Below are 212,539 nucleotides of genomic sequence, written 5' to 3' on the forward strand. Positions count from 1 at the left end.
CTCCCAGACCCTGACCCCAAACCCTGCCTAACCCGGGGATGTGACTTGGAGTGACACCGGGACCTGTCTCTCCCAGAGACCTGACCCAGACCCCGCCTCTCCCAGGGTGCGAGCCGGAGTGTGACCCCTAACCCTCCTCTCCCTCAGACCTGACCCCAAACCCTGCCTATCCTGGGGGTGTGACCCCGACCCCGCCTCCCAGGGGGACGGGATCCTGGATCCCCGCCTCTCCCGTAGACTTGACCCGGATCCCGCCTCCCCGGGGATGTGACCCCGAGTGACACCCGGGACCTCCCTCTCCCGCAGACTTGACCCAGACCCCGCCTCCCACGTGGGTGCGACCCCGAGCGTGACGCGAGACCCCGCCTCCCAGGGCACGTCACCCGGGATCCCCGCCTCCCCCGGGGCGGGCCGGACGGCGGAACCAATGAGCGCGCGGCGGCGTTTCCGGCGGGACGCTTAGGAGGAGACTCGAGTCCGCGGCCGACGGACGCCTTGAGCGGGCCCGCGTCCCGCCATGAAGTTTCGGGCCAAGATCGTGGACACGGCCTGTCTGAACCACTTCACACGTGAGCGGGGGCCGGGCCTGCCGCGGGGCGTAGAGAAGAGCGCGGGCGGGAAGGAGGCAGTGCGCGCGCCGGGGGGCGAATGGGGAGGGGGCGCGGGCCGCGGGACGACCGGGTGGGGGTGGTGCGGGGCTGTAATGGAGGCCGTGGGCCCGTGGGAGGGGCGGCGGCGCGGGGGTGGGGGGACAGGGGTGCGCGAGCGGGGATGGTGGGCGGGAGGCCGCGGGAGGGGGTAGGGGAGAGGGGGAGCGGGGATGGGGGCGGGGACCACGGAAGGGGTGGTGGCGCGGGGGTGGGGGGACAGAGGTAGGGTGACGCGGGTGGAGGGCGTGGGCCCGCGCGGGAGGGGTGGAGGTACGGAGACAGGGATGTGGGCCACGGGAGGATGGGGGGACAGAGGTGGAGGGAAAGGGATGGGGGTCGAGGGGCGTGGGGATGGGAACCCGCGGGAAGGGGGGGGACGAGGATGTGAGCTCGCGGGAGGATTAAGGGATGGGGATTAGGGGGCTTGGAGCCAAAGGGGCGGGACACCCCTCTCCCCCTCCCCCCCCCCCCCCCCCCCCCCCGCAGGATGGGGCCATGGGAGTGGATGGGGCTTCTCTCGGGGAAGGATTGGGTGAACGGACCTGGGTGGGGACAGGCAGGCATGAGAGCAGGTGCCAAGGATTGTTTACAGAACTTGATTTCCATCCCGGAGTTTTTATCTTAAACCTGCTGCTGTCCCGGATGGACAGTGTGTCCAGCACAGACATCCCTTCTGATCGGGCTGCACTGGCCCTTGGCCCTGCGCTGCAGGCCTGGGGGGCCCATTGCAGGCTGAGCGAGTGAATGCCTCACTGGGCTCCAGTTAACCTCCCCGCAGCCTTCCTTCTTCATTCCATCACTCCTGGTATGAGGGTTATTGGGGGCCAGTGTGACCGACCGTGTTAAAGCCCCTTTCAGTGGGTTATTTTTCCACCAGCAGTTTCACCATGTTCAGGGGGTTGTCCAAGCTCAGTTGTCCTGGTAATTCCTTGCTTTAACCCCCTGCTGCAGGCGTCAGCAACATGATCGCCAAGCTCGCCAAAACCTGTACCCTCCGCATCAGCCCGGATAAGCTGAACTTCATCCTCTCCGACAAAGTGGCCAACGGAGGCGTGAGCATGTGGTGTGAGCTGGAACAGGTGAGCAGAAGGTTCTGGAAGCCTGTGGACCGCACCCAAAGGCCACTGCAAAGGGACAGAGGCCCCCTCTTTTCCTGCCCTTAGGAGAACTTCTTCAGTGAATTTCAGATGGAAGGTGTCTCCGCTGAAAACAACGAGATTTATTTAGAGCTGACATCGGAAAATTTATCTCGAGCTTTGAAAACTGCCCAGAATGCCAGAGCCTTGAAGATCAAGCTGACTAATAAACACTTCCCTTGCCTCACAGTCTCCATAGAGCTGGTGAGTAGGAGGGAGTGTTCCAGGACTTCCCAGCAGGGCTAGAAGTGGCTACAAGTCCAGGCTTTCTAATAGCACGTGGAAAACTAGTTGGTTTTATTTTTATTTTTTTTAAAGTTTATTATTTTTATTTCATGTTTATTTATTTTTGAGAAAGACAGAGCGTGAGTGGGGGAGGGGCAGAGAGAGAGGGAGACACAGAATCCGAAGCAGGCTCCAGGCTTTGAGCTGTCAGCACAGAGCCCCTATACAGGGCTCGAACTCATGAACTGTGAGATCATGACCTGAGCCGAAGTCAGACATCCAACCGACTGAGCCACCCAGGCGCCCCTATTTATTTATTTTGAGAGAGACTGAGCGAGGGTCAGAGAGTGGTGGGGCGGGGGGGAGAGTGAAAGAACCCCAAGAATTTCGTGACCTGAGCTGAAACCAGGAGTCAGATGCTTAACCGGCTGAGCCACCCAGGTGCCCCTAGTTGGTTTTATTAAAAGCAAAGATGTGCCCACAAATACTTGTTTTCTATTGGAGTCAGATTCCCTTGTGTATAAATAGTGCTGCAATCACACAGTACTCAGCTGGGACGTTGCCTCTGCCCTTGTGGGAACACTTCTGCCTCTGCTCCAGTCTGCGTGTCCCTGCATCTCTGTTCCTCTTAGAGGTGTGGTCCCTTCATCTAGAAATCATGGTTTTTATACATTTTCCCCTTCGAAGGGTTTTCCCTACCTCATCTGTAACCCCTTTAGGTGATCTCTTGGTCTCCCAGAATTGCTGTGTGTTCAGTGTTGCTCCCAGAAGAATCTGACACCTGCTGCCTCAGGACGTGCCCCCCTTCCCCCAGACTCACAGCTCACAGGACGACGTTCTCACGTCTTAATGTGTTGTTCGAAGCCATGTGTGCATGGCCCCACCTATGCCATCTTGGATCCACATCGCCTACTCCCACTGTCTAAGTGGTTCCCCGGAGTGTCCCATTCTAGTCCAGCTCCCAGGCTTTGGGGACCCTGGGGCTCCTGCTTGGAATGTCCCCTTCTCGCTCTCTGAAACCCCCTCTCCCGTTAGTGCCAGTCCAGTGCCGCTCCTCCCATCGGCAGCCTCCCCCCTGTGCTGTGTGTGCTGTGCCCCACTCTGGTGCGAGCGCTGTGCGCAGTTTGAAGTTCTTCCTGATAATGGATTCCTTACCTGTTCACTATGTTAGAGCCAATCAGAGTATTCCCCGCCTCAGGACAAGCTTGTGTGTTTCCTCACTTGTTTAAGGAGAAACAGGATAGCGACGTGTGATGCTTTCTGTCTTAAAGCGCAGGCTAGGGGTGCCGGGGTGGCTCAGTAGGTTAAGCGTCCGAGTCTTGATTTTGGCTCAGGTCCTGATCTCACGGTTCATGAGTTGAAGCCCCACCTCAGGCTCTGCACTGACAGTGTGGGGCCTGCTTGGGATTCTCTCTCCCTCTGTCTCTGCCCCTTGCCCGCTCACACTCTCTCTCCTTCTCTCGCAAAATAAATGAATAAATATTGTAAATAATTAAAAATAAATAAATAAAAGGGCAGGATACGTCAATCTGTTGTTTCACAGAAGCCCCTGGACACGGATAAACATGGTTCTGTCCAGCAGTGTAGATGCTGCTGCATGCTGAGCTCACAAAGAACAGTCACGGTTCCTTCAGCAGACGGGTTGGCTTCTGCCTCACGGCTTCACACGTAGTGAGGGACAGGGTTCCCCTCGTCCCCATCTTCCCACCATGTTGTGGCACGATCTGAAATGTTGCCTCTCGGAGAGGCCTTTCTTGCCCTCCATCTGGGAACCTCCCCAAACATTCATCTGGTCACTGCTTCATTTTCCTCCAGGCTGTGACCAGTGTGTCACATGCAGCTCAGACAAGGTTGTGTTTGTTTTCTTGCTTCCTGACCCATCTGTGTCCCTGGAACATGGGGACTGTGCCTTACTCCTCACACTCCCGACTTCAACAGGGCTCAGCAGGACAGGCACCACACCGGAAGTACTTGTTTTATGGACTCGGATGAAAGAGTCGAGAACATTCCACGTAGATGTGGAGTCGGCTTCTACTTATTCTTCAGTTACTCTGGTTTTTCTACGTTGACGTTATGAAAACATGTTCTCTCTCGGCAGTTATCAGTGTCGAACAGTAGCCGCATTGTGACACATGACATCCCCGTTAGGGTCATTCCTAGAAAATTGTGGAAGGATCTGCGAGAGCCTACAGTCCCAGACGCCGACGTGAGTGATGCCCGTCCTCTGCTTGTAAACTAAATGGTGTGGTTTGAAGTCCCTGATTTTAGTTACGGTCTCGCCATATGTTTCATTTGAAGATTGTATGTACCTGGGAGGAAACGAGAGTCATTTTTAAAGGATTCTCCAGGGAAAAAATTGGAATGTTTGCCTTCTGTTGTTTATATAAAATACCTTTAGACCGTGCTGCTCATGGTAGAAACTCCACACGCTTCACACACAGGACAGAGAATGTCCTGCTCAGTCGTAGCGCTTCCATAAGACTAACCTAGAGTAGTCCTTGGGGGCAAGGTCACTTCTGTCCGTGTCCCAGAACTCGAGTTTTCCTCGTCCCATAAGGACTGGTGTCCAGGGTTCGTGTAAAAGCGAGGAGGAGGGGCTGTTCCGGGCATGCTGCCAGGAGTCCCAGAGCCCCTGACAGTGAGCGTGGTGCCAGAGGGTCCCTTACATTTTGCTCACAATCAGAGCAAGAAGGAATTGTGAAAATATACCGCGTAGGCTACTTACTGGACTCTGGGAGGCCATCCACACCGACCGGGAGGAAGACCGCGCTGTCTCAAGCAACATCGGGGGCCGGGTCTGAGGGTCTGAGCGCTGGGGCCCGACCCACTCGCAGCGTCTGTGAGGTGGCAGGTGGTCCTGCGGGCTGTGCTGAGTCCCGTCCCCTGGGCGTGCGCAGGTGCACTTCAGCGGGAGGGCCGCCCCCCTGGAACCGGGAGGACACCATGGGGACGTGGGCGCCTGGGCGCGTACCGGTGCACGTCAGTGGGAGGGCCACCCCGTTGGAACCAGGTGGATGCCACGGGGACAAGGGCGCCAAGGTGTCCCGGAGGCAGGCGGGGGTCAGTAAGGTTGTAGGGTTGTTTTCCTAGTTTTGTTTTTTTTTTAATTTTAATTTTTAATGTTTATTTTTGAGACAGAGAGAGACCGAGCACAAATGGGGGAGGGTCAGAGAGAGAGGGAGACACAGAATCCGAAGCAGGCTCCAGGCTCCGAGCTGTCGGCACAGAGCCCGACACGGGGCTCGAACCCATGAATCCCAAGATCATGACCTGAGCTGAAGTCAGACACTCAACCGACTGAGCCCACCAGGCGCCCCTCTTTTCCTAGTTTTAAAGGAGCTCTGTTCCCACAACTTGGAAACAGGATTTCAGAGCTTCTAAGCAACTGCACGTTTCCGACATAGGTGGTGAGCACCGTCCATCCTTGGTTGCGTTAATGGTTTTTCTCCTCCATTCTGCAGGTTAGCATCTATTTGCCAGTCTTGAAGACCATGAAGAGCATCGTGGAAAAAATGAAAAACATCAGCAATCACCTTGTAAGTGGTCACTTGTTTAGCGAAGAGCTTTCCCAGCATCTTGGAGATGTCAGGCTCGGGCTGAGTGTCCTGGGAGGAAGCCTCGCCCGGCAGAGGTGTGGGTGCATCCTCGCTCACCAGGCGTCCAGGTGGCGTCCCAGGGCGCAGGTCCCCCTGCCGAGGTGGGCTCGAGGAGGGCTCGAGGACCCGACCTGTGGTGGAGAGCCTGCAGTCTCAGATGCCCTGAGAAGCTGTTCTAGTGCTTTTCAGCCCCCTTCGTAGTGGGAGCCTTTGTGTTTGCCCTGACTCCTCGTAGTCGTGTTTATAGTGCGTCAGGGATGCTTTCAGCAGATTCTTGTGCCCCGGACAGAGCGTCACGTTTCGTTTGATGTGTGTTTCTTTAACAAATCATTGGTATCAGCACAGCCGAGCGTCCCGTCCACGTACCACGTGTCTCGGCGAGCACAGGTCCGAGCTGTCCCAGAACGCTGGTGTCCTGTGACGGCTTTCACGTCGAGCCAGTCGTCAGGCTGGGGGCCTCCTCTGCGGCGAGTCCGGGCACCTGCAGAGAGGCTCAGGGAGGCCCACAGGGAAAAGCAGGGCAATTAATCCAAGGATCTGGTTGTTTGTTCTTTCGGTCCCGTGGAAATGAGTCAGCAAAGTCGCTGAGACAGACCAAGTCATCGGAGGTGTTTTTCTCTTCTCTGGAATGTTTAAAAACAAAAAGTTTGTGGCGCGGCCACTGCAGTCTGGAATACTCGGTGGAAAGTCAGAGTGGCCAAGTGCATAGTGAGCATGACTAGATGACCAGAATTCTGCATCTGAAGGTCGTGGCAAGAGAATGAGGGAAGAGAGGGCGCTAGCACTCTCGCATCCCCGTCCCGGAGGCGCTAGGAGGCCCTTGCTGAGACTCACAGCCTTGTCCCCACCTCCTTCAGTGGGGGATGCGGCCGTGGGGCGGTGCCCGTGGGACCCATGTAGGAGCAGGGAAGACGTGCGGGGGCCAGGAGTCCCCGCCGTCTGCAGGTGCCACCTCACACTCCAGCCCCTGAGGGCTTGTCAGCCCACCTGAGCTTCCGGTTCAGGATGGGAGGTGTGTGTGTGCTGGGGTCTGACACGGTCCTGCCTGCGCCCATGGTGGGAGCTGTGTCCTGCTGTGTGTCACCTGTTAGCTTACGAGCCACTTAGAGCTATGTACATCAGCTTAATGGTGACAGCAGGTGGAACAGTGTCGTGACCTGGTGGCAAAGGGGAGTCCTCGGGGCCACACAGATCTGGGCCCCCTCCTGGCCACACTACCCAGCCTATGGGCCCTGTCCTGGGTGTCACCCAAAGTGGGCAGGATCGCGCACCTTCACGGGGGCTTTGCGACTTTCCACAGATGGAGAGGTAGGTACCTTACGTTCAGTGCTCAGTACATTGGGTCAGCGCTGCAGAGTGGTAGGTAATTACCATTGAGAAGATCACTGGAAGAAGCAAGATCCCATCCAGACCCTTAAGAGACAGAGGATGTTGGTGAGGGCAGCGTTCTGGTGAGTTCCAGAGTAGACATAAGCGGCCAGGTGTCAGAGACCCGTCGTTTGTCAGTTCCCTCCCTGGGTAGTGGCAGAACGGTGGCCGTGCACCAGACACTGGCTGTGCTCAGGGGACATAGAGCTAATCGTGTGATGTCTCAGATTTCTGGATTCAGAAGAAAGTGGAAGAGAGCGTTAAAGGCTGAAGTGAATCCGGAACCACCACGAGCTGCTTTCCTGAATTAAGTGTATATAAAACCACTGTTTTTCAAAAGCAGCGAGAGTTTACAGATTATTGTGTGTTGTTTTAATCCCATAGTATTTCCAGATTCTATGGGAGTGCGCTTAGAAATACAACAGTGTATTTCTGGGTTCACCAATAAAGTTGACAAGAAACACTTACCGTTTGAAGGCATGATTCCGATATTATGCAACAGTGAAGTTGGAGGACTGTTTTCTACTTAATGTTAAAAGCCTCAGGGGTGCCTGGCTGGCTCTGTCATGGAGCATGTGACTCTCGATCTCATGGTCATGAGTTCCAGCCCCACGTTGGGTGTAGAGATTACTTAAAACTATAACCTTAAAAAAAAAAAAAAATGCCAGGGTGCCTGGGTGGCTCAGTCGGTTAAGCATCTGACTTCAGCTCAGGTCATGATCTCGTGGCTCGTGAGTTCAAGCCCCCCATCGGGCTCTGTGCTGACAGCTCAGAGCCTGGAGCCTACCTCGGATTCTGGGTCTTCCCCTCTCTGCCCCTCCCCACTCGTACTCTGTCTCTCTCTCAAAAATAAATAAACATTAAAAAACATATTTTAAGTAATAATAAACCCTCAGAAATACTAGCTCAGTCAAGTTCAGAAAGGTTTTGGTTTTGTTTCTAGAATGAGAAATGCTTGGAGTTCACTGGTGTCGAGGAATATGAATGAGGGGTACTGAGCTGCTCACTCAGTGTAGGTAGACGTAGCTGCCTCCAGCGTGCAGGCAGGGCACCTCCACCATCCTAGGTCCCCCGCTGCCCCTTTGTCTTTCCACTGCCTCACGCCGTCCTGTACTGGTGGGTGAACAAGATGTTGACCTGCAAACTGCCACATGGGCTCCCCAAGACCTGCTGGGCGTTAGAAGTGGGCAGATGCGGACTTGGAAGAGAAATCAGATCAGATCAGTGGAACTGGAAGCTGTTAGGTGTCACAGATCTTACTATGAACGTCATTGGTAGATCCTGTCCCGTTAAAAAAACCCCAGGGTTGGTGTGGAGGGTGGAGCTTGGAAGGAATGTTGTCTGACCCTCAGAAGCCTCACAGGCCGGAGAGAGGCCCCTGGATGGGAGGGTGGGAGGTGGGTCCTGGGGTGGTGTGCTGCCCCTCACAGGCAGGGGAGAGGCCAGGATGGGGGGGGGGGGTAGGAGGCAGGGGGGTGGGGGTGGGGTGGCCGGCACCCTGTGTGCTGGGGGTGCGGAGGGGCACCAGCGACTGGACGCTTCAACGTCTCCAGACCTTTCTGAACTTGGAAATCTCCCCTGCCAACCTCCGCGCCTGGTTTTTAAATAGAGGGTCACATTCCCACGAATTCTCAAGGTTTTGTGGTTATGCTGCATTTGTAGCTATGACCCAGGGTGCGGCCAGCTGAAAACAGGGCAGTTGGCCAGCTTCTAATTTCCTCGGTCCCTTCCCGTGTGTAGTAGTTGTCAGAGCAGAGCATGGTTCTACGGTCTCTGCCCGTAGGTGGTGGGGATGCAGGTTGCACTGCACAGGGACGGTGAAGGGCTCACAGTCCTGTAGAGCGGCCGTCTATCTGGTCACTTGGGAAGGACTAGTGGGGGCAGCACCGGCTAGTTTCCAGGTACACGGGGTCCGGTGCGGCCCCTCCAGTGTCTCCCTGTGAGCGGGGGGCTCTAATGACAGGGGAGAGGCCTGGGGAGGGACTGGGGGCTTTTCCATCCCCTCAGAAGCCACCATGGGCTGTTTGGGGCCAGTTTCCCTCAAGGCGCGGGCAGCGTCCCCGGAGGTGGCCCCTCTTCTGGCACTCCTTTTGGACGACGTGGACTTCCTCGTGTTTTACCTGTGGCTCTCTTCAGGGCGTGTGGTCTCTCTGTTGCTCCATAATTCCTGTTTTTCGTCTGTCCGTCCATCTCATTTCCTCTTACTGCACTCTCTGGGCCCACCTGCTGTGCCTTCCTGGTCTCCTTCCCTCTGCGATCCTCGATCCTCTCATCTCATCTGCTCCCACTCTGTGCCTGCATGAGGTCTGGTCACCTCCCAGCTCCCCCGACTCTTGACTCAGGCTCTTTTTTCTCATCTGTCCCCTTGATGAGCCAGGCCTAATCCCTTACGCTTCGCGTCCACTCTATAGCACCTGCTGGGCTCCAGATGCCCTCTGGCCAGGGGTTTCTCTCTCTCTCTCCCCCTCATCCCCCTGCCACAAGATCTCCATTTGGACCCTGACCACAGACCTTTCAGGAGTTCTCTTAGAGCGTGGGTTTTGATTGTAGCCGTGGGAGCGGACCAGATGCTTTCTCGCTCCAGAACTCCAGGTTCTCAGTCCTGTTGTGGCCACAGCTTGTCACAGCACGCTGCCGCTCCCCTGTGTGCCGTAGCAGCCCTCCCCGCATCACCTCTCCCTCTTTCTCCTTCTCTCCCGTAAGCCCCACACCCCTGTTTCGCTCACCTTGAACATTTGCTCCCGGGGTTTCTTCTCAGCACAGGCTCTTCCTGTGGCCTCCCCCGCCCCTTGCCCCATGTGCCCTGGCAGGCCCCCCCCACCATGGCTTCCGGGCCTCCACTGAGGGGCCCCCTCTGGGTATTTCTGAGCTCCCTGTGTCGCTGGTGCTGGGTGGGTCTTGGTGCCATCGTGGGGTGGCCTTGTCACCTGGTTTCGTGGAAGCTGATGTCTTCTTTCCCCCTTTACCCCTTTTGTTTTGCTTTGCTTTTTTAAGACTGTAAAATACTCAAATTGCAGATCATTGAAGCAAACCTAAATGGAGAATTGAACTTGAAAATAGAAACGGAGCTAGTGTGCGTTACAACCCACTTTAAGGATCTCGGGAACCCTCCGTCAGGTGAGTTTTCTGGCGGGTTGTGTTTTGCCTTTAATATGTTGTTTCAGGTGCACAGTTGCTGAGATCTCTGCCTGGAAAACGGGTGGAATTTGGCTGCCCGAATTTCACGCTCGGGGAGAGAATAGATAGCCGAGGCCAGAGCAGGGAAGGTCGGCCCCCCGGGCCTGAGGGCGGTGCCTGCCCCGTGGTCCCCAGGAGCCCTGGCGGCTCTTCAGTGCCCGTCTGCCTGCTTCTCACTTGTGGCGGCATCACAAGGTGGAGAAGGTATCCTCCCTCCTGCGTACGTCCCAAGTGTTTATGAAATCAGATTAACAGATAGATGCCTTCCTCACCTGACAGATTTTTTCTCCCTCCACGGCGACAGAGACTGTGGGACCAGTTCAATAGCAGGGGACAATGGGGTCCCTGACCAGGTGGTCTGTGCCTGCAGGGCTCGAGGCCTGGATGACACACTCGGCGGGTGGTGCCGCGGTCGCGAGGCAGGGTCCCGGGGACGTGCGCCAGTCGCGTGAAACCGGCTCAGCTCTGCGCAGCCTCCCTCCCGAACATAGGATGGGTCACCACTTTTACAGTCCAGATCTATCACCACAAGTTGGCTTGTTGATGACCCGTCGTGGCATAGCGTAGCGAGGAGTTTTCACTTGGTGGCGAAGGGCGTACGTTCCTGCCAAGGGAATCCGCGTGATGCAGGCTTTGCTAATCGTTGTGCGGGGGGACTGAGCTTGGTGACACTGGCTTTCTTTAGTTTGATAAATTGCACAGAGGGTCTGGTCTTTGGTGTTTGCCGGAGTTGCAAGGACCTTTTCTCTCGTTTCATTCCACTTTAGAACAGGCAGTCTCGTATTAGCGCCTGACAGTCCCGCTCCTCTGTGTATGTCAGGGGACTGACACATGTGTTTTCTTCCACTGCAGTGGGGACAGCAGGTCAGATTTCATGTCACTGTAAGTGAAGATTCTCTGGAAATCTGCCACGTAGTTTAAAGAGAAGGACTTGATAAATGCTCACTTAGCGTCTAGCAGCGTCTCCAGGCTCCAAGAGCCGGCGGTCACGTGGATCATCGATCTAAACAGGCAGCTTGCCGCCTCTGGGCTCCCCCGACCCCCAAGCTGTGCGTGTCGTTTCAGCCTCTGAAGATGCCTCTCGGGATAGAAACCCGGAGCAGATGGCCGAGGTGCGTATCGATATCCGGAGGCTTCTGCAGTTCCTCGCCGGACAGCAAGTGAACCCGACAAAGGCCGTGTGCAGTGAGTGCACGTTCAGGTCGCTGCAGGGGGCGGGGCGGGTCTCGCATCTGTGCACTCTCCTAAGTGCAGAACAGCTTGGTCACGTGGGCCCATTTCCCAGGGCAGTTTTCCCGGATTCAGCAGCACCTGGAGATTCTGATCCGGGGCCCTGCAGCCACGCTGGCTCGGCTGCCTCGCCTGGCCACCACGCATGGGTCTGCGCCTAAGGAGAAGCTTCCGGAGGATGGCTGCTGGTCATCCAGGCTGCTGTGTTAATCTGGCCCGACAGCCATAGCCCCTGACCCCACTGGACTTAGACTTAAGGTCCCCTCGTATGCCTTTATTTCCCCTCTGTGTCTAAACCTGAGCGGTTCCTCCTCGACTCCCGTTTCTCCCGTTTCTCCTCGACTGCTGACTTTTCCTGCTGGCCCCGTGACTGTGGTGGGTCCTGTCTGTCTTCCTCGGCCGTACACCTGCCTCTCGGCTCTCGCCATTCATTGGCCACACGTGAGGGAGGGCTTACTTGCCCTGAACTTTTCGAGGCTCTTTCTGTCTCCTTGTCACTCTGACCACAGCAAGTGGAAGGGAGCTACACCTTTTGTGGAAGAACCGTTAGGCTGCATGCGCAGCACCAGTGGGCAGAGCTGGGGACAGCCGCCAGATCGCCCGCACCCAGGACAAGGAATAGAAGATGCTAGGTGGCTGTGCCAAGGAATGCCAGCCCTCCAAGAGAGACAGGAAGCGAAGCAGATCACGGGTGGGCAGTTAGCACGTCAGGAAGGCACTGGAAGGGGTGATGGGGTGTGAGGGGGTGTGTGGAGGACAGAGGGCCGGGGCGAGGGAGGGAGCTGGCGCAGCTGGGCCTTAGGGCGGGTGCTGGTGTCCGCCTGCACTGAATGCTGAGAACCCTTGGCCTGGCCTGGCGCACGTTCATGACGCTGAGGGCGGTGGCTGTGTCTCAGCGCAGGGTCCTCACAGACTCCAGACGGCTCTCCCACCTGCTGCCAGGCTCCTGACCGCTGCCGGGTGGCGCGACCGCGGTCCTGGCTAGCGGTCCAGGTGGTACCTGGGTCACGCAGCCCGACCCCATGCAGCGCGGCGGCATTGGCCCTGCGCACGCCCTCGCCCTCGCCCTCATGGTCCGCCCAGGACAGAGAGCTTGTCTGTTCTAGGTGAGGCAGCCGTCTGAACTGCCTGTGCCTTGGGGAAGGTGACTTGGAGTCCCCAGAAGTGGCAGATTGTGACAAAGCAAAATTGGATTGCTCCTACCCTTTCCTTAGTCCCTCAGCCCTGCGTCTGTGCCTGTAGTTTCCGCCTCCGTGGTGGCGTCCCCCAGGTCCGCTTCTCCACCGTCCTGCCTCCAGGACATGCTGGCTGCCGTTTGCCCTCAGTCTCCAGCCGCCGCGGCTCCTGGAGGGTGTTCCTGCTGGTGCCGTGCCCCTTCCCGGCCTCCATCCCCTGGGACTGCTCCCTCCTTGGCTTGGCACTTGTGGCCGGCCCACCCTGACAGACTTCGTCCAGCCCCAGCCCTGCTTGCCTCTGAGGCTTGCAGTGCGGCCTGCCCTCGGCTCCCCGGCACAGTCTTGCCCCCGCCCCCTCAGTGGCTGTGGGCCTGGCCGCTGCCCTCACTCCTGTGCTCACTGCTGTGGAATCGAGCAGAGTGATGAGCTCCACCCTCTGGGCTTGTGCACCTGCCATCGCGCAGCGTGGCGGCTGACCCAGGCCCCTCCTGCGCTCCGGCCTGCGCTGCAGCCTGTCCCCCGTGGTCTGCGGGCCGCCATGCTCAGCCTTCTCACCTCAGCTTGCTCGTGGGTGGCAGACGCGTTTTCCTAGAAGGACACTGATTTGGCAAATGAGGGCCTCTCACCAGAGTCCTTGGCCTTGTCTCCCTGGCTGTGGGTGGTCACGTCGCGGGGAGTGGAGCCGCAGGGAGGCCGGGCTCCAGGAGAGGGGCCCCCGCGTGCGAGTGCTGGCTGTGGCCCTTGTGGTGACAGGTCTTCTTCTCTCCCAGACATCGTGAGCAACAAGATCGTCCATTTTGATTTGCTCCACGAGGACGTCTCCCTGCAGTACTTCATCCCGGCCTTCTCGTAGGCTGCGTCCGGCCCCCTCTTCCCTCGGTTCCGTGCTGGTGGGAACTGGAGCTTGCAGAGCACAGTTGGATAAACACACTACTTCGTGTTGCTTCTTGTTCTCATGTCTGTTTTGTTAAGACGTGGCAAAGAAAAGGAAGAGTTTCTTTATGCAGGCTTCAGGTAGCCGAGGCTTCTAGGAGCTGCCCAACGACCCTGGCTCTGCTCCCCGGAGCTGGATGACGGGCGAGGGCGGCCCTCCCGCGGCCTTGGTTGCGCAGAGCGTCACGGGGTCTGTGGGGGGCTGTCTGGCTGCAGTGTGTGGAGCCTTAGCTGCCGGTCCTCCCAGGTTCCCGGGGCCATTGTCCGTCCTGGGTCACGATCCTCCCCGTTTTGCCTCCCCCTGACGTTCGGATCTCTTGTCCCCCGTGGTCCGCGGGCTGCCATGCTCGGCCTTCTGATGTTCTGGAAAGCACAGCCACGTGTGTAGGGGAGGGACAGAGACCTCCAGTAGCCTGTGTTCAGGGCTGAGACCACGTCTCATCCCCCGGGGCCCGCCCCGTCACGTCCCTCCGTGGCGGCCTCTCCTCTGCCCCGTGGATGGGGACATTGTGAACAGTGTCTTAACTCATGCGACAAAGCCGAGAAGTAAGGCGGTTGCTCCGAGGAAGAGGAACAAGTGGGAAATCCGCAACGTGGAAAGTTTCCTTCATGGCCTCTTCTGAGTACTCGGTGCCAGCTGGGTATTTGAGCGCCTCTTCCGCTGCTCGTCAGGTGAGTTCAGATGGGGCGGAACGTTTGTTCATGTCGCCCTAAGTAAGCACATCTCTCTTCGGCTTGTAGCAAAGTTAATTCTAGCTGCAGCGTCAAACTTAGAAATCATGATGTTCAATGGGGCAGTGCCTGAAAATAGTTTACAAAAGCGGTTTGGCTCTGTTTTGTTTTTTTCTGTTTGTTTTGTTTTGGTTATAGAAAATGTATTAGTCACCAACCTGGAAAATTGTTTGCTTTTGATTATTTAAACGATTTTTAACATGTAACGAAGATAGAATGCTGTTTGTGAGTGTAAGTTAGCAGTAAAGTAGCACATCCTTCATGTGTCCGACACAGCAGGGCCCGTTCTCTGCCCCAGCGCGTAGCCCGTGTTTGGCATTCTGTTGTCCGGCGTCAGGTGACGTGGGCACAGCTGCTCAGACACCTGAGATTTTGCCGAGTGGGTTTCGTGACCTGCCCGGGGCCACACGGCTGGTGGCGGGGATGGGAGTGGCACCCAGGCTCCGGCGTCTGATAGGAAGCTCTCTCCTCCAGGCTCTGCCGTGCGGCTGGAATGATGAGTCCCACCTTTCAGAATCCGTGTTCACCAGTCATTTCCTGAGTCTGGGAGAGTGTCATCGTCTTAAATCTGCTGTAGGATAGCACGTTTACGTGCAGTTTTTAAATGTCCTAAACCACATGTAATTTCTCTCTGGTTTGTACAGTGTTAGTTTAAGTAATGCCGGATTTTGATGGTTTTATGGGTGGCCCGAGTCTGTGCGGACTGGCCACACAGCCTTCCCTGGGGGTCAGGACGGTGGGGTCTTTTTCTGATTCTCTGGAGGACTTGCGGCTTGGTGTTCCCCAGGGCCCGGCCTCAGGATCGGCCCCTCAGAGCCTTGAATGAGGATGGCTGTCCCTCCACCGCCGGGGAAGCTGGTGGAAACCGCAGACTTAGGGGAGCCCAGGGTGCCGCTTTATTGGGCAGTATACCAGGGTGAAAATCTGGTAGGTCGGGAATAGCGGTTTAGCCCGCTTAGAAACACGCACGTAATTTGAAAGGTTAACTTCTTTTGGGACTGGCACCTGGGAGTGCTGAGGTGTCTCAGTCGTGTCCCGCACCCTGGAGATACCCCCTGCATGGCTGTTCTGTGCTCAGGCCCCCTCCTTCATGCCCCCGTCCCCTATGCTGGCTCAGAGGTGTGCAGGAATACCCGACCTGGCAGCTCATGACTAACGTCCTTGCGGGTCCCTCCGGGCCTGGCACAGGACCCAGTCCAGCGACCCTGGAACATGACCTCCACATTTTCCTGGGCTGGAACCATGGCCATGCCCAGATGGGGAAGGTGTTGAATGGCATTCAGGTTGTCATGGGGGTGGCCAGATGGGCGGGGCTTCACTTTGAAGAGATATGGTTGTGTCCTTTTGTGTGGATTCCAGTGGGGGGTCTGCGAGGAATCCTGAGCCCCTGGGGTGTCCTTGAGCCAGCAGGTAGGAGCTCTCTGTGGGGGACAAGGAGATACCTTAGCCGGCAGACAGTGCCTGCTGGGGTCGGGTTGGATATTTATTACGTGTGGAGCCTTCAAGGAGCCTTCAAAACAGCCATGTGCCCTTTCATCCACTACTTGTGCTTATAGGAATTGACACACGGATTATAATCAGAGGTGTTCTAACATTCTTGTACTGAAACAACATGAAATATCCTAAATATGAGTTTATGGGGGATTTGTTGAATCATCTGTGGTTCGACAGTATTTCCTACTCTAACAGCAACGTTGCAGAAGGAGCACCCTGGCTGGCATGGTGTTTACGGTGCACAGTTCGTCACGGAAAGAAGCCCAGACACTCGTGTGTACCGTGTGACTCTGGTTCTGAGGACACGAGTGTCTATAGGGGAGAGAAGGGCTGGAAAACCTACACCAGCACCTACACCTGATCATTGCTTCGATCTTTGTAAACCAGGGTATTTTCTAGAACTCTTATGATGAGTTTTGTAACAAAAAAAAATTATGTTTTAAAGGACTGAGCAATAATATTTGTTACTTGAATGCAGTCCATAATCACGTGGCAACTAGAGTTTCCGGAACATCGGACTTTAGTTTCTGCATTTCCACACACATCCTTTCCTAAGCAGAAAGCTGAAGTCTCACTAGTCGTGTTGCAGGAAGGTCACAGCACTGCGTCCGCGTCCACAAGGTGCTGTGCGTGGCAGCGTGATTGCCGCGTCTATGGTGAGGGGTGCGGACAGTTGCCGGGGTCCAGGCTGGTGGGGCTTCCCAGGTCTGTGATGAGCGGAGACCACTGGTAGCATGGGGCAGGGGGCCACCTCCCTGAGCCCCACTGACCGTGCCCTGCATGGGGAGAGCCCCCGTTCCCCTGGAGACCCGGGGAGATTTGGGGAGATGCTGACCCCAGTCCCGGGCAAGGCCTCTAGAGCTGAAGTGCAGCCATTGGGTGAAAACCTCACACGAGACTGGTCCTGGGGGGTCTGCTGCTGGTCAGCAGTTACCGCACACTGTGACCACAGCTCCTGGCTGAGGGTGACCAGCCCAGCGGAACACCATGGGGGGGGAAACCCCAAGTCTGGTTTCCTGGGCGGGGTCCTCCCCTGCTGGCCGCGGCCACTGGGGCTGAGCCTCCCCTCCTGCTCTGTCCTCCCCTCTGCTCCTCCTCTTACTGGGGGCACGCTGCTCACCTTCCGCGCAGGGGCTCCACCAGAGTCCAGGGCCTGCAGTCTTGTCACATCGGAGGGTAACGCTCAGTGTGATTTCGGGGTGCTGGCTGGCTCATCTGTTCCTAGTGACACAGGGGACCTCCCTTCCTGTTGGACACGTCTGGGATGACCTGGAGTGGGTTCGTGGTGGCACCGCTCGGCTGTGCAGGGGCCCCACCCGCCTGAGGATTCCTGCCCCGGACTTGCATGGCCACAAACGAGTTTCCCATGCTGATTTGCTCTCTGCTTTTTGATGTCTCTGTTATCTGTACACAGTAGCTGTGTTTGGTGAGGATGGAGGGGGCCACTACTCCAGATAAAGGGACAGAGGAGTGGGCGGGGCTGACACCAGTGACCGTACCCTGCTCACACATAACATGTATTTTGGACCCTAATAAATTCCCCCACCCTACGTGTTGCGCTTTTTAAATTGCTGCCTTGGAACAAGATACGTGCTAAAGTGGTTGTGTTAATTTACCGTTCATAACGTATTTTTTAAGAGAAAAATCAAAGTGATCCCTAAATCTTTAGTGCCGAATAATGACTTCTGTGACTTCTGTGTCCTGTCCGTGGAATTGTTCTGTGCGACTTTGCAGACGGAGAGGGAAAGAGGGGTGGAGGGGAGAGGGAGGGAGGGGGAAGGAGAGGGGAGGGATGGAGAGAAGGAAGGAGTGGGAGAGCAGCAGAGAAGGGAAGAGGGAGGAGGAGAAGGGGGTGGGCGGCAGGAGGGGACGGGGAGGAGAGAACAATTAGAAAACAGTCAGGCTGTCAGGATGTCCGCCCTGCCAAGTGGCCAGGGTACCGAGGCATTCGCGATCAACTTGTTGAGGTGTGTGAAGAGTGATCTGTGGATGTTTAGTTTACTTTTTTTTTTTTTTATTTTTTTATTTTAAATTTTTTTTTTCAACGTTTTTTATTTATTTTTGGGACAGAGAGAGACAGAGCATGAACGGGGAAGGAGCAGAGAGAGAGGGAGACACAGAATCGGAAACAGGCTCCAGGCTCCGAGCCATCAACCCAGAGCCTGACGCGGGGCTCGAACTCACGGACCGCGAGATCGTGACCTGGCTGAAGTCGGACGCTTAACTGACTGCGCCACCCAGGCGCCCCTGTTTAGTTTACTTTTGAAGGCTGTGGGGGAATTGGGAAGATTTTAGAGGGACAGGTGCCGCGTGCTCATTCAACAAGTATCTGAGTGTGTAAGACAGTTGCTGTTTTAGTCGCAGGGGTAGGGAATGTGGTTTTCCTACCTGGAAACCTGCTCGGAAAGTGTCCCCTGAGCGCCCTCTGCTGGCAACGCGAGGTGCCGGCTCTGTGTCCCCGTCGCACACTCTATTCAGGGCACCGCCTTGCTGGAGCTACGGTGGAGCCTCACGGTGGAGCCTCACGCAGGACTCACCCTCTGCCCTGCGCAAGGTAGCACCGGGTGGGCCGCCCATCTGGGGGGGCTGGGAGTGAGTGGGTGAGACCCCCCCAGCTCCACCCACCCCCCAGCTCGTTTGTGATTGGTCAGCTGTCAGGGTGTTAAGGGTCAGGCTCACTGCCCCTCTCAGGACAGGGGACGGCTGTCCTGCGTGCAGAGGTTAGGGCTGCGAGCGGGAGGCCCCCTGGAAGCGGTCTGCATGGGACCTGGCTGGAGGGCGCTCGTCCAAGCCCTGCCCCTGCTCCTGCCCCTGCTGTCCTTGCCGCAGCCCATTCCTGGGAGCAGCCCAGAGGAAGGTAGGGTCCCCTTTACCAGGATCTTTGCCCTCCCCTCACGGCTGGAACTTAATTACCAAATTCCCCCCACATACACTTTGGTGCTGAGTCGAGAACGTGGTTGGGGTGGGGCGGGTGCCGCGGAGGCCTGAGGTCGGAGCATCTCGAGATGGGCAGTGCGTGCCCATCCGTGCGGGCCTCCAGGAGTGGAGCCCACGAAGGCGCGGTTTGCTCCATAAGAGGTGGGGTGCCAGGCGTTGCCGTTGGTGCTGGCCTGCCAGGTGGGTGCCCGGCTAAGCTCCATTCAGAGCGGGGAAACTGAGTCCTATGGTAACAGCAGGGCCCGGATCCGAACTGAGAGCAGGGAAAGGCCACCAGCCGTGAGGAACAGCATTCCTGAGGTGTTGGGCGCTCGGTGTGGTATGCAGGGTACGCGGGCCTGCCCGAGTGCTGGCGGTGGGGACCTCACGCAGTGCCACCGTCAAGCCACCGTGTGTGTCTTAGCTGCCCTGAGCCTTCCCTGGAACCGGCAGGCCTCAGTTAAGTCGACTGTTAGCTCAGAGGTAGCACCAAAACTGAGCACTAAATCCCAAATAGAATTTGTGGCTCCGAACAGTTCTGAGTAGGTGGCTTTTGTTCATCAGAACTTAGCGAACACAAAGGAGGGGTGGAGGCTGCATAGGGTGCTTTGCCTTCCGGAAGGTTCTCCCAGGGGTTTGGTCCTGGTGCAGGGAAGTTGTGAGGAGAAGCCTCCAGGACTGGTGGGGGACGTCCTGGCAGAGCCTCGGTGGCTCCTGCCGAGGGGCTTCCGGGGCCGTTTCTTAGAGAAAGCTGCTAACTGATTCCCTCTGGAGTGTCTGTACCGAGCACAGCTGAGAAGGCCCTGCAGAGAGCGCCACCCTCACCTCCAGGCGTCCTTCCGCCCTCACAAGTGACACGGTGGTGGCCCCTGTTCACCGGCCGCAGGGCTCCGAGCACCCACAAATCCCATGTCTGACACTGTACCTTGAAACGTGGCTGATATGATGGAGACGCTAAATTTTACGTATTTAATTAAACTCAAGTAGCCCAGGCGGCTGCGGCTGGCCCAGGGGACAGCGCAGGGACCTTAGTCCTCTCGGTTCCTTATCACGTCCAGCATCTTGGGTGGGCTCTGACGCCTGGAGCTCCATCCCCGACCCCTGGGAAGAAAACGCCCGGCCCGGTCCCCTGCCCGCAGGAGCGGATGTTGGCTCACAGGGGTCCTCATATTTGACAGGAAGGTGCTAGCCCCAGGGCTCTGGAGAGGGACTGTTTGCCAACTCGGTGGGTATTTGCACACAGTTCACTTTAAAGCCTGTCACCAGTAAAGCCGGAAGGTACACATTTCCCCGTGGGGAAAGGACGAAGGGGGCCAGAGGCACTGGGGAGGGCCATGTGCAGGGCCTGTGTGCTGAGCCCACCAGGGGCTCCAGGCCCTGTTTACTCACCTGCTCTGCTGGGCTGCAGGGCCCCAGCAATGTTCTAGAAATCACAGGATTCAGAGGAATTTGCCTAAGTCAAACACGCAGCCTCCTCAGTCTTTCTCCAGGGACCCTCTCTCCCTCCCTCCCCCCTCCCCTCCCCCCCCCCCCCCCCCCCCCCAAGGAGCTTCCCATGCCCCTGCAGCCTCCTCAGTCTTTCTCCCAGGACCTCCCTCCCCCAGCCTGGGAAGGAGCTTCTGGTGCCCCCAGCTGACACCACTGTCTTCTCCAGTGACGTGCACACCCATAAACAACCCCAGGCCACACAGAAGGGCGGTCTAGTTTTCTAGGTAAAACACAAAGTAAGACAACCTTTTGTAAAATCCTTTATATTAAACTAAAATGTCAGTGTAAAGAATTAAGGGAACTGACCGATAGTGAGAAAAGAGAGACGCTTATTGTGGGAGGACTCAGGCAGCTCTGGCGGCCGCAGAGGAGTCGGGGGAACAGCTGGGGTGGCCCTAAGGGTCCTGTGTGGACTCCCAGTCAGTCCTTCTCTCCTCCCAAATGTGGTATCCGTGGTTGCAGTGTTTTCCCAGACTTATCTGCTGTCAGATGCCCTCTCCCCCTCGGGTGCTGGCCAGGGGCAGGCGGACACACAAGGACCCCCACCTACTCCAGGTGACTGGATGAGAGCAGGTTTGTGAGTTAGGGAAGCAAGCCTTTCTGATGGGGAGCATATTGCCAGCAGGTTTTCTGCTCTCCTGTGTTGGCCGTGTGTCCAGGAACGAGCATAATCTCCCCTACTTCCCTGTCTTCCAGGGGGCTCAGGAGGAAGCCGGCCGGCTGGCTGCTGTGGCCGGGGCCATGATCCGGGGACACCAGGAAGGACCTGGGTCCCGAGGGCCCAGGAGGCCTCTAAAGGCGTTTCTGATAACTCAGAGAGGTGAGCAGCCCTGGTCTTAGGGAATTTGATAAGCTGTATTTTATGTTACTATTTTTAAAGATTTTATTTCTAAGTAATACCTACACCCAGCGTGGGGCTCAAACTCGACCCTGAGATCAAGAGTTGCATACTCCACCGACAGCCAGCCCGGTGCCCCCACAGTCTGTATTTAAAGCATGCATTCGGGAATTTTCTTAGGAATATTCTACTCCTACTTGAGCATTGGGAAAGTGGGAACTTTTAAGGGTGTTGCTCAGAGAACTGTGCACAGAAATGAGCATTAGCCCGACTTGAACCCAGCCCATGGCGGGGAGGACTCCCGTGACTTCAGCCTGCGTGCCTGGCCTGTGGCACTGCCAGTGCCGAACCTGCCACTTCTCCGTCTTTGTGCCACAAAAGCGTGTGAGCTCTGAAGGTCACTGCTGGACCAGTCATCGCCTGAAGAACGTGTATCTGCACTGGGGGCCCAGGCTAGCTCAGGTGGGGTGGGGCAGCGCCGGGGTCTCGGGGTGTCTCTGTGGTAAAGCCCAAGGGAGCAGGAGGATTCGGGCTGCGGGAGCTGTCTTCACCCCCGCAAAGTGCCCTTTGCTTTTCCTGCAAACCTGGAATGCCCGCGGGAGTCCCAGAACCACCTGCTGCCCATGTGGATGGAGTGGAGCTCTTTTCTCACGTCCCTTGTGCAGAGTGCGGGGCAGAGCTCGGGGCAAGCCGGGCGTCACCAGGGCCACAGACTGTACTCCATCTTCCCTCCGCACGCTCCATATGCACCAGCACAGCTGGGTCATCAACTCTGCCGTCGACCGCCCGCTGGCCATGTGTCGTCCACGCCCCTGCCCCCGACACAGGGTCAGTGAGGTGGTCCCCTCGGGTGCCCGGCCGCTGAGAGCGGAGTCAGGCAGCCCGCACCTGCATGTGCCCTCGTGTCCCTCACGCCCAGCCCTTCTCCCAAAAATGCTTCCACTTTCATCACTGTCCACCCCCCAGGGCCCTTTGAAGGTGAAAGGAATCTGTCCTTTGGTGGAGTTTGCACGAGCCCCGTGCCCGCTTAGCGCTGAGTCTGTCTGGGCAGGCACCACCCTTGTATCGAAGAAACCCGTGTGAACAGAGGCCCTGCCACCAACCAGGTGGCTGTGGTCCTGGCTGAAAACTTCTGTCTTGTGTCACATCAGTGCTGCCCCCAAACTGGCTGATTTTGGCTGTGACTTTGTTCCCCCTGATGTTTTTATCGCCTTGTTTTTCTTCGATTCTAAATCGCTCCAGCCAGCTCCCAAGGCCTTGCTGCAGGCACTCTTGTCATGTGTGCCCCTGTGTCCCTCTGTGGGGTGATCTCTTTGTCCTTAGAAGGACGGGAAACATATTGAGGAGGGGGTGGTTGACCTCGCCCCTTGGGGTCTCCGGAGTCACTGAAAGCAGACAGCGGCTGGTCTGTTTGCAGAGAGGGAAGGGATTGTATTGTGCCCTGTGCCCACCACACCACCACGGAGTTCGATTTAACATGTCTGTGTGCCTGCACGTGTGTGTGTCCGTGTGAGTGCGTGTGCAAGCGTGGGGGGGTGTGCTGGCGTGTTTGTGTGAGTGTGCGTGTGAGTGCGTGCTTGTGTGTGCTTGCTGTGTGCCTGTGTGTATATGTTCGTGTGTCTGTTGTGTGCATGTGGGGGGTGTATGTGTGTGCGTGTGTGTGTGTGTGTGTGTGTGTGTGAGTGAGTGAGTGAGTGAGAGTGGCGTGTGTGCATGACTTCTGATGCCTCCTAGCCCTGAGATCTTACGCTTAGGACCCACGGTCCACTTCCAGGCAGAACTGTTACGGGCACGGCCCTGGCTCTGCACCTAACCAGACACACTGGAACCTTCTGGGGATTTTGTGATGTGTCAGTTTTACTGAGGAGCTGGGGGTGGGGTGGAAATCCTCTTGAAGGACCTTGGCAAGGAGCATTCCCAGAGCTTAGACGGGTAGTTGGGGCAACCGAAAGAACAAATATGAGAAAAGAACAAGGCAAGGCGTGTAAATAGCTGTTCTGGCAATTTCCCCACAAGGGCCCAGCCAGATGCAGATTCTTTTGCTCTCCTGCCCGGTGCCTCTGTTCGCATGAGGGTCTCCGCGGCTTTGGGTGTCCACGTTTCACTGGCTAGCACCAATCAGCAGAGGTGTCTCCCATACCAACTTCTGTGAGGCTGTGGCTGCGGAGGAGGATGTCCTGGGGGCTGAGTCACCCCAGTGCCCTGTGCCCCCTTTACCCTCAGGAAAAGGAGAGAGGCCAGGCAGATGGGGGTAGTGGTCCAGTCACAGCCAGAGCCAGCGCCGGGCCCCCAGCTCCGCCCCGGCCCGGCCGGCCCCGCCCCACTCTGGAGAGGGAAGAGCTTCATTCGGGGAACTGTTTGGCTCGCGCCGTCTTGTCTGCACAGCTTGGACGTGTGAGCCATGCCGTCTCGCCCAGGGGCACTCTCATGAACACACGTCCTCTGGGAAAGGGCCAGAGCAGGGCCCACCCTGGCCAGGGAGAGTCTCGTATTTAAACTTTCCTCTCAACCCCCCTCCCCGTTTTGTAGCGGAGAAGATTTTGACCTCTCCGGGCGCAATTGCTGTGCCGCCTGCACACCCCTGCACACCCCCCCCCCCCCCCCGTGAGGCTCCCCTGCAGAGGGCGGACCGCATCAGGTGTGGTCTGCGGGCTCTTGGCAGCTGCCCCCCGCGTGGTGGGCAGGCCTCGCCCCAGGCCCCTGGTGTGGGAGGAGGCCCCCTGGGGCTTCCTGTTTGATCTGCTCCTGCCCTTGGCAGAGACCCCTCCAGTCTTGCGATACCATGAGATACGGTGCGCACGATGCCAAATGGTCCGTTTCCTGTTTTCATTCTCTTGCTCGCCTGGCCCTCGGAAGACAGGTGTGGTTAGGGGCGGAAAGGTGTCCTTGGGATTACGCAAAAGCTGAGCAGGGGCCCTCAGCCGAGGACCAGAGGACCACCGTCGTCAGAACCCAGCCTCACCTGGGTCCCCGAGGTCCTTGTCTGCTCCATAAAGTGTCCCTGTCTGCCCTCTAGCGTCAGCTTCTCGGGCACTGCATCAAGAGGCAGGTTTCGAGGTTTTGTAAAAGTGGGGTTTTGTCTTTGTAGAAGCCTGGTTTAAATGAAAGGATATACCGTCCCAACTCCACAGACGCGCAGAGAAGTGAGGGATGAACACGAAGTCTGCATGTGTTTTCACGGGGAGGCGAGACCCAGCCCCAGGGAGTGGGGTTCACGCCTGCAGAGCAGACACAGGGCCCGGGCAGCCCTTGGGTGACATCCCCAAATGGCACCCCCTGTCTGGTCAGGACCCTGGTCCCCACACCTCGGTTCAGGGCTATTTGACTCACCGCATGTGGATCTTCCTGGATGCCCGGCGGCCCCGTGGACCCAGGCACGGGTGTCCCTGGCCCCGAGGAGCCACAGCATGTAGCAGAGCGACCAGTGCCCCATACTGGTCCTGGACACCACTGTACCCAGGGGCCTGAGCCTCTGAGCTGCGTCCCGGGCTCTGCGGGCATCCCCTCTGGGAACGTGGGAGGGCAACGTGAATTGTTGGCTCTGTTTGCACCACGTTAAGCCAAGTTGCCTGTCTTCCAGGGTCTCCCTGGTCTCACTGCAAAAAGCACCTGCACTGGGGTGCCAGGGGGCTCAGTCAGTTAAGCCTGTGACACCTCGTTTCAGCTCAGATCATGGTCTCACGGTTCGTGAGTTTGAGCCCCACATTGGGCCCTGCACTGACAGTGCGGAGCCTGCTTGGGATGCTCTCTCTCCCCTTCTTTCTCTGCCCCTCCTCTTCTTGTACTCTCCCTCTCACAAAATAACTAAATAAACTAAAAAACAAAAAAAAAGTGCCTGCGCTCTCCCTCCCTGGTCCTCTGTGGGGATTACAGGGGAGGGACGTGCTGGTACCGTGCTTTGTGACTGTCACACGGTGCACAGTCTTATAACCGCCAGTCTTCTGGGCCCTTCCTTTCCACAGTGGTCAGGTCCACAGAGAGGAGTGTGGGCTGGAGAGGGGAGGTACGGCAGGAGGGGGGCAGGGGCCTGGCCTGCTCTGCTCTCTGCTCCCCCCTGCTGACCACCTGGAGGTGGTGGGGAGAGAGGGAGGGACCCTGTTTTAATAGTAAAATGAGGTGAAAAATCTGTTTCGACTCCCAGTGTGAAAACAGGCCCCAAACTTGGAAAATGGTCAGAAAACCACAGAAGCAACTTTCCCTCCACGTGAAGCCAACTGTGTGCTTCATCAATTTATGCAAGAAACCCAGGTGCAGATGGCAGAGCGGGCGCTGGATGGCCATACTTGGTGCCCACCCCCGTTTGTCCCACCCCGTCAGGTGCGTCCGGACTGCCTGCTGCTGGTCCTCCCGTGGCACCCAGCCCCCGAGAGCGAGAGCCGAGGAGCACGGGGGTCTTCATCCCCCCTGCCTCCATGGAGCGCCAGTCGGTAAGGGCCCAGGAAGGGGAGCCAAGTTCACCGCCCTGAGTTCATCCCTGCCTGTGCCTTGTGGAGGGACCGTCCTAGCTGGGTTTTCCGGGTGAGGAAGTAGAGAATAAGAGGCCGCTGGCTTGCCCCCAGCTTGCCGGCAGGTGACAGGTCTGGGCTTCGGGACACTGGACCCACAGCCTTCCTTACCCACCTCTCCTGGGATCCCCAAACTCAAGAGGGCATCACCGGGCATTCACCGGGGCGTGGGGCTCGCTGAAACCAGATTATGGGGTTTCTGCTTCAGGCAGGTCTGGGTGGGGGGGTGCCGTGGCTGGTCCAGGGGCTGCATGCTTGAGAACCACTGAGTCTGTGAGGCTCCCCCGACCTGGAGCCATGTGATGGGGCGTCCAGGTTACTGGGGGATGTTTCACGGCCACAGCGCAGGACGGTATGTCCATTATCTTTTAAAATAAAAATTTTAGGGACCCCTGGGTGGCTCAGTAAGCGTCTGACTCTTGATTTCGGCTCAGATCGTGATCTTCCAGTTCGTGAGTTCGAGCCCCAAATCAGGCTGTGCGTGGAGCCTGCTTGGGATTCTCTCTCTCCCTCTGCCTGCCATTCCCCTGCTCTCTCTCTCTCTGTCTCTCTCTCAAAATAGGTAAATAAACATTTAAAATAAAAATCTTAAATGGTTGTCTGAAACTTAATTTCCGGTGTTACTGTAGGTGGAAGGGAATGTTTGAGTTCTCGGCTCTGGGCCGTGCACTCGGTTACACGTGAGGAACTTCAGTCTAGCACACAAGCCAGATATAATGGTGTGTGTTGGTGGCCGCGGCTCGGGCGTCGGTGTTGAAAACAACGCGAAACCCACTCTCCTGATTCTTACGTGACGATGGTGGGGAATGGATTTTGGTCATCTAACTCCTTCCTCCTTTGGTGATTTCTGTTTATGTAATTTTATGACCGTGTATCTTCAGTATGTTTCCGTGTGATTTTTCCAGTTCGGGGACGTTTTCAGTCGTTTAGGAGGTCAGATTTTTCTTCTGCTAACCTGTCCACAGTACTTCCAGGAATCGATGGGTTTCAGAGAAATGGAAGTCACTTTATTCTCCGTGGTCGTTCACAGACGTGCTCGTGGACGTTCAGGCAGGGGACTGTGTCATCCCTGGGTTGGCATATTGGTCTGTGCGTAGTTTTGAAGAAGCCTCAGCAACGTGGCTGCGGGTTAATCTTGTTCAGCTTTTATGAGCCTGAGATATGAATCCACTGGACTCTTGACAGTAAATAGGGGCGTTGACTCAGAAATTTAAATTGGATTCGATATCGAATCCCAAAGTTGGGGAAGGTTGAAGCCGGTGTTACTGCTTGGCGGTGCTGGGGACGGGCCAGCCCTGGTGGCCAGGCTCCAGAACTCACGGTTTGGCGTCCTGCCCCCAGCTGTGAGTGTGGCTGATAGGGACCGGAGGCTGGTGGTGAAGGAGCCAGGACGGAAACCAGCCCAGAGCACCGCCTCCTTTCCACCCACATTCCTGGCCCTGCTCTGGGGGCTGCTGAGCATAGTGCCCTCCAGGTTCTGTGCAAGGCCAGGGCTCAGTGGGAATGTTTTCAAAGCATCTACACGGCTAGAGAAGATGGCGTCATGCATGCCCTTGAACCCGGCGTCAGCTTCAGTGGTTTTCAACCGTGTGCAGTGCTTGGGTGAAACAATCAAATTCCGGGGTGCCAGCTGGCTCAGTCAGTGGAGCCTGCACCCTTGATAATGGGGTCATGAGTTCGAGCGCCACAATGGGTATGATGAAGTTTTGGGGTGATGATGGTGGGGGGTAGTCTGGAACTGACCGCCAAGAAAGAATTCTTGAAGATGTCTTTGGTGCATAAAGGTGATTTATTAAAGCACGGGGACAGGACCCGTGGGCAGGAGGAGCTACACTGGGGTCGTGACGGGTAACTCATCACATACCCTCAGCTTGGGAGGGGGCAGGGATAGAGTAAGTCTCTTAGGAATTTTGGAAGCAAGGTTTCCAGGACCTTCAGGGGGTCGCTGTGGCCAGGGAAACGCCATTTATTACCGTTTAGTAAAACCTCAGTCCTGAGACCCCTCGGGTGTATATCGGGGGCCCTAAGCCTGGAGCATGATGCCAGCGTGTGTCCTGGGGCAGTTGAGATAAAGGAAGGAGACTTACAGGGTCCTCAAGGTGGGGTGATGTGAAGCTGAGATTCCCTTTTGTCCCCCACAAAGTGTCATCATGGAGGCAGCTGAGCCCCTTGAGGGAGGTCACTGTGCCGGTTTCAAGGACTAGTCAGTGAGCCATAGGCAGTAAGGGGATTTGATGTTTCGTTTGCCTCAGTTTCCCACGTCACCACAGCAAGCACTTGAACCCCCTTCCTGTGTTCTTGGGCGGCCAGGAGTGTCCGAGGAACATCACACAGATCCACGGTGGGGGTGGGGGGCTGTCAGCCTGTGCTCTGCCCTCAGCCCGCCCCACGCTCCCTCATCATATCCCCCCTGAACAATTTTGACCCTGAGATCCTCAGGGCTGCTGCAGGTGGAAGGTCTCGTCTTCTGTGGCTTCTTCCCGCTGAGCGGGGGTGTAGAGACGTCCCCAGCCATACGGGTGAATATGGGTCAGCTGGGAAACATATAGGGGAGTTACAAAAGGCAGAGGCAGCTGAATCCAATGTGGGCAACGTGTGTGAACCTTCTTGAGTAGAGAGGATCATTTGCTGGCCCGAAGTCATTGTAGTGATGAGTCTTGGCACCAGGCAGGGAGACACAGGAGAAAACGGCAAAACGTAATTAGAACAACTAGAAAGATCAGCCCAAATAAGCCCTTTGGTAGCTGACGAACATCTTCCAGTCCAGGAGTCTGACCAATCACTGAAGGAAAGAGGGATTGTTTCAGAGCAAGTGGAGCGTCTGAGTCAGGTAGAAATCCAGAAACGTTTCTCTGGTCATCTGGAGCGTACACACAGCATTTTGTTTGCACAAGAGTGTAAGCTCCACGTCGTGCAGCAGTCAGCACATCTTGTGCCATTCTGGTTTGTAGAACGGTTTTATGCATTGGAGTTATTTTTGTATTTAATACCATAATGTTGTCTTGAGAGCCATTTAAAGCCTCCACAGTGTAACAGGCAGTGCGTGGCCGTCCTATAGACTCTGCTTTGTTTAGTAAACACTCAGCTAATTAGTAAGAGGTATCTTTACAGAAGCAAGAAAAACAGAGGTGAATGGTTAGAGCGCATTTCAAACCCAGTGTCTCCCAGTGCTGCCAGTGAGATTTTGAGATGTCAGGCTTGAAGCCTCCTCAGATGGGAGTGGGAGCACACAGCAGCAGTTGGATTGGTCTTTCTGGCTTGTAACTCACAGGTCTGTGGTGGTCCTTTTGAGTGGCCCATTGCAAGAAGGAATTGTTAGTAGATTGGGGAATGGAGAACGAAGAAGAAAGGTACAACCATCCTAAGAGAAGTTTGAGGTCTTCCACAGGCTCACAGAAATAAGAAGGCACATTAGGGGCGACCGGGAGGCTCAGTCGGTTAAGCGGCCGACTTCGGCTCAGGTCATGATCTCGCGGTCCGTGAGTTCAAGACCCGCGTTGGGCTCTGTGCTGACAGCTCGGAGCCTGGAGCCTGCTTCGGATTCTGTGTCTCCCCCTCTTTCTGGCCCTCCCCTGTCTGTGCTCTGTCTCTCTCTGCCTTTCAAAAATAAATAAATGTCAAAAAAAAATTTTTTTTGAAAAGAAGGCATATTAGTTTGCTCATTGATTTCCTGTGAAGGGGGTACAGGTTTTATTTTAGGTACAGGAGCCCATGAAGAGTGCCCCTCTAACTCCACTGCATAATATGACCCAGTAGGGGCCCTTTTATTTTGGAGTTAAATCCCCCATTGTATTAGACTTTGCATCCTTTGAGAAAACAAGGTATTTGGGGTTGTATGGGGCAGGTTTCTAGGAACTGTCAGATCAGGTTTAGGGAGAATATGGTTGGCATGTTTAGAGATTTATGAATTAACCCAGCCTGAAGTGAATAATTTATTAAAGCACTGTAGTCTTTATCGGCTGATAGGTCTACAGTGAGAAAAGTCTTTTTACGTACAACTGTTAGGCGAATCCATCCCATTTCCCAGTTATTTAATTTTTTTTTTAACGTTTATTTATTTATTTTTTTGAGACAAAGAGAGACAGAGCATGAATGGGGGAGGGGCAGAGAGAGAGGGAGACACAGAATCGGAAGCAGGCTCCAGGCTCCGAGCCATCAGCCCAGAGCCTGACGCGGGGCTCGAACTCACGGACCGTGAGATTGTGACCTGAGCTGAAGTCGGACGCTTAACCGACTGAGCCACCCAGGCGCCTCTAGAATTTGACAGCCATAAGGGTATGTTACGGAAACATGGTTTTTCTCTCTAAAAACTGTCATTTCCAGAGACGGCCAAATCAAGACTGATTTGTCTGTAGAACAAGTCCAGTTTTAACAAACTTGACCTAATTATTTACCTAAGTTCAGCAAGAACAGTGGTTGATCATATGGATGTCTTAAAGTTTGTTTTGCCGGAATCTTTTATATAGAATTCTCCAGATTGCACTCTTAGTAGATTCTCCAGGCCAGAAGCCAAGCCAAGTACTTCCGTCAGACAGGCCTGCAATTCCTGTGGAATTGGGCAAATTCCTCTCCACGAGGTCCCCAAGATAGCCTGCGTTTCCTGCACCTGCCAGGAAGTGACTTTCTTTGCTCACCTGGTGAGGCTGCTGGGAACTCCTTAAGCAAGGTATCAGGCCCACATTTCCCAGGGGCTTTATGGCTCCGTGTTTCATAAAGTCAACCTTAGCTCCTTAAAGCCGGATGGTCATATCTGAGTCTATGCAGGTCAGTCTCAAATAGGACATTCCAGTCAAAGTCTTGGTAAAATAGCCAGTATTTCCAGTGGCGTCCTGTTACGAGGAAAACAGATTTTTACTGACTTATGCAAACAATTGTAATTGCCGTGAAAGAAAGAACACTCCCTGAGACAGTTTGAATTTTAGAGGGTTTAGGTAGAGAGAAAAGTTAAACCGCTTCAGTTTATGGTCCAATACACCCAAATAACCGTAGTTTCTCTGTAATAAGAGGTTAAAAGCGCAAACGTATGTTCGGTTATCAGAGCTTCAGCAGCTCCATCCCATGTGGAAAAGACCCAGGTGTCCAATGAGTTCAGTCCCATTTATCATGCAAAACCTTAAAGTTTCAGGTTACCAAAGACTCTGAAAGCCATCTTAACAGTTACCCATGAAAACTTTGAGACAGACAAAATTAACCATCACCTTAAGTCATCTTTTTGCTAAGAAATTGCAACAGAGATAACACGAGCTTATTTGACTTTAGTAAACCTGGGTAGAATCGAGGTTTCATATTTAATGCCGATAACTCTAAACACAGGTCTATCTTAATTAAACCGGCAAACTTAAATTAGTTCACACAAATGTGTTTCACCTGTGTCCACTTAAAAGTCAGGCAGGTTTTCCCCAACTGTCAGTTTTTACTGGGACGCCAGTGGGGGAATCTGAAGTGGGTGGTCCAAGAGGGTGCTCTTTGCTCCTTTACCTTGAGGGTGGGAGGAGCCGGCAGTGGCTGAGGCACTGAGGATGGTGCTGGAACCATCCGCACCCCAGGTCGTGCCGGAGCAGGAGCAGGAGGGAAAGGCAGAAGAGGCGAGATGCCACCAAGCAGGTAGAGAAAGAGCGTTCCAGGTTCTTGAACCTTGTCGGCCGGGACAGAGGAGCAGACGCCATGTCCCTCTCACTCTCTTTTCCATCAAGCAGGCAGATGTTTATTCGGCTCCCTGCCTCTCCTCCCGGTCACCAGTTGCTACTGGAATTTTTGGTAGCCCTGTGAGAGCCGGGCTTCAGCCTTGCAGGAGGATTTAAATGCACCATTTAGAAAGCCGTGGCCACCCTCCTCTCCTACCTGCTTCACATCATAGACAGACTGGAGCCTGGGTCAGAACGTCCAGGGGCAGGGACCTGCCCTACATCCGGGTTTTGCGTACTACAGGTTCATGGGCAGGGAATACAGTAGAAGGGAATCAGCAAGAGGAAAAAAGTGTGCGCACATGGCAGAGATTAAGCACTTAAAAAGAAATGCCACCAGGGACGCCTGAGTGGCTCAGTCAGTTAAGCGTCTCGCTCTTTTTTTTTTTTTTAATGTCTGCGTTTTTATTTTTGAGAGAGCATGTGAGCAGGGGAGGGGCACAGAGAGAGGGAGAGAGAGAGAATCCCAAGTAGGCTCCGTGCTGTCAGTGCAGAGCTTGACGTGGGGCTCGAACTCATGACCGTGAGATCATGACCTGAGCTGAAATCAAGAGTGGGACGCTTAACTGACTGAGGCCCCCTGCCAAGAGCCCCAAGACTATTTCTGGAGGAAGCTGGAACAGCAGTTAGGTTAGGGGTGAAGCCCTGGTTCGGTGACTTGGCCTAAGGGGGTCCGTTTGGAACCCTGGCTCTCTTTCTAACATGTGTTCTGTCTGCTCTTGGCATATGGAGGCAGGTGGATGGCGGACACAGGCCTGGCTGGGAGCTGGCAGCTGGGCGGGACTGGGAGTGGGGAACTGACAGCTGGGATCAGGGAGCAGGGAGCTGGGAGCCGGGCAGGGCTGGGAGCAGGGAGCTGGGAGCAGAGAGCTGGGCAGGGCTGGGCACACCCAGAGCCCTCAGGTGGGAGCATGCTGGCTTGTAAATTTGGGGGCATCTTCTTGGTCTTCATGTTTACCCAGCAAATCCCTGCCCAGTCCCATGACTGTGGTTCCTCCCATTTTGTGCCCGTCTCCCTGATTCGGGAGCCCTTGACCTCATCCTCTCTGCCCTGAGCCCTGGAGGAGAGAGGGAGGGCCCTCAGGGTTGGGTCGTGAGCAGGAGCTCTCTGGCCTTGGACTTGCCTGACGTAGCCTGTGTTTACCTGAGACGCTGTGCCAGGTGAGGATGAAAAGGAAGAAACACCGAATACACACAGCCGCCCTCACAGACAGAGCCCACGGGCACAGGACTCCTGACCCACCTGGAGAGCAGGGGGCATTAACCGGTGTGTGAGGTCGGGTCTCTTCATTGAACACTGCAGTCCCCACACCTCGTTTGTTCTTTTCCCCAGAGGTCCGCGCTAATCCTGCGCCTTTTATGAACACCGACGAGTCCAGCCGTCCTCTGGGTGCGCGGACACGGGCGGAAGGAGACCCGGGACTGGAGAAACCACCCTCGCTCGTGTCGCTGGTGTCGTGGGACAAGGTATTGGCGTCTGGGGAGCTCGGGTTTGCTCCCTGAGCAGCACGCGTGTCCGGTGCAGCCCTGGAAAGCCTCCCAGGTGCGGTAGGAGCCGGCCAGATGTGGTTTCAGCCCCATGTGCCACGTCCAGGGAGCGGGGTTCACTTGCAGATCTGGAATCCTGTCATGAGAAGCCGGGATGCGTTCTGGGGACAGAAGTGGGGACAGGCTGCACCCCAGGGGGCTCCCAGGGAGCCGAAACCCTATTTGGGGGCTCCGGGGGAGCTCTTTGAAGGCCTCTACTGGTAAGGCTAGACTACCTGGACATCTGAGCAGGTGCGTCTGTGTCTGGCTATCAGAACGGCCCACAGCAGTCGGGTGGAGAGGACAGGACAGACGGTCTCAGTGGCGTGAGGAGGTGGGGAGTGTCCTAGGAGAAGCTGGGGCGCAGCGAGCAGTGTGGGGTGCGGCGGGCCCCGAGAACGAGGCTACCTGTGCCCGATGCAGTCCGGCTAAGAGTGAGCTCTGACTGCTGCCAGCCCAGAGCTCTGCCTTTGTCCTGATAGGAAGGAGCCCCTTCTGCAGAAGCTCCCAGAACCTCCCCGCCCCTTTGCAGAGATTATCCTGCAGCTGTTTCTGGTACTCCCCATGTGGGTCCCCAGAACTCCTCTTTGGGGTTCCCAGTAACCCCCATGGGGTCCCCAGAACTCCTCTTTGGGGTTCCCAGTAACCCCCATGGGGTCCCCAGTACTTCTCACAGAGGTTCCCCCAGTACTGCCTATCGTGGCCTCTAGTACTTATGTGGGTCCCCAGTACTTCCCATGGGGTTCCCAGTACTCATGTGGGTCCCCAGTACTCCTCACGGGGGTCTCCAGTACTCCCCATGGGAGTCCCAGTACTCCTCACAGGGGTCCCCAGTACTCTGCATGCATGCCCCCACCAGTACTCCTCACTGGATTCCCAGTACTCCCATGCGTGTCCCAGAACTCCTTATGTAGGTCCCCAGTACTCCCTGTGTGGGTCCCAGTACTCCTCATGTGGGTCTCAGTACTCCTCATGGGGGGTCCCCAGTACTTCTCATATGTGTCCCCGGTATTCCCCATGAGGGTTCCCATTACTCCCCATAGGGGTCCCCAGTTCTATTCATGTGGTTCCCCAGTGCTCCTCATGTAGTTTCCAGTACTCCCTTTGGGGGTCCCGAGTACTCTTCATGTGGCTCCCCAGTACTCCCCATGGAAGTCCCAGTACTCCTCATGAGGGTCCCAGTAGTCCTCATGGGGGTCTCCAGTACTCTTTACAGGGCTTCCCAGTACTCCTTATAGAGGTCTGCACGTAGTATTCTCTACGGGGTCCCCAGTACTCCCCACGTGCTCCCTCGTACTTGTCATGGGGTTTCCAGTATTCCCCAGGAGGTCCCCTGTCCTGTACACAGTACCTCTAAGGGCATTTGTATCTGAAAATTAACCTCTGTCAGCCCACTCTGTTCCCATTGGGAGCTCTTTCAGGCTCAGCTGCCACTTTGTGAAAGTTCACAGGGATCATTACAGGTTAATCCGGAAGGATGTCTGCAACGGGGAACTTGTAATGATCTGAGAGCAGGGTTCGGGAGAAGTTCGTTGGGGTGCGTTCCCAGACACAAGTGGACCCTGGTACCGTGGGTTTGTCGTGGACCTGGTGTGGGTGCCCCACCCACACCTGCTCTGGTGACCCACACGCTCAGCCGGCCCTGGGGGGTGTCCCCAAGGCCTTGGACCTCCTGCCCGTTTCCAGGCTCTCCTTGATCTTGAGCCCACCCACCCCTCCTCCCCCCAGCCCCCATGGCCCTGCTCCCTGGATCCCCGGGCAACCCAGCCTCGAGCAATGGCCAAGTGGGGCTGCAGACTGGGGTCCTGGACGGTTTGATGATTAGGCGGTTCTGTGGCGTGGTGTTGTGCGAAGTTGAGACTCTGGACTGAGTTTGTAAAATGTTCTGGTGCAGGGGGAGCCGGGGGAGAACGGATAGGTCTTGCTCACTTCAAGTCATTACAGAGAGTGTTTCCAGTCGGTGGAGCTGGTCACACCACATTAAAAGTTGTGTGCCATACTGTGACTTGTAGGAAATGCACATCTGGGCATCCGGATGACCTGAATAGATCTCTCATGTGTATGTGGTCTTCATCCCCAAACCTCTGGACTTTGTAGTGATAGAGGGCAGGAGAGTGTCTTTTGTTACGTTAATGGAGACTTTAGACCCCTCCCCAGGGCTGGGGGGGGTGGCGGGTTGATTGCTGGGGCAACCAACCCTGTGATTCCAGGGTTGAAACTCCAGTCCCCCCACCCCACCCCCAACCTCTGGCTCCATAAAAACCCAAGGGGACGGGGTCCAGAGAGCTTCCAGGTTGGTGAGCACGTGGAGATGGGGGGCAACGGGCCCTGGGGTGGCGGTCAAGCCCCATGCCCCCTCCTACACCTCACCTCCTGCAGCTTTTCCACTTTTCACCATGTTCTTTACTGGTGAACGGGACTATACAGGTCTCCCTGAGTTCTGTGAGCCACTCTAACCAATTAAAAGAACCAAGAACCGAAGGAGGAGGCCCGTTGGAATCTCCGGGTGATAGCCTGGGGCTGTGGCTGGCACCTGAAGTTGCAGGGGTGGGGGGCCTGGCGGACTGAGCCCATCACCCGTGTGTGGGGTCTGACGCCATCTCTGGTAGAAGGCATCAGAAGAGAGCTGAATTCTTGCTGGTATCTGAGAATTGCTTGGTGTTGGGGGTGACTTTGGAATTGGGTCTGGGACCCGTGAAAGATCATAGTTCATAGGTTAAATGTTACGTGAAACGTTAATAAGCAAATGTAGTATTCCAGAACAAACACAAATGAGTAATACTGTTTCTTACCCCAAGTGAATGTTAAGGTTGTAAAACCCACTGCTGTAGTTCAGATGGCAGATGGGGGGTGATTTCGGTGAATAGATGTTGAGTTGAGAGTGACGAGACAGGACACACTGGGTGGGTGAGCCGGGTCCTTACTGCGACCTGACTCCTGGGAGACCCGGGGGTCTTTACCAAGTGGGGGAAGGCATATTCCCTCCAGCCTTCATGTCTTCAGGACAGAACCCTGAGGGCTGGCTTAGCGCTTTCTGTTTTCAGAGCATCTTGTTGTCTGGAATAAAATGTGGGTACCTCTGATCAGAATTACGTTTTCACTATTGCAGAATAAGACATTCGGGGCCCTTAGTAATGCTTGCGCATGGTTAGTACTGTGTCCCACAGCCGCAGGCCCTGTGACTCAGGTGTGGCTGGGTTCTGGGGGTCACAGCAGGAGCGTGGCCGCCGGCCCTCCCAGTGTGGTGCTGGTAGGTGCTGGTACCGTCCTGCTGGCGAGCCCCACCAGCCTGGTTATCTGCCGTTCCTTGGCTTTCTCGAGTTTGCCGTTAGCACAACTGCTCCAACAGATTCTGCCCGACTGCCCACACTGTATTCCTAGTCAGAAAACTTTCCTGTCCGGGGGAGAGCACAGCCTGTAAGTTACTACTCAGGCCGCACGCTTTGGAGAGAGAAGGTTTCTAGACATTTCAAGCTGTTCAGAGGCAAACAATGTTTAAAGCTGCACTTGCTGAATTATTTTGTGGTCCATGGGCATAATTTGATGGGTGCTGTAAATGTAGAATGCGCACAAATGTAGGTCGAACCTTGTAAATGTTCTTTCACACCTTTGCAGCTACTACGCTCACTTTTCTGAGGCACTCCTTGGGAAGTCTTTCACAGCCTGACACCCTTCCCTGGAGAGGTGCCCTGTGGTGACTTTGCCCCAGAACAAAGTGCTGCATTTTCACCGTAAGCTTCCCCCCCAAATTCCAGCCTTTATCCAGTTACTCATTACATACCTTTAGCAAGTTTGTCTAAGTTTTTGATGAAGTTTCTAGAATACCACTTCCCAGACTTCATTAAATGGAGCTGCATTTTCCTGCGTCCACTCTATTATTCTTTCTGCAGAAGCGTCAGCTGCTTACGGAAGACCCACAGGAAAAGAAAAAGTGGGATTCTCCTGAATTCCGTCTCTGTGGGTGTGCTGGGAAGCTGGCACTCCCCAGGTCAGGAGCTAGGGAGCCCTCGGCACTCGCTTCCCTTATGGCCCTAACACTGCCACCGATGCTTGTGGTGTCTGTGGGGGTTGGCCTTTCCCCACCCGGGCCTGTGGGATGCAGGGTACCCTATGGTCCCACTCATTCTGAGCTCTGTCTCTGTAGCAAACGTGAGCATCCTTACTGTATCCCAGAAGGTAACAAACACAGGTTCTGCCTGGGTACTGACTCGGAAACAGGCACATATCCCACGTCTACTGTGTGCCCATCGGTTCCGAGAATGAAAACAACAGGGCCCTGCCCTCCAGGAACTCCCGCCTAGGAAAGCACAGAGCACGATGTAAATGCTGGGCTGCTGGGCTACGGAAGCCTTGGCTGCATCCCTGGGGCCCAGAGGCCTGGTGGGGAGGGCTGGGCGCCTTCTCAGGGGCTGCGATGCTGAATAGGGTCAGGTCACGGGAGAAGTTGGAAAAGGCTTTATGTGCAGGAAGCAGTGTGATGTTTCAGAGGCCCTGTGGGTAGCTGACCAACGATTGGAGTGTACGTGTGGTGAGCGAGGGGCAGAGGTGGAGGCAGGAAGGGAAACAGGGGAGGAAGTCGTCACAGGCTGAATTTAGGTTATGGTCCAACTTAGATTTAACAGGAACTGTATAATCCCCAGAATGGATCGTGATTTCCACTGTGTTCACGTAAGGCCTAAGCTCTTCCCCCCTTCCCCCCTTATTATTATTATTTTTTTACCATCAACACCATTTTAAGGTGTGCAGTTAAGTGGCACTTAGAACATTCACAAGGTCGTGCACTGTCGCTGCTCTCTCGTTCCGGGACATTTTCATCGTCCCCCAAAGGAAATGCCCCGTGAACATCTCTCCCCAACCCCTCCCCCAGCAACAACTAATCCTCTCTCAGCCTCCATGGACTAGTTTATTCTGGAAATTTTGCATAAATAGGGAAAGTTGGAAAAGAAACCCTTGGCAGTAAGCTTGTGTTGTTACAAACTAGCTCAGCTGAAGGCAGAATTTGTGGGACCTGCAGGCAGGAGGCTAATGGAGGCCCAGGAGCTGGTGGCTGTCCCTGCCCCTGTCCTGTTCCCTCTGGCTGCTCCCAGCTCATGGCACCTCCCAGACTCAGGGAGGGGGCTGCCTTAGCCTGAGGGGTCGCATCCCCAGGAAAGGGCAGGGCCCGCCCCCGGTCAGCAGGACTGGCAGGTGTCAGTGGGGGTGCAGAGAGGCCGGGTGCTGGGCGTCTGTCAGCCTTGGCCTTGGCCCTCGACACCTTGCTGTGATTTCCTCTGGGGAGCTGAGGTCTAGTACTCAGAGCAGGTGGAGAGTGTGCGTGGATGGTTCGGTGAGGGCCTCCCGAGAGGGGAGGAGCTGGGTTATTAATTGGCTGAAAGCACTTGTGCTAAACGTGATGTCAAGAATAACTGAAGCTTGGGCACTCAGTGTGAGGATGGTGGCTGCCTTTCATACGTACGCCGAGTGGCGCACTGTCAGGGCCGGGGCTCTGAGTGTGGGCCGGTGAGGTGGCAAGCCCTGGAAAGGTCTGAAGGCCATCCCCCCGTCCGGCTCCTCCCTGACGTTTGGCGCAGGAATCGTGGGTTTTGTCACAGGAGGCCGCGGCCCCGGCAGAGCAGAGGCCAGCGACGCATCTTGGCACAGTTGGCCCCAGGTGCCCGGTCGTGCCCACCTGGGCCCCGAGTTTGCCAAGCCCTTGGCCTTGCCTTTCCTTCTTTCTCCTGCTTGGTCCTGCTTTGGCTCCCATAGCCCCTCCTGCCCCATCCTAGCTCCTGGCTCCTACCGGTGTACCTAACCGAGCCCCCCTCCCCGCCTCCCTGACCACCACCCTAGCAAGGCCGCCACGTCGGAGCCAAGCTCCTGCATGGGCTTCCCGGGGCCACTGACACAAATCACAAACCTGGTGGCCTAATGCAACAGAAGCTTGTTCTGTCTAATCGGTTTTCCAGGGCCGAAATCCACCTGCTGGCAGGGCCACACCCCCGGGGGCTGGGGGCAGGGCTGTGCCTTTTCCTGGTGCTGGCCAGCATTCTCGCTGGTGTGGCCGCACACCCCAGGGAGGAGCCTCTGGCTTGATTTTCGGCAGTCTCAGTCCTGTGGCTGCAGGAGGGTCGGGATTCCTTCCAGGCGACAAAGATCTGTAAGCAGCTCCAGCTGGGAGTTCGAATCTCTGAGCCTCTCCTTTCCTCCCCATCGCATCATCCAGCGCAGTTAGAAGCTGTCAGCCAGTCTCATTATAGACGGTCTGCGACTTACGATGGCTCATCTTGGGATTTTCCACTTTACCGTGGTATAGAAACAATACATGTTCCATAGAAACTGTACTTGGAATTTTCCCACGCTGGTGACACTCTCTAGGACCTGAGCGTCTCCCAGGCAGCCACGTGGTCACAAGGGTCAGCAACCGAGGCCCTGACCACCCTTCTGCTCCCACACAGCCGCTCGGCTTCTCACCTTCAGGTCCGCATTCAACCAGTTACATGAGACATTCCACAGCTTATTATAAAATAGGCTTTGTGAGAAGAGCGTTTTACCTGCCTGTAGGCTCGTGTAGGTGTTCCGAGCACGTTTAAGGCAGGCCAGTCTCAGCCGTCATGTCGGGGACGGTGGGTGTGTTGAATGCATTTTCCACTTAATGGTCTTTTTAACTTACGATGGCTTCATCTGGATGCAACCCCCTCGTACGTCAAGGGAGATCTGTGCTGGTCAATTTGACAAAAATGTCCTATGGTGCCCACCTCTTGTAGGGATTCCACAGGGGCAGACAGTGGCAACACCCTACCCACTCGTGTCTCTAGAGTCCATCCAATGTCTGGATCTAGAGTCAAGTCAGAAGATGTCCCTTGGGATTCTTGCCTCCCATGGCCTTTTTCAATATGGTAGCCGGGCTAACACTTCCACACCATTGGTCAGATTGTGCTACACTGGTGCCCAAACCTGCATCTCATTCAGAATGACATGCAAATTCCCATCCAACCTCCCTGCCTCCCACGTCACCCCCTGCTCTCCTGGCATCCGCCACACAGCCGTGGCCAGCTGGCCCCCCAGGTCCCCAGGAACGTGGGCTCCGCAGGAACAGGGGACTAGCCTGCTTTGTTCTCCGCCGGTTCTCTACAGCCCAGCATGGCAGGGGCCAACCGCTAGTCTGTGAATGGAATAGTGTTACTTTCCCTAATTTACCGAGTTTTTGTAAGCAGCTCTCAAATAATTGTTATCTTCCCCCTCGCAGAACATTCTGGAAACAACTGGTGAAGTGCCATTAAGTGTGTTCAGTGGGAGAACAGGGGCTGCTTCGGATCCAGGCGACAGTGCCAACAGGTATGTCAGGGAGCCCCGGCTAAGCTCTGTTCTTCTGTACACGCACGGGGCCTTCTGAGAACCCGCCCGGGCCGGGGTGACATAGGGGGTGCCGCCCGGGGTGCGGGAGACCGCGGACAGCATGCAGAACACCAACCATGATGGAGGAAAGAGGGTCTCTTGTTGCCGGTTGAGAGAAATATGATCAACCTTCCCCAGCACGTTGGGAGCCATCCACGGGGGCACCATGAAGACTGGGAACACCTTGGGCCTTGCCAGGGTCAAGGGCACTAGACCCTGTAGTGGGTGCAAAACACACACACTTTAAAGCAGTAGCATTAGATGGGCCTTGAGCACGTGATGCGAAGTGGAATGAGCCAGTAACAGAGGGACAGATGTCGTGGGCGTCCACTTGCACGAGGTCCCTAGGGCAGTCAGGTTCATAGAGAAGGAATATAGGGGAGGTGGGGGAGACCCAGGCCAGGGTTGGACCCGGCAGCCGTCAGGGTGGCAGTGAGGCCCACAGGACCTGAAACTCCCTGGGCATTCCCGCAATGAGTATTTCTCCCTTCCCATGAGGGCACGGGTGCGGTCCTTAGAGGTTTCACACACGGACAGTAAACGTGGGTTACGTGGGTTGGGCTGAAGTCCAGACAGGAGGCAGTGGAATATCACGTGGGCCAGGACCTTGGCTGGAAGGCCAGGTGAGCCGGGAGCCGCTGTTTCCTGCCCAGGGTTGAGAGCACAAGAGCCAGAAGCAACCTTCCCCTGCCTGAAGAGAAGGTGCCCAGCCCTGTACCTGATGGGGGATGGCTCTGAGTGCCCTGGGCCTGAGCAGGGAATGGCGTCTGAATTCCCTGTACCTGAGGGGGGAATAGCATCTCCGTTCCCTATACTTGAGGGGAGGTGGCTCTGAGTGCCCTGTGCCTTTGGGGGGAATGGCATCTGTGTCCTCTGTACCTGAGGGGGGCACAGTTCTGAGTGCCCTGTACCTGAGGGAGGACAGAGTCTGAGTTCTTTGTACCTGAGTGGGGGATGGCGTCTGTGTTCCCTGTACCTGAGGGGGGATCGCATCTGAATGCCCTGGGCTTGAAGGGGGGTAGAGTGCTGAGTGCCCTGGGCCTGAGGCAGGGTCAGCTCTGGGTGTCCTGTACCTGAGGTGAGGCAGCTCTGAGTGCCCTGGGCCTGAGGGAAGACAGCCCTGAGTGCCCTGTACCTGAGAGGCCTGGGCACAGTTCCCCTGTGCGGCTCACCGGGCCAGGTATATGGGGTTGTGACAGGGAACGTGATGGGGTCCCTCTAAGAGGGCCTCATCCTTGCTGGCTGTGGGTCACGGCCCTCACATCCCTTTCCCGGAACCTGTGAATGGGCCAAACGCAGTGGGCAGTCCTACACGGGAGTAGCCACTGTGACCTCACAGTGAATGCCGCGGAGGCCTTGTTCTGCCTCAAGGCAGCCCACTTCCCCTGGACGGCAGAGCACCTGTAGACAGTGACCTGCCTTCCGGGTGAGCCATCTGAAGCGGGGTCCCATCTGGGGACAGATTTTAGTCCGTGGCCTTAAATATGCTCCTCGTCAGCGAAACTCATCCCCGGAACACTGGTTGAGCCTCTACCTGCAGGGCACCCTGGTGTCACCCGGACCACCAAGCAGCAGGTGCAGGTGACAGAGGGGCCCCCCAGGAGAGCCGGGGAGAAAGTCGTGTTCAGATGGGCCCCATGAGCGAGGAAGCGTGGCCGTCCTCACTGTCCCTTTTCCCTTTGTGTCCAGAAACAACCGGGAACCTTCCGTTACAATCTCCAGCTCCTGGAGCAGCTGTGGCCCGCGCCCCTGTCGCCGACGGATGTGTGTGGTTGGGAAAGTGAGCAGTGCCTTCTGTGGTCTTCCCCAGGTGGGTGTGTGCCCGACACGGCCGACTGTCTCCAGAAACCTGTTGGTGGGGTCAGGCGGCCCTGGGGCCTGTGGGCGAGCCATGTGTCCAACTTCTGGGCCTTCAGACCCCGCTCAGGCAGTTGGAAAGCACAACCCGACTGGATCCTCAATAAGGAAAATGTACAGTGCGTTTTTGCTGTCGGCCAGAGCACCATCGCTCAGCTGTCCGCTTTGATCATCTCTGACCCCGCAAATTGGTAGTAGCTCAGCCGGGGAGCAGCGTGGACTCGGGGTGATACGGGTTCCCCAAGCTCCTGGTGGAACGTGCTGGAGGGTGTCCCGGGCGCTCTCTTGGCCGGGGTGCTGGCAAGCGTGAATCCTATCCCCCTCCACGTGTGCGGCGCACGGGGCCGGCCTGCGCCAGCCCAGCCGAGTCAGGGAGCCCTCGGCCTCACCGGGGTGCTCTATTCGCCGGCTTTCTGACACAGCGGAAACCTGGAAACCGGTCCTGACTCCAGACTAGGCCACGTCATCACCCCTCACTCCTTAACCTCTTAAATCCCAGTGCACCCGCCCCGTGGTGGGCTCCTGCAGCGTGACGGTGGGGATCCCCTCCTGCACCACGGGACGGCAGCGCTCTGCAGAGGACGTGGCCCCGGACCTGCTTCCAGGGACTGACGTCACGTCGGCCGCTGTCACTATGGGGGCCCTGGTTGGGGCGCGTGCATCCGCTCAAACCAGCGCCCCGATTTCACATTCTCCCACCTTGCCCAGAAGGTAGGGGAAGGGTGGCGCAGAGGCCACCAATTCGGGAGCCACACCCAGCGAGCCGGCGACTCACTGTCTTCCTGTCCACCTAGTGGTGATTGTAGTTGCGGCCAGCGCCTTGAGCCTCAGCGCCCTGGACCACGCAGGTGGCCACCGTTGTTCCCACCGCCCCGGCCCGCCCCCCCCCCCCCCGCCAGCACTTCTCACCAGGTCGGTGATGCGGGGTGCTGCTGGCCCTGGGACCCCACTTTAGGAACCAGTGAAAGTCAGCCCTGCCCTCAGGTCCCGTAGCGCTTGCTTCTGGGCAGGCTGCTCCCCTCCTGTCTCCGTCCCTCCCGGTCGACCATCATGTTCTCTGAAGCCATCCTTCCTGTCCCCCCACAGCTCCCTCGGCCACGATGGCTCGGTGTCCTGGCCTCGTCACAAGCAGCTCTGTCCCCTCGCTCAGTGTCTCCCTGGGGCCATCTCCGTGCAAGGTCCTGCCGACGCAGTCGATCCCACCGTTCGTTGCTTCCCAGAAGCTGACACTCAGGCCCCTCCGAGTCTGGGGTTCTGGGTCCAGGTGGCTTCTGATGCGAGTCTGTGTCTGCTCCTGGATTTCGGGGACGGCTGTGGGGTTCAAGTGAGGATCCGCGACGTGTCCGAGGGAACGGCAGTCACCGCCTTCCACCAGTTTGGGAAAGGTGGGTGGTCCGGCGTCCGTTTATTTATTTATTTATTTATTTTTTTAATTTTTTTATTTTATTTTTGGGACAGAGAGAGACAGAGCATGAACGGGGGAGGGGCAGAGAGAGAGGGAGACACAGAATCGGAAACAGGCTCCAGGCTCCGAGCCATCAGCCCAGAGCCTGACGCGGGGCTCGAACTCACAGACCGCGAGATCGTGACCTGGCTGAAGTCGGACGCTTAACCGACTGCGCCACCCAGGCGCCCCCCGGCGTCCGTTTAGAGCACGAGCAGTGGGTTCAGACTCCATGACACCCCACGGGTAGCCCCGGCCACACTGGGCCAGAGGAGACCCCGCTCCTCCTGGGGCTCCCGCACCCTCCGTGTCCTGGTAACACAGGCTCGGGGGCTGCACCGAGCCCGCCCCCGAGCACTTTCCCTCGCTGCGTCCTGCCGGCCCCGCTGCTACCCTTCCCCACGTAGGGGAGGCAGGATAGGGGTCTGTCCTGCTCGCACACCTGGGGAGCCACGTGACTCTCCCCAGGGAAAGCTCTGAGCCACCGTGTGAACTGACACTGTCCTTCAGGTGGGTGCACACACGCATGATGCTGCACGCTTCATCGTTTGTACTAAAGTGTCAAACACCTTGCATGTAGGCAAAGTGACAAAAACCTCTTTCTCCGGACACCGTGGTGCTGGGACCGTGCTGCCCAGAAAAGGACAGAGTCCCCAGCGCCGGTGTGGGGGGCAGGGTGGGTGGGAATTCTGACCTTTTCCCGCTCGCCAGCAGTGTGCAGCTTCCTGGTTTCTGTTTATCTTTTAAAATTATCTTTTGAACTTGGGACATCCTCATAGTTCAAGCCCCCACCTTACAGAGGCATGTGTGGTGATGGGTGTCCCCCCTCAGGGACCCCTGCTCTCTATCCCTTAGGCCCCTGGTACCCATACATGACCTTCTCTCCTCCTGAACACAGGTGAGCGCGGCACTCGGAGCCCTGCTCCCCGCTGGCACACACACCCGGCCACGTCTTGGAGCTCCTGCCGCATCCCCACAGGACGGGCTTCCCTGCCCTGCCACGTGCAGGGTGCACATTAATGTGCCCGAGTCTATTTAACCATGCTTTTTATCCGTACACATCGAGAGTTCTTCTAATCTTTCAGTATCACAGACAACACCGCGGTGACTAATCACATGTGTGTGCCATTTTGCCACTTCAAAGAAAAGAGGAATTATTGCCTCAAATGCTAAGTGCGTTTGTAATTTTTTTTTTTTTTTACTTATTTTTTGAGAGAGAGTAAGCAGGGGGAGGGGCAGAGAGAGGGGGAACAGAGGATCCAAAGCAGGCTGAGCTGACAGGCTGAGAGCAGCGAGCGCGATGTGAGGCTCGAACTCACCAACGGTGAGACCGTGACCTGAGCCAGAGTCAGATGCTCAACTGACTGAGCCGCCCAGGCGCCCCGGGTGCGTCTGTAACTTGACGGTTGCTACTAAACTGCTCGCAACAAGGGTTGGCTGGTTTCTAGTCCCCAGAGCAGCTCTCACTAGTTATTAGGTCCGACCGTGAGAAAGGGCCAGCGTCTGCCGTATTGTACCCGGAATAGCACTTTTGTGGCTCAGCTCCCTGTGGTGTTCGTATGAGCACTTTCAGTAATTCCGAAGATTAGCCCTTTGTAGGTGATATAAGCTGCAATAGTTCTTTTTCTCAGTGTGTCGTTTGTGTTCAGGCTTTGCTTAGCGTTGTTTTTGCTTTTCATGCAGAAATTTTAATTTCTATCAAGTATACTCTATGTTTTCTTTTATGGTCTCTGAGTTTTAGCTCATAGAGAGGACACCCATCAGGTGTTATCTTCAGGTTGGTTGTCGTCGGGTGTGGAGAAGTTGCTGGTATTCGCTATTAACGTTGCACCGTTCTGTCGCTCTGAGTGGCCACAAATCCTTAACCGTGAAGCGTATTCTTCAGTGTTTGTCAGTCACGTAAACATTATTTACAAGTAGTGATATGCCAACCCCGTACCCCCGGCCTGACACCTGTCCTTCCCTGTCCTACTTAATCACCTTGGCTGGGACTTCCTGAACAGGGGGCCTGAAGGGAGAGGATGGCGGCATCTTTGTCGCGAGATGCTTTTAGTGTCGTTTGTTAAACTGGGTGCCAGACTTGGGACCGATGTAACTTATCAAATGTTAAGGAAATTTTCATCTTTGCTCTTTTATCAAGGACTTTAAAATTTTTTTAATTTCAAATTCCAGCGAGGAGTTGAATACCCGTGTTATGTTAGTTTCAGGTGTACAATATAGTGATTCAGCACATCTATGCATCGCCCAAGTGCCCTCCTTCATCCCCAAAACCTGTTTCCCCCGCCCTCCTCCCTTCTGGTGACCATCAGTGTGTTCTCTGTGGTTAAGAGTCTGTTTCTTGATTTGCCTCTCTCTTTTTTCCTTTGTTCATTCGTTTTGTTTCCTGAATTCTACATATAAGTGAAACCATATTTGTCTTTCTCTGACTGGCTTACTTGGCTTAGCATAATACTGTCTAGTTCCAGCCACATCATTGCAAATGGCAAGATTTCATTTTGTTTTATGGCTGAATAATATCTCATTGTATATATGTACCACATCTGTTCATTCACCTGCCGATGGACGCTTGGGCTGTTTCTGTAGTTTGGCTGTTGTGAAAATGCTTCAGTAAACATAGGAGTGTGTGTATCCCTTTGGATTAGTATTCTTGTATTCTTTGGGTAAACACCTAGTAGTGCAAATCCTCCATCATAGTGTAGTTCTATTTATAATTTTTTGAGGAAGCTCCATACCATTTTCCACAGTGGCTGCACCAGTTTGCGTTCCCACCAACAGTGGAAGAGGGTTCCTATCAAGGACTTTTTTTTAATGTCAAGAGCCATGGGGCACCTGGCTGGCTCATTTGGTGGAGGATGTGACTCTTGATCATGGGGTCGTGAGTTCAAGCCTCATTTTGGGCTTAGAGCCTACTAAAAAAAAATGAAATAAAATCAAGAGTCATCCAACTTGTGAAACCCTTTTCAATATCTGTGGAGCTGATCTTATGATTTCTTTCCTGCCTCTTTAGAGCTGTAAATATTAACCAACATCTTTCTATTTCTTATTTTTTTTAACGTTTATTTATTTTTGACAGAAAGAGAGAGACAGAGCATGAGCAGGGGAGGGGCAGAGAGAGAGAGAGAGAGGGAGACACAGAACCTGAAGCAGGTTCGTGGCTCTGAGCTGTCAGCACAGAGCCTGACACACAAGCTGTGAGATCATGACCTGAGCCGAAGTCGGACGCTCAACCGACTGGGCCCCCCAGGCGCCGCTAACCAGCATCTTAATACTGAATCGCCCTGGAATTCCTAGGAGGGAAAACCCACTGGATTTGGGGGTACTGTTCTTCATGCTGCTGAATTCAGTTTCCCAACATTTTAGTTATGTTTCTTCCTCTGGTAATGACATGGGACGCGTCTGTAGTCACTAAGTTTTGTGTGGTTGTTTTGAATTTGGGGTATCGATGTTGTGTGGAGGTTTTCTTTATTTTGTTGGTCTTGAAATGGTTTAAATAGCTTTGGAAATCATTATTCTGTTTTGGAGAATTTGCTAATAACTCTCTGAGACTGATACATACACACGCATATCGATGTTAATTGCCTCCATTTCTTCTATGCCACCTTCTTCTATTTTATCTGTGGGAATTCATCTGTTGAGATGTTTCCTTCTTCTTCTATTTTTTTTTTTTAAATTTTTTTTTTCAACGTTTTTTATTTATTTTTTGGGACAGAGAGAGACAGAGCATGAACAGGGGAGGGGCAGAGAGAGAGGGAGACACAGAATCAGAAACAGGCTCCAGGCTCCGAGCCATCAGCCCAGAGCCTGACGCGGGGCTCGAACTCACGGACCGCGAGATCGTGACCTGGCTGAAGTCGGACGCTTAACCGACTGCGCCACCCAGGCGCCCCTTCTTCTATTTTTTTTAAATTTTATTTTTACGGGGGCACCTGGGTGGCTCAGTCAGTTGAGCGTCCGACTTCAGCTCAGGTCATGATCTCACAGTCCGTGGGTTCAAGCCCCGTGTCGGGCCCTGTGCTGACAGCTCAGAGCCTGGAGCCTGTTTCGGATTCTGTGTCTCCTTCTCTCTCTGCCCCTCCTCCACTTGCGCTCTGCCTCACTCTGTCTTTCAAAAATAAATAAATGTAAAATAAAAAAAATTTTTTTTAATTTAAATTTATTTTTACGTTATCTCTACACCCAACATGGTGACCAGACTCATGATCCTGCGATCAAGGGTCGCATGCTCCACTGACTGAGACAAGTAGGTGCACCCCCCGATCCCCCACAACCTTTCATTTTTTTTTTTTTAAGATTTTATTTTTGGGCTCCTGGGTGGCTCAGTCAGTTGAGCATCCAACTCTTGATTTCAGCTCAGGTTATGATCTCACCATTCAAGGGATCCAGCCCCATGTTGGGCTCTGCGCTGACAGCATGGAGCCTGCTTGGGACTCTCTCTCTGTCTCTCGGTCTCTGCCCCTCCCTCCCCCTCAGGATAAATAAATCAACCTAAAAAAAATAAATGAAAGAGTTTATTTTTACTGTTGAAGTTTTCTATTTCTGTTGCAGTTAGTTTTTTTTAAGTTACATTTTCTTGGGAAAGCATCCACTGAACCCCGGTTGTCGCGTGTATTTGCACGAAGTGAGCCAAGCAGGCGGTAACGGCTCCTTACGTTTCATCAGTGTTCATGGGTGTCTCCTTCTGCCGCGTCTTGTTTCTGGGTTATGCTTTCTCCTCGTCCTTGACTGGGTCAGGCACAGTTTCATTGGTTTATTTAAAGGCCCAGTCTTTGAATTTCATTAATTACATTCCTCCCCTAAGTTTATTAATTTCTGCTTTTTTTTAATAAATTTTTTTTATTATTTAATTTTGAAAAAGAGAGCACAGGTTGGGGAGGGACAGAGAGAGAGAGTGGGACAGAGGATCTGAAGCAGGCTCTGTGCTGACAGCAGGGAGCCCAAAGTGGGGCTCGAACCCACAAATGGGAAGATCATGATCTGATTTGAAGTCGGACGCTCTGCTGACTGAGTCACGCAAGTGCCCCCGGAAAGATTAAACAAATACATATTTATTTATTTAGAGAGACAGTGGGAGTGGGGGAGGGGCAGAGAGAGAGAGAGAGGGAGAATCCCAAGCAGGCTCCGAGCCGTCAGCACAGAGCCCTATGCGGGGCTCGAACTCATGAACGGTGAGATCATGACCTGAGCTGACAGCAAGAGTCGGATACTCAACTGACCGAGCCACCCAGGGGCTCCCCGTCTTAACTTTTGTAGAGTGTTTTATGTGCTCAGTGGTCTCCCGCCTGCCAGCCAGCTCAGCGCCACCCCCCGCCCACTTCATTAGAGGGCAGTCATGTGCTGCGTGTGCTTGTCTGTGCTTGTGATATTCACAACCACTGTATTGTTTTGCCTAGCGGTGGGGTGACCAGGGTCTGTCTCCATCCTTGTGAATGTGTACCACAGCAGAACTCCCGGGGCCCAGGGCAAAATGCAAATACAGAGCCCTTTGTTAATGAAAATTATTAAGACTTTCACCACAGCGGAGCACTAAAACCCACGCAGGGCCCTGTGGAGTGTCCCATGCCCACGACGTGGCCCGCCTGCATGATGTCCCGTGCCCACGACGTGGCCCTCCTGAAAAAGAAAGTCGCCTCTGCTGTGTCGGTTCCCAGTGTCATCACCGTCACTGCCCTTCCAGGCAGGTTTGATGTTGCACATATTTTTAATGGTTCATTTAGTGGTCATTCTTCCTCCTTTTTCCAGAAGGAGTCTATACGCTCAAGGCAGTTATTCACAGTGAGTTCCGTGGAACTGAAAAGGAGCTCGGCCCCTATTATGTGGACATCGGCCCTGCGACCGTGTCTGTGTCCATGAACTCCAGCAGCATCCACAAGGACGGGCTTCTTGTCCTCACGGACTCCCTCACGGATCAGAAAGGTAAGAGCTGCACGCGGGGTCTGAACCTCCCGCCCTCCACTCTGGACGCGGCGAGCCTCTGTGCTGGCGTTGTACGGTGCAGGGCATAGCCATTCCCATCCAGACACGCGCTCCTGCCTCACCGCGCCTCGCTCAGCAAGCACTGATTGCACAGTACTGTGCTCTGAGGGGCGCGTCCAGAGTCCTTGTCTCGGGATTCACAGTCTAGTAAATGCATGGAGGTCTGCGTCTGAAAAACAGGAGCCAGGACACGGAGCTGCGTCCCCAAGGGCACGGCCAGGGGAGGTTTCGGGAGGGATCGTGTGCACCTGCAGGGTAAGCAGTCCACGATGGGCCTTGAGGAGTGGGTCTGCCGCGAGGTAATGGGTGCGGGGAGAGCATTTGGGGCTGACAGCGTGGCAGTGAGTCCGCGCACAGAGAGGAGGCATACGGGTGCTGCAGATGGCTGAATGCTCACAGGGTGCCATGCGCTCTCCTCCTGCTTTGCTCACATCGGGCCCACGGCCGCCGGCGGGGGCTCCCTTGGCGCTCAGTGTTGTAAGGGACCTGGCTTGGAGGCCGGTGGAATGGGAGTGGAGGATCCCAGCCAAATATCAGCAACACGTGGGAAGAAAAGTCGTGGGCGAGTGTGGGCACCTGTCAGAGATACTCAGCCTCAGGGGATGGAATTATGGGTTATGTTTCCCGGAAGCAGGGAAAAGGAGAGGCCAGCGAGGACGTGTCCGGATGATACTCATGGGGTCTTACACACCGACCGCACACTCTCTATACACTTAGCCCTGTGAGTGCCTCTCTGTCCAGGATGTCACAAAACACAGGGAGGAGGGATTTTAGTCTGTGCCCTTGGGGTCTGCACTGGGAGTTGGGATCGGGAGACCCGGCACAGATGGACCACCCAAGTAGTCTCGTGCGGATTCGTATGTCGTGGTTCCTCTTCCCGGCTGGTGACTGTGTCCTGGTCAGAACTGAGTTGTAGGTGTGGTCAGTGAGATGCTGTCACTCTTAGACATGAGATATTTATTTTTCAGAAATTCTAAAATACTGGGGCACCTGGGTGGCTCAGTCAGTTGAATGTCCGACTTCGGCTCAGGTCATGACCTCACGGTTCACGAGTTTGAGCCCCGTGTTGGGCTCGCTGCTGTCCTTGCAGAGCCTGGAGCCCGTTTCAGATTCTGTGTCTCCTCTCTCTCTGCCCCCACCCTGCTCACGCTCTGCCTCTCAAAAATAAATAAATGTTAAAAAAATATTCTAGAGCATTGATGAAGAACAAAATACCCACTGCACGTTACCGTTGTTATAAAAGAGGATTTTGTCTCCATGAAGAAAAGAGCTGCACAGAACACCAGTCCCTGAGAACAAAGACCCGTCTCCTCTCCTCCTGTCCCAGCAGACCAGTGTGCCCAGACGTGACGGTCCTGCTCTGGACCCTGACACCATGTGCGGTGCCTGCCCTCCCGGTACACACACACACACGTGCGTGTGCACGTATCATGTGTGTGCAGCCCTTTGCATTGTGTGTCCGAGGGGTTAAAAGCTTGCCCCCACCTGAGCCTGTTAGGAGCCCTTGTGAAGTAAGACACTCCTTGGTGCGCACCAGGGAGGCCCTTTAAAGACGAGGCCATCCAGCAAAGGAATTAACAGTTACTGCCACGCCAGGCAGTTCCTGGGGGAGAAGAGAAAACATAGGATTCCCACGAAAAACATTCTGTGACAGGGTTCACGTTCCGCAGGCTTGTCTGATTCCAAACCTTGGGCTTCAGAATTTTGCAATCCACTGGGATTCAGAGAGAGAGAGTAAAAAATGGAAACTGGGGACCATCTGTTGCTTGAGACAGAGGAGTGGATTTTTAAGATCGTCGCCACGTTTTCTGTTTTGTGTTTTCCCGCGTAGGCACTGTCGTCACACATCGTTTTCCAACTGGGTCCTCGTGGAACGTGTCCTTCACTTCTCGGACACCAGCGGGCGGCGGCCAGGTGTGGAAACCCGTGACTGTTCAGTTCCAGATGCAGCGTATGTTCCCTTTCTGATTCTAGACTTGTCAGAGTCAGTCTGGATCACCGAGGGCCCCAGGCAATGCCAGTTTCCACGATTAGCTCTGCTGAGATTTTCTTTTGCCCTTGAACTAGCTCTGTGTTTCCTTGTAGTTTGTTGTAGGGCTTTCTAGAAACCACCTACCTCAAGGCTTCAGCCTGAAGGTACAGGGTGGGTTATGGTGCAGAATCCTCTGGGAGCCCCTGACCCTGTACCAGACGCTTTCCAGGAGATTTCACAGGGAATCGGCCCCGTCACTTTAGGACTTTGCTGGCCTTTGCCCTGGGGCCGCCTGTGTGTCAGCGGGCTCAGGATCCTGCCTTCCTGCCTGATCGTGTGGGAGGTGAGGAGGCTGGGGTCCCTGGATGGCCCGAAGCATCTGTACCTCCCTCACGTACACAGCCGTCTCTGTCTACACTAATGGAACCGTGTTTCCCACTGACACCGACATCACCTTTCTGGCTGTGACCAAGGAGACGGTCCCCCTGGAGTTCCTGTGGTATTTCGGAGAAGGCCGACCCATGAGGACAACTTCCAGGAGCGTTAGGAAAAGACTCCGCATCCCCCAGTGGTCAGTAAATGGGCATCATGAGGGGTGGCTGCTGGCAGTGTGGCTGTAGCTCAGTGTACAGATCTCCCCGCCACGACCTCGAGCTACATTCACACTTAGTGCCGCTGGTGCGTCCGCGAATGGGACTTCAAATGTACATTTGTTTATTTTTTCATTTTTAAACTTTGATTTCTTTAATTGTATTTATTTTGGGAGAGAGTGTGAGCGGGAGAGGGGCAGAGACTGAGAGAGAGAGAGAGAGAGAGAGAGAGAGAGAATTCTAAGCAGGCTCTGAGCTGTCAGCACAGAGCCCGATTCAGGGCTCAATCCCATGAGCTGTGAGATCATGACCTGAGCTGAAGTCAGAGGCTTGGATGCTGAACTGACTGGGCCCCCAGGCGCCCCTCAAATGTGAATTTAAAGAAGAGGCTCCTTCCTTCCTGCTTGCACCAGGGGCATGTGTGGGGCTTTGGAACCAAACTTTCCTGGGTTCAGATCCCATCTCCCCCACCTGGGTAAATTCCCCCTCCAAGGAGGGGTCCCAGTGCTTGACCCTACCCCCCACACTCTGGAGGTGACTGAACTAATGACCGAGGGGTGGCCCCCCAGTAAGTGGGAAAGCCCTGTGGAGGACCGTGCCCACCCCCACCTTTCTCGGGCAGTGAGGCGGGGTTCTCTGCCCCTGACCTGTTCCTGTCTCCCCCTACCCTACCTGCCCCCTCCTCGGTCCCCCCCCCCCCCGCCCAGGTACAGCGTGACGGTGCAGGCTTCCAGCAGGCTGGGCAGGGTGGCCTCAGAGCCCCACCGCATCAGGGCACAGAGGAGAATCGTCGCCAATCGGCTCGCGTCCCCATCCTCGGCTCTGCTCAACACCAGCGTGACCTTTGAGTGCAGACTCAACTTCGGCAGTGATGTCGCTTTCCTGTGGGACTTCGGGGATGGCGCCGTGGGCCCGGGGGGCAGCTCTGCCAGTCACAGCTACAGCAGGTGAGGGGCTCAGGCACAGGCAGGGCCCTGCACGCGGCGGCTGGCACGTAAGGGTCTCCTAACCGACCCCGCAGCGCATGCTGTTGGCAGGTACTGAAGAGTGACATGTAAACCCAGCTGCTCCCCAGGAGCTCCCGGTTTGGGGACGGCAGAAGGAAGACAGACGTTCTCAGCCCCAGGAGGCACGGAGAGGGCAGTGGGACGAGGGGTGGGGGCCCAACGCGGGTAGAAGGGGCTCGGAAGACTGTGAAGGGCCTCTCTGTCATCCTGAGGCGCTTGGGCTGTGTCCTTTCATTCGGTATTTATTGAGCACCCACTGTTTACCTGGCATGAGGCATTCTGGAGATCCACGCACAGCTAGGCCTGCCTGGGGAGGTGGGCATGCCCACGGGAAGCCACGTTCAAGGTTAGGAGTGGATGAGGCACGGGCCACCCGGGTCCAGGTCTGAGCCTCCCGGCTCGGAGTCCTACACTCACTCCGATGGAGGGTGTCCCGGAGGAGGAGGAACAGACGGACGGGCTCAGTCTCTTCATTCCTGTGTGTTGTGGCCCTTCCAGGGAAGGGGAGTTTACCGTCCAGGTCCTCGCCTTCAACGATGTCAGCACCGCCTCCCTGAGAAAGCAACTTTTCATCGTGCGTGAGCCCTGCCAGCCGCCCCCGGTGAAGAACATGGGGCCGGGGAAGGTGCAGGTAGGGCTGGGCTGGAACGATGGCACTTGGGGCAGTAAAGGGAGGCTCTGTGCAGCCGGCCCTCCATGCCGGACGCGAGGCAGCGCTTCTGAGGGCCTCTGAGCACCCAGAGCCAGGCCCAGGGGTCCTCCTTTCGGGCTGATTGGGCCTTCATTCTCCCCTCTTCCTCTGGTGCTCAGAGCCGCTGGCTCTGAGAAGCTTTCCAGAAATTGCTGGTGCAAATCACGGAAGTGTTGTCAGGAGAAGGGGATGTTCAGGTACACACGGTGTCAGCCAGCCCTTTCCTGAGCGCCTACTACGGGTTAGGAAAAGTAGGGCCACTTTTTATTCCTTTTGTTCCTTTGAGGCCTCTCGTGTGGAGCGAATTTCCCCTTTCAGGGCAGAAGTGTCCAGTGACACACGGAGTGAAAGCCTGGGACTCGGCTGCATTTGCCTGAATGTGTCCCGTGGTTTTCCAGCATCAGAGGCCGTTGATGGGCTGCTGACCAGGGTCTTGGGTTGGGGACCTCCTACCCCAGATGAGGCAGTGGGGATCGGGGGGCACACAGTCCCTCGGGCAAGGCCCGGGTGGTTCCTGGCCATGTGGGCCCTGTGGGACGGTGACGGTCCCTTACAAGTGAGACCCATGCCCCCATGAGGCCAGCATGTGCCTACAAGGTCATCAGTCTGCACGGGCAGTGGGCTCTCTGGGTCAGGGAGACAGACAGAAGGTCAGGGGGGACCCCTAACATGGCCATGAGGAGCATGGGTCCCCCTGGAATCAGGGAAGAAGGGTCTGCGCTTAAATCCTGACTCTGCTCTTGAGTTGAGCCACCAAATGGGGTTTTTCCCTGGTTAAACATGGTCGAGTTGACTCCACGCCATGTGGCTCAAACTGTGTATTGGCTGTGTGATCTGGGGTTCTCTTCTTTTTTTGTTTTCTAAGTAAGCTCTACACCCAGCGAGGGCTCGAACTCACAACCCTGAGATCAAGAGTGGCACATTCTACTGACTGAGCCAGCCAGGCACCTCCTGGGGTTGTTTTCCACAAAAAAGAGTACTCAGGTTTTTTTCATTTTTAAAATAAAACATTGACAAGTCCGTTTTTTCTTCATAGTTTTTTTTGTCTCATACACATTTTCTAAGAGTGTAAAGAAAAACGGGAAATCATCTGAAATGCATCAGGAGAATGCCACTGTCACTGGACACGCTTAACGTCAAAAGTCACATCGCAATTTTAATAAATACCAGTTTCTTTCTTTTTAAATTTGTTTTAGAGAGAGACAGAGTGTACACACGTGGGGGAGGGGCAGAGAGGGAGAGAGGGAGAGAGAGAATCCCAAGCAGACCCCTCACTGTCAGTGCAGAGCCTGACGCGGGGCTCGAACTCACAAGCTGTGAGATCATGACCTGGGCTAAGATGAGAAAACAGACGCTTAACCCACTGAGCCACCAGGTACCCCTAATATTTCTTGATTTTTAACAATACTGGGGCGCCTGGGGGGCTCAGTGGTTAAGTGTCCGACTTCAGCTCAGGCCTTGATCTCACAGTTCGTGGGTTCGAGCCCCGTGCCCGGCTCTGTGCTGACAGCTTGGAGCTCGGAGCCTGGAGCCTGCTTCAGATTCTGTGCCCCCCTCTCTCTCTGTCCCTCCCCCACTCACACTCTGTCACTGTATCTCTCTCAAAAATAAAGATAAAAAAGTTTTAAACAATACTAACTTTCATGTATTTTACCCATGTGTTTCTTTTCTATGTGGATATCTTTTTGAAACTATGTTTGACTGTTCACAAGTTTAAATTTCTATGGAATCAGATCTATTCACCTTTTCCCTTTCATATTTTCCCATTAATCTTATGCTTAGAAGGATTTTTCCTCTCATGGGTATATAAGTATAAATATTCACGCATTTTTTCTTGTTTTTGTATATTGACTCGTGATTTTGTCTGCAGGAAGAAAGTGTATTTGTTTCAGTGTTTTGTATTCCAGCTGTAAGGGGCCCACCCTGTGATTATGCAAGAGGGTCACTGGTGCCCGATGTTGAGAGTAAGTTTTGATGCTTCTCTGTGGCGTCAGGCATAATGGACCTTTCGAGACTCTTTTCTCTTTAACCCGCAGGTGTGGAGATCTCAGCCCGTGAACCTGGGTGTGACGTTTGAGTCTGTGATCCTCTGTGACATCTCCCAAGGCCTCTCCTACACCTGGACCTTCTGGAACTCCGAGGGGGCACGGGTACCCCTGCCCCCTGGTGTCAGCACTCACGGGCAGACCCTCACCGTCCCTGGCTACTTCCTGCAGCCCGGGAACTACACCGCGCTTGCCAAGGTGGGTGACCAGCCAGCGTGCTTTCCGAACAGCCTCCGAACAGGACCCTGGCCCCAGCCTGCTCTGTCCAAGAAAAAGAGGGCTGTCACAACAGGTGTGGCTGGGATCTCGAGAAGTGCTTGATTCCTTTAACACATTTTATGTCCAAATGCGGACAGAGTAATCATGAAAATCTCCTTATTTGTTTAGCAAAACCTTCCTGTGCACCTGCTTTGACCATGTCACCAAGGTAGTCCCGGGATGTTAAAGGTGTATTTGTGTCATCAAGGGGCCCGCTGCCTGGGAAGGGAGGGCATGTTAGTCAGAGAGCAGGGCCACCAGGGCACCCTGGTGACCAGGCTGGTGCTGACATTTGCTGCGTTTGGCTGGAAAAATGGTGACAGTAGGTCGTGGTCTCTTCTAGGAGAGTTGGCTTCATGGGGCACAGGACGTGGGAGGCAGCAGCCGGGGCCAAGACCCTGAAGGAGCCTGGGGCTCGCAATGGGGCACAGGCTGGCAGGGCAAGTGGGGAACAGACCTGGTGAGGGGTCTGGGGTCTGCCTGGCAGGTGTAAAGGCTGGACTGGAGACCACCGGTGCCGCCCCAGCTCCACAGGGAGGGGACTTTGTTCCTTCATCTGGGACATGAGGGCCTGCCCTATGCGTGGGGACCAGTGTGGGTCCCTCAGGTTCCTGGAGACACCAACACACACACTGGGAGCAGTGACATGTGCTTGCATGTCTCAGCAGCATTGCACTGCGATCAGGGTTTCCAGATGCTTCCTTGCCACATCTGTGCTAATCCCACCGTGCCCTGGACCCCTCCCCAAGGGCTGGGTGACGGCCACAGTAGCACCGTTGCAGACGAAGGCCACAGGAAAGGTCAGAGGCAGCGGAGTGGAAACCACACTTTACTTCAGAAGTATTAATTAGGGAAGAGTTGGGAGTAGACTGAAGGATGGGACTTCACTATTGAATACTCTCTGGAACGTTCCATCACTCCGGAGCGCTCTAATGGTGAACTCAGAGGCAACGGGAAGCTGAAATGATGCAGTGGCCATGGGCAGAAAGGCAGAACAGGTGACTGCAGGTGGGTTTACGGCCAGTAAAACCCACGAGGGTTCACCTACCCTCGTGATTACTCACACAAGTGAAATGGAAAACGCAAAGGTTAAGACCGAGTGCATGGAGGACAGTGAGACTGCTCCCCATTTCCCTCAGGAGAGCAGAGTGTCCATTTGGGACACTTTCTGAGCAGCGAGGACAGGAGCAGGAGGGAGGAGCCCCAGCAGGCAGCCCTTGTGTTTTGGGAATAGAACAGGTGAAGGAGCCTGAAAACGAGACAAGGTTTGGTATGTCCATAATAAGCATCATAAGGATCTGTTAATTTTTAAATAGTAGAAATGTTTTATTAGTAATACTCCCTGTTTTTAAATGTTTATTTTTGAGAGAGAGAGAGAGAGAGAGAGAGGCAGAGCACAAGTAGGGGAGGGCAGAGAGAGAGGGAGACACAAAATCCAAAGCAGGCTCCAGGCTCTGAGCTGAGCCTGATATGGGGCTTAATCCCATGAGCTGTGAGATCATGACCTGAGCCAAAGTGGGATGCTTAACTGACTGAGCCATCCAGGTGCCCCAGTTATTATTTTATTTTTTTAATGTTTTTTTTTAAAGTTTGTTTATTTTTGAGAGACAGAGCACAAGCAGGGGAGGGGGCAGAGAGAGAGAGGGAGACACAGAATCTGAAACAGGCTGCAGGCTCTGAGCTGTCAGCACAGAGCCCGACGCAGGGCTCGACTCATGAACTGAACCATGAGATCATGACCTGAGCCAAAGTCAACTCAACCGACTGAGCCACCCAAGGCACCCCCATTATATTCTTGAAATCACTTGTTCCTGAAATGGTCTATATTTTTTCTTGGTTTAACATGGCTTAAAATCTCTACTGTCTGTCATCACATTGACAAGACCAAGCAGGCGTTCCTGTTCTGTGACCAGTCTTGGGGGTCTCCTTGTCACTGAGGTTCTTGGGGAAGTGACTGCCAGAAGGGCAGATTTCAGCTGGACAGACGTGGCCCAGAGCAGACCCAGTGCGGTCATGGTGTGGACCGTGTGACCAGCCTAACCACCCCGTGTTCCAGATGGGCACAAATGGGGTGGAGGAGAGTTCCCAAGACAGGCGGTCTGGCCCCCTGCCCGAGAGGCCTGGCACGGATGCCCATCTCCCTGTGGTGTGGCTCCGAACCCTGCAGATTACAAGTACCATTGTCAGTGTGGTTAGAAACAGCCATTCATGCAGAGGCTGGTTCATACTGTGTAAGGTCACGAGTCAGTGCTCTGTGACCTGGCAAAAAGAGAAGCGGACAGGGCCGTGTGGCCATGGGTTCCCTCTCCATCCTGCAGCTCTGAGCTAGTGCGTGCCGTTGGATAAGGTGCACAAAGATGGGCAGCGAAATGCTTGATGAGGCCCAATGCTGGTAACTTCATGCATCCAACACTTGAGAGTCCCTTTTCCCCGAGATCCGGACAGTGGGGTCACAGGTGCCCTCGCCTGCCCATGTGGGAAGGGTCATGGCTGCGGTCCACGCCTCGGCGCTCAATGGCTCCGCTGGTTGACACACTCACTCATCAGCTGTGTCATTGGCATTGAATGGGCTACGGATGTATCTTTGTCCGAGTCGTGGCGACCCGACTTGAGAAGATGCTTTTGCTGAGATCCGAGCTCGTGTCATCACTTCGCCTTCGGGGGCCACTCCCTCAGATGTCCAGACCTCCTGCCGTCACTGTCCTGATGGGTTCCCCCACCCTGGGGCACAGGGTCCCCGTCTCTGGACGTTCCTGTTGGCTTCTTGGGCGGGAGGAGCTGGGCAGGCAGATTGGAGTGTAATCAGAGACGGTGGACTGCCCTCAGGCCCGCTCTCGGGAGAACCGCCAGCAGCGACCGTGGGTACGTTTTTGGAGAAAGTCCCGGAGGACCCAGCCAGGACCCGTGAAAAGAGCAGCGGGTGTTAGGCTCTATTTGTTTTTAAAGTTGCATCAAACTTCTAAAAGAACCCTTGCAAATGCCTTCTTCATAAACTGTTCCATATTCTTGAGTTGAAGAGTATTTGTCTCAAAGTTCATTTATTTGCTTCAAGAGCATCGATCACATGGGGGTAGAAATGTAGTTTGAAGGAAGTCTCCAGTGCCGTCCAAGACCACGGACAGATGGACAGACTCCCTGTCTGTGGAGTAGGTTTGGCATCTGGACTGTGAGCAGACAGGGCCATGTTACTGACGGTGTTGCTCTGTCCCCAGCTCCGTGTGCCCTCCAGATGCGGTGAGCGAATTCCCCCATCCTCACCGGCTTCAGCCACTCTGCTTCCACCGGGCACACAGTAGGCTGTTTGCCTGGCGAAGGTGACTGGCTGGGGTTGGAAATAACGGACCCTCTCGGTGCAGCGCTCGGAGCCGCTGTTGGAGCCAGCGGTGCATTTAGATGCCCCAGTTTCCTTCCAGAGTCAGAGGAGCGTCCACCATGGAGGTCGTCCTGCCCAGTCCCCCAGGTGATGCCCCCTTGTCGGCGGTGTTCCAGGTTCAGGTGGAAGGCAGCGTCGTGCACAGCAGCTACCGTGTGGGGGTGGAGGTGCGAGCCCGGGCCCCCGTGAGCGTCATCTCCGAGGGCACGCACCTGTTCATCTCCAGAGCCCCCTCGTCCATCATCGTCCTCAGGGGATCCCAGTCCTATGACCCAGACAGTCCTGGAGCCGTTCTCAGGTGAGCCCGGGGGCTGTGTGACCATCTGGGCTGGGCACAGCCTCCCTCCCCTCCCCCCACCCATCGCCTTCTCCAAACCCAGGCCCAGAAACGTTGGGAGAGGTGGCCATAAATCCTGCCTCGTCATTCAAACAACTTAAGTGCCTCCACTCTTGTTAATTGAACTGACATTTCACTCAGGATCGTAATGTAAGGGATTTGGGGAAGGTGTGGAACTAAACACATGAGCAGCTTTGTGAGTTGGTGTTTTAGAAAATGGAAGTTGAAATACTGCCTCAATCCGTTCCGGCTGCTGTAATAAACCACCCTGGCCTGCGTCGTCCATAAACCACACGTTTCCTTCTGTCCCCTCTGGGCACTGGAAGGCCAGGACCAGGGTGCCAGCTGGCTCCGTGTCCAGGGGGGACCTGCTTCCTCTTTCGGAGCTGGCGCCCTCACTGTGTCCTCACAGGGTTGAAGGGGTCCGGGGCTCCCTGGGGACCATGTTATAGGCGCGCCAGTCTTTTCGTGGCCCCCCCCTTCATGATCTAATCCTCTCCCGAGGCCCCGCTCACACCTCACACAAACAGTCCGTCCTTAACAAATAAGTTATTTCATTACTAAAGTTCTTGCTTTGGTGTTCGGGGAGCTTGATCTCAGAGTCTCGCTCATCCCTTAATGTTAGAGGCCCCGGCTCAAGCCTGGTGCCCTTGACCGTCCACACACCTTCCCTGGTGGCCTCACCCAGTTTCCTGATGTGGACACCGTCCGCACCTCACTCCCCCCGAGCTGCACCCTCCACGGACACCGTCCGTGCAGCCCCCACCCAGACCACCGTTGGACTCCCGGCTGGCTGTGTCCTCGCCCGTCGGGCCCTCTGCGGCCTTCCCGTCTGCTGATGGAAGGTCCTTCCTGTTACCGAGGCCAAAGCCTTCAGTGGCCGCGGCTGCTCTTCTCCCCCTTTGTGGCCGGTCTGTCAGGAAGACTCACTGGCCCCGTCCGCCGTGAGGGCCGCGTCCGGCTTCCTCCCACAGGGCGTCCTCACTGGTGCCCGGCTGTCCCCTGCCCACCATCAGGCTCTGCTTCTCGGAGCAGCTGGACGCAGCTCGCAAAGCCCTGCCCCAAAGTCTGCAGCGCTGCCCGAGCACTCCCCGTGCCCCAGGCCTATGGCCACCTGTCCCCCGAGTCCTCTTCCTGCTCCATGCTCCCCCCCTGCCCTCAGCACTGGGGCGGTGGGGGTGCCTCCTGCATCTTCCCTCAGCTGACTCCCGGACTGTCCCCACCCCACTTCCTTCCGTCTGCGCTCAGATACCACATTCCCGGGGGGCTTCTGAGGGCTCCATCTGAAGCAACAACGGTCCCATCCCGACTCTGTGCCTTGTCCCCGTGACATCAGATATCCGCTCACCGGCTGTCACTGTCAGCAGTCTGTTCCCTCTGGAACAGTCCCTCCAGAAGGGCAGGGCTGCGGTTTGGCATATCCCTTGTGCCTGGCGCCCAGCAGGGCCTCAGTGAGTGTTCGTGAATAACCAGCGTAGACATTTGCTGCGTCCAAGTATGGGCTTTGGCGGAGGCCAGAGGTGGCCCCTTGACTTGCCGGTGATGTGTACGCACTCTGGACAAAGCACGCAGCTGGCTGCGTACCTCCTGCACCGTGGCCTCAGGACACAGTGGGGTCTTGGTTACGCTGTGCCCTCCCGACAGCCCCACGTGGCACCCAGAAGCAAGGGCTCAGTGTGTGTTTGCTGAGACAGGCTGAGTCTCCCCCTGGGAACGGGGATTGTTCCTGCCGAGCCCCGGGGAGGGTCGCTCCCACAAGGGCCCGAGCTGGACAGGCTCTGGATACAGGGAGGGTTATTAGGATGGGTGTCCGGGTCCAGCTTACCTGCAGCCAAGAGAGGGAAGTGACCTTGAAGGTATGAGCAGGAGTGCAGATTTGGGGGTGCTGCGGGGGGGGGGGCCTGCGGCTGCAGGGCCGGCACCTCCCTGGGGGGCGCTGCTTGTCTCCATGTGTCCCTGCCCCTCCCCCCAGCCCCGGGCAGGACCTGCCCCAGGCAGGGGTTGGGGCTGTCTTCCTGACTGTCGCAAGTACAGAGGACTGAGCGTGCCTGGTGCTCATGTCCTGGCCCAGGAAGCCAGGTGGGTACCTGGCAGTACTGCTCCCGCTTTGGACACCCCCACCCTCCCTGCCTTAGAGCGTAAGCGCAACCTCACAGCTCCCTGCCCAGCTGCTCCCCTGGGGCCCCGGGAAAGCCCACTGAGTGACCCCAGGGTGGTCACCTGACAGGCCAGAGCAAGTGCATTCAGCCCCGTGGTGGCATCCCGCAGGTATCACTGGAAGTGCACCGCGGCCAGCGCCCCTGGGCACCCCTGCTTCTCCACCTCCTCTCCACGCAGCCTGGACGCCGGGGCTCCCACCCTTTCCTTTCCTGCGGACTCTCTGAGCAACAGCTATGACCAGTTTCTCGTGACACTGATGGTGTCCAGCGGTGGCCGGAACTCTTCAGAGGCACAGGTGTTCCTGTCCCCTCGCCCCGACTTGGCACTCAGGTGCGTCCTGTCCTGTGCTCCCTGCACTGCGGATCCAAGGGGTGCACCCTTCCGTGCTCTGCCCTATGGGTGTGGGAGCCACTGCATGCAGGAGCCGGGCCCACAGGAGAAAGGGGCTGACCAGGGAGGGCTGGGGGAATCCGCGGTCCTCTGGCCCCAGGGCAGAGCCTGCTGGGCTCATGCTGGCACCTGCGGGCTCCAAGTGGGAGGGCTCCTGTGTCCGGGGCCTGAGGCCAAGCCTGGAAAGGGCTAAGGCATCTCAGGGCCTCTGCCCAGGGCCTTCCAGGCGTCGCCGAGCTGGGCCAGATGGCAGCATGGAGGCGGTGCAGGTGGAAGGAGCAGAGAAATACTGTGACCACAGAGGCCAGACTAGCACCTGAGTGAGGGCCCCACTCAGCGCCAGCACCATGCAGGCTGGCGTGCCCTGCCGCTGCTTCAAACTTCCCCTGGGGAGCTAGGTCCCAAGGAGCGGGCTGGGGGCAAGGGGGACGTCCGCAAGGACTCAGGCGAGCAGGACCGCTTCCGTACATGGACCCTGCAACGGGTCTAGGCAGTTGCCGTCGTCATGTTGAAAACACGTGTAGTTAGAAGTGTGGGTAGCTGGTTCTGGAAGGCTTCCTGGAGGAGGAAGCAAATTGGCCGTGCCTGGCAGGACCAATGCAAAGGAGAGGATGTGAGCTGTGGTACCAAGGTCGGGCAGACCACCGTGATGGAGCCCCTCCCCCCAGGGGTTCAGGTTTGAAGCCATGAGAAACAAGTCTCAGCAGACAGAATGGACACTTCTCCAAGGTCCATACAGACCCAGACTGCCTGCATCGGTTTTGAGTCGTGATGTGTGTTAAAGGTGAAGGAATGGAGGTGCCCTGCTGGCTCAGTCAGTGGAGCATGTGACTCTTGATCTCCGGGTCGTGAGTTCAAGCCCCACACTGGGTGTGGAGCCTACTTAAAAAAAATTTTTTTTTAAGTGAAGGAATGCCAGTACAGGGCTACAAGCCTTGGGCCATCATTTAAATAATTATACTAATAAATTAGGCCCTTTTTAAAAAAATACAATGTACCATATAATTCTGTTACTCATAAAGAATTTATTTGAAGATACTCACCATGTTCTAAAGGTGGATGTCTATCAGTCCTGTCAGGCATTATCTGGGCCCCTGTGGACCCTGTCTCTGCGAGGTCTGGGGCCAGACGGGCCTCCCGTGTCTGGCCCGTCCCTACCCAACAGGCACGCACACGTGGTGCGTGGAGAGAGGCGTGACCGCTTACACGCAGACACACGTACATGCACACATAGGGACAGCCCGGCCTGAGGCCCCTCGAGGAGCCTGCGTGGCCCCGTGTGCTGTGCTCCCTCCACCCGGACCTCCTGTGCTGGGGGGGCCGCGGTCTGACATGGGGGGAACACCTGCACCGCACACATGCTCTGGGAGGTTGGTGGGGGGGTCTCTCTACCTTGGCCTGCCGAGGCCCCCGAGTCCCACAGGACAGAAACCCATCAAATCAGGCCCGTGGCGGCAAACCCTGACCACCCATACCGCCTAAGGAACTGCGTTCCTCAGGGCATGTGTTGGTGAGTGCTGGTCAGCAAAGGAGCCTGGGGAAGGAATTCGGGGGGCCACGGGGCTGCAGGCCTGAGAGATTGGGTGGGGTTTCACGTGTGGGGCCCAGCAGACTGCAGGGAGCAAGGCTAAGGGCATGGATGCAGTGTCCCCTGGAGCACCCGAGGCCATCTAAGAATGCAGAATGTCCTCAGCCACTGGGGGCGGAGCCCCAAGGTGAAGAGAACACTCAGGGGGCGTCCCTCCTGCGGAGAGAGTGGCCAGAGTGCCGTCCTGGCTCTGTCCTGAGCTGTGTGACCTGGAGGAATTGCACACCCTCTCTGAGCTCAGTGTGTTTGCCTCCTGGGATCTGGCCCACGTGGGTGGAGCTGGGTGAGGGCTCGGCCACCCTGGAGGTGCTCAGTCACGTTGGCCGTGACACAGACACCCTCTTAACGTGGCTGAACAAGACCACAGAAGCACCCAGTCCTTTCCCTAAAACCTCCAACCTGGTCTGCACGTCACAGATTCGTCCACATCTCCTGGGTCAACTTTAGAGACGTCTTTGTTAACTGGAATGAGGAACTTTGTCTTCAGGCTGAGTGCGAAGTCTGTGGCCAAGTATCCGGGCTGTCCTACTCCTGGGACCTCTTCCTGGTCAACGCAACAGAAGGGACTAGTGTGGAAGGTGAGGTCACTGCCCCTTCGTGTGTTAAGCGGGGCAGGACACGGGGATTCACAGATCTCTAATGGCGTGCAGACTCTGCCTCGTCTGGGCTGGCGTCCCTGGTCCTGCCTGTCGCTGACCGTGTCCCCCAGCCCCTCTCCTTTATGCCCTTGGGGATGCCTTGCCCCCGTCCCTCCCAGGTCCCGCCGTCCTTGGGGCCAGGTCTCGCCCCAGCTCTGCTCCCCGTGCCCAGAGGGGCTTCTCCAAGACCTGGCTCTCTTGGGTGGGGAAGGTGGGTCCAGGCGCTGCCAGGATGGTGGTGAGGATACGTGGGATCCCGGGAGAACACGCCTACTCTGGGGTGGGAGGTGGCCTGCGGGTGCCGTGGCCGCTGGGTTTGAACCACGAGGGACATGGGTTCCCACCAGTGGTGTCCGTGATCAGAGAGATGGTGGCGAATGGCAAACAGAAGGGCTTTTATTTCTGAGCTGCGCGCGGCTGTTCCTATGACAGAAGCTTGTGCCAAGCCCTCAGAGACCCACACTTAACTTCTTTTGGATCCGTTTGGTGGGGCCACACGCAGCTTCCCTACACGGAGCTCGGAGTCCGGCTGCCCTCACAGCTGGAGGGACACGGAGACTCGGGCAATGTGCACTTCTTCACAGCGGAGCCGTTCCCACACCCCAAGATAGTTGACCGTTTCTGAGGCAAAGCCCGTGGGGAACGCACTAGAGGAACCTGGGGCACAGACCCCGGTAGTTGATCTTGCAGCAGAGCCGGGGATTATCCCTTGTCTTTGTTGTCACAGAATCTTGCTGTGTCACGGCAGCACTTAAAAGCTGGCCACCATGACACGTCGTCTTTTACGTCTTCAGAAATGTTTCTTTGTTTGGCGTTCGTCCTTTCTCGTAAATTATCCTAGCACTTGTTAGAACTGTGACCCGAGACACTGACAGGTGAACGAGGGTCGGGAGAGAGTCCACGTGGCTGCATTGTCTCGAACATGCATGGACGACCCGTGCCAGGCGGGGCCCCGAGGGGGACACATGGACAAATTGGTGGCCTGCTTCCATGCATCTGCTTCTCAGGGGCCAACTGCCTGCCTCCGGTGAAAACCAGGCTCCGCGAATTTTCTCATACATGTCCTTTTCAGATTTGCATCGGGTCTGTTACAACAGCACGTAAACCTTGAACCGCATAGCTTTTCTGCTCCAGATTTCTGACACTGTCCCATGTTTGTTCAAGTTCCCTTTTGTAGGACGGTGGGGCTGCTGGGCTCTGCCGGGCTAGGGGCCGTTTCCAGGCCACCAGAGTCCAGTCCACCGTCCACGGAGCCGAGCTGGCTGGAGTGCCACACAACGGGAGCGCCATTCTCACAGGAGCCGTCGCCACAGACCCAGGGCCAGCCCGGCCTTTCAGCCACGGGGAAACCCTCCTCAGGGCCCACGGTCAGCCGACACTGGGTCCCCGCCACGGGTGACGCTGCGGCCCCAGGAGTGACTCCCCAGGACCAGGGCTCTCCAGGACCCAGCTCCCCTGGAGGAAGTTCGCCCTCCCAGGGCCTGTCCCCTTCCCCCTCTGGTAAGTGCCACAGTCCCCTCATATTCGGGGCCGGGCCCAGACTCCACTGTCTCCTCCACTGTGGTGGTAACGCGGTGACACCCGCAAGGACAGGATGTGGACTCTAGAAACACACTGGGGCAGCCCATGTGCTGCGTCAGGAGGGTGGGTATTAATTTCAGGAGAGTCTTATGGCTTTAAATGACACGTTACGGTTTTCTCCTCTCGTGTAGATTTTGAAGCCTATTACGGCAATATCCAAGAAGCAGAGCTGTCCAGAGGGAGACAGCCCGCTGACTGTGAGTCCGTGCTTCTTCCTCTTTCTGGGGCTCCTTGGGTCCCTGTGTCCCCGCCTCGGGTCCCTGTGTCCCCTCGGGTCTAACCTCTGAAATCGAGAATTGCCCCCCTCCCCATGGCATCACGACCACCAAGAGCTCCCAGAGACGAAGGAAAAAGCCCAGATTCCTCTGCATGGCACCGTCTCCCCCAAATCCTTATTTCCAGCTCACCTACTTCTCTTCGGGCTCCCTGCGCTTCCAAAAGCCCCAGGCCCATGGGGGGTACTGCCCCTGTCCCACACCTCAGTCCCCAGAGTGTCATCTGCCAAAAACACCTCCCTTTGCGCCTTCCCCACTTGTCATCTTGGAGCGCTTCCTCCTTTCCGGTCAGCCTCCGTTCCCTTCCTCCGGGACAGTCCCACCTTCTTACCTTGTATCACCCCCGCTCCTGTGACAGCCCAGCAGAGTCCTCAACTGCGCCTGAAGCAGGTGCGCAAGGTGCTCGCGGCTGTCTCCTTGTGTGTCCTGCTCTAGTCTAGCTCTTCAGGGAAGCTTCCCTGGCAAGTGCAAACCCGTGTGCCAGATGATCACAGTGCCTGGCACACTGGCACACAGTGAGTATGTTCTCAGATGGAGAGATGCACGGTCACTGGAGGATTGGTCATCTGTGGGCAGGACGGCCGGACAGTCATTGGAGGACGTTTCTGTGGGCAGGACGTCCGGATGGTCAGGGGACGACGTGACTGTGGGCAGGACGGCCGGACGATCAGGGGACGACGTGTCTGTGTCCCACCACCCCAGGCACCTGGACTACGCGGAAGCCCTTGCTCTTTCTTTTCCTCCATCCCTGCCGCCTGCCCTCATTCACCGTGTGACACAGCTGGAGACCTCTCAGGGCCACAGCATAGCCCCCCCTCCCCCCACCAGTCCTCAATGTCTTCCCGCCACATGCTGGGCCTCCCACCAGAGCGCCCTGGCACTTTCTGCCTCATTTCCCTGCCTTTCCCTTTGTCATCCCCTCCAGCCACATCTCCAACCTTCCAGGGGTGTTTACTTGGTCCCTATCTGTGCCTTGCCCACCCGGGCCCTCCCGGACCATGGCCCAGCAGCTCTAAGACAGCCCCTTCTCGGAGGGGCCCCTCTCATTCCTCTGACTCCTCCCTCCCATTCCTCCCTCCCAGGCCCTGCATTGTCTCGTTGCCTCGGGGCCTTACAGTACTGAGGGGGGCAGGGGAGCAGGGGGGCAGGGTCCTCCTGTGCCCTGACCTGCCCGGGCAGGTCCAGGAGGCAGGACCCCTGCCGCTCTGGTTAGCGGCTCTGCCCCAGTCCAGCACCCGGCCTGGTGCGCAGAGGGTCTGCTGAACGCGAGAGGCGGGTGGAAGGGATGGAACGTGCCATCGCAGCGCGAACCCACGTCATTCAGGAGGACGCACAGCAGAACGGGTACTGATGAAGGCCGTCAGACTGTCATTATGGCCTGTCCCTTACCGTGTCGGCTTGTCTTCCCAGGGCCCAACCCCAGCCTCCCAGGATCAGATCCGAGTTCCAGTGCCGACAGGGGCCGTGGTGACGGGGACAACCTGCTGGGCCCCTTGCCCCCCACCGCTGCTGCCGGGTCCCCTCTCATGGTTGACTGGCCCAAGTCCCCGGTGGGCCGCACACTCTTCCACGGCTACACCGCCTCCGGTACGGCGCGTGTCTACACAAATGGGAATTGGCAGCTGGTCCAGAAGGGTTTGCTCGCCAGCCCGTTTCTTCTGCCACATTTGCTTTCCACACAGAAGTACTTGGGGTCATTGAGCCTTTTCTCCTTGTATGTGTCCCTCTGGGGACGGCAGACAGGGCCCCATTTACGGGCAGACTTGGCCTCTGTAGCCCCAGGAGCCCTGTCTGCACATGGAACAACCTGTGCCAGGCCACGACCTCCACGGGGAGGACGATCACCCCACGGAGTGGGCATGGTGGCCCCGCTCCGTGACGCACTGGCTCCACTCGGTGCTGGCTTGAGGCCTCTTGTGGGGAAGCCTGGGGCCACGTCTACCCCACTGTCGTCACACGGCTGCCTCCTCCCCTCTCCCCCCGCCCCCCCACCATGGTTCCCTGTGGAGACCGCCAGCCTGTATTTTGGGTCCCTCCCACCTTCAGAGTCAGCTCCTGCCCCCCAGGGAAGGGACCCAGTCCCCAGGGGACAGCGGTCACACCCAGGTTTCAGAAATGGTTTACAGGGTTCCTGCAAGATATAAAAATCACTTTGAAATATCTTTTTTTTTAAATACTTATTTATTTATTTATTTATTTATTTATTTATTTATTTATTTAGGAGAGACAGGACAGGGGAGGGACAGAGAGAGAGTGCAGGGGAGGGGCAGAGAGAGGAGGGCAGCAGAGACATGGGACTCCATCTCACAAACTGAGAACGAATGACCTGAGTGGAAATCAGGAGTCGGACACTTAACCAACGGAGCCCCCAGGCTCCCCTGCTTTGAAATTTCTTCATCACCCCTCACGGACAGAATAATGTGCAAACTAGCCGGCTTGGAGACTGGACCTAATGCTACCGGTGCAGAGTGAGCTCTCACCAGCGTCGTCTCTCTCTCGGAGCCTAGTGTGACCCTGGGTCCACCCCCAGCACCCCCACTCAGGGTCACTGCTGTCGGGCAGGGGATGCTGGAGGAGAGATTTCAGCTCCGTAAAGAGGGCGGGTGACGAGCATCTGGGGGCATTGCAGGGAGGAGCCTGCTGTACCCCTGCCTATGGAGGTGCAGGGCATCTGCCCGCTACCCTGCCTTCAGAGCTTTCCCGTGACGGCTTCCGTGTGCCCCTTCTCTGCAGGTATCACGGGACAGACTGTGACAATCAAGCCATTCGCACTGAGCCCTGGGAAGACCTATGTCCTGCAAGCCTCTGTGGGTATGTTACGCTGTCAGCTGGACCCGGTCGGGGGGATGATGAGGGGTTTCATTACATTCATGTTTTTTCTGGAAATTTCAGCCACTTCAGAGTCTCCCGAGCTCTTGTCCCGGGTGTCCTGACCCTCCCTCCATCCCCACAGTCACTCACTGCTCATTGTTGCCTCCTTGTGTGTTTCTGATCCTTAAGGGATCAGGTGGGTGTTTAGGTCACAGTAAAGGCTGAGGTGTTTGCCTTAAAAACACACACACACACACACACATACAGAAAACTACATATGTATTTATTTTATTTTGTCCAAGATAAGTGCATTAGCTGGTTCTTTCCCTACAAATTGGTTGATAACTCCTCCACATATTTAAAACCCAACAAGGTAGCATTTCTGTTGTTCTGTGGACACCGTTTGTTGAATACATGACATGTTTACCCCGCGTCCTGTTCCGTGTCCCTTCTGGCCTTCCCGTGACTCAATCTTACATCTGACTTTGGGGTCATTTTTGGACATTCTGCCCCATTTCTAGAGAGTTGTTGTGGGTTTTTTTTGAAAATTTATTTATTTTGAGAGAGAGAGAGAGAGAGCACACGCAAATGGGGGAGGAGCAGAGGGAGAGGGGGAGAGAGGATCCCAAGCAGGCCCAGCACTGTCAGCATAGAGCCCAATGTGGGGCTCGAACTCACAAGCTGGAAGTTCACGACCTGTGAGATCCCAACCTGAGCAGAGATCAAGAGTCTGAGGCTCAACTGACTGAGCCTCCCAGGCGCCCCCTAGAGGTCTTTAGTTCCATAGAAGAAGCACAGAGGTTCTGATGGTTTACACGTACGGATGGGTTTGGGTCGGTGCCCACACTTTTGGGCTCGTGGACACCCTGGTGCGTTTCCAGTGTTGTATTCTGCATTGGCTTCCTTTCTCCCGGGCGTGCAGCACGAGGCTGACTTCCCTGTGAGACCCCTTGGTAGGGCCGGCAGGGTCCCTGGGCTTCATTCTCGTTCCCCCTGTCTCTGTTGACATCGTTGCAAAGGTCGTCCCGCCCCTTCCATGGGCGTTCAGAGACTAAACCCCAGGTGCCTGTGTTTGGTACGAGAGAGGCATTTCCCTGTGTTTTCCCAAATACCACAGAGCCAACCATTGGCTAGCCCTCCCTCCCTTTGCTGCTGACATTTGTCCAAATGATGAGCCTTAGGGCCATTTTCACAGGTGGGTCACACTCCTTCTGGGGGGAAGAGACTCTGCCTCTGTGCGAGAGGTCCGGCTCATCCCGGCAGCCACGCTGGCCCCTGGGCTCCCGCCCACACCAGGCCGGGCCGTGGCCCCCAGCTGACTTCCACGGTCCATGTGACCCTGGAGCAGGATGGTAAACGAGGTTATCTCCAGTGCGGTACCTGCTGTTAGGATGATGGTTTATACATCTCATTCTTAGATGTTGTACCTCAAGAAAAAGACATCAGAAGTGGAAAAACAAAACAAAATCGCATCATGGGAACAAACTTGGAATGATTAATGATTAATCATCAGTCATGGTAGCAAATGGGAAATAAAATGTTTGATGCTTGGGGAACCATGGTTGTGCATATCGGACTATGTGTGTTTCCCTGGGGAGTTTGAACTCTGTATTTAGATATGAATGCAGTTGACAGAAGCCATAAAAAATGGCATTGGTGCTAAATTCAAGTGAGCCACACGTAACTGTTTGTGGATGAGACTTCGAGAGTACCCAGGTGGGGGGGGGGGGCGAGGCTGCGGTGAGGGGGAGCCCCGTGTCCTTTAGTGTCTGTGCTCAAGACTTTGATTTCCATCTGCATGATCTGTGTGTGCCTCCCGACGCCCACGCCTGGGTGTGGCTGCCTGCACTTTGAGTGCCTGTGGACATGTCACATGACAGGTGCCGCGTGCAGGGTCCCCCCCTCCCACGCATGTCGCAGTCCCCCGCCACCGGGTCCCCCCACTCAGGCTCCGACTCAATCCGAATCTCTAGCAAGTTCCTGGGCGACGCCGATGCCGCTGTCTGGGGATCACACGGTGGCAGCCACACAGTGTCCCACTGGGACCGGGCATTTGTGCAACTGTAGTTCTCTGTCACGCTCTCCTCCACAGCCTCCAAGCACGGCTTCCTGGGGCGAGCTCAGCTTTATGTGACGCTCAGGCCAGCTCCGTGGGCCGTGACCTGTCAAGTGCAGCCACATCGTGGCCTCGAGGCACACACCGTCTTCAGCATCTTCTGCATGTCAGGGAGACCGGTACGCGCGGCTGCCCCGAGTGTGTCCCAGAGGCAGAGGTGGCTCTCCGGGGAGATGCTGCGGGACGTTAACCCTGGGGTCTGGGGGCGGGAGTGCCGTGGCTGTGCCCTCCACCCGCTCAGGGAGACACCACCCGTTCCTTCCCCCACCCTGCCCCTTCCCTCAGAACCCACCGCCTGTGTCCCTGGAGGGTCGGATCCTGGCCTCCCTTGGGGCCCAGGCAAATGCCCCGGGTTGTTTGTTTTAGTTAAGTTTTTATATCAGTTCCAATGTGGTCAACATGCAAAGTTAGTTTCAGGTGTACCATATATTGATTCAACATTTTTTTTTAAGTTTATTTATTTTGGGAGAGAGAGAGAATAAGCGGAGGAGGGGCAGAGAGAGAGGGAGAGAGAATCTCAAGCAGGCTCTGCAGTGTCAGCACAGAGCCCGATGCGGGGCTCCAACCCATGAACCGTGAGATCACGACCTGAGCCGAAATCAAGAGTTAGACGCTTAACCGACTGAACCACCCAGGTGCCCCTGATTCAACATCTCTCTACAATACTCAATGCTCATCACAAATGCATCCTTAACCCTCATCCTTCCCCCACTCTCCTCTGGTGACCATCAGTGTGTTCTCTGTAGTTAAGAGTCTGTTTCTTGCTTTGCCTCGCTCTCTCTCTCTCTCTCTCTCTCTGTTTGTCCAAATGCCCTGTTCTGACACCAAGAACAAATTGCCCGAGCCCCCCCATCTCCTGTCTGCTGTGTCCCCTTCAGCCCGAGGAGGCCCAGACCACATGTGCCTCTGTGACTTTTGGGAGACCCCAGGCCAGGAGAGCACACGACCCTGAGTGACAGGCGCAGCCAGTGTGTGGGGTCCTCTCAGCTCTGGGAGAGGGATCCCGCAGGTGGGAGGTCACCCCATGCACGTGTCTGCATTCGGGGGGACACGAAGTTAGTATCTGCCCCCAGCCTGTGTATAAACAGTGCCCTCTGGTGGAGTGAAGGAGGCAGGGGTATGTACTTCCTGGGGACGTGATTCAGTGTGTTCACTTATACACTGTTTTTTGTTCTCTGTGGAACGGATCCTAGGACTTCCATTACAAATTCAGTTACCAGATAGGAAACGGGTCCAGACACACTTTGTACCGCGGGACAGACACCCAGTACTACTTTGCGCTGCCTGCGGGTGAGCCCTTGGATGACTATAAAGGTAAGTCAGTCAGGCCGTGGGTGTGGGTTGCTGGCTGTGTTTGCTTATGGTCCTAAACCTTCCCCCTGGCTTCCCCAAACTACAAAATGTTAAAACTATGCGTCTAGAAAATAAGTTCTTGGGGCACCTGGGTGGCTCAGGCGGTTGAGCGCCCAACTTCAGCTCAGGTCATGATCTCAAGTTTCATGGGTTTGAACCCCGTGTCGGGCTCTGTGCTGACAGCTCGGAGCCTGGAGCCTGCTTCGGATTCTGTGTCTCCCTCTCTCTCTCTGCTCCTCCCCTGCTCGTGCTCTGTCTCTGTCTTTGTCTCAAAAATATATAAATGTTAAAAAAAATTTTTTTAATTTAGAAAATAAGTTCTTATTTATTCATCTGGAAAAGTGTCATGCTTTTTAGATGAGGTGGATTACCTACTTTCTAGTGCAGAGACATTAGCGATACTATAAATAAATCTCTTTTAAAATTACAGCTGAGATATAGTGTAAATGCTGAAGTGCCAGGGAACATCTTGTGAGTATGGATTAAACCTTTCAGACCAAGCCGCCCCTTGTTTACTGACGAAATATGCGGTCTCTGGTGAATCCTGCGTTGATTGTAGACAGAACCCAATCGGGGGGCTCCCGCCGCAAAGAAAACACGGGGGTAAGGGAATGTAGAGTTGAGTATGTGTTGTTCCCAGAGCAAAAATTGCTCCACGGTGCTGGCAGCTTCCCCGACCCCTGTGCCGGCGGGCTGCCCCATTCTCAGCTGGCCCCAGTGGCCTCCCTCCACTGCACGTATTAGATACCCCACCACTGAGGAAAGCGGCCCCATCTGCGGGACCGTGCCCGTTACGTCAATCTCGGGGGCTGACAGGGTGTTTTTTAGCCTTCTGGATGATTCTGACGTGCAGGCAAGTTTGAGAGTCAAGGAAACACGCCCATCTAGAAGTTTCTTTGACCTGGCCACCTGAGAGTATTTCAGCCTGACGTCTGCAACTGGTTCATCCACCTGGTTTGCTTAAACCTCCTCTCTCCCCGAACCCCAGCCAGAAAGCTTTCTAGTTCGGGAAAGCCTCCCTGACCCCCAGTTAGACACACGTGCACATTCTCCTGGCTGTAGGTGGGTGACACTGAGCAAAGGCCTTCTGAGCTGGACACCGATCCGCTCGGATGGGCACGTCTGCCATGTGTCCTGATGAGCACGGTGATGGCTGCAGGTGGTTTCAGGGTCTGCCTCACTTCTTCCAGAATGAAACCACATGCACCTTCTGTCTCCTGGAAAGTTTCCTCCAAACGGATGCTCACCCGGCAGGCTCCCCTGCTTCCTGGTGTTGGGCACGAAGCCCTGTGCTTTGATTCAGACCGGGCAGTGCCTCTCTCCAGACTCCTGCCCACAGGGCCATGTGGGACCCTGTCCACAGGAGTGTGCAGACCACAGGGCTGTGCACATGCCCACCTAGGATGTCAAGGCAGGGCCTCAGCTCCGTGTTGGATGGATTTTTGTTTTGCTTTTTTAATGTTTATTTATTTTTGAAAGACAGAGCATGAGCAGGGGAGGGGAGGGGCAGAGAGAAACAGACACACAGGATCCGAAGCAGGCTCCAGGCTCTGAGCCGTCAGCACAGAGTCTGACACAGGACTCAAACCCACGAACTGCGAGATCATGACCTGAGCCGAAGTCCGATGCTCAACCGACTGAGCCCCCCAGGTGCCCCCATGTGGGATGAATTTGTAGACCATATTTCAGGCCACAGTCACTGAGCAATGTCAGGGTGAGTGACGTCACCCAGGTCATTCCAAAGACCCCACAGGAGTTACAGTTGCCGACACGGGGATGATCTGTTCCTTCGAGGACCTGACTTGAAGATTCCTAAGAGGGGGAACACAGGCAGACTGAATACAGTGCAGCAGACCCTTAATCCCAGCCCATCCCATCTCTGGACTGAAGGTTCCACAGCTGCAGGGGTCGGGGTGGGGTCCACCTGAACTCTGCTGGCTCCCGCTGCCTTGCCTGCATCCCCTGCTTCAGCAGGAGGGCCATGTCACCTGCAGTGGGGTCCCTGTAGTTCTTGTTAAACTGGCTCTCTTGCAGCTGACATGGGGCCTCCCTGTATCCACGGGCTCAGAGTCCTAGGACAGGGGGGAACCCAGAATTCGCTTGTAGGGGTGATGGGGCGGCCAAGGGTCCAGGGACCACAACCCTCAAAATTAAGTCCCAAATCTTGGGCCCCGTGTTTTGGGTTGAGATGCTTTTATGAAAGCCCATGGCATGCCTCTGTTCTGCTGTTTTGCGTGACTCCTGTGGCCAGCCCCGTGGCTTTCATGTTGAGTGTCATCCACACCCCAGACCCTAGGCCTGCACCACAGGACAGAGTTTCTGACGCCCCAGAAAAGGCATTTCTGACCACGCTCCCGTGACTCCACGCACTTCCTTTGCCTTTCTCCAGACTTTCCGTGTCTCTGTACATGACTTAGGAGCGGCTTAAAATGTTACCCCAACACCTGATCCTCCATTGCGGACTGTGGCTTTCATCCTCTGGGCTTCCCACAGCTCCAGCTTCCCCCTGGCCCAGTGCTCCCAGGTGGGACCGGTCCCGTTTGCCGGTGGCCTTGAGCTGCCGGCTCCCAGGGCCTGCAGGTCAGATGAGTGAGTGCCGAGGGCGTGAGAGTGAGCAAACCGCCTCCTGGCTCCTGCAGCCCCATGGCTGTCGCTTCTGCTGCCTCTCGTGACTGCACCCGTGTCCCCAGCTCTCTGGTGCTTAGTGTCCCATACCGCTGTGGGGCATTTTACCTTGGAACGCCAGACCTCCCCCCTAGGATGGGGCAGCCACACTCAGCGTTCACGCCTCGCTCTGTTGTGATGCACGGTGTCATCACCGTTCTGGTGATGGCTGGCAGTAGACAGTATGGGTCCTGAGGTGTTGGTATCCTCTGTTACATTCCCTTCCAGTCATGCTGTCCACCGAGATCACAGATGGCTCGGGCTCCCGAGTACAGCCATGTGCCGTGGCGGTGACTGTGCTGCCGCGTCTCCACGGGGGTCTCTGCCTGGACGAGGACATGTGAGTAAGCGGCACAGAGACCCCGGCGCATGCCTGCGTTTCCTCGGGGCCGGGTCTCCCCCGGTCGGCCACGGTTGGAGTAAACGGTGGCTCCTGGGGTCCCATCTTGTCAGGATGAGCAAAAGAAATCATCGTACTGAGACATCATCTGTGTGCCACTCATCCACCCATATACAGAACACAGTCCCGGGGTGCCTGGGGGGCTCAGTGGGTTTAGCATCGGACTCTTGATTCCAGCTCAGGTCATGATCTCATGATTCGTGAGATCGATCCCAGCGTCGGGCTCTGCACTGACAGCACAGAGCCTGCTTAGGATTCTCTCTCTCTCTCTCTCTCTCTCTCTCTCTCTCTCTCTGCCCCCCCCCTTAAATTATATAAACAAACCTTTAAAAAAAAAAAAGAAACATGAAAGTGTTTAATTTTGATGAAGTTCAACATCCTAATTTTTCTCTTTTATCGCTTGTGCCTTTGGTATATCTGTAGGATTTACTCCAGTGTTTTTCTTCCAGGAGATTTCTAGTTTTCTCTCATACCCTGAGCTCTCTGATCCTCTTTGAGCTAACTTGTGTATGTGGTGTGAGGTAAGCCTCCAGGTTCACTTTTGCACACAGGGATGTCTAGTCCTTCTAGTGCTGTGTGTTGAAAAGGTCAGTCTTACTCATTAAATTGTCTTAGTCCTTTTGTCAAAAATCAATTGACTGTAAATGCTATGGATCTCATAGCTCCGTTCATCTCTATGTCTGATTTCATGGCACTGCCACAGTGTCTTAACCACTGTAGCTTTGCAGTGAATTTTGAAATCGGGAAGCATGAATCAACTAACTTTGTTCTTTTTCCACATTTTTTTGGTTATCCTGGATCTCCTGGTTATTGTTAATCTCTGCAAAAAGCCACCTGGAATTTTTATAGGGATTGCATTGAGTCATTTTGAATATCATTGTTTTGAGAATATGAAGTCTTCTGATGTATGAGCAGAGTTTTCCCTTTACTTAGATTTTCATTTCTTTCAGCAACATTGTATAGTTTCCAGTGTATAGGTATTGAATGTTTTTGTCAAATTTAGTTTCAAGAATTTCATTCTTTTTCATGCTATTGTAAATCAAGTTGTTTTCTTGTTCTCTTATTTTGGATTTTAATTGCTAGTGTATAGAGATACAATTGTATCCCACAGCCTTGCTAAACTCGTGTGTCTAACAGTTTTTGAACCCATTCTTTGGGTTTTTCCACATAAAAGAGCATGCTATCTGCAAATAGAGTTTTCCTCCTTTCCAATCTGGATAATTTCTTACTTCTGGCTTAACTGCATTGGCTAGACTCTTCCAGTTCAGTGATGAGTAGAAGTGGCAGGTGTCGAAATCCCGGTCTCGCTTCCAATCGTGGCGGGGAAACATTCCCGAACATTTAGCGTGACCTTAGCTGTAGGTTCCCTGGAGTTGTGTTTTTTTCAGGTCCAAGAATTTCCTTTGTATTCCTAGATTTGGGGTATTTTTTTTTCATGACAGGGTGTTGGATTTTGTCTGTGTTTTGCTAGATCCATCGAGAGGATTAAGTGGGTTTTGTCCATCCGTTACCATGGTATATTACCTTGACTGATTCCCGTACTCGAGTTACTCTTGCGCCCCGGGCACAGACCCCTCTTAGCCATGGTGCGAAGTCCGGCATAAGGACATACCGTCCGGTCAGAGTGTGCACAGCGCTGTGATTGTGGGTGCTGTCTTCCAGCTCCACTGTGAGGATGTGTGCAGACCTTCAGCCTGCTGTAGCCACACTGCCGTCTGCGTCCAGCCCCGCACCGTACCCCCTCGTTTGCCACGATGCATCTCTGTCATTCTGTTTGCCAGAGATCAAGGGTTTTGTGCGATTCTGATGTGCTGCCTCACTGGGTCTCTTTAGTTTCTCTTCACAGACCATCTCTCCTCTGAGCCGTTCTCTGTCTGCTCCGACCTCCTCACCCGCCCAAGAAGATTTCTATCACAAGTACCCCTGTCTCGGTAGGCAGGCCAAAGAGGTTCCCAGCATGTCGGAGCAATCCTGATAACTCCCCGATTTCCTTCAGATATAATTCCAGCCTGAAGCACCTGTCCACCCTCCAGCTGATGGGCAGTTACGCAGAAATCAGGAACTACATCACCATGATCGCCAGGATCCTGAGTCGCTGGGCTGCGGAGGACAGAAGTCCCCCGTGCGGCCAGTGGTCACGAATACAGGATGCGCTGATTTCTTCCGCATGCAGACTGCCTTCCACAGATCAGGTACCATCAGGGGCAGGGCGCGCTCGGTACCTGTGCGTGGGCATCAGGTAGCAGGGCCTGACTCACCAGCAAGCGGCCTTACTAAAGCAGTCAAGAAAGAGGACCAGGAGGGTGTGGCTTGGCCACGAGGCTGTGGCCTCTGTCACGTGTGCTCATTCTTCCACAAACAAATGCTGTCGGTTCACAAGAGAGGCCGTGCAAGGTGGTTACCACTGCAGATCACTGTGATGTGACCCATCTGACTCTGTCTTGTCAGTGACATGCCGGAGTTACGTGTATGATTATGTGCAGCTTCTAAGGAAATGGGCATGTGTTCAAATGTCACTGCCCTTGGTCACTGCCCGTCTGCACCTGCTGTCCCTGATTGCCACTAGAGAACACTGGCATCTTAGAACATGTGTCATTGTAGTGTTGATCCTTCCTGAACTGGTGCTGTTCCTTCCTCCAGGACTCTCTCCCCCTTGTCCCAAGTTTCCCTGAGCTCTGCCCTCCCTCTCCTTCCCCTCCGGTCACACTCCAGGTGGGCTGGGGGAGGCAGACACCCTGCTCCCCCTGGGAAACTCAGGTCAAGGGGACCCTGGGTCCCTCCACGGTCCCTCGCCTCAGAGCCCCGGAATCCGCTCCGGCTGCAGGAAGGAGCACACGGTGAACCGTTTGACTTTAAATTGCATAAGTAACCTTCCCTTTTGCCTCCTTCTTGTGCTTGCTTGTTTCTCCGGGTCAGGAGGAAATGCTTGATTCTGTTCTCCTGTTCAGGGACCTCCTGCGCTTCCCTCACAAGGTGAGTGCTGTTTCTTGCCAAGTATATTTTCCTGCTTTTGTGCCTAACTGGGAGGATCTCCGTCCGTTCTCGAAGAACACACAGTATAGGGTTTGACCCTTGAATTAGAAACGGGACTTCTCTCGCAAATTCACCTGAATAGCACGGCGCATCCCAGAGCACGGGGCAGGAAGGTCTCCCTAATACAGAAGTTTGAAGACCCAAAGTAGAGACGCATTACGACGGTGTCGTCCGTACTACACATACTTCTGGTTAAGGGGGTCGCTCTCTGCTAGTAATCTGGGTGCTGGGTTCTCCAGTCCACGCCTTCTTTCTCCTCACATCTCTGGCCCCACTGCCCCCATTCCCCAATGTTCTCACTGCCTGCTCGCTGGGAGGGGAGAGGAGACCCCACCGAGGTCGTCTTCACCAGCCCTCAGAGCGAGCTGCAGCCCAGCCTGTCTTCCAGGGCCCCCCCTTGCCCTGGCAGGGATGCCCCACAGCCAGGAGGGCTCACCCCCTACTTGTGCTCAGTCCCATCCGGGCCGCCTCATCGCTCCCTTGTAGCAGTGTGACTGCTGCCCCCTGGCATCGTGCGGGCCCCTGTGTGGTTACAGGTGGTGGCCCCTCTTCAGAGCAGAACCTGCAGAAGGCGGGCTCAGCCCACCATGACTCACACACAGGTAAGCTGTCGGGATCTGGCTGCCTGCCCCACCTCACCACAGAGCCTGCTCCTGACCCAGTACCTGCAGACTCCTGTGCTGCCTGGTCTGCCCCACAAGGGACCCCTCTGGGCATAGCCTCTTTGCCTGTGACCACTGTGGGCGCCTCCCTTCTCCGTTGCCTGGCAGGTGCACAAGGATCTCATCACGGCCTTTTCGATTAAAGGCAAGTGATGTTGCTGAACTGATGGTCTCCACCCCTGTCCTGCCCAGGAACTCCTCTATGTAACCCCTGACTCTGCTCCCTGCCCCTCCGTCTGTGCTCCCTGCATCTCCAACTGCTCCTTGCCCCTCTAACTGCTCCCTGCCCCTCCAGCTGTGCTCCCTGCCCCTCCAACTGTGCTCCATGCACCTCCAGCTGTGCTCCATGCACCTCCAGCTGTGCTCCCTGCCCCTCCATCTATGCTCCCTGCATCTCCAGCTGTGCTCCCACCCCTCCAGCTCTGCTCCCTGCCCCTCCAACTGCTCTCTGCCCCTCCAGCTGTGCTCCCTGTGCCTCCAGGTGTGCTCCTGCCCTTGCAACTGCTTCCTGCCCCTCCAACTGTGCTCCTGCCCCTCCAGCTGTGCTCCTGCCCCTCCAGCTGTACTCTTGCCCCTCCAGCTTTGCTTCCTGACTCTCCAGCTGTGGTCCCTGCCTCTCCCACTGTGCTCCCTCCCTCTCCCACTTTGCTCCTGCCCTCCAACTGCTCCCTGCCCCTCCAGCTATCCTCCCTGCCCCTCCAGCTGTGCTCCTGCCCCTCCAACTGCTCCCTGCCCCTCCAGTTATGCTCTCTGCCCCTCCAGCTATCTTCCCTGCCCCTCCAGCTGTGCTTCTGCCCCTCCAGCTGTGCTCCCAGCTGTGCTCCCTGCCTCTCCCGCTGTGCTCCTGCCCCTCCAATGCTCCCTGCCCCTCCAACTGCTCCCTGCCCCTCCGACTGCTCCCTGCTCCTCCAACTGTTCTCCCTGCCCCTCCAGCCGTGCTCCCTGCCCCTCCAGCTGTGCTCCCTGCACCTCCAGTTGTGCTCCTGCCCTTCCAACTGTTCTCCTTGCTTCTGTTGTGCTCCCAGCCCCTCCAGGTGTGCTCCTGCCCCTCCAGCTGTGCTCCCTGTGCCTCCAGTTGTGCTCCTGCCCCTCCAAATGTGCTCCCTGCCCCTCTAGCTGTGCTTCTCCCCCTCCATCTGTGCTCCCTACCTCTGCCAATGTGCTCCCTATCTCCCCTACTGTGCTCCCTGCTTCTCCAACTGTGCCCACTGCCTCCAGAACATTCCCTCATGAACACAAGCTCCTTTCACTCCTCTGCACCCATATAACCAGGGCTGTGACACCAGCCCAGCCCATGACACAGGTGTGGCAGGAACGAGGGACTGAGTGAGGACGTGGATGACTGTCACCTTGTTCCCTCCCTCCTGCCCAATCCACGTCTGCATCACCTTGAATTGCTCCCTGTCAGTGACCTGGGGAGGAAAGCTGGCCCCCAGCAGGGACACATCCCCACAACTGCCCAGAGCAGACCTCAGAGAAGACACTTTAGTCAGTGACGCTCTCTGCCTTTAAGGCATTGGTGGCTTCCTGGCACCTTGAGGACAGAGTCCGTTCTCCCACATCTCACACCTGGGCTTCACTTGCTCTGCGTCCTCTGCACTTCCTCTCACACCTTCCATGGCCACCCGCCATGTTCCTGTCACCAAATATTCCTTGCACCCCTGAACCTGTATGTTCTCCCTCAGCCTGGAACGTTTCTGCCCCTCTTCCCGGGGAAGATACCGTTTTCTCCCCCAAAGCTAGGTTCAGGTGGTGCGTTCTCGGTGGGCTCTCCAGGGCCCCTGCAGGCAGAGCTCACTTGTTCTGGACAAGTCTGTAAGTGACCGCGTTAGGGCACTTTAGCACCTCTGACTGGTGATCACTTTCTGCATGCCTGTCTTTGACCTCCAGGCGACTTAGCCTGCTAGGATCTCACACCGGCTTGGGACAAGTAGTGGACCATCCCCGGCATGTCAGCAGCCTGTCCCCGTCATGCGCGCATGCACAGGTGTCAGCGGGTGGGCTTCCCAGGGTGACGCGGGCACCCTGGGTCCTGTCAGCCCGTGCCCCCGAGGCTTCCCAGGCTGGAGAGAGGCAGAGAGAAGGGGCACCACTCATCAAGGATGTTGCCCATAAGTGCCATCCCGCACCCCATCACATCCCCCTGAGAGGACCCGTCACAGGGCTGCTCCTGGGCTCTGGGCACCTGGGAATGGAATTACTCCTCTGGGCCAGGGGGATGACTTGATGGAAGCCGAAGACATCTGCATAGGTCCCGCTCCCCTGTCTGCGCACCCCGGGGTCTGTCACGGTCCTGGCCTCAGTGTGGGCAGACCTTAGCAGGGTTGTCATTTGCAGAAACCATTTCCAATAGTTTTGATTAAAAAGTAGCCAGTGTTGGGGCACCTGGGGGCTCAGTCGGTTAAGCGTCTGACTCTTGGTTGCATCTCAGGTCATGATCTCGCAGTTCGTGAGTTTGAGCCCCGCATCGGGCCCTGTGGTGACAGTGCAGAGCCAGCTTGGGATTCTCTCTCTCTCTGCCCCTCCCCTGCTCATTCTCTCCCTCCCTCTCTGTCTGTCCCTCCCCAGCTCTTTCTCTCTCTCCCTCTCTCTCTCAAAATAAAATAAACTAGGGGTGCCTGGGTGGCTCAGTCGGTTGAGCGTCCGACTTCGGCTCAGGTCACGATCTCTCACTCCGTGAGTTCGAGCCCCACGTCGGGCTCTGGGCTGATGGCTCAGAGCCTGGAGCCTGCTTCCGATTCTGTGTCTCCCTCTCTCTCTGCCCCTCCCCCGTTCATGCTCTGTCTCTCTCTGTCTCATAAATAAAAAACGTTAAAAAAATAAATAAATAAAAATAAATAAATAAATAAACTAAAAAAATGGCCAGTGTGAAAAGTGGGCATAATGTGTTCTTTGAAGGCATTTGTTTTACTTGAAATAAGAACTTATTATTTCAATTCTGAGAAGTTACTTTGTGTATGGTGCCTGTAATAGCAGTTTCAGTGTGTTTCCAGGCGAGTTTCATCTCATTGCTGGTGAAAGAGTTTGATGTCAGGAAGTGTTTCCAAGCCACGTTCTGGCTAAACAAGCATGGCTGTCAGAAAGTAGAATCTTATTTTCGTTTCATCGATACCCATTTACTTGGCAATTGCCGGGAGCTGCCAGGGCACAAAGGAGGGACACATTCAGTGCTGTCTTTGGGGCACCCATGACAGGCGCTAAATGCGGAAACAGACACGCTTCGGTAAATATGCCAGGTCCTGTAAGGAGGAGGGGCACAGGGAGCTCCAGAAACACGGGCAGTGATGCAGAGTACTTTGCCTGGTGGGCACTTGACGTTGGTTTTAAAAGATACATGGGAAAGAATCATGATTAATCCTGTCCGGTGCAGTAATGGTGTCATGGGCACGTCTTCAGAAAGAGTTCTCATGTCAGCCGTACACACTGACGTGTTCGTGCATGGAAACAGTAGAAACCATGCAATTTGTTTTTAAATATCTGCTTAGAAACCAAAGGAGAGGGAGAAAATCTCTTGTCGATGAGTAATAATCACAGCTGGGTTATTCTGTTTTCGTGTATGTTTGAAAATGGTCCCTATTAGGAGTTTAGGAAAAAAGAGAGTAAAGTAGGATTTTGCCAGCAGACGCAGGGAAGGGACACTGCAGGGCAAGACGTTGATGCTTGGAGAACCATAAGAGGGTCGCTGGGTTCAGACCCAGCAGCGTCTTTGCATAACGGTTATTAGAGACCCTTATTTTCTCTGGTCGTTTCATGGGTCAGGAAACCGAAGACCAGAGAGGAAATTGGCACCTCTGAATTTGGCCAGTCTTCCACTAGGCAGAACCCAGGCTCGAACCCCACCATCTGGAGCTGTGGTGCTGCATTTGCTGTTTCCAGGAGTGATGGAGGAGACAGGTGCAGAGAGACTGGTTACACCTTTGCTTCTCCCGCAGGTAAGCTTTACGAGTGCAGCTCTCGTCCTGAAGTCCACCCAGGCGCTCCTGGCTCAGAGCCTGCTCTCGGGGAGGCCCGCGGTGGCCAAGGGCACGATGCTGGAGCTCATACTGCTGGTGTCTGCCATTTGGGAAGTGTCCGACCAGGAGACCCCGAGGAACGTGGGCTTCCTCCAAGAAGAGGGCATTAAGGTCATCTCGGCCCTCTTGTTGGTAAGTCAGACTTCATCTTCATTGGTAACAGCCATCCCCTCTCGTGGCTGCTTCTAGACACCGAGACCATAACTGGTTCCTGAAGTTCCGTGTGGCTTGTTCTGGGTGGTCGTGGGCGCCTTTGGAGATTTTTGGTTTGAATTTCGAGTGTTTCGTGTGAACGCTGTAACGTTCACGATGAAACTTTGCTTCCGTTCCATCCTTCGTGTTTTGGTAGAGTCCCTTTTGGGGTGTCTGGAGCGGTGCCTGACTTAGAGACGGCATTTCTGAGCACACTTTCTGCTTCTTGAGGAGCAAAGTGAAGTAATACAAATGATTTCTAATGTGCGTTAATGTGAAAAGCAGCCGTCTGATACATAACTACCTCCCTCCTGTCCAGACCTACTGGTTTAACCGATACTTGGGAAATCAGAAATACACAGATGCTCCCCTCATAGCAACTGATTAGCAATTACGCATTTAGAAACACGAGCTGCTCACCTCACACCCACCCTGCACTAAGCCCCAAGGCACGCACTCCCGTCTACACAGCAAGACCACACAGTATTTTTTTTAAAATTTTTTTTTTTTTTCAACGTTTTTTATTTATTTTTGGGACAGAGAGAGACAGAGCATGAACGGGGGAGGGGCAGAGAGAGAGGGAGACACAGAATCGGAAACAGGCTCCAGGCTCCGAGCCATCAGCCCAGAGCCTGACGCGGGGCTCGAACTCACGGACCGCGAGATCGTGACCTGGCTGAAGTCGGACGCTCAACCGACTGCGCCACCCAGGCGCCCCAAGACCACACAGTATTGAGGCTCTTTCTGGATGGGCTGAGAAACCGGAAGGATAGCAGTTGTCGCAAAACAAATAGAAGGATAGCGGTTGTCGCAAAGTGAATAAAATGTTCCAGGCACAGGGCCCAAAACCAAAGAAAACAGGTTGTGTGCTACTGGTATTTGGTGTTTACATCCCCGTATCACCAGCTAGTCCAAACTACCTTGAGATGAGCTACCTTTTCATGACTTTGTCTCCCCCCTGCTTCTGGATTCGAGACCGCGTACTCATTTGTGCTGTGAGCGTTTGACTCTCTGCTGTTCCAGGACAGTCTCTCTGCAGCCAAGGAGCGTCAGCTCTGCGTCAGCGCTGGGCAGATGGAGTTCTGCACACTTCTTCATCACGACCGTCAGGGCGCCATGCAGAGCCTGGGCCCCGTGCGCGTGCATTTACCCGGCGGCCTGGCCGGACAGAGGCCTGCGGCGGCGGGGATGCAAAGCCCGTGTTACATTAGCCAGCTCATGCTCTTCAAGAAGAACCCATATCCGGGGCGACGAGCTCCCGGCCAGGTACCATGCGGCGGGTGACCCATCCCTTCCAGTGAGCACCTCCACCGTGCAGTGGTTACGCTTTGATGATGAAGAGAGGGGTCAGCGTGGCACGTTTCACTCAGGTCCAAGAGCGGGGCCGCTTACAACGTGCGGTTGGCTCTAGTTTTCTCAGAAGAAGCTTTTAGCAAAACTAGGTCTCCCTGGGATCCTGGGACCTGGGCCCACTCAGTATTGCCTAAGGGGCCGTTACCTGTTTCTGCAAATCAGAGGAAGAATGTAACTCCGTGAGACTTGAGACGGGGCTGCCTTGGGCCCACTAGCCTGAACCTCTTGTCTTCCACACTTACCTCACCGGCCCCTCGAGGCTGAACCAGCAAGCGTGGCCGCTGGGTTCTTGGGGGATTCGGCAGAAGAGGGGACCAGAGTTAGAGCAGGGTGTGAGAATGGGGAGGTCGGGGAAGGTGGGGCCAGCTCTTGGCGATTCTGGGAGCCCCTGCTTCACCTCCTGCGCCCGGAAACCACCTACAGAACCCCATCGTCGCAGGAGCTGGGAGGGCAGAGTCGGCGTCCTCCGTGTGTCCCACACCCCCCACTTGGCTCAGGTACCCGGTAAATGTCTGACGACTGAATGACGTACAGCTTATCTTGGTGAAAAATGCTCATCTGAGAAAACATCGACTTGTTGTTATTTTCTTAGGGAAATAGAAATGGCTAGTCAGCATATGAAAATCATTTTTTTTTTTACATTTATTTATTTTTGAGAGAGATGGAGTGCAAGCTGGGGAGGGGCAGAGAGAAAGAGGGAGACACAGAGCCTGAAGCAGGCTCTGGGCTCCGAGCTGTCAGCACAGAGCCCGATGCGGGGCTCGAACCCATGAACTGTAAGATCATGACCTGAGCCGAAGTCGGTCACTTAACCGACTGAGCCACCCAGGCGCCCCGAAAATCATTCAAATTAACAAACAGGAAATAGAAATCAAAATGATTTTTTTAACACGCAGCAACACAGTTCTTTAGAGAGACTCGCTTCTGGGGAGGCACGGCGAACAGGTGTCCACGCTGCATGTTCTCTGAGCAGCTTCATGCGCTGGACCCGCTGCTACACTGAGCCTACAGAGGAAGGGGAAAAAGAGCTATTCAAAGCAAGATGTGATGTTTTACTTATTTATTCAAAACAACATTATGTGTGATCACTTAAATAGAAATGTATCTAAATGTTCGACAGAGGGATCCAGCTCACTGGTGATTTAAATGAATTATTATCCATGCATCACCAGTTGAAATTACATGAGTCGGGGGCTTTTAGTGACTTTGGAAGATTCTGTGCAAACAGTGAGGAGAATGCTTTGCGTGCCCAGTATGTGTCTGGGGCACAGAGACGGGTCGGGACGCAGCACCCCAGACAGGTTCTCTGAGCCACAGTGCCACAGGCCAGCTATCCGTGTCTCTTCTGTACGCCTTTCTGTACCTTCCTGATTGTCTACGATCTGCCGCTGTTCTTCTGGTGTGAGCTGTTAAAGTGAAAGACGAAACTACTGTAGAGACTTTAGAAATTATTAATATAATAAGAGAGTAATCACAGTCCTGCCTTCCTAACCAGTAAAGGGAGCCCTGTTTCTCCACCCCGCCCCCTGCTGTCGGGTTCCCAGTACTGCCGCTCGGCTCCTAGATGCTCCTGTCTCCGCAGATTGGCCCGCTTGTTGCCCTGTCCCTGTTCACCTGCTCCGGCAGAAGGCCCATCAGCAGGCAGCAGCTGAGGGAGCCTGTGGTCGTGGAGTTCGGGGAGGAAGACGCCCTGGTGAGGGGGTCTTGCCCAAGCCACCTCGACTTCACGTAGGCCGCGCGGCCTCATGTGCCTTGACTTTTCCCAAGGCAAATTTTGCTGACCTCGCTTTCCGTGTGGTGACAGGGTAAGAGGAGAAACAGGACGACCTTTGCGTTGCTTCGGGAGACAGTGAATTTTCATCGGTTCACCGGGCGTTCCCAAAGCCCCCAGGAGTCTCTGCAGATAAGGATAGAATTCTCTAGGCCCGTTTCAAGAGCGTTCCCGGTCATGGTGCTGGTAAGGTGTGTTGTGGGGAGGCCACCAGGGTTTCTTTCCAGCCAGCGACAAAGTCCTTGCAAAAAGCTACGGAGTAAATTTACTTTTAATTCTTTTTTTATGAAGTTTATTTATCTTGAGAGAGAGTGGGGAAGGGGCAGAGAGAGGGGGAGAGAGAGAATCCCAGGCAGGCTCTGCACTGTCAGCAAAGAGCCTGGCTTGGGGCTCAAACTCATGAACCTGGAGATCATGACCTGAGCCAAGATCTAGAGTCTGATGCTCAACAGATTGAGCCACCCAGGCGCCCCCAGGGAGTGAAATTCACTTTTAATGCAGTCCTGAGCTCATTGTCTAACAATTATGTGCCATATGTGACATGGTCACCTGCTCACAGAATAAGCTTCCTGCCGAGTTTTTCCTGATTTTGGATTCCTACCTGCTCAGCTTATTAGCATAAGAAACGCCCAAATACCGGTGGCCTCATTAGGAATCCACTTCTCCCTCACCGTGTAGACCTGGGTCAGAATCCTCTTACTTTGTTTATTTTTCTAAGAAGAAAAAATGCGTTCAAAGAGATGTATCTGAGGAGACTTGGTAAACGAGTCCTGTCTCTCAGTGATGTTGAGTCGGTGAGGCCTCGGGAGGCCCGCCCTATGGATACATCACAAAGGAACACAGGTGAATGACCGCCGGGAAGGTTTTTAGGAATGAATCCTGCATGAACAGAGCCAGCAGACGCCGCCGGCACTGAGAGCTCACGTCTGTCTGGGTGGGCCCGGGGATCTGCTTGATCATTTCTCCTCCCCGAGGGCCACGTCCTTCAGCTGTCGGACAAAGCTTTCCTCCGTCTGTCCTGCTGCCCTGCCTAGGTGGGCACCTCAGCTAGGTGTGTCTTCCACAGGGTAACGTCCACACCGCATACAGCATGGACTCAGTGTATGTCGGCTGACCCTCATCTGGTCACATGAGCTGACCCACTGAGTGGGAAGCATGGCTCTTTGCTTTTAAAAAAAAAAAAAAACACATTTATTTTTGAGAGAGAGACAGAGTGTGAGTCCGAGAGGGGCAGAGAGAGAGGGAGACACAGAGTCTGAAGCAGGCTCCAGGCTCCGAGCTGTCCGACGCGGGGCTTGAACTCACGAACCATGAGATCATGACCTGAGCCGAAGTCAGACGCTTAACCGACTGAGCCACCCAGGCGCCCCAGAAGTTTTTATTTTTAATGCAGTGAAGGGAGGCAGGGCGTGTAGTTCTTACTGAGAGCCGGTGCTGCCGGGGGACACGCACAGTGGCCCCTTGGAGTCCCAGCCCACGTCCTTGTCCTTGCACAACGTCGTATGACAGAGGTCCTCAACAGGAAAAAAGCAAAACAAAACTGGACACTATTGCTTTGCTTTTCCTTCCTAGGTTCTCTGAGAAACCTACTCCTTCCGATTTTCTTGTGAAAAAGGTCTACGTCTGGGATGAGCCGATGGTACACATGTATGTCCCTGCCGCTTCTCTGAGAGGTCAGTGCACAGGATCTCACGAGCCTTAGTTGTCCGTGTGATGACAGCAGCTGTTGCAAGACACGCACAGACAGCGGGGACTTTCCTACTCCTGGTGGAAGTGTCATGCCGCGTGCAGAGGCGGCCCGTGTGCGTCCAGCCTGACCCCGGTGTGCAGCGGTGCCCTGGGCTGTGGTCGCTGACCCTGCCCATCTCCCCCTCCACAGCACCTTCCCGCGGCTTCCGGTTTCTGCAGCGCCTCCCTTCCTGGCCTCCGCTACCCTCTGTGGACCCTCCAAACTCCTCTTTGGTGGACCTTCCCCGACCCCTGGGATCTCTCTGCTGGCTGCTCCTCTGACACCTTGTGTTTGCCTCTCCTGTTTGCTGCTCTGCCTCCCAGCATCAGGGCCATGACTTGATGGCCTCCCTGCAGCCCCAGGACCTCTCCCGGCCATCAGTGGGCAGGGCAGGGCAGGGTTGGTCTGGGCCGACCCTGTTTGCTTAGGCTCCTGAGTCTCTGTTGTTCCCAGAAGGCAAGAAACAGGCTGGCTGCTTCGGGGCGTCCACACTCCATAAGCACGTGGGCCCAACCAATTCCGTGGGCTGTGGACCTTGCACAAGCATTGGCTTCTGGCGGGCGCACCTGTCGCCTCTGTTTTCACGTTTCTGTCGGATCTCTTTTCCTCTGAGAACCGGGCACTGTGAGCTCCTTGTATCTTTTCAGCATGGACAACATGGTTAACCATCTTCAGATTCTCACTGGCAGTTTAAAACACTTTGCCTTTGATGTTTCTTTTTAATAGTTTTTGTTTGTTTGTTTGTTTAGTTTATTTATTTTGAGAGGGAGAGAGCCAGTAGGGGAGGGGCAGAGAGAGACAGAGAGTGAGAGAGAGAGAATCGCAAGCAGGTTGCGTGCTGTCAGCACAGAGCCTGACGCAGAGCTCAAACCCACAGATCGTGAGATTGTGACCCGAGCCGAAATCAAGAGTCAGATGCTTCACCGACTGAGCCACCCAGGCGCCCCTCCATAGTTTTTTATTGTAAGAAATTTCAAACCGACAGAAACCTAGGGAAAAAAAGAAAAAAGGTTGCAATTTATATGTCATTTCAGCATTATTTCACACGTTTAAAGATCACTACCTCCTTTTTTGGTGACCTATTCATATATGCCCATTTCTCTCTCAAGTTTATTTTTTCCACATTTTTTCTATATTTTTCTATATTTTTTTACTTTGTTTTCATTGGGTTTTTTTTTGCATTGCAAACTTTTTTTTAAGAGTAAAATTTATCAACTTGTTTTAAGTTACTCTTAGATTTTGAGTCCTAGTTAGAAATTCGTTCCTTATACCCAGGTTCTGAAAGAAATCATTCACATTTAGGTTTTCTTTTGGTGTCTATATTGCTTAATTCGTTTGTGTTTAGATCTCTGATCGATGCTTCTCACTGTAGGTGGTGTGAGATACAGGTTGATGTTCATATTTTTTTGAAAAAATTTTTAATGTTTATTTTTGAAAGAGACAGAGACAGAGCACGAGCAGGGGAGGGGCAGAGAGCAAGGGAGACACAGAATCCAAAGCAAGTTCTGGACTCCGAGCTGTCAGCACAGAGCCCGACACGGGGCTCGAACTCATGAACTGTGAGATCATGACCTGAGCCAAAGAACCGACTGAGTCACCCAGGCACCCTAATTTCACGTTTTTACAAGTAGTTGGTTGTCTCAAAATCATTTATTAGGGACAGGTCTCCAGGGTGGCTCAGTCAGTTAAGTGTCCCTCTACAGCTCAGGTCACGATCTCACGGTTCAAGAGTTCAAGCCCCACATCGGGCTCCACACTCTCTCTCCCTCTGTACCTCGCTCATATGAGCTCTCTCTCTTTCTCTAAAAAAAAAAAAAAAAAAAAAAAAAAAAAATTAGTGTTTAAAAATCTTAAGGGCAAATTTTAAATAAATGGACTGTTAAATTTTTTTAAAGATTTTATTTTTAAGTAATCTCTATACCCAATGTGGGGCTTGAACTCACAGCCCTGAGATCAAGAGTTGACACACTTTACTAACTGAGCCAGACAGGCACCCCAAATATTTTTGTTTCTAAGCATAAAAGTCATCCAAAAGTGACCGGCTGCCTCCTCATGGTTACCGCACTGTTCTTACCATGACGACAGCAGACTTGGGACGTGCTGGTATTTGGCAGGAGGCTGAGGGGCCAAAGAGAGCAGGGGTGGGTGGTGTGGAGTTGGAGAGTATGACTCCTGCCCCCTGCCCCACTGCCCACTACCCCCCTACCCACTGTCCCACTGCCCCCCTGCCCACTACCCCCTACCCCCCCACCTTCTGTCCCACTGCCCCCTGCCCCCAGCCCCTACCCCCCTGCCTGCTGTCCCACTACCCCCACTGCCCCCTGTCCCCCTGCCCCCTACCCCCCTACCCGCTGTCCCACTGCCCCCACTGCCCACTACCCCTACTGCCCCCTGCCCACTACACCCCTACCTGCTGTCCCACTGCCCCCACTGCCCCCTGCCCCCATGCCCACTACTCCCCTACCTGCTGTCCCATTGCCCCCACTGCCCCCTGCCCCCCTGCCCACTATCTCCCTACCCGCTGTCCCCCTGCCCCCCTGCCCACTGTCCCCCTACCGCTGTCCCACTGCCTCCTGCCCCCAGCCCCTACCCCCCTACCTGCTGTCCCATTGCCCCCACTGCCCCCTGCCCCCCTGCCCACTATCTCCCTACCTGTTGTCCCACTGCCCCCTGCCCACTACCCCCTACCCCCCACCTGCTGTCCCACTGCCCCCACTGCCCCCTGCCCCCTACCCCCCTACTCGCTGTCCCACTGCCCCCACTGCCCACTACCCCTACTGCCCCCTGCCCCCCTGCTCCCCTGCCCACTACACCCCTACCTGCTGTCCCACTGCCCCCACTGCCCCCTGCCCCCCTGCCCACTACCCCCCTACCTGCTGTCCCATTGCCCCCACTGCCCCCTGCCCCCCTGCCCACTATCCCCCTACCCGCTGTCCCCCTGCCCCCCTGCCCACTGTCCCCCTACCGCTGTCCCACTGCCCCCTGCCCCCCTGCCCTCTATCCCCCTACCTGCTGTCCCCCTGCCCCCCTGCCCACTACCCCCCTACCTGCTGTCCCACTGCCCCCCCCCCCGCCCACTACCCCCACTGCCCACTACCCTCCCCCACCCACTGCCCCCCTGCCCCGGCCACCTTTGGGGTTCATTATGCCTTTTTGCAAACTTCAGGTTGTATTGAGTTGGGTTTTTTTCTCTCCTTAGACACGAGCTTGGGATACTTATCCTTACTGGATGCTGACTATGACAGAAGCCCTCGGAACAAGTATTTCGCCAAGGCCGTCAACTACACTGTGCGTTTCCAGTGGCTCCAATGCATCTTCTGGGAAATGAGGGAATGGAGGTCTGCAAACTCCTCTCCGCAGCCAGGAGCTTCTCCAGGGAAAGTGAGCTGCAGGTAGGGACGTACTGGTGAGGACAAACCCGACTTTTACACCACGGCTGCATTTTCCTCTGCGTGGGGCCCAGCGTGGGGCCTCCCTGTCCGTGGCCCTGGGAAAACTGTGTGTCCCTCCCGTTGGCAGGTCTGGTCCCCTCCATGCTGCAGGATCTGGCTCTTGGGTTCTCTGTACCCTCCCCTCCCCAGGGTGATGGCACATGGTAGCTATTCCCCCACATCCTCTGAAGAAATGTGCTGGTGGGTGGGGGGTGGCGCCTGGTGTCGGCTGCCTCTGCGCATTCTTGGGGGCGCGTCTGCACTCGGGCCGTGGGGCGTCTGCTCTCGCCGCTCACCCCCACCCCCTGTGCCCTGGCGCCCCACCTGCAGGAAGCCCCCCACCGCGTGGTTGTGAAGGCAGATTTCCTGTGCAGGAAAGTCCCCACACAGACCACATCGGCCCTCTGGAAGATTTGGGTGTATCGGTCATGCTGCTCGATCAGAAATTCTTTATCATCTAGGCAGAACGGGCAGTCCTGTGAGAGGCTCTGCCGGGACCTTTCCACTAGAGGGGAGGGTACAGTGATCGGGCACGTTCAGAAGTAGAAATGGTCATTTCTTCTTAGAATCGAGTCTCGGGGCGCCCAGGTGGCGCAGTTAGTTGAGTGTCTGACTCTTGGTTTCAGCTCAGGTCATGATCTCACAGGTCGTGGGATCAAGCCCCATGTCCGGCTCTGTGCTGACAGTGTGGAGCCTGCTTGGGATTCTCTTTCTCCCTCTTCCCCTCCCCTGCCCATGTGTATGTTCTCTCTCTCTCTCTCTCAAAATAAGGAGGGAGGGAAGGAGGGAGTGAGGAAGAGAGAGAGTGGGAGGGAAGGGAGAATGGAGGGAGGAAGGGAGGGAGGAAGGAAGGGTGGAAGGAAGGAAGGGAAGGAAAGGAGGAAGGGAAAGAAAGGGAAGGGAAGGGGGGGAAGGGGAGGGAAGGGGAGAGAAAAATCAAGTCACGAGGAGCCGTGTTTTGTGGCGTCTGTTAGGAGACCGAGATGCCCAGCTCATGCCCATGTCTGCGTGTCTCCCTCCTCTTCTTCGGTTGTGCTGTTCAATTTATATGGTGCCCAGGCTAGTAAATCACCGGCCCTACTGTAATGGATCAGTATTTACCTCTGATGTCAAACTGACCACAAACACATTAACACAGCCGTTCATTCTCCATCACATCCCGCCGTCCGCGGGCACTTTTCCACGAGCCAGGGGCACGAGAATGAACGCCACACGGGGTCTGCTCACGAGACAACGAGGGAGAGGTGGGTTTTAGTCAAACAAAGTCAGTCTTTTGGTAGGAGTGACAGTGACAGGGTCCCTGTACCCCGAGTCTGCTTAGTGGCCACTCATCTGCCCACAGCAGGGCTGGGACTTGAACTTGCTGTGTCCGGGCCTGAGCTGGACTGTGCACGGTGTGGACACTGAGGTGTCTGCATAACAGGTGTCTGTTGTAAGTGCTGTAACCCATCACCCTTCCCGGCCCTCCCTTAATCCGCGTACATGACACAGTCGACACAGCCCTCGACACACACGAGCCGTCCTAAGCCGTGTCTCCCTCCTAGCTACGATCGCCTCGCACCAGTCTCTGTCGCAAGAAGAAACCTGAGCGCCGGCTTTTCAGTGGAGGGCGTTTCCAAGCTGCAGAGGTGAGCTCCGTTTTGCAAATGAGAATAAAGTTTTGTTTGCCCCGCTGACCAAGCGGGACACCCGGGTATGCCCGAAACCCACGTCCCTTATGGTCAACTTGCCTTTTGGAATACCCGTGTTACCAGACAATCGTCCGGAACGTCACGTACATTTCTCTGTACTTACATCTCCTGACAAGAGATGTATAAACAGGAAAGTCAGCACGCTTCCCGTCAGACTGAGCCTTGGCTGGTCATTCTTGCCAGGGAGGATGCGGTGGTTTGCCCGTCCTGGTTTATGTGTGTTCATGGCTCCCTCTTTCTCTTCAAAAGTGTCCCATTTTGTTTTATCAATATTATTTTTGAAGTTAGTTTGGTTTTTTGTTTGAGTGATCTGTCCACCCAACATGGGGCTCGAACTCAACGACCCTAAGACCAAGAGTCGCATGTTCTAGTGACTGAGCCAGCCAGGTACCCTCCAAAAGTGTCCCATTTTAGAGAACAGATTTGGACTCAACCCTATTCTATAGCCATTTTTTGGTATAGAAACAGTGTATTTGGGGGCGCCTGGGTGGATCAGTCAGTTAAGCATCTGACTCTGGATTTTGGCTCAGGTCATGATCTCACAGTTCATGGGTTCAAGCCCTGCATAGGGCTCTGTGCTGACAGTGCAGAGCCTGCTTGGGACTCTCTCTTTCTCACTCTCTCTCTGTCCCTCCCCCACTTGCTTTCTCTCTCTCTCTCTCTCTCTCTCTCTCTCAAAATAAATAAATAAATAAACATAAAAGAAAGAATACGTGTGTTGGATTCTGAACTACGGGTAAGGAGAGTGTGAGCCATGGAGCGGGCGCCCTCTTTTGACTCTTCAGTGTCACGCACACAGAGGAGGACCGGGCTTGGCACACAGCAGGTGCTGAGTGGGTGTTTGCTGAATGAGTATCTGAATTTTCTGGTGAGCGTTGGGTGTTGGGTTTCTGTGCCAAATCTCATTGTGATGGGGAATCTGGCTGTACTTTATTAATCCTGGGGACACTGGGGTCACCAGGAGCCCAGTAACTGAGACTCAGGACATCTGTCCAACTGTGGTTTCAGACAGAACTTCAGGGGGCTGAGCTGTCAGGGGAGGGGCAGCCCCTGGAGTCCTGCAGGATCAGGAATGTTCTGGGAGGACAGCAACCCCACGAAGCCAGGCCCCACGCCCACCCTTCGAAACCCCGTCAGAGGCCTGTAAGACTCCATTCCAGGTTAGGGTGCTGGCACAAGTGACTCGAAGGGGACCCCGCTCTGTGGGTCTGGAGCGTTCGGTGCCCCCTGCCCCCGGCCAGCGCTGGTGCCTGGAGCAGGTGGCGAGTGACAGGTGTAGGGGCGCAGGCAGCCGGAGCACGCGGGACAGGGTCTGCCGGGAGGGAGGGAGGGAACACCCACTGCATGCATGTGTGCAAGCCCACTACGGATGTCGCACGTACTGCTCAGCGAGACGGCTGTTCTCATCACATTCCTTTTTCTCTCTTTTTTTTAATTTTTAAAGTTTTATTTATTTTGAGAGAGACAGAGACAACGTGAGTGGGGAGGGGCAGACAAAGGGAGAGAGAGAATCCCAAGCAGGCTCCACACTGTCAGCGCAGAGCCTGATGTGGGGCTCGAACCCACGCACCCAGGAGATCACGACCTGAGCCAAAATCAAGAGTCAGACCCTTAACAGACTGAGCCACCCAGGTGCCCTGTTCTCATCCCATTTCATAAAGAAAGCTTCTCAGAGATGGGACATGAGCGACTGCCCCGCACGGCAGCACCCTTCCGACCCCGAAGCTGGCCGGTCCCCGGGATGCTTTGTCTGAGTCCCGGCTCCTGATCCAGCCGCCAGCGGCTTCCCCCAGAGGGGCTCTGACCCGTCCCAACACCGGACGGCAGAGGTCGCTCCCTCTGCCTTTCCCTGTTGACCGCGTCCCAGCAAGAGTCTGCCTGCTTCTCCCAGTTATGGGGCCGACAGACGTCTACACACATCAGTGAAGACCAGCAGGGGCCCCGTGTGTGAATGTGAGTGTGAATGAGTGTGAGTGAGTGTGAGCCAGCCTGGGGAGCTTTATCTTCATAATTTACTGTTCATTCCTCTCCTTCTGTTTACAGACACCCGGAAAACCTGCTTCCCAGTATTTTGATTGCGGTTTCTATGGTTCTCTATGCACTTTTGGTTACCAAAACCAGGCATGTGGATCGTCACGAGAGAGAGAAGGTGGGGTACATTTTCCTGCAAGAAGACACTCCAGCCGACCACCAGCTATACGCGGTTGTCGTAGACACAGGCTTCCGGGCTCCAGCCCACTGTAGCGCCAAGGTAAGGGCTCATCGCGGGGCTTGCGCTCTCGTGTGCAAGGCTGTGGATGGCGCGAGCGACGGCGTGGACACTGGCCATCCCAGCTGCCCCTTCGACTCCATCCGACAGTGGGGGGTGGGGGGGAGGCTCCTCTCCTGCCGTCCTGCTCTCCCTCACCTGCCTGTCTGTGCGAGCCCCCCTCCCCTGCCCTCAGGGCCGCCCCGTCGACCCCCCCCCACTTCGTCTGTGGGGAGCACTGCAGGCATCCAGCCCCATGTGAGGCTAAGGACGGAATGGGTGTGATGGGGGAGGCCCCGTGGGAGGAGCGGGGACAGTTCAGCAAGACGTTTGGGGACAGTGGCTTTTCTTGTGGAAAAAAGCAATATGAAATGCCCACTTCATGTTATACCCGAAAGCACTTCCACAAAATTTAAAGATTAAAACAAAATACGGGGGCACCTGGGTGGTTCAGTCGGTTAAGTGTCTGACTCTTGTTCCCAGCTCAGGTCTTGATCTCAGAGTTGTGAGTTCAAGCCCCACGTTGGGCTCCACGCAGGGAGCGTACTTAAAACAACAACAAAACAATATTTAGAAACTTCTCGAAGGAAATATGTACTTTGCAAAGGGGAAGGATTTTAAAAACTGGAAATACATAAGGAATTTCTTAAATGGAAGAGTGACAGGTTGCACGGCCCGAGAATCAGGCGCTTATGTAGGACAGAAGCCACCCCAGTGAGGGGCAGCAAGCCCTCCTGGCCGGAGTGTGCACCTGCGGGGCTCCTGGTCCATCTCAGTCACTGTCACTGCCATCTGGCCTCCCCTGGTCCACCTCGGTCACCGTCACTGCCCCCCAGCCTCCCCCAGTCTCCCCTCTGAGCTGAGGGAAGACAACATGCCCACTGTCCTGTCCCCTCCCTCCTGAGACAGACATGTGCCCTAGTGAACCCAAGTTGCCATCTGGTTTTCTAGATCAAACATGTAGAAATCCAGCCACCGTGGCAGGTGCTCCTTCGCCGTCTCTCCCAGGGAAGTTGGGGAGGCACCATCCAGGGACGGGGCGGGGCATCTTCTTGGCCCCTCAGGACCGCGTTGTTGTCTTTGGCCTTCTGGAAGGTTCTGGGAAGGTTGGGGGCTGGGAGAAGGTGCACACACAGGGTAGTATCCTGTGTTCATGATCTCAGACTCTCACTCTCTTGTCTTTGGAGGTTTACATTGTTTTATGTGGAGAAAATGGAGTTTCAGAACCCAGAGAACTCTACTGTCCAGAGAAGCCCCTGTTTGAAAGGAACTCCAGACACACCTTTGTCCTGAGGTGAGCGCAGCCCATCAGACCCCGTGTGGCCTTAGCACGCGTCCGCGGAAGTAGAAATACCGAGCATCACTTCCCAATAAGGAGCACATGCACACAGACGGATTTGTAACACTGCTCCCAGGGCTGTGTGAAGTAGACTAGAGTCCGGTTAAGCATAGGAGGGAGGGAGGAGGGGTATTGGGTTTATCCGCTGGTGAAGGTCAGACGCCCAGCCCTTCCTATGGTACTGACAGCACTCAGTGAATTCGGTTCACCCTGCTTGGGAGAGCAACGCTATGTAAGACCCTGTGGTTGGACAGAGAGGGGTAATTTATCAGGAGTACAGGCTCCTGATGTTTCCGGAAAGCGTGGGAGAACTGCGAGGTTCGTTCTCCTGGAGAATTTCATGTACGATCCGTATGGGCTCTGAGTGTCCTGTGTTCATCAAGAAGAGGTTAACTCCAGACTAGTCCACGCCAGACATGCATGCATTAAGGAGTTTGAGTGGATTGGGTTCAGGGGCCCGCGTGGACAAGCTGTGTGTGTGCTCAGCGCCCAGCATGGCCAGGGGCGTCGCTCTTAGTGGCTGTGGGGGCCTGAGGGCCCTGTCCACCCCCTACATCCCAGAGGGGCTTCGTAGGTCAGTCTGTGTAACCTGTGTTTGTTGACATGTCCGATGTGCCCCCAAAGTGAGAATGGGGGCCGGTGCCGCCCTCCGGGGCCCCCGCCACCCAGGCCTGACCAGGCGCTGCCGTGTGTGTGTCCCCAGCGCCCCGGCTCTGCTGGGCCCGCTCTGCAGGATCCACCTCTGGCATGACAACCGCGGGCCCTGTCCTGCCTGGTACGTGAGCCACCTCATGGTACAGGAGCTGCGCTCCGGGCCCGCGCGGCGCTGGTTCTTCCCCGCTGAGTGCTGGCTGGCGGCGGGCCGGGGGGACGGTTGCGTGCAGCGGGAACTGGGCTGCCTTCGCCGGGGACCCGGCTTCTGGAAGGTAGGTGCCAACTGACCCGCCGGCAAGACGCGGCGAGGGCCCTGCTTCTCCGAACAGCACTAAGTTAGAGTCAAGGTGGCCGCATCGTAAATGACGCGGCCACTGAGCGAGCCTGCAGGCCTGAAGGAATTGCCCTTGGGTTGTTGGTTTTCTTCCACAATAACGTTTACAGAATTACGGTGGTCTGTGGTCTGTGGTGACCAACGGGCTGCTAATTAGAGATGTGAGTGCCCTGGATTCCTGGTCACCAAAATGACCAGGAAACGGTCCAGGCATGGTCAGGGGGTCATGACAAAAGACAGAATCCCCTAAAACCTCACAAACCAGCTATGAAACTCGCTCTGCATCTGTCCTGATCTTTCCCCATTTGTGAGTGTGTTTTATGCAGTTGTAATAACACTTATGCATTTCGCACTTTCTAGTTATCTTCAGGATTTTTGTTTTAGAGAGAGAGAGAATGAGCAGGGACGGGCAGAGGGAGGGAGAGAGAGAGAATCCCAAGCAGGCTGTGTGCTATCAGCTCAGAGCCCAGCGTGGGGCTCAATCCCAGGAACCCTGAAATCATGACCTGAGCCAAAACCAAGAGTCAGGCACTCAACCGACTGAACCACCCAGGCACACCCCCTTCAGTGATGATTTTAAAGCAAATTCGTGAATTTTTCTGGAATAGCATTGAGCACCAAGCATTCCTTGAGTTGAACTGAACCTTGTGAACCCAGTGCAAATCTATACATGGCATTCTGCCCACTATGTAGCAGACGCTGCCGGGCTACTGCGGACACCCAGGGGGATGCTCGTTCCTGGTCCTCGGTGTGCTCAAAGCCCAGAAAAAATTAACTGTGCTGTGGGGAGCATGCTGGGAAAGTTGATTAGGATCACCAGGGGAGGGGTGACACTTCCACTGAGCAGGAGGGGGGAGGGTTCCACTGGGGGAGGGGTTTGTGAACAGAGGCTCTGGAGAGGAGGGTGTGAAGACACTTGAGGGCGACAAAGGAGAGGCAGAGGGACAGCCTGTCCCAAAGCCCCCGAGTCCCAGCGCAGGTGGGGTTGCAAACGTCCAGGGCGCCGAGTGGACGAGGGTCGGCGGGGGCCTGCAGCGCCCACACAGCTCGGCATCCGGCTGGTGAGCCAGGGGCATCCCCGCTCAGGAGGTTACTGCTCGCCAAGCGGGAGCTCCCGCGGTTGGTGCAGATGCCCCAGGTCCGCCGCTGTCTCCGCGCTGGTCTGTTCCAGCTCTTGTATTCGAAGTTCACGGAGTATCTGGAAGACTTCCACGTCTGGACCTCCGTGTACAGCCGGCCCTCGCCCAGCGGCTTCCTGCGCACCCCGCGCCTCACCGTCGCCTTCACCTTGCTGTGCGCATACGCGTGTCTCGCTGCCCTGGTCACCGCCTCGAGGCAAGAGCGGGTGAGAGCGCCGGCTTTTCTGTAAAGTGGCTTCCGATTCCCAGACCCACAGTGTGACACCTTCCGGACTTAGGGATTAGCAAAACTCAGAGTCCTAGGAGAGGTTTCAAGCAGGGGAGGGAGGCCATGTGCCTCGAGTGCCCCCGAGGTGACACCGGGAGCTGGGGGGGCCTGCGGGGCCGTGGCCTGCTGCATTACCTCTGCCACATGGATCTTGTGGCCTCCTGCTGCCACAGAGCAGGACTTTCCCAGCGGGGTCAGCAGCTCGGACCGTCCTAGAAAATGCTCCTGGATTCTTTTAAGGTTGGCAGTTAATTCAAATTTTAAAAATCCTCTGACCACAAACAACAGAACAGTTCTGACAGCCACGTTTGCCCTTGGAATGCTAGCGTGCCCTTAGCAGCGCTGGCCTGGCCGTCCCTCATGTGATGGAGAGGTTACTTGTACCTGAGCGCGGGCAGTTAGATCAGAGACTCTGCTCTCCTGTGGGGAGCTCACAGGGTGACTTCGGGGTACGGGAAGAGAGTCAGCTTTGCTGCTTCTGACAACCTGAGGCTGTCCGTGGTCCCTGCAGTGGCTGGGAACGTGCCGAGGGGTCCTGTCCGGCGAAGTATCCACCTGGGAGCACGGTGTTCCCAGTACATGTGATAGCAATAATGGATCGGCAGAGCTTTTTAAAAAAAGAGTAAGAGGTGTGTGGAGTTGGTAGGACGGCGGTACGTATTATCAGCGCAAAGGGAAGAGCCCTGTCCCCCTGGGACGGGAATGGGCCCAAGGTCAGCACACCTGAACTTGCCCTCCCCTCTGGGGTCACCCGGTGTGTGATCTTAGCTCATCAACGCACTGGGGACACGGGTGCCTTCCGGTCAGGTGCGGCGAGGTGCCCGGCACTTCCAGTCAGGTGCAGCGAGAGGTGCCTCGCAAGAAGGGACACCGGCAAACATCTGTTCAGTCTGCAGAGATGCGTATGGCGGAAAAGCAAGAAGATTCCTTATGCTTTTTCTGTTTTTTTATTAAAGGTCCAGGATTCAGGGAGAGGGGCTTTGGTTAAACATGGGGTACACATGCATCAAACACCTTTGTAGCTAAACCCAGAATGGGTCTGGGGGACATGCGTCCTGCTGTCTTCCCGCAGCTCCCGTGGGCTCTGGGCTCCCCCGACGCGGCCTATGGGTCCTTCCAGATGGGTCTCCTGTGCACCCTGCTGGTGTCTCCCGCGGCTCAGCTCTTGTCGCTGCTCTTGAGGCTCGGCCAGGTACCTGCAGCCCGTCCGCCTGGTCCTGCTGTCCCGGGTCCTCCCTCGCCGCAGGACCCCTGCCTGAACAGCCACCTTCTCCCGCAGGAGCCCAGCGGGCCTCGCCGAGTGAAGCCCTGCCTGCCCCCGAGGAGGGCGCCCATGGGGGCAGCACAGGGTAGGTGTGCATTTAAAAAAGCCTGAAAGGTGAAGTCACGGCAGCGGCCAAGGATGAGGTCTGAACGGGGAGGTGCCGGGAAGGCCCCCTCCGTCCTGGCTGAGCCTCTTCAAGAGGCCAGTGCGCTGCACAGACCTTGTGTCTCCTGCGTCCTTTGCACTGTGTTTGTTGTGGGGACAGCAAGCATCATCTCGTGCGCTAAGAGCCCTCACAAGGGGTTGTGCAGCCCCCGCCAAGGTGCCACGTGCAAGGGCCTCTCTGGCAGTTGGGTCCTGGGTCTCAGGGACCCATCTTGCTGGGGTCACAGGAAGGGGCATGTCCTGAAGGAGGCTCTCTCCCTGAGAATCCTGAATCCCTGGTTTAATGTCCTAAATGTGACTCTTTTTAAATCAGGCCCTAACTTCCATGGCAGGACACCAGAGGCTCGGAAGATACACAAGGTAAACGGAACAGCCAACAGGGCTGGCTCTCTGCTGTCTCCCTCTGCCGTGGCCCGGACACGGCTGGTCAGGCCCAGGGAGGGATGGGGACAGCTGGGGCCAGTGTGCAGGGCAGGTCCTGCGGGGAGAGAGGCCAGCTGTTAGGAGTCCCCGTGGAGGCCACTCGAGAAGGGCTGTGGCTGTCAGAGTTGGGAAAGCCACGTGTGTACAAGCAGTGACGTTTGGAAGCTGGGCCTGGGGTGTGTCCAGGGGACAAGTCGCTTGAAGCAGAGGCCCTTGTTGGCTCCTGGGCCCTGAGAGGGGACACGGGACAAGTCCAGACAAGCAGACACGGCCTGTGACCCAGGGCAAGCTAAAAGGCAGCTTCGAAGTAGCTCAGCCACATCATGGCTCTTCTTTGGGGACCAGTGTGACTGTGCTACAGGCATGTGACTCTTGTCTGGGCCAGTGTTTGGGGCACAGGAGGCTCCTTACGCTTTTGAATCTCCGCCTCCTTGCTGAGACTCTGTCCCCAGGCCTGAGTCCAGGACGCTCTCCCCTCTGCTCCCCTGCTTGGAGATGCCCGATCCCCACCCCCATGCAGCCTCTCTGCCCTCCCGCTGTGAGCCTCAAAGCCCCACTGCTCTGGCAGGTCCAGGTCAGCCCCCTGGAGGGCAGGTGACACCCCACAGCTCTCTGTAGAGGCAGAAGATCTGGTCCCGGGGCCACATGCCTCCTCCCCAGACCCCTGCCCAGCCTGAGGCTTGAGGAGGTCCGGGCCCACCCCCTGAGAGCACTCACAAGCCGTGGCTCAGAGGACACAGTATGGCCCCAGAGGACGGAATGCACGGAGATGTTAACCTCGTCCTGACTTTGTATTTTGCAGCATAACGCTCTCCCTGGGCACGCCGGGGCCCGCAGAAGGGCAGCAGGCGGTGACGATGCAGGCGGTCCGACCCCGGAGCTGGAGGCCTGCGGAGCTGACCCCCGCCAGCGGGCCGAGGGGGAGGAGGGGGCACAAGGTGATGTCGGGGCTGGGTGTGCAATGCCAGGCCCCCTCCTGTCCTGGGCCCCTGGGGAGTCGGGCCCGATGACCCTGGACGCTCTGGTCACACATGAACCAGGCCCATCGAAACAGCCATCAGTTTTGTTCCAAAGTCCTGGCCGTTTCCAGTGTTTACTTACATGGGTCTGGTCACGACTTTTAAAAAGTCAGGAGTAGACCTAACTTTTTTTTTTGAGTGTTCTGAGATTTGATGCTTTCAACTATTTCTGCTGCACAGCAGTGGGTAGCTGCAGCTCCAGACCAAGCAGGAGCTGAGCACTGAGCCAGCAGGGACGGGGTCCCGGTGGGGCAGCCGGGCAGCCAAGCAGCCAGTCAGGGCCACCCAAGGGGCCGCCGGGGACCTGGGCCGGCAGGTGCACGTGGCTGCAGGGGTCGGGGTGGTAGGCCGTGTGAGTGGTGTTTCCTGGCTCCAGGCCACCCAAGGCCTCAAGTCCCAGCTGCAGGTGCCGGCTGCGGACGCTGCCGAGTGGACGGTGTCGGCAGGGCTGGCGCTGGTGGTGGGCACAGCACCCCGCACGTGGGGGATGGGTGTCGAGCACCTGGGTTCTGTGACGGTTGAGGTCCTGGGCCAGCGGCGTGCAGTGCAGGCGCCCACCCCGCAGGAATTGGAGGTCACATTCACCCCAGGACGGCCACCTGCGGCCGACAACTGGTCACGCACACGGGGCCGGGAGCCTGGGGGTTCAGCCCGGCAGACCAGACTCGAGGAGGTCATCAAGGAAGGACAGCCCGTTGTACGTGCACCAAGGGTCCCCCCCTTGCCTAGCACCTCCTCCCCAGCAGGTGCTTCTCGGTTTCTGCTGCTGGCGGCGGCCCTAGAGCCGCACCACCTTCCGCCTCTGAACAGGTTGGGATCCTCCTATCGAGCAATCACCCGAGAAAGCGGGGCTCCAGCGGCCTCCTCTTGGAGACATGAGATGGGGGTGGGGACCCTTTGATGAAGTGCTCGGCTCCAGAGAGATTACACAACGGAGCCGCGAGAGGCGCTGCTCCCAGGTGGCCCCCCCCCCTCCTCCTCCTCCTCTGCCTGGCCCTGCTCTCCTCCCTCCTCCCCGCTCCTGCCCCTGCTCCTCCCTCCCCCTCCTTTCTGCTCTTCTCTTGGTCCTCCTCCTCCCCCTCCTCCCTCCTGCTCCTCCCACTCTTTCCCCATCCCTCCCCCCTGCTCCTCCCTCCTCCTCCCTCTCCCTCCTGCTCCTCCCACTCTTTCCCCCTATCCATCCCCCCGCTCCTCCCCCTTCTCCCTCTTCTTCTCCCTCCTCATCTCCGGTAGTCCTCCCCCTGCTCCTCCCTCCTCCTCCCTCCCCCACCCCGCCTTCCCACCTCCTCTCTCCTCTTCTCATAGTCCTCCCCCCTCCTCCTCCGCCTATTCCCCCTGCTCCTGCATCCTCCTCCTCCTCCTCCTCTGGCCCTGATCTCCTCCTCCTCCTCCCTGCTCCTTCCACCCCCTCCTCTCTGTTCTTGTTCTGATTCTCCCCTCCTTCCCCTCCTCTTCCTCAATACACATAGTGAAAACTATAAATTGTGAGGCAGATACAGCAGCAGACTGTAGCCCAGACTGTGGCATAATTCTGGTAGAAAATCCTGAGTATAAAGAGCACTCTGTCCTGAGAATGACCATATGAGAAATGCATCCCCATTTCACCCAGACTGAAACGGTGGTTACTGCATGCAGCCGGCCACTCTGTAGACCTCATTTCTCTACACGGAAATGCAAATCCTATAACACGGTGCATATGTGCAGAGGTGTGTGTATATATAAAAGGATTTACTGTCAGGAATTAGTTCATGTGCTCATGGAAGCTGGCAGTTCTCATGGACCCACAGTCCACAAGCTGGAGACCCAGGAGCACCAATGTTTCAGCTCAGATCCGAAGGCAGGAAAAAGCAGATGTTCTGCTCAGAGGCCGTCAGGCAGAAGGAACTCTCTCTTACCCTGGAAGGTGGGCCTCTTGTTGTATTCAGGCCTTCACCTGATTGGATGAGGTCCACCCACACTGGGTGGGCACCTGGCTTTACTCAGTGGAGCCATTTATTTTATTTATTATTGTTTTTAATTTTTTAATGTTTATTTAGTTTTGAGAGAGAGAGAGAGAGAAATAGCTCACGAGTGGGGGAGCGGCAGAGAGGAGGGAGACACAGAATCCAATGGAGGCTCCAGGCTCTGAGCTGTCAGCACAGAGACTCGATGTGGGGCTCGAACCCATGAACCGCAAAATCATGACCTGAGCCAAAGTCGGACACTTAACTGACTGAGCCACCCAGGTGCTCCTCAGTGCAGCCATTTAAACGTTCATCTCTCTGGAAATTCCCTTGTGTACACACCAAGAATAATGTTCAACCAAATGTCTGCACACCCATGACCCAGGCCCACTGACATAGAATTAGCAGGCACACTCAGATGGCAGGGGTGAGGTCTGTTAACACGTGTGCCTCTTCCCTGCTCCCCCTTAGTCCCCACCAGTGGGTCTGGACGACTTGCTGTGCTCCAGTGGCCGAGGGCACCACCGCCTTGGTCGGGCTTCGCAGCGTGGGCCACTTGCTGGATGGTGTCTGTGGCCTGTGGCTTGGGGACGGCATTTCTGGGGTACAGGTGAGCAGTAGTGGTTTTCAAATATCCTCGGGCCTTTGGGAAAGTCTCTCATTGATAAAAAGATTCCTTGCATTTCTGGGAACGCAAAGTGTGAGCCCAGATGTGGCCGTTGCTAATTTCGTCCTCCGGTCTCCCTCCCACGGCCCTGCGGGCGAAGAATCTGGACACAAATCCCCAAGAGCCCCAGGGCCTGGCCAGCCAGCTCTGGGACAGCAGCCCGACCCAGATGGAGCCCCGGGTGTCACCCGAGGCCTCGAGACCCTCCTCGGGAAGGAGAGGTCCAGCGACCAAGCTCCCAAGAAGCTGGGCTCTGAGCCAGGCTACTGGCTCAGCGAGGAACCCTCGACCCCTGTCTGTTGAAGATGCACGTATCTCAGGGATTCTGATTCTGTCAGTACGGTGGCCTCTCCATCTGGGTCCCCTGCTCCTCAGCAGGCCATTCAGCATGGCTCCTGTGGGCCTAGGAGGAACAGCCATAAAACCAAGATACTTGCCCCTCTGCCCTTGACTCTTCCCTTTCTTCATGCATATATTGACTCACCTGGTGATGATGGACAAGTTACTTAAAAAAAAAAAAAACTCTCTGTGCCTCAGTTTGCTCCTCTGTGAAATGGGAACATTCACAGTACCTAGTTTGTAAGATTTTAGAAGGAGCAAATGAAGTCCTCCAGGCTCAGTGCTTTGCAGATGCAAAGTTTATTGTCATTATTATTACCCCTCCCCGCCCATGCTCTCTGTCCCTGTGCTGGGCTTTCCTTTCTCTGTTGCGGGGTTGACATCCCCTCCAGACAGATAGAACTCCCTTCTTTGGGCAGAACAACAGGGCGCCCACTGCCACTGCCCCTTCTCCGCCACAGGCCCACCGCTGCTGCCCTCAGTCGCACCATCACAAGGACGCAGACCCTCAGGCCTGGTGTCCTGTGCACAGATAGGCAGGTACTGACGGCTGCTCTCTCCCTGGGGACAGGTTTAACCCGACACAATGTGCACAGTGGCTGCACCTGCTGACCCTGTCCGTGCTGTGCTGTGTTTTTGTCACCCAGCCACTTCTGGTGAGTGGGGCCCTCCTGCTGGGGTCCCTTCCTGTCAGCAGGGGCCTGGACGTGGAGCCAGGGCTCCATTCAGGTGATACGTGATGACATCTCTCCAACCCCATTTTTCACTCGAGGACACGGAGCCTTGGGACACAGAGGCTCTGGACCCGCCTCTCCCGGAGAGTGGGTAGGCGAGGAATCCCAGACAGGTGACACTAGGGTGCGCCTGAGCCTGTGACTGAGACAGCTCCATGGGTCATAGGGATGGGGGACGAGGACAGTGCCTTGTCTAATTTCTCCTTCCAGGTTGGCCTCGTGGCCTTGGGCTTTGCCTGGAGAAAGAGAGACGACCCACATTTCTTCACCGAGTCTCTGCGTGAGGCCACCAAGGACCTGGGCTCTGAGCTGGAAGGACGTGTAAGGTCCCCCACGGCCCACCGTGCAAGCCAGATGGAGGAGGTGAGCCCGGCCTCCGCAGGCCGGTCTGAACTTCCTCTTTGGATTCAAATTCGACTGCGTTTTTGGAGACCCGTGGGTGTGATGTAGTTTCTCTGCTGCTTCACGTGCCCGTACGCAATGCGTGAGCACTCAAGACCTGTTTCCTTACCTCTGCCCCAATCCCGGAGAAATCAGAGCATCAAGAACAGTCGCCTATTGTATTTATTTCTTTTAGTTTTTACTTTATTATTTATTTTGAGAGACAGAGAGAGAGAGAATCCCAACCAGGCTGTGCTCTGTCAGCACAGAGCCCAGCATGAGGCTCAAATGCATGAACCTCAAGATCATGGCCTGAGCCTACTTTAAACTATTTTTTTAATGTTTATTAAAACATGTCGCTCTCAAAAGAGAGAGACAGAGCGTGAGCGGGGGAGGGACAGAGAGAGCCAGAGACACAGAATCAGAAGCAGGTTCCAGACTCTGAACTGTCAGCACAAAGCCCGACATGGGGCTCAAACCCACAAACCGTGAGATCGTGACCTGGGCGGAAGTCAGATGCTCAACCAGCTGAGCCACCCAGGCGCCCCATGAGCCTACTTTAAACTATTGAAGCAGATAAGAAGTAGAATTCTTGGCCATGATTTTGGAGAACTTCTAAGTCATGTGCGTTTCACAACAAATCTAATTCTTGCTGCTTCCTCCCCCTCCTCCCATCAGTACCCCCCTTGTGTGTGCAGCCTTCTCTCGGGTGGGGTGGACAACACGAAGGCAGAAGAAGGTCTCCCGTGCGGAAGGGTACGGGCTGGTCCCCGGCAGGTGTTGTGTCCTCCTGTGGAATGACCAGGGACACGCCCCAGCTCACTGATGGGCCTCACCCCTACCTTTCTCACCCAACTGCCGTCCTTCCGCAGGTGACCAGTGAGCCCTGAGGCTAACTGGCCTATGGCATGATTGCCTGAGTAACCCATCGCCCCCCTGGTGATGGAGAGCACGTGCTGTGCGTGTGCCCCACCCCAACCACTTGTTCATACTCAGCGTGTTTCTCCCACCACCTCGTGCAGCGGGAGCGTCACTGCACCTGCTGTAAGATCAGTCACAGTGAAGCTGGGAGCAATGATGTAATTAGACCGAGGCCACCTGGGTGGTGACGAGGCTCTGGGCCGCAAGGCTCGGCCACACGCCTGCTGCACTTGGTGGCCCTCAGCACACGGCTCTGGTTTCTTTCACCTTCCTGGTCTCTTTTCTTTCTCCTTCTGTCCCACGGGCAGTCGCCGCCCCTGTGTGGCAGGTCTGCTGGCCCTTCTGTGTCTTTGGCCTCCGGTTTGAGCCCGGTCACAGGTGCGGCCCTGATGCGGGGCTGGCGGCCAAGTGCCCCCGCCCAAGGTGTCCCTCGGTGCGTCCTGTCCTCCTTGGGACTGAGGACGGTGCGATGGCTGCAGGGGGTAGGAGTATCCCTGCCCCAGGGCCCCACCCATATGACCTCCCGGGACAGGGGTCTCTGACTTCTTAGGTGTCCTGAGCACCTAACCCATGCCTGTAATCAGTCGGTGCCAGACAGCTCCCCCTGCGCAGTGACATTGTCCCCAGAGCTGGCAGAGACCTGCCCCCCCACCGGCCCACTGCCCGCCCGCCTGCTGTATGTGACCCGCACAAAGTGGCTCTGCCCCCAGCCCCAGGCCGCATGAACAGTCCGGACTGCGGGACCTCCTGCCCTTATCCATGGCCCCCGGCTCACAGCGCTGTCGTCCCCACAGATGGTGGCTGCCCGACAGCGAGCACGCCGCCTGCGCTGGGCACGTCCACCGTCCACGGCCCAGCTCAGCGTCACCAGGGAGAGGATGATGAGAGAGACCCGGACGCGGGTGGCCCTGAGGTGGGTGGTGGCCCGACGGGGTGGCTCTGCTCCCACCCCCCTGCAGAGGAGGCGCTGGTAGCCTGGGAGCAGGGGTTGTGGCATGCGGGTGGGGACTCAGCCGCAGGGGAGGGGCACCAAGGGGATGGTGGGTCCAGAGAGAGCAGGTTTGCAGGAGGCTGAGTCTTTTCCGTTTGCATGTGCCATGACTAACAGTCTAGAAAATCCTACAAAAATGAACAAGAAAACAGGCAGAAGGGAATTGAGTCAGGTAACAGGCTATAAAACGAAAATGCAAAACGCAGGGCCCTTCACATATTTGAGAGGACTGTTTAGCGGGTCAGGGAAATAAAACACAAGAGACCCACACAGGCATCAGGTAGAGGAGAAGCGAGTGCAGCCGGAGTAACGTGAGGATGACTTAGAAACACATGCCCTCTTCTCTTCTCAACTGGGAAGACGACACCTGTCTTCTAGAGTGCCGTCTAACATTAGCTTACAACTGTAACGCGCTCTCAATCAACGGCCAGCAGACCTTTCTGGTTTTCTTTTCTTTCTCCTCCTCCTCCTTCATCACTCGTCCTGGCCCATGATCGAGTCACTCTGGAAGAAGGAACATGGAGAACCGGCCAGGAAAACCCCAGAAGGCAGAGCCAGCGCGTGGGGCTCACTCTGCTGGCCGTGACGGTAAGACCGCAGCCCCCGAAGAGCGTGGCTCTGGGCACACGAATAAGAGACGGCCCCACGGAATGGATGAGGAGGTCCGGAAATTGACCCAAATGCAAATGCCACCCGATGTGAGTGTGTGACAAAGGCACCATCTCAGATCTTCAGAAAAACGAGGGAGCTTTTAACCAGGAATAATTGAACGGTCATGAGAGAAGCGTAAAAACAAATAAATAACTGGATGCTTTTGTCATAAGACGTGCAAATTCCAAGCGGATGAAGATTTAAATGTGAAAACAGAACCATGCAAGTCCCAGAAGAAAGTGCGTGTCAATTTCTCTGTGACCTGTGGGTGAGGAAAATGTCCCTGTGACCTAAAGTCCAGAAACGGAAGAGGAAACAAATTTGGGGACGTCAGACTCAAAGAAGAGACACCTGGTGCGACATAAGATGTCATACGTAAAGTAAAAAGACAGTGACAAACTAAGAGGAGTATCTTAACATACAAAGAGGTTTAAATAAATGGAAAAAAGACCAACAACTCTTTAGAACAAAACTGGGCTCAGGAAGCCAACAGGTGAGGATAGCACTTGGGCTCATAAGCGAGTGAATTGCAGACTAAAAGTGCAGAAATCTGCAGTGGTTGGTGGGTGAGCTGACGGGGAAGAGATGCTGTCACATAGCGCCCGTGTGAGTGCGGAATGGAACCGCCCTCGTGGGGACCTGGGAAGCCCCACACCGTCACAGATGCATTTGCCTCGACCCAGCGGCCCCGCTCCAGGAAGCGCGTCAGCAAAACCTCGAGACGACCCAGGCACGAGACAGGCCGTGCGGGACCTTCTGCCGTAGAAAGAGCCTAAAAATAACCCTGCTGTCTTGCGGGAGGTCAGGGCACCTGGAGCACGAGGACTGTCCGCACAGACGGGGGACACCTCTCTGTTACAGGAGAGAAGCAGGTGGGAAAGAATGTACGTATGGGCTACCCGCCACTCGGCCAACTGCTAGGAATCGAGTTTCTGTGCATCTGCTTGTCCTCAGTAGAACGAGGGATTTCCTACCACTTTAGGAAATTGCTACTTAGGGGACAGAAAAGGAATAGGACTTTGAAAAATTTGCCTCAAGATGAAAACATTTGACCTTACAAGCCTGCTCCCTAACGACAGAGAAACTAGAGAGAAAGTCATCCAGCGGGTTCCACAAGGGTATTTGTCATTAGCGCAGCGTTCTTGTCTTCATTCTGAGCGCTGGTTCATGTGGGATGTGGCAAATGAGGGATTCTGTGACTTCCTAATTCTCAGTGTGGGAGAAAGGAGGTGCAGATTTGAGTCTGAAAAAGTTAAAACATTATAGTCCTGACTTTGAATTAAAAGTGACTGTAAATATGTTGGGGTGCCTGGGTGGCTCAGTGGGTTAAGCGTCTGACTTCATGATCTCGCTGTTCTTGGGTTCAAGCCCAGCATTGGGCTCTGTGCTGACAGCTCAGAGCCTGGAACCTGCTTTGGATTCTGTGTCTCCCTCTCTCTGCGCCTTCCCCACTCATGCTTGCTCTCTCTCTCTCTCTCTCTCTCTCTCTCTCAAAAATAAATAAACATTAAAAATGCTTTACAAAGGGGCGCCTGGGTGGCTTAGTTGACTGTCCGACTTCGCCCAGGTCATGATCTCTCGGTTTGTGAGTTCGAGCCCCACGTTGGGCTCTGTGCTAACAGCTCAGAGCCTGAAGCCTGCTTTGGATTCTGTGTGTGTGTCTCTCTCTCTGCCCCTTCCCTACTCAAGCCCTGTCTCTCTCTCTGTCTGTCTCTCAAGACTAAGTAAACATTGAGAAATTTTTCAAAGAAATGCTTTAAGAAAAAGTATAAGTATGAAATAATAGTTTTTTTTTTTTAATGAGGAAAAAATTTTTTTCTACATCTGTCTACCAAGAAAAGGCCTAGAAAAAACCCAGGGGCAATGAGCAACTGTAGCCTAGATCCTGGTGTACAAATACCGTTTTCCACCCAAAAGAAACAGGTATCGTTGGATTTCATGATTTCAAGTCTGTGATAGAAAACGTGTAAGATAAGCCTGGAACATTTGGTAAGCAAGGAAACAATAACTAGACTCGGAACCCAGTTTGAAGAGGCTTGAGTGGGTCAGAGATGGGTAATTAGACATGAAATCAGAGATCATGATAGAGATCTTGGTAACAATGAATTAAAGCTCATCAAATATCCATAGATTTGCCGTGACACCAGAAATGTAATTGATTGGCGCTGGCAGCTATGTGGGAACCAACTTTCAAAAAGCCAGTAACAAAGTATCGGTCCCGTCTTCCCAAACTGCCCCTGGGAAATCACATAACAGGGAAGGAATATTTCTCTTTACAGAGGTATTCCAGCTAACAGATAGATGAAAACAAAATGATAGGATTGGACCATTTTTCAGCCTTTAATGAATGAACGAGTCTAAGCATCAATCATCCACAAAGGCCACCATGAAGAAAATAAGAAAGAACCAGACATTATGTGTCTCCTGGTGGGAAACACATCACCCAGGAGGAAACCTGCCCCAAAGGGCCTGGTCCTAGTCTGGTCACGTTTTTGTGCTAACTTGCAGCTGACAAGAGAGCACGTGCTGGGGTCCCCGGGAAGCAGGACAGAGAGGGGAGCAGCGACAGCGCCAGTTCCCTCCACCCAAGTAGGGGTGCTGCCTGAGGGGGTAAGAGAGGCCGAAGCAGGAAACCGTGAATGGAATCCACTGTATCCACAGAGCAAGGAAGAAAAACTATCTGATCATCTCGATAGATGCAGAAGAAACCATTTGACCAGATTAGACATTCATTCATGGAGAAAAAACATCTGTGCAAACTAGGAATAGAAAAGAACTTCTGTAAAACAATAAAGGGGATCCATGAAAACCCTACGCCTAACCTCACACTTAGTGGTGAGACAGTGTGTGCTTTTATTTTTAAATTTGGTTTAATCTTTATTAATTTTTTTAAGTTTATTTTTATTTGAGAGAGAGATAGAGAGCAAGCAGGGGAGGGACAGAGAGAGAGGGAGACAGAATCCCAAGCAGGCTCCACGCTGTCAGCACAGAGCCTGACATGGGGCTCGAACTCACAAACTGCAAGACCATGACCTGAGCTGAGATCAAGAGTAGGACGCTTAACTGGCTGAGCCTCCCAGGTGCCCCAGGGCGTGCTTTTAGGAATCAGAAACAAGGCAAGGATGTCCCCTTGTCTCTCCCTGATTAAACCTCCTGTTATAAGGCCTAGCCCATGCCATAGGCAGGAAGAGGAAATACACAGTTTACCAGTTTGAAAAGAAGAAATAACACAGCCTCTTGCAAGAGGACGGGACTAGTCCGTACAGAAAACTCTCAAATATTCCGTGAAAAAGGCTCCTAGAACCCCTACGTGAATTGAGAAAAGCTGCGGGAGAAACGTCACCCTGCAGTCGGTTCTGTTCCCAACCACCAGCAGGGAACAGCTGGAATTTAAAGTGCACAAAGGAATAGCGTATACAGTAGTACAACAGAAGTGAAGCTCTTGGATACAGATCCAAGAACACGTTTAGAATTTGTATGCTGAAAACCACAGAACACTAATGAAAGACATCCAAGAAGATGTAAAGACACGGAGAGACCTGTCCGTTGGCTGGGATCCTTGTGTGAAGGTGTGAGTTCTTCCCAAGTGATCCATAGGAACTCAGTGTACTCCCAACCAGCGTCCCGCAAGCTTTTTCATAGATCTTGACACGCTGATTCTGAAACTTCAATAGAAAGCACAAGAATTAGGGTACCAGAACAATTCTGGAAAAGAACAGAAGGACTGAGGACTGACTCAGAGGCCAGAGGACTGACTTTAGGACTTACCGTAAAGCCTCGGCAACCAAGACACCATGGGATTGGTGATAGAACAGACCCAAAGATCAGGGACAGATGGACAGACCAACACAAATACACTCAGTTGATTTTTTGATGGGACACGAAGGCCCGTCTCATTGGAGAAAGGGTAGCCTTTTTAAAAATGGTACCAGTAGGGGTGCCTGGGTGGCGCAGTTGGTTGAGGGACCGACTTTGGCTCAGGTCATGATCTCAAGTTTGTGGGTTCGAGCCCCGCGTCGGGCTCTGTGCTGACAGCTCGGAGCCTGGAGCCTGGAGCCTGCTTCGGATTCTGGGTCTCCCTCTCTCTGCCCCTCCCTGCTCATGTTCTGTTTCTCTCTCTCAAAATAAAATGAACATTAAAAAAAAGTTTACTTATTTATTTTGAAACAGAGAGAGAGAGACAGGGAGAGAGAATCCCAAGCAGGCTCTGTGGTGACAGCTCGGGGCCTGGAGCTTGTTTCTGATTCTGTGTCTCCCTCTCTCTCTCTCTGCCCCTTCCCAGCTCACACACTGTCTCTCTCTGTCTCTCAACAATAAATAAATGTAAAACAATTTTTAAAAAATGGTACAAGGAGGGGTGCCTGGGTGGCTCCCAGTCAGTTAAGTGTCCGACTTTTGATCTCAGCTCACATCTTGATCCCAGAGTGGTGAGTTCAAGCTCCATGCTGGGTTCCATGCTGGGCATGAAGCCTACTTTAAAAAAAAAATGGTGCTAGGAAAATTGGATTTCAATGTGTGGGGAAAAAAAAAAAAAAAGAACCTCAGTACATACTTCAACTTCTACAAAAATTCACCCAGGGGTTTCAAAGGTCCATTCCATGAAAAATATTTTGCTGGGTCTGTGCACACAGGGTCTGTGTGGACGCCAATTTTAAACTGTGTTTCTTACAGAGACGTTTGCATGTACACCCTCATGCTGCTCCTGCATTGGTTTGTACTGTGTGGGAAAGTCTCCCAGGATGAATATTTCCTCAATCAAGCTATCCGGAATGAGTTTACAAGGTAGGATGTTTGCTCAGACTTCTCTGAACCCAGGGCCACCGCGTAAGGACTGGTTTGTCATGGACAGCATCACCGAAGGGGGGCGGTCCTGGAGCCTGGGGTTCCAGGGTGAGGGTTACTTTACTCTGTTACTTTTTTTTTTCAGTAGGAATTTTTTGTAATGTTTGTTTATTCTTGAGAGAGAGAGAGAGAGAGCGTGTGTGTGCATATGAGTGGGAGCAGGGCAGAGAGAGAGGGAGACACAGAATCTGAAGCAGGCTCCAGGCTCTGAGCTGTCAGCACAGAGCCTGACATGGGGCTTGAACTCACAAACCACAAGGTCATGACCTGAACTGAAGTCGGGCGCTCAACCCCCTGAGCCACCCAGCTGCCCCTACTCTGTTATTTTGAACAAAAGTCTGTCTGTCTGCTATTACAGGCCATCTGTCAGAGAAGAAAGGGATCCATCCTCTCCCTCGGGACACTTTCCTTTTACAAAATTGAGGTCCAGAGAGGGTGTTTCACCACTTATCCCACATGTGAAATCTGGAAAAAATTGTCAGATTGGCTCGGGCACTGCTGTCCCCACTGTTGACAGGAGGCCCCTTTTTGGCAGACTTTGGGCACATTTATAGCATCTCAGTTTCATTAATAGCGAAACGATATTTTGAGGTACCTTAAGGTCTGGCGCGAAGATGCTAAATCAGGTTATTGAGGTTGTTTTTGTGGTTTTTTTTGTTTTTTTGTTTTTTTTTTGTTTGTTTTTTTGCGGAGAACATCTGAGTTTTTCAGCCAAAGGCTGCTGTGATTCATAACCAATGGCTACAGTTTCAAGCAGTGGTAAGACCCTCAAGTTGTCTACCATTTCTCACATGCTCATTTGTTTCTTCCTGCTGTTAATAGTACATATTCATTGTAGGTAAACACAGAAGAATGGAAACATAGAAAGCAGAAAATGCTCAATAATAATAATAAAAAAAAAAACACTACCATCCAGAGGCAACCACGGACAGCATTTTGTTGTGCCATAATTTTCTCTATGTTTTGGTGGTTCCAAAATTGAGACATGAACTGTGTCAATGTGGACACTTAATGTGCCCGTTCCTCTTTTTTTTTTTTTTGAAAGTTGTTATTAAGTGACTTTATTTTCTCCTGCCAAAAAATATTCAGTCTGAGAGTTCTTTTCAAAGAAGTTTGGCTTTGATTTCTGAAGTGCATGACACAAACTCATATAGATTCTTTACTGTGGTCAAGGAGGCGGAAATAAAATACCGTGTTCCAAGATCTACTTTCTCTTTCTCTGGAGAATATTAAAAAATAAATTTTTAAATATTTATTTATTTTTGAGAGAGAAAGAGACAGAGCGTGAGTGGGTGAGGGGCAGAGAAAGGGAGACACAATCCAAAGTAGGCTCCAGGCTCTGAGATACTAGCACAGAGCCCGATGCAGGACTCAAACTCACGAACCATGAGATCATGACCTGAGCAAAGTCAGGCGCTTAACCGAGTGAGCCACCCAGGTGCCACTCTCTGGAGAATATTTTGAAACACATTCCTGGATTTTTTTTCTATGAATTTGTTGCCTTTGACTAATTCAACTTGATGGACTTTATTTTTGTTGATGTCAGGGGGACATATGTGGGTGGCTGGCAAATCCATTTAATTTACCTATTACTTAAGGACATATTTGCTTTGGTCTTCTATGAGAGAGGTGGTGATTGACACCCACCCAGATGATGGCTAGCAAATGCAGGTTTAGGGCCCACTAGTATTGGGAGCAGGACGTCCACATTCATGAGTCTGGACTCTGTACTGAACACAGGAACACAGCTGCTCACCAGAGAATGTTCTAGCAGTGCAACTGCCCCCCACCTTTGCAGCAACCGCAGTTAGTTCCATTAATGACCAACTTCTCAGCTTCCCGCCCACTTGCACACAGGCACATGTTGGGCCAGCAGGAGGCGCTGCGTGCAAAGCAAAGTGACCATTTGGGTGGTTCTCTCTGGAAAAGGAGATGAAAACCAGAGATATTTCTGGCTCGGATGGTTTATTTTTGATCTCCTATTTTGTAAGTCAGCATTACTTGACATACTTCTCATACGAGAAGTTCCTCTCGGTCCCCAAATCAGAAACATCACAGCTGAGATAATATTTGTGCAAAGCCTCACATGTAGAGCAATGGATATGCTTGGATTCGTGGCTCAGATGCTGGTCCCGTTGGTTTGTGTAGACCTGTGTCTCCCACTGTGACGCAAAATCTCACTACCTCTGGATGTGCCGGCCACTGGGCAGGGGAGGGGTATTGATGTGTCCTGGCTTGTACTGGGATGCCTCAAGGGGGACCCTCTCCCCCTACCCTCCCCTGGTACCTAATCCTGAAAATTCAACAGCTTTTCAGGGTTCAGCGTTTGCCAGCAGACAGGAAGAACCAACTACGTCTATTTGAGGGACCGGGCTTTGTTTGCTTAGTAGGGGACTTGGGCAAGTCCGTTGACCCTGGGCCTGCGTATCCCCATCTGCACAGCGAGGCAGCTGGGCAGCTTGATTTCTTCTGTCATAGAAAAACAACGATCATGAGATTGGGTTCCATCATATTTAAGTTTTATCTGAAGTTTTTCTGGACTCTATCAAGTCTCCGTGAAAGTCCCAAGTTAAACAGAAGCAAACCACCCAATAAGGCTCCAGTACATGAAATAGTCACGCCATCCAAGGGCCATAAGTGGAAAATAGCCACTAACTTTATTTTTGCGACGTTTAGCCAGCTCTGTGGGCCTGATTGATTTAGTAGCTCTGATACGGAGCGAGAACACTCTTGGATTGTTTGGCTCACCCCCTGCTCTCCGCATACGTGGAGAACAAGAAATTGTGTCCTTGGATGACTGGAGTTCATGTCACTTCCTAACTTCTTGTCGCTTTCCCACAACATGACCTCCGCCGAGAAGTGTCCCGGTCCCCCTCCTCATGGAGGGAGGCCCAGATGTAGTAAGACGTGAGACCGGTTGCCATTGCTGTGGGGGTGTTAGGCGCACAGCATCCTTGCCATGGCTAAGGGTCCTTTCTGTGAAGCCACATGTATAGACGTGTTTTCGAGGCAGGGCAAAGTATTTTGTCCTCTCTCTAAAGAAGTTTAACGTTTCGTTTTCCATTCGACTGCAGCTCGGAGGCACATGTCTGCTCCTTGTGCAGCCATGTGCGGCTCGGGCCCGTGCGCGTGGCTTCACTGCGTTGTCTGAGCAAGCAGAAACCATCCGTATTGTCAGCTCGAAATTCCGGCGGTCCCTTACTTCGGTTCCTTGCTGGAAAAGTGAAACAGATATCTGACAAGAGTCATAAAAATTAATTGGAAGAAAACCAGACCCACATTTGTTGACCCCCTACTATGTGTCGTTCTGCCCCCAGTCTGTGCCTATTCACTGAACACTCAGGCCGTCTTGGGAGGCTTGGCGGCCATTCTGGGTCTTTGGGGAAGAAAGGGGGAAGCCGTCCATCAGGCAGTGGTGTGGAGAGGGGGCTATGTCTCTACCCGTGAGTCCCGGGGCCCCTGTTCCTCTGGTCCCCTCCTGGTGCTCACTCTGCACTGGCCACACTGCCCCCCACACCCTTCCTTGACCTCACAGGCCCGTGCCTGTCCAAGCCTCTGCCTCACCATCCCCGCCTGGAACACTCTCCCTCTGACATCCATGTGGCTCACTCCCTCGTTGCCTTCGGGTTCCTATGATTTAGCTTCTTCTCCTGAATGTGGACCCCTGACACAGCCTCCATTTTGCTTATTTATTTATTTGATTTATTGTTTGTTTCCCCACAAGAGGGCCAGGGCATGATTTCTCTCTCCCCACCTGTGCCCGGCACACGGTGAAGTTTGTCGAGTGAACAGGTGAGCGAAGGGACAGGTGGCTTCATCACTGTGCGGTCTTCCCGCCTATCGCCGAGGAGCAGAGCACGATCCAGAATCACACCATACCCCGTGCTGCGGACAGCCCCACTTTTATTCCTGCAGGTACTGGAAACGCACATTACAGAAAAATAGCCTTTGGTTTCTGCTCTTGTGCTCAGGAATGCCAGGAGCTCCTCCGGCGGCCTGACAAGTGTGGGGGCCTGGTGGGACTGGAGTCTGACCACGCTGCTGGATGGCCTGCACGGGCGAGGCGCCCACACAGCCGGCGTGCCACGTGCTCAGGTGGGCTTCTGTCCGCCCTTCAACATGGGGTCGTTGCGGGGAAGTATGTCACGGTGGGCGAGATCGTCAAACACCTGACCTGCAACACTGCGTGCTCGTGGATGACTTCTAGGTTGTGGGCCAGCAGCTCCTGGCTGTGGGTGCATCTTGCTGCTTCTCGGCCCAGCACGAATTTGCTCCAGATCCGTGCACCTGGCTTAGCTGCACCAGCACCTCTGGACGCCTGAAATCTCCAGGCTGGGCCGGAGGCAGGGCATGGTGGCTCCACCAGAGCTTGTGGGCCAGTGGGGACAGAAGGCTAGATCAGTGTGCAAAATGCTGTGACACAGGACACAGGGCATCCCAGGACAGAGGGGGAGCATCCAGGAAGCTTCCAGAGAGAGGCAAGGCTTTCCCCAAATTCTGAAAAAAAACTTACAGTGAATATATGCATTTCATATAATAACCCTCTCCCTTGTTTATCTTTTATGTTCTACCTTTTTTTTAACGTTTATTTTTGAGACAGACCAGAGCATGAGTGAGGGATGGGCAGAGAGAGAGGGAGACACAGAACCCAAAGCAGGCTCCAGGCTCTGAGTTGTCAGCACCGAGCCCGATGCGGGGCTCGAACCCACGAACTGCAAGGTCATGACCTGAGCCGAAGTCAGACACTTAACTGACTGAGCCACCCAGGTGACCCTACGTTCTGCCTTTCTTTAAGAAAATAAAATGATTTTGTCCTGCATTTCTCAAACACCATAGAGGTGACCCTTGAACAGCACAAGGTCAGAGGTGCTGACCCCCACGCAGTTGAAATTCCACGTGCAAGGTTTGATGCCCTCAAAACTTAACTACTGGCAGCTTACTGTTGACCTTGTGCCTTACCAATGGCAGAAACAGTTGATGAACACATATTCTGCATGTTAGATATATTATATATCGTGTCCTTATAATAATGGTAAGCTGGAGAAGAGAAAATCTCCTTAAGAAAATCCTAAGGAAGAGAAAGTACATTGACGGTTCTGTCTTGTATTCATCTAAAGAAACCCACGTGTCAGTGGATCCGTGCAGTGTAAAGTGTGGTGTTCAAGGGTCGGCTGCGTTTCTGATTCCACTTTTATCGTATTCTGTGCTGTCACGTGGATGACGCCAGAGACACTTTAGAAAAAGGCAAAAAGCAGGAGCTGCTGGGCGGGGGGAGGCGCGCAGTCGGTTGAGTGTCTGACTCTTGATCTCGGTTCAGGTCATGATCTCAGGATTTGTGACTTCAAGTCCCACATCGGGGTCTGTGCTGATGGTGCAGAGCCTGCTTGGGATTCTCTCCCTCCCTCTCTCCACCCCTTCCCTGCTGTTCTCTCTCTCTCTTCTCCCTCTCTCCCTCTCTCTCTTCCTCTCTCTCTCTCGATAAATAAATTTTTTTTTTAACTTAAAAAAAAAAAGACAAAAAGTGACCATTTAGATTTGGTGCAAAGACTGTGAGGCAGCTGTGTCTTCCAGAGAATGTTTGTTAAATCCATCCTGCCGGGTAATCCTGTCGCTGGGGCTTCCAGAGGGTGGTGCACCACGCGTTCCAGGCTTGCCGTCTGTCCAGGCGTCTCCATGTTTTTTGTGGTTGTCGTTTGTTTGTTTTTTATTTATTTTTTAAAATTTTATTTAAATTCCAATTAGCCGCCATACAGGGTGATAATGGTGTCAGGAGTAGCAGGCGTCTCCATTTTTATTCTTCCTCCAGCCTGGAGCCCTTGGCGGGAAGTGCTACCTCATGGGCGCTTTGGTCATTAAACAGCTGAGAGCTTCCTCTGACAGCGAGTGCGAGGTGGGGTGCTCTCCTTCTTGTCACCTCTTTGCGTGAGCGCGTGTGAGTGCACGTGAGAGTGTGCGTGTGTGTTTTCTCCTGAGATTTGCCATTTATATATGTATGGATGGATTGATGGATTGATGTATGTATGTGTTTGTGTGTGTGTGCATGTATGATTTATCTGTGTGCACGTGTGGATTTATGTGTGGATTCGTGGACTTAACATGGAGTTAACATGCCATGTCACACTGGTTTCGGGTGTACAATACGCACTGGATACAGCAACTCTGTGCATCACCCGGTGCTCCTCACAAGTGCACCCTTAACCCCCATCACCTGCTTCAGCCGTCCCCCTGCCCCACCTCCCCTCTGGCGCCCACCAGTCTGTTCTCTGTAAAATACTCCGAGTTCGGAAAGTCTGGGAGACGTTCGGGCAGGAAGGCCACAGGCCATGAGAAGCCTCGCTGGGAGCCTGGCTGTGATTGGAAACGGTCAGCGGCCAGGGTCTGGGACAACCGTGGGCGTCACCTGCCCTTCTTTCTCTTGCCAGACCTTTCCCGTGCCCTCTGCCCGTCCCAGCACGCTGGGCGAAAGCAGGACAGCCCCAAAATACTGAAAACGGTATTCTCGTGTCTCCTAGTGAGAGGGGGTGCTCGAAGGTGGGCACCTTGCCCAAGTTCCCCATGACAACGGAGCCCTTCTGACGTCCAAGCCCAGACAGGTGCATGGCCTTCACGTGGCGGAGTGGATCCTTCGGGCTCTGCCAGAGCCCAGGGGTGACGGGGCTTTGAGGAAGTGGGGGCCGTGTGTCAGGGTAGCATGTGCCCGCGTGTGGCCAGGTGTGTACAGCCCAGGCCGCAGGGCTGACTTTGAAACATGCATCTGATTATCCCTCCTACAGCTGATTATTTCAGATTATTTCTCCTACAGCTTCCCAGCCCACCTTCAGTGCTTACTGAAGACTCTCCTCCTATACGTAGCCCCCAAGTGGCAGCCACCGACACCAGCTCTGTGACAGATCCGGCCATCCAGGGAGTGGCTGCAAGTGGCCCCAGGGACTACGGGGCGAGGGAGCACTGGGTGCTCAGCCTGGGCAGCACAAGGTCAGTGTGATCCAGAGGTCAGCTCCGTCCACGCTTGCCCGTCCATCACTCTGTGTGGTGGCCAGATGCCAAGGGCGCGACCCGCCCTGGTCAGGGGCAGCTCTTGCAAATGTAGGGATTCAGTCTCAGCACAAGAAGGAAAAGCCAAACTTCCCCCCAGAATTTGCCAGAAGGCTCGAGTTCAGGAAACCTAATGAACATTTGTCCTCAACGGCTTTGTGCTGAGCAGGATGCTCACAGGGCCGCACTGGTCTTCACAGGGCCTCACGGGCCTCACTGGGCCTCACGGGGCCACACCGGTATTCACAGGGCTGCAGTGGGCCTCACAGGACCTCACTGGGCCTCACAGGGCCTCATTGGGCCTCACTGGGCCTCATGGGTCCACATTGGTCTTCACAGGGCTGCACAGGGCCTCACTGGGCCTCACGCAGCCACACTGGGCCTCATGGGGCTCCACAAAGGAGGACAGCCTCCCCTTGGTCCTGCGTTGTGCAGGTGGGCACCTGAGTCTTGGCCATCGTCCACAGCTGGTGGCCCAGCCCGGCCTCCCCGGCAGCTGTAACAGCCCATGGCCTGCACAGAGGTGGGCTGTCTGACAGCAACAAGGGCCCTGCCTCAGGCAGCCACGGTGACAGGTGCCTGTGAGTGATACCAGCAGCACAGGAGGGAAATTACTGCATTGTCACTAAACACAGGCCAAAGGCAGCGTCTTTCCGGCACCAGAGTGAGTCTGCAGTAGGAAAAGAGGAATGAAGGTTTTAGAGGCCTTGCCATGAGAGGTGGCCGCCTCTCCCCGAGCTGTGCCCGTGCCAGATGCAGGGCCTCCCTTCTGTGGAGCGGCCCTGCCTCAGGGTCCCAGGCAAGGAGAGGGGAGACACACAGAAGCCCGTCCGTCCAGCCCCAGGATCCCGGGTGGCCTCGGAGGCCGGGGGCGCAAGGTCTGGGGTGGCGGCCCCGGCTCACCCCGACGTGCACCACTTTGCAGGGCGGCAGCGCACGCGGCCCTGAGCAGCCTCAGGACCAGCAGGTGGATAGACCATAGCACCAGAGCCGTGTCCGTGCACTTCACTCTCTATAACCCTCCGACTCAACTCTTGTCCAGTGTGTCCCTGCGCGCTGAACTGCTCCCTGCAGGGGGCCTGGCCCTCTCCCCGCTGGTGGAGTCGGTGGCCGTCTTCCACAGCGACTCGTCCCGGTGGTACCGCCTCACGCTTCCTGAGGTGGGTCTGCCCACACCCGTGCCTGCTTGTGGGTCCCGGGCTCCACTTGGGGCGGCCTACCCGCCAGGCTTCCCACCGCGTCCCTGCTCCCCACGTCCACACAGACCCGCGGTGCTGCCCCCTGTGACGCAGGGCCCAGCAGGGGACAGTCGGCACCCTCTCTCTGCTTTGAGATGTGCGTTGGCATCAGTGCTCCGCAGAGGGGTGGAGGAGTGTCCCGAAAGAGGCTTGTTCAGCTTAAAAGTGTTACCTGGGAGGGTCCACGGGGGCTCAGCACGGCTGACCTGCCCTGGGACACGTCTCGTTCGGACCTTCACGTCCTGTTCCTGCTGCTGCTCCAAATGGATGAATGCGTGCAAGCAGGAACTTCAAGAAATTATTCATCGGGAGCTTCAAAGGCTCTGCCTGGCCCAGGAGCCGATAATAACACACATCTCACAAATTGTGGAAAGTCGTTTTCTGGAGCTGTATGAGGACAGGCCAGAGGACCCTACCGGGTGGCTGCATGCTGTTCACACCACAGGGTCTGCCTGCGCATGGGGCCCACCACAAGCTCACCTGTGTCCCTAACTGATGCCCGCAGGGGGGGGTCCTGCGGGAAGGGTACCAACAGCCCCAGGTGCCTGGCGGGGAGCCAGCTGGGAGCGCAGACCTGGAAACACAGTGTATCATATCTCTGTCTCGTGTGTCCCTCTGTTAGCTGGTCTTCCTGGCGCTCAACCTGATCGGCCTGTGTCTGCACCTCTCTGGCATGGCTGAGACGGGCGTCCGCAGCTACTGGCACAGCCCGGGGCGCTGGCTGGAGGTAGGCTCTCCTGTCGTCGTCCTCGAGAAAAATGGTACCAGAAAACCAGTGTCCTTACCTGAAAAGGAAGATAATTTTAGCAAGAAACGGGTTGTGCTCTAGCTAATTCCAAGCGTCTTGCCGTGTCCCCCTCTGTCGTGTTGATGACAAATAGCATGGGGTCAGCATCCGTTCGCTGCTCCTGCTGTTACTTTGCACCCCGTGCCATGCGGGTGCCATTGGGGGGGCCTCCCTGGGAGCCCCCTGAGGCACCTTCCTCTTCAACCCTGCAGCTCACCTTGGTTGGAGCCGGCCTCGCCTACCACGCAGCCTCCAGCCACCTGGTCACTCTCACCGGGGAGATGGCCGACCACTTCCAAAAGGGACTTTTCCACGAGTTTCTAGACCTCAGTCTTGTGACTTCATGGAATCAGGTATGGAAGGGCATCCAGGGCCTCACGTGCTCTGTGAGGCTGCCCAAAGGAGGAGGTCATCCACGTTCTAGAAGGTTCTAGACAAGGGATTTGTTCCATATTGAATGAAAATGCTCTGAGCCTAGGACAAGGGTGAATGGGACAGGGAAGGGCCTGGAGTCCTTAGGGGACATGTTGCAGGGGTGCATGTGTGTGTCTGGAACGTGACTCTAGAACACGGACTGCTCCAGTGACTCTACATGAGAGACTGAGACACATCGTGTCTGTTTCCTCTCCTCCTAACAGCGCCCTGGAGGTGGGTGGAGTCAGCCCCTCCCATGATGCAGGAGGGCCCTGGTCCTGCCACAGGGACTGACCCCCACCAGCCTGGGCTCCATCAGAGGAGCAGGGCCAAGTGCACATCCGGGTGGGTGAGCCCAGGCAGGAGTCCTCGGGGGCTGGGGGGGGGGGGGGTGCCCAGCACAGCCTGTGGTGTGGACAGCTGTCGTGGATGTGGACGTAGGCAGGTGGAGCTCTCATGTTCGGCTTCCTTGTCCTGCGGCCTCACAGCCACCCCCCTGACCCTGCAGGTCTTCTGGGAGCTCCCTTTTCCACCCAATGGGTGGCAGCCAGGGCCCCGAGTGACCTCACACCCCCAGGGTGGGCCCTCCCAGAATGACCTAGAAGAATGGGCTCTTCTGTGCCCCAGGTGCTGACCATCCTCCAGGCTGGCATGGGGCCGTGCACGGTGGGGCCCCGAGGTCAAGCTGCACACACAGATGCTGGCCCAGAGCAGGCAGTGCCCTCACCCCTCTTCCACGTGTCCATTGAATGTCGCCCTGTCCTCACGGTGCTGACCAGCTGTGTTGTGCTGACTTGGTTTATCGTGTGTCCATCCTCAATGCTGGAGGCTCTGGGGAGGAGGGTGGCCACTTCTCTGGGATGGACGGCGGGCTCCTGTCTGCCTTTCACTGCATGTCTGCACTCCCTTGCTGGTCTCCCAAGCTCCGCCTCCCGTAATGGTGGCCGCCATGCTGGCGTTTTCCTTGCTGATTTCAGGGAGGCACCGGCCCCCGCTGTCTCTGTGCCCGCCTCATCACAGCCTCACAGATGGGGGCGTCTGGGCCCCGAGACTCTCCATCGGGGCTAAAGTCAGCCGGCCCAGCTTGGCAGCCTGGCCACACTCAGCACACGGCTGCCCCCCAAACGTCGGCCTTGGGAAGGGCCTTTGCCTCCTCCGTGGCTGCTGTTGTGCAGCTCAGTGAACTGAAGCCCCGACAAGCTGTCCTGGTGTTTCTAGAACCGGCAGGGTCCCAACACAGGCCTGGTCTTTCCGAACGCGCGTTATGATTTGTCCTTGGCCCTAGTCCATTCTGCAGACTTTGCTTGCTGTCCCTCCGACACCTGGGACCAGGACGTCATCACATGCAGCGACTGCCTGCTGGGTGTTCCCCTCGCACACAGCCGGCAGGTACAGCCGGTAGTTGGGGTGACGTGCTGACCCGCTCTGTCCTTTTGTCTCAGAGGGTGTCGTGGCTGCAGGGGACCCTGTCATTCGTCCTGACGCTGAAGTGCATCTGCCTCGTTGGTGTCCAGACACCCGTGGCATCCTGCTCCTTCCTGACACGCCGTTCTTTCGCTGGTGTCTTCGCGGCAGGGGTGAGGCTTCCCCCAGAGCCAGGGTCAGGTTCCCTCCGCAATAAGTGAGCACGGCCGGCGTCCTCTTCTGTTAGCACCTTCTCTGGGTGGGGTGACGGGGAGGGACGAGCTCTCAAGCTGAGACACCCCTAGAGCCCCGGGCTTCCAACATCACCCCGTGGTTTTCCGTCATGGGTGCCAGTCGCTACATGGTGAGTTGTGGCCGTGAGCACAGGAGCCCCGACCGAGTCCACGCTTGCTCTGTTCCGCGCCTTCCCGCCGCATTGTTACCATCACTACTGCCAAAGCAGCCGTTCTCCCCCGCGGAGCGTTTGCTAAATGCCGGGACGGCAGCCGGGCTGTCTGGTGGTTCCCTCCCTGAACTGTTACAGCCAGGCCGCCTGCAGCCCAGCTCTTCTTCACGGGGAGGCCTCCACTCCCCTTGCTCCCGAGGGAGGGTCCAGGCCAGGTGATCTGATCAGGTGATCTGACTGTCAGGGTGCCAGACTCTACTTGCACATGGGGAACCAAGCAACAGATCCCCAAACCCTGCTGGCTTCGTGCTCGGCAGGACAGGCCCAGCAAACCAAGGTGGGAACAGCTGACCCCGGAGTCGAGACCCGGCTTCATGCCCAACTGCACCTCTCCAGAGCCTGCTGTCACAACCGTGGGCCCGTACCCAAGCTCCGCCTCCAGGAGCGCATGGCAGGTGTGTGCCTGGCCATTTACCCTGGGCTTGGAGACTGCGCGTATGTGGAACTCTTCTGACTACTAAACTGGTCATTGTTATACCACTACGCAACTCAAAAAAATGCTTTTTTGTTCAGAAGAACACAGAATATCATGAGTAAATTGTCCAAAATAAGTGGCAGAGCCCCAACTGTTCAGAAATTATGGGATGCGCGGGGACAGGTGTGCGGGGGAACTGCACTTGCTCGGCCCACGTGGCAGACCACTGGCGTCTGTGATTCCACTCAGAGTAAACAGCAGTGAGGGGAGCGCCAGCGTCTTCGTAGGGAGGCCTCGGGTACAGAGCCGGGGCTAGGAGCATGGGAAATGGGGCCAGCGGGTTGGGGGGGGCTGGGCTGGGGCCCACGTAGACCCGTGACGACGGGCTGGCAGTCTGTTGTGCAGGTAGGGTAGACCTGCACACATGTGCACACACATGCACACGCTCACGTGCACACACGTGCACACTGGACCAGTGGTACCACCCGAGGTTCCTAGATCAAGTCTCCCATGTGGCACAACAACCAGACCACAAAACTTGACCTGAGTTAAATGTAACTCCCTTTGCTTCTTAAGTGGTTTATTTTACTGATTCCTTGCCAGGTGCTGGAGACATGAAGCATGGCTGCCAACAGCTAGGGTGGGGTGCAGGGAGGAAGAGAGGAGAGATGGTACCTGGGCACTTGAAATAGAGGAGGGGGTGGAGCTGGTGGGCACTGGGGGAGGGGGAGGGGCAGGGAGGGAAGAGGGGAAGGGAGGGAAGAGGGGAAGGGAGGGAGGAGAGGGGAGGGAGAGGAGAGGGGAGGGGGGAGGGAGGAAGAGAGGAGAGATGTGAGGGGAGGAGGGAAGGGTAAAGGAGGGGGAATGAGGAGGAAGGGAGGGGGAGCGAAGGGGGAGGGGTTAGGGAAGGAGAAGGGAGGGGAGAAGAAGTGGGGAGGGGAAGGGAAAGGAGGGAGGGAGGGAAGGAGGAGAGGGGCAAGTGAGGGAGGGAGAGAAAGAGGAAGGGAGGGGAGACAAGGCGGGGAGAGGGGAGGGGAAGGGAAGAGGAGGGGGAGGGGAGGGGAGAGGTGCAGGAGGAGCAGGGAGAGAGGAGGGGAAGGGGGGAGGGAGGAGGAGGGGAGGTGAGAGCAAAGGAGGAGGGGTGAGGGAGGAGGAGGGGAGGGGCAGGGCCCCAGAGAAGGTGCAGCAGACAGAACCGGGCACTAGGGATGACAAGATCGACTCCCGAAAAGCTGCTTCTCCAAGCGTGCTGTTGTTTGGAAACCCTCAGAAGCCCCCAGGCGGGTCTTGGGCTCCTCCGAACCAGGGCCAAGGCAGGTGAGTGGTGGCGGGTTTTCTCCCCGCAGCTGGCGGGCGTCCTGATGCTAGCAGCCCACTCCCATCTGCGCGTGGCACCGCCTGGCACCTTCACGGACGTCTCCCGAGGCCTGCCGTTCCGTTTTCCAGGAAGACGCCAAAGAGACATGTTCCCCGGTCTTTCCAAGTCTGACCCGCGGGCCCCAGCTTGGTGCTGCGGGGCTTTCTTTATAGTAACGAGCACCGTGTGGTTGGGAACGGTACGTGCACCTGCCCCAGACTTTGAAGTCAGGGTCTGCCGTAGGCGTGAAACTCTCCTTGTCTGTGTGCACGTCTCCACGTGGCCATGGCTCCCTGAGGCCTCTCTGCCCTACGAGGGACAGGGGCTGGACACTCCTGCAGCCTGAACAGGTCCAGCAAGACCGAGCGTTCCAGCGTGCTGCCTTCTCCAGGGAGACCCCCAGCCCTCCAAGCGCTGAGCTGCACCCTCTTTCCTCCTCTCGTGGTGGCTGCTAACTCTTGCCTTGTTATTTCAAACTTCCCATCTTACAAAGGTTTCACTCCATTAGCCAGCCTTCACCGGACAGGTTCTCTAACCTCGGGCGGAGTTTGGAATGGGGATCCGTTTCCCACCTTCCTACTGATCTGCCACTTGCCAATCTAGTCATGTCACACACACACACACACACACACACACACACCAGCTTAAACCCCCACCTTGACAACACTCAGACCTGAGTCCTTTTTTTCTTTCAGTGTTTCTAGCTTCCTGGTCACGGCTCATCCATCCATCTAGTCTTCCCTCTGCCCGTCCACCCATTAACCCATCCCGCCCTCCATCCATGCACGCATCCACCCATTCATCCACAGATCCCTCCCTCCTGCATTTCCTCCCTCCCTTTTCCCTCCATTCCTCCCTCCATCTATCCACCTATCCATCCATCCATCTACCTATTCATCCGTCTATCCGTTAACCCATCTGTCTATTCATATGTCCACCTGTCCATCCACCTATCCATCCATCCACTTATTCATCCACCCACACAACCCATCTACTCATCCAGCCATCCCCCCACCTCTCCATCCATCCACCTATCCACGTAGCCAGCCAATCATCCATCCACCCACCCACCCACCCACCTATCCACCTATCTATCCACCCACCTATCCATCCGCCTATCCATGTAGCCAGCCAGCCAGCCAGCCATCAAATCATCACCCACCTCTCCATCTATCCATCCATTCATCTACTCATTTGTTCATTCGTGCACTCGTTCCACAATTACTTAAAGAATACCCATTCTGTTTAGGCAGTGGTGAAGAGGACATTGTCCACAGTCCATAGAGGATGACACGAGTATAAACAAAGAATTGTAGCAATTTTAAAATTTTAATACATTTCCTTCATTGGATGTGTGATTTGTAACTATTTTTCCCATTCTGTGGCTTGTTCTTTTAATTCCTTTAATGGTGGTGTTTTGCAGGAAAGTTGTTAATATTTGTAAAGGCCAATTTATCAGTTTCTTCTTTTATAGATTCCACTGGTTTCCTATCTAAAACCAAATGGCAACGCCACCGTCACACGTATTCTCTCCTGTGTTTCTTTTAGAAGTTTTGTAGTTAATAGGTTTTAGATTTAGGTCCGTTCTGAATTAATATTAGTACAAGTTTCGAGGGATGGATCAGAGTTACTGTTCTTTCAGTTTGGGACATCCAGTTGCCCTGGCACCATCTTTAAAAAGCTCGTTGAACTGCCTGTGTATCTTTGCCATCAATCACTTCACTCTTTCCGTGATTCTGGTTTTGGGTCGTCTTTCCTATTCCGCTGACCCCTTCTTTTGCCAATCCCACACTGTCTTGATTACTAGAACTCCATGTAAGTCTTAACGTGGCACAGATGAGTCCTCCAGATTTGTTCTTTTTCAGTTCAGGCTGTTCTCGTTCTTTTGCCTTTCCATATAAATTATAGAATCTGCTCGTTGGTATCCACAAAACGGCATGCTGGGATTTTGAGATTTCTAAGGATGTATAAATCAGATTTGGAGAGAATTGACATCTTCACGATAGGAAGTTTTTCAAGCCAAGAATCCTGTATGTCTGTATGTTTATTTACATCTTTGACATCTTGTAGTTTTCAGCACGTGGATCTTGCACAACTATGCAGTTCTAACGCCTACCTAGAAGCTTCCTCAAAGAATAAGCAAAATAGAGACCCATTTGTTTTCCCGAGGGGACCAGGAAGTCCTCACACAGCAGAAGGGATAGTGGAGTTGGGCTTTGTTGGATGAGAGGGACCAGCTCACGGAGACACCTGGGAGCAGGGTCTGAAGGCTGGAGTTCAGAGTCAAGCAGCCGTGATTTGGGGAACGATACTTGGAGCCAGGAGGGCTCTGAGTGTCATGCTAAGATGATAAGGCGCTTGGACTTTATCATGAAGAATAGGAAGACAGTGGTGCCCGGGGGGTCTCTTCAGAGACAGGCTCGTGTGGCTGGTAGAGGAGGAAGCCTCGGACCCACACCTGCTCTCTGAACGGATGGTGTCCTGTCCTCAGGCACTGGGCCTCCCTGCAGGGCTCTGACACGTTGCCAGGGGTTCGAGGGATTTAGGACCGAGCAAGGAAAAAGATATGACCACGAGAGACAGCAACACGCACAAGCGGTACCGGGCCACATCTTGACAGGTCGCACAGCACAAGACCGTCCAGAGGCTGTGTCTCGGGGCCACCTCAAGAAAGGGAGAAGGGCAGTGGATGCAGGGAGGGTGGGAGGTGGTCTTCTGTGTGTCGCTGTAACCCAGTGGCGCGAGGGAGGTCTGAGTTAGAGCTCCGGAGGGCAGGAGCACCATGGGGTCTCACCAGGGGCAGCACCCTGTCTTACCAGGGGCAACAACTGTCCGGTGACTTTCTGCAGGGTATGCAAAGCAGGCCCTACATGGCTCAAAAGTTTGCTTGTTTGGACTATTTTTAAAATAGTCAAATGTGCAAAACTTTGAGTTTGGTGCCCACGGGCTTTTTGAGCTAACCAGTCTCAGCCTGCAGTAAAGAAAGAAACAAACTGGGGCCGGTGTGCAGAGACCACAAGGGCGCCTCTTCCTGTCTCCCGGGCACAGGCACAAGCCCACGGTGGGGCACACACATGGCCGGCAGGGCTGCTGAGGACCCCAAACCGATTTTACGTGTGCAAGTGCACGTCACGTTAACAGTGTTTGTCCTCAGCTGTTAGATACGGAAATATCCTTTACGGTAAGATTTGTTCTCTAGCCTGAATCCATCGTGTTCTGAGTGAGCTGAAGGCACGAGAGGTGTTTTCCTGTTGTGCTAAGCAATTGGTGTCTTACTAAAAGCTCACAGGACAGCATCCTGAGATGCGGTCTCCACTTCGTCGTCTGTCAGGTTAACAAAGTCATGGTGGGTTTGGTAACATGCAATTTGTCTACCTTTTTTGTCCTCCTCCCCAGCTGAGAGGTTCCCTCATGACTCTTGTTCGAAAAAGAAAATCTTTCCAAAGCAAATCCCTCGTGCGTCTAGAAGACGTGACTGCGTGCGTGTGGGGACAGTGCCTGGCCTTGCTGGGACTGGAGCGGCCACAGCGGGAAGAGGCTGAGACAGTCGAAAGTCAGGTGACTGTGGGGCCTGGGTTAGGGGGCACAGTGGCACATTCAGAGGAGGCTTCCTCACAGAACTTGGCTTTTGGTTATTAACCATGGTGGCAGTTCTGTGCCAACTATCTTTGCAAAGGCAGGACATTTTTGGTTGAAATTCTAAGGCCTTGAGGGGATTACCAAGCACATTCTCTTCCACAAACTCATTATGTTTGGATGACCCTGTTGGGTTAGAAGGGTGGAGTTTGTGGGCACCTGGGTGGCTCAGTCAGTTGAACGTCCGACTTCGGCTCGGGTCATGATCTCACAGTTTGTGGGTTCCAGCCCCGCGTCGGGCTCTGTGCTGACAGCTCAGAGCCTGGAGCCTGCTTCCGATTCTGTGTCTCCCTCTTTCTCTGCCCCTCCCCTGCTCATACTCTGTCTCTCTCTCACTCTCTCAAAAATAAAGAAAGATTTAAAACATAAATAAATAAATAAATAAATAAAAGAAAGATGGGAGTTTATGATTCCCGCTTCGACCAACAAACACACACCACCCTGTCCCTGTAGAGTCGTCATTTGATTTTGGTTTCTGCCACCAGACCCAAACCTCTACCAGAACGTGGGGAACGTGTCACCCTGACACGGAGGCAGGCACATCAGAGCCAGTGTTTGCACGCCGAGTGCCCAGCTGTTTCATGACTGACAGTCATCCCTCAGCGTGGTTCGTGCAGTCGTGATAGTGTGCGTTTTTATAGGGCTTTGTTCTATATCACGTGTTGACCATTCCTTATTGCCTTTAAGTCCATGTAAGAGTCCTCACATAGACATTCTGAACCCTAACACTTGCCTGTACGTGACACAGTGAATCAGGGACCGAGGCATGCCTGTACATGACACGGTGAATCAGGGACTGAGATGTGAGGATTTGGGCCCAGCACCCAGGTCTCTGACTCCGGGGTCCAGGGAGCTTTCTATGTTTTTTTTTTTTTTTAAGTTATCTCTTCTATTTGGAGAGAGAGAGAAAGATGGGGAGAAAGAGAATCCCAAGCAGGCTCCACGCTGTCAGCACAGAGACCAATGCAGGGCTCAAACTCACAAACCGTGAGATCATGACCTGAGCCAAAACCAAGAGTGGGATGCTTAACCGACTGAGCCACCCAGGTGCCCCTCCAGTGAGCTTTCTAACAAAGCACAGTGCCATCTAAAGTCAATACCAGTAAACGCTTCAGAAAATGAGAGAAAAAGAAAAAAATCTGGTTCTCGAAGGCACTCACTAATGTGATTTTCTTTGCTTCAGCATTACTACCTGGATGAAGTCTCAGATCTGCTAGAGGAACTTCTCTTGAAGATTAATGGCTTGTCCGACAGCCTGCGACTTCCTCTTCCAGAGCAGCAATCCTGTGATGAGACAGAGGCCAGGGCAGAAGGTGGTCCCTTGGGGAGCATTTCTGCCTAACAAGCCACTGGGGTAAGCAAATGAGGAATTATTTTTATCTCTCTCCTTTATAGAAAAAATGTTTTTGTTTTTTTTTTTTAAGTTCTAAGGGAGGTACGAACTGGTTGCTGTTCCAAATCATGAATGCCATTTGCATAAATATTCCCTAAGGGTAGGTAAGCTGGCGGGAAGGTGTGCTCTGGCCAGAACTGAAGAACCACTTAATAATGAAAAGTGTAGCAAAGGACTTCCAGCGTAAAATGATAGCAGAAATACCTCTGTACTCCCTCACCCCTGATTACAGCCGGAATCAGCAAAGATAGTGAGAAACAGAAATGGAAATTCCATGCTCCCAGACCCCAGGAAATATCTGTGATCCAGAACGTGACCAAGAATCCCCCAAAATGACAGCCAATACAGTGAAAATTAGACCAAAGGGAGAGAGGACCTGGCCACTCCCAAGAGCACACATTCTCCAACCTCAACAGCACACGTGGGGGTCAGCCAAAGGCCCCTGGTCTGGAAGAAAAGAGCTACAGAAATCCCCGGGAACCTCAGCCCTCATGGGCTGAACGACAGCCTCCTGTTTCAGAAGCCGTCTGTTGATGTGGTGGCCAGTGGAGGGGCTGTTGGCGGCCCATGGGCCCAGAGCCACCCAGATTCACACACAGGGGTTGGACGCAGTGAAAAGGCAGAGGAGTGTGAGGCGTGTTCTCGGGGGGCTCCCTGAGGTCCAGAGAGAGGCTGTGCAGCCCAGACGCACGGTCATGCAGCCCAGACGCACGGTCACACAGCCCAGTGGCGTGGGCGTGCTCCCTGGCCGCAGCGAGGTGGACCCCCTCACGCAGAAGGGTGTGCTCATGATAAACGCAGATCAACCATGGGACCGTGCGACAGGCTGCTGAGAGAGCAGCCGTTAAAGATGATGGTAACAAAGGAGACAGAGACCAGGCCAGGAGAGGATCATCACGGACCCGTCAGGCCGTAGGCAAGTGTACTCCATGCACAGGCCCGAATGCACCGAAAAGTTTTACTTCTCTGAGTAAGAGTGCAAAGCCACGATGGAAGGTTGCTTGCTCTCTCTGTCTCTCAAAAATAAACATTAAAAATAAGATAGAAAAGTGAATTTCTGCATTAAAAAAAAAAGAACCACAAAGGAGAAATTGACAGAGTTGAGGAAAGAAAAGGAGCAGATGGCCGGAAACACAGGCCGAGCAAAAGAAAAATGAGTTCACAAGAGAGACTGAAGGATACAGGTGGCAAATTTGAGAACACTCAGCAAAATGAGATACTTTTATTTTTTATTCTTTTATTTTTTTAATGTTTTGTTGTTTGTTTTTGAGAGAGAGCGCGCACACAAGCAGGGGAGGGGCAGAGAGAGAGGGAGACACAGGATCTGAAGCAGGCTCCGGGCTCCGAGCTGTCAGCACAGAGCCCGACGTGGGGCTCGAACTCACAGACCTGAACCGAGGTCAGATGCTTAACCGACTGAGCCACCCCAGGCACCCCTAAAAGAAAAAACCTGTTTAAATGTGCATGTCAGTGGAAAATTGGGCAAATGGTAGGAAAAGCATAATTTTTACAGAATAGGAATTAAGTTGTGTGGGGAACTTAGAAGAAAAACAATCTATTAAGAAAGGACAGATGCCACTAACGTTATTATTTCTAGACTTTAGAGAGAATGAAGGACAACGTGTACTGCTAAATCAGTGCTCAGGGGAAAATAGGGCTGATGCTACTGAGCGGCAGCAGATAAAAGTACGTCTTCAAGTGAAATCGTCAGGGAAACGTGCACGTGCACAGGCGCACACGCATCCACGCACACACACGCACGTGCCTGCACAAACCAAGCCACACAAGAGGAAGAAATCTGTAAAAATGAAAATGCAATTTAATTAAATCAGCAGCAAAAAATGACCCAAGATGAATCTCTACTTAACAATTAAGTAGAGGGGCGCCTGGGTGGCTCAGTCAGTTAAGCGTCCAACTTCGGCTCAGGTCATGATCTCACGGTCCGTGAGTTCGAGCCCCGCGTCGGGCTCTGTGCTGACAGCTCAGAGCCTGGAGCCCGTTTCAGATTCTGTGTCTCCCTCTCTCTCTGCCCCTCCCCTGTTCATGCTCTGTCTCTCTCTGTCTCAAAAATGAATAAACGTTAAAAAAAAATTAAAAAAAAAACCAAGTAGATACCTTATTAGCTAACATACAGCAAAGTGCGATGGAAGAAAGTACATTAAATGTACAAAATAAAACTGAGAAAGTGAAAGTTACTTTATGGAAATTAAGTGAATTCTGAAACACTTGGAGCCGGAGAATGGCCCTCGGTACTCCTGCACCAAACTCGAGTCACGCAGAAACCTTAAGCAGCGAGGGAAACAGTTCTTCCAAAGGCACCTTGGCCCAGATGGTAGAAATCTCACCAGACTTAAAAAACACTTAAGTTCAGGATGTTCTCTGAACTGTTCCAGATCACAGAGACAGAGAAAGCTTCCAGATGTGCTTCTATAGAGCAAAGTAATGCACTGATACCAAAACTGGGCACAAGTGTCTAACTTAAAAAGACAAAACCACCACATGCCAGTCTTACTGATGTTGATACCAAAAAATCTAAACCAATAAAACCCTGTAACAGTGAACCCTACTGATGGAACCAAGGCTTCCGGGAGCCACAGGCACGTATTGCCCAAAATGTGGAACCCCGTCTCCTACAGAAGGAGGGCCGGAAGTTTGCGGGCTCTGTGTGCCACTGGCGGGGGGGGGGGGGGGCCTCTAGGGGCGGCAGGCGGGGGAGGTGGGCCTCCAGGGGTGGGGGCTCTTCTTTGACTCCCCTTGAGGATATGTGGGTGTCTGAGTAGCTGGGGCGAAGCCAGAGTCCACAGAGCCCCTCACGGTTTGTCATGGGGGAGAAAGGGGCTGAGAGATTGAGATGTTGTGTGTGACCGCTGCTGGGTTCAGCCAGGACTGTCCTTTGCACTTCACACCCTGGAATGCCAGAGAATTGGATAGAACAATTCTATTAAAAAGTTGCTTTGAGTTACATCTAACTTCTTTATCATTGAGGAAATCAAAAAGCAGATAAATCAAGTTTATTTCCAAAATACATGAAGCACATTAAAGTCTGATTTGAGATCAGTTTTGTAAGATGGATAAGTAAATATTCAACTCACGTCTACACTGAGTGGGCTTAGCATCCTGCGCGGTGTGAAAAAACAGTGGAGAGAGCACACTCCTGCCCCTCCCTCCTGCAGCTGGTGGTGTCCCAGTGGACAGGGCAGTGAGGCTGCGTTCCAGCATGATGCCCAGTGCATGCTGATCCTGATTCCCTGGAAGCAGGTATCTAGAAATCATAAAACAGGGCTTTGGGAATTAGCGTTCTCTCAGAAGAAGATTGTTGTGGTTGGAGGTCATGATCGTGGTTAAGAACGCAATCTTGCCAGGCACCTGGCTGGCTCTGTCAGTAGAGCATGTGACTCTTGATCTCGGGGTATAAGTTCAAATCCCATGTGAGGCGATTACTTAAAACTGGAATGCAGTCTTGCCATCTGCCACATTTGGGGCAAGACGCTGAGTGAAGTAAGTCAGACAGAGAAAGACAAATCCTGTATGATCTCACTTACATGTGGAATCTGAAAACAAAACAAGAACAAAAACCCAACCTCATGGGCACAGAGAACAGATCGGTGGTTGCCAGAGGCAGGGGGGTGGGGGCAAAATGGGTGCAGGGGTCAAAAGGTACGAAGTTCCATTTTAAGAGAAAGGAGTCCTGAGGATGCGAAGGCGACCCCGGTTACAACACCGTGTTTATGTCTGGTTGCTACAGAGAGTAAACCTGAAAGCTTCTCTCTGCAAGGAAGACACATTCTACAATAATGTGTGGTGACAGATATTAACTAGACTTCGTGGCGACCATCTTGCAACACGTGCAAATATCTGATCCCCGTGCCTCACACCTGGAGCTGACATGTATATGCCAATCAGAGCGACATAAGAGATGTTTACAAAGAACGTGGCGTCAACGACCAAACAGGAAACAGAAAACACTGGCGAACAGAATCCAGCATCGGATGAAAAGAAAATGCCGTGATCATATAGGAGTTTTAAACCAGGAGAAGAAAGGTCTAAGTATTAGAAACCAGATTAGTGACTTCACGAAGAAATGGCAGACACTACCATTTGATTTTCTCCATGACTGCAGTTGATGAAATTCAACATCCATTCCTAATTTTTATTTTTATTTTTAAGTTTACTTATTTGTTTTTGACTGAGAGATAGCATGCAAACAGGTGTGGGAGGGGCAGAGAGGGAAGAGAGAGAATCCCCAGCAGGCTCTGTGCTGCGAGCACAGAGCCCGACGTAGGGCTCGATTTCACGAACCATGAGACCATGACCTGAGCTGAAACCAAGAGTTGGAGGCTTAACCGACTGAGCCATCTAGGCTTCCCCATTCCTAATTTTTAAAACACACTCCTAACTGATATAATCAAAGAAGTAAGACTGTATGTTGAGTCAAGAGCCGGTTCTCTGTATGATGGTACAACGTCCCAAACATTCCCACCGAGGCAAGGACAAGGGGAGGTTGTCAGTTCTGAAGTCTCCTAGGATCACTTTTAAGGGATTTATCTCCTCCCATCCCTGGAGGCGCTTACCTTGTGTATATATTTAATAGCTCACAGCTGCACTTAGGACGTGGTCGCTAGTCTTCCGTGCACACAGCACAGCCTGTTGTGAGTCCTCATATGGGCACAGCTCGTGGTCACTCACACCGACTTCCTGAGGTTCAAGATAATCGCACTTGAACGCCATCAGAGGCGCAGGGTGCCTGTGGCTCTCACGTTTCTGCGCTGTGACCAGCTGGCCTGGAGTGGGACGGAACCAGGAATGTGCTCGGCACTGAAACCAGCCGAGCAGGCCGGACGGCACGGGACAGACCCTCTTTTGTATGATGTGATCTGAGGAAACAACCCGCTTGAATTTCCTAACCTCGGACCAGCTGGTTTTCATCTCAGCCATTAATAATTAAGATTCGTATCTTTATAAACTGGAAGGATTGGATGCCTGGAACTACCAAAGCCACCTGCAAATCACACTGTCCCTTGTCTTCTCGCAGTGACTCAGTGCCGTGAACTGCCGTGGGGCTGCCCGCCTCTGCCGCTGTCCTCCTCACCTGCTGGGCGACCGTACAGTGTCGCAGCGCTCCCTCTCGCCAGCCGTGTCCGTCGGGCCCTGAGGACAGCCGCACACTAGCAGGTGCTTCTTATGGAGCAGGACGCCTCTGCCCCAAATGCTTCCTGATGCACAGGCCTCATCACCCCACCCCCCTGGGACACGCTGCTTTGCAGGAGTGGCCGGGCCACCGAGACTTCGATGCAATTTAGAGATGCCAGAACGGTTTTTCCTATGTATTTTCCTCTTGATTCACTTTTATGAATATGGCTGAGCAAGGCAGGAGCATCTAGAAAGTCAGGAATGTCCTGACCGCATGTTATAGTCTGCCTGAGCAGTTTTGGTCCTTTTTAAAAGAAGGAAAGAAGTGTAATTCATTAGCACCCACCTGCCAGGAGGGGAATTGGGCAGTTGGTGTAGCTGTGGAAAATCTGAGCTCGCTTTCCACATCCGGGTACTGGTGACCGTGGATGTGGGTGTACGATGGGGGCTGGTGCCCGATCCCCCACGGCCTCTGCTTTCAGAGAGGTTTGTGTGTGCACCGCGTGAGTCAGGGATGGTCAGGACACAGGGAGCCATGGAAAGGGTGGACCTCCTTCCCACGTCTTCCCCGAACTTTGCCAGTCTGTGGGCCATCCTAAAAGGTATGTAGAAGGCTTGACTCTCTTTAACATGGGTGGCCTACAAGTGTCACAGACACCCGTCCAGGAAATGGCCTGAGCTTCCCCCTCATATCCAGGACTTTCTGTGATGACAGTTGGGTTCTATAAACACTGTCCTCCTGATTCACGATCCCAGATATCCGAACGTGTGAAACTCAAATCCTTGAGAAGAAAACACGTGATGAAGAGTTTAAGGAAATACCGCTCGGCCTGAACACACAGGATGTATGGGTAGTCACACACCTGCGGGGTAGGATTGGGTTTTAACCGTGGGCTGGGTGGGCGTTGAACGGCGACCTGTCCTCCTGACATCTTGTGTCCTGTCCTGTGAAGGAGGCTCTCCAGGGGCCTCTCAGAGAAGGACCTGCTGTGCCCACACGTGCCGTGTTGTGCCCGGGCTTGCTACACAGTCACTCAGCCGGGTTTTCATTCGCCTGGCAGGCAGTGCTGTGCGGGGCGCAGTTCAGGGCCTGGGGGCGGGGGTCCACCGAGAAGGCAGTCTTCCTGGAACCTGGAAAATACAAGTCTCAGAATTCGGGGCAAAGTTCTGAGCGACTTTTGTCCTGCCTGGATCTGGCACACGACATGTCTCTTCACCAGAAGCCACGAGCAGCCATCAATGATGCAGACACTGGATTACAGTGAGGCGTCGGGGCGCCGGGCTGGCTCGCACGGTGGAGCACACGGCTGCTGATCTTGGGGTCCTGAGTTAGGGCCCCGCCCTGGGTGCAGAGGTGACTTTAAAAAATAATAAAATCTTTAGAGTAAAGCAATAAAATGAGGTTTCCCAGGAAGAACGTACTTCCCCGTAATTCCCAAGATTCACTCGATACATGAGGACGAGATGGCTCCTGGATTTGGCTGATGGGACCCATCATCCCTGCTCGTCTGCACATGAGCGGTGTCTCACCTCAGGGCTTCCTACAGGGCCCGGTGCTCGGCAAATACGGAGTAATCAGTTATTGGCAAAAGGAAGCTACTAGAAACAGGGAAAATAAATAGGGCAGAATGTTAACACATGATTCTGAGTAAAGGTGTAGGGGTGCTCAAGTGAACTGTTCTTGTTCCTCTTTGTGACGTTCGAGATGATTCCCAAATGAACAACTTTGGGGCACCTGGCCAGCTCAGTTGGTGGAGCGTGGGACTCTGGATTTCGGGGTCCTGTGTTCAAGCCCCATGCTGGGCAGAGAGTGTACTTAAAAAAATAAAAAATAAACAAAAAGGCTCTGTTGAATCACTCAATGGCAAGATGACCAAACGCTGGAGTCCCAGTTACGGGTACGATTAGCTTTGTTTTTTCTAAACTCTTCTCCACGCCTGTCTTGGAATTTTTCCCTTCCATTGGCATCACAAGAAAAGCTAATTAAGTTTAGGAGAACTATTCAGAAGTGATTTACAAATGTGTAATATATTAGAAGCGGAAAGAACCAGACAGAAATATTCAGACAGACAGACTTCAGAGATAAATTTCCTCTGCTTTCAGGATTATATGAAGTCTGCCCACGATAACTTCACAGGATGGACCGTTGTTGTTGGGGTTGATTCATTCCTTCCTGGCAGACAGAGCTCCAGCAAAGCTGAAATATTATTGTTAATCCTTTTTTTTTTATTTAGATGTGTGCTAGAGCAGCACCGGAGACACTTGGATATAAACCAGGACTTCTGTGTTGCTATGAAAACATCATTTATTTACTTGAACCAAACGATCTCATAGTGGGAGCCAAGAAGGTTGAATTCCTCAAGACTAAACTTCACCATCAGCCGCCTTCCTTCTCGAGAAGTTTCTGTGTTAGCTTGGAGTCTTTCAAACTACAGTTATTTCCCAAAATAATAAGTAAAATACTGCACCTGTTTGCCAGGGTGGCTGCAGCAAAGTCCCAGAAACACAGATGTATCATGTAATAGCGTGGGAGTCCTGGAATCTGAGATGGGGGTGTCACTGGGTCCAAATTCCCTGTTTTATAAGGACACAGTCACCTGGGGTCAGGCCCCACCCTCGTGACCTCGTCTTTTTCTTTTTAGGTTTATTTATTTACTTTTGAGAGAGAGAGAGGGAGGGAGGGAGGGAGAATCCCAAGCAGGCCCCATGCTGTCAGCACAGAGCCCAATGCCAAGCTCGAACCCACGAACTGCGAGATCATGACCTGAGCTGAGATCAAGAGTCAGACGCTTACCCAACTGAGCCACCCAGGCTCCCCACGTCATGACGTCATCTAATGCGATCATCTTCAGAGGGAGGTCACATTTGCGGGCACTGGAATTGGCACCCCACCTTTTGGTGGGGGACCCATCGCGAAGACCTTTAAGCAACTGTAGATATTCAAAGACAAGGGTTATATCATTTTAGTTAGTTTCAACTTTTTGCAAAATTTAATCCAGCTGATGTGATGAAAGAAAAACCAAATCCTCAAAAACCTCACAAACTTCCTCTTTTTTCCTCGGCATAGATTCTCCTGTGGGGAGGCCTCACAGGACAGGTGTTTACATATTGGGACATGTTGATGATCATAAAAACCATAGAATAAATGAATCATCTGAGTTCTTTGGCTCTGAAGAAAATCAGGCAATAACCAAAAGTGAATTCTTTAAAATAGGAGCACGAGTGGGCCTCTCCTTAACACCACTTGGGTGTACTGGGGCGCCTGGGTGGCTCAGTCGGTTGAGTGTCCAACTTCAGCTCAGGTCATGATCTTGCAGTCCATGAGTTCGAGCCCCACGTCGGGCTCTGTGCTGACAGCTCAGAGCCCAGAGCTGCTTTGAATTCTGTGTCTCCCTCTCTCTCTGCCCCTCCCCTGCTCATGCTCATGCTCAGTCTCTCTCTTTCAAAAATAAATAAACATTGAAAAAAAAACACCACATGGGTGTCTGTGCTCCTCACCATGAGTAAGGACTCAGCCCGTTCCCCATCGGCTTGGAAATGAGCGTCCACCGTGGTAGATTCTAGTGTGGAAGTTCACAGGGGGTCTTCCCACTCATGACGTGTCCTGAGGAGCTCTTCCCGCATTGTGACATCCAGGGGCGAAGCAGGTAGTTTGCAGTGGGACCAAGGGAAGAGGAAGAGCAGGGTCTAGAGCCTCCCTGGCTGGCATCCCCTGGGTCTTTCTCAGATGGAAGAGGAAGCGTCTTAATTACAGCAAGCGCAGTGAGCGTGCCTGACCCAAGAACGTCACCACTTGCTGCCCCCGTGTGGGAATTTATTGGACACTCAGAATTAAGGTAAATGTAGAGGGCGCCTGGGTGGCTCGGTCCATTGAGTGTCTAACTCTTGATTTGGGCTTAGGTCATGATCCCAGGGTTGTGGGTTCGAGTCCCGTGTCAGGCTCCACGCTGAGCACGGAGCCTGCTTGGGATTCTCTCTCTCCCTCTGCCCCTCTCCCATTTGCGCTCTCTCCCTCTCTCTCAAAATAAATAAATAAACTTAAAAAAATAAAGTAAATGTGGAAGGAAGCTGTGGAAATCTCTGGGATTGGGAGCCCTGTTGTAGGGCTGACCACCGTCACCCTGATGGCTCCTGCTACTGTGGATTGTCTGTGTAACAGAACTGGCTAAAAAGCATTAAAACACAGGCTTTGGCCTCAGAAAGGTAGAGGCCTTAGGAAAGCTTTCTCTGCAGTAAGCTGAGCTGAATCATTTTCCAGAGACCTGTGCTGGCCAGGGACTCCTTCCTAACTTACTACATTTCCTTGTGACTGTCTTCCTGGCCCTGTTGTCAGGCCAGGAGCAAGGAAAAGTGATCATCAAATTTCAGGAATGTGAGCTGACCTTGGAGTGACCTCAGCATGCCCAGTGCCCTGCAGACGGTGAGCACTTTTCCTTCCCGAAAGCTGCGGATGATGAAATTCATAATCCTCGCAGGTGGCTGATTTCTTGGATGCTGGGTCAGCGGACAGGGATGGCCATGCCAGTAGGGGGTAGTCAGAATGGTGTGGGGGGCAGAGGGACAGACACACAGACCATGGAAATAAAGCAGAGAACCCAGAAATAGAGCCACGCAAACAGACCCAACCAACTTTTGACAGAAGTGCAAAATAATTCAGTGGGGGGAGAACAGCCTTTTCAGCAGTGGTGCTGGTATGATTGGACATCCAGAAGCAAGAAAAAAAGAGAGAGAAATAGTGCTTGAAGTCACTCACACCTTAGACAAAAATTAACTTGAAATGGGTCTTAAATGGAAAATACGAAACTGTAACATTTTTGAAAAGAGAAAAAGCAAAGAAGCAAATCAGCCTGATCTGTAAGAGCAAAATGAAAAGCTTTGTTCCATGAGCGACCCTGTGAAGAGGATGAATGCCTGCAAACTGCACGTTCAACAAAGAACTAGTATTTGAATATATAAAGAATTCTCAGAACACAACAGTAAATTACAAATAACCCCATTAGAAAATGGACCAAACCAGGAACGGACATCTCACGGAAGAGAATGTTCAGGAACTCAGCAGAAGATGTGAGTGTCAGTGGCCACCAGCGGGATGCAGAGCGAGACCACAGTGAGGTGTCACTCCGCACCCATAAGAAAGGCTCAGATCCAAGTAGTGACACTTAATGGGGCCGTGGATGCAGAGACCTGGCCTCTCATCCATCGCTGGTGGGCATGTAAGTGGCACGGCCCCTCTGTGAAACAAGCAATGTCTTATAAAATGATATACGAAAACTTACAATCTGGAAATGGTACCAAAATGATACAGAAAAATGGAGACTGGCATTCACCCAAAACCCTGTGCATGCACGTTCCCAGCAGCTTTGTTTTAAATACCACTACGGGAAACCTCCCGGTATCTATTCACTGACTGACCAGGTAAACTGCAGGGGCATTGCCTGCTGTGGAATACTATGCAGCAATGAAGAGGACCGTTATCCATGCGTGCAGCAACCTGAGTGAGTCTCCAGGGAATTATACCCAGTGCAAGAGCCATGCTCAAAGGTTACATATTCTGCGCTTCTGTTCAAACATGCTTTAAATGGCAACATCATAGGGATGGACCACAGCAGATCCGGACGAGCAGGGGGCACACAGTGCAGCAGGAATAGGGCAGCAGGAGGGACCCAGGGGGTGAAACGTTCAGTATCTTGACTGTACAGATGTAACATCCAGGTTGAGATCGTCCTGTGGTTGTGCAAGATGCCGTCATTGAGGAAAGCCGGGTAGAACGTACATGGGGTCTCTACACGTTTTTACAATTGCACATGTATCTACAATTCTCTCCAAAGTAAAAAAAAAAGATTAATTTAAAAATAAGGTTATCAAAACACGCAAAACTAACATAAATGCAAATGATGCTTTAAAACTAATAGAAAATGTCGTGCTTTTTCTAGCAGACAAGAGAGTGACCCCCATCAGAAATGCGCATTACGGGGCGTCTGGGTGGCGCAGTCGGTTAAGCGTCCGACTTCAGCCAGGTCACGATCTCGCGGTCCGTGAGTTCGAGCCCCGCGTCAGGCTCTGGGCTGATGGCTCAGAGCCTGGAGCCTGTTTCTGATTCTGTGTCTCCCTCTCTCTCTGCCCCTCCCCTGTTCATGCTCTGTCTCTGTCTGTCCCAAAAATAAAAATAAAAAACGTTGAAAAAAAAATTAAAAAAAAAAAAAAGAAATGCGCATTACATCCCAAGCTGCTTCCAGCACCTCCTTCCTCTGGCCTGGCCCATGGTTTATCCTGTGCCTCAATTATCTTTTCAGGGAAAAAGTTCCAGAGCACGAAGGTGTCTGACACCCTCCAGGGGGTAACCATCCTGAGTGCTCTGATTTCTGCCTGATGAGATCCAGCCCCATCTTGGGCCCCACACCATCTGTTTCCGCCGCTTTCTGTTGTACCACGACGCAGATGGTGGGGGGACGCTGCGCCATGGTGGATTCTGTAGAGTCAGTCATTCTTGGAAGCTCAAAAATTCAGGATTATTTGGGATCAGAGTAATATGTTTGTGTCAGTAACCAGATACCTCCAGGGAGAACACCGGCAGGAAATGTGGGTGGAAGAGAGATCAGAGAATCGGCTGGACCCGAGAGGGATTCAGAAGGTCTGCCTGAAGCCGGAACCCCCCTCGCTGATGTCACAGCCCAGCCAGCTGACAGCCTGCTCCCGAGAAAGCAACACGTATCCGCAGATTTTAGCCACAAAAGGCTCCCGGCATCTGAACGGCATCATACCCCAGACCAAAACAGACAAAGGAAAGCGAGTCTGCCCAGGACCACGGAATTCGCTGTCCACGGGCGCTGCTACGTAACTTCGACTCTGCCCACTTGACCAGATGTGCAGCCGGCTGCTTCACGGCAGGACATCTGTCAGCGGTGTCCAATATCTCCTACTTCTGGACCCACATTTGCTGCCCTCACCTAAGAAATAAATGGAAATCTTTGTGGTGCTGGGCAGGGTCAACGGTGAACTTGAGGCCTGCTTTAGACCAGATAAGTTATTTAACTGAGTTAAGGCTGTGAGATTCTCTGCGGGACAAGTGTCCTGATTTAATTACTGCTAGAACAGCTTGTTAGCTTATCTCGTGTTTAAAATGATGTGGTCACCATTTTGTTGTATGGGCAAAACTCCTCCCCTGGTCAGTGATGGTCTTGCCTCCCAGGTAGGGCAGGTCCAAGAGGGGAGGCCCCGCCCAGGTCAGTAGGACTCCTCCTACTTGAGGAAGACAGTCAGGGAGGAGAGGCTAGCGCATACGGACTGAGGAGCCTGTGCAGATGCGATGAGAGGGGAGCGTCAAGTCACCGATGTGTGCACCGGCCTACCGCCTACGGCAGCACCTCCGTGCCTGTGTCACTGCTCTGGATTCAGATGCACCGGAAATCTATGAATCTGAGGTCAGAGACCTCAGCACATCAAAGACGGAAGGGCTTTATTATTTGTAAGAGAAAGATTTTCTTCATTAAACCAAACTGTAAACCACAGTATTTTTTGATGACTCCTCCACACCCCCACCCCGTGAAGTCCCACCCCCACATGACATTGCCCTACCCCCATGACGTTGTCCCACCCCCTACATTGCCCCACCCCCACATGACGCTGTCCCACCCCCATGACATTGCCCCACCCCCATGATGCTATCCCACCCATGACGCTGTCCCACCCCCATGGCATCCCACCCCCACATGACATTGTCCCACCCCCATGACATTGCCCCACCCCCACATGACATTGTCCCACCCCCACACTACATTGTCCTAAGCCCCATGACACTGCCCCACCCACACATTGTCCCATCCCCATGACATTGCCCCACCCTCATATATTGTCCCACCCCCACACATTGTCCCACCCACACATTACCCCACCCACACATGACTGCCCCACCCCCATCCCCGATCTGACTTTTCTTCGAGTCACTTCACCTGCCTGGTGACTCCTGGTCATGAAGAGGCACCAGGAGACACTAGGGGGCGCTGCAGGTGTTCTTGTCCTGCACCTGCGATTTACACTCCAAAGGCGCGTGGCCTGCCGCGGGTAGAACACACTCCAGTAGAGTTATGTGGACACACCGGTCCTGAGCCAGTGCGTCGGGGGCCTCCCTGACCCTAGCCCAGAGTCACGTCTGCGTCGGGGGAGGGCTGTGAGCCAGAACCAGCAGAACGTCTGTGCGGCCTGGGCACCGCACATGCTGCGCGCGGAGGGCAGAGCAGTGACCTCTGTGCCCGGCGGGACGTTGGCAGAGCCAACGAGTGCTTATGTGTCCAATTGTATTCTTAGGGAAAAAACACCAACTAAAAATGCATTTTGTAGGTGAAGCTTTGATAACTAGCTGTGTGGTGCTCCTAGAAGATTGTTCCGGAAGATTGCCAGCCAGGACGGCGGCCTGGCTTGGGGGTTCTCTTTCTTTACCTGTCCGTCAGTCTGATGCGCTAACTAGTAGGTCATTGTCGAAGCTCACGTTTCTTTGATTATTGGTGAAATCAAACACATTTTTTATGTGTGCAGTCCATTTTGTTGTTCGTGTACTTGGTCCACCTTTCTTTTTTATAATTTTTTTAATGTTTATTTATTTTGAGAGAATGTGCATTTGCACAAAAGCAGGGGAGAGGCAGAGAAAGAGAGAGAGAGAGGATCCCAAGCAGGCTCCACACTGTCAGCGCAGAACCCGATTCAGGGCTTGATCTCACAAACCGTGAGATCATGACCTGAGCTGAAACTAAGAGTTGGACACTTAACCAACTGAGTCTCCCAGGTGCCCCACTTGGCCCATTTTTCAATTGGAAAAAATATTTAATTTTTTGTCTGATTATAAGAGATCTTTAGTAGTATGTTCATTTGCTAGGGCAGTCATAACAAAGTGCCACAGATTCCATGTGGCCTATGTGGAAACTGATTTCCTTGCGGTGCTGGAGGCTGGAAGTCCAAGGTCAGGGTGTCAGGACAGGTTGTCTTGCGGCCTCTCTCCTGGGCAAATAGACACCGTCCTCTCCCTCTGTGTCATGACCTTCTCTTATAAGGACGCCAGTCAGATGGGATTAGGGCCTTAATCACATCTTTAAAGGTTCTATCTCCAAATTTGGTTACATTCTGAGGTCCTAACGGGGAGGGGGACGTCAACATATGAAGTTTGAGGGGACACAATTCAACCCCTAACAGCAAGAATAGCAAATATTGTCTAGTTCGTTTTTTGCTTTTGAAATTCTAGTTGATAGTGAATGGTAACAAACCATATATATACATATGCATTGCTTGCCACATGCCAGCCACTGTTCTGAGTTTTTTTTAATAAATGTTAACTAGTTGGGGCGCCTAGGTGACTAAGTCAGTTAAGCATATGACTTCGGCTCAGGTCATGATCTTGCGGTTTGTGGATTCGAGCCCCGCGTCGGGCTCTGTGCTGACAGCTCAGAGCCTGGAGCCTGCTTTGGATTCTGTGTCTCCATCTCTCTCTGCCCCTTCCCCCACCACTTGTGCTCTCTCTCTTGCTCTCTCAAAAATAAACAAACATGAAAACAAATAAAAATTAACTAGTTGAATCTTCATACAACCCTGAGGAGTAGGTTTTGTTTGTACTTCCCTTTGTGTCAAGGCTTAGGTCACACAGCTGTAAGGGAGTGGAGCGGTACACGAGCCCCGGGCACTGGGCTTCTGGAGTCAGCATTTAACCATTGTGCCATCCTGCCTCTCGGGCTGAGCCTTAGAGTTCACGGAAATTCTACCCTGGATGTACCTGCCCACCTGCTTTTCCATCCTGACGGCTCATCATACTGATTTATTTCTCCCACTGCTGCGTAACTGAGGTTGATTTGGAATTTGTTTCAGTGTAAGATCTCTTCTCATTTTCTCTTTCTAGCCACCAGGCATGGAGGAGTGAAGGCGGCCATGGCTGTGCTGAGGCGCTACAGACACCGTCTCGCCAAGCCACGCGACTACGTCTGTCACAGACACCCTGCTTTTCCGTGGGAGAAAAGGCAAGGCTCTCAAGTCCTCCATTCGTCATACGTTTTAAGGCTCTATTCCATGCCATGCTCTGTTCCGTCTGTGAACAAAACCAACAAAAATGCCTGCCCTCGGGGTGCTTGCCTTGCAGTAGGTGAGGCGTGCAATAAACAAGATATACTACATCCATCGATGGGTAGTAAAAAATGTTATGAAGAAAAATCAAGTAAGGGATAGGAAGGGTTTTGTTTATTTTATTTTAATTTTATTGTATTATTTTTTATTTTATTTTATAGTTTAGTTTAGTTTGAGAGAGAGAGGGTGTGTGAAAGCGGTAAAGGGGCAGAGAGAGAGGGAGAGAATCCTAAGCAGGATCCTAGCTGTTGGCACAGAGCCTGACATGGGGCTCACACTCACAAACCCTGAGATCATGATCTGAGCTGACATCAAGAATCAGACGCTCTGGGGCGCCTGGGTGGCGCAGTCGGTTAAGCGTCCGACTTCAGCCAGGTCACGATCTCGCGGTCCGTGAGTTCGAGCCCCGCGTCAGGCTCTGGGCTGATGGCTCAGAGCCTGGAGCCTGTTTCCGATTCTGTGTCTCCCTCTCTCTCTGACCCTCCCCCGTTCATGCTCTGTCTCTCTCTGTCCCAAAATAAATTAAAAAAAAAAAAATGTTGAAAAAAAAAAGAATCAGACGCTCAACTGCCTGAGCCACTCAGGTGCCCCAGGAAGAGTTTTATTTTAGAGAGGGTGAATAGGCAAGGCCCTGTTGGACAAGGTGACATTTGATCAGAAACTGAATGAGGTTAGAGCAAGCCGTCCACCTACCTGGGGGAGAGAGATGGCAAGTGCAAAGGGCCTGAGGTGGGAGCCCAGTCGGTGCGTGAGAGATAGCGTGTGCATCTGCAACATATGACAGAGAGAGAAGGGGCAGGGAGGGGAGGAGCGAGAGAGACAGGGAAGGAAAGTAGGTGAGGAGACCGCCAACGACCAGGTCACGGGGGAGTCTTGTGGATGCGTTACAACTGTAAATTTTATTCTGAGTGTGAGCAGGGAATGGCATGATAGGCATATTTTTAAAACCCTCACTCTGCTCCTGCAGGGACAAGAAGCTGTAGGCAGCAAGAGTTGAGGGAGGAGGGCTGACTGGGAGGCCACAGACTAACCCAGGCAAAAGGTGGGGGTGGTTGGGTGTGAGTGGCAGTGTCATCGGGCTGGTGGGGGTCTGTGTCAAGGTTAAGCTGTCAGACTCTGCTAACAGATTGGACTTCAGGTACAAGAGTCAGGAGAGCCCCGAGCGAGGTTTTGAGCGCAAGCAACGGGTAAAGTGGTATCTGTGTGATGGAATGGATATTTGACATGTCCATGGGGGATTCCTAGGGAGGAGACCATTGGTGTCACATGTGTGGAAATAAACCAGATTCCTATGTCACCTACAAAAAAGAGTGTGCTCCCTGTGTGTTTGAGACCCAAATGAAAAAAGGAAAATTTTAATATTTCTAAAATTTTTTAATGTTTAGTTTTGAGGAGAGAGAGCACGAGTGCAGGAGGGGCAGAGAGAGAGGAGACACAGAATCCAAAGCAGGCTCCAGGCTCTGAGCTGTCAGCACAGAGCCCGACGCGGGGTTTGAACTCGTGAACCGCGAGATCATAACCTGGGCCGAAGTCAGACGCTTAACTGACTGAGCCACCAAGGCGCCCCAGAATATTTTTACAAGAAAAATAGGGGGGAAACTGGGTGGCTCGGTCGGTTAAGTGTCCGACTTCGGCTCAGGTCATGATCTCACGGTCCGTGAGTTCAAGCCCCGCGTGGGACTCTGTGCTGACAGCTCGGAGCCTGGAGCCTGTTTCCGATTCTGTGTCTCCCTCTCTCTCTCTGACCCTCCCCTGTTCATGCTCTGTCTCTCTCTGTCTCAAAAATAAACATTTAAAAAAAAAATTAAAAAAAAAAGAAAAATAGGAAAGATTGTTATGACCTTATTTATAGCCAGAAAGGGTTTTTTTTTTTAACAAGACATAAGAGCAAAATTCAAAAAATTAAAAATAAATTGTATTATGTACAACTTTTCCCCAGCTTCGTTTAGATAAAATTGACAAATAAAATCATAAATACTTAAGATGTACAAGCTAACGATTTGATAGACATATGCTCCCATACTTACTTTCTGCGTGTGTGTGTGTGTGTGTGTGTGTGTGTCATAATAACACTTAAGATCTACTGTTTTAGCAAATGTCAAGAATCCAGTACAGTATCACTGACTGTTGTCACCGTGCTGCACGTTAGATCCCCTAAATTATTCATCTTACAACTGAAGGCTTGTGCCCCTTGACCAACATCTCCCCAGCACCCACCCATTCAGCCCTCTGCACCTAGCCACCATTCCACTCTGTTTCTGTGAGTTCCAACTATTCAGATTCCACATGTGAGTGATGTCCTACCATACTTGTCTTTCTGTGCCTGACTTATCACACTCAGCATAATGTCTTCTAGGTCCATCTACATTGTTGCAAATGGCAGCATTTCCTTCCTTTTTGTGGCCAAGTAATATTCCACTGTGCATATACCCCTTTTTCTTTATCCAGGCATCTGCTGACAGACATCAGGTTGTTTCCATGTCTTGGTCACTGTGAATAATACTGCAGTGAACATGGAGTGCTGATATCTCCCTGAAACAGTGACTTTGTTTCCTTTGGATAAATACCCAGAAGTGGGGTTACTGGATCACAGAAGTCCTATCTTAACTTCTTGGGGGGACCTCCATGCTGTTTTCCACAATGGCCACGCCAGTCTGCATTCCCATCAGCGGTGTACGAGGGCTCCCCTCTCTCCGCATCCTCGCCAACACCTGTTGTTTCTTATGTTGTTGATTTTAGCCATTCTGACGGGTGTGATACCTCGCTGTGGTTTGGATTTGCATTCCCATGACGAGGAGTGATGTTGAGCATCGTTTCATGCATCTGTTGGCCATCTGGATATCTTCCTTGGAAAAATGTTCAGTTCCTTTGCCCGTTTATAGTCATTTTCTTGTTTGGATCTTACTACTAAGTTGTATGTGTTCCGTATATATTAACTGTTAACTCCTTATCAGATACGTGTTTTGTAAATATTTTCTCCCGTTCTGTAGATCCCCTTTTCATTTTGTTGATGTTCCTTTGCTGTGCAGAAGTGTTTTTGTTAGAAGTAGCCCCACCTGTGTATTTTTTTTCTTTTGGTGTCAAATCCAGAAAATCTTCACATGGATCAATGTTAAGGGGCCTCTTCCCTATGTTTGCTTGTAACAGTTTTATGGCTTCAGGTCTTACACCAAAGCCTTAATCCATTTCAAGTTACATTTTTGTGAGTGGTATAGGGATCCAGTTTCGTTCTTCTGCATGTGGACATCCAGTTATTTCCAACATTGTCTATTGAAGACTGTCCCTTCCCCATTATGTGTTCCTGGCACCCTCGTCAAAGATTAGGTGACTGTGTATGTGTGGATTTCTTTCTGGGCCTTCTCTTCTGTTCCATGGGTCTGCCTGTCTGTTTTCAGGTCAGTACTGTGCTGTTTTGATTACTACAACTTTTTAATATAGCTTGAAATCAGGAAGTGTGGTGCCTCCAGCTTTTTTCTTCTCCTCCTCCTCCTCCTCCTCCTCCTCCTCCTCCTCCTCCTCCTTCTTCTTCTTCTTCTTCTTCTTCTTCTTCTTCTTCTTCTTCTTCAAGGTTGCTTTGCTATTTGGGGTTTTCTATGGCTCCATGTGAATTTTGGGATTGTTTCTATTTCTGCATGAAATGCCATTGGAATTTTGATAGGGATTGCATTAAATCTATAGGTCATTTTGTGTGTGGACATATTAACAATATTAATTTTCCACTCCAAGAACATGGGGTATCTTTCCATTTATTTGTGTCTTCTTCAATTTCTTTCATCAGAGCCTTATAGTCTTCAGACTACTGATCTTTCACCTACTTGGTTAAACTTATTCCCCTAGTATTTTATTCTTTTTAATACTGTTATAAGCGGAATGTATTTTTTTGTAATGTCTTTTTTCACATTTAAAACTTTTAAAACTGTTTTTTTCTGAAACTAAAACCTATAAACAAAGCAAGAAGACAGCCATGAGGGGTGCACCTGGGTGACTCAGTTGAGTGTCCAACTCTGGATTTCGGCTCAGGTCATGATCTCACTGTTCATGAGTTTGAGCCCCATGTCAGGCTCTACGCTGATAGTGTGGAGCCTGCTTGGGATTCTCTCTCTCCCTCTCTGTCCCTCCCCTACTCATGCACATGCTCTCTCTCTGTCTGTCTCTCACTCTCGCTCTCAAAAATAAATAAACTTTAAAAAAAGGAAGACAACCATGGGATGAGAAGAGATAGTCTTATTACATAAAACTGACAATGAATTAGTATGTAACACGTCCAAAGAACATCTATAAATCCAGGTGAAAAAGGCAAATCCACAAAGACAGGCACAAATGAAAAGACTAAGAACAGAAGTGGAAACGGAACGATCAGTACAACGAAAGAACAAATGTTCACACTCATTGGAAATCAAAGAACCATTAAAATAAACTGCATTGTCACTCTGTATCACTCAGTTGGGCACAGATTGAAGCGTGAGATGACATGAGCGCTTGCCAGGGAACAAAGAAGCAAAAAGACCCCCATCTGCTCCTGGAGAGCTGCGAATTCCTACAGTCACTGCTAAAAACAATTTCTTCTGTGGTCTTTGTGAGGAGACCAACAGGGGTACTGTTTGTACACCTGCAAGAGCTAACACAGGGGAGCTTTGGGAGACGGGGTCCTCCTTGGGCTACCCAGTCCCTCTGTGCCTCACTGGCTGCGCCCAGACCGTGAAGCCTTGACTGCTCTTGACCCGCCATGTTTCAAAGCTGTGTTTGTAGGAAGGAGAGGAAGGGATCTCAAAGGACGATGTCTCATCCCAGAACTGAGAGGCAGCCCGTGTACCATCTGCTCTGCATCCACAGGGTCCCCCAGGCTCAGGGACTTTCTCTTGAACTGGACCTGCTGAGTGTGCAGCTGCCGCCCGGCCCCCCATGTCACCCTGTGGGCACCAGGGTTAGGGAGCCAGCGCACACATGTGGCACTCTGGCCGCTGCTTTGGCTGTGAATGATAGTCTTTTGTCTCTGACCCCAGAACCTCATGTCTTCTTCCAGCAGCCTGAAACTGGGACAGCCCACCTTGCTGGCCGGTAAGTGGGTGAGATCTCAGACCTTTCCTAGGTCTTGACTGAAGCAACCCAAACGTCCACCGTCACCACGATTAAAGTGTGCAATGCCTGTGAAATGAAACTCTGGGCATCAGTTAAATGAAGTGAATTATGCTTCATCTGTCAATGTCATTAACTTGCATAAACGTGATGTTGGGTGAGAAAAGCTTATTACAGGAAGATGCATTCACATAAAAACTGGGTCCTTTGCTCCATACTGTGTACAAATGTGGTCATCTTTAACGATAGTACAATGATGTTCTGGGAATGAGAAGCATCAATTCAAGAATAGGGAATGGAACACAGAGGGGCTTCTCCCATGTGTTTTAACTACTTTTTTAATTTACTTATTTGAGAGAGAGAGAGCAAGGGAAGGACAGAGAGAGGGAGAGAGAGAGTGAATTCTAAGCAGGCTCTATGCTGTCAGCGCAGAGTCAGACACGGGGCTCAAACCCATGAACTGTGAGATCACGACCTGAGCCGAAATCAAGAGTCATACATTTAACCGACTGAGCCACTCAGGCACCCCATCAGTGGGTTTTATTTCTTAGTGGAAACTGACGCAAATATGGCAAAATGGTAGAATTTTTAAGTGGGCGGGTAGGTGTTGGTTATGCTGTTCTCTCTACTTTTCTGCACGTTTGAAATGCTCCCTAAGTTACAAGGCCAGTGGTGACGGCAGGGGTCTGTCTCAGACCCACGGCCTGGCCTCACATTTTCCTCCAAATACGAACGTCCGTTCTCACAGCAACTTCATTAATGCTTCCGGATGGTACCTATTCTGCAAATGACAGGAAACACCTCCAACCCCCCAGCCCAATAGCCTGGGAAAACCATCACTGACCAGCCAGACAGGGAGGACATCAGAGACACCACTGGTAAAAAGCCAAACCCAGAACCCAGCAGCTGCATTAAAGTCCCTGTCTGCCAGCCCGGGCCCCCACCTCCCTTCTCCCGGACCCCTGCCTGGGGCCTCCTGCTCCTGACCAACTGAATCCGCAAAATGAACTCATGTGGACACAGGCCGTGTGGACACAGGCTCTGCCTTGGGAGAAAAGATGAATCGCTCTGTGCTGGTAATCCGATCTCCGCCCTTCTGCTGGTAAACGGGGGGGGGGGGGGGGGGGGGGGGGGGGGGGGGGGCGAACAGTACATTCTCCGCTCTTTAAAGCCGCAGCAGCGCATAAAAGGGCCACGGGGGCTGAGCTTGAATGGGGGAAGCCACTGATCACCGTCAGGAGAAGAGAATGGAAACAGGCTCAGATTTATTCTCTGGTCCTCTCTGGGCCTCAACCTCTCCAGAAATACTCACCTTGTTTCACTTAGCGGGCCAGGGGCCAAAGGTCAACAGAGCGGCTCCATTGGCTCCCTGTGGTCCGGCAGACGGGCCCCACGGTGAGATGCCGTTTAAGACCAGAAATACCTTCACCGAAGCACAGGGGTCAACCAGCCAGAACTGGGGGGTCCTGCCTCTTGTCCTGCAGGGGACATCCGGCGATTCAGATCCCAAGTAGAAGGGAGACACCCCGCTGTGCAGGAGCCTGGAGCAGGCGGGCGGCCGGGCCCACTGGCTGGTGGACGAGCCCACAGCCGTGGTCAGCCCGGTGGGCCTGACCACTCAGGGTCAGGAGGCACAAGGGCCTGCGACTGTGGTCCTGGAGAGGGCGTTAGACCCACACACGAGTTAGTTAGGACTGGGAGACGATGCACCCTTCGTGGCTCCGAGGCCACGGTAATGCCACCCGCACCTGCGCCTGGGGCCGGCTGTGCCGAACTCGGAGCACAGGCTGCGGCAGAGAGACCGTGGCGCCCGGCAGAACGCAGGGGGCTCCCCCAAACGAGACGGCTCGCCCCCGGCCGGGCAGTAGATTCCCTCAGGAGCCCGGAGGAGGAGGGAGACCCCACCCCCAAACTCCCAGAGGACTCACAGGAATGCGCCAGGGTCCCGAGGGCTCTCAGATTGGCCTCTTGCGGGTGGTGGTTAGAGGAAGCAGCCGCTAGCCGCACTTGTGTGTGTAAACCTGTGCTGATTCGCATTGTCTGAGGAGACGGCCACAGGCAAGACATTCCCGCACCAAATGGAATCGTGTGTTTAAGGGTGTCAGTACACATGGCTGTGCTGCCCCAGAGACCCAAAGGGGGGAAGGAGGGAGAATGTGCTCCCTGGAGTGTAGACGGCTTCCCATGCCCTGTGCGTCTCTGCCCTGTGTTCTCTCTGTGCAAAGTCCCCCTCGGTTTCAGGACCCTGTCATATTGGCCGAGGGCCGCCCAGACTTCATCAATTACATCCACAAAACCGCTTCCAAATAAGGGTTTCGATATGCGAGTTTCAGGGGGACACAATTCAACTCATAACCACTGCCGAATCACATCGTACAAAGACGGGCAGCCAACTCCCCTCATCCACAGTGTTTGCGTATCCCTTCCTTACAGTCTCTCCAGCGCTGGGTCCCATCTTTTCTTTCTTAATCTCTTATTGGTGGGTTTTTCTTAAACTGGGAATTTATTCTTACGTAAATTGACTCTTTGGGTCCCTCCCTAAAACATGAGAGTATCTCTCCCCTCACATTGGCCGGAATCGAATAGGATGCCGAGGGCAGGCACTGCTAGGTGGACCAGTCCCCACAGGGTCTTTGGCACCTCCACGTGAGCCCTCTTCTAGAAGCCGCCACCAGTGCGGTAGAACTAACATGCGACTTAGAGCCAAAGAACAGGATTCAAGTCCTGGCTCCAGCAATTTCTGTGTTGTTCTTCCAAAACTCTTGCAGCCTTTGTCACGTCGTCACAGGCAAGCTGGGGACAAATCGCCCTCCTCACCGGGTTGCTGAGGATCAAGGGGGCTCTCACGGCATCACCCTCCGGTGTGTCACGGGTTCCCAGGAATGTCTGTGGCCCAGGCCCCCTCTGCGAGGACCAGACTGTGTCCACGGGATAAACAGGTCACACTTCCCGGGGGGAGCATCTGCCCGCGAGCACGATTATTTATACAGATTGGCGGGTTTCTGCGTGGAGGAGGAGGCTTCATGTTCCGTGTGGCAGAATTGAATCACCCAGGAGAGTTCATGGACCTAAAATTCGATTACTTGTCATATCTTTTATTCACTCATTTCCTCCTTTCCCTGCTAAATTTAATTTTTCCTCATTCTATTGAAGCTCCCTGGGAAAATCAAATCATTGCTTTATTTGAATCAGAGTAATGAACCCGTGATGGAGAGGCACAGACGCATGTGGGCTCGGGGGGAAGTTCCCAATAAGCCAAGGGTGATGTCGGGGCCAGCTTCCCCAGATCCCTGGAGGACAGAGGCGAAGCCGTGCACGCGCCCCTGGTGCGTTACGGTCGATGCGGAGCCCTGGCGGGCCAAGGGCCGAGGATGCCGACATACAAACTCCCCCCGGCACTTTCCCAAAGGAAAGGACAAGCTTAGTTCAGTCACAACGCGCTCCGTGTCTACTCTCAGAGATGAAGGAATAACCGTGCACAGGGCAGCGTGCCTGGAATCTGGAATCACCTTAACCTCCTGCAGAAGACCATCGCCAACCAGCCCCACTGACAGTTTTGAAACGGGTTCTCATGCCTCTCCAGATGAGGTCTGAGTCTGTCACGCCTCCCCCCCTTTGCACGTTCGCTGTGTCACTGTGGCTGTGCGAATGGGCATGCGGGGCCCAGGCCGCCCTGCAGCTCTGGTGGAGCTCCGCACGCGCAGTGGCACCGAGGGATGTGCCTGCCTGCCTCCCCGGCCACTGACCCCTGCCACCTGTGCCCCTGGACGTGCTGCCGGGCTGGGTGTCCCCTTGGACCCCTGCCAGGCATCTGACAAAGAAGGGGTTCCTCCTCTATGGGTCAGTCGTGTGCACACCCACCTTTTTGAGGTCTTGTCACCTGCCAGAGCACAGCCCAGAGAGTGGGACTCAGGGTCTGGTCCTTGGAGAGACACCTGCCCCCCCACACCCATGTGTATGCACATGCAATGCATATGTACACACACGTGCACACACACACGTGCAAACACACGTGTACGCATATGCCCTTGTGTGCACACGCGTATGCACATGCATGCCTATGTGCACGTGCACACGCGTGTGCATGCACTTGCACGTATGAAAACGGCATGTGTGCGCACGTGTGCACACATGCACACGGGTGCACGTATACATGCACGCGTGTGCGTGCACACACCCAAACACACGCATGCACACACTTACACGCACATGCATGCACACATGCATGCACGCACACACACACAACCTTGGGAAGGATTATGAAGGACAGAGGAGTTATTGCGGGTTGTGCCTGTGGGTTGTGGAAAGAACAGACCGCCGTGCGTGTGGGTTTATGTCTCTCACATCTTAACTCCCTGAGTGGTTTGCTTCGAGAAGCAGCACTGGAGCCACGCAGTGGTGTTGTCACTACCGCTCTCGTTTACCGTCTTTGTCTTCCAAACATCACATCCTTTCTCGGCGGCAATACAGGCCCCGCTGTTGCTTGAATGAAGGAGCAGGAAAGGGGGAAGCCAGAGGGAGAAAGAGCCGGAAGGAAAAAGAAACTGGTCCATTTGCGAGAAAATTTAACAACATAATCCCTTGGTGCCATGAAAAGGCCACGTTCCAACAGCAACCTGTGCGGGGACCAGCATCACGGGGTCTTATCTCAGTAGGCAACCTGATAGCCGGCTCGGGGCTCGGCCATCCTCTGCACACGGGAGGTGCTGACGAGGGGCTGGGGGCGGCCCGCCGGAGGGGCCCTTGCATGTGTAGTGGGGAAAACACATAAGAAACACGCTCTCCATCCCGGGCACTTTTAGATGTATTATACAGCTTCCCAATTTTCGTTATCAACTGCAGACCACACAACATTTTCTCCATTTTAGGAGAGAAAAAAACCAAGGTTTTGAACGGGTAGGTAATTCTCCCCAAAGTATTCCCAAGTCCTGAATCCCCCCTTACGGCGAGGGGCACAACCATCAGCCAACAGCTCAAGCCAGAAACCCGGATTCACCCTGGACTTCCCCCTTCCTGCCGCCTACCTTCTCTGTCTAGTCTCTCGATCAGCGAGCGGGGCCCCCTGGACGGGACCCCCAGAACCTGCCCTGTTTCTCTTCACTTCCCGCCATCTTGCCTCAGCCACGGGGCTTCCCACCTGGATCGTTACAACAGCGTCTGCTGGTTTTCCACCCAGTCAGTACCTACCATAGACTTCACCTTCAGAGAGATCCCGTTCACCTCCTTTCTCCAGAGGAAACACGGTGGACTTGTCTCTAGAATATCTGGTAAAGCGTTAGGCACAAGTCTGAAATCCCCACCTGCTCCCCATCAGACCGAAGCATGGTGATTTAAGGTTTATGAAACCAGGATGGTTTGGATCCAGACATAAATTCTTAGCCACGAAGAACACTTTTGCTTCTTTTTGAGTTTATTTTATTTTGTCCGAAACTAGAAAGACACGCACGTGAGTGATTCGTTCACAAGATTTAAGTACGTTTTAGTTCTGTTTTGACTTTCCATCCGGCCATCCCCAAACTGTGCCAAATATCTTTGTGTAACATGTTTTCTGAGCAGAGACTGAAGCCCCCGGCAGAACATGGTGTGGGTGAATTATGGCGTCAGGCTCCCAGGTCACATCTGGTTTTCATTCCATTTGCTCTGATGGTGCTGTCTGCGTTCTTCAGACACCCTGCATCTAGAAGTTAGCAATCACCTTAGGAAGGAACAAAGGGCTATCATTTTCCTACCTGGCTGATGTTCTCAGGTCCTAAAAGGAGGCAGGACATTGACCTTGATTTTCTGCAAGTATGTAAGAAATGGAGTAGAAGACGTTGACCATTTCATGACTCTATTCAGATGCGCCTTTTGTTCAGTTCCAGCCTGCTCAGCCCGGTCTTGTATTTTATGGCTTCTCCATTTCCATCTGGTTTAACCTAGCATTTTGGCCACGCACCGGGCATCATCCCTGCATTCTGTATCCCCGTCTCGTTTTCTCCTTCTTCAGCCCTGCAGGCAGACATTACCTTGTGTCCCACGAGAGGCGGCTGGGAGTCTGTGAGAGGCTCAGTGCCCTTGCCCATGGCTGCGGGTGGCAGGTGAGGGAGCCAGGACCGGAGCCCGGGGTCCCAACACGTTCCTTCCACCAGAAGCCACGCTCCGGCTCCTGCTGAGCTCCTGGACGCCTGGGCTTTCAGCACGCCAAGAGCTGGGATCTAAGTCCCAGATGAGATCGTGTAATCCCTTAATCTCCGTGTGGGGAAATGGAGGTGCCGAAGGACAGGCTACCTCCAAGTTGCACAGACTGAGGCGTGGAATCAGAGGTCCTGGCTGGGTGCCCGTCCTGCCATATCTCAGACATTCAGGCGAGTCTTGTAACTGCCATGGGCGTCAGGTACTAGTGCAGCGGGACCGCCATTCTCCGAACGAGGATCTGCATCGCCTGCTCCCGGATGCCACCCCTGCCTGATGAGCCTCCTCCAGGGAGGGAGGCAAGCGGAAAGCAAACTGTAAAAGGCACCATTAAGATGCTATCAACCACAGAACTTCTGGCACATACTTGATTTTCCACAAATGAGCTGACCTCTTAAGATTTGACCATTGTCAAACAAAATCACAAAACACAATGGTGTAGGGCCAACTGTTAGATTAAAGGAGAATACGGAGACGTGGCAATTAAATGCAACGTGAGATCCTTGACTGGGTCTTGCTTAGGAAACTTTAAAAGCCACTTTGTGGACAAAGGAAAGTATTTGAATCAATATTAAATTTCATAGGCATGATAATGGCTTCGTGACTATACAGGAGAATATCTTTGGAGAAGCATTTCCTGGTGAAGGGCCATTACGTCTGTTTTAAATGGCTCGTGTGTGTGTGTGTGTGTGTGTGTGAGAGAGAGAAAGAGAGAGGAAACTACTTCCTGGGAAACTTTAAAATGACAGCCACCCACCACAAAACCTTGGGAAGATTAAAAAAAAAAAAAACTTTTTAAAGTTTACCTATTTTTGAGAGACAGCAGGCGTGAGGGGGGAGGGGCAGAGAGACAGGAAGAGAGAGAATCCCAAGCAGGCTCTGTACTGTCAGCACGGAGCCTGACACGGGGCTCGATCTCATGAACTGTGACACCATGACCTGAGCTGAAACCAAGAGTCTGCCGCTTAACCGACTGAGCCACCCAGGCACCCCCAACCTTGGGGAAATTTTTAAAGGGCAATTCTTTTAATGCAGTGATTACACTTGTTGAAACATACCCTCAAGAAGTAATTGCAGATCCCATATGATTTCTCTGCCACTGGGTAGAAACAGGCAGACCCCATGAGACAGGAGCACATACCAAATGGATACCCTATCCCCAGAGTCTGAATCTTGCACAGCAGGACAAAGAGACCAAAGAGGATGGAAATTCCACTCCAGGAAAGAGGGCTCTGCCTGGAGCCTGCACCCCCGGGGTCGTGGCCTCCTGTGAGATGGCTCTGTTCCCTCGTTTCCCTAAAGGCCGCCATTCACTACCATTCACACACAGCAAAGAAACACTACAGATACAATGAAGAAACCCATTTTTCAGTTGTATTGGGTAAAGCGTCTTACACTTTCAACAATTCATGACCCACCATTCTCAGTATAGACTCAACTGAGTTTGCCTAAGTACTTTCATCCAAAGCACTTCTGTGCATGTTGACATAAATCCACCATCGTGTCGCTGTCCCAAAGTGACCTCCCTGATGCCTCTCTGGCTGATTTCTCCTAGCCGTTATGCAGACCCCACACCAAAGAATGAAAATGCTCATCCAGACTTGCCTTGCCCAGGGCACAGAATACCTCCCGGGCCATCATCTCTGATTAATGCCTCTCAGGTGGTCTACTTTTCCTACACAGCCAGGAAACACGCCCTATGTGCCCGAAGGTCTCCCATGGTGTAACTTAGGTCAACCTGCCAGGGGTCTTTTCCCGCTCTTGCCCCTGACTCCCGGGGCCACACTGTGGTGCCCTCACCTCAACAGGTGTGCAAAAATAGTTACTATCTAGATAGACAAATGAGTTGCAGCACCTGCAAATAGAGAACAAAACCGATGGAATAATTTTTAAAAGTCACAGATCATGACCGTTGAAAAGCTAGAAGAATATTATGAACAGTTCATGCCAATAAGCCTGATAACTTGGACCAATTTTTTTTTTATTTTTTAAAATATTTATTTTGAGAGGGAGTGGGAGGGGAGGGGCAGAGAGAGAGAATCCTAAGCAGGTTCTGTGCTCTCAGGACAGAGCGTGATTCAGGGCTCGATTCCATGAACCGTGAGATCATGACCTGAACTGAAATCAAGAGGTGAACATGTAACCTACTGAGCCACCCAGGAGCCCCTAGATGGACCAATTTCTTCAAAGAGGCAATCTTATAAAACTCATAAAAGAAGAAATAGATAATCCAAGTAAGCCCATATTTGTTAAAGAATTTGATCAATAATTAATAACCTTCCCAAACAGAAAGCAGTGAGCTCAGATGGGTTGACTGGTGAATTCTACCAGACATTTAAGGGAGAAATCATACCATTTCTCTACAATCTGTTCCAGAAAGTAGAAGTGACTACACTTCCTAATACATTCTATGAGGCCAGCGTCACCCTAATAATGAAGTCAGCCAAAGACATTACAAGAAAAGGAAACTACAGATCAATACCTCTCATAAACATCGATGTGAAAATTCTCAACAAATATTAGCAAATCGAATCCAACAATGTATAAAAAGAATTACAGGGACACCTGTGTGGCTCAGTCAGGTGAGTGTCCGACTCTTGACTTCAGCTCAGGTCATGATCTCACGGTTCATGGGATTGAGCCCCGAGTCAGGCTCTGCACTGACAGCACAGAGCCTGCTTGGGATTCTGTCTCTCCCCCTCTCTCTGCCCTCCCCTGCTCGTTCTCTCTCTGTTTCTCTCAATATACATAAATAAACTTAAAACAAACAGAATTATACACACTGACCCAAGTGACCAGTTGTGCAAGACTATGTCAACATTCAAAAATCATGTAATGCAATCGACCACATCAGCAGGTTAAAAAATAAAAGTCCACTAATTAAAAATGAAAAGATTATTAGAGAAAGCCATGCCTAAGGACTTCATCGTCCCCCTAAGAAAATCTGTTCCTTTAAACACTCTTGTAAACACAAGATTGAAATTCCTAACAAACTAGTTCAAACACTCGAGCTAACGGTTGCCCACAGGAGGCTTCCTGTCCTCGGGCTGCTAGGAGGGAGCCTGGCGGGCCAGGCCCCAAGGGCCCCACTGGGCATCTTGCCCAGCATGCCTCCAGGCTGCACTGTACTAGGCAAGGCCCCCCTGTCATCCTCTTCTGCACCCCGCCGTGGTGCCCTCTCACGGACCCAGGCGTTCTCTTTGACGACAAAATGGAGGCCCTTGAGCATCCCGTGTGCACACACCTCGTCTCAAACCTCCCAGCAGCCCCTCTGACAAGACGACAGGAGGTGGACAGGCCTCTCCTCCACTGGACTTGCCCCGAGGAGGCTGTCCTGGGTCCCCGTAACCCGATCCTGTCTGTAGAAGAAGGCCGAGTCTGGGCGCTGGCGCACTTCATTTGGGTTTGATTAGCGAGGCTGCGGGGAGTCTCCGGGCCACAGCCACCCTGGTGCACACTTCTTTCCAGCACCAGATAGGACAATTGCCAGTGTTTTCCTTGGGGGAAGTCGGAGGAAGCGGACAGTTAGTGAAAACACAGACTCGTTTATTCTAATAAATCGTAGCGGCAAGTAAAATAAACTCGACCCCGCTCGTAAAGGGGAGCAAGCCCCAGGAAAGAGAAGACAGCGAAAACAAGACGTCTCCTCCTCCTCGGCTCGGCCGGTACTGCGAGCAGCATTACCCACGCTTGCCGGCCGGGGAAATGCCAGCGTCCAGATACTTTTGTTACACAAAGAACTCATACGCATTATGAGAATCAACTCCCTCCAGGCAAGTGAGCGACAGACCGGTAATTCACAACTGAAGAAAAAGAATTCGGGAGCATACATGGGGGTGGGGGGGACATCTTCACCCTTCCTGGCGATAAGGGAGTAACAATTACAACAAGGAGGTATCTTCACCGCCTATCAAATTTAACAAAAATGTTTAAAATCATGTCAAGCCTGGGGTGCCTGGGTGTCTCCATCGGGTAAGCGTCCGATTTCAGTTCAGTCATGATCTCGTGGTTTGTGAGTTCGAACCCCATGTCGGGCTCTGCGCTGACAGTGTGGAGCCTGCTTGGGATTCTCTCTCCCTCTCTCGTTCTCTCTCTCCAAATAAATAAATAAACTTTAAAATAATGTCAGGCCTGGTGCTGGTAAAATCAAGAAAGTTCCCATGCACAATGTTGGCGGATGTGTAAGTTGGCCACAACTATTTTCAAAAGCCATAAAAGTTGCACATTCCTTTCAACCTGATGCTTGTATCATTTAGCCAGTAATCTGTGTCCATAAATCTAACCAAAAGAAAAAAGAAAAAAAAAAAAAAAACAATGTAAGAAATATATATAACCAAAAGAAATGAGTCTAAACATGCCCTCAAAATTCTGTGTACAAAGCTATTTATCCTAGTCTGTTTGGGAATAACTAAATATCCATGAACTATTTGGCGTACATTTAAAAAATGGTTTTGCAAAAGTTTGACATATCTTGCTGGAGTATTCATGATTGAAGGCCTCAGTATATAGCAAGTTCTAAAGGTGTTGCCATGGCAGAGTTTTAATTATGCAAACAAGCTTTCACATCAAGAACGGAACACAACATCGATGGCATTCCTATTTTGATACTTGGACATATTTAATTTTCTACCTCTACCTTGTTGACATTTCTAATTTGTTATAGGTGAAAATGTTTTGTTTTGTTTTGTTTTTATCTTAGAGAGAGAGAGAGAGGGCGCACGCCCATGACCGGGGGCGGGGGGGGGGGGGCGGGGAGAATCCCAAACAGGCTCCACCCTCAGCACGGAGCCTGACACGACGCTCGATCCCATGAACTGTGAGATCATGACTGGAGCTGAAATCAAGAGTTGGACGTTCAACCGACGGAGCCACCCAGGTTCCCCCAAGTGAAAATGTATTTTTAATGGGGGGGGAAAAAAAACAAAGATGAGCTCAGATCTCGCACTGTTCATCCGTCGCTCACGAAAGTATCCTAATCCTTTTGAGCCTGTTTATACTGTCAACCCACATGACCTGTGGCTAATGAGTTCCTTATGTATGTGACTGCCATGCAGAGGACTACTTCCTCCTCACCGTGTCCACCTTCTACAAGTCCAAGCGTGCCCTTACATAGGGTCCGTATCACGTATCACGGTTCCCTCGAAACTCCTGGAGATCCCAGGCTCTGCTGGTAAAGGGTCAGTCAGGGTAACCACTGCTCATGGCACTTGGTCACATGCAGAGGAGACGAATATGGCCACACCTATAGCCAGTGGTTCCCCGGCAAGGAATATTCCACGGAGCCCATGCATCAGGTCTCTGGGTGCCTGGCCCGGCTTGCACAGTTGGCTCGTGCTCAGGGAAGTGAACAGAGGAACAGGGCACAAGTCACAGCGGCACCCTGGGGAGTGGCAGAGGCCCAGCCTGGGGTCAGCGGAGGGTGAGCCAGGGACAAGTACAAGAACACCTTTCTGCTTGATTCCGCGGGGGCCTCGTTGGAGGAGGAGAGATTTTCCGGGTCTGTGGGTGGGTTTGTGGTTGGGCATCGTGGTGGGGCCAGGTGACAGCTTCCTTTCTCAGTGGAGGAAGTTCACCAGCTGGGGTCAGTGTACAGGCAGACGGCAGGAAGCACAGAAGGCCTGCGGGCTTGAGAAGGAAGAGAATTTCCCTCATCTCCATTAGAGCCTTTGAAGGATACTGGAGAGGTGGCTCTGTGTGGATGAGCTTTTGGCCTCAGAGCAGCCGAGGGCCCCACTGGGGCAAGGGCACAAACTCCAGGAGTTGTCCTCAGTGGTTTGCTCTTGTGCCCTCGAGCCGTGGACAGGCTCAGCCTTCGGTCTGGTGACCTCCGCCTTGGCATCACAGCACCCCGGCCCAATGGCCTCCTCGAGTAATGAAGCTCACAGTCATTACCAACTGATTTCCATGATCAGTCTGCGCCCATCTGCAAAGCTGCCGTCCCCCCACTGCTGGGGCACTTGCGGTGCGGGAGAAATGCTAAGAACGGTCCCAAAGTATCGAGGGTACATTTCTGCCACGTATTACGTGGAGCCAACCACACCCTAAGCGTGCAGGGTTCAGGCTAACTTATCTCCCATAGGTTTGTTTGCAAATAGCAGGTATCTTTTGGGGGAGCATGTTTTAACCCACACCGGCGTCCCCCTGCAACGGGGGTACAGCGTCCCTGAGGGGTCAGGCGGGCCCGTGAACACGTGGGTGTGTTCTCACCTAGCTGGGAGGAGATCTGAAGTCACCGGAGAAGGTCAGCCTGTTACTGGTGTTTCCCCGGGAGCCAGCCTGGTGTGGAAGCCAACGGCTCCTCCCATGGGAGTCCCCGAGAGCCCCCGAGAGCCTCTGAGAGTCCACGAGAGTCCCCGAGAGTCCCTGAGAGTCCTCGGGAGCCTCCGACAGTCCCCGAGAGCCCCCGAGAGCCCCCCGAGAGCCCCCGAGAGCCTCTAAGAGCCCCCTAGAGACTTGCGGGCATCAGCTGCCACGGGAAGGCCAGTCCAGAGGCACCAGGGCCACTGGCAAAGCGGACGAAGGCCGGCCTGCCGCCGAGGCCGAGGAGATGGGCTCCCAGAGGTTGGGCAGCCACCCTGCCGGGAGCTGGGACACCCCGAAAACCGTGGGGAGCGGCGGCCCCACAACAAGCCCAAAGGAATCGCCGCACGAGGTGTTAGAACGCAAGCCTGAGCGAACGGCTGGTGCTCACGAGGAAGCGGCAGGTGACATGGGGCCAGGGTGCGTCGTTGACCGCGGGGGAGGACGCGGGGTGGCGCTTGCACACAGGGCAGAGGGGTGAGAGTGACGGCGAGGAGGACTTGAGAGTGTGTTAGGCCGACGCCTGATCATCGTTCCCCGGTGTCTGCTTCCCGTTGGGCTGACACTCTTCTTGGCACGCGCAGCCCTGGATGCCTCTTGGTTCCGAGATTGAGGCGATTTCCAGGCGGCAGAAGAGCCCTTCTCGCCGAGGCTCCATCGGGGGCAGGAATCCGCCCCGGAGCCGCGGCCGTTGTGACAGCCATGCCGCTCACATGGGGTACCAGGATTTCTGGTTTAAAAAGGGACGCGTCCAGGGCCGCCTGCGGGGCTCAGTCAGCTGAGCATCTGACTCTTGATTTCAGCTCAGGTCACGATCTCGCAGTTCATGGGTTCGAGCCCCATGTCGGGCTCTGCGCTGATGGCACAGAGCTTACTTGGGATTCTCTCTCTCTCTCTTTCTCTCTGCCTCTCCCCTGCTCATGCTCTTTCTCTCAAAATAAAAAATAAATTAAAAAAAAAAAAAGCAAAGTGGGGGGGATGCATCGCACCTCTCTCCCTGCTGGCAAATAAAAGAATGCAACTGGCCTCGACTCTGACCTTTTGACAATCCATCGGGAAAAATGAGGTTGCAGAAATAAGTGTGCACCCACCGTGATGGCCATAATGATGACAACGAAGAAGGAGCACTGTTGGTGGGAACATAGAGGGACTCGAACGCTGCTGGTGGGCATGAAAGCAATACAGTCGCTGGGGAAACTAGTCCCGTGGCTCCTCAGAAAGGGATCCACAGAGCTACCACATGACCCAGCCATTCCACTCAAGGCATCCTCAGAGCAGACCTGAGGACACGTGTCTACGGACGCTGGTGCACAACGCTCAGTGTTACCTAACAGCCAAAAGGTGGGCTCAGCCCGAATGCAGATCAACCACCAAATGGGACAGGCAACGTGGCTTCTCCGTGCACTCCAGTGTCACCCACAGGGAGGAGTGAGGTGCTCCTACCTGGAGGAGCCTCGGAAAAATTACGCTAAGTGAACGAAGGCAGGTACTTTGCAGGTCTGTCGTGTGACTCCGTGAATGTGAAAAATCAGGAACAGGCAACTCGCCGGAGACAGAAAGTAGATGCGTGGTTGCCAGGGTCTGGGGGAAGAAGAAATGTGCGACCGCTGTGAACGTGCACGGTTTCCCCTGGCGGGGGGGATGGAAGTGCTCCGGGATTAGGTGATGGTGATGGTCACACGACCACACGAAGACACTAAGAACCACTCAACAGTACACATTAAAATGGTCAAGTTTACAGTGTTTGAATTACCCTCTGTACAATAAAGAAATCAAGTCGGGGGAAACGAGCCTGCAGAAGTCATATAGTTTAACGACGTGGGATAATCCTGTTCTCGTCTGTAGAGGGGGAAACGGAGCTTCTCCGTGGACGGAGGAGACGTGCTCAGCGGGGCAGTGGGGACTGTGACAGTGCCAGACGTAGGCGTGCCAGACGTGAGATGGAGGATGTGCACGCCCACTGCTGGCAAGAATTATACACACCCGATGACATTAAACAGAAAGTTATGAGTCCGTCGTTTGGGGAGGCATTTCTGGTGTCAGCATTTTTTGAAATACGTGAGCACATCTGGATCCTCTGATCATAAGCAACTGCTCTCTGAAAACTGTCTTTAAAGAGCCTTTCTTGTTCAGGAAAGGGGTCAGATCTCTTTTTGACTGACATTTGGAGGGAAGATGTTGAACTAAAAATTCCTAATGTGTCTATCTTTGATTTTGTTTCATAGCCTTACAGTTCCCTTTGCTGACTTTGACTCCCCTTAGCGTTTAATTTTGATAGGTCCACTTGTGTTAATTGCATGTCCGCGTGTGTGCAAGTACATGTGTGTGAGTGTGTGTCACTGTAAGTCTGTGCGTGCATCTGTGTGTGTGCATGTGTGTACGTGTGCACAAGTGTGACTGTAAGTGCACGTGTGGGGGAGTGCATTGCACATCTGCATGTAACTGTAGTGTGTGTGCACATGCACGCGTGTGTACGTGCGTGTGTGTGCACGTATGCAGGAGAGCCATGTGTGCGTAGGAGTGACGTGTGTGTAAGTGCATGTGTGTGTGAATAAGTCTATGACTGTGTGTGTATGTAAGCGTGTGTGAATCCGTGTGTGTAAGTACATGTGTGTGAGTGCGTGTGTGTGAGCGGTGTGTGGGGGGAAGGTGTTTGGAACACAATAGAGAGAGTCCGAGATTAAGAGAAACAACTGGAGTGACCACAGAATATGCGTCAAGTGCTTTGAAATCATTACCCATGAAGTGCTGCGTTAATGTGAGTTACTACTTCCAGGCTGTTCCACACAATTTTTTAGCATGACTGTGTGACTTGCAAATAGAAGGGCCTGTTGGCGCTTGGGTGCCTCAGTCGGTTAAGCATGTGACCCTTGATTTTGGCTCAGGTCACGATCTCACAGTTCGCGAGGAGGAGCTCCGCAGCGGTCTCGGTGTTGACGGTGTGGAGCCTGCCTGGGATTCTGTCTCTCCTTCTCTCTCTGCCCCTCCCCCACCGGCACACAAGAGCAAAATGAATAAACTAAATTTTTTTTTTTTTTTTTTTTTACAGCTGAGGGTATGCTTAAAAGGAAAGACGAAACGGTATAAAGACAAATAGAGGGGAAGAGAGACCAGGAAAGCGGAGAGCCATCGATGCGAAGCATCTTGACCCCTGCATGTTTCTCTCAGGTCACAGACTTCACAGCAAGCGATAGAGAGTCAAGGACATGCAGAAATGGGTTTCATTCACTGCAGTAAGAACAGGGAAACAAGTTCATGGCAAAGGCAATAAAAATCTGGTTTCAATGCTGAATGTCAAAAACAAGGTGATGTTGCTTGCTTGTTCTGAGTATTGAGGAACTGTGACGTCTCCTTACACTTTTGTAATGAGATTTCCTACCGCTAATCTAGAAACCATCCAGCAGCAGCACAGCTTGAATTTCCTCCTAATAGAGACATTTTCAGAATTTACCAGGTTATGGAGAGTTCAAACGTGGTCAGGCTTTCAATCAAGAATTCCTAATTCAAATCCTGCTGTCCACTGACTGACACGTGCTAATGGGGATCATTACATCCTTGCAAAGCAGGACGAGCTCTGTGGCGTAATCGGCTTATCCTTCCGCCATCTGGCCAGAGTGCCCACCACTGGCACCGCTGGGGCCGCAGACGCGCCTGACTGGATGTTGAATTGTGCACAAGGAGGAAAACCCCGGCTGGGGGCCCCGAGCGGGCTTTACGGGGGAGCAGTGGGCTTCTGCGGCAAAACACAGGACTGAGAAGCACTTCCAGTGCCAGCCCGGCTGGCCGGAAAGTACCAGCCTCCTTCATCATCATCCACGCGCCCCCGCCATTTTCGGGTCCCTCCGGCCACACAGAGGGCCGCTAACATCTGTCGGTCACCGGCTCTATGGGGCACGGCATCTCACCTTCTCCATCTCATCAGGCCAGCGCAGCCTACAAAGTGGGAAGGGCTGCCTGGTTGCGGGTGAGGAAACTGAGGCAGAGATATGTGAAGGAATGCATCAGCGGACACCGGGCTTTGTCTGGCACAGAGCACCCCCCTCTTGACCCGTGGGTGATGCTGTCTGTGCTTTGACTTTTTTCCTTTTTTTTTTTTTCCATGTTTATTTATTTTGAGAGAGAGACCGCATGAGTGGGTGAGGGGCAGAGAGAGAGGGAGAGAGAGAATCCCAGGCAGGCTCTTCATTGACTCGGGGCTCGAACCCTCGAACCGTGAGGCCATGACCTGAGCCAAAGTCGGACGCTTAACCGACTGAGCCACTGAGGTGCCCCTGACTCTTTCTTTGTATTCGACACTTGGTTATACCACCTCTCAAAGCCGACGGTTGACCTACTGCCCGCGAGTCATTCCATCCTGGTAAATGTTCCCCAAGGGCCCAGATCAGTACAGGCTTCTCTCAGCTGGCTTAATGCAAGTGTGGAATGGAGACCGTTCGGTCACAGAATCTTCCATGAGGCCGAACGTTGGCGTGTTCATCACAGAACTCTGGATGAGCCTTGATGGCAAGAGGTTCCGGGCTCTCTTCCTGGGCACAGCGTTTTGCTGATGGAGGGCGGATTCACAAGCAGAGTCATTGTCTAGGTGGCGCTGACAGAAACGGATGCACTGAGAATGGAGAGTCCTCCCCTTTCGCCCACAGACGGAACCTTTGACACCTGGGGGCTTCTAATACTGATTTGCTGGACAAAGAAAAATGGCTCCGGGTTTTTCCAGAAAAACAGAACCAATAGGATGTCTATCTATCTGTCTGTCTATCTATGTATCATCTAATCTATCATCCACATCTTCATATATTTTTATATGTTTCTCTATGTATATATGGAGAAAGAGAGAAAGAGACCGTGGGGGTAGAGACATTCATTGGGAGGAAATGGCTCGAGTAAGGCTGGCAGGTCTAAAATCTGCAGGGCAGTCCAGCAGACCAGAGGCCCAGACCCAGGGAAGAGTCAGCAGTGCAGTTTAGGTGGGAAGGCACCTGGAAGCAGACTCCCCTTGTGCTCAGGGGACGTCCAGTCTTTTTGTCTAAGTCCTTCAACTGATTGGATGAGACCCACCCACATTATAGAATGTAATCTGCTTCACTCAAAAGTCCGCTGCAGTGAATTACTACTATTCCAAAAACACTTTCACGGCAACTTTTAGGGTAATGTTTGACAAAATACCTGGTACGATGACCCATGTAATTAGCAGTCACACTCGCCATTCAGATACGAATGTGTCCCCGCAGTGAGGCCAAGCGTCAAGCTCTAAGGGATCTGAATCCCTTCAAGGTGAGTCCTTCAAGGGCAACCTTGGTCCTGAAGTTCCTCATTTTTGGTTCCTTCTCTCAGGGAGTTTGTGGACATTCCCCAGAGGTGGGCAGAAGAGCATGCCAGCAGCATCAGCCTCCCAGGGCTTGTCCTGTTCCTGAGCGAGGGCAGGCCGGCGCCCTGGGGGGTGAGAGGGGGCAGGGGGGGCACCTCTGAAGCTGTGAGCTTCCCACCTGCCTGCAGGATCACCCGCCCTGCCCCAGGCCGGCCTTGCTCCCCTCCTTCTTCCCAGTGGGATCCTAGAGCCTGAGCATCTGGACCATGTCAGAGTCTGGAGTCACGTTCAGGGATCCCCCCAGAGCCCCCCAGGACTGGCCCCCAGACTCTGGCATTTACTCATTTCTTCCTGTCCGGGTTTCCACCCTGCAGCCAGGCACTGCCCCTTAACCCCTCTTGTGTGAATTCCGAGTAATCGTGGGGTGGACCCGGGACCTGAAGGCCTTGGCTTCTTCCCCAAGCAACCGTGTCCCTTTTGTCTGTCAGTAGATCAAAGGAAGGGTAGAAAGGGAGGGTTTGGGGAGGTTTATCCATAGGCAGGAACTTGCTCGTGTCAGAGTTTCAGGTTACATGAAATCTAAGCGGCCTTGAAAGAATCCTGATGACTTCATCTCTGGATGCCTTGAATAGCATTCTTTCACAGGACCGAGGTGGGGCCACGCTGCCGCGGGGACTTGCAGGCGTTTTAAACCGTTGGGCCTTGCTGGCATTCGACACCGGACTGCAGCAGCTGCACCCGGGTCCCAGGCCCCGCATGCGATTCGGAAGTTTGTGGCGCTTTGTGAGGAAGGCGGGTCATTTCGCACCAGACCTGATCTTGTGCAAGAAGTCCATGCTGTTCCACCTGCGCTGGTTCTCCCCGCACCCCACCCCCGCCGCCCCTTCCTGTCTCCTGACAACCCCCCCTCCCGCCCCTCCTTCCTCTCCCCTGACCCCGAGGCATTCCACGCCACACCTCAGAGACCCAAGCCCCACGCCGCACCGTCAGGAACCCAGTTTTCCCCAACGCAGCCGCTCTGGGCTGACACAGGGTGTCCTTGCGTCCTGCCAGGTCATGCCCATCTTGTCTCAGGGGGGTGGCAGTAAGCATCATCTCAGCCCCGGACTGCGGAGCCCCTGAGAGCAGGACTGAGGAGCCTCGTTTCTGAAAGGACACTGGTAAACCTGCGAGGGGCCGACCCAGGAAAGCACCAACAGAGGACAAGAGAGACTCATCCCTAGGAGGGTCTGGTGGTTTCTGCAGCTCCCCTCCCCCTCAGCCATGGATGACACAGACAAGGCCACCTTGCTTGTCCGGGATTCCCCAACCAGGGCCAAGCACGTGGGGTCCGTGCACGAGTGGAGCGGCGTAGCGTCAGGATGCTCTCCTGTCTCTGGGGCGCCAGGTGACCGCAGAGACGCCTCAGGTGGATCCAGGCAGAAGGGCAGGTCTCAGCCTTTGCTGGGTGTGACCCCACTCTTCTTGCGCAAAACTTCGTGGAACCACTCGGTCCACCCCCGCGTCCAAATTCTGGGGTAAATACCGTTGTCGCTTGGCAACGGAGGAGATGGAAGCTCCCGGGTGTCCTCATGGTCTCGGGACCGAGTGCCGGAGGCGGGCTGGCACCTCCTCCCGCCAGAGCACCAGGCCCTCCCCGTCCCCAGACGCAGGGTGCACAAGAAAGGCCCGGAGGAGCGGTGAGGGGGAGCGGGCAGGGGGACGACAGGGTGCAGGACCGAAGTGCGGACAGACACCTGCCCGCCCGCCAGGGAGCTGGAGGGGGTGCGGGTGCCTAGGGTGAGCCGGGCAGGGGTGCCCAGACCAAGGGCTCCAGGACGTGAGGTCAGGCCAGGAGGGGAGGCGCAGCCCCAAGCCCTTGAGGAAACACCCCAGGGGCCCAAGAAACGTGCCCCCCCCATCCTGACCACATCACCGTGACGCAAGAAGACAGTGGAGTGTGTGGGTGCGTGTGGATGTGTGAGCCAGTGTCGAGTTGGCAGAGCACGTGCCCTCGGTCCCCAGAGCTCCTCACGAGCAGAAGCATGGTTGTCCGCAGAGGGAGCAGGGCGCTCCCTGCAGCCACTGTAGCCCGGACCCCGGCAGGAGCCGCCCCCGCCTTGGGAGAGCAGCGGGAACAAAGCCGCTTTGGAAGCGGTAGGGGGCGGGGGGACACACCTGCCGCGGGAAGCCAAGGCCCAGAAACCCCTACCTGTGCGCAAGCAGATCACAGGGACAAGATGGGTGGCTCTCACTCAGCGCTGTGCCATGCCAGACCTTGTCACTCCTCCATCTGTCCGTCCATCCGTCTGTCCATCCGTCACCCCAGTCAGTACGCCAGCCCGGGGGTCGGATGGGCAGTGACATAGGATTCAGGGCCGCGCACGATCACACGTGATAAAGACTAATAAAGTCTAATCTCCATGGCATCTCCGTGAGGTGAGGGTAGTGACACAAATTTCAAATTAGTAAAGGAAGTTTGGGATGGAGGAGTAACTTCCCCACAGACACGCAAGTGATACAGACCAGTGGTTCTCAGACGGGGCATTTGGCAAGGCTTGGAGACCTTCTGGGCCGTCACACCTGGGCATTGCTGCTGGCGTCAGGTGGGGAGACACCGGAGACACTGCTAAACATCTCACCATGCGCAGGACGGCCCCTACAACAGAGACTTCCTGGGCCTAGACATCGGCAGACGGGGTAGTGACTTCATGGGGCTCACCCACCGCCCTCTCTCCCCCCCAGGGCTCAGGAAACTGCACCCCCAGACTCCTTGCAATTAGATGGGGCACGTGGCTGCCTCTGGGCGGGGGCACCGTGAGAGGGGTTACAGGTGTCATGTCTGGGCAGGAGCATGAATGTGGGCAGAGACCTCTGTGCCCTGCCTCCCCCTTCTGTGAAGGCAAACCTGACCGCCTGTGGAGGAGGGTCCCCCCCGCAGGATGGGTGCCTGAAGGGGACATCCCCTCTGAACTTGTAGGCCCGAGAAGTGAAGCCCCGCCTTGTGAAGCCACTGAGATTTAAGAGACGTCTCTTACCCGGCCTCGCCTGACTGATACACCTGCCGGAGGGGACAGGACAGAGGTTAAGATTCAGGTGGGGGCTCAGAGCCTCAGGGCCTTTACCTCCCAAAGGGAGGTTGCGAGGCTCCAGCAGGTGGCAGGTGGAGAGCCCAGCGTGCCACCTAACCTAGGGCCTGCTGTGATTTCTCTCAAGCCCCGGCCCCGGGCTGTGTCTTCAAGTGGCCCCTGGCCAGCGCCCTGGCCACCATGACCATCGTGGGGAGTGGGGGAGGGGGGAGACAGCAAGAGCGCGTGGTCCAGATGGGGGCAAGTTTGTGGGGGAAGCATGGGAAGGAGGCCACATGCCAAGCCCCAGGCCAGGCCGGGCATTCAGTGTGAAATAACGAGGGAGGGATGGGTGGCCGTTGTCTTGTCTTCCCATAAACACTGCCCGGAATGAAAGAGAGGAATTCCAAATAACTTGGACCAGCATTTAATTATTCTGATTTATTAACGCCGAGTACATAGAGCAGTCCCCTGGACGTGACATCCCTCATTCCCCGGCGAGTCTGGGAGTCTGGCTGGCCTCCCGCCGCTGCCTCCCCAATCCTTTTCATTACCATCGACATGATTATTTACAACGGCCGGTCTGGGGGAGGAGGGCGATCGCCGTGAAGTTCACAGTAAGTTCAAGGGCTCTTGTGGGCAGCAGCAAAAATCAGAGGATAGCCTAGCGGTGGGAAAGGGGGACCCTGATGGTCAGGGGGTCTCCAGGGGACTTGGCCCAACAGGCAGAAAGCAGAACTGAAGTCAGGGACTGAGGGAGATCTGTGGACGAAAGGGTGGGCCCGTGCAACTTCCAACCTCCTCCCCCGCCACCTCTCCTTTCTCCTGCTCCTGCTCTCCCTCCTCTTCCTCCTCCCCCTCCTTGTGCCCCCTCCTCCCCTCCCCCTTCTCCCTCTCTTCCATTTCCTCCTCCTCCCTCCACTCCTCTTCCCCCCCTCCCCTCTTCATCCTCCCCCTCCTCCTGTTCCCCCCTCCCCATCATTGTGCTCCCCCTCCTTTTCTCTCCACGTGCTCTCCCTCCTCCCCTCCTCATGCTCCCCCTCCTCCCTCTCTTCCTCTTCCTCCTCCCTCTCCCTGTGCTCCCCTTCTCCCTCCCCTTCCCCTGCCTCCTTCTCCCTCTCCCCTTCTCTGTGCTCCCCCTCCCCCTCCGCTGCCTCCTACTTCCCCGCCTCCTCCTTCTTCCCCTCTCTATGCTCCCCCTCCTCCTTGTCTCTCCCTCCCCCTCCTCCTTCTCTCTCCCTCCCCTCCTCCTCTCTCTCCCTCCCCCTCCTCCTTGTCTCTCCTTCCTCCTCCTCCTTCCTCGGAGCTGGCCCAGATCCACATGGAGAGCCAGGTGCCCAGCTACAGCCCTTGCACCAAGTGCCCAGTCCCTGCATTCCACACAGGTAAGCTCTGCCTGTCTCAGAGCTGGGAAGCCCAGAGGGTACTTTCTGGCTTCAGTGACCTGTGGCTACCAACAGTTGTCATGTGCCCACTGGGGACTTACACTGGGACAGTCCACTAAAAGGAATGGAAAAGAGGAGGCTGTTCTACAGCAAAGAGGGGCTCACTTGAACCAAAAACCAAACACCCCCGACTGTGTCTGCTCTTGCCATCCTGGACACGGGCTTGCAGGGCTGTGAGAGAGAGAGTCTGAAAGAACAAGCAGGTAGGCGCCCCCCTCCACGGCCAACCCCCACGCATCCAGAGGAGACGGGCTTAAGCACCCGTGGATGCTGCCCAGAGTGCCCCTTCGAACCCTCGCCGCAGCCCCGCAAGGCCCATTTCGCAGCTGAGAACACTGAGGCTCAGAAACCCGCCCCACATCTCCGTGCTCACGGGTGGCAGCCCGGAGCCCGCCCCCATCCGGCGCGTCCCCGGCCATCTGCGCTGCGCGTACTTCCTCCCGTTTCAGTAGAATTGGGGCTTTTGTTTGGTCGGCCTGGAGCCGTGTGTACCTCACCCCTGTCATTATGTGCCCGGAAAGAAAAAGTTGAAGTACCGCCACCCACACCCAGCGACCAGGCAGTGGACAGGAGCCAGGTTTCCGATAAGCCAGAGAAGGAATCCGCCCCAGCACCGCCCCCTCGGCTGCCCTGGCTGCACTTGTCTGGTTTGAAGACGGGCTGGTCTGGAGCATCTCCAGGAACCAGGAGTTCACGTCGTGGGGGACTTTAGGGCCGGCTGAAGGCTCCCGAATTCTGAGTGACGAGGGGAAGGCCATTTCAGAAGTGCTGGAACGATGCTCATCACCCCCGCTAATACCCAACAGTGCCCTAGAAGCTTCCGCTGATGCCGTATAAGAGGCAGACATTGAAGGGAAGGAACAGATAATGTGACCGTCCACACAAAACGTTTAAGAGAATCAGGTAGAGGTTAATTGACCAAATAAGAGTACAGAAGGAGGTTGATTATGACAGAAATATTTGAGGGGACGGGGCGCCCGGGTGGTGCCCGGGTGGCTCTGTCAGTTGAGTGTCCGACTCTTGATTTCGGCTCAGGTCATGATCCCAGGGTTGTGGGATCAAGCCCCACATTGGGCTCCTCATTGAATGTGGAGCCAGGTTAGGAGTCTGTCTCTCTCTCCTTCTGCCCTGCCCTCTCTCGCTCTAAAAAAAAAAAAAAAAAAAAAAAAAAAAAAAAAAAGTTTTTTAATAAAGAAATATTATCAGGAAGATAACATCATTTTTTAGAAGTATTCTGTTCATAGTAATAAGCAAAATATAAAATACTTAGGATTAGGGGCGCCTGGGTGGCTCAGTCGGTCAAGCATCTGACTCTTAGTTTTGGCTCAGGTCATGATCTCACGGTTTATGAGATCAAGTCCCACATCAAGCTCTGTGCCGACAGCATGGAGCCTGCCTGGGATTCTCTCTCTCTCACTCTCCCTCTGCTCCTCCCCTGCTCACTCTCTCTGTGTCTTTCTCAACAACATAAATAAATGAACTTAAAACAATTTTTTCAAGTAAAAAAAATACTTAGGATTAAACTTAAGGTTTACAGAAGGATATAAGGTGAATGATTTAGTGAAGAGAGCGATACCATGGTGTAGGATTTTATTGTATTTTGTAATTTTTTAAATTTTAAGTAAGCTCCGTGCCGTACGTGGGGCTCGAACTCCAGACCCTGAGATCAGGAGTTGCATTCTCCACTGAATGAGCCAGCTAGGCGCCCCCTGAATGCAAAATTTTAAAAAAGTCAACACTGCAAGAGAGACTGGATAGCAAATCTTTTTCAGCTTTGCGAGCGTGTCCATTCTGCCATGACACCACGCGGGACCACAGACAGCACGTGAATGAACGTGTTCCGATACAACTGTATTTATGGAGACCGTCAGAGGGACCTAGTTTGCCAACCCCTGCTACAAATGACTCCCTCAAGCACAAAGTAACCACAGCAAGCACTGTGGTACATCTAAATGGTGCCCACTCTGGAAATATTCCCTGGGGAGGAATTCTTGGAACTTGGATTACCGGACCAAAGAGTATAAAATGCGTTTTTGGGGCGCCTCAGTGGCTCAGTCGGTTGGGCGTCCGACTTCGGCTCAGGTCCCAATCTCAGGGTTGTGAGTTCAAGCCCCACGTCGGGCTCTGTGCTGACAGCTCGGAGCCTAGAACCTGCTTCAGATTCTGTATCTCCCTTTCTCTCTGCCCCTCCCCTGCTCACTTTCTGTCTCTCTCTCTCAAAAATAAACATAAAAAAATTTTTTTTAATGCATTTCTGGTTTTGGCCACATCTTGCCACCTTGCACGTAACCAGTTATCCTTAAGGGTGACCATTTCACACTAAATATCACCAGTATTAGAGAAATCTTCCCAAAATTAAGTTAATCAGTTTTTTTCTAAGTTTATTTTTTATCTTGAAAGAGAGAGAGTGGGAGACAGAGACTCTCACGCAGGCTCCGCACTGTCAGCACAGAGCCCGACACGGGACTCGATCCCACAAACCGTGAGGTCATGACTCATGAAATCAAGAGATGGAGGCTCAGCTGAGTGAGCCACCCAGGTGCCCCAAGTTAATCGGCTTTCAGTGGAACTTCTGCAGTAATTATTGAGGGGAAACATCTTTTTTCCTGTTATATTTTTCAGAGTCGCCAGGGTGTCTCCTCTGAGGCAGCGTGCGATGGAATTCCTATTACTGTATGTGATGTCTATTTTAGGGCCCCTTAGCCTCAAATATTTCAGTTCTTGTGCTATTTAAAGACAATCTTTTATATTTACTTTAAAGGATTTCCTTTGAAGACGCTAATTTAGCCAAGATGGAGTGTTGTGGGTTAGCCGCTCTGAGGTTCGTGAGCGGAACTGAAGTCAGGACTCCGCGAGCGGAGTCTCCCAGCTGCTTCCAGGCCACTTGGTGGGACTTTGGGAGCACGGACCTTCCTGGCCACTCCTGTCCCTGCGCTGCCAAGGCCTTCTCCTAAGGGGGTCAAACGAAGGAGGGAACTGAGCCTGTGGGATCGCCCGCCATCACAAGGCCATTTGGAGCTGTTTGCCTTTAACAGTGTCTCAATGTAATTGCACGCGCTGTATATGGATGTAAATCCGTGCGGGGTGAAGACCTTTCACTTTTGACTTGTCTGTGTCAAACGAATGGGCAAAGGCACCATCCCCCAAAATGAAGTCGTGAAGTGACTCAAAGTTGTTTCCCTGAAACAAAAGCCAGCAGGTGCTAGAATCTCAGGACTTCTGCAGCAAACCTTCCCCATACGGTGCCCATGGGAAGACGGACCCTCCTCAACAGGTGAGGGCTGCCGGCAGCCGACCAAGGGCACTAGCCCGAGATGCCCCCGCAGGGCCTCTGCCTCAAACCTGGACCTGCCAACCCCAACGGGGCGTGCCAGCTCGTCACAAAACCCAGGAGGGAGGCTCTGTTCCTGGCGGTTCTGGTTACAGTGCGGAAACTGAGGCACGGGGAGCAAGGGCTTCTAACCAGCCCGTGAACTGGGCCGTAGCCCTGCATCCCCCCTGCCTGCCCATGTCTTTCTCATAACTCCTGCCCTTCCCCTCACTTCCAAACGGCCTGCTCTCGGCCTCCTCAGAGCCTGAAAGGCACGTGACCCAGTCTTTTCTGAATTATGCTTAAGAAAGAAAATACAGGGGCGCCTGGGTGGCTCGGTCGGTTGAGCATCCGACTCTTGATTTCAGCTCAAGTCACAATCTCATGGTTCATGGGTTTGAGTTCTGCGTCGGGCTCTGTGCTGACGGCTTGGAGCCTGCTTGGTTTTCTCTCGCTCTCTCTCTCTCTCTCCTTCAAAATAATAATCTTAAAAAAAAAAAAAAGGAAGGCTGGGTGTCTGGGGACTCAGTCAGTTAAGCATTTGACTTCGACTCAGGTCGTGATCTCACGGTTTGTGAATTCAAGCCCCGCGTCGGGCTCTGTGCTCACAGCCTGGAGCCTGCTTCGGATTCTGTGTCTCCCTCTCTGCCCCTCCCCTGCTCACGCTCTGTCTCTCTCTCAAGAATAAATAAACATTAGGGGCGCCTGGGTGGCACAGTCGGTTAAGCGTCCGACTTCAGCCAGGTCACGATCTCGCGGTCCGTGAGTTCGAGCCCCACGTCAGGCTCTGGGCTGATGGCTCGGAGCCTGGAGCCTGTTTCCGATTCTGTGTCTCCCTCTCTCTCTGCCCCTCCCCCGTTCATGCTCTGTCTCTCTCTGTCCCAAAAATTAAAAAAAAAAAAAAAAATGTTGAAGAATAAATAAACATTAAAAAAAAAAAAAAAAAAAAGGAAGGCGAGTACATCACCTCCTCGGAGAAGCCGGCACCATCCGTGGATGCACAGGGCATTGTCTCGGCTGCTCAGGGACACTTTGGGCCCAGGCATCCACGCTCAGTTCTGGCTCCACACCCTAGCAGCTCCCGCATTCACCGTCCCACTGTCTGAGCTCCTGCCAAAGGCCCCACCGTGACTCAGAGCCCTGCATGGGCCGCCCCCGCAGCGCTCCCCGTTCCCAGGGTCTCTTTTCCAGAAGACCCTCTGCATGCCTCCCGTATCATGGGGTTGGCCCCCAGCCTCGGGCCCCAGCAGGCCCTGGGCCAAGCACAGCTGTCTTTGGAGGCCCCCTCGGCCTTCGAGTGGTCACCCGCTCTGATTTCAGGGAGCAATTTGCCTTCAGTGCACCCACGATTTGGATGGAATCCCAGCGTTTTGTCCTTGACACGGTGCACTTCCTGCCCGGGCACCGGGCCCTGGACGCGGGAGGCTGATCTAGGGCATGCAGGCTGCCCGCAGAGGCCCAGGCCCTTCCGGTCAGAAGTGAGGGCCACACAGCAGGTGTCCACCCCACTGCATGGAAAATCTCCTGGGGAGACTCTGAAACACCGCCGAGCAGGTGCACGCCTGTTTCTGGCTTAGCGGAGGCGGCAGGGGCACCCACACTCACGCCTCCCCGGCCCGTCCTGGGCAGTCGGGCTACAACCCGCCGAGTCCCAGCCACCTCCATCCGCACGGGGCCCAGACGGGCAGCAAACCCGGGCACTGGAACCGTGCTAGCTGCCGGCTCATAGCTCCAGCCACATAGGGGGACATGAACGTGCCAGACAGGAAGGATGTGCAAGGTGTGCACTGGTGTGCGGGGGAGGCACTGTGTCCATGGTGACCTGAGGCCTGGCCTCTGGTCTCTGTGGGCCCGGCACAAACTGGGACAGAACTCCCCACCCCGGGTCCCAGACCCCGTCTGCCATCCGCAGGCCCTGCGTCCACTCAGCTTCCCTGAGGCTCTCTCTGGAGACCACTGGGCTCCCCCACCAGGCCGGCTCACCCCGGGGTGCGGAGAGAGGGATCCCAGGGGCATAAAGGGCTTTTCTGTCCCGCTCAGTCAGGAGGCCAGTGAACCAGGAGCGTGGTGGGTGACCACAGTGTGGGCTGCGTCCTGCCACCAGGGCCCACTCTCTCCTTGGACCCCCAGGACATCCCCCATGGCTTTCACAGGACATTGGTAAGTGTCTTCTGCCTGGTCACCCCAGAGGCCTGCATCATGTCCCTCTCCCCGCTCCTCCTCCTCAAAAGACCCTTTGAAGCTACTTCTCCTTCCCTTCTCTGTGCTCGGGGGACCCGGGTTCCTTCCTTTCTCTGTGTTCCCCGAGGACCACTGAGGTTATTTCCTTTCTCTGTGCTCCCCAAGGACTGGGGTTCCTTTCCTTCCCTGTGCTCCCCGAGGACCACCAGGGTCCCTTCCTTTCTCTATGCTCCCCGAGGACCACTGAGGTCCTCTCCTTTCTCTGTGCTCCCCAAGGATTGGGGTTCCTTCCCTTCCCTGTGCTCCCCGAGGACCACCAGGGTCCCTTCCTTTCTCTGTGCTCCCCGAGGACCGGGGTTCTTTCCCTTCTATGTGCTCCCAGGTGTGGGGACGGCTGGGAAACCAGCTCCTGTCCTGGAGTCCTCACCTGGGGACTGTTAACTTCCAGCTTCTTAGAAGTGAGGACTTTCTGCTTTCCTGGTTCATTTGGGGGTAATTAGTACAGGAAGCTGAAGCTGATGCCCACCGTAGGGCCAGAGAATGTCCATGATGTGTAAATAAATGGAATTCTGTGCAGAAAAACGCACGATCGCCCATGCAGTGTCGGTTGGTTGGAGGGGACGCTCTGCTTTCCGTAGCCTCCTTCATTATACCTAAAATGATGTCCCCCTGACTTCTGCACATTTTCTGCCGCAGGACAGACCCTCCCTTGGCTCCCGCTGTGCCCCCCACTGGCAGAGCGCTGCTGAGCCGGAGAAAGAAGGTCTGAACCCAGCCCGGCTTCCTGCTGTCAGCCCGCGAGCTTTATAGGAAATTCTTGAGCTCAGATGCGGCGATATTTTAAAGTCTTGGAGCCAGGTTGCTGCGAACCTTGAGAGCCCCGTGCTGGCGTGGAGCCCACAGAAGAGCTGGGGGCCCCCCTTTATCCCACAGAGGAGCCTCCCGCCGGCCCGCCCTCTGTTTTTTTCTCTCTTGCAAACCTGTCTTTGCCAAGAGCCTGCCTCCTTTTTCCCTGTTCTCCTTCCTCCATCCACACCCCGCTCTTTCCTTCCACTTTTCTATCATTTTTATTTCTCCTCTGTCTGCTTCCACTCTGTACTGTTTTTATTCCCGTAAATATAACCGGACCTTGTTGTTGTTTCGCCTTTGACATCTTTTCCAATTTTTTCTATAACACTGAATTACAAAAAAACAAAAAAACAAAAAAAACTCCCCTTGGGTGCTAACCTGCGGTCACACTGATGTCCCAGGACCACAGTCCGTAAACTTCCTGGTAACGGGACAGGTGAGCCACACCACCTGTGCGGGGCTCTGGGCCCCACGCCCGGGACTGGGGCCTCCCTCTCACTCTCCGCTCTCCGTCCAGGAGGTAGAAGTCTGTGCTGAGTGACGGGTGTGGTTCCATCCCAACCTCATGTCAGAGACCCCCCCAGAGCTAAAGCAATAATGACCTCACCGCTTGACCTGTGGTGTAGATAACCTCTGTTTGCCTGGATTTTTCCACGAGAAAAAGAGAATCTCTCCGATGGTGAAAAACACCAGGTTTGTTGCTGGAGACCTTCCGGTGGGGGGCCTACTGCAGCCCAGGTACAGTTTCTACCCACCTTGTGCCCCCCACCACACAGACCCTGCTTCCGGGGTGCCCTCCAGCCTGCAGCTCAGCTGACTGGACCAAGAAGGAGGTGGGGAGGGGTGCCTGCCCGGTGGGGCCACAGTGGTCACACAATCTAAAGCCAGAAGTTCTGTGTCCTGGGGCGCCTGGGTGGTGCAGTCGGTTAATCGCCTGACTTCAGCTCAGCTCATGATCTCCTGGTTGGTGAGTTCAAGCCCGGGGGTCGGACTCTGGGCTGACAGCTCGGAGCCTGGAGCCTGCTTCGGATTCTGTGTCTCCCTCTCTCTGCCTCTCCCCCACTTGTGCTGTCTCTCTCTCCCCCTCAAAAAATAAACATTTTAAAAAATGTATAAAAAGTCCTTAGGCAAACATTGGGCAACCTGACCCTGCTGTCTCTGAGACCATCAAGTAGGACAATGACCTCACGACGTAAAGATCTTGTCCACGCGTACTTGTATGTAACGTGAGAGTCCCAACATGCACTACGCAGAATGTATGGCTCAGCGCCTAGAACAAACTCCATCGAAGGAGGTGCTAATCATCCGAGACTCCGTGAAGACAACACACATTCCTCCCAAACGAGGAACCGACGTTGCGGAACGAGCGGAGCAGCGGATCGCTCCCTGGCGGCTGCGTCTTTACAAAGCTCTGACAGAGCCAGGCCGCGGTTCCGGGGTTGCCTCCAGGCTGTCCTCCTGATTGAGGACTTGGCCGGCGCCAACCGCAGCCGCTCCTCCCCTGGCGCTCGGGCACCTGGGCCTGCATCCTCCTCCGCGTCTCCGCGAAGCCCGTCTTGTGGGCAGAAGGCGATGCCTCCCTTATAGTGATTTCCGGTTAACGTCGTCCCTTCTCGGTTTCCGTGCATGCGCGGGGGGAGGGTTTGCATGCGTGTGCGCGCGCGCGCACGGGGAGGGGGGGAGGGGGGTTCTGTGCGTGCGAGCGTGCTGCAGGGGGTGGGGGGGCGGGGTTCCGTCATTCCTACCTCGTCACTGGATAGGGTCTTCAAGCTCCGGCTGTCACTGAGGCTGAGGTGTCACCGCGCAGAGTCATGCAGCCTGCACGTGAGGGTCCCCTCCCCCTCCCCCCCCCCCCCCCCCCCACCGTGCACACCCGACGGACGCCCTGAACAGCCTGCCAACGGCCGGTCCCCAGGACGCCCTTCATCAGGACGCGCACGGCAGCCAGAGGCGCGTAGACACCCCGGTTTGGGCAAGAAGGGGACAGTGTCCTGGTGCAGCGCTGTCTGCAGCAGGTCCCACCTCACCGAGAAGACATCCTGCAGGGATCCTTGACCCTTGCAGTTGGGCTGGGTTCTCCTTTCCGTGGCCTCTGCACGCCAGGCCCTGAACGGAACGAATGACCACCGGTGATTCGTAGATAGCCGTCATAACAGAGCGACAGAGGCAACTCGCATCCACTGGCCCTTAAAACTTCTACCTGGGAACGACTCACATCATTTCTGCCCGCATACTGATGGGCGAAGCAAACCCATGGCCGCATCCGACCGCCAGTGGTTTGAGGGCGGTGCGATCTCCCTGGTGCCCAGGAGGAGGAAGAACAGTAAACGACCCCCCCTCTTGGGCCAGAACCCTGCCACAATGATTCGATCCTGATTCCCCATCTAACCCATGGCAACCCACACCTTCACCCCTCTGTCCAAGGCCCCACCAACCTCTCAGCTTTAGCTGTTTCTGGGTGAGAGTCAGGTAGGGGGCCTGGACTGCTCTCCGTGCATGGGGTCACAAGTCCCACTCCCCAGGGACTCTCGTGGACCGCCACTCAGTGGGCAGGTTGAGAGAGTGGAGAAGAGCCACCAGCACCGCCACGGAGGGAGACAAATGCTCTGCACACCAGTTCTCCCCCAGACCATGGCTCCTGCCTTCCTCGTATATCCTGGAATTCCGGAGGTGATGAATTAAGAAGCTTACAACCGGATGTGCGATATACGGTGTTTTATCCACTGTGTTCAGCCTCCGCGGTCAGGGGTGGCTGAAAAGAATCCATTTCAAGGAAGCAACGGGCTTTGGAGTCTCTGACACCAGAGCCACGCGGTTTACAGTCCCTGGAAAATGCATCTGGCTCCAAGTTTTCCGGCGCTTACAGCCAGAGGAGACCCCAGGTTACGCAGACTTAAAATGTGGGCAACAGAAAACAGATGCCTGCAACCGTGGAGGCTAAATATTTCCTGGAATGGAACTCACGCAGGGATCGAGTGCTCCTTGTAGCAGACCATTCCGACTACCACTGCAGTTTTACAAGAAATGTTAGTGAGCTTCTCAGCACAAAGCTCCATATGGGCAGAGGATGTACCCACAAACTCAAATCTGGGGTTGTCTGTAGTGGGAGACTCGGCTCCGTGAATTCCGATGCACAGGGATACATCTCAGAGCCAGGAGATGCGGACAGGTCACCTGTCCCTTAACCCGGCCCCCCCAGATTCAGCATCCGAGGCTGCCTCCCACCCAGACAGGAAAGGCCCGTGTGCGTTCAGGCACTTTTTGTGATCATCACGGTAGGTTTGGGCTTTTCTCAAACGAGATGGAGCGCCTCTGAAGCGTTTCACTTAGGGGGCGGAGCGAGACCTGGGTTTGAGGGGGCTGCCTGGCTGTCCGGCCGGTTGTTAGGCTGGGTAAGAGGGAGAGAAACCAGGTACTCGGCGATTCTCAAGGTGAGGTAAGAGATGATGACCGTGGTCCTGACCAAGACACAGATTGGCAGAGAGGAGTGGATGGTTTCCAGGGGAACCTGGGAAGTAAAATCCACAGAACAGAACTAGTGACAAAGTCTTAGTCCCCAGAGGAGTCGGGGACAGCGTCCAAGTGGACACAGGAGGCTCTTCTGGTCTCGGCCCCGGGTGGGGAGCACTGCCTGGAGCGGACCAGGGAGGAACGGACGAGGAGTGTGCATTGCAGAGCGTGGTGCAAGGTGGGTCCAGTGAGGCGGCCGGGAGGTGTCAGGATGCCTCGGGGACCGAGGCTCAGGAAAGGGACCGGCATGGCAGTAAACGGCAGGGTGTGCGTGACAGGTGCATGACAGGTGCAACCTTGAGGGCTGATGCCGCCATCCTGGGGGAGTGTGAAGAGAGAGAACAGCGGAGTGAGGGGCAGCCGAGTGGTGACGAGGAAAGCAGCCAGGTCCCGGTGGGTGTCCTGGACACCAAGCAGATTAGCATCCTGAGGAAGAAACGCATTCCAGATGGATCACGTGAGGACTGTAACTTGGCAGTGTGTCCTCGCCAAGGACAGACGCGCAGTGTCTTCCCGATCTAATGGGAGACATCCGGGTCTCTGGGATGTCATCTCCCCGGCCACATCCTCCACAACTTTATGGCCACACACCCCTTCTCACAACCTGCCAGGACTTCATCTTTCCATTTTTCCAGTGCTCGTCCTGTTGTAGGAGAAAGAACAAATAAGCTGAGAAGTGGCATTATATCACTCCGTCAGGTCTTTGAAGCATCTCCTTAAAAAGATTGCTGACTTTATTTTTACTTTTTTTAACGTTTATTCATTTTTGAGAGACAGAGAGAGGCAGAGTATGAGCGGGGAAGGGGCAGAGAGAGAGGGAGACACAGAATCTGAAGCAGGCTTCAGGCTCCAAGCTGTCAGCACAGAGCCCGACACGGGGCTCGAACTCACGAACCGTGAGATCATGACCTGAGCTGAAGTCAGACACTCGAGTGACTGAGCCACCCAGGCGCCCCTGCTGACTTTATTTTTAAATGATTAAGGAGACCAGGGGCATCTGGGTGGCTCAGTCGGTTAAGCGTCCCACTTCGGCTCAGATCATGATCTCGCGGTTTGTGAGTTCAAGCCCCACATTGGGCTCTGTGCTGACAGCTCAGAACCTGGAGCCTTTTTGGATTCTGTGTCTCCTTTTCTCTCTCTCTCTGCCCCTCCCCTGGTCACATTCTGTTTCTGTGTCCCTCTCAAAAATAAATATTTAAAAAAATTTTTTTAATTTCCAAATTTGAAAAGAAAGGCACAACTGGTTTAAGAAAGGGAAAAAAAAGGGGCGCCTGGGTGGCTCAGTCAGTTAAGCGTCCAACCTCGGCTCAGGTCATGATCTCATGGTCCGTGAGTTCGAGCCCCGCGTCGGGCTCTGTGCTGACAGCTCAGAGCCTGGAGCCTGCTTCGGATTCTGTGTCTCCCTCTCACTCTGCCCCTTCCCCACTCGTGCTCAGACTCTGTCTCAAAAATAAATAAACATTAAAAATTTTTTTAAAAAAGAAAGGGAAAAAAAAGGCAAAATCATATTCTGAGATGCAAGGATCAAGTTCTGTGTTTCTACTTCCCAGCCTTCTGTGATAAAACACACTAAAAGTATCTAAAAGAAAATAACCATCCACCAACCCTGACTCTGTTGTTTTTCAAAATAAGGACCAGCATCGTGGATTTTCTAAAAGTCATAAATTATTTTGATATTTTTAGTAATGCAATAACCACATGTTCCATATGAGTAAAATATGACTAAAAAAAATTATGTGTTGTTCTTGGAAAAAGTGGAATTCTCTACTTGTGTCTAACACAAACCAGTCTCTCTTTGTAAATAAGATTCCAGAAAGGTCATATTTAACTGTTCAAAACATGGTATATCAAAGATGCAAGTAAATTGTTGTATCATTTGTCTGAAAAGTATTTCAGCATATAATAGCTCTGTACAAAACAGGATGAGATTCGAGCACAGCCAGCTAGTCTTGGAGCATTTTAAGACAGGGGGTGTGAAAAGCAGCACCCGGCCATTGCCATCTGGCCCGCAGGCCTGCAGAACCGCTCAGGAAATCCACACGCCAGGGGTCTGCTGTCCTGGCTCTTAAGAATTCTCGGGTGTTGTGATCCTGGAATGTTCACACATTTTAAAAATCAGCCTTTCTGTGTTCGTGTAAGGAAGGACGGATGGGCTATTTGGTAACACACATAAAAAGAAAAGTGGTTTTGAAGATCGAGTAACAGAGACAGGTAGGTTAGTATTGTTTTCTTAAGTAAAAATGGGATTTTAGTTAGATTATACAGCCCCCAGATTATGGGGGTTTGCAGCGCCTGAATAAGAGGAACCCCTTACCAACGCTTAAACAGTCACAGCGCTCACACAGCAGACAGGCCAAGGGTGCTGTTCAATTATTATGGGAGGAAGGGAGGGCGGATGGGAGTGGACGTTTGCGCCGGAATCTGTCCCGCCGCTCCTTTCATTCCTACAACCGCTCGTTACTATGACGCATTTTACTACAACTCGGTTTAAGAGGGAAAAAGTGCGCAGAAGGTCAGAGTGGGCTGTCCACACAAAGATGCTTTAGTTCCCTAAAATAACCATTTAAATAGCCAATATGCCTAACTGGCAAATAAGTAACATACACGTCATTAACAAATAGAACTATATGTAATGAAATAGCGTACATTCACTTAAGTTCCTAAGTACGTAATGTGCGTATCTATGTAAGGAAGTGGTTCCATCACCAGGTGCGCTCAGTGAATGGGGCTACGGAGACGGTGAAGGTCATCTGGTCCAATTTCTTTCGCACGCAGGCACCCTACAAACGTTACTGCACGTCGCCCACGTGTTAAGCATCTGTGCGCACCACCGCGAGGCACTCTTTTTTTTTTTTTTTAATTTTTTTTTTTCAACGTTTTTTTATTTATTTTTGGGACAGAGAGAGAGACAGAGCATGAACGGGGGAGGGGCAGAGAGAGAGGGAGACACAGAGTCGGAAACAGGCTCCAGGCTCCGAGCCATCAGCCCAGAGCCTGACGCGGGGCTCGAACTCACGGACCGCGAGATCGTGACCTGGCTGAAGTCGGACGCTTAACCGACTGCGCCACCCAGGCGCCCCCGCGAGGCACTCTTTGAAGCCTGGTTGTGTCTGGGGCTCCTGGGTGGCTTGGTCGGTCGAGTATCCAGCTTCGGCTCAGTGGTCTTGTGGTCCGTGAATCCGAGCCCCGCGTCAGGCTCTGTGCTGACAGCTCGGAGCCTGGAGCCTGCTTCGGATTCTATGTCTCCCTCTCCCTCTGCCCCTCCCCCCATCACGCTCTGTCTCTCTCTCTCTCTCTCTCTGTCGAAAATAAATAAAACATTAAAAAAATTTTTTAAGCCTCTTACAACCCCCACACTGGCCGTCCACACCTGCTGGACCCCTTGACCTGTCCTGTACCCATGCTGCTCCCTTCCTGCCTCCTCCCGTATTGACTTGCACACCCCAGATTCTTCCCAATCCAATGAGTAATTCGCCCTATCCAGCCCCTCCTCCCAAACTCATTCCAGAACACCCTATAAACACCAGATGCTCTTAAACTGCCTCAGAACCTTTTCCTCTCTCAATGTTTATTAAGAACCCCAAAGAGCTACTGTTTATGTGGATTATATGTGTTAATATTTTCCATAGTAGAAATTAAAATGGCTAAGCCCCAAACATTTATTTCAAACATAACAATTATAGGGGCACCTGGGTGGCTCAGTCAGTTGAGCACCAGACCTCAGTTCAGGTCATGATCTCACAGTCTGTGAGTTCAAGCCCCGTGTCAGGCTCTGTGCTGATGGCTCAGAGCCTGGAGCCTGCTTCGGATTCTGTATCTCCCTCTCTCTCTGACCCTCCTCCACTCATGCTCTGTCTCTCTCTCTCTCTCTGTCAAAAATAAATAAAACATTAAAAAATTTTTCAAACATAATAATTACACATGAACATAAATGATGGCTTGTGCAAGAAAATCAGTGTACATTCCAAAACCAATTTAATGAGCAGACAAACACTATTTCACTCTTAGGCAGATCTGCCATGGGAGTCAGCTGGGTTCTCAGTCGCTTCCATGTTCTGTCTCTTCTGATAGGTTATTTTGATGAAATACGTAAAGAAAATCTGGCCTGGCACAGGTAAGTAGTTGGGACAGGGGGAATCCTTTAACAGCATTTTCCGATTAGTATGGCTATTGTTCTTTGATAAGATACCAGAACCAGGCAAACAGTCATTTCTTAAACTTTAATCGCAAGGTGGAATCAAAATCCTGCCAGGTGCTGGACCTGACTCCAGCCCAAGGCTGCACGAGAGACGGAGACGTGGCTCTTCTGTGCTGCTTCCGACGGGTACAGGACATAAAGACACCATGTTGACCACTGCATCAGGTTGCCTTTAAGTGAGAGAGCCAGGGTTTGACTTTCTTCATGAGGTTGGAAATCGAAATAATGTAAATAATCTAAAATAAGTGTCTGATGGCCTTCAGCACACAGCTTGGATGCTGTTTCCTCCAGGTAATGCATTCACTCCTATGCAATTGAAGTCAATTCCATAAATCAGTTTAAAGGTTCCTGGAGAAAGATCACACCCAGGTCGCAATTTTCTGTGCCATTTAAAAACGACATTGAGGGGTTGTGTATCTTCTCGTATCTGAACTATTCTCTCTACTCCTGATTGGGTGCCGATTACACTTGTGAGCAGCAGGACTAACACCGGGAAAGAGACGATCGCCGGGCAACCCGGCGCCTCCTCAGCAAACAGGCCGGCACATCGCAACGCCGGTGCAGTCTCTCCCTCATTTACATGTGCACGGTCAGCACCCGGAGCATCATCTCTGCTGTGTGTGTACATGCATTGTGTGCACGTGTGTGCACGTGTGTGTCAGTGTGTGTGTGCATGGGTTGTATGTGTGCCCATGTGTGCTTTCACATGTGTGCATGCATTCGTGTGTGTGCGTATGTGTCCGTGTGTGTGTGCCAGCGTGTGGGGTGTGCGCACACGTGTGCATGTCAGTGTGCGTGTGCATACGTGTGTGCCAGTGGGGGGCAGGTGTGCACATTCACACACATGCATGTCCATATGGGTGTGCGTGTGAGCATTCACACGTGTGTGTCAATGTGAGTGTGGGTGTGAGTGTGTGCACGTTTGCGTGTCAGTATGGGTATGCGTGTGTGAGGGTTCACACATGTGTGTCCATGTGAGTGGGTGTGCACGTGACAGGGTCCGTGTGTGCGTGCACACGTGTGTCAGTGTGTGTGCGTGCATTCATGTGCGTGTCAGTGTGGGTGTGCATGTGTGCATGTACACGTGTGTCACCGTGGGTGTGGATGTCAGTGTGGGTGTGTGAGCATGCACACGTATGCGTGTCAGTGCATGGGTGTGCATGCATGTGAGTGTATCAGTGCAGGTATTTGTGTACATGAGCATGCGTGTGTGCGTGTGCATGTGCACATCCATGTGAGTGTGTCTTCCCTGCCATTTCCCACCACTCTCCTCCCATGCTTGTCACTAGCTGCCCGATTTTGGAACCTGACCTGATCCTCACTCTCGAAAACCTCCGCTCACCTCTCATCGGGCCCTGCCGTCCTCCCCCTACACCAGCCCTTGTCCAGCCCAGGACATTGTGTGTCCTCGGTGCCCTGTCCTGGGCAGGTTGTACACGTCAGGAAGAGCCAACAGCCCCCAAGAATCTCCACAATCCCCCAGACTCCGAGTCTGCACCCTGGCACTGACGCCCAGCACTCTCTGGACTGCCCATGTCCCCCGTGCAGACCGCTGTTGCCCCCACTGCTGGAGTGGAAGCTTGTGCGCCCGCAGCCTGGCAGGTCCTGGTCCGGGCTGCCCTCCAGGCCCCGCGCAGAACAGGCCTCAAGAGGAGTGCGAGTGGGTGGATGCCTCTGCCCGCTGGGGGTCTCTCTGAGCCACTGCTCACTTCTCACTCATCCTGCCGACCCCACTCCTCAGACCAGGCCCCGGGAACATAGGAGCAAACCGTGTGTGGCCAGGCGTCACCACGGGTGTGATCCCAGGCCCCCTGGAAAGTGGCAGCGAACCCGGGGAACTGGAGCCAACACCCTGCTGTAGGGACGCGTCCAAACCCTGCTTCCAAGGCACCAGATAAGGAGGTTGAGTGAGATAAATGTGGTCTTAGCTGATCCCCTATGGACGGTGCTGTTACCTAGACCCTCGGGGGGTATGTGGCTGCGCCCCCTGTTTACGATGTGCATCCTCACCCCAGCTCCACGGAGGCCACCCCCCAGGTTCGACTCCACGGGGAAGCGCACGGCCCACCACCCCCCAGTGGCCTCTCTTCCCCAGCTGCTGTAAAAGCCCCTTTGATGCCTCTGTTTAGCTCTGTTTAAACAACACCACTGGACCCCTGCAGGCTGCTATCCACAGGCTGGGTGGCCTTGCTTTTTTATGCAGAGGGTGTTGAGAAACTCCTGTGAAACTGTGGATAATTAGCCTTTATTGCTTCTCATTAGGAGGAGATTGTCACTCAGCAGATGGGCCCTGGGAGGGGCTGGGGGACCGGCCTGCATTTCTCCACTCCCTGGAGACGGGTCCTGTCTCCATCTTCGTGGTCCCCAGGTGCTGCGGGCGGGTGTTCCCACGGGACACTGTGGTTTCTCGGGAGCCGTGGAGCCCGCACGTGCAAGATGTAGCTGTTTGAGGACGAAGGACTAATCGGAGAGGGGTGCGCCGTGACGATGCCAGGTTTACGGCTCCCCTGCAGGCGTAGAGATTGGCACGGACTTGGCTCTTTAACTCCTCGTTTGGAGACACTTAGGGAACCACAGGCACCTGCAGAGGCTGCACACCGTGCACACGGGGAGACCATGTCCTGTCTCCGGCCCCGTCCTCCTTAGCTGCAGTAAGACGGCGAGGCCAGCGAGCCGGCCTGGCTTCCATGTGGATGTCACGATCATGAATCACCTGTGAACATTTGTGTCGTTGTCCCCACAAGGCGCCCCCCTCCCAGCCCGAACCCCTGCAGGCATGGATCTCCCTCCAAATGTCACTGCAAAAGGCCAGGAAGAAGCAAGCAAGAGCCTCCCCAGGCGAACACGCAGCCGGAAGACAGGCATGTGCAGAGATGGCCTCCCAGTCGTTGGCCAACGGGGACGCGCACGGTGAGAGCCCACAAGACAGGGGGACACACCCGGGGACACCCGCCGTGGGCGCACATGAGGCCATGGGATGCACCCGCCAGCGTAGTAACAGCGGCCGGGCCCCGCGTGCTGGTGAGGATGCGGTGGGGTGGGAACATGGTGATCGTGACCCACCGTCGGGCTGACTTGGACCTACCAATATCTCTGGCTGTCATTCTGTCACAGAGATCTCTTCAAAACAGTCCTGTTGAAGGTGCCAGGTGGTCCAGTCTTGCCAATAAAGCAGGGGCCCAGTGGAGCCAAGTGCCACCCCTCGTCCCCTGCCCCCCATGCAGTGCCCTCCACGGACCCGTGTTCACCCCGAATGCCGCGGGCTCTCTCGCCCTTCCCTACACCCATGCTCGGAAGTCCAGGCCCCCCGGAGAGCCCCCTCTTCTAGCTGCCCCCAGGATGTGCCCATCACTGCTCCATCGTGTGCACCATCTTGAATTTTAGTTGCCTGTGGAAACCTGTCTTCCCCACCAGCCCCTCAAGGGCAGGGTCCACATCTGATTGCCCCCCGAGGACCCAACCTCCAGTATGCACAAGGTGCTTAATAATGTTCGTAAGCTATGCCTTTCACCGGCCTGGTGAGGAAAGTGCTAGTGGGGCCCCACTTTTCAGATGGGGAAGCCAAGGGGCGAGGCCTGCCTGCCTTCTGATCCCTGGGAAAACGATTGTCCTCCCGAGGCAATGCCGGCTTGCGGAAAACTCACCAACTGCAGCCGAGGAGGGTTTACAAAATGAAGGCCTAGCCCTATGCAATCCCACGCTCGCTGCTGGGAACACCAGGCTGTGACTTTGCAGCCATCTGTGACAGCCCAACATTTGCATGTTGAGGAGAGGAAGCCCGGGGCTCAGGCTAAGAATAGAAAGAACACCGAAAACGAAAGCTGGAAGTTAGAGGCCAGAGGCCAGCCGGCCTCCCTGCAGGTGCGCATTGGAGGAGGGCTCGGTGGGGGCGGCAGCGAATCTGGCCTCGGTTTCCCGCTTCTGGGCCTTTAACATGGTGTCCGGCAGGAGGCCAGGGCAGTGATACGTGTCCCCGAGAAACAGGGAGAACAAAGCTGGGTTCCCCGCAGCCGTTTCTGAAGAAACGACCCCCCACCCCCACCCCATGCACCAGATTCGGACCACGGCTCACAGGGGAATGGGTTTTGTGATGGAGAAAGGCGGGCTAGGGTTGGGGTCCGGCCCCCACGTACGTCCCACGTCACGTCCCTCGTGCTCACCCCCATTTCCTCATCTGTAAGATTAGGACGGTCCCTGGGATGAATGAATGAGTTAAGAATGCTGCATTCAGGGGCGCCTGGGGGGCTCAGTCCCTTAAGCATCTGACTTTTGATCTGGGCTCAGGTCATGATCTCAGGGTTGGAGAGTTCCAGCTCTGCATCAGGCTCCGTGCTAACAGCGCAGAGCCTGCCTGGGATTCTCTCTGTCCCTCCCTCTCTGCCCCTCTCCTGCTCGCTCGCTGTCTCTCAAAATAAATAAACTTAAAAAAAAAAAAAAGTGGCATTTAGGTCAGCGCCTGACATAGGGATGCACTCAATAGTAACAACTGCTCTGATTGTTTTTAATCGGAGACTTTTGCTCACGGGGCACCACCCCCCCCCACATTTACTCAGGGGGATGGACCTGCCGGCCTCCCCTCAGGCTCTGCGAGTGCCTGGAGGCGGGGACACTGACTTCACCCATGGTGACACCCCCAGGGTCTTCACAGTTGCTGGTATACAGCAGGCGCTCAACTCTGCACACGGAAGGAAAACACTGAAGGTGTTCCTGACAGTTCTTCAACAGCTGAGCTGCGGCCTCGCTGGCTGGGACGCTCACCCTCCTCCTGGGCCCCAGGGCTCCGTGGTTCCTGGAGACCCACGTGCAGCACCCCCTCCCCCATGCGAGCACCCTGAAAGGCCACTCAGGGGCTCTTGGCCCCTTGCTGTGTTGACTGGTCCATTTCACTCACTCTCGTTTGTAAGGGGCAGTGGCCTACACGAAAGCTTCCTGCACACGAACAACTTCTTCACTCAACACGCTTCTACTGGGAGCTTCTGGGAGCCCGCAAGGGCAAGGTGTGAGGCCCAACCCCCCCGCCCCCCAGCACAGCTCAAGGGATCAATTCTGCAGGGCAGGAGCAAAGTCCCGCAGGGAGGAGGCGGGACCATCTCAGACCCTGTGTTGGGAAGGCTCCTTTCTGCCCCACAGATCTCTGTCCTTGAAGGTTGTGCCAAGAGTTTGACAGATGGAACTGGAAGACAGGACTCCCCCACCCCCCACAGGGACCGCCAAGGAGAGCCAGGGAGCCTGAGAAGGCGCTGGGTGCCCTGGGGCGGAGGATCCCACCCACTGGGTTGTGGCCCCAGGTCCTTCATTTTGCATGTTGGAAAAACCCTTCCACAGACGATGTGATGCTGTTCCGGGCAGGAGGAGAGGCCAGAGGTGTGCTCAGGCACCCCCAGCCCTGCAGGGACAGGGAAAAAGAGCTGGGCGAGCTGCCACCCCGGAGGGGTCTGTGGGTCTCTCCAGTACTGTATGCACCCCCGCAGGGAGGCTGACCCCGGCTCCGACTAGAAAGTCGGCCAACTGTTGTCACAGCTCTGAATGTACCTTGGTGCACGGCTCCAAGGGGCTTGGCTGTTGGGACCCGCTTGGGAGTAGTAAAGGTTTGTGGTCTGCATTCCTAGCCTCGCCCCAGGGCAGGTGGGGGATAGTTCTCCACCTTCAACCAAAGCTGGACCAAGGCCCCAGTTCTGGGGATGGGAAGCCAGGACCTGGTCCGCTGGGCTCCTGGGAACACGAGCCAGGGGACCCCAGCCGGGACTCAGGGTGGCTTCCTAGTACCCGCCCCATTTGATCCCTGCACCAAACAGACCATTACTCTGTGGTCTCTATAACAATCAGAGCAACTACCCCTGACTGAGTCCTCACTATGTCCAGGAAGGGCTTTGTATTTCTCACACTTTTCTTCCAAGTGTGATATTTCAGGGTTTGGGTCATTTGCACCAAAGATACAAAGAAATGCGCAAAAAGAAAAACATCATCTATTTTTTTTCCAGTGGACTATACCTTCATTGGACCTTATTCACATGAGGGCTGGTTGAAATACTGAATTCCCAGGGCTCCTGGGTGGCTCAGTCAGTTGAGTATCCAACTCTTGATTTTTGGCTCAGGTCATGATCTCCCGGTTCGTGAGTTCGAGCCCCGCTTCGGGCTCTGTGCTGACAGCTTGCAGCCTGGAGCCTGCTTCGGATCCTGCGTCTCCCTCTCTCTCTGCCCCTCCCCTGCTAGTGCTCTATCTCAAAACTAAAACATTAAAAAGAAAGAAAAAGGGAGGAAGGAAGAGAGGGAGGGAGGGAGGAAGGAAGGAAGATTGAAGTCCCTAAAAGTGTGTGCCATGTTCGGGGAGTTTTGCCAGAATGCATAATTTACGGTCAGATGGAGGCAAACTTTCCTGGTTCCTCCTGGCCAGGCACTCTGCGCACAGACAGTACACGGGGCCGTGTCCCCACGGGACGGGCCGAGCCTCTCCAAGTCTTGCAACAGGTAAGGGGGCTTCCGTTCCATGTTTCTCTGCCACCAGCCCAGCATTCTACCTTCACAACAAGGATGCAAACTTCCAAGTCAGAGAATCAACTAGCTAATGGGGTCTTATGTTTCTTCATAGGCGATTTCCAGTCCTTTCTGGAACAAAGCAGGCATGTATCCATAAGTGTGCACATAGCATGCTCTGCCCAGAGAATTCTTTCAGCGGATTTGTTTCCCCACTTACTTTCCAGCAGGCAAACTGTAACCATTCTCATGACGTTGGTGACAAAAGTTAGTTTAGTGGGGAAGGTTTTTTGGCTTTTTTTTCTTCACCATTTTGTGGGCAGAGCAGGTCCTGGTAGAAGAATTGGACAGGAAGAGGAGGCCGAGGGTCTCCATGAATGCAGAACAGCGCACTCAACCCCTCCCACCATCAACCCTTCTGCTGGTGCCAGTCACGCTGACATTTCCTGGGAGAAAGGACCACAGTCACCTGTCTGCAGACACTGCCCGCGCCTGGCCCCTCACATCTGCTCATACTGCCCATGCACGAATGAATGCATTGACCGAGGAATGAACCAGAAAACTCAGAATGGAACCATAGGCGGAGACCCCGAGTGGGGAGCCCGGCCCCATACTCGACTGCACCCCCTACTCAGAGCTGGCGGAGGCCAAGAGGAGAAGGTAACTCTCTCTGTCTTCCCTAAATAAAGGGATGTGCAGAGAGAAGCCTGGGGCAGGGGAATCGGCTTGTGTACGGTAATTCTCCCCCAGTGCTCGGTCCAGGGCCACAGAGCCCCCCATTCACCCCGGCTCCCCATACAGCTTCCTTGGTGCCCCAGCACCTGCTCCAGGTGGGCTCCTGCAGGTAAGGCACACGCCCTCCCATTTTCATCCCCAGGGCCTTTGTACGTCTGGCAGAGGGTGAGGATTTCATAAGTGACGGCAGGATGCCTGGACAGAGGCTGGATTGTGCTGGGAGGGAGTCGGGATCCCCGTTCCCCGCTGACCTAAGAACCGCGTCCTAATCATGGGGACAGTCTCTGCATCTGGTAGACTGCCTGGGAGGTGCTGGGCACCAGGGAGGGGGTGAATGATGCATTTGGGCTAACGAACACCGCTCAACACCTTAAAGGTGCAAAGAATTTTATTGTTGAAGTTGTTTGATGATAACATTCCCCAGAGAGGCCACGAAAGGGGCACCGGCTTTAGGACCAACACACCTGGGGTTAAAATCTCACCTGGACATGGGGGGCTGAGTCCCTCACAAGCCTCAGACTCCCTGCTCAGCTGGACAGACTCCACTCTACTGCCTGAGCCACTCAGGCACCCCGAAATGCATGGATTTTCTTTCTTTCTTTCTTTCTTTTTTTTTTTTGATTAGTTATGTTTAAGTCATTTCTACACCCAACGTGGGGCTCGAACTCACGACCGGAGATCGAGCCTTGCATGCTCTACCGACTGAGCCACCTAGGCACCCTGAGGTTCATGGATTTTCTTTTTTCTTTCTCTTTTTCTTTTGTTAAATTAATTAGTTAGTTTTTAAGTCATCTCTATACCCAACATGGGGATTGAATTCATGACCCGGAGATCGTGTTTTACTGACTGAGCCACCCGGGCACCCTGAAGTTCATTGACTTTCTAAGGCAGGTGTGATTTGGGGCATGTGTAGCAGGGAGGGGTGAGGGGGACGGCTCTCCCCGAACGTCGGCTGGAGGATCCCGGGCCCGGCCTGGCCACCCTGCCCTCTGCCTTCCCCCTCCCCACCATCCCCAGGGGCGCCCTATTTTAATATGTGTTGTCTGATCCCAAGCGAGGTGTCTTCAGTAGGAACGTGTGCGGTCCAAGTCGTGCTTCTGGTAAACGTGTCTCCAGAAGCAGCACAGTTGCTTCCAGCAACCACGATCACACAAAAGCGAGAAAATTGTGACCCCCCAGCGGGAATCGGACAGGTTGGTGGGATATCACCACATTTACCAATGCCGGGAAGCCCTTGCCGCTAGTTCTCAGACAGTAGGAGGGATCCCTGTTACCCTGGAGACCTGGAGGGTGAGGGCAGGCTGCTCAAGATAGAAGGGGCCTGAGCAGATCTGGCTGGAAAGAGAGCATCAGTAACAGGGAGGGAGGAGGGTCCCGGAGCAGGTTGTTGAGAAGAGAAGAAGGGTGGGATCCCAACCCAGGCCCGGGCCTCCAGGCGGAGAGTTGGGGGGGTGGCTGGGGGTCCCAGCTGCGAACAAGCCAGCCCCCAGGCCAGGGAGTAGGGGAGCGTGTAGACAGGGGTGGGGGTGGGGCGGTGAGGGGGGTGGGAGGGGTGGCAGGGCTCAGGGGCCGGGCCAGTCCTGCATCTGGGGGAGGCACAGTCGTGGCATCTCCATCATGTGACCTCAAGTGATACCTGGCGCGGCCAAGGGGCTCTAGCAGATGGATTAGGATTTTTTTTAATTTTTTTTTTACATTTATTTATTTTTGAGAGACAGAACACAAGTGGGGAGGGGCAGAGAGTGAAGGAGACAGAATCCGAAGCAGGCTACAGGCAGGCTCTGAGCTGTCAGCACAGAGCCCGACACGGGGCTCGAACCCACAAACCGTGAGATCATGATCCTGAGCCGAAGTCAGACACTTAACTGACTGAGCCACCCAGGTGCCCCTGGCAGATGGATTAGGATGTTGAGATGGGGAAGTGCTGCCAGACTCCCCTGTAGTCGTGCGGGTCCTTGCATGGGCTGTGGGGGTGGGGAGGGCCGGGAGCCAGTGCGCACAGGGGCCTCTAGCACCTGGAAGAGCTTTATCTGGAGCCTGGAGCACCCAGCAGTCGTAGCAAGTGTTTGCAGATCACTGTGAAGAACAAGGCGCCCAAAATCAGCCGGGCTGTGCTGAGAATGTCCAGTCTTCAGGGCTGCAAACCAGCCGCTCGGCAGAGCCCACAGATGGGTGACCCGAGGGCCCTGCTGGGGGCGCACCCCTGACCCAGAGACCTGGCCTCGGGCTAGTCCTCGGGGAGGGGTGCTGGATGGGGCAGGATGGGATGTTGGGGACACCGAGACCCCCACCACTGAAGAGAGCCCTGCAAGGTGGTACAGAGACTTCCTGCCCATTTATAAGCGTCTTTCTTGATTTCGGCTCAGGTCATGATCTTACGGCTCGTGAGTTCGAGCCCCTCATTGGGCTCTGTGCTGATAGCACAGAGCTTTCTTGGGATCCTCTCTCCCTCTCTCTGCCTCTCCCCACCACTCTCTCTCTCTCTCTCTCTCAAAATAAATAAACTTTAAAAAACAAACCGTGTTCTAATGCAGACAGGCCTCCCTCAGTGGCTTCAGCCAGAAGCAGTAGTGTTATTGGATGATTCTGTGTGGATGTGAGCTCACCTCGCTGAGTTCCTGCTCACGCCTGATAGGGAGGGAGCCTTGTGAAAATAATTGCACGGGGTCCTAGAGGATGTTGGGGGAGGCAGGGAAGAGCGGGGTCCGGTCCTATTCGTGGACCCTCAGAAAGCTGGAACATCGAGGGGTCGCCCCTCCCTAACATGACCTCAGGATCGTTTGTCATTAGCTAGGTGCCATTTGTGGACTCAGTTTTCTCCATGAATAAAATAAATTGAACGACTAAAATGCATTTCCTAAAAAAAATCCAAAGATGGAGGGAGAAATCTTTGTCCTTCTTACTGACGGGAAGACCGAAAAACAAACCTGGACTGAAAGCCACTCTTTCCTCCGCACTGACGGGGCAGTCCCGGCACGTGGGGCCCGCCTGAGCGCTCACGGTCCCTTCTCAACAAGGCGTTGACTAATTTATCTCTGGGAGAGTCCGGAGTCTCACCTCAGACTGTGCATCTTCCCGGGCTGGTTCCTGAGGCTGGAGGCTGCCCCTTCCCTGCGCACACGGCCCCCAGTTCAGCCACAGAGGGGCCACCAGCCCAGAAAGCCACCAGCCTGGGAGGCCACCAGCCTGGGAGGCCACCAGCATGGGAAGCCACCAGCCTGGGAGGCCACCAGCCTGTGAGGCCACCATCCCAGGAAACCACCAGCCTAGGAGGTCACCAGCCACAGAGGCCACCAGCCTGGGAAGCCACCATCCCGGGAAGCCACCAGCCTAGAAGGTCACCAGCCACAGAGGCCACCAGCCCGGGAAGCCACCAGCCTGTGAGGCCACCAACCTGGGACGCCACCAGCCCAGGAGGTCACCAGCCCAGGAGGTCACCAGCCCAGGTGGCCACCAGCCTGTGAGGCCACCAGCCCAGGAAGCCACCAGCCCGGGAGGCCACCAGCCCAGGAGGACACCAGCCCCGGAGGCCACCTGCCTGGGAAGCCACCAGCCTGGGAGGCCACCAGCCTGGGAGGCCACCAGCCCCGGAAGCTCTAGCCTGGGAAGCCACCAGCCCCGGAGGCCACCAGCCTGTGAGGCCACCAGCCCAGAAAGCCACCAGCCTGGAAGCCACCATCCTAGGAAACCACCAGCCTAGGAGGTCACCAGCCACAGAGGCCACCAGTCTGGGAAGCCACCAGCCTGGGAGGCCACCAGCCACAGAGGCCACCAGTCTGGGAAGCCACCAGCCTGGGAAGTCACCAGCCTGGGAAGCCCCCAGCCTATGAAGCCACCAGCCTGGGAAGCCCCCAGCCCAGGAGGTCACCAGCCCAGGTGGCCACCAGCCCCAGAGGCCACCAGCCTGGAAAGCCACCAGCCTGTGAGGCCACCATCCCGGGAAGCCACCAGCCTGGGAGGTAACCAGCCACAGAGGCCACCAGTCTGGGAAAACACCAGCCTGGGAGGCCACCATCCCGGGAAGCCACCAGCCTGGGAGGTAACCAGCCACAGAGGCCACCAGTCTGGGAGGCCACCAGCCCCGGAAGCTCTAGCCTGGGAAGCCACCAGCCCCGGAGGCCACCAGCCTGTGAGGCCACCAGCCCAGAAAGCCACCAGCCTGGAAGCCACCATCCTAGGAAACCACCAGCCTAGGAGGTCACCAGCCACAGAGGCCACCAGTCTGGGAAGCCACCAGCCTGGGAGGCCACCAGCCTGTGAGGCCACCATCCCGGGAAGCCACCAGCCTGGGAGGTCACCAGCCACAGAGGCCACCAGTCTGGGAAGCCACCAGCCTGGGAAGTCACCAGCCTGGGAAGCCCCCAGCCTATGAAGCCACCAGCCTGGGAAGCCCCCAGCCCAGGAGGTCACCAGCCCAGGTGGCCACCAGCCCCAGAGGCCACCAGCCTGGAAAGCCACCAGCCTGTGAGGCCACCATCCCGGGAAGCCACCAGCCTGGGAGGTAACCAGCCACAGAGGCCACCAGTCTGGGAAACCACCAGCCTGGGAGGCCACCAGGCACAGAGGCCACCATCCCGGGAAGCCACCAGCCCGGGAAGCCACCAGCCTGTGAGGCCACCAGTCTGGGAAGCCACCAGCCTGGGAGGCCGGGAAGGCTGCCCCCTCTAAACAGGCAAATAGCACATGCCAGCAAGCCCAGCTGTGTGTGAGCCAGAGTCTGCTCGGCAGCATCTGGAATAAAGAAATGTCTCCTCCTGAGACCGCAACCGCCCAGGAAAGAACTTAAAGGCACGTGATGTTTGATACGAATGTCAGAAGTGATTTCGATGTCCCTCAACACCCGGGGGCCCCTCCGGGCAGCTGTGTCCTGCGGGCAGGGGTCCCCATCACCCCCGGGGCTGTGACATCATTACCAGCGAACACTCGGAAACAAGCTGAAACCAGCAGCTCGGGGAGAAGTCATCGAGTCCTGGTAACTGTACCTGAGGGAGGATTACACCTGAACCGAAAACAGGCGCTGTTAGAGCTGCTGGGGCTGCTGGCGTTGCCGCAAATGGGCGGCGGCCCCCGGCCCCCTGTGTCACTGGGGACATGGGCTCCCCGGAGCTTCTCTGGCATCTGCACTTTCAAGGGCAGACACCGAACTGCTCTTGTACTCAGTGGGGGGGGACAACACAGTATAGACTGGCTTTACACACGCACGCGGCACAGGAGGATTTTAATCTGCTCCTGTCACATGGTCAAAAGAAAATTGCTTTTGTATGCATGTTTGAAACGATAAAAATGTATTTTTTTTAAGTTTACTTATTTATTTTGAGAGACTGGGGGTGGGGGAGGGGCAGAGAGGGAGGGAGAGAGAGGATCCCAAGCGGGCTCCATGCTGCCGATGCAGAGCCCTACACGGGGCTCAAACTCATGAACCATGAGATCATGACCTGAGCAGAAATCAAGAGTCTGACGCTTGACCCACTGAGCCCCCCAGGCACCCCTAGAAATGTATTTTTTTAAGTCGGGCACAAATCAACTGCTCCTGGGAGTTTTTCAGAGTGTGGTCCCCCACCCATGTACTCTTTGGGGGCCAAGGCGATTGCCTCCACTTAGCAGTGTCCTCTGGGCACCGGGTGGGGTGACTCTGGAAGCTGGTCCAGGGTACAGTCAGGACTGCCCCGTGGGACAGGGTGAAGGGACCGACATCCCCCTCCCCAAGGTGCCCAGGATGCACGTGGGGGAGGGCAGGTGAATTTGGGGCAAGAGGCAAGGACAGGGAGGGGGTAATGGGGGCATCACAGGAGGGGCGGCAGGCAGGCAGGATGGGGAATACTTCCAGGGCAGTGAAACGGGGCGGGGGCTCCCCAGTGGAGCATGGGGGAGGCCCTCGGGTCCAGAAGAGCCCGGTTGGGGAGGCGCCATGCCGGGTCTCCAGCTCCCCAGGCTCTGAGAGCCCAAGCCAGCGTGGCCAGGACCCAGCTGAGCAGGCGGCTCCTGAGGGATGCGTGCAGGTATCTGCAGGAGGCCCCCGGCGTGGGTGGGGGGGCACTCCTGGGTGCTGTCACTGCTCAGGTGCACAGAAGCAGTCCTTGCACTCAGTCCCCTCCAGCTCGTGGAGTTTTAAGGGCTCAAACAAAAGGGAGGTAAGCCTGTCAGGCCCCTCCTCCAGCAGGTGGGGGGGGGAGGGGACTTGAGCAGCTGGGGAGCCCAGCCCCCACTGGGACCAGACACCTGAGGCCTGGCAGGGCTGCAGGCTGTGGTCTGCCAGGCCCAGCTGGAGGGAGCTGGGTCTCCACCTGAGTGCCAGGATCCATCCCCATGAGGGGATTCAAGCCCTCTTACTGCCACGGAGCTGGGCTTCCAGCAGGCCCATCCTGAAGACCAGCCCCTCAGGATGCAGGGGCTACTGAGGTGACCGACCTTTGTCCTGATAAAGGACATTCCATCTTCTGGGATCCTTGGGGAAGTACGGGCGTGGGGGCCGAGGGGGTCTGAAGGCAGCTCCGTGTGGGCCATTGGGACCCTCCTCCCTCCCCCCTCCCGCTCTCCATTCTGAGATTACTGGACATCACGGTGCCCGGTGGGGCAGCCCGAGTGAGTTCCAGGGCCTTCCAAGCTGCAGGCCTCCTTCACGGTGACCCCTGTGAATTCTCCACGGTTTCCTTGAACAGAAGCCGCGCTCCCTGCCTCGCCATCAGGCTCTGAACACTTCTTGGCACATTCCTCTTACGTGCCTCCATATCCACCGGGTGAGAAGGCAGGTCCCTAAACACCCCACCACCTGCTCCCAGGATGCGTCCTCCACCTCTACAGAGTTTACGAAGTGTAATGGCACACGGTGAGGGGACAGAGAGCAGGCTCTGGGCGCCCAGCCCCCAACTCTGGGAGCGCCTCTTGTGAACAGCTGTGTGGCTCTGGGCAGTTGCTTAACTTCTCTAAAGCTGTTTGCACCCGTGCAAAATGACCCGCGAGCAGTGCACGGTACCTTTAGAAGAAGGTTAAATGCAGGAACGCATAGAAGGTCCGGCGCAGTGCCCGGTGCCCGTTAGCTCCCCCCATGCAAAAGAGCGTTTCTCGTAATCTCCACGTGGGGGAATCTGAGAGATCCGGGGGAGGAACCCTATTTCCATTCGACCACGGAGGGGATGGAAGGACGGCCTGGCACGAACGACACCCCTGATCAATCTCACGCGGGAATCCGCCCGTGTCCTGTCCGTGACACTGGGGACGTGACAGTGAACACGGCTTCTGCCTGCAGGCGGCTCAGGGCCAGGGGGGCCAGGGCCCATATGTCCACTCACTGCCAGGAACCTACAATTGTTAACCCCAGTGAGCAGATCAGGGGAGCGAGGCACAGAGGTGTTCCAAGTTCCCTGGCCAGCAAGCAGCAGAGTCAGGTGCAGACCTGGGCCATCCACCTCATCCCCGACCTCAGCCACTTGCTTTAGTCGACTTCACAGTTCAATGGGCAAGTCCACGGGCCTCCAGAGGAGGACGGTTTAATCCTGCTGGGTAACCAGCAGGTGGGGTGTAGGAGGGGGAACGGGACTCTGTGGACAGAGAGGTATTCCAGGCGGAAGGGACAGCTGGCCCACAGGTGCGCTGGCCCACAAGTGCGCTGGCAAGAAGCTTACAGGCCTGAGGCCAGGTGAGGAACGGGACCAGGGAAACATGAAGACAAGTCGGCTTCTGAAGTCCCGCTCACTTGACTGTGGGAAAAACAGAAGACGTGCACTAAGACACCCGTGTTTCTTGGAAACCACTTCTCTCTTGCACCAGAGACACCATTAAAAATTCAGTTTGTGGGGCACCTGGGGGCTCAGTCGGTTTTAAGTGTCCAACTTCGAGTCAGATCATGATCTCACTTTTTGTGGGTTCGAGCCCCACGTCGGGCTCTGTGCTGATGGCTTGGAGCCTGGAGCCTGCTTCGGATTCTGTGTCTCCCTCTCTCTCTGCTCCTCCCCTGCTCGTGCTCTGTCTCTCTCTCTCTCAAAAATAAATAAAAAAATTTTTTAAATAAAAAAAAAAAAAATTCAGTTCATTGCTCCAGAGCCAAATGTCCCAACTCCCAGGCTCTGTCTGTATTATAGGAAAGCCAACTGCTTACCAAGAATTTCCTTTTCCCTGAACTTATCACAGACCTCATGGGCTTTAGCCAAGATGCACAAATCATGACCAGATTCAGCTTAAAACACTTTTAAAACACTTTTTTAAAATGTTTATTTATTCTTGAGAGAGAAAGACAGAGCATGAGCAGGGGGAGGGGCAGAGAGAGGGGGAGACATGGAATCCAAAGCAGGCTCCAGGCTCTGAGCCGTCAGCACAGAGCCTGATGTGGGGCTCAAACCCACGAACCAGGAGATCATGACCTGAACGAAAGTCGGACACTCAACTGACTGAGCCACCCAGGCGCCCCTAGATTCAGTTTAATGTCTGCAGATGGAAGCCCGGCCATTCAACCAAGTCAGAGACAGAGGAGCCCAGAGAGGGAGAACAGCTCACTCTCCGTCACACAGAAAAACAGTGGGAAGACCACCGTGCAAGGAGCGGCCTCCAACAGGCCTCCTGAGCAGTGGCGTGGCCCCGAGCAGAGAACTGTGCAAATGTCACCGTAACTGTTTCAGCCCTTCGGAGCTGTGCGGTTTCAACGATCCACAGAGATAAAAATAAATAAAGCATCCAACACGACCAAAGGCACCTCCAGGCTCTTTGCTTTGAATGCCAGTGGCAATCTGACCCAGCGGGCATTGTGACGGCAATTTTGCTGAGGGGATTGGAGTTGAGCGAGATAAGTTTTCCTCCCCACCCCTGCTTGCAGGGCTGGGCTGGCACGAGAGCCTGGCGTGAGCCGGTCCAAAGCCAGGTTGTCACCAGGCACGGCTGTACATCACCCACTCTAGAGAGAAAACCCTCGCTCCTGGTGAGAACCCACTGGAACACGGGAGGGCTGGCCGGACTCCTGAAATCAAGTGACCCTCAAAGGCGTTTCTCTCGTCCTCCTGCCCAGCACCTCCCTCATCATGCCGGCTCCCAGGGCTCAGATTCCCTCTTTGCACTGACATGTATGTCCCATCTTGCTGAATATCGTGGCTAAAACGGAGCCATTAAACTGGGGCGGGGGGGAGATCATTCCCCCTCATAAGTTTTAGCCCATCACATACCAATACTCTTCTTTAACCGAAATAAAGTTCTAGAGTAATGAAATGAACAAAAGGCTCAAATTTGTGAACTACAAGGTCAAATTTTTGTATTAAATTTTCCCATTTTGAGATAATTATAGATTTATATGCAGTTGTGAGACCCAATACAGAGAGATTTTATGTACCCTTTACCCACTTTCCCTAAAGTGCACGTTACAGAACCCTAGGCGAGCACCTCATCTGGGATTCTAGTGTGAATACAGTCAAGACACAGCACACTCCATCACCACAGGGATGGCTCTTGGGGTCTTTTAAATTTTTTTTTTAACGTTTTTATTTATTTTTGAGACAGAGAGAGACAGAGCATGAACGGGGGAGGGGCAGAGAGAGAGGGAGACACAGAATCCGAAGGAGGCTCCAGGCTCTGAGCCATCAGCCCAGAGCCTGATGCGGGGCTCGAACTCACGGACTGCGAGATAGTGACCTGAGCTGAAGTCGGCCGCTTAACCGACTGAGCCACCCAGGCGCCCCCTCTTGGGGTCTTTTTTTTTTTTTTTTTTTTAATTTTTTTTTTTAATGTTTATTTATTTATTTTTGGGACAGAGAGAGACATAGCATGAACGGGGGAGGGGCAGAGAGAGAGGGAGACACAGAATCGGAAACAGGCTCCAGGCTCCGAGCCATCAGCCCAGAGCCTGACGCGGGGCTCGAACTCACGGACCGCGAGATCGTGACCTGGCTGAAGTCGGACGCTTAACCGACTGCGCCACCCAGGCGCCCCTCTTGGGGTCTTTTATAGTCACACCCACCTAACTCCTTTCTTCCCTTCCTGAACCCCCGGACACCCCAGATCTCCTCTCCATTTCTAGCATCTTGCCATTTCAAGAATGTTATTTACCAGCCGCAGCAATTGGGCAAGAAAGAAATGCCTTTCAAATTGGAAAAAGAAAAAGTAGGGGCACCTGGGTAGCTCGGTCGGTTAAGTGTCTGACTTCGCCTCAGGTCATGATCTCACGGTTCGTGGGTTCGAGCCCCACGTCGGGCTCTGTGCTGACAGCTCGGAGCCTGGAGTCTGCTTCGGATTCTGTGTCTCCCTCGCTCTCTGCCCCTTCCCTGCTCACACACACTCTCTCTCTCTCTCTCCTCATCTGCCCTTCTCCCCTACTTGTGCACTCTCTCTCTCCTCTAAAATAAAAATTTAAATAAACTGTCTCAAAATGGATCAAAGGTAAGAGCTAAAGCTATCAAATGATTGGGGGAAAATATAACAGGGAAGCTTCATGACATTGGATTTGGCAAAGACTTCTTAGATATGACACCAAATCCACAGGAAACAAAAGAAAAATAGACAATTTGGATTTGATCAAGATGAAATATCAACAGAGTCGAAAAAGCAACCCACAGACTGTGCGAAAATACTTGCACACTCATATCTGACAAAGGATCATTACGCATGATATAAAAAGAACACTCACTAAAAACAGCAAATACAACCTGATTTAAAAATGGGCAAAGAACTTGAGAAGCCCTTTCCCCAAAGAAGACAGACAGCCACTTAGAGACAAGATGCTCAACATCAAACATCCATGGCCAAGCCTGAGAACATTTTGCCTAACCGTGGATCCCAGACATTTTTTCCTAGTTTTTTAATGAAAGTTCTATAGTTTTACTTCTAAATCCATGGTGCATTTTGAGTTCATTTTCGCACAGCGGTGCAGCTTTGGTGGAGGTTCAGTTTTTCTCCGTGGGTGCCCGAATTGCCCCAGAATCCACTTGTTAAAAAAGTTCCCCTCCATAGACTAGCTTTTGCACTTTTGTCCAGCATCAGCTGCCCATGTCAGTGCAGCTCTGTTTCTGGGTTCTCCCTCCTCTGCCGATCTGTGTCTGTCCCTCCGCCACTGCCCTGGTCTTGATTGTGGTAGTTAGGGACCGCGTCTTGAAATGGAGTGGGCTGATTCCTCCCATGGTGCTCTCTTTTTTAAAAATTATTTTAGCTCTTCTAGCCCATTTCCTTTTCCATGTGAGTTTGAGAACCGACGACATATCTTTCTGGGAATAGAACCTGCCCCTCTGGGAGACTTGGCATCCTCACTCTGTTGAGTCTGCAATCCATGAACACAGCATAGCTCCCCATCGATTTAATCTTTGATTTTTCTCATATGCTTTTTGTAGTTTGCAGCATACAAGCCCTCTGTATGCTTTGTTAAATTTGTACCTAAGGATTTCCTTTTTTGTTGAGCAAATGCCAAGTGCTCAAATTTGTTTAATTTCAGATTCACGTGTTCGGTGCTATTGCATTGACATACAAGGAATTTGCGTGTGTCGACATGTATCCTACGAGTTTGCTGAGCTCACTTATTGGTTCCAGGAGATATTTTGTTGATTCCTTGGCATATTCTAGGTAGAAGATCGTGTTATCTTTCTTCTTCCCTGATCTACATGTGCTTTCTTCCCTTTCCTTGCCTTAGCACACTGGCTAAAACCCCAGCGCCATTTTGAATACCACTGGTCGAGTGGACGTTCTTGCCTCACTCCCATTCTTGGGGAGAAACATCAGTCTTCCACCGTCCAGAGTGACGTTAGCTGCAGACTTTCATGGCCGTGTGCCTCCCTCATTTATGGCGAGCGACACCTCAGAGGCTTGGGAAGGTTCACAACGGGGAAGGCCAGTGAAGACGGCCTGCGTCCTGAGGTAATGTGTGTGGTCCAGCCTGAGAGGCTCTGGGCTCTGCTGTCTGTCTGCAAACCTACACTGAGAGGCTACAGGTGAGTGACCCCAACTTCTGCACCCCAGCCTTTTGCAAAACAGCACATTCTCAGTCTTGAATAAATAATAATGTTGCCATTTCATTATTACTATAATTAATATTTTCACTTAAGAAGGCTCAGAGTCCCAGTCCTCCAAGAAGGGAGGAGATGTGCCAGCCTCTCACCGTCCGATTCCTGCTCCCCGCCCCCCCCCCGCAGGGAGGGTGGTTGTGCAGCAAGAGCAGGAGGCCACCCCTCCCCCTCCGTACCGGAGAAGTGAGGCTGCCTTCAAACTTGCCCTGAAAGAGAAGCCGAAGCCATCAGGGTTTGTAGGGAAGGGCACGAGAAGTGTGTTGGGGAGGCCACTCAGCATCGGGGGGAGGGGCAACCAGGAGAAGCATCTGGAAAGGTGGTGGGTGGGAGCTAGGACTATATCTTACAGCCACGGGGAGCCCCTGTCCCCCCACCAACATCATCTGCCTGAACCAACGCCGTCTGATGTGCGGGAAACTGGGAGAGTGTGTGAGCCTGGGTGGCTCAGTTGGTTAAGCATCCGACTTCGGCTCAGGTCATGATCTCACGGTTCATGGGTTCGAGCCCTACGTCAGTCTCTCTGTGCTGACAGCTTGGAACCTGGAGCCTGCTTCAAATTCTGTGTCTCCCTCTGTATCTGCCCCTCCCCTGCTCATGCTCTGTCTCTCTCTCTCTCTCTCTTTCTCAAAAATAAATATGAAAAATTTTTTTAAAAAATAAGAAAAACTTCTTTAAAAAACTTTTATGAAGAACAAACACACAGAAAGGGGTACAGAACCTCCTGATAACTTATCAGGAAGTGGACACACCCGTGGAACCCCCACCCCCCCCCCCCCAACCCTCAGGCCGGGAAGAGGCCACCAACATGGTCCAAGAGTCTGGACCACCCCGTGGGCCCTCTCAGCGCCTGCCCTACCCACCCCACAAACAGCCACTGTCCCGACCACAAGATCCACCTCCCAGAGCCGCCCTTCTCTGTTGACCTGTCAGCGCCCTGCCTTCCCACAGCCTGGAAATTGAGAGGGTGAAGCCTCCCCTGCCCCCCTCACCCCTGCCACATCCCGAGGCAGGGTCAGATGGACTCACAGCCTTGAGTTTTGTCCAGGGTCCCCCGGGTGGCCCTTGGGGCATGGGAGGCATCCTGTGACAGCATCCTGTTGTAGATGTCAGGTGACCCAAGCCTCTGCCCCCTCAGTCTTCAAGGGGCGCAGGACCAGGCAATCCCCGATTTCCCCAAAGTGAGCATGCCTGAGCTCCTCACACCCTCACATTCCCAGAAGCACGGGCTGGGCCTGTGCAAACCTCATTCTGCAATTGCACCGACCGGCCTGTAATTTCAGGCCCTGCATCTGTTTGAGGGATCTGTGCTCCGAGCGAGGCAACGCGAATGTTTTCCAATGTTCTCCTAACCCTGGGGGTTGCAATGGCAGCGTGGGGGCAGCTGGGGGGGTAAGGGGGGTGCAAACCGGGCTCAGGGCCGGCTCAGGGCTTATTTTAAAGGCTCTAAGACCATTGACAGCGGTCCTGTGCCTTCATGTTTGTTTTCATTCTTTTTTTCACTAAAAAAAAAAAAAAAACACAGAGAAATGTACTTCTAATAGCTCATGGGCGAAGGGACAGATCGCTCCCGTGGTCGGCATGAAAGGAACGTCAGGGGTAATTTTAGACAAGATCGGGTGGGGGCATCATCTCATTGCAGTGACCTGGCCCCTCCTCCCTGCACGCTGGGGACTTTTAATATTGTAATAGACTCACGTTGTTACGCTTACTTATTTGTTCTGAGAGAGCAGGAGGGGCAGAGAGAGGGAGAGAGAAAATCCCAACCAGGTTCCTCGCCATCAGCACAGAGTCTGACGCGGGACTCGAACCCGTGAACCGCGAGATCACGACCTGAGCCAAAGTCAGATGCTTCACCTACTGAGCCCCCCAGGCCCCCAGGAATATACTCACTTTTTAATGATCCGCTCAACCCAGTGATTTCATTTGTGCTGCTCTCTCCAAGCCATCTTGTGGCACCAGGTGATTTAAATACAATTCCTTTGAAATCAAGGACTTGTGGTGCATGTGGGTCACACACCAGGGATCGAAGCCGGCCTGGGGCTGATCGCACCTGATGACTCTTAACTCCAGTTCTCCAGGTGAGGGGGACCCCCTTGCAGTGAGTGAAGCAGCTGGGGTTCGAGGAGGAGGGCCTGAGGTTGGGCGAGTGGAAGATTCTAGAGCGGGCTGGAGGGCTACATCCGATGGGAGAGTCTGCAGGTAGGAAGCAGGGTGTGTCCAAGCAGGGATGGTGGCCTGGAGGGGCAGAGTCTGGGGCACAGGGCCTGGAGACCGGTCTTGGTTAAAGGCATGAGGTTGGAAATTAAAAAAAAAAAAAAAAAAAAAAAAGCTGAAGAAATTAGCAAATCCGAGAAGAGGGTTAGTTGTTTCCCACTGGCGATGCCTGTTTATTCTTCCTCAAGTTAGCCTGACCTGGAACTGGATTCGTTTGTAGGTGAAATCACAAATTCTGGGCACCCCAAAGGACCTAGGACTCCTGAGGCGGCCTCCGGAACCCGCTTAGGATTCACCGACAATTATGTACAGAAAAAGCGAGCATACAGCTCATTTCAAACATGCATTTCGTCTTCTCTAAGCTCGGCAGCAAGGCAGAGGACAGAACGTAACGTGAGGCTCCAACATTAGGGCCAGAGAGGAGAATCAGTGTTTACGCAGAGCTTTGCAGGTACCCTTTAAAAATGGGAATTTCAGGGGGTCTTTGGGAAAGTCGTGTTACCCCATTTTATAAAACAGAAAACTGAGCCTCGGGGGTCGTCTGCGCGCGCAGCCGGAACCGGCCTGGACCTCCCAGCACCCTGGCCTCGGATCACACGCCTGCTCTGGCCGACCTTCTCAGTCTTCGTCCCCGGGGGACCTCTAATTTCCCGGGCAACCCAGGGTGACAGGACCAGGCAAACAGCCACATTCGCCCAAAACGTTTTAGATGGCTCGTGGTTTGTTTTACAAAATTCCTATGAATTGGGTATTTGGTCCAGAATTCGCCTGGGATTGTTTTGAAGTTTTGTGTTGAAATGGTGATATCGTGCATCCAGAGCTTTCTGTCCTTCGGGATTTTTGGTGGGGGGGTTGGTAAGGGCATGTGGGGACCACTCTAGGCCCTGTGTACCTGAGGGGTTACAAAGAGACTGGTCTGTCACTGGCTCCGGCAGGGACTGGCCCGTCCTGACAGTGGGACCTCTAGCACATGACTCTTCAGCCTCAGTCTCTGATCTATGACGTTTATTGCACCCTGAGAGGGCTACAGAGTAACAGAGCTCAGGCCCTGCCCTCCAGGGGCTTCCACGGACAGGAGACAGGGGGCCCGATGCCTCGTGTGCTGGGTTTCCAATGTCACTCTGCTGTCAACCCGTCCCCGGGGAGGCGAGATGAACCTGGTCCCCGTCCAACCTTTCTGGGGTCATCCTAGGCCCAGACATGGCTCCTCCTCAAAGATGGAGGTGTAACTGGGGACTCTCTTGGGACGAAGCCAGTTTAGCAGAACCCGGGGCGAGCAGCAGATGACATAGGATGGGGCCTTTAGGTCGGAAAACTGTAGCAAGCGGGGGCTGCTTCTGAAGTGAGGAAGGCAGTGACCTCACAGCCCCCCGAGATTGGAAACGAGGGGCTCCAGCCTCAGGGGAAAGGCATCCCAGCCCCGCCCTTGGCTGGTGGAGATGCACAGCAGCCAGGCTTCCCGTGGGAATCCGGGGCGGCCACTTCCTTCAGTCGGCTGAGGTGACCACGAGTGTGGAGTGCGGGCGTCTGTGCAGGCACAGAGATGCCACTCCTGATGTGCCCAACACTGAGCATCGCAAAGATGGGGTAGAATGTTGTCCCTTCCTTCCGGGGGGTGAAGCCGGCCCTGTGGTCACCCAGGGGAAAGCGGGATAAACCCACAAGTCCTGCTTGCAGCTCCTGCCTACGTTCCCCGGCGTCCTCCCAGCCACCAGGCAGCTTCCTTTCTCAGCGTAGTCGTGAGCTCGCAGATTTTAAAGTTGTTGGTGCGTCTGGTCCAGAGAGGTCTCTTTCCTCTTGGATGCTGACGTTCCACCTCGGGCTGCTGGAAGCCTCTTGCAGCGGGAACCCCTGCAGGTGGGGGGTATGCGGGAGGGTTTCAGGGGTGCAAACCCCCAACATCCCCAGCAGCCTCTACGCACAGCATGGTACGCCAGCCCCTCACCCCAGCGTTTCCAAAGCTTTTCTCTCCCCTTTTAGATGATCTTGTTTCAGTTTTCCTGGCGGCAAGAGAGGTGGATAATTTACTGCTTTCTTTCAAAACCCGATTTTCTCGTCCCCACAAACTGACCCGAATGTCCTCGTGAATTAGGTGACTCTTCAGATGGAGACACAGATCTATTTTTTAAATGTCAGTGCAACTTTCTCCACAAAAACAAGGGAGGGATCTCGCAGTGAAACCCATCTATCTCCTGCGGTTTGGTCTGATGAAAGTCTCCGTGAAGCCTCAAATCCACATATCCGTCTTGGGCTCGGGGAGAGGCTCAGAGCCGAGCCCCCCCCACCCCGCCCTCCACCCTCAGGGGAGGCTGAGACTTTCCCAGGACTCTGGTCTCCATGGTCGGCCAGGGAAAGGATGCATTCATAGTCATTCCTGATTGCAGTGTTTGGGGGTTTGTTGTTTGTGGGGTTTTTTTCTGGCTTTGGTTTTCAGCTATTTCATGATCCAGGAACACAGCAGCGGTTGTCCCTCAGTGTACTGTCCAGAAGGTGAGTCCGGGGCCAGCGGGACCCTCTAATTAGACAACCTCAGTGGAAGGAATGAGATTTTAAAGACTAAAATAGGCTGGCCGTAGACGACAAACAGAACAGATGGCCGTCCCTTTCTCTG

At 54.2% G+C, this 212,539-nt stretch overlaps 2 protein-coding genes and 1 long non-coding RNA gene across 14 annotated transcripts; 2 read left to right on the plus strand and 1 right to left on the minus strand.

The window, feature by feature from the left end:
- The first annotated feature begins 420 nt into the window (after positions 1–420).
- Positions 421–13,500, plus strand: HUS1 (HUS1 checkpoint clamp component). Of its 2 annotated transcripts, none has more exons than XM_058725623.1 (8): positions 421–569; positions 1,602–1,729; positions 1,814–1,990; positions 4,110–4,217; positions 5,473–5,547; positions 9,993–10,092; positions 11,218–11,337; positions 13,328–13,500. In XM_058725623.1, the coding sequence occupies exons 1-8, from the start codon at positions 518–520 to the stop codon at positions 13,408–13,410; spliced, it is 843 nt and encodes a 280-aa protein (XP_058581606.1). In that variant the 5' UTR covers positions 421–517; the 3' UTR covers positions 13,411–13,500. The 2 variants fall into 2 exon arrangements, with proteins under 2 accessions (XP_058581606.1, XP_058581605.1); XM_058725622.1 differs by lacking the exon at positions 421–569 and adding an exon at positions 1,203–1,455.
- A 125-nt stretch (positions 13,501–13,625) lies between these two features.
- On the plus strand, positions 13,626–139,516 carry PKD1L1 (polycystin 1 like 1, transient receptor potential channel interacting). Of its 11 annotated transcripts, XM_058725593.1 has the most exons (57): positions 13,626–14,162; positions 20,817–20,940; positions 25,276–25,385; positions 32,481–32,614; positions 39,900–39,988; positions 41,738–41,858; positions 42,405–42,616; positions 42,992–43,290; positions 49,089–49,262; positions 51,154–51,273; positions 51,697–51,865; positions 52,592–52,831; positions 53,390–53,522; positions 55,619–55,825; positions 59,375–59,556; positions 61,864–62,085; positions 64,151–64,311; positions 65,536–65,871; positions 66,084–66,149; positions 67,638–67,814; positions 68,961–69,038; positions 71,131–71,273; positions 72,348–72,468; positions 75,400–75,511; positions 77,568–77,763; positions 78,488–78,544; positions 83,199–83,411; positions 84,495–84,737; positions 86,407–86,517; positions 86,629–86,786; positions 88,168–88,268; positions 91,524–91,716; positions 93,300–93,383; positions 95,490–95,697; positions 96,882–96,988; positions 97,737–97,959; positions 99,193–99,366; positions 100,501–100,620; positions 100,708–100,777; positions 101,171–101,217; positions 102,083–102,218; positions 104,714–104,852; positions 105,820–105,904; positions 106,193–106,345; positions 108,079–108,197; positions 113,598–113,708; positions 117,740–117,863; positions 119,575–119,658; positions 120,571–120,743; positions 121,729–121,963; positions 122,664–122,768; positions 123,041–123,181; positions 124,685–124,819; positions 126,874–127,083; positions 130,281–130,442; positions 131,704–131,874; positions 139,278–139,516. In XM_058725593.1, the coding sequence occupies exons 4-56, from the start codon at positions 32,507–32,509 to the stop codon at positions 131,860–131,862; spliced, it is 8,046 nt and encodes a 2,681-aa protein (XP_058581576.1). In that variant the 5' UTR covers positions 13,626–14,162; positions 20,817–20,940; positions 25,276–25,385; positions 32,481–32,506; the 3' UTR covers positions 131,863–131,874; positions 139,278–139,516. The 11 variants fall into 11 exon arrangements, with proteins under 11 accessions (XP_058581576.1, XP_058581569.1, XP_058581571.1 ...); XM_058725586.1 differs by lacking the exon at positions 25,276–25,385; XM_058725588.1 differs by lacking the exon at positions 25,276–25,385 and having other exon boundaries at positions 61,933–62,085.
- Positions 139,517–190,765: 51,249 nt separating this feature from the next.
- LOC131509650 (uncharacterized) lies at positions 190,766–191,701 on the minus strand. The gene is made up of 2 exons (XR_009260628.1): positions 191,622–191,701; positions 190,766–190,978 (listed from the first exon to the last, which is right to left on the minus strand). It is a non-coding gene; the product is annotated as an uncharacterized LOC131509650 (long non-coding RNA).
- Between the last annotated feature and the right edge of the window lie 20,838 nt (positions 191,702–212,539).

This window comes from Neofelis nebulosa, chromosome 4 (genome assembly GCF_028018385.1).
Source record: "Neofelis nebulosa isolate mNeoNeb1 chromosome 4, mNeoNeb1.pri, whole genome shotgun sequence".
In the NCBI taxonomy this organism is placed as follows: Eukaryota; Metazoa; Chordata; class Mammalia; order Carnivora; family Felidae; genus Neofelis; species Neofelis nebulosa.

What these genes read in the sequence shown, in the direction of transcription:
- HUS1 (XM_058725622.1), top strand. Translation starts at nt 1,395, where the DNA reads ATGCCTCACTGGGCTCCAGTTAACCTCCCCGCAGCCTTCCTTCTTCAT. An exon ending in TGTGGTGTGAGCTGGAACAG is followed by an intron (nt 1,730 to 1,813) that starts GTGAGCAGAAGG and finishes TCCTGCCCTTAG; the next exon opens with GAGAACTTCTTCAGTGAATT. An exon ending in CTACAGTCCCAGACGCCGAC is followed by an intron (nt 4,218 to 5,472) that starts GTGAGTGATGCC and finishes TCCATTCTGCAG; the next exon opens with GTTAGCATCTATTTGCCAGT.
- PKD1L1 (XM_058725586.1), top strand. Translation starts at nt 14,019, where the DNA reads ATGCGACAAAGCCGAGAAGTAAGGCGGTTGCTCCGAGGAAGAGGAACA. An exon ending in GGCGACGAGCTCCCGGCCAG is followed by an intron (nt 84,738 to 86,406) that starts GTACCATGCGGC and finishes CTGTCTCCGCAG; the next exon opens with ATTGGCCCGCTTGTTGCCCT. An exon ending in CTCAGCCTGGGCAGCACAAG is followed by an intron (nt 120,744 to 121,728) that starts GTCAGTGTGATC and finishes ACCACTTTGCAG; the next exon opens with GGCGGCAGCGCACGCGGCCC.